Below are 288358 nucleotides of genomic sequence, written 5' to 3' on the forward strand. Positions count from 1 at the left end.
TGTTTTTCCCTTAAAAATTGCACAACCTACTTTCCTGCACCCAAATGAGTGAAACTACTCAACAATTGTAAACCAATTCAATCATCACTTAATTGGTCAAATAATCTTGTGGTAATTTAGCAATTATTACCTTAAAGACACTATAGTGTTTTTCTTCAAACATTGACTAATGCCCATAACTGTGTTCAAATATATTCAACTAGAGAGAGTGTGAATTCTAGCCTCTAAACCCTACACAACAGCAATTATTGGTATATGTTTTAACAAACACACTTTTTTTGAAGTCAAAGTATTTTAATTTGGAAACAGTAAAATTTTTATAAAAAAAAAAAGTGTTTGTTTTTGATTGGGAAGTGGTCAAACATTACATATTATTGTTTCTTTGCTTTTATTTACATACCTTACTTTAAGGAATTATGTGTAAATATTTATTTCAATAAGTTTACAAATGGATCAGAATTTGCAAAACTTGAATAAAAAGATGGTGTTGCTGTTCTTCAACATATGTTTATGTGTGTAGTGCACAAATAAAATAAAAAAATGTAAAAAAATGTATGTGGGTATGTTTTGTTTAACAAAAAATTGTTGGTTGTTTAAAAAAAATGTTAGGAAGCTAAATGTCATTCAGCAGATACTACTAAGCAAAATGCTAGTAAAGGTTATTTTACATTTGCTTCTATCAAATAGTGTGGTTGTCAAACTTCGATTGTTAGTAAGTGTAAACACAAATCGGTTAGTAACATATATATTCACAATCAACATGTGTTACAGAGTTAAACAATACCTTACATGTTTCTAAGTTCCAATACAGCTGAATGAAGTGATTTGTGGTCTGAGGCGTGAGCTTCTTCAGCTGGGTGTAATAAAGCAATGATTGCAGTATACATGCAGTCTACAACTGAGGTCAGCTTGTGCAATTTTTAAGGTAGACCTGTAGTCACTCAGAAACTGCACATCAGAAATGTGCAATCTGTTGTAAAAATTGCGAATGCACCGCCCACGACCATCAGCATACGCCCACAACATGCCCTGCAACACGCCCCTGATCGTAGTTTTTGCGAGTCCAGCCCTTTAGTACGCCCCCTACATGCCTACTTTTCGTAGTGCTGTCTCAGAAATTGTTGTTTGTTTTCTCAGTTTTTGCTATTTAAGTTGCAGAATTTGCGTTTTTACGCTTTTTTTTGCTAATTTTGCTGATTTGCGATCCTTGCTGAATTAGGCCCAGTTATCAAGTATTCATTCCTCAGTGTTCTTGAACCACAGTTATCAAGTATCCTGTCTACTAACTAATCTCCTGAACATTATTTCTTGCATTTGTGTCTTCAGACCGTGGAATCCCAATACATAACCTTTAAGCTGCTGTATTTGGACATTATAACTTAAATCCATAGTTGGGACTGGACTCTGATACCTGCTGTTATTTGCCTTCTGAAAACTGCATTACCCTGTATGAAATAAATCAGCTGTTGCACCTTGAACACAGTTTGTTTCCTGTGAGTATGTCCATACAGGGAAAATCCCACGTGAATCCTTATACACATACACAGTGGACATTTTGGAGGTAATTTTTGCTGCTTCTGTAGCACCCGACACATGACTTTGGAATGATATGTATTAAGACATGGGTGCTGTATGTGCGGTGTGGGCCCATGTGCACCGCACACATGGCACCCATTATAGAAACTCCAATGCCCCTTGTACTCTGTATTGCCCTTTTCATGAAAATAGACCCCTTACTTTTGCATTGGTAACTTTAGGCTTCAGAATGTACATATATACCCTATTTAGGCATATTTCCTGGTTTTAATACATCCAACTGTAAATCATCCCAAAAAATAGTGATGTGTATGATGGGTGCAGAATAAACCATGTTATGTACAGTACTAAAGAGCAGGGGGGAAAAGCTATATGCACTGAAAATGTACCCAAAATATGTGCAAAATCTGATGCAGTAGACAGCACCAACACAAATAAGTATGAGCCATGGTTCTGACCCTTTTTGTTGGTGAGACCCCTCCAAGCTGCCAGTACACAACCTGGGAGTGATATGACTGCAGGGACGGATTGGGAAACAAAAGTGGCCCTGAAAAAGTTTCTAGAAGTGGCCTCATGTGGGCGGCACCAAACCAACTGCAGGCGGAGCCAATACCAAAGTAGGCGGGATTACTTCAACATTGAATGTAGGCGGAGTTACACCAACAAAAGGCGGAGCATGTCAAATTAGCTGGACCTAACACATTAAAAGTTTAGAAAGTATTGTGTTGTAGCAGGACTAGTTAAATTAAAACTGGGGTGACATTTAATCCTCTGCACACTCCTATCTCAGTCCATCTTCTTCATTTGTCTCTGCTTCTAAGGGGTAAATTCAGTTCAACACGGATTGAATAGCACTGGGAGGGAGCTCCTGGTGCTATTCAATTCAGAGCGATGCTATCCCTGACTAGAGGATTTCTTCTTGCACCCTTCTAAGGGTGCGAGCCAAAATTCAACAAAACTAGGTCCGCAGTGCTGCTGTGTGACCTAACGCTGTGCAAACAGCACCACGGCGAGGCAGTTTAGTCGGAGAATGCCCATTCTCGCGACTAAACACCTTATTTAGTCCAGGAATACGTGTATTCTCAGACTTAGCATCACGCTGCATTGAATAGCTCCAGAAGCTCCCTCCAGGTGCTATCCAATCCGCGTTGAATTGAATGAACCCCTTAGTCTATCTCCCCCACTAAGTCCATCTTCTGAATATGTTTGCTCTCTTAGTCCATCTTCTACGTGCGTCTCCTCCTCCCTCTCAGTCCATCTCCTGCATGTTTCTCCCAGCCTCTCTTTTCTCATTTTCACACCTATATCATTCTCCCTTATGCATGTTTCCTTCTGTCTATTCACTGACCACCTTCTGCCTTTCTCCTTCTGCACAGTTTCTGCCTCTCTCCCCTTTTATCTGCCAAGCTTCGGCCAGTCACTTGAGGCTTCTGCGCCAATGGGACAGCCACAATTGGAAGCATGCAGCCACCCTGTTTAAATAGGGGGCACAGCTTACTGCTGTACCACCTGACCCTACCTTTACTGCATTTCCACTGGGTGAACAATTCTGAGCAATTCGCTTCCGCGTGCTTTGCCAATTGTTCCACTTTCTGCTGTCTGTTCCCTATCTGTGTGTATGCCTTCATCTATCAATCACCTGTCTGTCTTTCACCTTCTGTTAGCCTTCTTGTCTCCAGTTTCGTATGAGCAGTTTATTCCCTATTCCCCTGATCTTTGTGTGTTATCTGTCCCTACCAGGGCTTAAAGTGGTTCTGGAGAGGTGGTGGAACTCATTTCCCCCGCCACCGACTCCCCTCCCATTGAGCAGAGGCAGGGGCGATGGTAGGGTGTTAAGCACCCCCCTGTAAACTACAAATTTGTGCAATAACCCCCATACTGTCTAAAGGAACAGTGCACGCAGAAGGCACATGTCACAAAAAAGGTGTGCGGCATCACATGGAAAGGGCGTGGCCACACAATAGTACCCCCAATACAAATTATGCAACACAGTAGCACACTCTTAGGGGGATATTCAATTGTTTAAAAAGTCAGTTGGGTGTCTGTTTTTTCCTATCTAATAGACAGACACCCAAACGACTTTTCAAACATTTGAATTTCCCCCTTATTGTCATTACACTGTACATAGGCCCTGATTCCGAGTCGATCGCTCGCTAGCTAGTTTTAGCAGCCGTGCAAACGCATAGTCGCCGCCCACGGGGGAGTGTATTTTAGCATAGCAGGAGTGCGATCGCCTGTGCAGCAGAGCGCCTGCAAACACATTTTGTGCAAAACAAGACCAGCCCTGTAGTTACTTATTCTGTGCGATGATTGCTGCGACGAGTGACGTGGCATTGACGTCAGATACCCGCCCTGCAAACGCCTAACCACGCCTGCATTTTTCCAAACACTCCCAGAAAATGGTCAGTTGACACCCAGAAACTCCCACTTCCTGTCAATCTTCCTGCAACCGCCAGTGCGACTCAAAGCGTCGCTAGATCCTGTGCAAAAGCACGTTGGCTGTTGTACCCGTGTGACGAGCGTGCATATTGTGGTGCATGCGCAGATCGGCCCCCGTTTTGACATGATCGCTGCACTGCGAAAATCCGTAGCGATCAACTCGGAATGACCCCCACAGTGCCTGTATTTCATGTTACACCACAGAGTAGTGCCCCATATTCACCCTATGCTACACCATTGCGCCCCTTATACACATGCCCACAGTATCAGTGCCGCTTATATACATAATAATACCCAAGGTAACAGTGCCACTTATACACATAATAATGGGCACGGTATCAGTGCTGCTTACATACATAATAATACCCACGGTATCAGTGTCGTTTGTACACATAATAATGCCAACGGTAGCAGTGCCGCTTATACACATAATGGCCATGGTATCAGTGCTGCTTATACACATAATGGGCACAGTATCAGTGCCGCTTATATACATAATAATGACCACAGTATCAGTGCTGCTTATACACATAATAATGGACACGGTATCAGTGCCGCTTATAAACACTTAATGTCCACGGTAGCAGTGCAGCTTAAACACATAATAATGCCCACAGTAACAGTGCCACTTATACACATAATGGGCACAGTATCAGTGGCGCTTATACACATAATTAGCACGGTATCCGTACCGCTTGTATACATAATGCCCACGGTAGCAGTGCTGCTTATACACATAATGCCCACGGTAGCAGTGCCGCTTATACACATAATAATGGCCATTGTAGCAGTGCTGCTTATACACATGTCCACGGGAGCAATGCCCCTTTTACACATAATAAATGTCACCCCCACCCCACTTTCCTCATCTCTCAGTGGTGTCTGCTCTCAGTGCGTCACCAGCTCCTTATTCCCTCTGCAGTCCAGCACCATTGGAGGGGGACTTGGGGAGGTGGGCTAAGGGTATAAGTCTAGCGCCACCTGCCCACCATCCCTTTTATTTGTGTGGGCGCTGCGGCTACACTACAGCGCTGCACTAAAGAATTCTCATGGCTGGGCAAAGTGGGCTGGAGGAAATTGAACTGAGAGTATTCCTCTTCTGCATACTGTTACACACACACCCCCATCCAGATCTCCATGTTACACTGCCACTGCAGCTGTCAATCTGTAAAAAATGTCCTGCAAACTGCAGTACCTGATAGTGGTACATGGAGATCTGTCTGACTGCTGCAATCAGGGCAGGCTCCATGTTACCATTTCTTCCAGCTTCTTTCCCCCTCCCTGCAGACAGGCTGGCATTACAGTCTGGTGGTGGCTGGGAGGGCAGTGCAGGCAGAGGTCAGAGTAGACTTATACCAGTGGCGGATCTAGACTTTACTTATAGGGGCAGGGACAGTGCTAGGGTGTTCGGCTCCCCCCTGCAAACTATAAATTTGCGCCCTCCCTCCCATACTTCACAAAGGGACAGCGTGCCGGAGTTGACAGCACATGCCAGGCATTGCTTCTGCATGGTGCCTGTGAGGCAGGTTGACCCGCGTGGTGTGGAGGGGTGAGGCTCCTGTACCAGTGCCGTAACTAGACATTTTAGCGCTGTGTGCAAAAAAACAGTATCGGCGCCCCCCCCCCCCCAAGTATAAAACCGGGCCAATGCACGCGCCAAAATATAGGAGCGTGGCTTTATGGGGAAGGGGCGTGTCCACATATCTCCCTTTTACACAGTACGGCAGGTAGAGTTCACTTTTACACATTAGGCAGGTATTTTTCACAGTACGGCACGTAGAGTCCCATTTTACACATTACAGCAGCAGAGTCCCGTTTTACACATTATAGCAGCAGAGTCACCCTTTGTTACATATTACAGCAACAGAGAGTGAGAGAGTGTGTGTGTGTGTGTGTGTGTGTGTGTGTGTGTGTGTGTGTGTGTCAAGTCACCTGTTAGGGTGATGCGGCATCCAGGACTACCAGGCGCAGACACTCATTTACTGGCGCTCACAGTCCCCTCTCCAGTGCTCAGGCTGCGGCGGGTGTCACAGTAGAGGCAGCAGCGGCTCCTATACGGCACCAGGCGGCTGAAGGAGCGCTCTCTCTCTCCACTTCAGAGGTGGCGGCGGCGGGTCTCCCTGGTGGCATCAATAGAGGCAGCGGCGACTCCTATACGGGACCAGGTGGCTGAAGTAGCGCTCCCTCTCCACTTCAGGGGTGGCGGCGGAGCTCACAGCCAGAATTACCACACAAAGGGTAACACCAAATGGCGCGCTCCCCGTCACTTACAGAGGCAGGCACCGGCAGACAGCGGAAATTTCACTACTCCCTCACTGACCAAAACAGCCGTAGGTAGGGGTGTGCTGCCAGATGGTGCGCCTTCACTGCACTTGCGCTGTGGGCAAGACACCATCGGCACACACCTAGTTATGGCCCTGACCTGTACAGGCACAGAACACAGACGGGGGGGGGGGGGGGGTGACACAGTGACTGAACACAGAGGGGGGTGACAAAGTGACAGAACACTGGGGGGTGACAAAGTGACAGAACACTGGGGGAGGAGGCACAGTGACAGGGCCCTGGGGGGGAGGCACAGTGACAGAACACTGGGGGGGTGACACAATGACGGAACACTTTGGGGGTGACACTAACATAACAGGGGGGTGACACTTCACAGAACACTGGGGGGGGTGAAACACTTCTTCACAGAACACGGGGGGTGACGCTTTACAGAACACTGGGGGGGTGACGCTTCACAGAACACTGGGGGGTTGACGCCTCACATAACACGGGGGGACGGACGCTTCACAGAACAGTGGGGGGGTGACAAAGTGACAGAACACTGGGGGGGAGGCACAGTGACAGAACACTGGGAGGGAGGCACAGTAACAGAACACTGGGGGGAGGCACAGTGACAGAACACTGGGGGGGTGACACAATGACAGAACACTGGGGAGGGGGGTGACACTTCACAGAACACTGGGGAGGGGGTGACATTTTACAGAACGCGGAACACTAGGGGGGTGACACTTCACGGAACACTGGGGGGGGTGACACTTCAGAGAACACTGGATGGGTGACACTTCAGAGAACACTGGAGGGGTGACACTTCAGAGAACACCGGGGGGGGGGGGTTAGACACTTCACAGGACACTGGGGGGGGGCACATTTACACTTCATAGACACACACACAGCCTATTACATCCCAGTCACACACACACACACACAGCCTGTTACCCACCAAGTTACCACACACACAGGGGGGTGACGCTTCACATAACACTGGGGGGTTGACGCTTCACAGAACACGGGGGGGTGACGCTTCACAGAACACTGGGGGGGGCGACGCTTCACAGAACACTGGGGGGTGACGCATCACAGAACATTGGGGGGTGACGCTTCACAGAACACTGGGGGGGGGTGTTGATACTTCACAGAACACCGGGGGGGGGGGGTGGTAACACTTCACAGAACACTGGGGGGTGACGCTTCACAGAACACTGGGGGGGGTGGTGACACTTCACAGAACACTGGGGGGGTGGTGACGCTTCACAGAACACTGGGGGGGTGGTGACACTTCACAGAACACTGGGGGGGTGGTGACACTTCACAGAACACTGGGGGGGTGACATTTTACAGAACATGGAACACTAGGGGGGTGACACTTCAGAGAACACTGGGGGTGGCACTTCACAGTACACCGGGGGGGGGAGGTTAGACACTTCACAGGACATTGGGGGGGAGGGGCGGGGGGCACATTTACACTTCACAGACACACACACAGCCTATTACATCCCAGTCACACACACACACAGCCTGTTACCCACCAAGTTACCACACACACAGCCTGTTACCCACCAAGTTACCACACACACATCCTGTCACATCCCATTCACCACACACACACACCCACCCACCCACCCCATTCCCTGGAGTCACCACTCTCCACACAAGCCCATATATATATGTATGCATGCATGCATGCATACACACATATAAGTCAAATGTTACCTCCAGGTCCCCACAGCAAAGAGGGAGGCAGGCAGGCTACGGGCCACACAGACGATCACTTGACACCAGGCAAAGTTAGGGGCGTTGCCTAATCACGGACCCCCGTGGCCACGCCCCTTTTTTTATAAATTCCCCCATAGCAAGCTGCAGGCTGTAGTCCGGGGGAGGAGGTGGTGGGGGGGCCGGCTCTGCTGCAGGACCCGCGGCTGCACAGTCTCTCCTCCCTAGAGAGCCTGCCCTGTGCTCTCTATAGCTGCCGCGACGCAGGGTGACACGTAGGAGGGGGGGCGCAGCCACATATGAGAGGTGGCCCCTCACGCCACTCGGCCCACCAGGGACTTCCACGGTAACAGCAATGGCCAATCCGGCCCTGTATGACTGCTTGGGTTAATAAGATTATTATGGTTGGAAAAATGTAACAGGGCCCTCTTACCTCTTGGCTGTTTGTTAATGTCCAGTCTCGTTTCATTAAAGTGTTCCCAATTGTAACGTGCAAAGGAATATGCTGACACTGTATAAATACAGAAAAAAATATTCCTAAAAATAATAAAGCATTGGAGACCACAAATAGGTTGAATTCGATGGCAAATTGTCTTTTTTCCACCTCAGAAACTACAGATGTGTCCACATATATCTTTGTATGGCACGGTTTTGAATGCCATAGACTCAGATTTAGCCATTCCTTGTGATTTTTCTTACTTTGCTTCTTTTAATATGTTACTTTATACATGTTCTATAATGGCAAACAAAAATTTTAAAATCCATCCACTCGCTACTCGTGAAAAACAGCTTAGCCGTGTTTTGCATGTTGTGCCAAATTGAGCAAAATAGCAAAATGGACACATTTGTATGTAACTAATAAATATATAAAGGTCCACGCAGTCACTAGGTGTAATGTTGCTCAGCTGGGATCATGGATGGGGCCAAAGCTTGCACAATAATCTGCCATAGTCAGGCTCACTTGTAACTGACTACAACTACAGCTCGGCAATCTTTACAATGTATCACTGAACAAAATCTGCATATTTCTCTTCAAATATCTTATTTCACCTTGAACATTACAACATCTACTATCACTTTATATAGACAGGATACTGTCTACACCAGGTATGTCCAAACTGCGGCCCTCCAGCTGTTGAGAAACTACACATCCCAGCATGCCTTGATACAGCTTTAGCATTCTCTGACAGCAAAACTGTGTCAGGGTATGCTGGGATATGTAGTTTCACAACAGCTGGAGGGCCGCAGATTGGACATGCCTGGTCTACACATTAGATTATTTTTTTAACAATGTAGCTGATTCCAATGGATCGGGACTATAAAATTGTTCACATCATCCAGTGTGTACACACTATTGCACGCTCCCATAAGTAGTTCATAGCATCTTCAGGTTGGTCGTGCATGTAACTCAATCTATTGATATCGGTAACAACAGCATATCACTGGATGTGGCCACTGACAATATATTTTGCAAGCTTGCATAGTGTGTGCGCTCTATGGGTCAGATGTAATGCTGCCCATGTTCGGCGTCCGTGCAGGATGCCAGCCGAACTCGGATGTTTTTTAAGGGGGCAATCACTTACAAGGCAAAACCATGCCTTTTAAGCGATTGCCGCTTTAAAGAAAGGGCAGCATTTCATCTGGCCCTATATCATTTTTCTGGGAGTTCAAGGGAAATCACTGACGTTATTGCATCATTTGCCGGTCATCTAATGTGTTCTCAGCTTTAGAGTAGTACAACTACTGTACAAGTTAAATCTCTCTCAAATAACTATAAAGAAAATAATAAACTGTCTAGTTATAGGCAAGCTTTAATATAAAACTAGTTATTAGTCACAGAGTACAGTATGCAATAATAGCATTTAGAGTTGCAAGTACATATGAGTCATATATAGGGAGCCAGTGCAATCAGCATAGTCGAGCAAAGTAATTGCAGGCATTCTAATGAATGAAGAACCCTGTGCGGCACAGTGAGTGGCTACGTTTCTTGTAATCTGTGCATATTGCAAATAAGTGATTACGCTGTTAATATAGGTATAAGCTCATTTTTACTATTAAATGGGAAAACATTGCTTGTGTTTAGTTTTATTAAAATAGAATTTCTAACATATGGAGTGTCTATGGAATTTTCAGAAATCATGCAATCTTTATATATGTCAGCAGTGGCTCATAACAGTAGCTGGAACCCAGACAATTCACTGCAATATCCATTCCCCAATACACATACACACGGGTGTAGCGAGGGTGGCTCCAATGGAGCACAAGCTCCTGGGGAAGGAAAAGTTTGAGGGCGTGCTGCCTGCCCACCCCCTCCTTCTGCCCACAAGACTACCAAACCTGCATGCCACTGTACAGGCAGCAGCAGAGCAGGAGGAGGAGAAGCAGAGGGGCACACACTGACTTGGACTCAGAGACTAGGTAGGAAACAGGGAGGCCAGAAATGACAGCAGGAGACACTAAGACTTAGCACATGTGAGAGCTCTGCCGCCCTCGTTCTCTCACTGTCTGCTTGTAGCTATGCAGCAGGGTTACTTCTGTCCTGCTACACCACCTCTCTCTGCCCCGGCTGTTGCAGCACCCCTCTCTGTCTTGGCTCCTGAGGCACCTCCATCTGCCCCAGCAGCTGCTGCATCACATCTGTTTGCAGTAAAAGCTGCAAAGTATATAGTGGAAAACTGCTCTAATCAAGCTGGTAACAATCCCCAGGTGCTGCGGGAGGGGGTTACTCTAGACAAGAAATACAAAAGGGATTTTTCCCACGCACTCTGCTGGCTGTTAGTAAGAAGAGCTATATACTATGTAATAATAGGAAATTTAGAGCTCTTCGTTACATATGTTTTGCAAAAGATATGATAAAGCTGCAAAGTAACAAGTATAAGCAGCCAGGGATGCCAAGAGAAATCCTGGGCCCCAGTACAACAACTACCTGGGCCCACCAGAGTGGGTGTGTGACAGTGTGTATATGTATATATTTATATATATATATATAGGTAAATATATATACATATCTATATATATATATATATACATAAAACTAACACTTATTGTAATGTATGGATGCATGTATTATAGAATATTTATATAGTATTTATAAGACACAGTGCTGTGTCTGTCACTCACAGTTTTCAGCTCACAGTGTCACAGCCTAACAGACTAGCTCCTGATGAGGTGACCAGCCCTGCTGCTGATTCTTTCAACTGAGCTGAGCTGCACCACTTCTTAAACCCATGGGCCACGCCCAGCCAGCTGCATGTCTACCCACATCCCAGTCCATGCCCCCCTCCGGAGCTTGCTGATTCTGAAAAGGCCATCCAGAGCCATCTGCAGAGATTGACTTGCGAGATGATGATATAAGCTTGTGATAAAGATGCATGCCATATTTGTTCATAGACTCCATTTTTAATTGACATCTGATAATCTGTTTCAAATTGTTTTCAGCTTAGAGCTGATACAGGAAAAAGTGCAAGGCGTTGTACTTTGTTTAGACCCATATTGTGAAGTTATGACCTTTATCTAATATATATTGCATGGCAATTTCCTAGCAGAAATATAATGTCAGCAGCTAGACATGTAAGCTTCAAAAGGTATTGTTAGTTTGTGGTATAGCAGGTGTGAAAACATAACCAGACTAATGTATGTCTCAAGCTTAGCAAAAAACCCCAGTTACCCCACTTAAAAGCACATATAGGAATTTTAGACGTTACTAAGCATATTACGTATAAGATAGGAGTTTATTAACCAATAGGATTAAAGAGTACATTAACCAATAGAATTAAAGAGGTTATTAACCAATAGGATTAAGCTTTGTGTAAGGAAACTATGACATTGTATGCAAATGTGTATTTCTTTATAACGTACTGCTTTCAGGAAATAAAGCTGCTTCTGCTTCTGCTATTTCCTATTTCACTCACTTAATTTAACTGGTAACTGGCTGCAGCCATGAATGAACCTTATGCTGACCGAGTGAGTGTCTGCTTGAGCTTGGATCAGTGAGGGGTGCTCTGTCCTGGGGTTGCCTTTATCAATTTGGAGGTCCCACCGAGATCCTCATCACCTGTTGAACAACGGACGGCTGGGTGGATGGTTCCAGGACTGAGACTCACAAAAACCATGCGCATGGTAAGTAGAGATATTTTATCTCCAGACTCTCATTCCTTTAACTATCCATCTGTTACGTTGCCAGACAGGGATCGGGTATTGTGCACAACGATCACTCACTAATCAGGTTGATTTTTTTTCATTTTCTTTCTATTCTCTTGCTTATATGTGCTTATATATGTTACAAGTGGTATGTGTTTCTAGTCAGGTGGTCCGGTGTGTCAGTAATCCTGTACACTTACTCAAGTGACCCATGTGACACTTGGGGTCTGGACCACTGTCTTGTTTTGTCTTATATTGAGAATTAGAAGGTAGGTTAAGTTTGTGTTACTGCAGTCTATATGTGTAGGATATTGTAAAAAGACTTTAGAAATAAGTCAGAGTTATGAAACAGACATGTCCCCTTTGTAAGTGTGTAGTACTTTTAGTAAAGGCACACCCCGATCAGAAATTTCATTTACATTATATTTGTAGTCCAGGAGAATCACCCTTATTCTCTGAACTGTGGGAAGAGGGATTTAACATTTTTGTACCAATAGGTTGTCATTTTATTCCTAAAGTAAGAAATATTGGAAAGGATTGGTCAGATATACAGTCTGAATTGGAAGATTCAGAACAGTATATTGTACATAACATAAGAGTCTAGGTCTTAAATACAACAAAAGATTATTGCCAGAAAACATCTAACTTGTATATGCTGCGAGTACTTAAATAATGTACCTCCTGTCGCTTTAAAAATTATAGCATACAGAGTTGAGAAAAAGAAAAGAAAAAAAAGAGGAACGGAAATCATTTAAAACTTGAACAGGTGCGTGCAGCAAATGCAAGTTAAAATGTCCTGTCAGGATTGTGTCTGCATAGCTATCATACATAAGTTAGTAGAGGGACATCCATTTATTTTAAAAGCAATAGTGTACTCCGGAAAAGAAGGGGTTTGGGAAAATAGAAAAAAACGAGATGATGTGTTCATATTGATGGGATGTCATTTCATTCCAAAGGATAGTGACATAGGTAAAAATTGGTTGCAAGTCACCTCTGTTCCAGGCAATTTTCCTCACAGTTATATCTCAGGGGATCCGTTAGATCCAGGTTACTGATATTTCCCAGATTCTAAATACTTACTGGACAAAAGTATTGGAAATATAAATAGTTACCTTTCGAATGAAGCACCTCGGAGTACCATGGACATTATGAAAAGTGTACATGGTGAGCAATTGAAGGGTATGAAGCGGTTGTTTCAACGGGTAGGGATGTCCATTGATGGCACACTCGACCCCAAAAAGTTGAAACAGATCAGAGTAACATATGGGAGATATGTGATGGATAATTATCTGGAGCAGAGTCTTGATTTGTGGATTAAAACAGGTAAATTACTTCAGTATGAAAAAGAGTTAAAACAAACTCAAGAACAAATGGCTCTAATTAATATGGATGATTTTAAAGATGCAGACACATCTGGACAGGGAACAATTAGACATAGAGGTCCCAAGAAAACCAAAGGGCATCCTTACTGGGCAAGTCCACATTGTAGACATTGTAACCCACCAGATGATACAATGGGGTTTATTTACTAATATTCGTGTTTTTGCCGTTTTGAAGGGTGCTTGATCTCGAATGGTATCGGGTGCATTTTACTGCAACTTTTTGAATCCTGATACAGTCATTCACTAAGCTGTCGAGTTTTGCACATTCGTTTTTTCCGATGTCGATGTGATTCGTAATATCAGGCAGTGTTTTAAGGGAGTGATGAGTAAAACACTGCCTGACAAAACACAAGGAATCCCGGCCGGATCTGTGAGATCCGTGCAGGGCTTCATTGTGTACCTTAAAAAGTTCATTAAAGTCTTGAAAAAGTTAGAAAAAACTGCGTGGGGTCCCCCCTCCTAAGCATAACCAGCCTCGGGCTCTTTGAGCCGGTCCTGGTTGAAAAAATATGGGGGAAAAAATGACAGGGGTTCCCCCATACTTAATCAACCAGCACCTGTACTGCTACAAAAAACAATATTCACATTTTGTAAACAAGGCTATCAGCCCCCCATCTGCCGCCCTTGGATGGGGGTACAGCCTCGGGCTTCACCACTGGCCCTTGGGTGGCTGGAGGGGGGGACCCCTTGATTGAAGGGGTCCCCACTCCTCCAGGGTACCCCGGCCAGGGGTGACTAGTTGGGGTTTTAATGGCACGGCCGCAGGGACCGATATCAAAGTGTCCCCCGGATGTGGCATTATCTCCCCAGCTAGTGGAGCCCGGTGCTGGTTTCAGAAATATGGGGGACCCCTACGCTTTTTGTCCCCCGTATTTTTGGAACCAGGACCAGGCGCAGAGCCCGGTGATGGTTGATTAAATATGGGGGAACCCCTGTCATTTTTTTACCCATATTTTTTCAACCAGGACCGGCTCAAAGAGCCCGAGGCTGGTTGTGCTTAGGAGGGGGGACCCCACACAATTTTTTTCAGATTTTTTTAGACTTTAATGAACTTTTTAACAATGAAGTCCTGCATGGATCTCACAGATCCGGCCGGGATTCCTTGTGTTTTGTCAGGCAGTGTTTTACTCATCACTTCCGTAAAACACTGCCTGATATTACGAATCACATCGACATCGGAAAAAACGAATGTGCAAAACTCGGCAGCTTAGTGAATGATCGTATCAGGATTCAAAAAGTTGCAGTAAAATGCACCCGATACCATTCGAGTTCAAACACCCTTCAAAACGGACAAAACACGAATCTTTGTAAATATACCCCATGGAGTACCTTAAGTTATTGAAAGCAACAGAGGTACCCATTTCACAGAAGAAGTATTAGGCAAAATTCTGTCAGATCTGGGTGTTACTCAGGCCTTTTACACTCCCTATAGGCAGAGTAGTAAACATGTAGAAAAACTTAACTATTACCCTAAAACTAAAGCTATAAAAATTAGTTACAGAAACAGGCAGAACATGGTTAGAATGTTTACCCACTGCTTTGCTCTCACAAATACTTCAAGTGGAAAGCATGGGTTAATACCACATGAAAACTTGTTCGGTATTGTTGCTAGGACAGGCTGTTATTTTCCACAGCAACTGCAACATGAGCATGGTGACTTAACTTATGATGTAATGCATATATAACAGCAACTAACCAAATTGCATGGCAAAGTTTTTAATTCTATTCCAGATACCAACTGTTTCCAAGACTCACATGAACTAAAGCAAGGTGATTGGGTGGTCACTAAAAAAAGAAAATCTCTTGAACCCAGATTCAAAGGACCGTTCTAAGTTCTGTTGACTACCGCCACTTCAGTCACATTGAGTGAAAGAGATTTGTGAATAGATGCATCTCATTGGAAAAAAGTAACAAAGGAAGTATTATCCAATCACGATACATAATCAAAATATATAAATACAATTTAATAGGCTCCAGGCCATATAAGGGTCTGGGGGATGTATAATGTGTTACTCAGTTATTCTTGTTGGCATGGTTATTCTTATATAAACAGTAATGATTGACCCTTACTTATATGAGGAGTCAAGTAATAGTGCAATGATCAGTAACTATACTAAAAATAACAGAACAAAAAGGAATGATATATTCACAACTAACTACCCTTACTCCACCTGAAATGTCTACACATAGGGTGTCAACAATTACCCAGGTAAAGATAAATAGGCATAGAAGATGCTGGTCATTAAACGTAAAACAGGACCAATATAAACAGTCACCAATTGTTTAATGTATCTGCAGGCTATTGTGTCACATTGCAAACTGTGTATGGAGTTAAATGTTGCACTTATTTGACTAATGATACTAACCCAGAAGATATTTTTGATGAAAACATGAATTAAATAATTGATTTAAAAAAATAAAATAAAATCATCATTTTGCTACTAATCATAATTATACCAGTGTAATTCCAGATTCTTTCTTTTCTTGGTTTTATAAAAACTATACAACCAATTGGTTTTCATGAATAATATCTATTATTGCTAAAGGACTTGTTTTGCTATTAATTGCATATTTTATTGTAAGGCTTATTATGTGAATACTGACATTAAAATGTTTTTCTACCTAAGGCATTGCTGAAACTGCTAAACCACAACCAATCTATATGGAACTTATTGGAGGAGCTACAATATATAACTCCACATCACACTACTGTGAGACCTGCCATACCAGATACTCAGAAGCCTCCGACTGTCCCTATTGTTATGATGACATGATCTAAAGAAGCATTGCTGTCATAATATTGAATTACAAGAACTTTTAAAGACTGTGAACATTATGATAATTCCATCTTCAGAAGACTCCTCTGCTTTATGAACTCTTAGTTATAATTATTTAGAAAATAGTCATTAACATAAAGACTCAATTAAAAAAAAAAATTTGTTGACCGGAGTAATATACTGTTGTTCTTTGTCATGGTTTTATAAAGTGGATGGTGACCACTCCTCTTCTTTTTCTCAGATCTAATAGTTTTCAAAGTCAGTGACACTCTAGATCTACGAAAAAGATGATTAGCTTTGATAGAGGCCAAATAAAAACTGGAATGATCCTCAAAAGTAGCAGAATGATTTCCTTTTCCATCTCTGGGAGAAAGTCAATTAACTACAACTCTTTGCCACCTATCCTTCAACCAAAATATCAACCACTCAAACATGTTCAATTTATTTATCAATCCTCAAAGTGGAACAGTGTCATATGACTCACCAAAATGTCAAAAAAAATGTATTTACAGTATTCCGCCACCTTCATTTATTACTGTAGACAGGATTGGATAATCCAAGTAAAGCTACCTCCGGAGGTTAATCCTGTCCCCTGATATAGAATTGTTCCCTTTTATCTAGCTGCCACAGTATTAGGGGGGGGCAGTTAGCAGCATTAATTTAAAAGGGGCTAATTGATCACCCCCGGTGCCATACAGTCAGCCCAGAAGCTCGGCTGCTGGCAGTTATTATCAGGCTTTTTTTTTAGGACCTCGACATGTTTTAAAAAAAATACCTGATTAAATAGCCAGTTTTCACGTAGCCGTCCGGGAAATCACATAGGTCCGTAAACGGCTCACGGATTCTATGTGTTTTCACCCCAAAATTTATAATTTTTTAGGGAGGAAATTATAAAGGCTAATTGAATTCCCATCTTAGTCTCTATGGGATATTCCAGGTATACAGATGCTCTTGATAGCCCCCATTTCTATCTTCGAACTGCCTTCTGACTGCATTTACGTACACTTGCTCCTATTGTCGCTATTGCCTGTTCACTAACAACATGAACCTAACTGGTTCATAACTCCCTGCCTCATTGCATGTTTAGGCATATAATGTTGCCAATACCACCCATTTCCTGCAAATAGACCTCCGAGACTAAGGGGGTTATATAATAGTTTCCTATATTGTGGATTTGGTGTGATTTTAGAGTGTTCTCCACTGGGGCTGGTTTTGCATTAGAATTGATTGCTACTCTATATTTATTTCAACTTAACAAAATCACTCCTATTACATAACCCCCTAAAGGTGTATACACACAGTGAGATCCTTGCTATGCCCGATTATGACTATGTGATTTACCTTGAACTCGCCCAGATAGCAGAGATTTTCACTATCTGTACTTTGAATTTTATCTATGTACGATTTGACTAAGTGACAAATTTGACTATACTTTGTACTGTTATGCACACCAGTGCCTGCAGGAAAGTACTGGTGTCAGAACTGTTATGCACTCCAGTGTCTGCAGGAATGTACTGGTGTTTGAACTGTTATGCAAAACAGATGGACTCACAGACAAACTGGGGGATATGACATTATGTACACAGAAGGTGATAGGGTAACAAAATACACACAAAGTGAACAGAGAAGCCCAGAGGCTAAGGAACTGGGTATCTCCCTTGTATTAGAACTGCTCAGATGGAAAAGCAAGATGTTGTGTTTTAATACGTAGAGAACCCGAAATGCTGTTGCTAAGGGCAACAGCAAAACCCTAAAGGGTTACCAACGGGTGTGGCAGTAAACTCCTTGGTCAGAGATGGAATAATAGACACAAGGAGAATCTCCACAATCCTAATTCTCACTTGCAGTGCACAGGTTTTAGCTTACTGCCACTAAACTGACCCCTGACACCTAGCACAGTGAGACAGGATTAGACAGGCAAGTCTTAGAATACAGCCGCAAACTTGCTAAGTTCACAGAGTAGTAACAGAACCCCAGCAAGCTAAACGACTGACTCCAGTCTTACTGCTAGGTCTGGATTGGCAGAGTGTAATACCAAATCCCCAGGCCTATTTGCAGTAAGCAACAAACAAATACAAAGCTACACAGTACTGGCTAACTTTCATGAACTGACTAACCAACAAAGATTCAGCAGCATCTGCTTACCCTGAAAAGAGGCCTTATAAAGCAGGTGCTGTCCACGCCCCACTCAGACCTCACAGACTGTGAGCACAAAAACCAGCACTGGATCCCCTGCCGTGCACAGAGCCTATAACCACTGCACAGCAAAAGACCCGAACCGGAGTATCAGCTGCGCTCAGGTTACTCCACTAGCACTTGTCTCCCGGTTGCCATGACGACGTGGCAGCACAGGGCAGGAGACCCTAACAGTACCCCCCCTCTGACGAGGGGTCAAAGAACCCCTACCACCGGGTTTATCGGGGAACTGCGAGAAGAAAGAGCGTATCAGTCTGGGGGCATGAAGATCACAACTGCGCACCCACGACCGCTCCTCCGGGCCATACCCCTTCCAGTGCACCAAAAATGACAGCCGACCCCGAACCACCTTGGAGTCAAGAATCCTTTCAACAACAAACTCCCTCTGGCCACGTATCAGAAGAGGGGAAGGTCTACCACTGGAAGAAGGATTACTAATCGCCCATTTTAAAAGGGAACAATGAAATGTTTTATTGATACCCAAAGAACGGGGCAGATCTAACTGAAATGCCATCGGATTGATAACCCTGGTGATCTTATAAGGGCCGATGAACCGGGGCCCTAACTTATGAGATGGCTGTCTCAACTTCAAATTCTTGGTAGACAACCAGACGAAGTCTCCTAATTTGAAGCTGCAGGGTCTTTTCCGCTTATCAAAAACCCTTTTGGTCACTAATGACACAGACACAAGAGCTTTCTTCACTTTCCGCCAAATACCTCTAAGTACCGAAACCACAGAGGAACCACCAGGCGTGGAGTCCAGGGGGTCAAAAGAATTGGCCTTAGGATGATGCCCATACACACAAAGGAAGGGAGAGATCCCTGTAGCAGAGTGAGCTGCGTTGTTATAGGCAAACTCCGCCATGGACAGATGAGCAACCCAGTCAGTCTGACACTTGGAGACATAACACCTGAGGAACTGCTCCAAGGACTGGTTCACCCTTTCAGTCTGCCCATTAGACTGCGGATGGTAGCCTGATGACAAGCTGACAGAAATCTGGAGATCGGAACAAAATGCCCTCCAGAATTTGGCCACAAACTAGGATCCGCGGTCAGAGACCACATCAAGTGGCAACCCGTGGAGACGCACAACATGCAGCATAAATAATTCAGACAGGCGTCTGGCTGATGGCAGCCCAACCAGTGGAACAAAGTGCGCCATCTTCGAAAACCTGTCAACGACAACCCAGATGGCTGTCATCCCCGAGGATTTGGGCAAGTCCACCACAAAATCCATTGAAATGTGGGTCCATGGCTTAGATGGGATAGAGAGTGGATGTAATGGGCCAACAGGAACCCCTCTAGGAGTCTTATTTCGGGCACAGATGTCACATGCCCGAACCCACTGATCCACATCCTTAGCCACCGAGGGCCACCACACCGCCCTAGATAGCAACTCCCGAGTTCTGGCAATACCCGGGTGACCTGCCGACTTCTTGGCATGGAATTCCAGGAACACTCGCTGTCTTAACCTAGGAGGCACAAACAAAAGACCTACCGGAAGGTCTGGAGGAGCCTGCTCCTGTGCTCTAAGGACTAATGATAAGAGGTCCTGGGTAATGCCCACTTTAATACATGATGGGGAAACAATGGGCAACGGCTCCTCGGTGATCTCCTGGATTGGAGCAAAACTCCGCGAGAGCGCATCAGCCTTGATGTTTTTTGACCCAGGGCGATATGTTATCAAAAAATTAAAGCGAGCAAAAAACAAAGCCCATCGTGCCTGCCTGGCATTGAGACGCTTCGCTGACTCTAAATATGCCAGATTCTTATGGTCAGTAAGAATTGAGACCACAAACTTAGCCCCCTCAAGCCAGTGTCTCCACTCCTCGAGTGCATCCTTAATAGCCAACAATTCCCGGTTACCCACGTCATAATTCATCTCGGCAGGCGAAAATTTACGGGAAAAGTAAGCACAGGGATGAAGGCGATTATCAGACACTCCCATCTGAGAAAGCACTGCCCCAATACCCATCTCAGAGGCATCCACCTCCACCACAAAAGGACGCTCTGGATCTGGGTGTCGCAGCACCTTGGCCGAAACAAATGCCCTTTTGAGACGGGCAAAAGCCGCTTTAGCCTCACAAGACCAGTGAGCAACATCCGCCCCTTTCTTAGTGAGTGCCACCAAGGGCGCCACTATAGACGAAAATCCAGCGATAAATCGTCTATAAAAATTCGCAAAGCCCAGGAAACGCTGAAGCGCCTTCAAACTAGTGGGCTGCACCCAATCCAGGACTGCCTGTACCTTGGAACCCTCCATTTGGAAACCTTCTGGGGAGATAATATATCCTAGAAATGCGATTTGCTGAACTTCAAATTCGCACTTCTCCAGCTTCGCCCCAAGCCGGTGGTCTCTGAGTTTCTGGAGGACTAAGCGTACATGCTTCCGATGTTCCTCCAGGGAATGGGAGAAGATTAGGATGTCATCTAAGTATACAACTAAGAATCTATCCAAATATTCCCTGAGCACATCATTCATGAAATCCTGGAAGACTGCCGGGGCATTACAGAGCCCAAAAGGCATCACCAAATATTCATAATGCCCTGAGTGGGTATTAAAGGCAGTCTTCCATTCATCCCCCTCTCTTATTCGGATTAGATTGTACGCACCGCGTAGGTCAATCTTAGAAAAAATGGTGGCAGTACGAAGCTGGTCAAACAAGACCGAAATGAGAGGCAGTGGGTATGAGTTTTTAATCGTGATACGGTTCAATTCCCTGAAGTCGATGCAGGGTCGCAACGAACCGTCCTTTTTACCCACGAAGAAGAACCCCGACCCAACTGGAGACTGTGAAGGTCTGATAAATCCCTTAGCCAAGTTCTCCTGAATGTACTCTGCCATAGCCTGAGTCTCAGGACGTGACAGGGAGTACAACCTGCTCTTGGGAAGCTTAGCATTTGGCAACAAATCAATGGCACAGTCATAGGGGCGATGGGGAGGTAGTACCTCTGCAACTTTTTTGGAGAACACGTCCGCAAAATCTGCATAACACCCTGGCAATCCTGGCAAACTTAGCTGCGAGAGCCTGACTGGAAGGCTCAAGCAACTCCTGAAACAATCAGTACCCCAACTAAGAATCTCCCCAGAGACCCAGTCAAATTGAGGATTGTGGGCCCTTAACCAGGGTAACCCCAACACCAATGGGGCAAAAGTACAGACAGTCACATAAAAGGACAATTTTTCAGAGTGTGTGGCTCCAATAAACAAAGAAATCTGGCTAGTGCAAGAGGTAATTTTACCTTGGGATAATGGTTCCCCGTTTAACCCACAAATCTCAATTTCCGATGCCAAGGGTACTAAGGGAACAGAGTGTTTCAGGGCGAATTGGCGGTCCATAAAAACCCCGTCGGCCCCACTGTCCACAAAGGCCTCAGTCTTGACAGTTTGACCGAGGATCTTCAAGGTCACCGGAATGATAAAAGTCTTCTTGGGAAATTCTGACTTCTGGCCTGACAGGATATTTCCCATCACCCTCAGGCCCTGAAGTTTTCCGGCTTTTCTGGGCATGATACTACCACATGACCTTTATTCCCACAGTACAAACACAACCCCTGCTGTCTCCTCCGCGTCTTCTCACGCGAGGAGAGGCGGGTAGCCCCAATCTGCATAGGCTCCTCAGAAAATTCCTCATAGTCTGAGGTTCCCTTGGGAAGGAAGGAAATCTCAGTCTCCCTTTCAAGCCTACGCTCTCTCAGCCGTCTATCCACCCGGATGGATAACTGCATGAGCTGATCCAAGCTATCAGGCAAGGGATATTGTACCAGTTGGTCCTTTATCTGGTTAGAAAGACCTCTTCGGTACTGGTGTCTCAGGGCTGGGTCATTCCACTGGGTATCATGGGCCAGCCTCCGAAACTCCGTACAGTAAACCTCAACTGGCCTTCGCCCTTGCTTAAGGATCGAAATCTGAGCCTCGGCTGAGGCCGTCTTGTCAGGGTCATCATACAACATGCCCAGTGCCGTAAAAAAAGCATCAACACTTTTAAGCGACGGACAGTCAGGCTGCAACCCATATGCCCAGACCTGTGGGTCTCCTTGTAGCAAGGAAATCACTATGCCCACCCGCTGAATCTCCGACCCAGAAGACTGAGGCCTAAGCCGGAAGTATAGCTTGCAGCTCTCCTTGAAACAAAAGAACTGCGAGCGATCTCCAGAAAAACGATCCGGGAGATTTACTTTCGGCTCCTTAACCCCTGCAGGTGCTGCTGCTGCGGGAGCAACGCCAGCAGCCTGGGAGGTGTGCATTTTAATGGACAAATCATTAAATTGTCGAGTCAGGACCTGCACCTGATCGACCACCTGTTGCAACGTATTTTGAGGGGTATGCTCCATATTCCCACAAAATTTCAACAGGAGTATTAGGCTGCTGAATATGTTATGCACACCAGTGCCTGCAGGAAAGTACTGGTGTCAGAACTGTTATGCACTCCAGTGTCTGCAGGAATGTACTGGTGTTTGAACTGTTATGCAAAACAGATGGACTCACAGACAAACTGGGGGATATGACATTATGTACACAGAAGGTGATAGGGTAACAAAATACACACAAAGTGAACAGAGAAGCCCAGAGGCTAAGGAACTGGGTATCTCCCATGTATTAGAACTGCTCAGATGGAAAAGCAAGATGTTGTGTTTTAATACGTAGAGAACCCGAAATGCTGTTGCTAAGGGCAACAGCAAAACCCTAAAGGGTTACCAACGGGTGTGGCAGTAAACTCCTTGGTCAGAGATGGAATAATAGACACAAGGAGAATCTCCACAATCCTAATTCTCACTTGCAGTGCACAGGTTTTAGCTTACTGCCACTAAACTGACCCCTGACACCTAGCACAGTGAGACAGGATTAGACAGGCAAGTCTTAGAATACAGCCGCAAACTTGCTAAGTTCACAGAGTAGTAACAGAACCCCAGCAAGCTAAACGACTGACTCCAATCTTACTGCTAGGTCTGGATTGGCAGAGTGTAATACCAAATCCCCAGGCCTATTTGCAGTAAGCAACAAACAAATACAAAGCTACACAGTACTGGCTAACTTTCATGAACTGACTAACCAACAAAGATTCAGCAGCATCTGCTTACCCTGAAAAGAGGCCTTATAAAGCAGGTGCTGTCCACGCCCCACTCAGACCTCACAGACTGTGAGCACAAAAACCAGCACTGGATCCCCTGCCGTGCACAGAGCCTATAACCACTGCACAGCAAAAGACCCGAACCGGAGTATCAGCTGCGCTCAGGTTACTCCACTAGCACTTGTCTCCCGGTTGCCATGACGACGTGGCAGCACAGGGCAGGAGACCCTAACATGTACTAGATTGTACACTAGATAGTCAAGATTGACTTGCCTGCACAGTCTATCTAGCCTTGCGATACCGACACCACGGGAGCGTGCATCTGGATTGAATCATTATCGCAAGCTGCCTAACACCTTGAGATGTGCACTAACTTTCTTTAAGATTTTGACTATATAGTTCAAATCTTACAGATTTATCTCACTGTGTGTACACACCTTGGGCGGGATGTACTAAAGAAAAAAATGCGGTAAAACCCCCGTTTTCTGGGGTTTTACCACATTTTCAAATGTACTAACACCTGACCGCCGTGTTTTCACTGATGAGGGTATCGCCATCTCTGGATGGCGATACCCCATAGAATCCTATGGGCTTGTTTCCACCAGCCGCCGCAACCCGCCGCAGACGCCGACCTCCCACCCCCCCCCCGCATACCTTCCTCCAGGAAGCCTGGAGCTGGAAGGTAATCTCCTCCTCCCCCTAGCAACGCAGCCGGAGGTCCTTCTGGCTGCAGGGGGGAGGAGGAGGCGCTGGGGACATCCTGCAGCCTGCTTCCCGGCAGGGGAGCAGGTGAAGATCACAGGTATCGCAGGGGGCATTCCGATATTGATCGCATATGTTAGTACATATGCAATCAACATCGCTGCGATGCGCGGCGAGGGGCGGCGATGTATCTTAATACATCCCGCCCCTTAAGAGCTATCCTTTTCATGTGTCATAAATATTTAAATTCTGATGTGCTCCATCTTTTGCCACATATATAATTACACTGGCACTGTACATGACTTTTCCCCAGTAAACTCATGCATCTTAGGATCTTGTAAATTGCTACATTTGGAACATTCTTCAACTCTTTCTTTCATCAGTGTACTTAATAATTTCCCAACTACTAATGTGTGTATTTGTAGCTAATTACAGGAGAGTAACATCACTCATTTTACTGCACACCCCTATGGGGAAGGGATGGAAAACTAGCATAAATGTGCCTGAGATGTGCCATCGTTACAAGTGGTTCAGCTGCCAGCATTATGGATAATTGAATTGCCCTGGTTTATTTCTTGCTACTTGATTGAGGGCCATTTCTTTTTCATACTGTAAACACTGCACAGAAATATTTATTCAGATTATCTCCTATATATCCTTGTTTCCCTTCACAAGACTTTCTACTTTTTCGTTTTACTGTTATATGGGAATAATAGTTCTGTTCACTTGATTTACTGAACTTGCAATTTTCTCCTTAGTCTGATCCTTTGCACAACTGATTTCTTTCTCAGTCTCCTTTTGCTTAGCCAGGTTTTCCACTTGATCTACCATCTTCTGAGTCAGCATACTCTATAGTTGCCCCATGCATCCTTTTTGTGTTAATCGCTGAAGGAAAAACTGCAAATATTATTTACAAATTAATTTTGTGATCAATGTATACAATATAAAATATACATCACAATATGAGATGGCACTATTACCATCATAAAGCTAGTTCCGCTGAGCAATAACAGACATCCACACAAACGAATCTGCGGTCAAATGCTAGTGTATAAAAAAAAGAAAAGTTTCTTTCTCCCTTTGTTCAATTTCCCCACATTGCCTTTGGTATTTATATCCTCATATTGTTCAGGTTTGCTCCTCATACTGGATAAACTACTGCTGGGCATGCACACTACCGATATCTCTCAGTGTATGTCCCGAATATCGGCAGTGGTAGATAAACTGCTTGTCGGTCTGACAGGCGTTTTATCTGCATATGTATGCCAGGCATAAGTGACGGCTTTTGCTAGCTGCGCTTCTCAGCTGGTTCAACCTTGAATTTTAAAATGCCATTGATATTACAGTAAGTGCAAAGCATGCTACAGTACACTTATTATTGTGTCTTTAGATTCCTACAGTAGGTCAAACATGTAGAGAAGCACGGCTTGCAAAAGCACCATTTACAAATGTGCAACTACCAGGCACCATGATTTTAGCAACACACATGGATTTTGTATGTGAAAATGGTAGCACCACATCTTTATTACTGTAGAACAAGAATTTTTACATGAAATTCAGGGCGTTGAAAAATACATTGACGGGTTTATCTGCTGCTCAGGGAGAGTCTATAGACAATTATTTTAGGGCCATCCTTTTCTTACTTGTCCCTGAATAAGCTTTAAAATTAGAAGCTAAAAATAGAGTGTAGGAACCTGTGCTTCACTGGAATGCTGCTAAAATAGTGATAAGGGTAGTCCATTCAAACACCCTCAATTAATATATATAAAAAAAGAACATATCACTCAGCGCACACACAAAATTTGGTTAATACTGTTAAAAGGATATGTATAAGCTCATTCAGTGATCAAACATGGATTTAGTAGTCTCTTTTTGACCTTCTACAATTATTCTCTCTCTCATACCTGTGAGAACTCTTTCCAAATGGAGAAAATAATTTCACCTCCTAGACCTCGACTGTAATCTTAGGGGTCTCTTCCTCTCTCATAGCCATGATATCCATATATAAGGAAGAGAAAACATAAGGATTCCGAAATAGAGAAATACCGTAGGGTTTTATGTAGGTAAATACACAATAAAAATATAAAATATACAATTTAAAATATACAATATAAAGGAATAACAGATCCACCACTAGTGGACAGTTGGGGGCGTACCAGAGGAGATGGGTGTAAGGAAGTTTACACCTATAAGCGCATGTTAGAATAGCCACATATTCCGGATCCTGGGCACATGTGGGGCTGATTAAGGTACAGTTAAATAATCCTCAAAACATCATCCCTTCTGTCCTTATCACCAGGTGACAAGGATAGACGCCTGCCAGACATGCTGGGATGATGGTTTTTTTTTTAAATTAGAAGCTGCCTGTAATTTAAGTGGAAAGTACAAAAGCATTGCACAGTGGCGATGCTTATGTACTCCTGCGCGCAGGCAGGGAGCTACTCATCGATGCTTGAGTCGCAGCGGCTACGTGTGATGTCACGCAGCCGCTGCAGCCCACCCCGTGGTCCGGGCATGCCTGCGTTGCCCAGACCGCACCCCCTAAATGGACCGCCCCCTGCCACCCAGCGTCGGCTGTCTGGCATGTGCCGGCACACTGCGGCACCGCGGCACATGCATAGTTCAGACCTGATCGATGCTGTGCGAAAATGCACAGCACCGATCAGGTCTGAATCAGCCTACATAGTAGAAAAAAGTGTGTTTCTCAAGTAAGAGGATGAAACCTTCAAACAAACAAAAAGTGCTACATCTAATATAGACAGCCCACTCATTTGTACTGTATGACTAATTTAAGACACAAATGAGATTAAACTAAGCAGTATTTATTGAGAAATGAATGAAGACAGTGGTTCTAATGTGTTAGCAATCCGGAATGTGAAGTGACCTTTTACTCTTTCGATTGTGCTCATTTACAGGCAAACATCAGCACCATAAATAGTTCCATAAAATTTATTGGACTCTGGAATATGCACTTGCTACTTATTAAGTACATTTGAACATTTGTGCAAAAAAATTGGGTTTGGTAATCACAGGTTACCTATCATGATCATTACAATAGATGACTTTAAGAATTTATTGTCATTTGTTTGGGTAGGTGCAGGAATTAAAATTTATTTAAAAAAATACAACTCCCTTAGAAAGTTTTACAATAAAATGATTTAGTTTTAATTCAAATTATCTTAAAAATGCATTATTTAGATTAAGGGTGCGTACACACACTATACGATATCATGTATGATGTGCCTGAGTCGGACACATTGTTCACAATATCTTCCAGTGTGTATGCACTATGGGGGTCGTTCCGAGTTGTTCGCTCGCTAGCAGTTTTTAGCAGCAGTGCAAATGCATTGTCGCCAGTGGCGGATCTTGCCACGGGCAAGCAGTACTTTTGCCCGGGGCGCCGCCTTCCGGAGGGCGCTGGCGCCATCCGGAGGGCGCCGCACCGTGGCAAGATCCGCCACTGCTGCCCGCTGTGTCCCTGTCCGCCTCCGCTGCCATCCCCGTCCCGATCCCCGTCCCCGTCCCCGTCCACCTCCTGAAGGGAACTAGACGCTATGCGTCTAGTTTCCCTTCCTGGAGAGTAACTTTGCTGAGCGGTGCGCGATGACGTCATCGCGCACCGCACAGCAAAGGTCCTCTCTACAAAGGGAATTAGACTCATAGCGTCTAGTTTCCCTTCGTGGAGAGGACCTTTTGCTGTGCGGTGCGCGATGACGTCATCGCGCACCGCTCAGCATTCAAGTGGCGCTTTTAATGTACAGGGGGCGTAATTGACCACGCCCCCTGTATTAGGCCACACCCCATTTCCTGCCCGGGGCGCAGAGCGCCCTTGAACCGGCCCTGATTGTCGCCTCCCACTGGGGAGTGTATTTTCGCTTTGCAGAAGTGCGAACCCCTGTGCAGCAGAGCGCTTGCAAAAACATTTTGTGCAAAACAAGACCAGCCCTGAATTTACTCTTCGTGTGCGTTGATTCTAACATTGGAGGGTTAGCTTTTGACATCACACACCCAACCAGCGTTCGCCCAGCCACACCTGTGTTTTCCCTGGCATACCTGCGTTTTCCTAAGCACTCCCTGAAAACGGTCAGTTGACACCCAGAAATGCCCCTTTCCTGTCAATCTTATTGCGGCCGCCAGTGTGAATGAAAACGTCACTAGAACCTGTGCAAAACCACAAAGGACTTTGTACCTGTATGTTGCGCGTGTGCATTGCGGTGCATACGCATGCGCAGAAATGCCATTTTTTTTAGCCTGATCGCTGCGCTGCGAACAACGGCAGCTAGCGATCAACTCGGAATGGCCCCCTATGTCACTGACGATACACGCCCATGCATGCAGGTCCGGCAGGCGACATTACCAGCAAGGACCATGCTGCCAAATTCAGCATGGTCCCAACCAGCCTCCCCACCATCGTTTGTCGCTGCTGGCATCACCAAGTGCGTATGCACTGGCCGATTCCGGCACCCCTGCCGGTTCCCGTCGCTGATGACATTGCAAAGTTTGTGACTCATCTAGTGTGTACGCACCATTAGCCTGGTAGGAATCATTCAACAATGTGCATTCGTCTCTTTTTTTAATTTGATATTTTTTGTGATGAAATTTCTGCCAGAGAACCTAAACATTGGATTGATATATGTAGCAGAAATCTAAGTGTTATTATTTTCCATACCCTGCCCTGTGTATAAACTGTGCCAAAGTCATGTTAGAGCAATGGTCTATGTATGACAAATATCGCTACACATTTATGGGCAGCACAGATGGTGTAATGGTTAACACTACTGCCTCACAGCACTGAGGTAGGTTAATTGGCGCCAAACCAAAAACTTAACCCTAGCATGAATGTGTGTGCATGTACATGTGGTAGGGAATATTGGTGGATTTTCAGAGTTGTTAGATTTGGGTGGGGTGTGTACAAACTGAAATCTAAATTGCAGTGTAAAAATAAAGCAGCCAGTATTTACCTTGCACAGAAACAGTATAACCCACCCAAATCTAACTCTAAATGCATGTTACATCTGCCCCACCTGCAGTGCAACATAGATTTGCCCAATTGCTAACTTTTTTTGGTTTGCTAACAACTCTGAATAGCCCCCATAGATTGTGGCAGGGACTGAAGTAAATGGCCAAATATTCTCTGTAAAACATATTAATAATTTGGTAAAATAGTGAAATAATAAAAAAAGTGTTATTTGCAGTGCAGCAGATATCCAGACAGATTTCTAGCAGTTCAGAGGGAAATGTATGAACCAATTCGGGTAGTTTATTACAAGTACCCACTCATTTGACTCCGCATTTTAGTGGTCCTGGAGTGTTTCGAATTTAAAATGATTGCCCTTTTATAGTGTCCTTTTAAAAGGGCAATAATTGCACTCATTGCCAGTGAAGGGATCACATGTGACATATTGCCTTGTGTATCTGAATTATTATAATCCTCCACAAATGCTAGTGGATCTTTATTCACCTTCTTTCTACTTGATTTTTACTCTGTGATTACTCCATATTGATTCTCCAATTATTGATTTTTGATTATCATGCAAAATGACATTGTGAACTCTCTATAAAATGCTTATGTGTACATTCCCCCTTCGGTTGACTTAACCCCTGGTGAAGTTTGCTGTGACGAAAGTCAACATCCACATCACAAACTGAAATCATCTATTTGCGGAATTACGCTACTCTAATAATAGATTGGAATCAGTGTTACGTTTTCAATATCCTTCATTATATGTATTGCTTGATGTGGATGTAATAAGGTTTTATGCAATCCATTTGATTTTATGGTGAATTAAAAATATGTGAATTTTAAATACCAATTTTGTAATTGTTCTGAGTGGAAGAGTATTGCTATTTTAACAAGCAATTTAGCCATTTTTTTTAACATACAATTTTTATTTAGTAAAGAGCAGAAGGACAATATCAAAATGTCAGAATTGACTGTTGTATACAAGAAAAAAGATATATATATATATATATATATATATATATATATATAAAATAAACTGTAAGCAGATACAATCTATAGATGAGTATAACAGATACATATGTAGACAATATAGTGCTGGGTCGGATGTAGAGCTGAGTAGTTCTAAATGTATTGAGCACTCTGAGGATAAACCAGAACTAATCATTTATACAGAGGTAACAATTTAGCCATTTTTATTAAATGTACAGTGCCCTTTGATTGTGTGTGTGTTTTTGAACTCTGACTAACAGGGGGTTTATTGAGAGGTGCAGCTTTCTTGGTCCTAGTGCAAATTAGGGGCATTTTTTGTTTGAGATTTATCTATCTATCTATTTATAAAATATACAGTGGTGTGTACATACAGTGTATATATATTAGTGATGAGCGGGTTCGGATCATCGGGATCGGAACCCCCCCCCCCCCGAACTTCACCCTTTTTACACGGGTCCGAGGCAGACTCGGATCCTCCCGCCTTGCTCGGTTAACCCGAGCGCGCCCGAACGTCATCATCCCGCGGTCGGAGTCTCGCGAGATTCGTATTCTATATAAGGATCCGCGCGTCGCCGCCATTTTTCACTTGTGCATTGGAGATGATCGTGAGAGGACGTGGCTGGCGTCCTCTCAGTTTCTATGTTCAGTGTGCTGCAAATTGTGCTGCAAATATCTGTGCTCAGTGTGCTGCAAATATCTGTGCACAGTGTGCTGCAAGTGCAAATATCTACGTTCTCTGCCTGAAAAACGCTCCATATCTGACTGTGCTCAGTGTACTGCAAATATCTATGCTCAGTGTGCTATTTGCTTTATTGTGGGGACTGGGGACCAGCAGTATTATATAGTAGGAGGACAGTGCAGAGTTTTGCTGACCAGTGACCACCAGTATTATACGTTCTCTGCCTGAAAAAAGCTCCATATCTGTGCTTCATTGTAGTATATAGTAGGAGGACAGTGCAGAATTTTGCTGACCACCAGTATAACTATATATATATAGCAGTACGGTACAGTAGTCCACTGCTCTACCTACCTCTGTGTCGTCAAGTATACTATCCATCCATACCTGTGGTGCATTTCAGTTTTGCACAGTTTGCTGACCACCAGTATATACTATATAGCAGTATGGTACAGAAGGCCACTGCTCTACCTACCTCTGTGTCGTCAAGTATACTATCCATCCATACCTGTGGTGCATTTCAGTTTTGTACAGTTTGCTGACCACCAGTATATACTATATAGCAGTATGGTACAGAAGGCCACTGCTCTACCTACCTCTGTGTCATCAAGCAAGTATACTATCCATCCATACCTGTGGTGCATTTCAGTTTTGCACAGTTTGCTGACCACCAGTATATACTATATAGCAGTACGGTACAGTAGGCCACTGCTCTACCTACCTCTGTGTCGTCAAGTATACTATCCATCCATACCTGTGGTGCATTTCAGTTTTGCACAGTTTGCTGACCACCAGTATATACTATATAGCAGTAAGGTACAGTAGGCCACTGCTTTACATACCTCTGTGTTATCAAGTATACTATCCATCCATACCTGTGGTGCATTTCAGTTTTGCACAGTTTGCTGACCACCAGTATATACTATATAGCAGTATGGTACAGTAGGCCACTGCTCTTCAAACATCTGTGTCGTCAAGTATACTATCCATCCATACCTGTGGTGCATTTCAGTTTTGCACAGCTTGCTGACCACCAGTATATACTATATAGCAGTACGGTACAGTAGGCCACTGCTCTACCTTCCTCTGTGTCGTCAAGTATACTATCCATCCATACCTGTGGTGCATTTCAGTTTTGTACAGTTTGCTGACCACCAGCATATACTATATAGCAGTACGGTACAGAAGGCCACTGCTCTACCTACCTCTGTGTCGTCAAGTATACTATCCATCCATACCTGTGGTGCATTTCAGTTTTGCACAGTTTGCTGACCACCAGTATATACTATATAGCAGTACGGTACAGAAGGCCACTGCTCTACCTACCTCTGTTTCATCAAGTATACTATCCATCCATACCTGTGGTGCATTTCAGTTTTGCACAGTTTGCTGACCACCAGTATATACTATATAGCAGTACGGTACAGTAGGCCACTGCTCTACTTACCTCTGTGTCGTCAAGTATACTATCCATCCATACCTGTGGTGCATTTCAGTTTTGCACAGTTTGCTGACCACCAGTATATACTATATAGCAGTACGGTACAGTAGGCCACTGCTCTACCTACCTCTGTGTCGTCAAGTTTACTATCCATCCATACCTGTGGTGCATTTCAGTTTTGCACAGTTTGCTGACCACCAGTATATACTATATAGCAGTACGGTACAGTAGGCCACTGCTCTACCTACCTTTGTGTCGTCAAGTATACTATCCATCCATACCTGTGGTGCATTTCAGTTTTGCACAGTTTGCTGACCACCAGTATATACTATATAGCAGTACGGTACAGTAGGACACTGCTCTACCTACCTCTGTGTCGTCAAGTATACTATCCATCCATACCTGTGGTGCATTTCAGTTTTGCACAGTTTGCTGGCCACCAGTATATACTATATAGCAGTACGGTACAGTAGGCCACTGCTCTACCTACCTCTGTGTCGTCAAGTATACTATCCATCCATACCTGTGGTGCATTTCAGTTTTGCACAGTTTGCTGACCACCAGTATATACTATATAGCAGTACGGTACAGTAGGCCACTGCTCTACCTACCTCTGTGTCATCAAGTATACTATCCATCCATACCTGTGGTGCATTTCAGTTTTGCACAGTTTGCAGTCCACCAGTATATAATATATAGCAGTACGGTACAGTAGGCCACTGCTCTACCTACCTCTGTGTCGTCAAGTATACTATCCATCCATACCTGTGTAGAATTTCAGTTTTGCACAGTTTGCTGACCACCAGTATATACTATATAGTAGTACGGTACAGTAGGCCACTGCTCTACCTACCTCTGTGTCGTCAAGTTTACTATCCATCCATACCTGTGATGCATTTCAGTTTTGCACAGTTTGCTGACCACCAGTATATACTATATAGCAGTACGGTACAGTAGGCCACTGCTCTACCTACCTCTGTGTCGTCAAGTATACTATCCATCCATACCTGTGGTGCATTTCAGTTGTGCGCAGTATATATAGTAGTAGGCCATTGCTATTGATATATTACTGGCATATAATTCCACACATTAAAAAATGGAGAACAAAAATGTGGAGGGTAAAATAGGGAAAGATAAAGATCCACTTCCACCTCGTGCTGAAGCTGCTGCCACTAGTCTTGGCCGAGACGATGAAATGCCATCAACGTTGTCTGCCAAGGCCGATGCCCAATGTCATAGTAGAGAGCATGTAAAATCCAAAAAAATAAAGCTCCGTAAAATGACCCAAAAATCTTTATCAAAATCGTCTGAGGAGAAGCGTAAACTTGCCAATGTGCCATTTACGACATGGAGTGGCAAGGAACGGCTGAGGCCCTGGCCTATGTTCAAGGCTAGTGGTTCAGCTTCACCTGAGTATGGAAGCACTCATCTTCCTGCTAGAAAACTTAAAAGAGTTAAGATGGCAAAAGCACAGCAAAGAACTGTGCGTTCTTCTAAATCACAAATCCCCAAGGAGAGTCCAATTGTGTCGGTTGCGATGCCTGACCTTCCCAACACTGGACGGGAAGATGTTGCGCCTTCCACCATTTGCACGCCCCCTGCCAGTGCTGGAAGGAGCACCCGCAGTCCAGTTCCTGATAGTCAAATTGAAGATGTCACTGTTGAAGTACACCAGGATGAGGATATGGGTGTTGCTGGTGCTGGGGAGGAAATTGACAAGGAGTATTCTGATGGTGAGGTGGTTTGTTTAAGTCACGCACCCGGGGAGACACCTGTTGTCCGTGGGACGAATATGGCCATTGACATGCCTGGTAAAAATACAAAAAAAATCACCTCTTCGGTGTGGAATTATTTCAACAGAAAGGCGGACAACTGGTGTCAAGCTGTGTGTTGCCTTTGTCAAGCTGTAATAAGTAGGGGTAAGGACGTTAACCTCCTAGGAACATCCTCCCTTATACGTCACCTGGATCGCATTCATCAGAAGTCAGTGACAAGTTCAAAAACTTTTGATGACAGCGGAAGCAGTCCACTGACCACTAAATCCCTTCCTCTTGTAACCAAGCTCCTGCAAACCATACCACCAACTCCCTCAGTGTCAATTTACTCCATAGACAGGAAAGCCAATAGTCCTGCAGGCCATGTCACTGTCAAGTCTGACGAGTCCTCTCCTGCCTGGGATTCCTCCGATGCATCCTTGAGTGTAATGCCTACTGCTGCTGGCGCTGCTGTTGTTGCTGCTGGGAGTCGATCATCATCCCAGAGGGGAAGTCGGAAGACCACTTGTACTACTTCCAGTAAGCAATTGACTGTCCAACAGTCCTTTGCGAGGAAGATGAAATATCACAGCAGTCATCCTGCTGCAAAGCGGATAACTCAGGCCTTGGCAGTCTGGGTGGTGAGCAACGTATTTCCGGTATCCACCGTTAATTCACAGGGAACTAGAGAATTGAGTGAGGTACTGTGTCCCCGGTACCAAATACCATCTAGTTTCCATTTTTCTAGGCAGGCGATACCGAAAATGTACACCGATGTCAGAAAAAGAGTCACCAGTGTCCTAAAAAATGCAGTTGTACCCAATTTCCACTTAACCACGGACATGTGGACAAGTGGAGCAGGGCAGACTCAGGACTATATGACTGTGACAGCCCACTGGGTAGATGTATTGCCTCCCGCAGCAAGAACAGCAGCGGCGGCACCAGTAGCAGCATCTCGCAAACGCCAACTCGTACCTAGGCAGGCTACGCTTTGTATCACCGCTTTCCATAAGAGGCACACAGCTGACAACCTCTTACGGAAACTGAGGAACATCTTTGCAGAATGGCTTACCCCAATTGGACTCTCCTGGGGATTTGTGACATCGGACAACGCCACCAATATTGTGCGTGCATTACATCTGGGCAAATTCCAGCACGTCCCATGTTTTGCACATACATTGAATTTGGTGGTGCAGAATTATTTAAAAAACGACAGGGGCGTGCAAGAGATGCTGTCGGTGGCCCGAAGAATTGCGGGCCACTTTTGGCATTCAGCCACCGCGTGCCGAAGACTGGAGCACCAGCAAACAGTCCTGAACCTGCCCTGCCATCATCTGAAGCAAGAGGTGGTAACGAGGTGGAATTAAACCATCTATATGCTTCAGAGGATGGAGGAGCAGCAAAAGGCCATTCAAGCCTATACATCTGCCTACAATATAGGCAAAGGAGGGGGAATGTACCTGACTCAAGCGCAGTGGAGAATGATTTCAACGTTGTGCAAGGTTCTGCAACCCTTTGAACTTGCCACACGTGAAGTCAGTTCAGACACTGCCAGCCTGAGTCAGGTCATTCCCCTCACCAGGCTTTTGCCGAAGAAGCTGGAGAGATTGAAGGAGGAGCTAAAACAAAGCGATTCTGCTAGGCATGTGGGACTTGTGGATGGAACCCTTAATTCGCTTAACCAGGATTCACGGGTGGTCAATCTGTTGAAATCAGAGCACTACATTTTGGCCACCGTGCTCGATCCTAGATTTAAAACCTACGTCGTATCTCTCTTTCCGGCAGACACAAGTCTGCAGAGGTTCAAAGACCTGCTGGTGAGAAAATTGTCAAGTCAAGCGGAACATGACCCGTCAACAGCTCCTCCTTCACATTCTCCCGCAACTGGGGCTGTGAGGAAAAGGCTAAGAATTCTGAGCCCACCTGCTGGCGGTGATGCAGGGCAGTCTGGAGCGAGTGCTGACATCTGGTCCGGACTGAAGGACCTGCCAACGATTACTGACATGTCGTGTACTGTCACTGCATATGATTCTGTCATCATTGAAAGAATGGTGGAGGACTATATGAGTGACCGCATCCAAGTAGGCACGGAATACTGGCAGGAAAAAGAGGCAATTTGGAGGCCCTTGCACAAACTGGCTTTATTTTACCTAAGTTGCCCCCCCTCCAGTGTGTACTCCAAAAGAGTGTTTAGTGCAGTCGCTCACCTTGTCAGCAATCGGCGTACGAGGTTACTTTCAGAAAATGTGTAGAAGATGATGTTCATCAAAATGAATTATAATTCCTCCGTGGAGACATTCACCAGCAATTGCCTCCAGAAAGTACACAGGGACCTGAGATGGTGGATTCCAGTGGGGATGAATTAATAATCTGTGAGGAGGGGGATGTACACAGTGAAAGGGGTGAGGAATCGGACGATGAGGAGGAGGTGGACATCTTGCCTCTGTAGAGCCAGTTTGTGCAAGGAGAGATTGATTGCTTCTTTTTTGGTGGGGGCCCAAACCAACCAGTCATTTCAGTCACAGTCGTGTGGCAGACCCTGTCGCTGAAATGATGGGTTTGTTAAAGTGTGCATGTCCTGTTTATACAACATAAGGGTGGGTGGGAAGGCCCAAGGACAATTCCATCTTGCACCTCTTTTTTCTTTCATTTTTCTTTGCATCATGTGCTGTTTGGGGACTATTTTTTTGAAGTGCCATCCTGCCTGACACTGCAGTGCCACTCCTAGATGGGCCAGGTGTTTGTGTCGGCCACTTGTGTCTCTTAGGTTAGCCATCCAGTGACCTTGGTGCACCTCTTTTTTTCTTTGTATCATGTGCTGTTTGGGGACTATTTTTTAAATCTGCCATCCTGTCTGACACTGCAGTGCCACTCCTAGATGGGCCAGGTGTTTGTGTCGGCCACTTGGGTCGCTTAGCTTAGTCACACAGCTACCTCATTGCGCCTCTTTTTTTCTTTGCATCATGTGCTGTTTGGGGACCATTTTTTTTGATGTGCCATCGTGTCTGACACTGCAGTGCCACTCCTAGATGGGCCAGGTGTTTGTGTCGGCCACTTGTGTCTCTTAGGTTAGCCATCCAGCGACCTTGGTGCACCTCTTTTTTTCTTTGCATCATGTGCTATTTGGGGACTATTTTTTAAATCTGCCATCCTGTCTGACACTGCAGTGCCACTCCTAGATGGGTCAGGTGTTTGTGTCGGCCACTTGGGTGGCTTAGCTTAGTCACACAGCTACCTCATTGCGCCTCTTTTTTTCTTTGCATCCTGTGCTGTTTGGGGACTATTTTTTTGAAGTGCCATCCTGCCTGACACTGCAGTGCCACTCCTAGATGGGCCAGGTGTTTGTGTCGGCCACTTGTGTCGCTTAGCTATCCAGCAACCTCGGTGCAAATTTTAGGACTAAAAATAATATTGTGAGGTGTGAGGTGTTCAGAATAGACTGAAAATGAGTGGAAATTATGGTTATTGAGGTTAATAATACTATGGGATCAAAATTACCCCCAAATTCTATGATTTAAGCTGTTTTTGAGGTTTTTTTTGTAAAAAAACACCCGAATCCAAAACACACCCGAATCCGACAAAAAATTTTCAAGGAGGTTTTGCCAAAACGCGTCCGAATCCAAAACACGGCCTCGGAACCGAATCCAAAACCAAAACCCGAAAAATTTCCGGTGCACATCACATATATATATATATATATATATATATACATACATTCTACAGCGGCACCCAGGGCATGAAAAAACGACATTAGAACAGATCAATGTTTCAAAGTTTTACTTCGTCCATGGGATATTAAAAATTACAAACAGCATACCTCACATAACCCAGACACCACACCACTTGTACTGCCACCGGAATGCAAGATCCGGAGTAAGGACGCCCTCTGATGACGTCCGCACCCATTCCCCACCGCAGCAGCTGTATTTAATATACAAAAAAATTGAGTGATGTCAAAACAAACATAAGACACGTTTGATCACACTGTTTCTAATGTGATAGTACCTTCTATGTATAATCGTAAACAATACAACAATTTGAGCATGGGTGAATTTGATGCATTACGTGATCTTTCATCCTATACTGATATTGTCATTTGTCCCACTGATAAGGGCGGGGCAATTGTAGAACAGGATCTTGAAGCATATAAATGTGAATTATTGAGTCAACTTGGTAACACTACTGTGTACAGAGAATTACTTGGAGAGCCTACTACTATGTACAGTACGAAACTCGGAGGTTGTTTGCTATGCTGTAAATGATGGGTTAATCTCTAGCGAATTGATGAAAGCTTTGATCCCTGAGCATCCGGTTGTGCCGGTTTTATACTCTCTTCCTAAAATTCATAAGTCTATGACTAGTCTCCAGGGACGCCCCATCATTGCAGCAAGAGGTGGTTTATTTCACCCATTATCCACTTATTTGGATGCCCTGTTACAGCCTTGTATTTTGAATCATCCCATATATCTCTTGGATACTACTATGTTTCTTAGAAGATTGAGTGAGATTGATGTGGTTTCTTTCGGAAGTAGATTATTCAGTATTGACATCACCAGTCTGTACACCGTCATTCCTAATGAAGAGGGACTGGCTGCAGTACGGAGACTGATAACTGGGAATTCCTTTTTTCATGGTCCAGAGATTGATTTGGTTATTAACCTTTTGGAAATGGTGCTTCAATGCAACTATTTTTTAGTCAATGATAAATTCTATTTACAGGTGTCTGGGTGTGTGATGGTGTCCAATGTGGCCCCATCATACGCTAATGCATATATATGATATCGGTTAAGCAGGACACCTTGTTTAATTATATACAGTAAGTTTCACTGATTACACCATGTTCCATACAAGGTATATAGATGATCTTTTCATACTATGGACTGGACCTGAGCATCTATTTGTGGATTTTATGGAGAGACACAATAGAAGTTATCATCCAGTAAAATTTACATAAATATAGATCTGTTTACTATAAATTCCATGGATGTCCAGGCAGCAATTGATGGGTGTAAATTGGTGACTTCACTATACAATTAGCCCACAAACAGGAACACATTCCTGCATGCTAACAGCTTTCACCCTGCCCCTTTAAAACATGGTCTTCCATATTATCAATTTTTAAGAACAGTGCATATTTGTAGTGATTATACAACTGCTGTAGGTCAAATTGATGTGATGATTCAAAAATTGTTACATCATGGTTATAAATTACAAACCTTATTGATGGCCAAAAACAAAGCTATATCTATCACTAGAGAGAGGTTGTTTTGTACAGAAAAACAATCCATTAACCACAAAGGTCTTCTTTGGGTAAAGCATTATAATACTATCAATGGAGAGATTACAAAAACTGCAAAACATCTATGGTCCATTGTAAATTCTGATAGAGATTTAAATCTAACTGGTACTAGAATCATGCTGCGTTATACACATGGTAAAAGCATCCATGATTGGGTCATGAGGACCGATACAGCAGAGTGAACAAAGTCACTACCTCACAGCTAAGAAAGAGTGTTTTCGCTGATTCAACTGTACTGCGTGTAGATCACTTACTACAGGTTCTCTTTTCTATCATCCTTTTACCGGAAATTTTATTAGATTAGACATAGAGTTACCTGTACTACTAAATTCATTATTTACCTCATAACTTGTCCCTGTGGACTTAATTATGTAGGTAAGGCAGACACCACATTACGTATTAGAATGGCAGCACATAGATCAGCCATCACAGCTGCCATCTATATGCTAGTGAGCAGCCTGTGGCTTGTCATTTTGCTAATGTGGGGCATGCAGTGCAGCAATTACATTATATGATTATTGATCATGTATCTGCAAATGTACAAGGTGGTGATCGATCATTAAAGCTTCTATGTTGTGAGACCCAGTGGACATTTCGGTTGAATGCCCCTGGTGGTCTAAATGAGAGTATTGCATTACATTGTTTTTTTATAAAGATTGTGTGGCTTTAAATATGTCCTTTTATAGTTTCCCTATGGTGGTCCTAAGATAGCCATAGTGTAATTTAATATAAGTGTTATAGGATCTATCTATGTGGATTACTGCTATGATATTAGTGTCTGTTGATAAATATTATTTGGTAATATTTCATATGTATCTGCTATATTGTTTTAATGGCGCTTTAGCATGAACTTACTGTATACAATGTATTAATTTGCCTGTCTCATGTTTTTTTGACATCACTCATTTTTTTTGTACAGCTGCTGAGGTGGAGGATGGGTGCGCACGTCATCTGTGGGTGTCCTTACTCCAGATCTTGCATTCTGGTGGCAGTACATGTGGTGTGGTGTCTGGGTTACTTAAGGTATGTTGTTTATAATTTTTGTTATCCTGAGGATGAAGTAAAACTTTGAAATGTTGATCTGTTCTTCCTGCCTCTTGTAAAGTTATTTTATGCCCTGGGCCTGGGTGCCGCTGTCGAATGTATGTATATTAGATTCCTTGCCATAGGATCTTAGGCAGGCACTGGGCTAAATCGATATATGCTTATGGGAGAGCTGCTTTGTAGACTAAATAAATATATATATATATATATATATATATTTATTCAAATTTGCAGTCCTGCAACTCTCATTTAAGAGTCATCTACAAATAGTTTTGCTGTATACAAACAGTCAGTCATTGCCCTCATTTTGCCTCTTTGTATTAATTGCATTAACAGTAAAGTTTAATCCTAAAATGCAGTAAAATTTAATAAAGTAAAATGATGTCCATTGGGATCCCTTTGTATTAAGAAATGCTGTATTTTTAGATTGCAAACCAGTGATAATCAATCATACTGTAGGATTTTATTCTCCAGTCTGTTGATTTAAAATATTTGAATTTTGCAATTAATTTCATACGGCTGCTTACTGTACTTGGTGTTGATGAGGGCAGATTATAATAAACTGCTTTTACATAAAATTAAAGCTATTTTAATGCTGTCATTAACTCTATGTGTAATTGATTTAGTGATTCCTAATTCAATCTTCTTGACAATTCTGGTATCTTTTTGCTATGATTCTGAAAATTGTTTTTAAGAAATGCTTGGGCTTTTCTTACCACCTCTGGGCTATACAGTGGCGTTGCAAGGTGGGTGTGGGGGGTGCGGCCCGCACCCGGGTGTAATGCCTGGAAGGAGTAACACCAAACTGTAGGCTTTTCCCCAGTGACAGGAGCCAGGTGCTGCAGTGTGAAAGTATGCTACAGCACCTGGCTCCTGTCATAGAAGAGGAGCCAACAGCACTGGAAGACAGTCTCCGGGGGCAGCCCAATACAGCCCTGAGTGACAATCCCGTGAGGCCACACACCTTTATTTGTGGCCATGCCCCCTTTTGCTGCAATCACACTCCCGGCGCACTGGGAAATTTAAGGTGCACACCGGGTTTCACCACAACCGGTGACACCACTGGGGCTGTATACTGTAAATTTGGACTCCAGGAAAAAAAGTTTTCTGACTTCTAAGTGTTGAGTAAAGTATGTGTAACACCTCAGGGGTTGGCAGGTGTTTCTGTGGTTGGAAGAGGTGTTCGATGGCTATGTGATGGACCCTTTCCCTAAGATGTTTTCCCCGTACCTTGTTCATTGTATGTGGTTCGTAGAGGTAGGACAGATTGATACGCAAGCAGAGAGTTCAAGGACAGTAATCTTCTTAGGTCATTTTCTTTATTCTGCTGCAATTCTGAATAGAAGGTGGTTATTGGATGTATGGCAAAAAATAGACAATCACAATATAACAATTGCAGTAGACAATCACATTGAAGAGTAAAATCACCTTAGATGATGTTATGAAAACAATGTTTACTTACAGCTCACGATATACACTGGACAACTCAATAATTAAAAATTCAATCAATCTAAACACAGATACAGACATATTCTGAAAGATAATGCTGCAAAAAAGATAATAATGAAGAAGATGATTAAGAAAATCATTTGCACAAATAACAATCACTATTTCTCTAAATGTCCCTAAATGAAAAGTCCCAATCGCCATAGGCAATATATGTTGGAGCTCAAGATCTTACAGCGCCACAGTATTGGAATGGGGTATGTAGTTTCACTGTACTTGTTGCACAAGGGTTTAACACTTGCTCAAAGAACTGTAGATCCTGGGTCTAAACACCTGACCTGACTCAGAGAACAAATGTTTCTGTGTCTGTATCCAGGCAATAAATGTTTTTTATCCAAGGTATTACCCCTTTTATACCGTCTGATGCGGGTCGCACCCAGGAGCCTGACACATGTGCTTTCTGGATGTGACCCACCTCAGGCCCCTCTCCACCGCTGTTTCATATTGCCTGGGTTGGTGACGTCATTGGTGACACAATAGGGTCGACGCTTAGAGATCATATGGTCTCTAAGCGCTGCCCATCCACACAAAGTGAACGGGAAATGGGTCACATCGACCTGGCTTTCCATTTACATAGCACAGTGAGCCGGTTGAACACGTGTTTAAACACTGCTTGCTACCCAAGCTGGAATACTGGGTCGCTCAACCCGGATCATTCCAACTGGGCCCTTTTACACTGCACAGCAACATGGGTTATGCTCGCTCATGTGCAATAACCCGTGTTCAAAGCTGGTGGTGTAAAAGTAGTATAATATATGTCTTTATATTACTCATCAAACTGTAGATGTCTATATATACTAATCCTCAAAAGAATAATTGTCTTTATGCTGCTCAGCACGGTATTCAAATAAGAGTCACGCTGTGTAATTGTTGGTATTAAGCCTGGCAGCCTTCCCTCTACATACAATTGTGGGGTGTTGTGTATGTGACAAATAAAATGAGGTTCAGCACTCACCCTCATGCAGTCCATTATAAACAGTCTATGTAACTCACTCAGGTTCTCCCGGTTGCTCCTTGACTGATACTTGTCACCACTTAACGAGTTCAAGCCTTTTTAAGATGGGCACAGCATCCGCACCTCTGTTCAGGACTGGAGGTATCTGGCCCCGGGCTGTGGCATCCCATGCCTGTTCTCCCAGCTCTCACAAATTCATGGAAGCACCTTGCTGTCTTTACTCTGCAGTGCAGCTCTCCACTGCCATGCGTGACCACCCAACTCTCTCCAGTTACAACCATTCTGCTCCACTCCACTTGAACATGTCTGCCTCCCACAATAACTTCCTTCCAACACTTGTGTCACCGCCCTCCGCTTGTGCATCACCACTCTGGTCCAATGGGATCCTACCACCTCATAATTCAGGAAATGTGACCTTTCTCTAGTCCATTCCTTAAACCCCGCTGTGCCAACCAAATGGATTCACAGGTAGTCACACTGTCAGTGACTATTTAAAGGGGCATACGGGTTTCACTCTGGGGTGCCACATATTACATCAAGCATAAGCTAAGCTCTGGGCTACATTATGGGTTGTTATTGCTGTCTGTGGTGCAACTCCCTGAAGCAACAGAGGTATTCACTTCTGGGTATCAGGTATCAGGAGGTGAAGGGACCTCTAGAATGCAAAGGCCCGCAATTTAGGGCACACAGCATTTCTAGTCTGGGTTATAGGCTGCATTGAAGCTATGTGCAGCTATTTATTCTGTGCTTCCTCACCCCCTGCAACACTTCAACTCTGGGGGGAGGTGGCAGGCAGGTGTCTCAGATGAAACCTTAACTTTATTGCAGTGTAAAAATAAAGCAGCCAGTATTTACCCTGCATAGCAACAAAATAACCCACCCAAATCTAACTCTATGTGCAAATGTTATATCTGGCCCACCTGCAGTGCACATGGCTTTGCCCAACTGCTAACAAATATGCTGCTGCAATCAAATCTGAATTACCCCCATGGTTTTGCCCATCTGCTAAATAATTTGATGCTACGATCAGGTCTGAATTAGGCCCATCAAACAGTGTTGAAGATAAATACTTCAATCTATCACAAAAAATGCAGTTTGTGTATATATATTTATATATATATATATATATATAGAAGCAATGTACGGCGGCACTCAGAAGAATAAACAGGTAAAGCAGAGTAGTATACAACGTTTCGGAGCTTTAATGTCCCTCCGTCATCAGGTATACCTGATGACGGAGGGACATTAAAGCTCCGAAACGTTGTATACTACTCTGCTTTACCTGTTTATTCTTCTGAGTGCCGCCGTACATTGCTTCTATTATTTGGACCTGCTGAGGTACCTAGGAAGGCACCGGGACATTTGTTTGTTTATTGGGAGTGCTGCCCGAACGACGTCTATATATATATATATATATATATATATATATAGACAAAGTATCCTTCCCAACCTGTGGCTCAGGTATTATGCGGCGAAGGAAACAGGCGGCACTCCAAGGACTTGTGTAGAAACTTGTTTTTGTATTCAAAGCATAGTGAAAGAAACAAAACAAAAATACAGGTATCTTACAACGTTTCAAGGCATGATAGCCTTTTCATCAGGTAAGTGACCCTGGTGCTGTGAAGAAAAGCAAAAAACGAACCAAACTAAACCCAGAAACACTCACCTGTTAAATAGCGTGCAGAGGAGAAGCGAGGTGTTCCCGGCGTCTGTAACCAGGACTTCCGGGTGAGTCACGTGAGCGGCTCCCTGATGACGTATGTGTTGCCAAGCAACGTGTCCGTGATTAGGCAGGCGCCGGGGAAGCCTGTCAGTGAAAAGCAAAACAGAGTGAAAGGGCATGTGAAACACATGCAATAACGTTACTGTAAAAAGCTGGTGGAAGTGAAAGCACTGCTGTGTATTAAAATGAATTAAAAAGATATTTAAAAGACACTGTTCAAAAGCTGTTAAGCAAGAAGCATGCAATTGTGCAAATACAAGTGAAGACACATGGTACATAAGCATATAAACATATTGTAACTGCAAATCTCATGTATAGGAGAAGTACTTATTTGTTTAAATTAATTATTTAAATTAACATGGGCACTGTGCCCTGGCTGTCGTCTGTCTCCAAGTGGTGCAAAACAACAGGAACAAAAGGAGGGGAAGGGGGGGGGGGGAAGGGGGGAAAGAAAGGGGGAAGGGGAAAGGAAAGAAGGGAAAAAGGGGGGAAAGGGGGAAAGGAAGAGGTAAGAAAGGAAAATGCTAGGAGAAGAGGAAAAAAAGGAGGGGATAGGGGAAAAGGGGAGAGGGGGGAGGAAGAGAAAGGGACAAGGAAATATATATAATCAACGACTATGAGCATTAAAAAAGGGGGGACAGAGCTACTGTTATATGAGGAAGTTTTTTGGGAGGACCCGGTGGTGTGTCCCTCATGATAGGAATATATTCCAAGTGAATTTCTCATTGAGGCCCTTAGGTGATAGTGCATCTAGAAGAAAAATCCATTTCGATTCACATTTGGATAAGGCCCGCTGTCTATCACCTCCTCTTGCTGGAACCGGGATATGGTCAATAATTTTATATCGGAGGCTGGACAGAGGATGGCCACATACTTTGAAATGGCGAGCCACTGGTTGGTCGATCTGTTTACCCTCCAGGGATGCTTTTATGGCTGATCGATGAAGTGCCTGGGTTTAGTTTGGTTCGTTTTTTGCTTTTCTTCACAGCACCAGGGTCACTTACCTGATGAAAAGGCTATCATGCCTTGAAACGTTGTAAGATACCTGTATTTTATTTTTATTTTTTTTCACTATGCTTTGAATACAAAAACAAGTTTCTACACAAGTCCTTGAAATGCCGCCTGTTTCCTTCGCCGCATAATACCTGAGCCACAGGTTGGGAAGGATACTTTGTCCATATTATCATTTGGAGGGCACCCAGGCAATTTTTTCCGTTATCAGAGTGCCGGATGTTTTTTCTTGTATATATATATATATATATTTACATACAGTGTTGGACTGGGACATGAAGGGCCCACAGGGGGATTGTGGTGATAGGGCCCATGCTTAGGAGTGTGGCCAGACACAATGTTGGACTGGGGCATGAAGGGCCCACTGGGGAAATTTGGTGGTAGGGGCCCATGCTTAGAGGCTTGGCTAACCATTAGTGCATTGCCTGGACCCTTCATAAATATATAGTAAATACTGCTAGTGCATGCATGATATTGTACCAGTCTAATAACAGCAATGCATTGTAGAAACTTCAACATAGCCCTGTGCATTATAATGTAACATAAGCATAATTTATAATTTAATTGCACAATCTGGAACCTGATCCTTAGAGCAAAGATTGGGACCTCAGACAGTGGGGCCCATCAGGGGTTTCCCCTACACCCCTGTGGGCCAGTCCAGCCCTGTATATAGATACTGTATATACATTGTGTGTATTTACTCTGCTTCTCTGCACATCTCAAAAACAATGTCAAAATAATCACTAGTCTGTATGTCTTTGTGTGATAGGGAATTTAAACTTAAAACTCCAAGTGGCAAGAATAGGTCTCTATCATTCTCTATGGTGGCACTCTACAAATAATTGAATAATAATATTCATAATAGTAATAGTAATTAAAGCAAACCAAAGGCAGGTGTACAGAAAGATCGCTGACTGCACTTAAATGTCACCAAAGCGACATAAACCTCCTGGCTGTGGCTGAAATACAGCATTTTAATAGCCTGGCAAGTGAGGGGTTAACTTTTTAGTTTGGGAGGAATTGCATTATGGCTGTAGATGGTTGTCGATTAGAGGAGTTAGAGTATCAGGAGCCATAGGGATCATGAGAGGGGATGTTGTATTAACTTCAGCCTCCTTGCCAAGAAGCTTTTGTGAGGTAAGGTGCCCACATTTTGTGTGCACTACTTACTAATCAAATTTTGTGTATTCATTTCTTTCTTCTCTAATCCTTATACTTTCTATTTCGTTTTACCTACTTCTACTGCATTTTGTTACTTTCCTTTCACTTTAACATCTTTTGTCTGCTCTGCCATGTCGCGGCCCAGGCGTGCAGCGGGGATCCTAGTTCGGTATGCGGAGGCCTCCGGCATGTAGGCTTCACAGAAGGAGAGCATCAGCTCACGCTCTCAGGGGCGCCTGGCGCAGCAGCTGCCTGTGGCGGGCAGGGCAGGCTTAACAGCTTCTGTGGCATCTCTAGTTGGCCGGCAGAGGTCACGCTCCGGTACGCGCCATTGAGCGGTTCCCATCCAGGGTCCAGGTGTTGTAGACGCAGTGGATCTGGAGGCCGCCGGCAGCGCGCGGCCCCTCGCGGTACTGCCGTGGTCCTCAACACTCACTGAGTACCCGGCGGTGGGGAGGCTGGAGCTGTCGGCCCCCACGTGGCAAGGTGGCATGCTAAGCTGACTATGGATGCAGTTTCAGATATAGCCGCACCTGTAGTTACTCGGTGGGCGGGGGATTATGGTGGTGCTCCTACTGGGGTAGAGTTGCTCCTGGTGAGGCTGTGGCATTGTCCCCGGTTACCACTAGGTGCAGGGCGAGTGGCGGCAGGAACATCGCAGCAGGTGGGGATCTACCTGCTGATGGGGAGCTTGGGGGCTATAGTCCTTAATGCAAGGGGCTGGAGAGCCGCCAGGCGGCGCAGCCATTTTGCAGCAGTAGAGACATTTACGGTGGTGCTTGACTATTCTTATGGGATGGCTGTTGATAGTGGTGGGAGTGCGACATCGTCGTCGCCACATAGCTCTTTTCAAGGTGGGCATACACGGAGGTCTGGAGGCCGCCCGTTACAACAGCCGTTCAATGGGGGTAATTTCAAGTTGATCGCAGCAGGATTTTTGTTAGCAGTTGGGCATAACCATGTGCACTGCAGAGGAGGCAGATATAACATGTGCAGAGAGAGTTAGATTTGGGTGGGTTATTTTGTTTCTGTGCAGGGTAAATGCTGGCTGCTTTATTTTTACACTGCAAATTAGAATGCAGATTGAACACACCCCACCCAAATCTATCTCTCTCTGCACATGTTAAATCTGCATCCCCTGCAGTGCACATGGTTTTGCCCAACTGCTAACAAAATTCTTGCTGCGATCAACTTGGAGTTACCCCCAATGTGTACAGAGTGCGCGGAGTGCCTATGTCATCGCAATTTGACATTAGTTCATTAACATCTGTGTGCGCAGTGTGTGGTGTCCGCTGTAGTTCCCTTATTTACCACCGGGATGGGCAGCTTACATTATGGTGGACGCGTGTGCGTCAGCTGCGTCCATTTCACAGGCGCTTGTTCCGGCCTTGTCGGCTTACTTAGGGGCTAGAGGTTCAGGAGACAATGTAACTGCTGCTGTTGTGGGAGACATGTCTTCTTTATTCTTGTTACCATAGAATCCAGTCACTATGGACTGTCATTGTCGTCACAGGGGATCCAGAAGTGGTGCGTCAGGGGGCGGAGAGCCTTCCAGCAATGCCGGTGAATCTTCATCAGATCTGGATTGGTGTGATACACAAATTAACTATATATCTGTTTCAGGGGAGAGCTCAGCTAGGTCAACAGATACTACTTGGACTTCCAAAAGGAGGTCTGGAGGCCACAGAAAGGGTAAACACAGGCGTAGGTCAGCGCATAGTTCTTTGGGGTCCATGTAATCTTCCTTGTCGTCTTTCTCGTAGGACAAGGAGCGAAGATCTCGTAGGAAGCTCAGGCATGGCCGTAAATCTTCCGGTTCAGACTCGTCTATTGTGCAGGTGGAATCTGACACAGTTCGTTGTGGGAATATGGCTGTGCTGCATGGCTACTTCTCAGGGTGTGAGATAGGATACAGAGGGGGGCGATACATTAACATCTTTGCACTAACCAGTACTGCAAAAAAGGGTGGCCTCTGTTGCAAGAAAGAAGGTGGTTGCCACTGAGGTTAATTGTAGGTCATATCGTGCGTGGATACGAGGCATGCTATCTTGAATCATGCCTGATGAACATATGAATGTGGTATGGTACCAGTACCTCATTCATAATTTGTTCACTTCATACAAAGGTTTTGCATGGCGTACTTACAATGAAGAGTTTCGTCATAAGCAACATGGCAGAGACGTTATGGATTTCGGTTGAGCTTTACACCAAGGTTACCCAAGCAAGTGGTATGGTTGTTGAAACCGACTCATCTAAGCCTGTTGATAGGGGAGGTACCGTGCCTCCTCAAAAAGGATCTGGTCGCTCCTAATCCACCAAGCCGGGGCATGGTAAATGCTTTGGTTTTAACAACGGGCAGTGTACCTTGGGTCCCAGATGTAGATTTTAACATTCCTGCATTAGGGGGGTAATTCAGACCTGATCGCTGGCTAGAGTTTTTTGCAGCACTGCGATCAGGTCAAAACTGCGCATGCGTATGTACCGCAATGCGCATGCACATCACTCAGGTACAAAGCGTACTGACGGTCAGCGATGAGTTTGTGCGAAGAATCCATTCACACGGGCGACAGGAAGAAGCCGTTTCTGGGTGTCAACTGACTGTTTCCTGGGAGTGGTTGGAAAAATGCATGCGTGTCCAAGCGTTTGCAGGAATGGGTTTCTAACATCAATTCTGGTCCCGGACAAGCTGAAGTGATCGCAGTGGCTGAGAAAGTCCTGGGCTACTCAGAGACTGCACAAGATCTCTTTGTACAGCTTTGCTACACATGCGGCAGTGCAAAAAAACCCTAGTGAGCAATCAGGTCTGAATTAGGCCCAAGATGTGGTGGTTTGCAAAGACAGCGGGGGGAGTGGGTGGCACAACGCTGCGGTCCCATGGCACCCATGGTTAGTTAAGGACCCTTCCCCATTCAAACTTGGTGCATTGTTACCTTGGCTGGATAATTATCTGCTTAGGACTGATAACGCAATTTTGAGGAGGGGTTTTGCAGTTGATTTTTCTTTAGTGCAGCATGACCAGGTGCGTAATCTATGTTCCGCCAATGAATTCCCAATAGCAGTTAAGGAGAAAATAATGGTGGAGGTTAACTTGGGAAGGATGATTGGTCCTTTTTTGGAGCCTCCTCTTCCCAATTTGGTGCTGTCACCTGTAGATTTGGTACCCAAGAAGTGGTAGGCAACCCTACAGCTGTTTACAGTTTGGTATCCCCATTGTGCATGATAAGACAGAGGGCCCTGTAACTGCTTTGGTTTATCTAGGTATCGAGATAGACACAGTAGCAGGGATATGTAGTCTGCCAAATGACAAGGTCGCTAAGTTGTGGGATGGTATCTAGCTGGCGCTAGCAGCCGGTAAGATGATGCTAAAGCCGGCGCAGTCTCTGTTAGGGTTGTTTAATTTTGCCTTTTGTGTTATATCGATGGATACGGTTTTCTGCAGGAAACTAGAGAGAGCGACCATGGCCTGTGGCGCTCTCATCATTATTTATGTTTGTACGCAGAAAGTTCATGGATCCTGCTGGGGCATTGGGATTTGGTGCCTATTTCGCAGGAAAATGGGGTGCTGCCTTATGGCCTTTAGCCTGGTTTGAAGAAGAGTTGACTGGGAATTTTTCCCATTATGGTCACTTTGGAATTATGGTGTGGATTGCTGAGGAACCGCAATGTCATTTTCTGGTGTGACAATTTTTTTTCGCCTTAAATCATCAACAGTCCACCTCCCTTCCCGTTCTTAGATTGCTAGCACAGATTGTATTGCGTTGTCTAGAATGCAATATTTCTCTAAGTGCGGAACACATACCAGGGGTTTATAATGAGATAGCTGATGCACTGTCTCATTTTGACTGCCCGCGTTTCTGTTGGGTAGCGCCTTGCACTGATGCAGCTGGTTGTAAGTGTCCCTCTTATGACTGGCAGGTTATCCAGCCGACTTGGTGGGTTCAGCTCATCGAGCTTTGACGCCAGCTACACTCACTGCTTACATGGCCACGTGGGATCGCTGGAGTTGGTTTTTGCTAGAGCAGCAGAACAGAGGTAAGAGTAGGTCTCATTTACTCCTTGCCTTTTTGTGGCATTGCTATGTGTTAGTTAAGTCGTGGTCCTATGTCATCAAGATGCTTGCTGCTTTGTCATACTTTTTCGTATGCTGGGGGAAAGGGACGTTACTAAGTCCTTTTTCTTGTCGCATATACTGAAAGGTTGGGCTAGAGTTTCCCCTACCATTCCTGACACAAGATACCCTGTTGATGGTTTTTTGTTACGGACATTGACAGGTTTGCAACAAGTATGCTCGTCTAGATACAAGTGCATCTTGTTTACCATGGCCTTTCTCATGGCTTATCATGGGGCGTTCAGGGTTGGCGAGCTAATGGCCGCTTCTAGGACCACTATTTCGCCGATGCTGGCCTCCTATGTTGTCGTTCGTACTGACGGTGTGTGGTGCAGAGTGCAGCGATCCAAGACTGACATGGTGGACAGGGGGCGGTGGGTCCTGGGTCATTGCTTTGATCACTGCATCTGTCCAGTGGTCTCGGCGATGAGCTATTGGAAGCTGCATCCTTGTTTGTCCGGTGGCTGGTTGATTCACATGGCTGGGTCGCCAGTCACTCGTTACCAGTTTAGTTGGCTTTTGAGACGATGCATTCTGTACTTGGGTCTTTCTCCAGATGACTATGGCACTCATTCGTTCTGTATCGGTGCTGCTGCAGCGGGGTGGTTCATGGGTGGGGTGGTTCAGTGCCATGGGTGACATCCTGGCACTGGTTAGGTGGAGGTCTGGTGCGTATAAATGTTACATCAGACTTTCAGCTCTTGGTGTACCCCCTTGAGGATTTAGCCACTCGTCGCTCATCGGGAGCTTTGAGGAACTTTTTGTGTGCTAATTATGGTTTTTACCAGCTGACAGAAGTTTTGTGTTTTTTGCCTCAAGTCAAGCTGGGTGATCCAAATTCCCCCCCCCCTCACCCCCCACCACCACCACCACCACATCAGGTTTCGGTTACATCATTTTTTCAGGTTTATTTGCTACAATACAAAACTTTAATAATTATTTTTCTACCAATTTCTATTACAGGTTGCAGTTAGATCCGCAATGTATATGGGTCGTTGGGCACTCATACATTCTTTGGTCCTCCAGGTCCCTGTTAGTTGAAGATTACGTTATGTACCCTGAGTTGAAGTTGGTTAGATGGGTTGGTCATAGGGGGTCTCCGTTCGGAGAATTTCAGAGAGGTGTTGGTTAGGGCTGAAGCTTCTTTTGGTTACCCTTTTTTCATTATTGTGCATTTAGGCAGAAATGACCTGACCGCTATATCCTCTATGGATTTAAGGTGTGCGAACTACCGGCATTTGCTACAGTTGATGCAAGACTGCCCGTTTGATGCCATGAGACCAGGTGCGATTGTCCTAGTCCTACAGAGGGTTAGTGCAGTGGTGGGCAGGGCTGTCCTGAATCAGGGAGGCTTTGTCATTGACCACGCAGTGATCTCCTATTGGGAAGGCCGGTGGTGCATTTGTCAGAGGCCCGACAGGGCCATCTACCTGGAGGTTTTGATGCAAGGTCTGTGTTTCCAGTGAGTTTTTGCTGATAGTTTATTTTTCCTGCAGTTTGTTATAGTTTCAGGTTCAGGTTTGAGCTATGGCGGTGCTGGTTCTTAGGGAACCTGGCAGTTGGCCGGGTTCAGAACGGCCAGTTAATATCTGTTTGGTTTAGTGAATTTTTCCCTGAGGGAAAGCTCCTTTTGAAGAAAGTGGTTAGAGTCTGTGTTAGTTTTTTCCTCTAGGGACATCACCGGACCAGGTGGGTCCCTATGTACACTTTAGTGAGCTGTCCCTTAAGTTGAATAAGTAGGACAGTTGGTCCAAGTTTTTGTTTGGTGATCCCCATTATTGCAGGGAGAATAGCTCGGCAACTATGAGTTGCAGATAGAGTTATGGAGTTGGGGATGTAGGCAGTAGGCCCATCCTGCTGCTTAAGGGCAGGAGGCCTTGAAGAAATTCTTAATTTTAATTTTTTTAATTTTTATATATTCTGCTTTATAGTTCAATGTTTTATGCAACCGTTCTTCTCCCCGTCACCATAGTTAGAGGAGGGATTTTTTTATATTACTTTTCATTTTAGATTTAACTAGGCCTTCCTCACAAAATAAATAAGCTGACCCCTTTCACCGCATTTTCAGTTGTCTGTGTCATCATTTTAGTATTAAGAGGATATGAATGATGTATGGATGCTATCTGGTGTGGAGAGTGTATACCGGAGAACTAGAGCAAAACTTTAGTCATTGCTCCTGATATTGCCCCACTATTTATATTTGTGCAGTGCTTACATATGCTGGATAGGTGCGCAGATACTTATATTATTCATTCTGAAATTATTTTACTGATTTCTTCCTGTTTCTGGTACTAGTTATAAGAATTTAAAATTAGACAGAAAAAAAGGTGCCAGTACTGCATACCCCTGACCACCACCACAAAAAGATCTACATGTATAGGACACAAATAGTTTTCTTATACTACTTGCTTTCATTGTTTTCTGAGATTACCCCCCTCCTCCTTGTCTCCTCTCTGTCCATCCATATTTCCTGACTACACTTAATGCTTTTTCTCCTTATTAGTTATTTTCCCTATTGGTCTCCTGTTTACCCCCTATGATTATCCACCTTACCTTCTGTGTTCAGGGTTGCCAACTAAGCACATTAATTACTGATACATCTAAATTACACAGGTTCTCCCGCTGATATGATTCCAACTGTGCTTTACTTGAATTTAATTACTTGCACAATCTGTGTAACTTATATACCAGTAATTAGAGTAGAGATGGCAGTGCTCCTTGTGTATCTTTCTCCAGTTCTACCCCCACCCTCCCTATTCCCAATTTCCCATGTCAGATTCTTGTTCACTTATTCCTCTGTAGTGACCACAGATGCTCCGGTGTTATGCAAGTGTTCATTATTTCTTTCTATTCATGCATTCTCATGGTAATTCTGTGCCACGATATCAATGCACAGCGCTCCCAAGACAATACCCCATAAAACTGTTAAACATGCCTGCAAGCCCTTTTAAGCCTTCTGTGGTCATGAAGAGGACAACACAGTCCTCAATCTGCACTGCAGGGTCTCATAGCAGATAGCATGAGACCATGGCTGCTATGACTTGTTGTTACACAACTGTTTAAGTATACCCCTAGACTACCTCTTAACATGATTTCATCAAAATTAAATAGTTTCTCAATTATTTTAAATACAACTAAGAAAAACTTTTTGTGGGAGCAGAGGTGTGGAAGATTGTCTCGAAAAAGACTTTTGCTTGATTACACCTGCCTTTTATTCAACCAATTAAATTTAGGGGCCAAACTGCTTCATAAAATATTTAAGTTGTTATGCTGTCAGAAAAAGCTTTTATGCGTTTATTCCACGTTCCTCTTTCAGTCGATAATTCAAAAGACTGCAAATCAATTAGGCTATTTCTGGCGTCACTTTACCTGCAATGTTTTATTTTTTTATACGTCATTTGGATTAAATATATATATATAAAAAGAGATGGCATATGTTTAAAAACAGCTTAAAACAAAACTGCTTTTAGCTAACATTATCTGCACTATCCTAGTACATTTAAGCTAGTAATTTTGGTACTAGCTGCCAACTGTATTCTCAATATTTGAGGCATAAATGTGGTAGACAACACACACTCAGCATAAACTTTTCATGACCATTCATTTAAGCTAAACCTTTGTCAAACTCAACACTCAACTCTTGCCTCTATGCACAGATGGAGTATTTAGTATTTTAGTTTATAAGTAAAAACCTTGAAAGTGTTATAAAGCAGTTATTTTATATAGTGCTAAGGGCAATCTGGTGATAATAAAATGTGCTTTGAGAGCAAATTCGGGGAACTGATTGATTTAGAAGAGATCAAGGAAATTAAACATCAAGGCTGGGGGGCTGGCCTGGATGTATCATGGGGGTAATTCCAAGTTGATCGCAGCAGGAAATTTTTTAGCAGTTGGGCAAAACCATGTGCACTGCAGGGGAGGCAGATATAACATGTGCAGAGAGAGTTAGATTTGGGTGGGTTATTTTGTTTCTGTGCAGGGTAAATACTGGCTGCTTTATTTTTACACTGCAATTTAGATTGCAGATTGAACACACCACACCCAAATCTAACTCTCTCTGCACATGTTATATCTGTCCCCCCTGCAGTGCACATGGTTTTGCCCAACTGCTAAAAAATTTCCTGCTGCGATCAACTTGGAATTACCCCCTATATGTCAGAATCTGACCTATTATTTAAAAGGGAGTGTCCCCATTCTTGGTATTTAAGGACAGGGCAGGCCAAAACCTCTTTTGTTCCTGTCTTCAAGAATAGAAAAGTGACTGCTAGTGTTTGCACTGTATTGGAATTAGAGATGAGCGGGTTCGGTTCTCAGAGTTCCGAACCCTACCGGACTTTGCCTTCCGAGTCCGGATCCGAGCCAGGCTCGGATTTTCCCTCTTGACTCGGAAACCTGAACGCGGCAAAACGTCATCATCCCACTGTCGCATTCTCGCTGGATTTGGATTCCATATAAGGAGCCGCGCATCCCCACCATTTTCACTCCAGTCTCGGAGAGTGTATAGAGAGGACGTGTCCTCAGTGTTCAGAGTCTGTGTGTTGGGGCGGGAAAGTGGGGTGGCAAGTGTTGTGCTGCTCAGTCCAGTCCAGTGTAGTCAGTGTATTGTGCTGTATCAGTCCAGCCATTCACAGTGTTGGTGTTCTCTGCTGCCATATATCCAGTGTAGCTGTATAAAGTGGTGCTGTGTTGTGCAAACCAGTGGTAGTGTCCTGTGTCATCAGTAATTCCAGTGACGATATACGCTGCTGCTATATATCAACTGCTGCAGTATAACAATTATAACAACCTGTTGGGCTGCATCAGTCCAGTGGTAGTGTCCTGTGTCATCAGTAATTCCAGTGACGATATACGCTGCTGCTATATATCCACTGCTGCAGTATAACAATTAAAACAACCTGTTTGTCTGTATCAGACCAGTGGTAGTGTCCTGTCTCATCAGTAATTCCAGTGACGATATACGCTACTGATATATATCCACTGCTGCAGTATAACAATTATAACAACCTGTTGGGCTGCCACAGACCAGTGGTAGTGTCCTGTGTCATCAGTAATTCCAATCATTCCTGTGACGCATATTGTCTCATATAACTCCCAAAAAATAATGGAGAATAAAAATGTTGAGGAGAAAATAGGGAAAGATCAAGAAGAACCACTTCCTCCTAGTGCTGAAGCTGCTGCCACTAGCCATGCCATAGACGATGAAATGCTATCAACGTCGTCTGCCAAGGCCAATGCCCAATGGGATAGTAGAGGGCGTGTAAAATTCAAAAAGCCAAAGTTCAGTAAAGAGAACCAAAAAAAAATTTAAATCATCTGAGGAGAAACATAAACTTGCCAATATGTCATTTACGACACGGAGTGGCAAGGAATGGCTGAGGCCCCGGCCTATGTTCATGACTAGTGGTTCAGCTTCACATGACGATGGAAGCCCTCATCCTCCCGCTAGAAAAAATAAAAGCGTTAAGCTGGAAAGAGCACAGAAAAGAACTGTGCGATCTGAGATGGTATGACAAATCCCCAAGGATAGTCCAAGTGTGTCAGCGGTTGCGATGCCTGACCTTCCCAACACTGGATGGAAGAGGTGGCTCCTTCCACCATTTGCATGCCCCCTGCAAGTGCTGGAAGGAGCACCCACAGTCTAGTTCCTGATATTCAAATTAAAGATGTCACTGTTGAAGTACACCAGGATGAGGATATGGGTGTTGCTGGCGCTGAGGAGGAAGTTGACGATGAGGATTCTGATGGTGATGTGGTTTGTTTAAGTCAGGCACCGGGGGAGACACCTGTTGTCCTTGGGACGAAGAAGCCCATTGTGATGCCTGGGCAAACTACCAAAAAAGCCACCTCTTTGGTGTGGAATTATTTCTCCACAAATCCGGACAACAGGTGTCAAGCCATCTGTTGCCTCTCTCAATCTGTAATAAGTAGGGGTAAGGATGTTAACCACCTAGGAACATCCTCCCTTATACGTCACCTGCTGCACATTCATCAGAAGTCGCTGTCAAGTTGTGAAACTTTGGGTAAGAGCGTAAGCAGTCCACTGACACCTAAATCCCTTCTCCCTCCTGTACCCAAGCTCCTGCAAGCAACACCACCAACTCTCTCAACGTCAACTTCCTCCTCAGTCATGAACATCCGTAGTCCTGCAGGCCATGTCACCTTCAAGACTGAGGAGTCCTCTCCTAACTGGGATTCCTCCGTAGGATCCTTGAGTGTTATGCCTGCTGCTGTTGCTGCCGCTGCTGTTGTTGCTGCTGGGAGTGGATCGTCATCCCTGAGGGGAAGTCGGAAGACCACTTGTACTACTTCCAGTAAGCAATTGACTGTCCAACCGTCCTTTGTGAGGAAGATTAAATATGAAAGCAGTCATCCTTTTGCAAAGCGGATAACTGAGGCCTTGACAGTTGACAGCTATGTTGGTGTTAGAGGTGCGTCCGATATCCACCATTAGTTCAGAGTCACTTAAAGATTTGTTTGAGGTACTGTGTCCCCGGTATCAAATCCCATCTAGGTTCCACTTCTCTAGGCAGGCGATACTGAGAATGTACATAGACGTCAGAAAAACAGTCACCAGTGTCCTAAAAAATGCGGTTGTATCCAGTGTCCACTTAACCACGGACATGTGGACAAGAGGAACAGGGCAGACTAAGGACTATATGACTGTAACAGCCCACCGGGTAGATGTATGGCCCCCCGCAGCGGCACCAGTAGCAGCATCTTGCAAACGCCAACTCGTTCCTAGGCAGGCTACGCTATGTATCACCGCTTTCCATAAGAGGCACACAGCTGACAACCTCTTACAGAAACTGAGGAACATCATCGCAGAATGGCTTACCCCAATTGTACTCTCCTGGGGATTTGTGATATCGGACAACGCCACCAATATTGTGCATGCATTACATCTGGGCAAATTCCAGCATGTCCCATGTTTTGCACATACAATTAATTTTGTGGTGCAGAATTTTTTGAAAAAAGAGAGGGGTGTGCAGGAGATGCTGTTGGTGGCCCGAAAAATTGCGGGCCACTTCCGGCATTCTGCCACTGCGTGCCGAAGACTGGAGCACCAGCAAACACTCCAGAACCTGCCCCGCCATCATCTGAAGCAAGACGTGGTAACGAGGTGGAATTCAACCCTCTATATGCTTCAGAGGATGGAGGAGCAGCAAAAGGCCATTCAAGCCTATACATCCACCTACGATATAGGCAAAGGAGGGGTAATGCACCTGACTCAAGCACAGTGGAGAATGATTTCCGATGTAATGCATGCAAGGTTCTCCAACCCTTCGAACTTGCCACACGTGAAGTCAGTTCAGACACTGCCAGCCTGAGTCAGGTCATTCCCCTCATCAGGCTTTTGCAGAAGCAGCTGGATAAATTGAAGGAGGAGCTAAGACAGTGTGATTCAGCAAAGTATGTGGGACTTGTGGATGGAGCCCTTCATTCGCTTTGCCAGGATTCAAGGGTGGTCAATCTGTTGAAATCAGAGCACTACATTTTGGCCACCGTGCTCGATCCTAGTTTAAAGCCTACACTGTATCTCTCTTTCCAGCAGACACAAGTCTGCAGAGGTGCAAAGAACTGCTGGTTAGTAAATTGTCAACTCAAGCGGAACGTGACCCGTCAACAGCTCCTCCTTCAATTTCTGCCGCCACTGGGGCTGCAAGGAAAAGGATAATATTTCCTATCCCACCCGCTGGCGGTGATGCAGGGCAGTCAAGAGTGAAAGCTGACATCTGGTCTGGACTGATGGACCTACCAACAATTACTGACATGTCTACTGTCACTGCATATAATTCTGTCACCATTGAAAGAATGGTGGAGGATTATATGAGTGACATCATCCAAGTAGGCATGTCTGACAGTCCGTACGTATACTGGCAGGAAAAAGAGGCAATTTGGAGGCCCTTGCACAAACTGGCTTTATTTTACCTAAGTTGCCCCCCTCCAGTGTGTACTCCGAAAGAGTGTTTAGTGCAGCCGGTAACCTTGTCAGCGATCGGCGTAGGAGGTTACTTCCACAAAATGTGGAGAAGATGATGTTCATCAAAATGAATTATAAGGTCTTCCGGGAAGACCTTTACCAGCAATTGCCTCCAGAAAGTACACAGGGACCTGTGATGGTGGATTCCAGTGGTAACAAATTAATACTCAGTGAGGAGGATGTACACGGTGAAAGGGGTGAGGAATCGGAAGATGATGATGAGGTGGACATCTTGCCTCTGTAGAGCCAGTTTGTGCAAGGAGAGATTGATTGCTTCTTTTTTGTTGGGGGCCCAAACCAACCAGTCATTTCAGCCACAGTCGTGTGGCAGACCCTGTTGCTGAAATGATTGGTTTGTTAAAGTGTGCATGTCCTGTTTATACAACATAAGGGTGGGTGGGAGGGCCCAAGGCCAATTCCATCTTGCACCTCTTTTTCTCCTTTGCATCATGTGCTGTTTGGGGACTAGTTTTTTAAGTTTCATCCTGTCTGCAACTGCAGTGCCACTCCTAGATGGGCCAGATGTTTGTGCCGCACACTTGTGTCGCTTAGCTTTGCAATCCAACTACCTCATTGCACATCTTTTTCTTCTTTGCATCATGTGATGTTTGGGGACTAGTTTTTGAATAGTGCTATCTTGTCTGCAACTGCAGTGCCACTCCTAGATGGGCCAGGTGTTTGTGCCGCACACTTGTGTCACTTAGCTTAGTCATACAGCCACCTCGGTGCAACTTTTAGACCTAAAAACAATATTGTGAGGTTTTCAGAATAGACTGGAAATGAGTGGAAATGATTGTTATTGAGGTTAATAATACTGTAGGAGCAAAATTACCCCCAAATTCTGTGATTTTAGATGTTTTTATGTTTTTTTTCCAAAAATCATCCAGATCCAAAACCAAAACACGAAAGGGTGGTTTTGGCAAAACCAAGCCAAAACCAAAACATGAAAATGGAATTAGAACCAAAACACAAAACACGAATAGTGCCAGCCGCACATCTCTTGGAATCTGTTACTCCTTCTGCTTTATTTCCTTTTCTCTTATTCTTTTTTTATTTTCTTTGTTGTGCTCCTGCTCTGCATTGTCTTGTCTGTGAGCCTTGGCACAGGCATCTAGTAATCATTACTTGAATTTGACAACTTGCTGCAAGCCATGCATTCGTTTACAACTACGGTGGGACTGGTGCTGTGTCTTCTTCATTTTCCTTCTCTGTCTTCTACTGCTCTGTTGAAATGGGAAATACAGTACTTGGTCTTCTTGAATTAGCCCAGGAGTTCCCCAAAGAACTTTTAGTGTTCACAAGGAAGTGAGTTTAGAGCGAATGGTGAGACCCTTCATGGATCCACCATTGGGAATTTGGTACATTCTCTGGTTGGTGTTGCTCTTAAAATGACTCATGGCAAATTTATGCTTATTCAGCATTTGTCTTACTCATCAAGGTCATCTGTCAATGATTGCATACCTCCCAAATTCTGTTTGGTGGCATATCTAGCTTTTCACAAGGCTCTTAAAATTGTTAGGGCATATAGGCTAAGAGCCCTATTGCTTGCCTATGGGATGGTCTGTTTTCTGTGCATTTTTGAAAAGTTTAGCAAGTTTCTTCATTGGTGAATGTAGGTTTTTTTGTGGTGATAAAGAGGTAGCTCACTATCTCAATTATTTTCTTTGTGTGGGTTCCACCAATATTTAAAATGTTGCCTATTCCTGTTGTTTTCCATGTAGTCTTTGTTTTTTCTTTTTGTTTTTTTACTGTGGCAGATGAAAGATCAACTCTCCTGTTTGTCATTCCTAAATATCAAAATCAATTCATTTGCTAGGTCTTGCCACATTCCTCCGGACAAGGTAGCTAAACTGTGGAATGCCACTATACAGTGATTGGATGTTCAAGGATTACACTGCACCAGGTTGGTCAATTTTGGGGGTGTTACATTTTGTCTGTAGGGTCATACCATGTGCATGTTTTTTTGGTGGGTAACTAGAGAGAGCCACAGCTTGGATACCTTAGGGCTTGATTTAGAGATGAACAGTATTGCACAGAGTAACTATTTGCCATACATATGGGCCAAAGCCGTACTACGCATGTGCAGTGAATGATTAGCGTTTGCGGATGTGCAGAGTTTTTGTTGTGACAGGTAGTCAGCATTTGGGGAGGTAACAGGGTGTGGTAGTATGAGTCTTGAGGGATTTTTAAAATTTTTGCCAGACCTGACATACCTCATTTGCCTAATTGGTTTATATACAGTACTTGAATTATCATTACTGTCCATAAGCAGGTTTTTATTTTGTACATTTGTTTTTTCTTATGTGTCTTCTTTATGTTGCTTCAAATTGGCAATGAAGCTTGCCTTTTTTTATTACAAACATTTTTTTTTTCCTTTTGGCAGATCCTCAACCTATTATATTTGTAATATTTATCTAATATTCTGTTTTCCATTTTCCCTGCTGTTAGATCTTTCTATTGCTCCATTGATAGCTTTTAATAGAGAGGCTGTTTTTCCTTGGTCAGTTTGTGTTAGGTGGTTTAGTCTGAGGAGTACTGTATGCTGTGGCAAGATCTTCAACCTCAGCTTTTAGATCGGGCTAGGTGTTTTGGTATTCTTTAGGTGTAGGGTATTCATTTGGGTAGCAATGATCTCGGGAAGAAGTCTGCCTTGGATTTGCAGAGCACCTTTACTGATGAAATTGTTCATATTTTATTGGCCTGGGCTTCTTGTAAGCATATATTTTTTTTTTTTAGTTCTAAGGTTGGTTTGGAATAGTGTGAGGAACTGCAGAACTATTGATGAGGCCAAGAAGAAGGTGAATTCAGTGGTGGTGAAATTTGTTCTGACTAATGGTTGTAGTGTAGTTAGTCATTCCCAGATTAGGGTTTTTGTTTTTCAAATTGTATAAAAATAGGCCTGATGGGATTCATTTGACCGAGGAGGGGTTATTGATTTTCCTTGAGGACCTGTTTAGGGTGGTTGCTTCGGTGTGTTAGTAGTGGTATGGTGGCAGTGTGGTGGTTCAGTAACCAGAACATCATTTTGACAGGAAGAATGGCTGGTCACCAGTCTGGGTGCAATTTCGTTTATATAAATGTTTCATTGTTGTAGTTTTGGTTGCACTTACCTTTGCTGAAGGTTTAGTAGTCTGGATCACCCTGAAAGGGGCAATATTCTCGCCCGAATGGGTTGGTATTCATGTTAAAGAGTATTTGTTTTAGAGTTGCTGATATTGTTGCTGTGAACCTTCTGCATATACAGGTAGGGGTTTATTTAACATTGGTTGGGTAGTGCAGTGGTTCCCAAAAGTTTTGGAATCACGGCACCCTAGAGCATCAGAATTCTTTTCATGGCACCCCTAGGCCAATAGTTTCCTATTGAGAAATTTAGAAAGAAATATTAAATTAAGTAAATTGTGTTTATATGACATTATTAGGTTCAGTTGTGTGGTGAGGGACAAGATTTGCTTCTGTTTGTCCATGTATTTTATGATTGGCAGCCACCAGCACTGGTATTTCCTATTCCATTGACCATAAATAATTTCATTTGGTCCAAGACACCCCTGCAAGTTCCCTAAGGCATCCCAGGGTGCCACGGCACACAGTGGGGTAGTGGGTTCAGTCTTTGTTGCTGCGTCTATGTACCTAATACGAAGCCATATTCAACATTTGGATTAGGTTGCCAATAATTAATTACTTAAGTAATTGAGGTCTCAAACAATTACTAAATGTATTTAAAACTCAAATATTGAATTCATTATTGTTACAATTTAATAAAAAGTAATAAAGATCTAATACAACTCTCTGAAAACAATGGCCCTCATTCCGAGTTGATCGCACGTAGCAACTTTTTGCTGCTCGTGCGATCAACAAGACGCCGCCTATGGTGGAGTGTATTTTAGCATAGCAGGGCTGCGATCGCTTGTGCTGCCCTGATATGCTAAAAAAAGTTTTGTGCAGAAGTAAACTAGCCCTGCAGTTACTTACCCTGTGCGATCGATCCAGCGATGAAGGTCCCGGATTTGACGTCAGACATCCACCCTCCAAACGCCTGGACACGCCTGCGTTCGGATCTCCACACCCGGAAAATGGTGAGTAGATGCCTTGGAACGCCTCCTCATTGTCAATCTTCTTGCAATCGCGCTAGTGATCACTTTCTTCTGTATTCTGGTCGCTACCCGGGCAATGACGCGTGTGCACAATGCGACCGCAGTGCATGCGCATTTCTGACCCATTCGCACCGCAGCAAAGAACCGCTGAGTGCAATCGGGTCGGAATGACCCCAATAGAAGGTGCAAAATAAACATAAGACAGTTATTGCAATCAGTGGCGTAACTAGAAATTTTTCTCCCCCAAGCCAAAAAATTCTTCGGCGCCCCCCCCCCCCCATCTCTCATAATTGGCACTATTAAAGGGATAAAAGTGAGTGCGTCGTAGGCGTGCGCGTCGCAAAAAGGGTGTGTGGCTTCGTTGAAATGGGCGTGGCTTCGCAAAAGGGGCGTGGCATTGCAGGAAAAGACTTCCTTATACCCCAGTTTTGCAACCTGCACGCCCAGACGTTAGCCACCACAGGAAAGAAAAATAATCCTGATTCATGCCCCTTACATTATTTGTCATTTTTCCTCCTTATAGTAATGCCCAGTATACATTATGCCACATACTGCAATGGCCCTTAGACATTATTCCACACACAATAATGCACATGACACAATATGCACACACCATAATGCCCCCGACACATTATGCCACACACCGTAATGCCTGTGACACATTATGCCACACACCGTAATGCCTGTGACACATTATGACAGGAATCGCAATGCCCGTTATACATTATGCTACACACTGCAATGCCCCTGATACATTATAGCACATTCAATGTCTGTGACACATTATGACACACACCGCAATGACCCTGAGACATTATACCACATTATACCCTATGCCACACACCGCAATGCCCGTTATACATTATGCCACACTGGAATGACCCTGATACATTATACCACATACCACAATGCCCGTGATATAGTATACAACACACCGTAATGCCTGACACATTATGACACACACCGCAATGTCCGTGATACATTATGCCACACACTGCAATGACCCTGAGACATTATACCATATATCACAATGCCCGTGATATAGTATACCACACACCGTTATGCCTGTGACACATACCGCAATGCCCGTTATACCCTATGCCACACTGCAATGCCCCTGAGACATTATACCACATACCACAATGCCCGTGATATAGTATACCACACACCATAATGCCTGTGACACATTATGACACACACCGCAATGTCCGTGATACATTATGCCACACACCGTAATGCCCATTACACATTAAGTCCTACAGTAAGGCTTCTAATTACTTTTAAATTACCTGCTCGTTGCCAGGGGTTTCATGCTCTTGGTTCCATGCACGGTGCCAGGGGTTTTCATGCTCAGGGTGTCATGCTCATTGCCAGGTGTTTCATGCACTGGGTGTCATGCTCGTTGCCAGGGGTTTCATGCACTGGGTGTCATACTCGTTGCTAGGGGGTAGTGCTTGTTTGCTTGTTGCTAAGGCTGTGCTCCCAGTGCCACATATGTCCCCAGTGCCAGATATTCCCCCACGGTGCCAGGTACTCACATGCCCCCAGTGCCAAATATAGCCCCCCCATGTGTCAGATACACATATACCCACCCCAGTGCCACATATGCCTCCAGTGCCAGATATTCCCCCACAGTGCCAAATATAGCCCCCCCCCCCCCCCCCCCTGCTGTGTTGGAGGGACACGGAGGGCACAGCGGGCGCCTCTCCCGTGTCCCTCCTGTGTCTCCGGCGGGTCTAATAAAGGAAGTGCCGGTTCGTGAGCCAATCAGAGCCCACGAACGGCACTTCCTTTATTAGACCCGTCGGATACGCAGGAGGGACACGGGAGAGGCGCGCGCTGTGCCCTCCGTGTCCCTCCAACACAGCAGGGAGGGTTAGTGACAACAGATTGACATGCGGACGCTCGTCCGCATGTCAATCTGCTCTAAATCAGTGGCGGCGCCCCCACAGCCCCTCGCCCCAAAGCCACCGTGAGGACTGCGGGGGCAGTAGTTACGCCACTGTAATTGCTTCTTCACAGACAATATAATAGCTGATTCATTTAAAGGACACAATTTTGTTTTTTAATTATACATGTACAATTATATTTTTATGTTAATTGGTGCTGTATTAATTAATTATAGAGGCAGCAATTATTTTGCACACTTTCACACACTGTAAGTGGCAAAATTCATGTGCCTTCATTATTAATTATGTATGGCCCCAGTAGTGTAGTGATACGTCCATTTTTCTGGTACTGAAGCTGCACCTGATACCAATTTTCGAATACAAACAACTGAAAACTCTCCGTCATTGTGTTTGTAATCCCACATGAAAATTCCCATCTAGCTGTGGCCACCATCCATCACTGCTGTATTAGAGGGAAATAGTAAAACATGACACTTCCTAGAGCAATCCTCTTACAAAGAAAGATTATAGCTTTAAAAATAATGGCATTGGAGTTTGTAGCAATTACATCATTTAGGGATTGCGCAGAGCTGAGATGGCAAGTATCCAGTCACTACAAATTTTATATATATATTTTTACAACTCTAACCACAAAACATTTAACACCATAGGTGTGTGCATGGCAGACGAGAGCCGGGCTGGGTCCAGGTACTTTTCAAGGGGCGTGGCCTAATCACAGGAGGTGTGGTCATACTGAAAAAAGTAGTATTTTAAGCACCTCCATGGCCACACTGAAGCCCAGTACACAGCAGAGTGTGCTGGGCTGAGGAGAAGAGCTGCAACTGCTGATGCCAGGTAAGGGGGAGGGGACCTAGGTCCCTACTGGACACTCACTAGGCACCTCCATCAGACCTGGGCCCGGGTAATTTGTACACTCTCTCAGCACCACTGGGTGTGTGGGACATACTAACCCAAACCCACTATTCCCGGACACAGACTAGATCTCTGTGTTGCCTCCATTTTTTGCACTGCATAGTGTGTTCACACCACAGCCATTTACCCATGGAATTGCAGTGTACTGGGGACTTTGCACTTTTGCAGCAATCATGACACTGGGGGTCATTCTGAGTTGATTGCACGTAGCAACTTTTGCTGCTCGTGCGATCAACTTGGCACCGCCTATGGGGGAGTGTATTTTATCATAGCAGGGCTGCGATCGCTTGTGCAGCCCTGCTATGCTAAAAAAGTTTCCTGCAAAACAAGACCAGCCCTGCAGCTATTTACCCAGTGTGACGGGTCCAGCGATGAAGGTCCCAGCTGTGACGTCAGACATCCGCCCTCCAAATGCCTGGACACGCCTGCGTTCACCTTACCACGCCCGGGAAATGATGAGTAGATTCCCCAATCCCAGGCCTGCGATCGCTTTCTTTGGTCCTGACATCTTTGCCCGGCGACTGCCGTTGCTGGGCAACGACACGCGTGTGCATTGTGACCGCCACCCAGCCACAGTCCCGACCAATTTGCACCACAGCGAAGAACCGCTGCGTGCGAACGGGTCGAAATGACCCCAGTGTACATTTGCACAATAGGCCATGGCAGGATGCATGGAGTAGCTTGGTCATATTGGTCCACTGTCTCTTGCCTTGTTCCACAGATATGTGACTTCTTTGCTATTATAAGAACAAGCAAGCCCATCAGATATGTACTGGGTGTGCATACCTTCACATTAGCAGGGTGAAAAACATGCATAATTGCAAAATTTTGTGCCAAAAAAAAATGACAAAACTTGTTCACATTGTACAAGCATGCCAAATAGGGCTATTGCAGCCACATCTGATCAAATCCAATGCTGATTAGATGTCTCAGGCTATTCAGGGGGGGATCCAGCCTGGTGGCACATCCTCTCCACCACCTGGGCCAGTGCTCCCCTGACTGGCGCCCAGGACAAAAGTATCGGACAGCCAGGAGCAGAGGACAGAGGAGCAGCCAGTACACAGGGAGCGCTGCAAACCCTGTGTTAAATGCGTAGCCTCATGCTACCTCTATGGCAAAAGGTAGTAGCAGATTTGTGACTTACAGTAATATCTCCCGAGCCCCTGAGTAATAGACCACTGGCACTGCACACCCTGTGCACTTGCCTATGTTTATCACTTTCCCTAGATTGACCCTAAATAGAATGACTGTGCAGTGATGCCAGCTGGTCCCTCAGAGATTTTAGATGACTTATCAGAAGAGGGTGTTGCAAACTGTAACTTGAATCCTATAAATAGCGATATGAACTACTGTATATATCAGCCAGATCATGGCAAACTTAATATCCGGACTTGATATGACCATGGTCTTATATTGCATAATTATTATTATTATTATTATTATTATTTTTTTCTCTCTCCATTTTTGCTAACCTCTTTCATGTCAATTCCCCTGTGTACTGTATACCGGTATTAGCCTGACTATTTTAATGATCATTGTATGTACATAAACGCTATATCTTTTTATTTTTTATTTTAAATACATTTAATTACATATATTCTACGTGTTTACAAGGCCCTCTTTAAAGAGTTTTGTGTAAAATATATCCATCTGTGTTACTGCTATTCATGCACTAGGGCAACTTTTTTCCTTTGCTCAGTGAAGTACCAATGTTAATAGTTGAATGTGTATAATCTAATCTGCAAAGGGCATGATTTACATATGTACATATGGAGCCACATTAGTCACTAGAATCAGAGAGCGTCTCCGTCCAGGGCGCGCGCCTGTCCATGATGGAGATGCTAACAGATGCACCCCATTCACTAGAATGGGAGAACGTCTCTGTGCACTCCCAGCGGGGCTAGGCGGGCGGATCACCTAGTTATGCCGGGAGTGTACGCCTTCAATGGAGCCACATTAAATCTAGCAATAATGTGGTATTTTGCACCTTGGCAAAACCAAGTTGCACTGCAGGCATGGTTAAATTATACAAAATGATTTGTATGCACAGACAACTCTGTCATTCTTACCTCCACAACAAAGACAAAAAACTCAAAGCAAATGGGAGGGAGGAATTCCAAAAGCAAAAGGCCTAAAATTGCTGAAACTAATACTATAATATAAACGTAAAACCACACCATCATTAAGGGGCAGATTTAACAACCAGTGATATTCTTGTTATAATGACACTTAGGAGCTGATTGGCTGTAGCACCATTTATCATTTGTAACGAGTGATAACAAGACTTTCACTTGTTAAAATCTGTCCCTACAATGTGATAGGCTACAAATACATAACCTCATCATCCAATAACCATATAATAAGTCAAAATCAGACACATCTTTTAGTGTGCTCCACACTGAAGACCTCATAGTTTAATTGTACTGTGTTCAATTCAGCCTTACAGTATGTATCAATTCTTTGAAATAATGATATGTAATTTCTCATCTCAGTACATACTGTATAATTGCAGCAGAAGACCCAGTACTCTGATATTTCTTAGCCTTGGCTCTACTTCTCTTTCTCTTAGCGTGCTCCTTTTTCTTTAATGGCATAATCATTCAGGGCCTCTGGTATTACAAAGGCTCATGGCAAATGTAATTAAGTGTAACAGTCTCTTTCTATGACACATTCTATAGAGATGACTCAGCAGCATGTGCTACAGTAATTTTAGTTGAGCACCTTTGTGGCTTATAAAGAAAATAGAAACTTTACAATGTAGCCAGTTACAATATCAGTGAGGAAAACAGAAGGAAATGAGAGAAACTGCTGCAATTTGATCACTTGATCCTTTAATGTATTTATCTACAATAATGGTTTCCTTGCACCATCAGAGCAAAGCTGTAATCTTATTTTTTAATATACATTTTTTTCTTTCAGATAGACAATGACACTAAGTTTCTATGTGATTACTAAAGTAAATTGGAAAATGAAAATAATTTTGATTTATTTTGTATACCCTACTGTACTGACTTGGGTAGCTGTTGCATAGCTGCACATATTGGGGGTCATTCCGAGTTGATTGTAGCTGTGCTAAATTTAGCACAGCTACGATCATTTACACTGACATGCGGGGGGACGCCCAGCACAGGGCTAGCCCGCCCCGCATGTCAGTGTCGGCCCCCCTGCAGAAGTGCAAAGGCATCGCACAGCGGCGATGCCATTGCACTTCAAGAGTAGCTCCCGGCCAGCGCAGCTTTAGCGTGCTTGCCGGGAGCTACTCCTCGCTCCCCGGCCCGAAGCAGCTGCGTGTGACGTCATGCAGCCGATGCGGCCCACCCCCCGTATGATCCGGCCTCGCCTGCGTTGGCCGGACAGCGCCTATGAAACGGCTGCCAAATGCCGCCGTTTCGCCCCCTCTTGCCCAGCGACTGCCTCTGCCTGTCAAGGCGATCGCAGTCCTGCTATGGCCTTCAGCCGTCTGGCATGCACCAATGCACTACAGCGCCGGCGCATGCACAGTAGAGACCCGTTCGCTCGGCTGCGATAAATAGCAACAAACGAGCAGGTCAGAATGACCCCCATGATGAGAGATTACTTCAGCACAATGGAGAGAGCTATTTATATCCTTTTATTCTGTTAGCATACTATCCATGGTTTGCCTCTGATCACTGGCGTGCGCAGCACATTTTATTAGGGGGTGCACCGTTGGAGGGGTGTCTAGCACCGCCTTTAGGGCGTGTCTAGCACCATCTATTGATGGTCAACGCATATAAAATATCCACCTTTGTACCAATCCTAATAAAGCAGATACATTGTCAGATGTTGTGGTGTGCACCAAACAAACACCCCTGATGGCACTCACTGCAATTACACTGCTCCTCCTCAGCCTGGTCTGGCTCTCCCTCACTTTCCCCTGCAAGCTGCAGCAGCTTACTTACAAGTCAGTCAGTCACTGACACTGACAGTCACAGACTAGTTACTGCTGCTGCTGGAAAAACAAGTGACCTGTCAATGCTGCTGCCGGCCCTCTGCCAGTATTGAATTTGTCTTCCTAAGAGGAACGCTGGCTGCATGCTGCTCCTCGTCAGTGGCTGGCGTTGGCATAGCATAGAAGGAGAGAGGTGGGCGTGTGACGGATGGGCGTGCGAGCAGCATGACGTAATCACATCACATCACACTGTTTTTGTACATGGAGGTGGAGCTGGGAATTTGAAAGCCGGTGGCAGTGGCACCCTTGATTAACCCAGGCGTCCGGTCAGTAATGCAGTCCTGCAGGGTGCAGCGCAGAGGGGACAGTAATCAGCCTGCTCGGCAATCGCTGCATCAGGCATGTGAGATCGGGGTGCCAGACATTACGGGGTGCCTGTGCGCACCAGGCACCCCCCCCTGTGCACACCTATGCCTCTGATGGTGGCGATCCAATGGTTGTCTACCATTGGTGGCTGAGAGTAGCAAAGTTCTTTTTTTTTTTTTTTAAATAGTGGAGATGCAGATTAACTGTACCCCCTGGTATGCCATTAAGCCCCACCTCAGGTTGGCTTGCTGTCTGCTGTTATCCACATAACGATGTCCATTGATGGGTGCAAACCATTTAATTCCATCAATGTTAAGCATCACTGGTACCATCAATGGTTAACCCAAGCTGTGATCCTTCTTTAACTCAGTTGACTCCAACATATTGTACCACCTCTGCTGAACATTGACCCCTAGTTGTCTGATGGCAGGAATATCAGGGTATTAGCACATTGATATTATAAAGGCAAGAAGGAGTGGTCTCCATTAACTCACATATAGTGGACATTTTTACCCAACATAGCCAACATCTCTTACAACAAGCTATTAAACATATTTTATTGTTTAACCCCATTAATTAAACACATGGGACAAGATGTTTTGGGCACAGCATTGTGCAGGTTATTCATACTGCTGACAATCACAATTGTTTCACCTTTCAGTTGGCTGTTCTGTATTCCTATATATCATTATTTTTATTACATAAAACATTTGGGCTGACTTTATTTTATGACTGTGCCCTGGTGAGCCATTTTCCCAGCATATCTACATTAATCTCATAGTGCCTGCTGAATCCAAGGAACGGAGGGTGGGTGTAATGAGCAAAATGACAGAAAAAAATTGCTTGTTGTACCTTTAAGATAGTAAGGTTCAGTTATGTGCCTGCTCTGTAGTACACAGCCTAGGAGTAATGGATCCATATAATATTTTCCTAGGTTGCTGTCAATATATAAATCCAAAGGACAATTAATCGTTTCAGTTCTCTTATGTTGGTACCAACATACAGTATTATACAGAACTTGACAGAGTGCCTTCACCAGTCAACCATATGGGCCTATATTTACTAATATTCGTGTTTGAGTTGGTTTATGTAGTGTTTAAACTCGTTTTGTATTGGGTGCATTTCCATGCAACTTTTTGAAACTATATACGTCAAGTTACTAAGCAGTCGAGTTTATGGTTTTCGTGTTTTCCGATGTCGATGCCAGTCGTTTTTTTTGGGCACATTTACGGCCGTCATTGTCGTTTGTGTACGTGTTTTTGTTGTTTTTACAGGTTTATTTTCTATGTTAAACGCGGCAGGGTTTTTTTTTTCAACCTCGGCCGCATTTTCACTTTTAGTTTCGTTTTTCATCCCCGTTCGTGATTGGTTGTGTTTCAGATGTAGGAGTGTCTGTGCGCAACCATATAAATAGGCCCCAAACCGTCTGCACCTTGTGGGTTTAGTTTGTGGTGAGGAGGGAGGTTGTGCTGTGGAGGTTGGTGAGTAGTTGGTTTGGTGAGGAGTTTTTTGGGCGATTTCTGAGTGTAGTATTGTGTTTGAAAGTAGTCTTGTCATTCTTGTAGTCTTGTTTTTTTTTTTTTTTTTGTCTCATTTTTTGTCCAAGTTTTTTTGGATTTAGAGTCCCTTGTCTTTTGTGTGTGTGTGTGTGTGTGTGTGTGTGTGTGTGTGTGTGTGTGTGTGTGTGTGTGTGTGTGTGTGTGTGTGTGTGTGTGTGTGAGTTGTGCAGTGGTGGTGGAGGAGTGTGTTGTTTATTTTTATTTTTTCTGTGTTAATTGTTTAACCAGACAATTATGTCTGACTCAGAGGTGAGTGAGGTGGTGGGTGTGAGTGAGGGGGAGGAGGTTGGTCAGGTGGAGGAGGTGAGTGAGAGTGAGGTTAGTGAGGTGGAGGAGGTGGGTGAGGTTGCTGCAGCAGCCTCAAGTGACAGTGATAGTGACAGTCAGACAGCTCCACAGCCATGCACCACTACTAAGACTGGGCGGAATGTAAAGTTTAGTTATGCAGAAAATGTGGCATTGGTGCGGGAGCTGATGAAGTATCAGCGGCAGCTATTTGGGCCTGAGTCCGCCAAGGTGCCAACACAGAAGAAGACGGTGTTGTGGGCGAAAGTTGTTGCTGCTGTAAATAGTGAGGGGGTGGTCAAGCGGACGGAGGACACGTGCCACAAACGGTACTATGACATAAAGCGACATGTCAAGTCCAAAATGGCCAAGGAGGCAAAGTCGGCTCGCAAAACCGGTGGTGGACAGCCCTATATTGCCAGATATCTGGACTATGAGGAACCCATGCGGAGTTTAATACCTCCTGAAGTAGTGTCTGCAACCCATGTCTGTGATTCCGATCTGCCCAGGAAGGATGGTGAGCATGTGTATTTGTCTTATCATTCCATTTCATTACTTCTGTCTTTATGTTTTTTGTTAATGTGTGTCATGTGATGTTGCATATTACTCCCATCTTCATGTGAGCGTCAGCCAATACATTGTTTTTGGTTTGTTTTTTTACCAAAGCCAATATAACATAGTACTTTATAGTATGTCATGTGGTTTTACTGTAGATTTTCCATGTGTAGTTTGGACTTGGTGTGTCATTGAATTGTACAGCAATAATGTTTTCCTTTGGCACATTTGCCAGTTTGCAAGTTGGTCTATGTTTTTGTTTTCAGTTATCCATGTGCAATGTTTGAAAATCAGTCGTTGACATGTTAGAGGCTGGAGTAGTGTAAAGTGGCTTTGAAGCCAGTTACATGTGTCATTTCATTAGTACTGTATGTAATCTTGTTTAAGACAAAATCACTATTTTTTGGTACATTTAGAGTCTGTATTTGTACCCAGACACAACACTGCAGACTTAGTTACCGTACTATTATGATGGTTTTTTAAAATGTGTTTTGGTTTTTGGCTCATATTGTGCTAATGTGCAGTGCCGTAACTAGACATTTTAGCGCTGTGTGCAAGAAACGGCATCGGCGCCCCCCCTATGTCGGTGAGTGTCAAAAATATAGGGGCGTGGTCACAAAATACCAATTCATATTACGGTGCACAGTAGTCTCCATTATTCAAATTACATCGCGCAGTAGCGCCACTGCACTAGGCAGAGTCCCTTTTACACATTACCGCAGACAGCATCCCCTTTTTACACATTACGGCAGACAGCGTCCCCTTTCTACACACTACGGCATAGAGCGTGCCCTTTCTACACATTACGGCATAGAGCGTGCCCTTTCTACACATTACGGCAGAGAGTCCCCCTTTTTACACATTACAGCAGAGATTCCCCCTTTTTACACATTACGGCAGAGATTCCCCCTTTTTACACATTACGGCAGACAGCATCCCCTTTCTACACATTTCGGCATAGAGTGTGCCCTTTCTACACATTACAGAAGACAGCGTCCCCTTTTTACACATTACGGCAGACAGCGTCCCCTTTTTACACATTAAAGCAGACAGCGTCCCCTTTTTACACATTACGGCATACAGCATCCGCCTTTTTTACACATTATGGCAGACAGCGTCCCCTTTTTACACATTACGGCAGACAGCGTCCCCTTTTTACACATTACAGCTTACAGCGTCCACTTTTTACACATTATGGCAGACAGCGTCCCGTTTTTACACATTACGGCAGACAGCGTCCCCTTTTTACACATTACGGCAGACAGTGTCCCCCGTTTTTTACACATTACAGCAGCAGAGTCCCCGTCTTACACAGTACGGCAAGCAGAGTCCCCCTTTTTACAAATTACAGCAGGCGAAGGGCGTAAGTACATACCAGATGTATATACACACACAACCATATATATATACATACATGCACAGTGTACACAGCCACATATATACACACACACCAAGCCACATATATACACACACACACAGCCTCATGTACTCATATACACACCCAGCCACATAACTATATATATATCTCCACTCACCTCCTCATGCAGCCACTGCCAGACCTGCCTCGGCGTGCGGTGCCCCAGCGTGCGGTGCCTCAGCATGCGGGAGCTGGCCAGCGGGGGTTAGGAGGGGGGAGCCGGCAGCCTGCCTCAGCATGTGGGAGCCGGCCAGCGGGGGTTAGGAGGGGGGAGCCGGCAGCCTGCTTCAGCATGCGGGAGCCGGGCAGCGGGGGTTAGGAGGTGAGTAGCCTTGCCTCTGTTTGGAAGGTGGGAGCTGGGCAGCGGGGGTCAGGAGGGGGGAGCCCGCTGCCTGCCTCAGCATGCAGGAGCCGGGCAGCGGGGGTTAGGAGGCATGTAGCCTGCCTCTGTGTGTGGGAGGCGGGAGCCGGGCAGCAGGGGTCAGGAGGGGGGAGCCCGCAGCCTGCCTCAGCATGCGTGAGCCGGGCAGCAGGGGTTAGGAGGCATGTAGCCTGCCTCTGTGTGAGGGAGGCGGGAGCTGGGCAGCGGGGGTTAGGAGGCGGGTAGCCTGCCTCTGCATGTGTAAGGCGGGAGCCGGCCAGCGGGGGTCAGGAGGGGGGGAGCCGGCAGCCTGCCTCTGCATGTGGAAGCCGGGCAGCGGGGGTTAGGTGGCGGTAGCTTGCCTCTGCATGTGGGAGGCGGGGGTTAGGAGAGGGGGGCCGGACAGCCTGGCTCTACATGCAGGAGTCGGGCAGTGGGGCTAAGGAGGGGGAGCCGGTGGCCGGGCAGCGGGAATCAGGATCCCTTTCAATGGTCGCTCTGGCGGCAGCACACTCTGGCGGCTTGTAATGACTCATTCTGACTCATTACAATGCCGCAGACTTTGGACCCACTTAATGGGGATGCGGGCAAGTGCGCCCTCAGGGCGACTGCGCTGTGTGCCAGGCACACCTGGCATACACGTAGTTACGGCTCTGCTAATGTGTGTTTGTAGTGCCACATCACAGAGCATTTTCTATATTGCATCTTTCATTAATGACATAACATTTTTCAATGAAGATGTCTGTGTTTTGGGTAGTTAGTGTATGTATTAGTAATTGTGGGACAGATTTATTTAGCCTGGTGAAGTGATAAAGATGAAGTTGATAAATTACCAAACAATCAGCTCATAACTTCCATGTTACAGGCTGGGTTTGCAAAATGTCACTTAGGAGCTGATTGGCTGGTGCTTTATTAACAACCACTTTATCATTTCACCAGGATTATTAAATATGCCCCTGTGTCCTATGTCTGTGTCATGTACATTATTTCCTGTGTTGCACTTTCCATAGTGCATATGGCTATTGGCCAATGTGTGTATTTATTTAAAACATTTATGGTTTTGTACAGAAATTATGCACACATAAATAAGCATCCATTTGAGAAAGATTTAATGTTTGTAAACATAATGGGTGGATGTATCAACAATAGCATGAAGAAATGAGTTCTTTTATTTGTTTCATTATTTACAGTGTTGAAAAAAAGCAGTACTGTTCGGCCTACAGTCACTCTCATTACATCTGATGATGATGACGCTGCGGAAGCAGGTAAAGTGTCCATTGTAGTATAGGTTATGTTTGTAAAGGAATGGCCATAACAAAAGTACACTTTAAATCCCAGGTCCATCCCAAGAAGTTTTGACCAGCAGAAGGAGGACTCCTGTAGCACACCAAACAAAAGTACATGAGGCAACAAAGAAAGCAAGGTCTGATGTCCAATCACAGCCACAGCAGTCTACTCTGCCACGAAGATTGTCTACAGTTTCTTCGGTACCACCACTCCAAATTTTGGTCACACCTCCAAGACGCCAACCACACTCCCCTCATCTTGATTGTGAGTAAGAAACTGTAATGATGAAATAAATTAATCATCTCACAATAATCCATTTAATGAGACTAATTAACTCTAAATTCCACAAAATCTGCTATACTTACCGGAAAAAAATAATCAAATGGATTCTGACCAAAATGGCCTTGTCCACATCCAGCAAAGATATGTATGTCCACCTCAGCTATACAGCAGCAGATTGTGTTGAAGATGCTGCAAAATAAACACGTGTAAGCTTGCAAAATAGTAATATTTTTTCCCACAATTTAACTTATGTGTTTGTCGTAACATTGGCACCAACATGCCAAAACATTACTAAGTTTAAGATTGAAACACTAAAAGGCCAAAAATTAAGATTTTAAGTGTGTTTTTATGGTGGAGTATGTCTGATCTACCATACAACTCATGTGCTTGTTTTAATAATGAAGTAACCAGACACATTTGCCACAAACAGGAATATGTCTGTTTTGTAGTTCTGAGTGATGATGTTGCTATGCTGGATATCTGAATGCACCATTTAAATACATGTGTTCCATGTTTATTGGTTTGCTTAAATTAATCAAACATATGTCAAACTTATGCAAAAATGGTTCTAACTCCAGATTCTAGTACTGGTACCAGCATCCAGACTCAACAGCAGCAATACAGTGACATGGATGAGACAATCATGTTACAAATGCAGCCATTAATCCAAGGAATCAGCCACCCAGCACCTGTGAGTACACCACCACAGCAAAGCACTCCACCATCACAACACAGCCCAACAACACCAGTAGCACAAGGCCCTGATCAAGTGTTTTGGGACAGTTGGGCTACACAGCAGGCCACTAATCAAGATTGCCTGCGTAGGCAGACCCAAATTTTTGCAAACCTACCAGCTCACCTCAGAAGAATCAGCAGAAATATCAGTCGCCAAAATGAACCAACCACCAGAATTGCCAATACCATGGAAATAATGCGTGCAGACATTACACATGTCATGGGCAACTTACAACGCATAATGGAAGAACAGCACAGACAACAGCAAAGCTACATCAACATCTTAGAAAACTATCAAATGATCAATGAATCTATCACCAGAATTTTTAGAGAATCAAAATGCTGCAACACGTGAACTTAATGCCACCCTCACTAACCTCAATGAAACACTCAGATCCCAGCACCATCAGCAACCAAGCAGCAGTTCTGGTACGACTACTCCGATTCTCTTGCCAGTGTCCTCACCACCAAGGCGCTCCACCAGAGCACACCAACACGACAGTGGTAAAGGCAAAGGCCAGTCCAAGCAGCCAACCACAAAGAAATAAAAAATAGATACACCGATTTCTGTATAGAGAAGTAAATAAACACATTTAGTAAGTGTAGGTTTGTCACAATATCTATTACACTTACCACCTTGTCAATTTTTTAAACATCATTAATTAATTAGGTGTTACAAACAACAACAGGATTTTGGCCAACACATTTATTCTTTCACATCTTTGAATTTTTTAGGAGGAGGACAAAGTTATTTGATCTGCACATTGATGTTAGCATGCAGTAACAAGACCACTTGATTTTTTTTCTAATCATTACTCTTTCTAGATTCCAATCATTCTTATATCCTGCAGGCAGACTAATTGGCAGCCATGCAGAATGTCTTTAGCATGCAGTATCAAGACCACTTGATTTTTTTCTAATCATTACTCTTTCTAGATTCCAATCATTCTTATATCCTGCAGGCAGACTAATTGGCAGCCATGCAGAATGTCTTTAGCATGCAGTAACAAGACCACTTGATTTTTCTCTAATCATTACTCTTTCTAGATTCCAATCAGACTTATATCCTGCAGGCAGACCAATACAAATTACAATGTGATTGTTAACTTTTTTACCTTTCTTCTCCATACAACATTACAAGAATAACACAATTGAGTTGGCTAAAAAGGTCCTAATATGTTGTGATATAATTTAGATAATTCAGTGCCAAAATGAATGTCATTATTGTTGGGCCATGTTTGTGTGTGTTAAAAATTAGTAATCAGTTTCTTACACATGATGCAGAAACAAAGAATTTTTTTTTTGAATAAGCACAAATAATGTGTATAATAATGGATATATGTGGCAAACTGTTGATAATGTCGATATTATCTTAAACCATAAAGCGATACCTTTAAACACACTTTTACCATGGAGCCGCTGCGGCCGCTAGACTTAATATGAACTCTACGTACTTTGTAAGCTATTTGCGTACAGAGTCCCATACCGTGTACGGACTTAGCGTACAAACGCCGCGCTGGGGGTTCAAAGTACACACAGCGCTGACGGTACAAAGTACCCGCAGAGCGTACACACCTTATCAATACAATTTTTAAACTTTATACAGTTAGGTAATGTAATACGCTTTAAACCCTAGCAGGGAAAAGAGGACACAACACCGATTTGTAGTTAAACACTGGGCTCCGACACCTCAGCGTATATATCTGGAAGGGGATAACAATACAATTTATACATTACAATACAACAGAGTAAATGGCTACAGTCAATGTACATACGTGAGAATATTCGCATGCGCTTCCTGGTCCAGTCCTCCGCTAATCAGGTAGATAGCGTTAAGAAAGAGACTTCCGGTCTGTCCTGCAGCAGCAGACATAACAGTATCATAGGAGGCTACATAGTATCCGGCGGTGGCCAGTGTGTGTGTGATAGTGGTAATTGTGAAGCGGACACTGCACCTTCAATCAAAAGTGTAAGTGCAGAGAACAACGTGACTAAGATGGGGAATCAGCCGTCTGTCATCCGCTAATCACAGCAACCAGCCGCCAGCCGCTAGACGGGGAATTAGCCGTCTGTCATCCGCTTATCACAGCAACCAGCCGCCAGCCGCTAATTCCAGCCAGCAGCCGCTATTACAACTGAGGAGTGGAGAGCGGATACCACAGAAGGATTCCATCACACCTGGACGTGGAAGCTCTCCATATATCCTAACGGCTTGAAAGGTATTTAGATAGGGTTAGATAGGAATCAAAGCATTCTTTTCTGCTCGTTTTTGAACCCGGTCCTTACAAAGTCCTAAAAGGGCTGTAAACATTACACCACCTACTAATCAAATCTTTTTCCACAGGTTTTGCGCATACACATAATTCTTGCAAGCGCTCTTTTATTTCTAGTTTTACAGTATATAATTTTAATAGAGCTGCTATTATATCCCCATTCTAGCGCAATTAAGTTTTTATTTATAGATAGCGTTAAGAGTCTTCTGACCGGCCAGGCAGCAACAGGCTCTTATACACTACTTCCAAAAGCAATACAATGGATACTGTAATCCCTTTGTCCATTGGACACAGAGATGCATCTTTACATTACAGGAGAGGTCATAGGTTGATTTGAAAAGGTGGGCGATGTCTTTCTCAACTGCTCTTGTGGGTGGTCTCCTCTGGATTCCCGCCACATACATAATATACAGTAAATACAGTTTATATCTATATTCTACTTCTGCACATAACTATATGCAGGAACATGCGATCTTCCTCTAACCAACACCGGAATGTTACCCTTAAAATACCCTACAGCTAGATACCATACATCACCTTATAACCTTAGTCTGTCCCTTCCTATCATGCAAAGGTGAATCCCTTAGTCCTGGAATCATTTAAACTGTTGATACTTGCTGATGTGGTGCAGGGGGGCTATGTGTACAATGGGGGTCATTCCGAGTTGTTCGCTCGCAAGCTGCTTTTAGCAGCTTTGCACATGCTATGCCGCCGCCTACTGGGAGTGAATCTTAGCTTATCAAAATTGTGAACGAAAGATTAGCAAAATAGCGAATAGACACTTCTTAGCAGTTTCTAAGTAGCTCCACACTTACTCGGCATCTGCGATCAGTTCAGTGTTTGTCGTTCCTGGTTTGACAACACAAACACGCCCAGTGTTCGCCCAGACACTCCTCCGTTTCTCCAGCCACTCCCGCGTTTTTCCCAGAAACGGTAGCGTTTTTTCGCACACACCCATAAAACGGCCTGTTTCCGCCCAGAAACACCCACTTCCTGTCAATCACATTATGATCACAAGAACGAAGAAAAAACCTTGTAATGCCGTGAGTAAAATACCTAACTGCATAGCAAATTTACTTGGCGCAGTCGCACTGCGGACATTGCGCATGCGCATTAGCGACTAATCGCTCTGCTGCGAGAAAAAAATAACGAGCGAACAACTCGGAATGACCCCCAATGTGCACTATTTGGATTAAATATGTAATGTTTTGATAACCCTCTATGCGCTCCCAAACTCCGCCATAAATACCCATACCACACGCAGGACCGCGGAAGCGATCATACGCAAATTGTGGATATGTGCACGCACGGCGGAATAAGTGCACGCGCAGCGGGCATGTGTGTGTTGTTAGTACGTGGTGTGTGTACTACAATATTTTTCGACTTTGACAGTCCACCCTTTCGCAGTCAACAATAACTGCCACTATCTAAACATTAAACAGAAAAATATACAATACGATATCTACAGATGATTGGATGGTAGGAGGAGAGGTGTAGGTGGGAAATGTATGACCTAGTGGGATAGTAAAAGCATGTATGTATGAATCCATGTCTGAGGGGCATGTATCATCGTGCCGTATATGTTCTAGATAAGCTTCGAGGTATTGCGAAGTATACATTAAATCCTTCTTATCCCGTATTAAGGGTCTGTAAGTGGGCCAACAAACACTGCCGAGCTCTTTTCGGCTTCTTGTTCCAACAAATGGGGTGCACATTTAGTTGATGATACATGGAGGGGGAACATATGTGAGTGCTAATATATGTGGATATCACCTGTCGACTATGTGTGTCACTAACTGAAGGTTGTAGAGATGAAGATAGGACACATATCTAAAAAACATTCACATAACATTTTCGGAATCATTCTTGGGTATAGTCGATGTCTTTTCCGGATCGGTGTACCTTTGCTCGAGTGATGTGTTGCTCTTGGAATTCTACAAATCTGTCCTAGCTATCAGAACCCATTCCAGATCCTTTCTCGACCTCTCTGGTACTCTCACCAAAAAAGACTGTTCTCGTGAACAACAGGGTTAACAAGAAAACCCGGAACGCAGTCTCTTGGGGTAAGTCCATCTTGTTAAGGGAAGAGAAAGGAAACAAGAAGGGGGAGGAAAAGGGAAGGAGAGAAGGAGAGTAGTGGGGGATGGAGAAAATAATAAAAAAAAAGAAAAAACTGGTGCAACCGCCTCTGGTCTTGTTGTTCTCCACGCTCAGGTGCCGCGACAACAGTCCTGCCTCTCAACCTTTCCAGAACAGACACTCCAGTGATACGATGTTCTCTACACGCTCTTTGTCACGGGTTCTCTCTGGGTCAGCAACCTTCTTACAGTGGGACGAGTGGACCCAAGTCTCTCTTTCGGCAACCTTTAATGCTGTCGTGCTGGTTAGTAAGACTTGGTACGGTCCTTCCCACCTGTCAATGAGGCAACCTGAGCGTAGAAAATTTCTAATCATTACATAATCCCGAGGTTCAATGTCATGACAATTACTGTTCGGTAGGTCAGGAATCACCAGCTTTAGATTTTTGTTTTGATTCCTCAGCTGCTGGCTCATCTTAACCAAATATTTTACAGTCACTTTGTTATTGCATTTCAAATCATCCTGGGGTCTATCATTACATGGGGCTGTCGACCAAAAAGATTCTCAAAGGGTGATAGGTTAAGGGGACCTGGGAGTGGTTCTGATGCTGTACAATACTAGTGGCAAAGCTTCTGGCCACAACAATCCAGTTGCAGCCATCACTTTGCTCAGCTTGTTCTTAATAGTGCTGTTTACTCTCTTCACCTTCGCACTCGCCTGTGGGTGGTACGGAGTGTGCAGCTTGCTATTAATTCCCATCAGTTTGCACATAACCTGAAAGACTTCACCTGTAAAATGGGTACCCCTATCGCTTTCAATTATTCTAGGGATACCATATCTACACACAAATTCTTGCACAGTTTTCTTTGCAGTGAACGTAGCAGTATTTGTGGCAGTAGGGAACGCTTCTACCCAATTTGAAAACACATCAATACAGACTAACACATATTTTAAATTCCTACAGGGTGGTAACTGTATGAAATCAATCTGTATTACCTGAAAAGGGCCGTCAGTCGGCGGGATATGGGATGGTTCTGTTGGTATTGACTTTCCAATATTCTTCCTCAAGCAAATAAGACATGTCATTGCTCTCTTACCCACATGAGAAGAGAATCCTGGTGCACACCAGTAGGCTCTCACCAGCTTACACATACCCTCTTTACCCAGATGAGTCAGACTGAGTGCCGCCTCAGCTAAGCTTGGAAGATATGCTCTAGGGGCCACTGGCTTACCCTGTCCACCTGTCCAGAGTCCTGAGGACTCCTGGCCATATCCCTTTGACCTCCCGACCGCCTTTTCCTGTGGGGAACACAAATTTTGCATTTCACTTAATTTTTGTGTGTTGATGGTGTTGAATATCATCAGTGATGTGATATCTGTTTGTATGGGGGTGCTGGCTGCTAATTTAGCAGCTTCGTCTGCCCGGCTGTTACCAAGTGAGATTGGATCTTGGTTGTAAGTATGTGCTTTGCACTTGATAACAGCCACTCTGTCTGGTTCTTGTATCGCTGTTAGAAGCCTTTTTATGTGGGATGCTATGGGCTACAGGTGTGCCAGCTGCCGTCATGAAATTTCGGAGGCGTCATAGGGCCCCGAAATCATGCACTACTCCAAAGGCATACCTAGAACCCAGGGGTTCAGCTTCTACGATACCTCTGTCATCTACGACTGCGTATCCAGTACACAAGTCTTCCGAGTCCGTCTGTCTGTGGCAACTACCGTCAGTGTAAAAAGTAAAATCTATGCCTTCCAGTGGGTTGTCACTAATGTCAGGTCTCGCGGTGAAAGTCTGGTTCAGATACTCCATACAGTCATGCGTGTCAGTATCTGCACTAAATCCTCCTTCACCATCATTCTCATCCTCCACCCTTTGTGCCTGTCCAGGCACACCCGGCAGATAAGTTGCAGGATTTAGTGCGCTGCATCTCTTTATGGTGATGTTTACAGGGGCCATTAGTGCTAATTCCCACCTTGTAAACCGCGCTGATGAAACATGTCTGGTTTGAGCGGAGTTCAGTAAGGCTGACACTGCATGAGGCGTATGGACTGTCAGGTTGTGTCCTAACACTACGTCTTCGCTTTTACTCACTAGCAAAGCTATCGCTGCAACACTTCGCAAGCATGTGGGGAGAGACCGCGCTACGGTGTCCAACTGTGCACTGTAGTAAGCTACCAGCCTGCTTGCATCACCATTACTCTGGGTTAAGACACCTGCCGCACACCCAGCACTTTCCGTACCGTACAATTCAAGGGGTTTCCCATAATCTGGCATGCCTAATGCAGGTGCCTGTGATAGGCACTGTTTGAGTCTCTCAAATGCCAATTCGGACTCATCTGTGTGCGAGATCCGATCTGGTTTGTTTGAAGAGACCATTTCTTGCAAAGGTAAAGCCAGTATGGAGAAACCTGGGATCCAGTTTCGGCAGTACCCACACATTCCAAGAAAAGTGCGGATCTGTTGCTGGGTTTGTGGCAGTCATGTCGAGAATCGCCTATATTCTATCAGCGGTAAGGTGTCTAAGGCCTTGCGTCAAGCAATGTCCCAAATATTTTACCCTGGTCTGGCACAACTGCAACTTATCCTTTGAAACCTTGTGTCCCGTATTAGAAAGGTGAAACAGAAGCTGTTTCGTGTCTTTCAAGGACGATTCGAATGATTCAGAACACAGCAGTAAGTCATCTACATACTGTATTAATACTGATCCGCTCTCAGGTTGAAAGGATTGTAAACAGTCATGCAGAGCCTTGGAGAAAATACTTGGGCTGCCAATGAAACCTTGGGGTAGGCGAGTCCAGGTGTACTGTACTCCCCTGTATGTGAATGCAAACAGGTATTGGCTGTCAGGGTGCAGAGGGACAGAAAAGAAAGCAGAACAGTGGTCAATGACAGTGAAAAATTTTGCAGTAGGGGGAATTTGCATGAGGATGACAGCTGGATTTGGCACTACTGGGAATTGGCTCTCAACTATTTTGTTTATCCCTCTTAGATCCTGTACTAGCCTGTAACCCCTCCCCCACTCTTTTTCACAGGGAAGATGGGACTATTGGCAGTGCTGGATGTCCTAACTAGGATGCCCTGTTGTAGCAAGTGCTCTATGACTGGGTACACTCCTAATTCCACCTCTGGCTTCAGAGGATACTGTGGGATTTTTGGAGCTATCCTACCATCTTTTATTTGCTCTACTACGGGAGCTACATTCGCCATCAATCCAGTGTCTTGTCCATCTTTGGTCCAGAGGGATCCCGGTATTTGTGAGATCATTTCCTCCACCTTGGATGGGCACCTGTCTATACCAGCAGAGTGTGACATTAGCCTTTGTGGGGTGTCTAACATATCCTGCACTTCCTGAACGTGATTCTCGGGTATATCCAAGAAGACACCCTCAGGAGTACAATATATGACTCACCCCATTTTACACAATAGATCTCTCCCCAGTAGATTAGTCGGAGCCGATGCAGCTAACAAAAAGGAATGCTTGGTCTGCAAAGGCTCTATCGTAATCTCCGCAGGTCTACTCAAAGGGTAGTGTTGTACTACTCCTGTTACTCCCATTGCCGAAATTGTTTTACCCATGGTTTTTATACCTACCGTTGAATTTAACACTGACCTGGCCGCCCCTGTATCTACAAGAAAAGGTAGTGATCTGCCAGCTACATCAACTGTGACCTCAGGTTCACTACCAAGGCTAGCAATCAACTTCACTGGCTGCAGACTACAGGTGTGGCCCAACCCCTATTGTATATTGTGACCCTCCCGCAGCGCGCAGGCAGCTACAATTTGTGAGGGGGGTAGCTGAGAATTTTCAGAGGTCTGCCAGTCCCTCCTAGGTGGGTACCTCCTCGTTTCTCCTGCATGCGGCTCATAACTTCTCCTATGCGATCCCTGATCCCTATCATGTGTATTATAATGTGGTTCATATCCTGTTCTAGGGGGTCGATATACCTTATGTGTGCCTTTATAACTGCAATTCCATGCAAAATGTCCTTCCTTCCGGCAGTTATAGCATACTACTACATGCGACTTACCATCAGGGGTCTGGGGTTTTGGCTGATGCGGTTTGGATGTAAGGGCATTTATACTTACTGTCATCAGCTTGTCCCCCTGTGACTCCCTGTGCTTAATGATGTTCCGATCGTGCTCGATTGCGGACTCTCTTAATACAGCCACCGAGATACCTCTCCAGTTAGGTAGAGAGGTTTGTACCCTTGTTCTTAATGTCTCTTTTAACCCGTCCATTAATACTGACACAGCTACCTCCCTGTGATGTACATTTTCCTTTATGTCCTCGACCCCAGTGTATCTAGCCATTTCCTGCAGTGCTCGATGGAAATATTCAGATGCCGTTTCACCTTCTTTTTGTCTTATGGAAAAGATTTTATTCCATTTGACAACAGTAGGGAAATATACTCCTAATTGCAGATTGATCTGTCGTACATTCTCCTGAGTGTACTCATCAGTGAAAGGTACTTCTGCATCTAATTTACAATCAGTAATGAATTTCGCGGAGTCAATATTGGAAGGTAAACATACTCGTAGCACTGTTCGCCAATCTTTGTTTGTGGGTTCGGTGGCGTTACCTAATTCTTTCATAAACCTCTGTCATGCGACTAGAGCCTTTCTGGGATCGGGAAATTCAGACATAATTGTCCTCAATTCTGTCCGGGACCAAGGACAATGCATAGCAATGTTCCTGATGGAAGTGACTCCCTGAGCGTCAGTCTTCCCATTGGGGACTGCTATCACCCTGACAGGATTTAATTCAATTACATCATTCTGAGTTGAGTCCACAATCTGAGGTGCTATTGTCTCTGCATAATGTATGGTACCGTACTTACCTGTGGACACGACCTCACTTATCCCTCTGCTAGGGGGCCTTACAACTGATCTTGCTGGTTGGGCCGTGCCCACCTGAGTGTTCTGTATGGTGGCTGCTAGAGAGAGTGCCGATATCGTGCTGGGCTCATCTTCTTGCTCACAGTCCTTAGGAAAGTTTAAAATGGGATACAACTTGCACGGGTTAGCATTAGTACATTTATCAACTATACTCTTATCAGGTACCAATATGCCATTGTCTGTAGCCACTTTCTCCCCTACAATATACGGTGGTGGTGGTGTGGTTGCCATCATTTTCCTGCTAGGTTTGGAACCTGCTGCGTAAGCTAGTTCCCTTTGCATATCGCCCTCTTGCTGCCATAAGTTTAAACAATCTGTATGTCTAATCCTTTGTTTTCTGGATTTTATTAGACATATCCTACTCCTTAAATTCTGCAATACTTCTGGTTCAAAACTACCTATCCCAGGAAATGATGCTTTATCCCCCACAGTCATTTGTGTCCATTCATCACAAAAGGTCTCAGTGTGGGGACCATACTTCCCCCACATTACCAACCGAGCTGACCCCCTTGGTCTCAATTCAGCTGTCTGAACCCTGACTGAGGAACGTCCCTGTGTTGTGCACTTGGCTCCCATTGTGGACCCTTTTAACACGGGAAAATTTCCTAAAATGCTCCAAACACAGTAGTCTAACGGTGGAAGTCCTCAAAGTTCTTCCACTAACTTCTTCTGCTCCGAGTACCATGGATCCGCCCTATTTAGCAGACACGTGTAGCCATTGCAGGCCCTACTTCGGCCTATATCCCCTGGGCCTTTAGGAGTAACTTACCGTACCGAGTGAATATCTGCCTAAAAGACAATTTTTTTACACAAATCACGCTTGCATGTGCTCTACACAATGCGTATGATGACGAGATTTACGCACAAATATGCAAAACTTTGTATCACGTTGCACCACGTATTGCTTACACAACCGTGCGGTCCAATCATACCGCTTATAGACACTTGCTATCTATAATTTGTAGGATCACTGGAGTCTTCACACTGTGCTCCAAAACAGCCGGAGTGTAATACCAAGAAAACAACAACTTCACAAAGCTTTATCACACTCCGTTGCACGTGTTCACCTAGACCGTGCTCACCAAGTTCACCGAGTTTCAACGAGTTCACCGAGTTCACCAAGTTCACCAAGCGGGGTTCAATACATTCACACCTTTTTCAGCCCACACTAACACTCTATAGTTTTCTGATCAGAAAAAAATATCCTTTCCTGTTAACTGATAGCTTTCCCCAGAGGTAATACAGTAGAAAAGGTTTTAGTTAAACTAAATTTTGGAAACCGAGCAATTTGTGCTATTGTAGCGTGGCTACTGTTCCGCCCCTAAACTAAACAATGCTATTGTGTAATTTGTACTTAGCGGTCGTACCCTTACGTACGTTGCGTAAACACGCGACCATGCGTATGTCTTTACGTTGCGTACACAGTCCCGTACTGTGTCCGAGACACGTGTACAAAAACCGTACGTCCGCAATAGTACAAATCCCACACTTCTATAAATGTAAGCGATATTACCTATAATTGTTTACTTAACACAACAAAGTTTCTTTCTTGTTTCAAAGTTTCTTTAAACCTGTTTAACTAGGCCAGACTGTATTTGTGTTTTACGTTTACTTCCTTAATATTTATTCTATATTTTAACTAAATAGCAACAAATTTCTCCGTACAGGTCTAAATGAATCTAGTAATCAGTATTTATGGCAACAATATGAGCAGGTATACAAATACAAAGTACAGGTGTATGCTTGTGTTGTGTGCGCATTTGGCGCCAAAATAGAAATTCACAGACCTTTAAAAAAATGAATAGCTTTGCGTATTTACTTTACGGGTCCCACCAGCATCCCTACAAACCATGCAGAGCAGACGCCATCTAAACAGCAATAACTTAGGGTTTCCAGTGTATTCTACGGCCAGGAAAAGGTTCACGTAGGATACCCTTCCGCCCTTTGCTGATAGATAAAGTCTGCTTTAACCTGCTAGGCTGCGGGTATGAGGAAAAACCGGACGATGCCCCAATTGATAATGTCGATATTATCTTAAACCATAAAGCTATACCTTTAAACACACTTTTACCATGGAGCCGCTGCGGCCGCTAGACTTAATATGAACTCTACGTACTTTGTATGCTATTTGCGTACAGAGTCCCGTACCGTGTACGGACTTAGCGTACAAGCGCCGCGCTGGGGTACAAAGTACACACAGCGCGCACACACTCTTGATATACTTTAAACCTTATTAGTAATGCAACGCAATGATATTATTACACTCTAAACCTTATGCAGCAAAGCACTGCAATGATGTTACACCTAAAACCTTATGCAGCGCTGATGGTACAATGTACCCACAGAGCGTACACACCTTATCAATAAAACTTTTAAACTTTGTACAGTTAGGTAATGTAATACGCTTTAAACCCTAGCAGGGAAAAGAGGACACAACACCGATTTGTAGTTAAACACTGGGCTCCGACACTCAACGTATATATCTGGAAGGGGATAACAATACAATTTATACACTACAATACAACAGAGTAAATGGCTACAGTCAATGTACATATGTGAGAATATTCGCATGCGCTTCCTGGTCCAGTCCTCCGCTAATCAGGTAGATAGCGTTAAGAGTCTTCTGACCGGCCAGGCAGCAGCAGGCTTTTTATACACTACTTCCAAAAGCAATACAATGGATACTGTAATCCCTTTGTCCATTGGACACAGAGATGCATCTTTACATTACAGGAGAGGTCATAGGTTGATTTGAAACGGTGGGCGATGTCTTTCTCAACTGCTCTTGTGGGTGGTCTCCTCTGGATTCCCACCGCATACATAATATACAGTAAATACAGTTTATATCTATATTCTACTTCTGCACATAACTATACGCAGGAACATGCGATCTTCCTCTAACCAACACCGGAATGTTACCCTTAAAATACCCTACAGCTAGATACCAGACATCACCTTATAACCTTAGTCTGTCCCTTCCTGTCATGCAAAGGTGAATCCCTTAGGACTGGAATCATTTAAACTGTTGATACTTGCTGATGTGGTGCAGGGGGGCTATGTGTACAATGTGCACTATTTGGATTAAATATGTAATGTTTTGATAACCCTCTATGCGCTCACAAACTCCGCCGTAAATACCCATACCACGCGCAGGACCGCGGGAGCGATCATACGCAAATTGCGGATATGTGCACGCACGGCGGAACAAGTGCACGCACAGCGGGCATGTGTGTGTTGTTAGTACGTGGTGTGTGTACTACAATATTTTTCGACTTTGACACTGTGTATTGACTTACAAATCAGCAAGTTTACTGCAGCAAACATTACGAAATAAATTATTTTGGATGATACTAAGTTTGTGTCCCTTAAATACGATGGCGCATCACACATAGGGACACATGCATTCCTCAAGGCTAACATATTATATGTGGAGGAGTGTTTAATTAGGACACAGGTTCTCAAACTTGGTCCTCAGGACCCCACATAGTGCCTGTTTTGCAGGTCTCCTCACAGAATCACAAGTGACATAATTAGCTCCACCTGTGAACCTTTTAAAATGTGTCTGTGAGTAATTCATACACCTGTGCTTCTACTGGGTTACCTGCAAAGCATGCACTGTGTGGGGTCCTGAGGGCCGAGTTTGAGAACCTGTGCATTAGGACGTTACACACAATCATAAAGAAAAATACTAAATAAATTACTATGTGGATTATGTTTGCTTGTAATAAATTATCTGTGCAAGTTTATTAACACTTATCCAGACTTCATGTGATTCATAATCTGTTGTTTTGAGTTTAAAAATAAACACAAGACATATGCTACATTTGTTTTGCATAAAGCAAGGGTATGTTTGTATGTCTCAAGGAGACAGACACATTCTGAGTAATGGTTTTTAAATGAAAAATGGGGCAACATATATTTAGGCTTACACAACAAATGAAAGAAGTAAACAAAACTTACCTTAAAAATAACGATTTATGAGGTCTTGCCTAACCTGCCTCCCTACATCTGTACTCTAAGTATCACCAGATGTCTCTAATTCCTCAGCTTGCTGGCTGCTTTCTTCATCCTCCTCCTCCTCAACATGTGGCAGATGTTGTTGCAAACACATGTTATGAAGAAAGCAGCAGCAGAACACAATTTGAGTCACCTTCAAGGGACTATACAACAAAAGGCCACCAGACTTATCCAGACACCGAAACCTAGATTTCAGCACACCAAAACATCGTTCTTTCACATTCCACGTGGACTTATGTGCATGATTGTAATTGTGTTCAGCAGGGGTATCAGGTCGGGACAATGGAGTTAGAAGCCAAGAGAAACAACCATATCCTCCATCACCTAAAAGACAGATATAGTAACGTGATTCATGTTAAGATAGATCAACACATAAGTAACACACTGTCGGGCAGATGTATTAACCTGGAGAAGGCATAAGGAAGTGATAAACCAGTGATATGTGCAAGGTAATAAAGGCAGCGGACAATCTGTTCCTAAATGATAATTTACATATTGGAGCTGATTGGCTGGTGCCTTTATCACCTTGCACATATCACTGGTTTATCACTTCCTTATGCCTTCTCCAGGTTAATACATCTGCCCCTATATTTGGATAAAGTAGACACAGGCCTACACATATAAAATTACATACCCAGAAGCCATCCATCTGGCATTTGTCCGTCCTCAAACTTATCAAAGAGGGATGACTGACTGAGGATGAAGGAGTCATGGCAGCCCCCAGATTAACCAGCAACAATACTCATTATTTTGAGATTTGCATCACAAACCACCTGCACATTTGTGGAGTGTTATAGATGACGATTAGTATAGATGTGCTGCCTGCCCCTAGGTGGTCTCAGCTGAATGTGTGTGCAATCTATGGCTCCAAGCACATTGGGCATGCCAGCCAGCTCATAGAAATCTACCCTGACGGCATGCCACTGAGACTCCTGGGTAGAGAAGCAGATTGAGGCATCGATGTGGGGCTGCAAAACAGCCAACACCTGTGTGTATATTTGAAAGAAAATTAAACTTGAGATTTTAGGACAGAACTGGCCACCGAATAAATAAACCAACCAAAAAACAGAGGAGGTAGTTAGGTATACATCTCCTGTGTTAATATTCTAGAAAATGAGGGCTGTGAGATTCCTATAACATCCCCAGACACAGCCTGAAAACTGCCAGTAGTCATAAAGTGCAACACAGCCAGGAGTTTGTGCAGGCCTGAGACAGAGCGAGAGCGTGCTGTCTCAGGGTCTAGGCCCAGTTTGACAAGGTCATACAGACGGAAAATGTTACGATTTAGACGGAACATCTGTATGACCGTATCATCGGACAATGCGTTCAAGTTTAAACGCCCCCTAAAAAAACGAGGCCTGCGCAGCCTCCGCGGAACCTGTACAACCTGCTGACCATGTTCAGTTTCTTGGCCCTGGTTACTTACAGGCTGATGTCTGAGTCTGAGGAATCCCACAGCACACAAAATATCACTGGCCCACAGTCCTGCTGCCATTTCTGAGTGTAGGTGGATTGAAATGGGCCTAAGATCCATTTATAGGCATCCTAATTCAGGTGTGAGTGATTTGTTAGTTGCAACACATGTAAACACGCCTGTAAAAAGCAGGTCTATTGATTTGCCGCTTTTTTTAACGAATCGCAAAAAAATACGACCGCAATTGAGCGGTCGTATTCAGAGACTAACACCCAAATACGAATGAATAGCGAATACCCGTGTTGTATGAAATAACAGCCGCGTTTGACCGATGGTCTATTCATTCGTATTTTTGAACTTTGCCGTTAAAACCATTACGAATAGCCCAAACATTGCCGAGATTTGTGCTTAGTGAATTCCCATGTTGGGACTTAGAAAAAAAAACACAAATCGGTCAAACTCGGATTATTAGTAAATATAGGCCCTGGTATGAATTCACAGACTAGGTTTAGCTTCATCCAAATCCACTTAGGGGTATATTCAATTAGGGTTGAAAGCTGCCGTCTGTCGAAAAGATGTCAGTTTTAGACTTTTTAAGGTTGAATCGTGATTCAACCTATTCAGGCCCCGCTATTTTTATTCGACAAGTCAGGGAATTCGACTTGTCGAATAGTACGTGACACGGCGGTATAGCTGCCGATTCACGTACTTTTGAAGAAAATGGGGCCAAATTCGACAGGATTTGGCCCGTTTCTGACCATCTCAGTCCGACATAAAAAAATGTCGGACTGAGATGAGGGACTTTAGAGGAGGAGAGGGGGGAGAGCCGCGGGGAGACTGGGGAGAGCCACAGGCAGACAGGGGACAGCAGCACTACAGCACAGCGCTACAGGAGGATGTGTCCCAGCCGCTGCTCACAGCACCATCCACCAGGCTCCAGCAAGTGAGGTCACGCTTGCTGGAGCCGGGTGGACACTGCCGTGAGGTCTTGCGTCTGTGAGACATCCTTCTGCAGCACTGCTCTCCTCCGTCTGCCCGTGGCTCTCGCTGCTGGTCTTCCCCCTCTCCTCCACTCACAGGTCTCATCTCAATTTGACTTTTTTTAAAGTTGAATTGAGATGGGATTGAATAGGGGTTGTCGGATCCATTCCGACAAATGCATGTCAGAATGGATCCGACCCTAATTGAATATACCCCTTAGTCTATGAGTATGTTTTTGGTATGCAGAGGAAATCATGCAAAAACTTTTAAACAAACAAACTTTAGGCAGAAACTATCAATGGGGGTGATTCAGACCTGATCGCTGCTTTGAGTTTTCGTACAGCGGGCGATCAGTTCATAACTGCACATGCACTGCAATGCACACGCGCGTCGGACAACAACGGGCATCACTGGTCAGCGACAGGATGGTGCAAAAATTCGGATCGCACGGGCATCCGCGAGATGATTGTTTGTGGGTGGTAACTGACCGTTTACTTGGAGTGTCCAGAAAAACACAGGCATGCCCAAGCATTTTCAGGGAGGGTGTCTGACATCAGCTCCGGACCCGAACAGCCTCTTCTGATTGCACTGTAGGAGTAAGTCATGGGCTGCGCACACGCTGCACATGGTGGATTTTTGTGGCTCAGCGTACACATGGGATTGCACACATGCACAGCAAATTTACACGCCCCCTAGGGACAGCAAAGTTAGCAGCCCAGCAATCAGGTCTGAATCACCCCCAATGTTGAAAACAACCCCATTTACCTAGCTCTGTATTGTAGCAATGCTAACCACTCTGCCTAAACAATGAAATGCACTGACAGTAGCAATCACCATGGTCTTAACAGAAACCATCTCCTTATCATGATTTCAGTAACATAAGAGATAATGTATCCTACATCCTTCCCCAATCCCACCTCAGGTCCACTTCAATACAGATCTTAGTCTCTCATGTCAATTTATATTACCTTAACAAGATCACCATCAACCTTCTCACTACCAAATCTAAGAGTGACTACTCTATACTAATCCTCCTTGACCTCTTTGCAATATTTGACACTTTTGACCACCACAAATAGTGGTGCAAATAGTCCATTCCATTGGCCTCCCTAGCATAGCACTGTTGCGGTTCACCTGACTACTACTTGTTCAACCTCTCTTTCACTGTTTTTTCTGTTGTCTCCATCTCCACTCCCTAAACCATTCACCAATGCTATATTCTCACTCCTTTTCTTTTCTCTGTCTATGCCTTTTCCTCCAGTGAGCTTATCAGCCATCTCAGCCTTCAATACCACCACTACTCACTTAACACCCTAACTGATCTCTTTTCCCCTTCCTTTCCCACACAACAACCTCTCTATTTGATGACCTCCTCTTGGGCACCTTAGTCCACTGCCTGCCTGTCATCCTTGACTCTGACCTCTCTTTCATCTCCCACAGTCAGTTCCTCTGTTACTTAAGCCACTTCCAGCTCTATAATATTTCAATATTCCAACCCTTTCTCAACTGACAGCCACTAAAACACTCATTCATGTCCAGATTATTATGATATTAGATAATACCTTTTAGTTTTATGTGCTATAATTAAAAATGCAGCTGCATACTCTACAATTTTACATGGTACATTGTACTCATACACAACTTTTATTGAAGCAACAGATTGAGTGTTGCAGTAGTTCAATGGTCTTCTTGTGGTGTAGAGGGGTTGAGGATATTGATTCAGGTTGTTTATCTTTTGTTATCCATTTTATTTTTCCTTATAATGCACATTAATATTACAGATACCTCCTGCTGAACATTGCATGTCTCCTGGCTGCATCAGCCCTATGAAGGTTTCTGTTACACCTTCAGAATAAATTCAGCTTGTCAGTCTAGATAAAGTGTTGAAAAGTAATTACTGCATCATATCAGCCTAGTTTTCTATGCATATGAATAGTTTAAGATTTTAAATGAAACTGTTTACTGAAATGTAACTTCCCCTTAATCTTAATGCCTTTACCAGAAATCAATTATATTTTTTAGATGAATGTGAGATTGTGTCCAAAATCCAGTGGTAAAGCACATTACTTATTAATTTATAGGAGGATAATTTGATAACTGTAATAGTTACTACTGCATGCTAATTTGCTGAAGGTATGCTTTTTTATTATACCTATCATCATTTTTACTTAATGTATTTTTCACAACACAGATAGCTCTTTGTGCAGATCTGAGAACAGACTAGAAGATTAACTGTGCTTTGGGCAAAGGCTGTAAGTATTGAGAACAAAACTTTTTTTTACCAAAATACAATATAAAAAGTATAAAATAAAAATATTGAATAGATGTAGTACAGTAATTTAGTTTTCTTAAATTTCACATGCAGAAATTGAACAGTGTTAGTAATGTATATTTTGTCTGAAGGCTAGAGGTTCATTTATAGATGCTAATATTTAAATTATAAATGATGCACATTAAAAATGTGTGCAAACCCTGGTGTTTTGGTTCTGAATCATTGTAGTATTTTGGTTTACAAAACCACAGTCAGATGTTTTGGGTTTGGGTTTGGATCTGAAATCATGAGGGAGGGACTTACATGCAATCCAAAAACCTGAAATTCAGTTTTGAAATCATAATTCTGAACTCGAAGGAAGACCGGACTTGTGACTTGGTGCACTTGGATCCCCAAAAGTGATCTGAGCTCGGACTTAGTCATAGGAATTCCCTATGCTGAAGCTAATGAATAATAATAATAAAAATAATAATAATAATTAACTTTATTTCCATAGTGCTTCTTCTCCTATAGGACCCAAAATGCTTAATAGACAGAATTAAAATAAAGCAGTACAGAAACAATGAAATACAGAAAAGCTTTTCATAAAATACAGAGAGCATAAAGATATTGTGCTAAAGGGACATTAAGAACAGTCAGAGATGCATGGCTAAGAGCTTGACCCAAGGATGCAGACACTGGATTTTGCATACCCAGAAAATGGGGCAGACAGGCCCCGTTGTAATGCTGGCCATAGCCGCCCCTTCCCCAAATTTTGCTATGACTTAGGAGGAACTGTGATCGCCATCGTAGACACAGATCTGCACATGTGCAGTACAGATCCTACTGATGCACAGATCAACTAACATCAGAGATGTACATAAACCTTTGTGTTTGCTTACATCTCTGAATTAGGCCTTAGGGCCACTGATGCACTTTTTTATAATGCAGACATGAATGATGTGCATGCCTCAGGGAACACCCAGAGGGATCCGATTGGATACCCCTCAGTGTACATTGTGAAAAGAAGCCAATACGCTTCTTTAAGGCAACACCACCTACAGATGGCATTGCCTACTGGGTCCAATCTCAGGACTGTATCGCATTTCAGAGCTCTTTGTATATATGAAATGTGGCCAAACCTCAGAAAATGGCATTTTCAGAGGTTTGACTGCATTTTTACATTTGATGCATCCATCCCTGTGTGATAACAAACTGACAAAGAGGAAATAGGGCTCTGCTCTCAAGCTTACAATCTATTTAATGTATGAATGTTGATCAGGAGTGGGCTGGACATCTGCCCAGGGGCACTACTCTTTTAGCCAGACGATTGCCAGCCGGCCCCTGAAGTGGATGCTAAATATAAGGCATGGCGTTTGTGTTGTACACTAGCCACCAGAGAAATATGTTCCTTAGGTTCAGGTACTAAGTGCATTGGAAAAAAATAAATCCCCACTTCTATTTATTGTTTAACATCACTCCTTTAATGTACATTGTAGTCTTATAGTGACTAACTGGAAGAGGAAAGAGAATATTTTATGACAACCCAAAAGTTATGTTTATATAGATATGTCTTCATACATCTTTGTTGCAGTCATGGCAATCAGCCGCTATTGGCACTCCAGGTTACTCAATAGACTCTGCCCACATTGGGCATCCTTTTTGCCAAAAGTGCATGTTAGTCGCACCGCAATGAGACTAGGAGGCACAAGGAGACTGTGCTGAGTAATTTGACATATGACTTTTGTATATCTGTGAGCGAATGAGACACTGAAACTGTATACGAAGTGCTACAATGTAGCAGACGCAGATTTTTTCCAATACAAGTTCTGTTCTCTTCCGTCACCAGGGCCTTATTCAGGTCACCTCACAAACTTGATGCAATTGCAATTTAAGCAATGGGGCATGCGTATGCATGCGCAGATACCTTTCCTGAGCATGCGCCCACAGTTAATGCGGTCACCCCTCATTAACTGTAAATGTCACTGCCTGATTGATAGCGGGTGACCATTTGCTTTTGTGGAAACAGGGGCATGTTGATGGTGTTTTCAGGGTGGCTGCGTGTCATCACATGCAGCAGCTCCGATCTAAAAATGGCTGCGGGACTCCTGCTGTTGCAGTCAGGCTGTGCCGTCAGGAGGCTTCATTAGTTTCTGTCACCATGCTCTAATTGCATTGTGATTGCAAATAGAGTGTGATCACAATGGGTGGACAGTGGTCACATGCTGGGCAGCCTTGCCCTGCGATGGGCAGCCCCCAGTAAGTAATTACAAGGATTGCAGATTCTGTGTAAAAACACAATATAAAAAAGGCGCTGCATGGTGTATTGAGGCTAGATGTGTGTGTGTATATATATATATATAGATAGATAGATAGATAGATAGATAGAGCGAACGAAGATATAAATCCTGACGACAGTAGGTGTGTCTACTGAAACTTCCTGAGTACAAGCTTGCATCATGTGGATTTTTCAAGCCTGGAGTGCCGCATCTTCGTTCTATCTATCTACTCATTTATGAAGGCACCGGGAGTGCCAAACTCTGCATACTATATATATATATATATATATATAAATATATATATATATACAGATACCCTTTGTCCGGCACTCACTGTCCAACATCAAACAACCTGTTTCTGGTGCACAACCTCTTGCAAAGCATGTAGAGATGGAAACTAATGGAGGCACTCAGAAGAAATAGACGACACACCGCAGGATAGGTCGACGTTTCAGGGACGGATCCCTTTTATCAAGACACGACCAGCCATTACAAAAGAACAGATATATATACACAAGTATATCACTTACCAAACACCCATCGTGGATCTCAGGCAGCTGCGTCCTGCCGAGTAGCGATGACGTCACCTATGCGACTCAGTGCCGGGAATCACCGTCAGTCGGGTAACACTTGTTGTGCCTCTCATAAAAAGGAGAATCAAACTATGATTCTCGTTCACCAACTAATGAATGAAAATATTTAAAGGATTGTGTTCATTAAGGCCACGTGGGGCAATGGTGTCAAGCCTGTAGATCCAACGAGCTTCACATTTCTTTAAAGAAAGTACCCGGTCGCCGCCCCTCAGGGGTTCAGGAATATGATCAATCACCATACACCGTAGTGAAGCAACTTGGTGATTAGCATGTAGAAAATGTATTGCCACAGGTTTGTCAGAAGCACCAGTTTCTATGGCTTGTCGAATAGAATATCTGTGGTTGGCCATCCGCTCCCTAAATGATCTCTTGGTCATTCCCGTATAGTAGAGACCACACGGACAGATGATTATATACACCACAAAAGCACTAGTGCATGTCAAATTGTGCTTAATGGGTATTCTTGTACCATTATGTGGGTGGCGAAAATCTTTACCACTGAGCATCGAGTTACAGGTAGTACACCCCTTGCATTTGAAGCAACCAGTCCTTCCTGAGCGTAACCAACATGCAGACCCTACAATAGGTTGCATGGTGGGACGCATCAGTAGTTGGCGCAGGTTGGGACCTCTCCTATATGCACACATCGGGGGTTTAATTCCACGTAATTTCAAGCCAGGGTCTGTAGCTAGCAGTGGCCAATGCCGTTCCTGAATCCTCTTCGTAGTCTGAGAGGTGTGATCGTAAGTGCTCACGTGTATCATTCTCTTCTCAGAAGCCTTTTTAGGCATAGTATGTCTCGGATACCTATGTCGATGATATGCTTTATTAATACATCTGTCCAGTGTATCGGGTGAGTACCCTCGTTGTAAAAACCTGGTTTTCATTTCATTAATCTGATCACGGGCAAGTTCACTCGAAGAATTTATCCTCAGTACTCTCAAAAATTGAGAAATTGGAAGACTTTCTTTCAATGTGGAAGGATGTTGGCTAGTGGCCTGCAGCAAAGTGTTCCGGTCCGTCTGTTTACGAAACAGTGTTGTACTTAGTCGATAACCATCTCTCCAAACAGTTACATCAAGAAAGTTGACTGTCTGTAAATCCATATTGCACGTAAACCTTATGGGTTCATCTAATGTATTAAGGGAATCTATCATACTAGTCACTTCGTCCCTAGTGCCAGACCATAACAGAAAAATGTCGTCAATAAATCTAACATATAATAAACATTTATGACCAAACTGTTGATAAATAAAATTACGTTCATAAATGGCCATATATAAATTGGCATATGCTGGTGCCAGGTTAGAGCCCATAGCAGTACCGTTGATCTGGGCAAAATACCTAGAGCTATACATGAAGTAATTCAGTTTTAGTACCAACTCAACCAAGGTAGTCAAAAATTCAACTGGAGGCTGTGTATGACCAGCCTCAATCAGATGTTGCCGAATAGCATCGATGCCTTCCTTGTGAGGGATTACCGTATACAAAGATTGTATGTCAAGTGTCACAAGCCAAACTTCACCATCAGGGAAGCTAAAGTTCTTAATTTTATCTAAAAAATCTGTGGTATCTCTAATATAACTGGTGGTCTTCATTACTAGAGGTTGCAAAAACTGATCGATATACATTGCAAGTGGTTGTAATAGAGACCCCCGGGCAGAAATGATGGGCCTGCCCGGCGGGTCTTCAAGTCGCTTATGCACTTTGGGCAATGTATAGAGAATAGGAGTAATAGGATATTCAACTTTAAGATAGGCTACTATATCCGTATCAATCCATCCAGCCTGAAAACAAAGATCGACCGTAGTATCAATGAGTCTCTTAATGTTATCAGTAGGATTACCTTTCAATTTAACATAGGTAGTATTATCTGCTAACTGTCGTCGGATCTCACGATCATACTGTGTCCAATCCTGTATTACCACCGCCCCGCCTTTATCAGCGGGGCGAATGGTAATATTCTTATTACTCTTCAATGCTTTAAGAGCTTCCCTCTGCTGACTGGATAAGTTATGGTATCTAGGTCTTATAGTAACCTCCTCTTTTTTGTCAATCTCAGTCATCCGTACGAAGGTCTTGATACTAGCATTCTGAGACCCAGGGTCGTAATAACTCGGTTTTTTAAATTTCAGAGCATCCATCTTGCTAGGTGAGACATTGTCACCAAACTGTTCCCTAAGCCGTAACTTACGGCCAAATCTATAATTATCAACAGTCCAACCAAAAGGGTCATGTGTAACGGTAGGAATGAAAGATAAACATAGTGACAAAACAGCAGTCTCAGCCTCCGTTAATGTGTGAGATGACAAATTAAATATCAGGCTTGGGTCTTGGGCTGCCGACCTCTTCTTGTTGTGTTGCCCACCCCGCCTTTGGTGGTTCCGGATCCGCCTCTTTTTTGGAAAGGGGGATACACATGAGAATCTTTCTCTAAAAAATGTTGTCGTTGTCGTGATCTACCATCATTAGAGTCAGTGGTCTCACCATCTGATGATTATTGGGCTGAAGTAAAGCCACCATATGTGAAATCTCTATATCTACGTGGACGAAAGGGTCGCCTGCCCCTATTCTCGCTCTGATTCCCTGATAGCCACCTGTACACTGTATGTAGTTTGTAATCAGTGTTAACTGTTTCAAGTTTCTTTCTCTTAAACTGTAACAATTCCTGTTGATATGTATCAACCTGATTTTTCAATCGATCAAGCCAGGGTTCTGTTTTATCACTAGTCAGTTTCTTAAGATGTAGACCCTTAAACATTTCTATTTCACTACGCAATTTCTTTAGCTCAGTGCTCACCTCTTCAATAACCAGTAAAATAAGGTCAGATGAGCACTTGTTTAGGACTGAGCACCACTTAGCACAGAACGTAGGATTACTCCTACCCAAAGTCGGTACATTTTGCACCCTAAAGCTCCTTGGGATCCTCTTGGCCCTGTGGTATTCACTCAGGAACTGACCATGCAATATCAAGTCAGTCTCACGTTTCCTCATTCGCAATAGCTTAGTAAATAAATCAGATGAGGTTTCAGCTGGTAATTCAGTGAATTCCACATGGTCAAAGTAGATCCTCTCAGCATCATCATCTGTGAGTGATAAGAAATTATTCTCAGCAATCCTCAATAGGTCCTCATCGACCACATTAGTCCCTGCCTGGGACATATTGTATATACAGGAAGGTACCAAAAAATCAGAGCAAAGAGTAAACAAAAAAAGCAAACAAAACAATATAAATATGAACTTTATAACATATAATCAATATCCACTAATTCTGTCATGGTCTGGCACCAGTATGGACAAATTATGAGAGGCACAACGTATATTAAAAATAGACACGCTGAATAGTCAGTAGTGTCAGTATACCAAAGCACTAGGCATGCTAGGATGTATCATTGGTTGCAACACTCAAATCACTCTGCAATAAGAAAAAACATTAAAACATTGGTGATCAAATATAGCGGGTGCTCGACAAAGGTAATCCTAGCTTCAAATTGCTGGATCCACATATAATTTCTTTGAAAGTCCGCACTCACATCAGAAAAATCCATATATAGGGGTGCTCGTCAAAAAACCCCAAGGAGAGTTTCACATATACCAGGTATCCGAGACCAAAGAGATCTCAAAAGATGGCACTCACCAGTCCAATAAATTAAAAGGCTTTTATTAGTTCATCGCAGTCATCAATAAATAGTCGACGTTTCGACCTATAAGGTCTCTTTCAAGACAGTCACCGCAGACATCCAGTCAGCATGCCAGCTAACAGCATACTGACTATGCCTACCGGGTCCCCTTATATAGCAACACAGCAAACATTAATTAGACAATCATCAGTAATCAATGACCACACCTGACAATGCTGGCGCCCCAACACTGCATAAAGTATATCACAAGATAACACTAACACAAAGGTCTGTTACACCATACATATCAGCAGGTTCAATTATACACACCTGTTCCTAACCACCATCGGCCGGGGAGGCACAGTGCACACCCGGAAATACCGGAAGTGCATCATATGCGTTCCACCGGCTCACTACAAATAACAACAACGTAGGACACAAGCTAAACGTTCACAGATGCATATAATCCATACCCACCAACTCACCAGATGCACTATACAGTGCATCTACAAATAATGCTGCAGTATATTTCACCCAATGTTGAAGACGCAAAAGCACAGTATATACACCCGGAAGCACCCGGAAGTGCTTCTATTACACTTCACCAGCTAATGAGACACATCCTGTCATCCTCGTGGAACGCAAACCCGGAAGTGCCGGACGCGCATCACATGCGCTCCACACGTACAGCGGGCTGCGTTCCACTATATAGTTATAATAAACCATCAATGCCATAAATCTCAGCCTAGCCAATGTCATTGCTGCATGTTGACAAAACACCTATATATCATAGTTATCTAGTATTTTAAACAAATAAAATCTATTTAAAGCTCAAATCTAGGGACGAAGTGACTAGTATGATAGATTCCCTTAATACATTAGATGAACCCATAAGGTTTACGTGCAATATGGATTTACAGACAGTCAACTTTCTTGATGTAACTGTTTGGAGAGATGGTTATCGACTAAGTACAACACTGTTTCGTAAACAGACGGACCGGAACACTTTGCTGCAGGCCACTAGCCAACATCCTTCCACATTGAAAGAAAGTCTTCCAATTTCTCAATTTTTGAGAGTACTGAGGATAAATTCTTCGAGTGAACTTGCCCGTGATCAGATTAATGAAATGAAAACCAGGTTTTTACAACGAGGGTACTCACCCGATACACTGGACAGATGTATTAATAAAGCATATCATCGACATAGGTATCCGAGACATACTATGCCTAATAAGGCTTCTGAGAAGAAAATGATACACGTGAGCACTTACGATCACACCTCTCAGACTACGAAGAGGATTCAGGAACGACATTGGCCACTGCTAGCTACAGACCATGGCTTGAAATCACGTGGAATTAAACCCCCGATGTGTGCATATAGGAGAGGTCCCAACCTGCGCCAACTACTGATGCGTCCCACCATGCAACCTATTGTAGGGTCTGCATGTTGGTCACGCTCAGGAAGGACTGGTTGCTTCAAATGCAAGGGGTGTACTACCCGTAACTCGATGCTCAGTGGTAAAGATTTTCGCCACCCACATAATGGTACAAGAATACCCATTAAGCACAATTTGATATGCACTAGTGCTTTTGTGGTGTATATAATCATCTGTCCGTGTGATCTCTACTATACGGGAATGACCAAGAGATCATTTAGGGAGCGGATGGCCAACCACAGATATTCTATTCGACAAGCCATAGAAACTGGTGCTTCTGACAAACCTGTGGCAATACATTTTCTACATGCTAATCACCAAGTTGCTTCACTACGGTGTATGGTGATTGATCATATTCCTGAACCCCTGAGGGGCGGCGACCGGGTACTTTCTTTAAAGAAATGTGAAGCTCGTTGGATCTACAGGCTTGACACCATTGCCCCACGTGGCCTTAATGAACACAATCCTTTAAATATTTTCATTCATTAGTTGGTGAACGAGAATCATAGTTTGATTCTCCTTTTTATGAGAGGCACAACAAGTGTTATGTGTTATGTGTATATCTTATATGTTTAGTGCTAAGTGTTGATAGTGTAGGCTATCTTTATATTGTTCTAGATTTTTTTCATTGGATAGTCCAGTTTCCTGCCGGGTCCTCTTCTATAGCAGTCTTAGAATATTTTTATAAATATATTTAATATACGTCTAAGTAACATGTAGAGGGATCCACCTGCTGTATATACACTTGTCTGGTACCTTTTGTGTTGAGCGCTCCATATAGTCGCTGTATTGGAGTGGAGTGCCTTACTTTCTCTCATCTACCGCCACCTATATGGTTAATATTGAGCTTTAAATAGATTTTATTTGTTTAAAATACTAGATAACTATGATATATAGGTGTTTTGTCTACATGCAGCAATGACATTGGCTAGGCTGAGATTTATGGCATTGATGGTTTATTATAACTATATAGTGGAACGCAGCCCGCTGTACGTGTGGAGCGCATGTGATGCGCGTCCGGCACTTCCGGGTTTGCGTTCCACGAGGATGACAGGATGTGTCTCATTAGCTGGTGAAGTGTAATAGAAGCACTTCCGGGTGCTTCCGGGTGTATATACTGTGCTTTTGCGTCTTCAACATTGGGTGAAATATACTGCAGCATTATTTGTAGATGCACTGTATAGTGCATCTGGTGAGTTGGTGAGTATGGATTATATGCATCTGTGAACGTTTAGCTTGTGTCCTACGTTGTTGTTATTTGTAGTGAGCCGGTGGAACGCATATGATGCACTTCCGGTATTTCCGGGTGTGCACTGTGCCTCCCCGGCTGATGGTGGTTAGGAACAGGTGTGTATAATTGAACCTGCTGATATGTATGGTGTAACAGACCTTTGTGTTAGTGTTATCTTGTGATATACTTTATGCAGTGTTGGGGTGCCAGCATTGTCAGGTGTGGTCATTGATTACTGATGATTGTCTAATTAATGTTTGCTGTGTTGCTATATAAGGGGACCCGGTAGGCATAGTCAGCATGCTGTTAGCTGGCATGCTGACTGGATGTCTGCGGTGACTGTCTTGACAAAGACCTTATAGGTCGAAACGTCGACTATTTATTGATGACTGCGATGAACTAATAAAGCCTTTTAATTTATTGGACTGGTGAGTGCCCTCTTTTGAGATCTCTTTGGTCTCGGATACCTGGTATATATATATATATATATATATATATATAGTTTTCAACGTGCGGCACTCAGCTATCAAAAGAAAATACACTGGAAACCAGTAGCGTATAACAACGTTTCAGTGCCCGAAGCACTATCGTCAGGTTTATAAAGAAAACACACATATTACATACCTTTATACACAATCACCCGTGCAAACAGCCACGCCGGGAGTCCAACGACCCCTCCTCCTTTCCGGCTGCGGCTGATGACATCATCATCAAGTGCTCCCATCACCATAGAAACAAATAAACAACAGGCAGCAGTTCTAAAAATACAATAATATGCAAGAGTCATATTACCAATCTTGTTACCAATACCATCTGTAATTGAACCATTAAGGTTACAAAAATCTTCAGAAACAGTTATAGCTCAAATATTCGTTTAGTCCCCGTGGGGATAATACATCCAGTCTATGGATCCATTGTACCTCTCTCTGTATTAATAAACGATTGCGATCTCCCCCTCTCACCGGCTTATCAACCCAATCAATCATCCTATACCTAATACTCGCTACGCTATGTTTGAAATCCGCAAAATGACGAGCGACTGGTTGCTCGGATTTTTTATCACTGTTCAATGCAGCTCTAATTGCTGACCTATGCATTGACATGCGATCCTTGAATCTTCCCTGGGTTTTGCCAATATAGCTCAATCCACAGGGACAGATTATTTGATACACAACATAACAGGAATTGCATGTTAAATGATGTCGGATTAAAAACTTTTTTCCTGTATGTGGATGATAAAAAGAATCACCTGCAATTAAGAAACTGCAGGTGGTACACCCACATTTAAAGCATCCCGACTTTTTCTTGGACAAAAAGTGCGGGGTCCCAATTGGCTCACGGTTACTAATATCTGTACGGACCAAAAGATCCCTAAGATTTTTCCCACGGGTAAAACATGGCATAGGGTTTGAATTTTGAAATGGCAGTTGTTGATCTGTTTTAATTACATGCCAATGTTTTTTAATGACTGTATTTACTTCTCCTGATTGAGTATTATATTGGGTGATAATCGGTACACGTTCGTTATGTGTCTTAACCGATACCTTATTAAGCAATTTATTACGATCAATTTGTAACACTCGCTCCTTAGTATGAGTAAGTAAATCCATCCCATATCCCCTCGCATGTAATTTCTCTATTAGTAAATCAATTTGTTTTATGGCTGTCTCTTTGTTTGAATTGATTCTCCAAATTCTCAACATCTGTGAATATGGAAGTGAATTTTTTAATTTTGTTGGATGACAACTGTTATATTGCAGTAATGTATTCCTGTCAGTTTCTTTCAAATGCACTGAGGTCTCAAATTGGTTATTAATTAGTTTGATATCAACATCTAAATAATCAATGAAATGTTGACTAATACGAAAGGTAAATTTAATGGGACTCTCACCCCCATTAATATCTTCCATTAAATTACAGAAGGTGTCCTTCGTACCTGACCATACAATAAACAGATCGTCTATAAAGCGGGTATATAGAACAATGTTTAAGAATACATTCTCATCAGAAAAAAATAATTGTTGCTCGACACTGAACATATAAATATTTGCTATTGCTGGGGCCACAGCAGAGCCCATTGAGCAGCCGCTCAGTTGAATGTAATATTTCCTGTCGAACAAAAAATAATTTTTCTTAAGAGTAAACTCCAAAAGAGATACACAAAATTCAACAAATGCAAGATCATAAACCCCACTTTCCATCAAAAATTTTTTTACCGCCTGTATACAGTGATTATGTGGTATAACTGTATATAAGCTGACTACATCTGCACAAATCATCCAAGCACCTTCCGGGACGTTGCGCAGAGCAGCCAGCTTATTAATAAACATAGTAGTGTCCAGGAGAAAATTCTTATGTCTTTGTACTAACGGCTGTAGAATTGAATCTAGATATGTAGAAATCGGTTGTGTCAATGATCCTCTTGCCGCAACAATAGGGCGCCCAGGTGGGGGTGTCACCCCCTTGTGTATCTTCGGGAGTGTGTATAATACTGGGGTTATCGGATGTTTTGGTAATAAAGCATCAGCCAATTTCTCTTCAATGATGCCATCGTGTACTGCTACTTTCAAAATTTGTCCCAGTTCTTCTTGAAACTTATTCACTGGATCACCCGAAAGTTCTTTATACGTTGTCCCGTCATTTAATTGGCGTAAGATTTCACTGCGATAATCCTTAAGATCTTGTAGGACGATTGCTCCGCCCTTATCGGCCGGTCGTATAATTAATTCTGAGTTCTTAGAAAGCGTATGTATTGCTCTCCTTTCTTCCGGTGTTAAATTAGGATGTATTTCTTTAGGACGTGCTGTGACATTTTTAACATCTTTGTCAACTAGACGCATAAACGTCTTAAGACTAGAATTATTTGTATTTGGATCAAATGTGGACTTTGGGATGATCCTCCTCAGTTGTTCCGGGATAGGATTTGCTGTAATGCTTGCTTCTGGCTTAGTAGGTTTATTAAAAAACTCTTTAATTTTTAATTTCCTAAATAATTGATGTTTTTCTTGTTGCCACTTAAAGTCGTCAAAGAAGGTAGTGGGAATGTAAGAGAGACCCTTACTTAATAAAGATCTTTCTGTTTGGGAGAGATCATAGGAGGATAAATTCAATATTATTTCTTCCTTGATGTCGGCGGTTTCTTTGCTTGGTCTGATCCTTTTGTTTTGGCCCCCCCTCCTTGTTGTTTTTCGTTTTTTGCCAAGAATTTAGCCCTAGTTTGTGCTCCAGACGGGGCTATTCCGGGAGTCGACAATTCTGAATCACTGTTAGTACTGCTATTATCATGTGAAGAAAAACCAGATCTTCCAGTCCTCTGTGGTCGACGAAAAAACGGACGTCTATTGACATTGCCCGTGTCACCAGATGTCCATTGGTACACAGTGTGTAATTCATAGTCCTGTTGAACTTTGGACAATTTTTCTTTTTTGAACTTTAATAAATCTCTTCTATATGTAGCCACTTGAGTTTCCAATTTAGCCATCCAATCACCATTTGGATCTGTACTCAGCTTAGTTGCATGTTGTTTTTCAAACAGCTGAATCTTTTCCTGTAATGAACTTTGTTCTTTCTTAGCGAATTCAATGATTAATAGCATAAGATCGAACGAGCATCGATTCATTATCCCAACCCATTTCTTGCAAAACTGTGGGTCATGTCTGCCCACCGTGGGACCATTCCTCATGCGTAATCCTCTCGGTATGATTTTGGCTCTGTAGTGATCACTTAAGGATATAGCATGGACATGGTAATCAATTTCTTTCCTTTTCATTTTCCATAGTTCCTTGTAAAGGATATCTCCCATAGCAGATTCAGGTTGCGTATTTAGACATTGTGTCTCTAAAATTATCTTTGCCTCTGCATCTGAGAATCCAAAAGTCTCACTTCCAGAGAGAAGCGCTGGGTTAAACGGGAATTCCGCTTCAATATCTCCCCCCTCCGCCATGCTGAGTTAAATGGGGGCTGGTGTGCTAATGAGTGGTAAACTGTTCCGGTAATCAATTCTTATTGGTAAACCGACTCAATTGTAGATCAGAAACAGTTCAGTTCTAATAGAGTTCCAATCGAACTTGCGAACTCCTTAATACTCACAGAACATACTGCCACCAATCATTCCATGATTGGTAAAACTGAACGGATGATTCAGTACGTAGATATCACCAAAAACGAAACCAGGTGCCTTGCCAAATTAGGAATATAGCACAATTCCAACGTATAGAAGCATAGGGCCGGCACTCCTCGGTTATGCAGTTACTGCGCTGGTGCCCTCACATGTACAGCTGTACATACATATAGTTTTCAACGTGCGGCACTCAGCTATCAAAAGAAAATACACTGGAAACCAGTAGCGTATAACAACGTTTCAGTGCCCGAAGCACTATCGTCAGGTTTATAAAGAAAACACACATATTACATACCTTTATACACAATCACCCGTGCAAACAGCCACGCCGGGAGTCCAACGACCCCTCCTCCTTTCCGGCTGCGGCTGATGACATCATCATCAAGTGCTCCCATCACCATAGAAACAAATAAACAACAGGCAGCAGTTCTAAAAATACAATAATATGCAAGAGTCATATTACCAATCTTGTTACCAATACCATCTGTAATTGAACCATTAAGGTTACAAAAATCTTCAGAAACAGTTATAGCTCAAATATTCGTTTAGTCCCCGTGGGGATAATACATCCAGTCTATGGATCCATTGTACCTCTCTCTGTATTAATAAACGATTGCGATCTCCCCCTCTCACCGGCTTATCAACCCAATCAATCATCCTATACCTAATACTCGCTACGCTATGTTTGAAATCCGCAAAATGACGAGCGACTGGTTGCTCGGATTTTTTATCACTGTTCAATGCAGCTCTAATTGCTGACCTATGCATTGACATGCGATCCTTGAATCTTCCCTGGGTTTTGCCAATATAGCTCAATCCACAGGGACAGATTATTTGATACACAACATAACAGGAATTGCATGTTAAATGATGTCGGATTAAAAACTTTTTTCCTGTATGTGGATGATAAAAAGAATCACCTGCAATTAAGAAACTGCAGGTGGTACACCCACATTTAAAGCATCCCGACTTTTTCTTGGACAAAAAGTGCGGGGTCCCAATTGGCTCACGGTTACTAATATCTGTACGGACCAAAAGATCCCTAAGATTTTTCCCACGGGTAAAACATGGCATAGGGTTTGAATTTTGAAATGGCAGTTGTTGATCTGTTTTAATTACATGCCAATGTTTTTTAATGACTGTATTTACTTCTCCTGATTGAGTATTATATTGGGTGATAATCGGTACACGTTCGTTATGTGTCTTAACCGATACCTTATTAAGCAATTTATTACGATCAATTTGTAACACTCGCTCCTTAGTATGAGTAAGTAAATCCATCCCATATCCCCTCGCATGTAATTTCTCTATTAGTAAATCAATTTGTTTTATGGCTGTCTCTTTGTTTGAATTGATTCTCCAAATTCTCAACATCTGTGAATATGGAAGTGAATTTTTTAATTTTGTTGGATGACAACTGTTATATTGCAGTAATGTATTCCTGTCAGTTTCTTTCAAATGCACTGAGGTCTCAAATTGGTTATTAATTAGTTTGATATCAACATCTAAATAATCAATGAAATGTTGACTAATACGAAAGGTAAATTTAATGGGACTCTCACCCCCATTAATATCTTCCATTAAATTACAGAAGGTGTCCTTCGTACCTGACCATACAATAAACAGATCGTCTATAAAGCGGGTATATAGAACAATGTTTAAGAATACATTCTCATCAGAAAAAAATAATTGTTGCTCGACACTGAACATATAAATATTTGCTATTGCTGGGGCCACAGCAGAGCCCATTGAGCAGCCGCTCAGTTGAATGTAATATTTCCTGTCGAACAAAAAATAATTTTTCTTAAGAGTAAACTCCAAAAGAGATACACAAAATTCAACAAATGCAAGATCATAAACCCCACTTTCCATCAAAAAATTTTTTACCGCCTGTATACAGTGATTATGTGGTATAACTGTATATAAGCTGACTACATCTGCACAAATCATCCAAGCACCTTCCGGGACGTTGCGCAGAGCAGCCAGCTTATTAATAAACATAGTAGTGTCCAGGAGAAAATTCTTATGTCTTTGTACTAACGGCTGTAGAATTGAATCTAGATATGTAGAAATCGGTTGTGTCAATGATCCTCTTGCCGCAACAATAGGGCGCCCAGGTGGGGGTGTCACCCCCTTGTGTATCTTCGGGAGTGTGTATAATACTGGGGTTATCGGATGTTTTGGTAATAAAGCATCAGCCAATTTCTCTTCAATGATGCCATCGTGTACTGCTACTTTCAAAATTTGTCCCAGTTCTTCTTGAAACTTATTCACTGGATCACCCGAAAGTTCTTTATACGTTGTCCCGTCATTTAATTGGCGTAAGATTTCACTGCGATAATCCTTAAGATCTTGTAGGACGATTGCTCCGCCCTTATCGGCCGGTCGTATAATTAATTCTGAGTTCTTAGAAAGCGTATGTATTGCTCTCCTTTCTTCCGGTGTTAAATTAGGATGTATTTCTTTAGGACGTGCTGTGACATTTTTAACATCTTTGTCAACTAGACGCATAAACGTCTTAAGACTAGAATTATTTGTATTTGGATCAAATGTGGACTTTGGGATGATCCTCCTCAGTTGTTCCGGGATAGGATTTGCTGTAATGCTTGCTTCTGGCTTAGTAGGTTTATTAAAAAACTCTTTAATTTTTAATTTCCTAAATAATTGATGTTTTTCTTGTTGCCACTTAAAGTCGTCAAAGAAGGTAGTGGGAATGTAAGAGAGACCCTTACTTAATAAAGATCTTTCTGTTTGGGAGAGATCATAGGAGGATAAATTCAATATTATTTCTTCCTTGATGTCGGCGGTTTCTTTGCTTGGTCTGATCCTTTTGTTTTGGCCCCCCCTCCTTGTTGTTTTTCGTTTTTTGCCAAGAATTTAGCCCTAGTTTGTGCTCCAGACGGGGCTATTCCGGGAGTCGACAATTCTGAATCACTGTTAGTACTGCTATTATCATGTGAAGAAAAACCAGATCTTCCAGTCCTCTGTGGTCGACGAAAAAACGGACGTCTATTGACATTGCCCGTGTCACCAGATGTCCATTGGTACACAGTGTGTAATTCATAGTCCTGTTGAACTTTGGACAATTTTTCTTTTTTGAACTTTAATAAATCTCTTCTATATGTAGCCACTTGAGTTTCCAATTTAGCCATCCAATCACCATTTGGATCTGTACTCAGCTTAGTTGCATGTTGTTTTTCAAACAGCTGAATCTTTTCCTGTAATGAACTTTGTTCTTTCTTAGCGAATTCAATGATTAATAGCATAAGATCGAACGAGCATCGATTCATTATCCCAACCCATTTCTTGCAAAACTGTGGGTCATGTCTGCCCACCGTGGGACCATTCCTCATGCGTAATCCTCTCGGTATGATTTTGGCTCTGTAGTGATCACTTAAGGATATAGCATGGAAATGGTAATCAATTTCTTTCCTTTTCATTTTCCATAGTTCCTTGTAAAGGATATCTCCCATAGCAGATTCAGGTTGCGTATTTAGACATTGTGTCTCTAAAATTATCTTTGCCTCTGCATCTGAGAATCCAAAAGTCTCACTTCCAGAGAGAAGCGCTGGGTTAAACGGGAATTCCGCTTCAATATCTCCCCCCTCCGCCATGCTGAGTTAAATGGGGGCTGGTGTGCTAATGAGTGGTAAACTGTTCCGGTAATCAATTCTTATTGGTAAACCGACTCAATTGTAGATCAGAAACAGTTCAGTTCTAATAGAGTTCCAATCGAACTTGCGAACTCCTTAATACTCACAGAACATACTGCCACCAATCATTCCATGATTGGTAAAACTGAACGGATGATTCAGTACGTAGATATCACCAAAAACGAAACCAGGTGCCTTGCCAAATTAGGAATATAGCACAATTCCAACGTATAGAAGCATAGGGCCGGCACTCCTCGGTTATGCAGTTACTGCGCTGGTGCCCTCACATGTACAGCTGTACATACATATAGTTTTCAACGTGCGGCACTCAGCTATCAAAAGAAAATACACTGGAAACCAGTAGCGTATAACAACGTTTCAGTGCCCGAAGCACTATCGTCAGGTTTATAAAGAAAACACACATATTACATACCTTTATACACAATCACCCGTGCAAACAGCCACGCCGGGAGTCCAACGACCCCTCCTCCTTTCCAGCTGCGGCTGATGACATCATCATCAAGTGCTCCCATCACCATAGAAACAAATAAACAACAGGCAGCAGTTCTAAAAATACAATAATATGCAAGAGTCATATTACCAATCTTGTTACCAATACCATCTGTAATTGAACCATTAAGGTTACAAAAATCTTCAGAAACAGTTATAGCTCAAATATTCGTTTAGTCCCCGTGGGGATAATACATCCAGTCTATGGATCCATTGTACCTCTCTCTGTATTAATAAACGATTGCGATCTCCCCCTCTCACCGGCTTATCAACCCAATCAATCATCCTATACCTAATACTCGCTACGCTATGTTTGAAATCCGCAAAATGACGAGCGACTGGTTGCTCGGATTTTTTATCACTGTTCAATGCAGCTCTAATTGCTGACCTATGCATTGACATGCGATCCTTGAATCTTCCCTGGGTTTTGCCAATATAGCTCAATCCACAGGGACAGATTATTTGATACACAACATAACAGGAATTGCATGTTAAATGATGTCGGATTAAAAACTTTTTTCCTGTATGTGGATGATAAAAAGAATCACCTGCAATTAAGAAACTGCAGGTGGTACACCCACATTTAAAGCATCCCGACTTTTTCTTGGACAAAAAGTGCGGGGTCCCAATTGGCTCACGGTTACTAATATCTGTACGGACCAAAAGATCCTAAGATTTTTTCCACGGGTAAAACATGGCATAGGGTTTGAATTTTGAAATGGCAGTTGTTGATCTGTTTTAATTACATGCCAATGTTTTTTAATGACTGTATTTACTTCTCCTGATTGAGTATTATATTGGGTGATAATCGGTACACGTTCGTTATGTGTCTTAACCGATACCTTATTAAGCAATTTATTACGATCAATTTGTAACACTCGCTCCTTAGTATGAGTAAGTAAATCCATCCCATATCCCCTCGCATGTAATTTCTCTATTAGTAAATCAATTTGTTTTATGGCTGTCTCTTTGTTTGAATTGATTCTCCAAATTCTCAACATCTGTGAATATGGAAGTGAATTTTGTAATTTTGTTGGATGACAACTGTTATATTGCAGTAATGTATTCCTGTCAGTTTCTTTCAAATGCACTGAGGTCTCAAATTGGTTATTAATTAGTTTGATATCAACATCTAAATAATCAATGAAATGTTGACTAATACGAAAGGTAAATTTAATGGGACTCTCACCCCCATTAATATCTTCCATTAAATTACAGAAGGTGTCCTTCGTACCTGACCATACAATAAACAGATCGTCTATAAAGCTGGTATATAGAACAATGTTTAAGAATACATTCTCATCAGAAAAAAATAATTGTTGCTCGACACTGAACATATAAATATTTGCTATTGCTGGGGCCACAGCAGAGCCCATTGAGCAGCCGCTCAGTTGAATGTAATATTTCCTGTCGAACAAAAAATAATTTTTCTTAAGAGTAAACTCCAAAAGAGATACACAAAATTCAACAAATGCAAGATCATAAACCCCACTTTCCATCAAAAATTTTTTTACCGCCTGTATACAGTGATTATGTGGTATAACTGTATATAAGCTGACTACATCTGCACAAATCATCCAAGCACCTTCCGGGACGTTGCGCAGAGCAGCCAGCTTATTAATAAACATAGTAGTGTCCAGGAGAAAATTCTTATGTCTTTGTACTAACGGCTGTAGAATTGAATCTAGATATGTAGAAATCGGTTGTGTCAATGATCCTCTTGCCGCAACAATAGGGCGCCCAGGTGGGGGTGTCACCCCCTTGTGTATCTTCGGGAGTGTGTATAATACTGGGGTTATCGGATGTTTTGGTAATAAAGCATCAGCCAATTTCTCTTCCAGGACGTGCTGTGACATTTTTAACATCTTGTCAACTAGACGCATAAACGTCTTAAGACTAGAATTATTTGTATTTGGATCAAATGTGGACTTTGGGATGATCCTCCTCAGTTGTTCCGGGATAGGATTTGCTGTAATGCTTGCTTCTGGCTTAGTAGGTTTATTAAAAAACTCTTTAATTTTTAATTTCCTAAATAATTGATGTTTTTCTTGTTGCCACTTAAAGTCGTCAAAGAAGGTAGTGGGAATGTAAGAGAGACCCTTACTTAATAAAGATCTTTCTGTTTGGGAGAGATCATAGGAGGATAAATTCAATATTATTTCTTCCTTGATGTCGGCGGTTTCTTTGCTTGGTCTGATCCTTTTGTTTTGGCCCCCCTCCTTGTTGTTTTTCGTTTTTTGCCAAGAATTTAGCCCTAGTTTGTGCTCCAGACGGGGCTATTCCGGGAGTCGACAATTCTGAATCACTGTTAGTACTGCTATTATCATGTGAAGAAAAACCAGATCTTCCAGTCCTCTGTGGTCGACGAAAAAACGGACGTCTATTGACATTGCCCGTGTCACCAGATGTCCATTGGTACACAGTGTGTAATTCATAGTCCTGTTGAACTTTGGACAATTTTTCTTTTTTGAACTTTAATAAATCTCTTCTATATGTAGCCACTTGAGTTTCCAATTTAGCCATCCAATCACCATTTGGATCTGTACTCAGCTTAGTTGCATGTTGTTTTTCAAACAGCTGAATCTTTTCCTGTAATGAACTTTGTTCTTTCTTAGCGAATTCAATGATTAATAGCATAAGATCGAACGAGCATCGATTCATTATCCAACCCATTTCTTGCAAAACTGTGGGTCATGTCTGCCCACCGTGGGACCATTCCTCATGCGTAATCCTCTCGGTATGATTTTGGCTCTGTAGTGATCACTTAAGGATATAGCATGGAAATGGTAATCAATTTCTTTCCTTTTCATTTTCCATAGTTCCTTGTAAAGGATATCTCCCATAGCAGATTCAGGTTGCGTATTTAGACATTGTGTCTCTAAAATTATCTTTGCCTCTGCATCTGAGAATCCAAAAGTCTCACTTCCAGAGAGAAGCGCTGGGTTAAACGGGAATTCCGCTTCAATATCTCCCCCCTCCGCCATGCTGAGTTAAATGGGGGCTGGTGTGCTAATGAGTGGTAAACTGTTCCGGTAATCAATTCTTATTGGTAAACCGACTCAATTGTAGATCAGAAACAGTTCAGTTCTAATAGAGTTCCAATCGAACTTGCGAACTCCTTAATACTCACAGAACATACTGCCACCAATCATTCCATGATTGGTAAAACTGAACGGATGATTCAGTACGTAGATATCACCAAAAACGAAACCAGGTGCCTTGCCAAATTAGGAATATAGCACAATTCCAACGTATAGAAGCATAGGGCCGGCACTCCTCGGTTATGCAGTTACTGCGCTGGTGCCCTCACATGTACAGCTGTACATACATATAGTTTTCAACGTGCGGCACTCAGCTATCAAAAGAAAATACACTGGAAACCAGTAGCGTATAACAACGTTTCAGTGCCCGAAGCACTATCGTCAGGTTTATAAAGAAAACACACATATTACATACCTTTATACACAATCACCCGTGCAAACAGCCACGCCGGGAGTCCAACGACCCCTCCTCCTTTCCGGCTGCGGCTGATGACATCATCATCAAGTGCTCCCATCACCATAGAAACAAATAAACAACAGGCAGCAGTTCTAAAAATACAATAATATGCAAGAGTCATATTACCAATCTTGTTACCAATACCATCTGTAATTGAACCATTAAGGTTACAAAAATCTTCAGAAACAGTTATAGCTCAAATATTCGTTTAGTCCCCGTGGGGATAATACATCCAGTCTATGGATCCATTGTACCTCTCTCTGTATTAATAAACGATTGCGATCTCCCCTCTCACCGGCTTATCAACCCAATCAATCATCCTATACCTAATACTCGCTACGCTATGTTTGAAATCCGCAAAATGACGAGCGACTGGTTGCTCGGATTTTTTATCACTGTTCAATGCAGCTCTAATTGCTGACCTATGCATTGACATGCGATCCTTGAATCTTCCCTGGGTTTTGCCAATATAGCTCAATCCACAGGGACAGATTATTTGATACACAACATAACAGGAATTGCATGTTAAATGATGTCGGATTAAAAACTTTTTTCCTGTATGTGGATGATAAAAAGAATCACCTGCAATTAAGAAACTGCAGGTGGTACACCCACATTTAAAGCATCCCGACTTTTTCTTGGACAAAAAGTGCGGGGTCCCAATTGGCTCACGGTTACTAATATCTGTACGGACCAAAAGATCCCTAAGATTTTTCCCACGGGTAAAACATGGCATAGGGTTTGAATTTTGAAATGGCAGTTGTTGATCTGTTTTAATTACATGCCAATGTTTTTTAATGACTGTATTTACTTCTCCTGATTGAGTATTATATTGGGTGATAATCGGTACACGTTCGTTATGTGTCTTAACCGATACCTTATTAAGCAATTTATTACGATCAATTTGTAACACTCGCTCCTTAGTATGAGTAAGTAAATCCATCCCATATCCCCTCGCATGTAATTTCTCTATTAGTAAATCAATTTGTTTTATGGCTGTCTCTTTGTTTGAATTGATTCTCCAAATTCTCAACATCTGTGAATATGGAAGTGAATTTTTTAATTTTGTTGGATGACAACTGTTATATTGCAGTAATGTATTCCTGTCAGTTTCTTTCAAATGCACTGAGGTCTCAAATTGGTTATTAATTAGTTTGATATCAACATCTAAATAATCAATGAAATGTTGACTAATACGAAAGGTAAATTTAATGGGACTCTCACCCCCATTAATATCTTCCATTAAATTATGGTTCAATTACAGATGGTATTGGTAACAAGATTGGTAATATGACTCTTGCATATTATTGTATTTTTAGAACTGCTGCCTGTTGTTTATTTGTTTCTATGGTGATGGGAGCACTTGATGATGATGTCATCAGCCGCAGCCGGAAAGGAGGAGGGGTCGTTGGACTCCCGGCGTGGCTGTTTGCACGGGTGATTGTGTATAAAGGTATGTAATATGTGTGTTTTCTTTATAAACCTGACGATAGTGCTTCGGGCACTGAAACGTTGTTATACGCTACTGGTTTCCAGTGTATTTTCTTTTGATAGCTGAGTGCCGCACGTTGAAAACTATATGTATGTACAGCTGTACATGTGAGGGCACCAGCGCAGTAACTGCATAACCGAGGAGTGCCGGCCCTATGCTTCTATACGTTGGAATTGTGCTATATTCCTAATTTGGCAAGGCACCTGGTTTCGTTTTTGGTGATATCTACGTACTGAATCATCCGTTCAGTTTTACCAATCATGGAATGATTGGTGGCAGTATGTTCTGTGAGTATTAAGGAGTTCGCAAGTTCGATTGGAACTCTATTAGAACTGAACTGTTTCTGATCTACAATTGAGTCGGTTTACCAATAAGAATTGATTACCAGAACAGTTTACCACTCATTAGCACACCAGCCCCCATTTAACTCAGCATGGCGGAGGGGGGAGATATTGAAGCGGAATTCCCGTTTAACCCAGCGCTTCTCTCTGGAAGTGAGACTTTTGGATTCTCAGATGCAGAGGCAAAGATAATTTTAGAGACACAATGTCTAAATACGCAACCTGAATCTGCTATGGGAGATATCCTTTACAAGGAACTATGGAAAATGAAAAGGAAAGAAATTGATTACCATTTCCATGCTATATCCTTAAGTGATCACTACAGAGCCAAAATCATACCGAGAGGATTACGCATGAGGAATGGTCCCACGGTGGGCAGACATGACCCACAGTTTTGCAAGAAATGGGTTGGGATAATGAATCGATGCTCGTTCGATCTTATGCTATTAATCATTGAATTCGCTAAGAAAGAACAAAGTTCATTACAGGAAAAGATTCAGCTGTTTGAAAAACAACATGCAACTAAGCTGAGTACAGATCCAAATGGTGATTGGATGGCTAAATTGGAAACTCAAGTGGCTACATATAGAAGAGATTTATTAAAGTTCAAAAAAGAAAAATTGTCCAAAGTTCAACAGGACTATGAATTACACACTGTGTACCAATGGACATCTGGTGACACGGGCAATGTCAATAGACGTCCGTTTTTTCGTCGACCACAGAGGACTGGAAGATCTGGTTTTTCTTCACATGATAATAGCAGTACTAACAGTGATTCAGAATTGTCGACTCCCGGAATAGCCCCGTCTGGAGCACAAACTAGGGCTAAATTCTTGGCAAAAAATGAAAAACAACAAGGAGGGGGGGCCAAAACAAAAGGATCAGACCAAGCAAAGAAACCGCCGACATCAAGGAAGAAATAATATTGAATTTATCCTCCTATGATCTCTCCCAAACAGAAAGATCTTTATTAAGTAAGGGTCTCTCTTACATTCCCACTACCTTCTTTGACGACTTTAAGTGGCAACAAGAAAAACATCAATTATTTAGGAAATTAAAAATTAAAGAGTTTTTTAATAAACCTACTAAGCCAGAAGCAAGCATTACAGCAAATCCTATCCCGGAACAACTGAGGAGGATCATCCCAAAGTCCACATTTGATCCAAATACAAATAATTCTAGTCTTAAGACGTTTATGCGTCTAGTTGACAAAGATGTTAAAAATGTCACAGCACGTCCTAAAGAAATACATCCTAATTTAACACCGGAAGAAAGGAGAGCAATACATACGCTTTCTAAGAACTCAGAATTAATTATACGACCGGCCGATAAGGGCGGAGCAATCGTCCTACAAGATCTTAAGGATTATCGCAGTGAAATCTTACGCCAATTAAATGACGGGACAACGTATAAAGAACTTTCGGGTGATCCAGTGAATACGTTTCAAGAAGAACTGGGACAAATTTTGAAAGTAGCAGTACACGATGGCATCATTGAAGAGAAATTGGCTGATGCTTTATTACCAAAACATCCGATAACCCCAGTATTATACACACTCCCGAAGATACACAAGGGGGTGACACCCCCACCTGGGCGCCCTATTGTTGCAGCAAGAGGATCATTGACACAACCGATTTCTACATATCTAGATTCAATTCTACAGCCGTTAGTACAAAGACATAAGAATTTTCCCCTGGACACTACTATGTTTATTAATAAGCTGGCTGCTCTGCGCAACGTCCCGGAAGGTGCTTGGATGATTTGTGCAGATGTAGTCAGCTTATATACAGTTATACCACATAATCACTGTATACAGGCGGTAAAAAAAATTTTGATGGAAAGTGGGGTTTATGATCTTGCATTTGTTGAATTTTGTGTATCTCTTTTGGAGTTTACTCTTAAGAAAAATTATTTTTTGTTCGACAGGAAATATTACATTCAACTGAGCGGCTGCTCAATGGGCTCTGCTGTGGCCCCAGCAATAGCAAATATTTATATGTTCAGTGTCGAGCAACAATTATTTTTTTCTGATGAGAATGTATTCTTAAACATTGTTCTATATACCCGCTTTATAGACGATCTGTTTATTGTATGGTCAGGTACGAAGGACACCTTCTGTAATTTAATGGAAGATATTAATGGGGGTGAGAGTCCCATTAAATTTACCTTTCGTATTAGTCAACATTTCATTGATTATTTAGATGTTGATATCAAACTAATTAATAACCAATTTGAGACCTCAGTGCATTTGAAAGAAACTGACAGGAATACATTACTGCAATATAACAGTTGTCATCCAACAAAATTAAAAAATTCACTTCCATATTCACAGATGTTGAGAATTTGGAGAATCAATTCAAACAAGGAGACAGCCATAAAACAAATTGATTTACTAATAGAGAAATTACATGCGAGGGGATATGGGATGGATTTACTTACTCATACTAAGGAGCGAGTGTTACAAATTGATCGTAATAAATTGCTTAATAAGGTATCGGTTAAGACACATAACGAACGTGTACCGATTATCACCCAATATAATACTCAATCAGGAGAAGTAAATACAGTCATTAAAAAACATTGGCATGTAATTAAAACAGATCAACAACTGCCATTTCAAAATTCAAACCCTATGCCATGTTTTACCCGTGGGAAAAATCTTAGGGATCTTTTGGTCCGTACAGATATTAGTAACCGTGAGCCAATTGGGACCCCGCACTTTTTGTCCAAGAAAAAGTCGGGATGCTTTAAATGTGGGTGTACCACCTGCAGTTTCTTAATTGCAGGTGATTCTTTTTATCATCCACATACAGGAAAAAAGTTTTTAATCCGACATCATTTAACATGCAATTCCTGTTATGTTGTGTATCAAATAATCTGTCCCTGTGGATTGAGCTATATTGGCAAAACCCAGGGAAGATTCAAGGATCGCATGTCAATGCATAGGTCAGCAATTAGAGCTGCATTGAACAGTGATAAAAAATCCGAGCAACCAGTCGCTCGTCATTTTGCGGATTTCAAACATAGCGTAGCGAGTATTAGGTATAGGATGATTGATTGGGTTGATAAGCCGGTGAGAGGGGGAGATCGCAATCGTTTATTAATACAGAGAGAGGTACAATGGATCCATAGACTGGATGTATTATCCCCACGGGGACTAAACGAATATTTGAGCTATAACTGTTTCTGAAGATTTTTGTAACCTTAATGGTTCAATTACAGATGGTATTGGTAACAAGATTGGTAATATGACTCTTGCATATTATTGTATTTTTAGAACTGCTGCCTGTTGTTTATTTGTTTCTATGGTGATGGGAGCACTTGATGATGATGTCATCAGCCGCAGCCGGAAAGGAGGAGGGGTCGTTGGACTCCCGGCGTGGCTGTTTGCACGGGTGATTGTGTATAAAGGTATGTAATATGTGTGTTTTCTTTATAAACCTGACGATAGTGCTTCGGGCACTGAAACGTTGTTATACGCTACTGGTTTCCAGTGTATTTTCTTTTGATAGCTGAGTGCCGCACGTTGAAAACTATATGTATGTACAGCTGTACATGTGAGGGCACCAGCGCAGTAACTGCATAACCGAGGAGTGCCGGCCCTATGCTTCTATATATATATATATATATATAAAATATAGAACAGCGTAGGACCGGCACTCCACCCGCGATTAATAGTTTACTCAGTCGGTGCCCTCACATATGCAACAAGCATGGAATAGGAAACAAAGGTGCGGCACTCGGCATAAAAAATACACAAACCAGTACTTGCTATACCAAGTACTGGTTTGTGTATTTTTTATGCCAAGTGCTGCACCTTTGTTTTATATATATATATATATAGTGGTCAAAGTGGAAATTTTGAGATGGGGTATGAAAAAGTGAAGGCTTTGGGAAAGAGGGTGTGCCACTCAAAGGGGGGCATGTCCTTAAGTGTAGTACCACACCATATACCCGTTATACATATTATGAACCACAATAGTAGGACCCCTTATATTATTTAGTACTGGTGCCTTTTACACATTATGCCCCATGGAGTGAGCCAAAATTCCCCCAGAATGAGCCAAAGTTTACGTTATGCCACACAGAATGAGCCAAAATTCACATCATGCCATACAGTATGAGCCAAAATTCACATTATTCCATACAGAATAAGCAAAAATTCACATTATGCCACACAGTATTTGCCAGAATTCAGGGACAGGGAGTGTGACAGCAGGGACATAGGGATAGGGAGTGACAGCAGGGACATAGGGATAGGGAGTGACAGCAGGGACATAGGGACCGAGAGAGTGACAGAGGGACATAGGGACAGGGAGTGACAGCAGAGACATAGGGACAGAGAGAGTGACAGAGGGACAGGGAGTGTGACAGATGGACATAGGGACAGGGAGTGAAAGCAAGGATAGGGAGAGTGACAGAGGGACATAGGGACAGGGAGTGACAGCAGGACATAGGGACGGGGGAGAGGGACAGCAAGGACATACAGTAGGGAGAGAGAAAGGCAGCAGGGTAAGATTACATAATGAGCAGTGGTGGTGCAGAGGATGCTGTGGTCGACAGTGGCAGTGTGGAGGATGAGGATGCTGTTGTTGGCAGCGGTGCGGAGGAGGGTGTAGGCAGCAGCGGTAGTGTGGAGGAGGCTGTGGGCGGCAGCGGTGCGGAGAAGGAGGGTTTTCAGTTAGTTTCCAAAGTGCCGATATGCTATACCTGTGTATACCGCCCCACTTCAACCACTGTGCCTATTTTAAAAGCTAAGTTATAACTTCTTATTTTTTACTGAGACATTTATAACCCCAGGATTTTACTAATAGTTTTATGGTTTAAACCTACTTTTATGTGATTAATAAAACTTGTTTGTATCATTTTATAGTTTTTTGGCATTTAAATCAATCTTTTAACAATTGCATTTTAAATCACACCAGTCGCCGGTACCTTTATTCCCCCATTTTTTATATATATATATATATATATATATATATATATATGTGTACAATATCTAAGTAATACAACAAGATTGCGGTATCCCATAACAATGAAGCAGACATTTACTTTGATTCACCATGTGCTAGACTAATGGCTACTAAGGGTTACAGCATACATTTACTGCTTGCTCTATAAATACTTTACATTGCAATTGCAAATTCACAAACTATAAGCCATTCACTAGGACATTTTATCATTGGTATTATTTATCTTCTCCATCAAATTGTCTTTAATCTGTTCTCAGCCTGTTCGAAATTTCTTTTGCCAAACTACTTTACTGAGCATATGTTAGCGAGGGCAGTTGAATCTAACCACATCTCTCTAATTACTATCTTTCATTATTCCTGTAACAAACACTATAATTGTTTTGGGCTTAGGTTTCCTACAGTGCAGATTAGAAGCAGACTTGTTGCAGTTTGAGTTTAGCTTAACCTTCTCTCTCCCTGTGTTGTTATGCAAAAAAGATGCTGAGGAGCACAAAAAAACCCTGTAATTTCTTAGTTTCCTTAGTGACCTAATGTACTTGCATGAATGCTATACATATAAAAGAATAATATTATGGGCATTGGTTTCTACAGTTTCCAAATGTTGTTAGACACTAATACTTCATTAGAATCTGCACCCAGGAAAATCTAGACAGGGATACTCTACGCCATGGTGTGTGTCTTGCGCCAGTCAAGGGCATGTCTAGTTTTGTTTTCATGTCATATGCCCTCTCATATTCATATCGCCTTCCATATTGTGTGCTACCCAATCTCCCCTCATATCGTCATGATATCACCTATCCATTATGACCACTGCATCACATAACTTTCCTAGAACAATATTTTTCCACACACTTGTACCCCCAACTTATAAAATAGTAGTGAATGGTGTATGTAATATATTAAATGTACAACTCACTGCACTTCTCATCAGTTATTGAGGCTCAATCAGATGTGGTTGTTCTTGCTGCTGTCATTGCTATCATTTGCCATACGCAATTGTGATTATATGCTAATATGGGCAGAAGCTAACCTGATCATAAGGATGCCCACTGCTATCTCAACATTTCCATCCAACACCGTATAATTCCTGATACATCGGTACCATTGTCGGAAATTGGGTCATTTATGCGCAGGCTGAGCTGCTCTCCCTGGACGCAGAGAGCTCGCCAGTAGCAAGCAAAATTACAACTGCCAGTTTATGCATACCTACAAAATGCCGTTAGAACGCCCGTAACATGACTGTGTTAAGCAACCCAATCCCCGTTACCACCCCTCTTCCTGTCACTCGCTTTGCCACAAATTCCTTGTTGTGACCACTATATCAATTCAGTTGCTGCAGGTGCGCACTATGGCTCAGATGATAAAAAAAATAATATATAGTAAAAAATCAATAAAGCATTAACAATGGAAAAATTGTGGTGTCAGTGTACTGTAATAAACATATTTTATCCTGTAAAGCAAACAAAAAAGTATACACAGTGGGGGTAATTCCAAGTTGATCGAAGCAGGAAATTTTTTAGAAGTTGGGCAAAACCGTGTGCACTGCAGGGGAGGCAGATATAACATTTGCAGAGAGAGTTAGATTTGGGTGTGGTGTGTTCAAACTGAAATCTAAATTGCAGTGCAAAAATAAAGCAGCCACTATTTACCCTGCACAGAAACAAAATAACCCACCCAAATCTAACTCTCTCTGCAAATGTTATATCTGCCTACCCTGCAGTGCACATGGTTTTGCTGCGATCAACTCAGAATTACCCCCAGTGTTCACAGAAACATAAGTTATCACATGAATTTATGAATTTAATAGTTGCATCATACAGTTAAAATATGTACAGATGTAGCCACCTTTATCTTGAGTGGATGAGGCGTTTGTCCCGATCGAGCATACGCAGCGTACTGGGGCGTAGGGAGGCGCGCCTAGTCACAGAGAGGCGTATCTAATCGCACGGAGGCAGACAGAGCGTTTGGCGTTACCTTACATGTAATACCTGCGATCATCCACCAGATGTCGCTTTTTACAATCACCACTGCGCATGCGTGTGGTCCCCCATAAAATACAATACTGAAATATACTGTATACTGTAGTAAGGACTACTTTACTAGTGCATCTCGTTAAGTACAGCGTCTCATTATGCTGCATTATTTAATACATTATATACAGTACAGACGCAAATAGTACAGCATGCAGTATACTGTATGGTCCATTTACAGTACTTTAGGAATATGTAAACGTCCAAATCCCGCAGACAAAGCAACATAAAACCAGTAGTGTACACTGACGCAAATGGACGTGTTAGAAGTTCATTATTGCCTAATGATACTAGGAATATTGTACAGTATGTTAGCGTCCTAATCCCGTAGCCATTATGGCATAATCAAAACTAATGGATTTATTCATCTGTCTGCGGCGAAGTGGTGAAGTGCTCCGCTTCCTATACTCAGAGTCCCGGGTTCGATTCCTAAAGTACGAATGCATGTTAGTTTTTTCCAGACACTTTTTTTTTTTTTTTATTTACATAAACCAGGGCAAAGCTGCAGGAGCGGTTCCACTGTTAAGGTTCTATGCACCGTACAGTACACATACAAATTTGTAACAGACTCAATAGAAATGGCTACCACCTATGACTCCTTGCCCCACAGAGGCCCTAGGCTACGGAGCAAGTAACAGTGCAAGTTTTGCAGTCTACGGGGCAATGCTGAAGGAGCATCACAATCCCCTAGCTAAAATACACAGGGGCGATAGGGATAAGCGAGGTCTATGCACATTACGGTACACCGGACTCGATCGCACAGCACACTGACAAAATGGCCGCCGACCGTGAACCCCCACCATGTGGCAGGCAGCGCTCGGATATGGAGTGAGAAATGGCATAAGTTTTGCAGGCTACGGGGCAATGCTGAAGGAACGTCACAATCCCCTAGCTAAAATACACAGGGGTGATAGGGATAAGCGAGTGCTATGCACACTACGGTACACCGGACTCGATCGCATAGCAAACTGACAAAATGGCCGCCGACCGTGAACCCCCACCATGTGGCAGGCAGCGCTCGGAGATGGAGTGAGAGATAGCAGACGTTTTGAAGGCTACGGGGCAATGCTGAAGGAGCGTCACAATCCCCTCGCTAAAATAACAGTACACAGAGGCAATGAGGTCCCGTAGAATGATCAAATAATAAATGCTGTATAATGTACAGTATACAGAGCCAAAACAAGGAGTTTAAGCAACAGTGTGGTACATTAAAGTCAGGGATGTGGCATAGTACAGTAAGTCAGCGGCCAAGTCCCCTAGCCATTAAGGATTAATATCACTGCTTACAGTATATTTAGACATGAGCTTGTGTACAGTATCTGTCATGAGGTGTTTTTTTCACTGACACTATTATTTTTTTCTATTGTAATATACAGAGCCGGCAAACTAGCCAAACGGGAATAATCAGCTTTTGCTGAATAAAATGAGATGCTACAGTACATGCCTATATTCTGTGTGTGACTGCGGCTCTATGAAATTAAATCTGAAAATTTAAATATGAAAAGCATTACTAATTTGCGGCATTATGTGTATAAGGTGTACTACAATATTTTCTGGCGTAACATAAAGAAAGGACACTACTGCATGGTCTAATGCAGTGGTTCTCAAACTCGGTCCTCAGGACCCCACACAGTGCATGTTTTGAAGGTAAACCAGCAAGTGCACAGGTGTATTAATTACTCAATGACACATTTTAAAAGGTCCATACAGTAGGTGGAGCTAATTATTTCACTTGTGATTCTGTGAGACCTGCAAAATATGCACTGTGTGGGGTCCTGAGGACTGAGTTTGAGAACCTGTGGTCTAATGTAAATAAAGATCAATGTGGTGGGGTGTAATGTGAATAAGAGCAATACTGTTAGGAGTAATGTGGTACTATCATATGATTAAAATGAGAATAAGAGACACTATTGCATGATATAATGTGAATAAAGTTGCAGTTCTGTGTTGTGTCATTTCATCTGGGGGTATTATTGTGTTACCATGCCCCTTCCCAGCAAGAACATGCACTGTTTTGGGCTGGCACTAAATGTTCACATTCTTCCTATTTAAAATATAGAGGGTAGGAGCGCCAAAATGGGTGATGGTGCTGGGAAAGGGGTGCAGGGTTAGATGCAGAACTAGCATTTGTGCAAGAGGGCATCAGCCTTCATCGCTGGCCCACGATGCCTCATGAGAGAGTCACAATTTCATGTGTAAAAGTACAGCAGACAGCGCCCGACCCCCTCCCCATTGGTGTTGGTTTATGCCTTAGGGGACTCAGACGCTCACATTTCTAAAGCATGGTATTTTCGTCCCGCTAGCCCAGGGATGGGGAACCTTCGGCTCACCAGCTGTTGTTGAACTACACATCCCAGCATGCCCTGCAACAGCTTTAGCATGGCCAAATAGCAAAACTGTAGCAAGGCATGCTGGGATGTGTAGTTTAACAGCAGCTGGGAGCCTGCACAGGTCATGCAGTAGACAGGGAGGGAATTCAGGTCATGTGAAATACACAAACGCTGAAGATCTACAGTACTGTTTTGCTCAGTCAGAATACACTCATTTCTACTCATTGCCGCTGTGTAGTTGCATTTAGCGTAAAGAATCACTCCTGCAGATCTACTCTGATTTATGTGAAACCTGTGTGCATCCTTCCATTGGATGTATTAGAGAGAGGAAAAAAATAATATTAAAGTGAATGTCACGGGAACACATTAAAAAAAAAGGTTGGCACTTCCTTCCCATTGGTGTTGGTTAATGCCGTAGGGGACTCGGACGCTCATGTAATTTCATTTCAAAGGCACGGTATTTTCCATCATCTCCCCCTAACCCCATCGCCCTTCCCCCCTGGGAGCCTGCACAGGTCATGCAGTAGACAGGGAGGGAATTCAGGTCCTGTGCAATACACTAACGCCGAAGATCTACAGTACTGTTTTGCTCAGTTAGTTGCGTCAGAATACACTAATTTCTACTCATTGCCGCTGTATAGTTGCATTTAGCGTAAAGAATCGCTCCTGCAGATCTACTCTGATTTATGTGAAACCTGTGTGCATCCTTCCATTGGATGTATTAGAGAGGAAAAAAAATAATATTTAAAGTGAATGTCACGGGAACACATTAAAAAAAAAGGTTGGCACTTCCTTCCCATTGGTGTTGGTTAATGCCGTAGGGGACTCGGACGCTCATGTAATTTCATTTCAAAGGCACAGTATTTTCCATCATCTCCCCCTAACCCCATCGCCCTTCCCCCCTGGGAGCCTGCACAGGTCATGCAGTAGACAGGGAGGGAATTCAGGTCCTGTGCAATATACTAACGCCGAAGATCTACAGTACTGTTTTGCTCAGTTAGTTGCGTCAGAATACACTAATTTCTACTCATTGCCGCTGTATAGTTGCATTTAGCATAAAGAATCGCTCCTGCAGATCTACTCTGATTTATGTGAAACCTGTGTGCATCCTTCCATTGGATGTATTAGAGAGGAAAAAAAATAATATTAAAGTGAATGTCACGGGAACACATTAAAAAAAAAGGTTGGCACTTCCTTCCCATTGGTGTTGGTTAATGCCGTAGGGGACTCGGACGCTCATGTAATTTCATTTCAAAGGCACGGTATTTTCCATCATCTCCCCCTAACCCCATCGCCCTTCCCCCCTGGGAGCCTGCACAGGTCATGCAGTAGACAGGGAGGGAATTCAGGTCCTGTGCAATACACTAACGCCGAAGATCTACAGTACTGTTTTGCTCAGTTAGTTGCGTCAGAATACACTAATTTCTACTCATTGCCGCTGTATAGTTGCATTTAGCGTAAAGAATCGCTCCTGCAGATCTACTCTGATTTATGTGAAACCTGTGTGCATCCTTCCATTGGATGTATTAGAGAGGAAAAAAAATAATATTAAAGTGAATGTCACGGGAACACATTAAAAAAAAAGGTTGGCACTTCCTTCCCATTGGTGTTGGTTTATGCTGTAGGGGACTCAGACGCTCATGTAATTGCATTTCAAAGGCACGGTATTTTCCATTGTCTCCCCCTACCCCCATCGCCCTTCCCCCCTTGGAGCCTGCACAGGTCATGTAGTAGACAGGAAGGGAATTCAGGTCCAATGGAGGGACTGATAGAGTGGATCTGCAGACAATGAACCTCTAGTGAGGAAAATAAGCCTTGCAGATGCAGTCAAAATGGATTGTAGTGGTGAGAGCCTATTTTTGGGAAGACCAGTCAGGAGACTATTACAATAATCAATGCGGGAGATAATGGGAGTAATTCTAAGTTGATCGCAGCAGGAACTTTGTTAGCAGTTGGGCAAAACCATGTGCACTGCAGGGGTGGCAGATATAACATGTGCAGAGAAAGATAGATTTGGGTGTGGTGAGTTCAATCTGCAATCTAATTTGCAGTGTAAAAATAAAGCAGCCAGTATTTACCCTGCACAGAAACAAAATAACCCACCCAAATCTAACTCTCTCTGCAAATGTTATATCTGCCCCTCATGCAGTGAACATGGTTTTGCCCAACTGCTAAAAAATTTCCTGATGCGATCAACTTGGAATTACCCCCAATGAGAGCAGAGTTTATCCTGTATCTTATGTAAGATATGGTCATATTTTGAATTTCTTTCTAAGATGTATTTAACATGATTTTGAGACATATTGAATGTGGGGAACAAAGGGCAGTTCAGAGTCAAGAATCATACCTAGGCAGCGAGCTTGTGGGGTAGGGTTGATATTAACAGTGATAGAGATATTAGTTTGGTAACTACTATTGGCTGGTGGAAATATAATTAATTCTGTTCTGAAAATATTTAAAAGTTTGAGGTGTCGAGATGTCATCCAAGATGAAATGGCAGAGATGCATTCAGTGACACGTCATATTACAGATGGTGACACATCTGGGGAGGTTAGGTAGATTTGAGTATCATCTGTATACAGATGGTACAGAAATCCAAAAGAGCTGATTAGTTTGCCAAGAGATGAGGTATAGATTGAGAAAAGCAGAGAACCTAACATCACATCCTTAAAAGATACCTTTATGGACCTGTTACCACCTGTCTTTGAGTAAGTCAGGTGTGTTCATATGAGGATACTGTCTTTGTATGTTGGGTTTTTTATTTATAAAAAAAACTATCCATCTTCCGAATATTCATATCACCTAGTTAAAACCCCCATTCTTTATTGACGAAATAAACAGCTCTACATCTTTCCCATTTGAAGCGATTTCGCTACATATTGTTTTTTATTTTTTCTTTAAATATGGCTTAGATATCCATCATAAACTGGACCTAGATTGTACCTGGTCTCTCATCTGGAAACAATCCAGCTAAGTATTTGTTCTAACACTCTCACATTCACCATCACTGCTTGAGCGATAACGCCATCTAGTCCGCACCACCACTATTCACACAACCTAAGACTGAGCCTTGTGGTACTTCAACTTAGAGCGGTAGCGAAGAGGAGGTGGATTCAAAGAAACAAACACTGAAGAAGCGATTAGATAGGTAGAATGAGAACTAAGAAAGGGTTGTGTCATGAAGACCTAGGGATTGTATTATTTGTCTGAGAAGAGAGTTGTCAACAGTGTCAAAAGCAGCATAGAGATCAAGGAGAATAAGTAGTGAGTAATGGCCTTTAGATTTAGCAGTGACCAGATCATTCACTACTTTAGTCAGTGCTGTCTCTGTGAAGTGTGTGAGGTGAGTGTGGGCAAGTCTCTCAAGTAGCTTGGAGGGGCATGGGAGCTGAGAAATGGGACGGTAATTTGAGAGAGAGCTAGGGGCAGAATTTATTTTTTTCAGAATGGGAGTAAACACGGCATGCTCGTACAGAGAAGGAAAGATACCAGTAGACAGAGAGAGATAACATATGTTTGTTAAGGTTGGGATGAGCACAGGAGACAGAGCTTTACTAATTTGTGAGGGTATAGAATCAAAAGGAGAGGTAGTAGAGTATGCAGACAAGAAGAGTGTATATACTTTACCTTCATTTGTGGGATCAAATGAAGAGAAGGTGTTAGAGGGTTCAGTAAGGGAATTGAGCAGGTTACTGGCTGTGGAAGAGCATACCATTTCATTTCGGATCTTATCAATATTGTCCTTGAAATAGGAAGCAAGATCTTGCCCACTGATAGTGGCTGGTGGGATTGGTGAGGGAAGGATAAGAAGTGATTTAAATGTTTTAAAAAGTTGCTTGGGGTTAGAGGCTTGAGCAGAGATGAGGGACTGGAAATATGTTTGTTTGGCAGTGTCCAGAGCATTATGATAAGAGTGGTAAATCATCTCACATTATATGTGAGAAAGTCACTTGAACTATGAGATTTATGCCACTGATGTTCTACTTTACATGAGAGGTTTTGTAGGTATCTTGTGAATTTAGAGTGGCACAGTTGACATCCAAGTCTACGTGGAGTGTGATGGTAGCTGGAGCCACTTAATCGAGTGCTGCTTCTAGAGTTTGGTTAAGGTGTGATACAGCAGTGTCAGGAGAGGTGAATATAGAAACTGGTGAAAGCAGTTGTTGCAGAGAGGTGGATAGTTGATGAAAATCCTAATAGAATGTATTTCAAATGATGTCAATGTGAGTGATGGAATAGGTGGTAAAATTGTGTGTAAGATTTGGACAGTAATAATCCAACCCCACCTTGTTTACTGTTACCAGGCCTGGAGATGTGTGTGAAGTGGAGGCCACCATGTGACAGTGATGCAGGGGAGGCAGTGTCTTATTGTGTGATCTATGTTTCTGTTATAGCCAGCATTTTGAGGGTTTTTTTAAATGAAAAGGTCATGGATAGATGTTTATTTGTTGCAAACAGAGCGTGCATTCCATAAAGCATTTTTTTGTGACTTGGAGGAAGATGGGAGAAATGTGATGTTTATAAGGTTTGGTGGATTTATATTCCATTGTGTATCAGCTGAATGCTATTGTGGTATGTGGGTGGGACCTGGATTTGAGGATATGTCACCAGCTAGTAAAAGCAGAAGAGAGAGACAAGTATAGTTGGAATTGGCGTGTGATAGTTATTTAAGGAGTCCAGGTAGCTGAGGAAAATCCTATCCTATACCTAGAAAATAATCCTCCATTTATTTAAAATAACAATAAAAAAAGAACTAAAGTGTATCACTTGTATGCTCACCTCTCTCAACATGGTCAATGTGCTGCCTATTCAATTCCATCATACAAACGTAATATTAGAAAATGATGATGATATTGATCTATGTAATAAAGTTCTCTGGAATCCTATCTCTATTATATGTAAGCGAAGAGCACTTAGGAAGTTTGAGAATTTGTCATATTTTTTAAATTTGTTCGGATTCCATGATCACATCCCAGTTCACAAACATTACCATAGCCACATACAACTATATTTATTTACTAACAGTTATTTATGCAGCACACATATTCCATAGCGCTTTACAGATACTATTTACATCAGTCCCTGCCCAGTGGAGTTTACAATCTAGGGGGGTGATTCATATTCAAATTTAGCACATCTACGATCACTTTCCCTGACATGTGGGGGGAAGCCCAGCACAGAGCTAGTTAGCCCCGCATGTCTGGACCTGCCCTGCCCCACGGGTGTAAAAGCATCGCACGGCGGTGATGCTTTTGCGCCCGCCAAGTAGCACCCTGCCTGAGCAGCCTAGCTTCACTGGCAGGCGGCTACCCGCCACCTTATGGTTTGCATCGGTGACCTCACACTGTGGCCGCGGCCCGCCCCCACAATGGTCCGGACACGCCTGCTTTGTCCGGTCTGCGACCCACCAACGGCGTTCTAACGCTATTGGCACGCCCCCTCCCACCCTGCGAGCCTGTCAATCAGGCAGAGGTGATCGCACCAGTGACATGCTTATAGCATCTCTCTAGGACTCTGTTGGGTGCACACGCGCAGTGTGCCCGCTGCGCGACCGCACTCCACAAAAGCCTTCAGAGTGCGATCGCTGCTGTTGCAGCAATCACCTCTGAATCACTCCCTATATTCCCTATCACATGTACATACACAGGGCCAGATAAAGGGCCACATAGGCCTGGGGATGAAAATGTTCAAAGGCCTATACTGGAGGGAAAGAGATGTGACCAGTGCATTGTGGATGTGGCCAATGACATGTGGGTGTATACACTCCCTAGACAAATAGCCTCAAAGTATTCCTAAAAATAGAAAACTTGCATCATTTTGTGATAAAAATAAAATTACAATTAATACTTATGATTTCTGGCCAACCATGGACCCAGCTAGGCAGCTGGTCATCATTATGCTACCATGGTGATAGGCCTATATGTATGTGGAGGCCTGGAGCTGTAGCTCCATCCACGCCACTGGTTCAGTCCGTCTGTGGGGACTCATAAGCAGGGTATTCCCTGCTAATTGAATAGGTCTGGTAGCAGCAATTGAATCCCCCCATTAAATGCAGTTCTTGTGCTATTGGGAACATACAGATGGAGTCACGCTAATCATTGCTCCGTCCGTGCCTGGGCACACCTGCCTAGGCCCATCGCTGCATGACATGCATATGCCCCATTCAATTTAATGAGAGCGTCTCTGTGCACTCTCGTAGCAGGGCTAGTCGCTAGATCGCCTAGTCCCACCGGGAGTATACAGGTGTGTCCACATGTATCTTTGCTATATCCCACCATGTATGGCAGAGTTTTGCATGCAATAGACTCAGAGATTTAGCCATGCCTTTTGATTTTTTCTTAATTTGCTTCTTTAATATTTTCTTTATACATATTCTATTATCACAAACTAAATTTTAAAATCCATCCACTCGTTACTCGTGAAAAAAATTGTGGACACATCTGTATGTCTGCGATGGAGCTGCACTAGATGAATGCGGCTCCATCTGTAAATCCATCTGGAGGAGACAGGTGATATGTAATACCCTGCTATGTGAGGCATTACAGCTGAATTATATGTCATTACAAAGTGAGACCACAATTCCCAGCACCCTCTGCAGCTGCTTAAGGCGACAGGTGCACGTCACATGAGCAGAGTCAGGTAGGGAAGCCAGGGACAGTTGGAAGCGAGCAGCAGTTGGTCGGGGCAGTTGTTGTGCCGCTCTGTGAGTGAATGCCTTAGTATGTGGGAGCTCTTCTCACCGCCATACTGAAGGAGCAGATTGGTTCTGGCAGGAGGGGAAGCTACTAGTAACTTCCCCCATTTTTTGCATAAACCAGGAGGGTGAAACACTTAAGTGCTGGGTTAGGACTACCCAGATCACTTAAATACTGTCCAGTTCTGAAGTGGCTCATTTGGAAAATACAGCAGGAGTAAAGGAAGAAAAGAGACTGAGAATCAGCACACTCCTACACGGTATCTTCAGAGTTTCTTGAGGAATTTCTTTAGACATATTGGTGTCTATGTACTAAGCCTTGGAGGGAGATAAAGTTGATAGAGATAAAGTACCAACCAACCAGCTCCTGTCATTTTTCAAGCACAGGCTGTAACATGCATTGAGGAGCTGATTATTAGCCGGTACTTTATCTGTGTCCAATTATCTCTCTCCTGTGTACACACTTAGATAATATCGGCATGATTTTCCATATCAGAATGACAATTCGTGCTGATCGTCTAATATGTACCTGTGATTGCGTGCTCCTGCGGGTCACATATGACTTCTTCCGATTGGCAGTCCTAGCTTTCTATGTTCTTAGAAAACAATATGAAGTAACATACAGTAACTTAAATGCTCGAGATTGTATTTTTATATTTTTAGCATTGCTTAGTCTCTTGTCACTATACTCATTTTTCTATCTGGATTAAAAGTGTAAGAGATGCATTAATTAAGTTCTGTGCTTTGGTCATGGGAGTCTCTAACCTAAGAAAAAAGTGAGAGGCAACATCTGAGAAACGAGGTCTTATTGCTGAATATGCACAAATTACAGGGACTCCAGAGTAAGCAGATTTTGTAATATATTTATTTCTTTTGTCTTGGATAAAAGACACCAACGGGAATTAGCCCTAGGTGTTCAGCTGAGCTTTCAAAAGTCTTTCAGAAATGTGTATTTTAGCAACTTGGAAATACACAGCTACCGTTACATTTTGGTGAATTAATATATTGCCTATAGGTTACACTGTACTGTTTGTAGTTTATTATTAATATGTATTTAAGTATATAGTACCAGCATACTCAACAGTGCTTTACAATTGTGAACAAGCACAGTACTGTAATAAAACAATGAGCAATGAATAATCAGTGAAAAAACAGTGAACAAAGTTGGTAATATCTAAAACTGCCTTGCTAGCAAGCTTACAGTCGGGATCCGGTCAGAATCCCAGTGGTGGGGATCCCGGCAGTCAGAATACCGATGCCGGATTCCCGATACTACTTGGAATGCCGACACCAGCATCCTGAATAGGATCACCAGGCCGGTGCCAGATCCCAACCACCGGTATTGTGAATGAGGATCTGATGGCCTGCCTCACAGGTAAGACATGTGGAGGGTGGGGGGTTGAAAGGGTTAGGTTTAGGCTGTGGGGGGAAGGTTAGGGTTAGGCTGTGGCCCCGGGTGGGTTAGGTTTAGGCTGTGGGGATGGGGGGGGTCAGGGTTAGGCACCACTGGGGAGGGTTAGGTTTAGGCTGCTAAAAGGGTGCTGCACCCAGCTCCTGGCACTGAGGAGGAATCAGCATTTTGGTGACATCCCCGGTGCGGCTCACACACCCCACCCCCTAGTGACACCGCTGTGTGTCTGTCTGTTTGTCTGTAATGGAAGGACAGTAAAACAGGTTGCCACCTAATGAAAACAGTGATACAGGAACTATAACATTTGATACTTAGTCCCGGAATGGTATGCTACTGATCGGTGTGTAAAAGCAGTGGCATGGCTTGTACAGATACATTGGACCTGATTCTGAGGCAGTCACAGACATGGCGGTGGCTGCATCTTTTGCTGCAGATGATGCTACGTCTGCTAATGCCATCAATGATTTGTAAATATATTGCAGTGTCTTAAGAGTGCATTTCCATCTGGTGCATGTTTAGGTGGAGACATCCTATGGCAGGTGCAGGTTTTATGTCTGACCATGGCCTTCTGTGCTTGTGACTGTATATCCTTAAGGTTGTCACTTTCAGCAACATTCCCTGATGCACCCACATTGGCTTTGCCACCCTACTGTTACCTCCCAGTAATGCCTACTAAAATGATCAGGCTGTGCATCTGATTCTGTACCGTGTCTGATCAGGTACGCAGACAACCAGGACACATGTGCTGTGTGACTCAGATACTAGCGCAGACTTAAAACATTTGCCGTTTGCGTGCGCTATTAACACTGAATCAGCCTACTGTGTCTAGAGCCCCTATATTGCCATCCTTCAAAGCTCCTAAAAGGAATAACATTGCATAACTCAAGTCTCACAAGTGGCCTTGACAATATGAAAAAACCCTGCATAATTTTTTGGTTTTTTGAAAATTCATACTGCGCAATGAACTCCTAATCTCTTCTTCTTCTTCTCACTAATAATACTGTCGACCGCCTGATAAGTCTTCTGTTTTACAGGCTCCATTTCATGTAAGGTTTTGAACACTTGAGACAGCGCTGTAGACACACGGCTCAGGGTGTCAGCTGTTGTTTGTTGTTTTGGAAATTAACCCACAAGCACATTTTTTTCCCCGAAACCCTGTCACCTCAATTAACAAAACTAACACAATGCATGTGTGGCTTGCATATTTCTGAACTATTTAAGCTTTCAAATGAACATGTATATAATTTGCATATTTATATAACTCTTTCAATAACAAGATTTTATTTTTGTAGACCATATAAAAGAAAGATCTACTATCTGAAGTACAATTCCTCTGTGTTTTCACAGTTGATGCTTTAAAATTACAAAGAGGTACTGTACAATATATGTTATTGTATGCCAATGTTTGATATATAATACCCTTCGACAAAGCATTTGTTAACTCTTGAAAAAATGTCAAACTTAACCACTAGGTGCAGTGAACTTGTGGCTATGGGCATCAGGAACTGAAAGGAAGATGACTGAGTTGACAGTTATGTAGTCACCAAGAAAGTGGGGTGGATGGCAAATGCTATTGTGAATAGATTTAATCAATGTATTAATGAATTTGTTAGATAAATACTCTATGCAATATGAAAACTTTTTTTTTTCATGGGTGTGAAACACTAGCAATGCCCTAACGCCGCACATCGGCCGGTGCAAGCCTTGCCCTACAAACCCATACATGTACATCTTTGTGGAAATCTCCAGCATAAAGTGTGCCATTACTATAAAAAAGGTTTGTAGTGTGTAGCAGCAGTTTTGCCATACAGAAAAAAACTTTAGCAACAATGCGCCAAAAAAATTTGGTGTACAGCTACAAATTGTACAAATGAGTGCATATCCCAATAACACTTATACCCCTTTCACACCGCAGCTTTAACCTGGTAAATTGCAGATTTTTCAGCCTTCCTAAATGGTTCTAGCTGCGATGTGAAAGAGCCACCTTGAATTTACAGTTTTCAAAATACTGGTATTTTGAAACGGTTAAAAAGCAGGGTCCTTCCCGGTTCAGAACCGTTTCACTGTGCAGTGTGAAAGGCTCTGAAACAGTATTTCCAGGCCACAGGAGGTGATAGGCTGTCTCCATGTGTGATGTCACCAGGCAGAAGCAGGAAGCTGGAGGAAAAACACATCAGACACATGAGAGTGGGTTTAGAAGCGTTTTCTTACTGCAAATATATTATACAATGGCAACTTGGAGTGATGAAGAGGGGAGGGAGCTGTTAAGAATCAGAGGGGATGAGGAAATCTGCAGACAAATAACTGGGACAGTGAAGGATGCACTCATATATAAAAACATGGTTAAAATGCTTCAAGCTGCTGGGTTCCATCGTACGACTATCCAAATTATTAATAATTAATTAATTAATAATTATTAATAATGTGTGGGCCAGAAAAGTCCATTTATAATGACAACCACTGTTTTCTATGGGTGAAACGGGTTCAGTGTGAAAGGTACCGAAACGGTAATGAAATGGTAATATACTGGTTACAACATGCGATGTGAAGGGGGTTTAACTGCCCAGACTCGTTTTAAGAACCGTTTAAAGAACCGTTTCAAAAGCAGGTTTTGTGATGTGAAAGCAGCATTAGACAGAATAGCTAGATAATGACTTTTTGTACATTAATAATAGCGCTCTCCGAATACCATATTTAAATGTGCAACACCATTAAGTGACTTATGTGAGCAAATAAGAGAATAAAATCACCATAAAAAATAGGGAGGAATGTTCTCATGAATCTCTTGCATAGATATGGCCAATAATTTAATAAAATCCTCCTTTTCAGCAACATCTTTAAGAACAACTCTGAAAAGGAAGATTTTATTCAATTATCGCCCATATCTATGCAAGAGATTCATGAGGACGTTCCTCCCTCTTTTTTATGGTGATTCTATTCTGTTATTTGCTTACATATGTCACTTAATGATGTTGCATATTTAAATATGGTATTTAGAAAGCGCTCTTATTAATGTACAAAAATTCATTATCTAGCAGTTTTGCCATTGTAAATTTGCTCCTATGTTTTTATATCAACATTTCTCAAGACATACCTTCCTACTGTTTCAATTTTGGCAGGACTTGCTTTTTGGGCACTATCCCACCATCCCATTTGTGGGATGCAGTGTCCGACAGTAGGGTGGAAGGTTGGGAGGTTGTGAATAGATGACGAATAGTGAACAGATGACATGAATATGCATGTGGTATATATTTACACGTGTACACGTCGGTTTACTTACAGGACTAAAAGCACTACTTTAAAAAGACATTTAATATACTTTAAATGGAGCCACTGCAGCCGCTGAACTCAATCCTTAGCCTACGTACTTTTTACACAATTAGCGTACAGAGCTCCGTACCGTGTACGTACTTTGCGTACAAACGCCGCACTGGCCGTACAAAGTACACTCAGTGCGTACACACCCAAAGATACTCCGTGAACACTTAGCAGCTACACATGTGTCTGTAATACACTTATAACCTTAGCAGGGAAAGGAGACACGACACCAGATTGTATTTAAGATGCCGGGTTCCGACACACCAACATATAATTACTGAAAGGGGGTTACAATAACAATACAATACAATAGAATAATGACTACAATCAATGGTACATACGTGTTTGGTTTCGCCTGCGCTTCCCAGTCTGGTCCTCAGTCATCAAGGTAGATGACGTTCAGAGTCTGTGTCTGACCGGGCATGCAGCTGGCTCTTTTATACAATAGTCCAAAACCTAACACAATGGATACTGTAATCTCTTTGTCCATTGGACACAGGGATGGTCATTTATAGTACAGGAGATGTCATAGGTTGGTTTGAATAGGTGTGCGATGTCTGTTCCAGGTGCACTTGCAGGTGGTCTCCTCTGGGTTCCCGCCGTATACCAAATGTACAGTAAATACAGTTAATATTTATATTCTGCTCCTGCGCCTAACTATTCGCAGGAGCGTGCGATCTTCTGCAAACCAACACCGGAATATTGCCCTTAAAATACCCTACAGCTGGATACCAAACACCACCTTATAACCTTATTCTGTCCTCTCCTATCCTGTAAAGGTGAATCCCTTTGTTCTGATACCATTTAAACTGTTGTAACTTGCTGGTGTGATGCAGGGAGACTATGTGTACATTGTGCACTATTTGGTTAAATATGTAATGTTTTTTTATAGCTTTTCCATGCGATCACAAACCCTACCATAATTACCCATACCACGCACTAATATGCAGAACCGCGGGAGCGACCATACGCAAATTGCGAATATGTACACGCACGGCAGAATAAGTATGCACACGGAGGTCATCTGTGTGTAGTTTGTATGTGATGTGTGCACTGCAATATTTTTCGACTTCGACATTTCACCCTTTGGCAGTCACCAATAACTGCCACTAACTAATTAATAAAATAGAAAAATATATATACAATATATACAGAAGCTTGGGTAATCAGAGGAGAGTTGTAGGTGGGAAATGTATGACCTAGTGGGATAGTAAAAAGCATGTATGTATGAATCCATGTCTGAGGGGCATGTATCAGTGTGCCGTATATGTTCTAAATAAGCTTCGAGGTATTGCGAAGTATACATTAAATCCTTCTCATCCCGTATTAAGGGTCTGTAAATGGGCCAACAAACACTACCAAGCTCTTTTTGGCTTCTTGTTCCAACAAATGGGGTGCACATTTAGTTGATGGTACATGGAGGGGGAACATATGTGAGTGCTAGTATATGTGGATATCACCTGTCAACTATGTGTGCCATTAACTGGAGGTTGCAGAGATGAAGATAAGACACATATATAAAAATACATACACATAAACAATTTGGGTAGGGTTGACGTCTTTTCCGGTTGGATGTATCTGGGCAGAGGGGGAGACAAAGAAAAACGGGTGAAAGAAACAGGCCATGAAATTCATTTGCAATCCTTATCATAACGCTGTCTCTATGGATGGATCATAAATTAAATCTGCTGCTGTAACAGCACCCTCACTCCTTAGACTCGTCAAATTTGTGCCGTGCTTGCGCCACGTTAGAATTTTAACATATCTAAATATCAAACCAATAATTATGATGACTCCCAGGATACAAAGGAGAAACTTCCCCACACTCATAATGACATTTTGAGCCCACTCTCCTAAACCTGAGAACCATTTGCGTGGGTTCAACTATGAGACCCAGCCGGTCAGTTCTTTACCCACAGTCGCTAAAGTAAGGTTGTGCTTCCTCCTGAACTCCCACTTCAACTGCAAGATCTCGTCCATCTTCTGATCGATGATCTCCGAGGGGTCGTCAGTGCTGTTCGTAATATACGTACAGCACTTCACACCATATTGAGTTGCCAGAGTAACACAGTACCCACCTGTCATGGCTGTAACATAATTAAGGACCATCCTGTGCTGGATCAGTTCCTTCTTGTAGGCTTGTAACTCCCTTCCCGTATACCTGAAGGTGTCATCATACATCTCAGTGATATTATCTATCAAGTTCGCTAGCGCATGGATATACCTATAATTTATAGTTCCTCTGGCAGTACGGGTGATGTCTAATGCGAGAAGGAACTGAATCCCGGTGGATTCGTGGATTAAATCAGAGGCTGCATGCTCTGCCCTATCTATGAGGTGTCTCTTGATGATGTGTTTATAGTGAGTATGAGTATAAGGAACCTGAGCACTGCGGTGAACGTCTTTCATTTTATCATGGGCTATGGTCATGACCTCCGGTAGTACTCTCCCAATATAACACAATCCCTCTGAGCTGGGGGCAAGCCACTTGTACGCTTTCCTCCCACATATGAAATAGGCATCATCTGGGAGAACATAAGGGACAAAATGTAACGTCAACATATTGCAAACTTTCCAAGTAAAGAAACCAATCCCTAGTTCTCCCATCTGCTCAGTACAAGTATCGGGCTGGATGATATGGGCACAATACCCTGATGATACTTTTCCAACCCACATGGTCTTGCTTCCACGGGTATACCTATACCGAAAATACCTCCCACTGTTGGCTATTTGGTGTACAAGTTCAGAGTCTATGGGTATCCTATCAGCTCTGTGTGAAAAGGTCATTGTCTGGTTATTCCACGTCACTTCCCAATTTCCTGGTTTTTGGTAATTGGAAATATTAAAACCCAATAAGGACCTGTCTACATGATACTGGTGGAGCTTCATACTAGGGGGCCTGAAGATATTGAATTTCTTGTACACCGGTCTCCCACCCTGTAATTCGAGTACCTCATTTATTGCTAAAGGGTATGGTACTAATCCTGACTTACTCTGACCTTGAGGTACCTGTGAGCACACCCAGCAATCTGTCTGGTTTAAGACCGTACCCACTTGTGAGTGGTAATCACTCAACGGATGGCGGTCCATGTCGATATTTATGTTGGACTGACATCTCTGGATGCACCCATCCTCAACTATATTCTCACAATTCCTACAAATACAATATTCATCAGACAATAACCCTTCACAATGCCTCCGAGCTCCATGACTACCAGAGCGCTTACTGATACCAGCCTTTAATCGAGTGATGTGCTGCTCCTGAGATCCTACAAATTCATACTCACCATTAGAACCCATTCCAGATCCCCGCTCGACCTCTCTGGGACCCTCACCAAAGCAAATTGTCCTGATCAAAAACAGAATTACTAGTAGAACCCGAAACGCAGTCTCTTGTGATAGATCCATTTCGTTAGGGGAAAGAAGGAAAATAAGAAGGAGAAAAGAAAGGAAAATTCAGGGGGAGGTGAAAAAAGAAAATGGTGCGTCAACCGTCCTAGATCTTGTTGCTCTCCATGCTCAGATGCCTTTCAACAGTCCTGCCTCTCAACTTTCCCGGAACAAACACTCCAGTGATACGAGGTTCTCCACACCCTGCTCTTTGTCACGAGTTCTCTCTGTCACGTCTAGCAGAGTTTGAGGATCCGGCAGCTGAGATTTGCCCAAGGAGGTAGCAGGCTGTGAATGAACCAGATGAGGGGGCTGGATATAGTTCCTTCGCATGGGACACAGAGCAATGAAGAACGTAGGCGGGGTTTGAGAGTCAATGGAAAGTATTTATTATGTACAGGGCTGAGGTAGAGAACCGAGGCTGGGGCACGATGGTTAAAGACGTGGCTGGAGGCAAAGAACTGTGGACTGTGATTTGAAAGACGAGACTGTAGATGATGAACTGTGGAACTGTGGATGGTGGTTGAAGACGTGGCTGGAGACAAGGACTGTGGACTGTGGTTTGGAAAACGAGGCTGAAGATAATTATCTGCAGGCTGTGGTCGGTGGAACAAAGGCGTGGCTGGTGAAGGAGATCTGTGGAGTGTGGCTTGAAAGACGAGGCAGAAGACCCGGGGCCGACTGTGCCCAAAGAGTCTAACTGGACCGGGTTTTCCAGGAGCGCTTCCACAGGCAGTAGCAGGCTAGAAACGGCAGGGCTGCAGCAGCAACAGACAACCGACCAAGCAGGATCAGGAGGAACCAGAATACAGCAGGAATCCTGGGAGCAAAGGCTAAAGCACCTACAACAGGGTTATGACTTGAAGCACTGGCATCCCTGTCCTAAACCAGCCCCCTTTTATAGGGAGAGCTTCCCCTGGATTGGCTGGAAGAAACAGTAAACAGGAACTATGCTTAAAACTTGGTCTCCAACATGGCGGCGCCCAGTAATGCAGACCTTTTTGCAAAGCCACATTGCTCACTGCCCCTGGTCTCCAAGCAACGGCTCATCAAGAGCGACCCGCTGTAGCGGCATCCCGCCGCCACGAGCGGATCCCCTCACCGCCGCTACTGCTGCCCACGAATCCGGTGCAGCAGCCCACCTTTACCGCTGCCCGCACATCGCCAAGGAAGCCAACCCAACGGCCCCAGCATACCGGTAAGAATCTGGACACTGACAGTACCCCCCCTTTGCGGGTGGACTCCAGACACCTATGTGGTTTAGTTGTAAACTTGGCATGAAATGTCCGAAGAAGTCTTGGAGCATGGACATCCTCTGCATCTACCCAAGATCTCTCCTCTGGCCCATACCCCTTCCAATCAACAAAGTACTGGATGTGACCATAACGTCTGCGAGAATCGAGGATCTTGTGAATCTCAAATTCGTCTCCATGTGCTGATTGGATCTTGGGTGATTTAGGCAGAGCAGCTCTGAACCGATTAAGTACCAATAGTTTTAAGATAGAAATATGAAATGCATTAGGAATTCTTAACTGCAGAAGTAATTTCACTTTGTAAGCCACAGGATTCAACATTTTTTCGATTGGGTAAGGCCCAGTAAATCTGGGAGCAAACTTTTTTGTAGGAACCTTTAATCTTAGGTTACGTGTGGAAAACCAAACCCGATCTCCTACCTTAAGGCTTGCTACAGCTTTTCGTTTCAGATCTACATAGGTCTTATATCTCTTGGATGTCTTGAGCAAAGTATTGTGAACTTGTTTCCAGGCTTCAGTAAATTGTCGAAGTGTTGACTCTGCGGCAGGAACCTCGAGCGTAGGCAGAAGTTGGAAGTCAGGAACTCTTGGATGGTAACCATAATTAATGAAGAATGGAGAAGATTTTGTGGCACAGTGATAAAGATTGTTATGGGCAAATTCTACGAATGGGAGGAAGTCCAGCCAGTCGTCCTGTGAGGAGGACATGAAAAGTCTCCAGATCCTGGTTCACTCTCTCTGTTTGACCATCCGTTTGGGGATGATATCCTGAGGAGAAGTTTAATTTCACGCCATGAGCAGAACATAGGGATCTCCAAAACTTGGCCACAAACTGAGGACCTCTATCAGACACGATTTCCTGTGGTAGACCATGGAGTCGAAAGATCTATGCTATAAACAATTTTGCCAACTGGGATGCAGATGGAAGATTAGCCAGAGGAACAAAGTGTGTCATTTTAGAGAATCGGTCAACTATGACCCATACGGTGTTCCACCCACCAGACATAGGTAAATCTGTAATAAAGTCCATAGAAATTTGCGTCCATGGTCTTAGTGGCACCGGCAAAGGATGGAGTAACCTGGCTGGTGGACCTTTGGGACTTTTATGCTGGGCACATTTTGGACAGGCAGCTACAAATACCTGAATGTCAGTCCTGAGATGAGGCCACCAGTAGGAGCGCTGAATTAATTTAAGTGTCTTATAACCGCCCGCATGGCCCATGAAGGAGGAGAAGTGAGCCCGTGTAAGAAGTTTTTTGCGAAGATTTGGTGCAACGAAGATCTTCCCTGGAGGAGGAAGTGGAGAGGTATTAGTTGCAGAAAAAGAGGTGGATTCCAGGATAAATTGCTCTTTTGAACGGTCAGAGGGTTCTTCTGAACTTAGGGAGTGATAAAGATGGAAGCCATATTTGTTCATAAGACTCCATTTTGTTTGACATCTGATAATCTCTTTCAAATTGTTTTCAGCTTAGAGCTGACACAGGAAAAAGTACGAGGCACTGTACTTTGTTTGAACTCATATTGTGAAGTTATGACCTTTATCTAAGATATACTTTCCTTGCAGCTAGACGTGGAGGCTTCAAAAGGTATTTGTCAGTTTGCGGTATAGCAGGTGTGAAAACATAACCAGACATATGTAGGTTATGAGCTTAGCAAAAGTCCCCAGTTGCCCCACATAAAACCACATATAGAAATTATAGCCTTTACTAAGAAGATAGGAGTTTATTAACCAATAGGATAAGAAAAGTATGTTAACCAATAGAATTAAAGAGATCATTAACCAATAGGATTACGCTTTGTGTAAGGAAACTATGACACTGTTTGCAAATATGTATCTCTTTATAATGTAATGCTTTCAGGATATAAAGCAGCTCTGCTCTGTTATTCCTCACTAAACACACGTGGCTAGTTATTACAAAGGTTACTTTGTTGACTGGTCACTGGCTGCAGCCGTGTATGAACCTGATGATGACTGACTGAATGCGTGCTTGAACTTGGATAAGCGAGGGGTGTCCTTTCCTGGGGTTACCTTTATCAATCTGGAGGTTCTGAATCCGAGATCCACATCACCTGTTGAACCGCGGACGACTGCGCGGACGGTTCCTGGACTGAGACTCAAAGCCCATGCATGGTACGTAGAGATATTTCTCTGTAGACTCTCATTCCCTTAACTGTCCAATCTGTTCTGCTGCCAGACAGGGATCGGGATCGTGCGCACAGAGTTCACTCAGTAAGCAGGTTGATTTTCTCATTTTCCTTCTATTCTTTTGCTTATATGTGCTTATATATGTTACAAAGGCTTATGAATCAATGAATGTAAGCGTGAATTTTTCCTGAGTATTTAGAGTGTGTATACATAATCAACTGACGGGTTGTTAAACTGGACATTGCTGCAGCTGCCTTCACTGGTGGTAGTGGCTCCTGAGACACGTGTACTTGGTCTGTATACCTCAAATAAACAGGTGATTGAAGTGGCGTAGTCAAAATGTCCAATGAGTCTGGTCAGGTGATCCGGTGCGGTAGCGATCCTATACGCATACTTAAGTGACCCATGTGGCACTTGAGGGCTGGAACACTGTCTTGTCTGTTTTATAAAGAAAATTAGAACATAGGTTAAGTCAGTGTTACTGCAGTGTAAATGTGTAAGATAGTGTAGGAAGACTTTAGAAAGAACTCAGAGTTATGAAACAGATATGTCCCCTTGGTAAGTGTGTAGTACTCTTAGTAAAGGCGCACCACAATCAGACATTTTATTTACATTATATTTGTAGTCCAGGAGAATCTCCCCTATTTTCTGAACCTTGGGAAGAAGGATTTTACATTTTTGTACCAAGTTGTTGCCACTTCATTCCTACAGTAAGAGACATTGGAAGGAAGTGGTCAGATATACTTTCTGAATTGAAAGATTCAGAGCAGAATATTGTACACAATATAAGAGTCTAAGTTGTAATCACAGTAGAGTATCATTGCATCTGACCTGTATACCTTGTTAGTACCATAAAGCACTTCCTGTCGCTTTCAAAATTATAGCGTACTGAGTTAAGGGGAAAAAAGAGGAACGGAAGTCATTTAAAACCTTTTTCTCTCTCTTCTGTGATCTGTAAACACAGACTGGTGCGAACAATGGATGCAAGTTAAATGTCCTGTCAGGATTGTGTCTGCATAGCTATCATACATAAGTTAGGGGAGGGACATCCATTTGTTTTAAAAGCAGTAGTGTACTCTGCAGAAGAAGGGGTTTGGGAAAATAGAGAAAACCCAGATGATGTGTTCATTTGATGGGATGTCATTTCATTCCAAAGGATAGTGACATAGGTAAAAATTGGTTACAGATCACCTCTGCTCCAGGCAATTTTCCTCACAGTTATATCTCAGAGGATCCATTAGATCCAGGCTACTGATATTTCCCGGATTCTCAATACTTAGTGGCCAATAAGTATGGGAAATACAAATACTTATCCTTCGGATGAAGCACCTCGGAGTGCCATGGACATTATGAAGAGTGTACATGGTGAGCAATGCTTGAAGGGTATGAGGCGGTTGTTTCAATGGGCAGGGGTGTCTATTGATGGCACTCTGGACCCAGACAGGTTGAAACAGATCAGAGTAACCTATGGGAGATATGTGAAGGATAATAAACTGGAGCATAGGCTTGAGTTGTGGATTAACACGGGTGAATTACTTTAGTATGAAAAAGAGTTAGAAGAGGTAGACCAAATTAAGGAACAAATGTCCCTAATAAATTTGGATGACTGGGATGACGCAGACACATCAAGACAGGGAACAATGAGACGTAGAGGTCCCAAGAAAACCAAAGGGTATCCTTACTGGGCATCTCCAAATTGTGGACATTGTAACCCACCAGATGACACAATATGTCCAGTTTGTCAGACACCCTGGTCTTGCAAATGTAAACCATGTGAAGGACCAAATGTAAGGAAATCCGTTAGGTTTAGGAAATCTATCAGTGAATGGTTGCCATTACTTAAAAATAACAAACCTACAAAATATACTTGGAGATGCGGATGCCCTAATTTTATACATTGGCAAACTAAAGAGTGCACAGCATGTAATGTCAAAAGACCAGGAGTGCATCCTAAACAAAATGGATGTGTGGTCTCTAGTCTGGCATCTACACCTCCAGCATATACTGTACCCGAGGAACCAGTCCCCTATGTATTGTATCCGGTATGTACACAAGATTCAATCACACCTGCTGTAGCAGCCGTGGATGGTAACGCAGCGCAGGCAGAGCAGCGCAGAACCACAGCATGGTACAAGCCATGGACAAATTCAGAACTGTTAACAATAGTTAAGGACATACCAGATATTAAACTTCAACCCATGGGGTTCCTTAGGCAGGTTAAAAGATTAAGAACGATTTATAATGCTACATGGCTAGATCTAGATGAAGCAACAAAAGCCTCTGCAGGAGATCTGATTGCAGGTCAAATAGAGCAGATGCAGCCTGACCCTCCAGGTGAAGCACTTGCCATACCTGCTGAAAACGAGCGCAAAACTTGTGCTTCTGTTCAGACGTGGATAGAAAAATGTGAACTTTTCTGCAATCGCCTGGTAAAGAATGCACCAGCAGCACAAGAACACAGACAAAGTAAAACAGAATCAGTACAGCAGTACTATGATATCATGCATAGACGCCATACTGATCAAGACTTTAATATGACAGCGCCTAGAGACATTAGAGTATTCAAGACTGCCTTCCTTAATGGCCTATCCCCCGCCCTAAAGGAAGAATTGTACCGTAGCAGGCCAGAAGCAGGGACATTGGCTCCAGATGTGATGCTCACTATCTTGCGTGCCATTGAACATAATAATCAGGAAAAAGCTGACAAAAAGAAGTCAGCTTCACAGACTATTTATCTGGTGCAACAAGCACCAGGTAAATACCAACAAGATACCCAAAAAGAGGGCTCTGGTAACAGATTCAGAACCACTGCTGAAACAACAAGGAGACTGGGTCTGTGTTTTGCTTGCAATAAAAAGGGTCATCTTAAAAGGGACTGTCAGAAATGGAACAATCAGCAAGCCAATTTGCAGAAACCCTTTCAGAGCAGTCAAAATTCCTTAGACAAGCACAAATCAGATTAGGAACACGGCCCCCGAGTGCCCACCTTTCCCTGCAGAGTATCTAAGGCAGGACCCCAATGTAATTTACCTCTAACTCTTGATGGAGGTCCAACCATCAGGTGTTTGGTGGACACCGGGGCAGCCAGATCTGTAATAAGGAAAGACTTAGTGCCCAAAAATCTAATTTCAGTTGATCAAGTACCTGCTACAGGTTTACATGGTCAAACACAGTTCCTACAACAATCTAAACCAGTAAAAGTTTCTGGACCAAAGGGTAAATCAGTTGTCACACAGTTTCTCATATCTGAGAACTGCCCAGTAAATTTGATAGGAGCAGATCTTTTATCTGCTCTAGAAGCCTGTATAATATTTAAAGATGGAACTGTGTCGATTTCAACTCATGCTTGTGACAACCAAAGAATTGCTTTTGATACTTACATGTTTGTCTCATCTCAGGAGTGTGACTCCCCAAGTACTTCGCTTCCTGAATTGCTTCAAACATTACCACAGGACCTGTGGTCCAGCAGTAAAGTAGATGTGGTTTTACTCCCAGTAACACCAGTGGCTATCAAATTGAAGCCCAATGTACAACCAGTTAAAATGAAACAGTATCCCCTAAATAGTGAACAGGTGGAAGCGATAGGGAAACAAATTGGGGATTATGTTAAGGCAGGGGTCCTTAAGACCTGCAGGTCCCCTTGGAATACGCCTCTGTTTCCCATTAAAAAACATTCCCAAGTAAATGATAAGCCCCCTTATAGGCTTATACATGACCTACGGGAGGTCAACAAGTGGATGATCATAGATAGTCCTATTGTTCCCAACCCACACACACTTCTCAACCAAATTCCAACTAGTGCCACAGTATTCAGTGTCATCGACTTATCCAACGCTTTTTTTTCCGTGCCCATCACTGAGGATAGTCAGTTACTGCTAGCCTTTACCTTTAAGGGACAGCAGTACTGCTGGACAAGATTGCCTCAGGGAGGAGCAGTAAGTCCCAGTGGATTTAGCGAGGCTATGGCATTGGTCCTTCAGGAATGGGCACCAGTGAATGCGTCCACAGTACTGATACAATATGTAGATGACCTACTTTTGTGTGCAGATGACAGACAGAAATGTTAACAAGATACATATTCCTTGTTATTATTTTTACACAAAAAGAATTGCAAAGTATCCAAGGACAAGTTACAGTACGCACAAGACAAAATACAATTTTTGGTTCATTGTATTTCTGCTAATGCTAAACACATTACTACAGAGAGGAGAAATGTAATTTCATCAGTTAGACCTCCTCCTTTTTAGGACTAATCACTTATTGCAGAGAGTGGATTGTAGGCGCATCACAGAACTACAAGCGTTATATGATGTCCTAAAGGGACAAAATGCACAAGGTGCATTACTCATGACACAAGAACAGCTAGATGCTTTTTGTCAGTTAAAAACAGACATTATATCAGCACCAGCACTAGGACTTCCTGATTATGCAAGGCCTTTCAATTTGTTTTGTTGTGAAATTTCAGGCCATGCACAAGGAATATTAATGCAGGTACATGGTGACAAACAGCAACCCCTAGCGTATTACTCAGTACAGTTAGACCCAGTCATACGGGCAGCACCAACATGTGTCAAGTCAGTAGCAGCAGTAGCGTTACTGTTAGACAAGGCTGCTGATATTGTTCTGGGTCATCCCTTAACTGTACAGGTGCCTCACTCAGTGACTGAAATTCTTAACCAAGCGCAGACTAAACATTTATCTGCTGCTAGACTAACCAAATATGAAGTAGCATTGCTTACACCATCCAATGTCACTATCAAACGTTGTACTTCTTTGAACCCAGCTACATTATTGCCGCTGGTTTCAAAAGAGGGGAATGGTGCGAGTGATGATCAAATGACAGGCACAGAAAACCAAACAAATTTTTCAGTTTCTACACACGATCAAGAACATGATTGTATAGAGTTAATGAATCTTGAAACCGCAAGTACACCAGACATACAGGAACATCATCTACTAAATGCAGATTTACATTTATTTGTGGATGGCTCCAGGTACTATGTGGATGGGGAACCGCATACAGGTTTTGCAGTTACCACAGAAACAGACATAATAATACAGGAACCCTTGCCACCAGGTAGTTCAGCTCAGGAGGCAGAACTTAGGGCACTGATAGCAGCCTGTATTTATGCTGAAGGTCAAACAGTTAACGTTTATACAGATTCAAGGTACTGCTTTGGTATTGCCCATAACTATGCAGTTATCTGGAAGAGCAGAGATTTTATAGGTTCTTCAGGAAAACCAATAAAACATGCAGACTGTATTAGGGCATTATTTGCTGCCTTTCAATTGCCAAAGAAATTAGCAGTCATAAAGGTCAAAGCGCACACTAAAGAGGATACTGCAGAGGTCAGAGGAAACGCTCTAGCTGATCAGGCAGCAAAAGCTGCAGCAGTCCAGCCTCTGCCAGACACTCAGGTGAAGTTAACTGTCACACCAGAGTCATTAGACTTACAGTTATTGTGCAAATTACAAGCACAGGCCTTAGGCAAGGAGAAAAAGGATTGGGAAAAATTAGGTGGGCGAATACACGGTGACAGATGGATGGTGGAAAACCGTCTCTGTTTACCATGCTCACTTTACCCAGTCTTAGCACAAATATTGCATGGAAAAACGCACCAATCCAGAGATGCAATGGTGAGGATTTTAAACCAGCATTGGGTAGCACCAGGTTTCACACAAGCAGCACAGGCTTATGTTGCAGGGTGTGTAACTTGTGCTTTACATAACCCAGGAAAGGTTGTGAAGGTACAAGCAAAAAGTACCCCACAAACTTGCTACCCCTTTCAGAGATTACAAATAGACTTTATCCAGTTACCTAAATGTTCTGGGTATGAAAATGTACTTGTGTGCAAAGACCTATTCTCAAATTGGGTCGAAGCTTGGCCTTGCAGGGCAGCAAATGCTAAGACAGTTGCAAAGAAGTTAATGCAAGAAGTAATACGCAGGTTTGGAATACCTGAAGTTATTGAAAGTGACAGAGGTACTCATTTTACAGGAGAGATATTGGGCAAAATTTTATCTGATTTAGGGGTTACCCAGGCCTTCCACACGGCTTATCATCCACAAAGCAGTGGTCACGTGGAAAGGACGAACTATACCCTAAAATTGAAGCTACAGAAATTAGTGGCAGAAACAAGTAAAACATGGTTAGAATGCTTGCCCATAGCTCTTTTCTCAGTTAGAAATACTCCCAGTGGAAAGCATGGATTAACATCGTATGAAATCCTTTTTGGTACTGCAGCTAGGACAGGTTGTTATTTTCCTCAACAACTGCAACATAAGCATGGTGACTTAGCTCAGTATGTAATACATATACAACAGCAACTAACCAAAATGCACGACAACGTTTTTGGTTCTATTCCAGATCCTAACAGGTCACAGGAAACGCATAAACTGAAGCGAGGTGATTGGGTGGACACTAAGAAACACGTAAGAAAGTCTCTAAAACCCAGATTTGATGGTCCATTCCAAGTCCTGTTGACGACAGCCATGTCGGTCAAATTGTGTGGAAGGGATTCGTGGGTACATGCATCACATTGCAAGAAAGTGACAAAGGAAGTATTATCCAATCACGATACACAATCAGAATGTACAGATATCATCTCATAAGCCCCAGACCAGACATGTGTCTGTGGGCATGTATAATGTGATATTCAGCTATTATGGTTGGCATGGTTGTCCTTATATGGTCACTAATATTCAACCCATACTATTATGAAGAGTCACGTGACAGGGCCATAAGTGGTAACCATACCAAGGGTAATGACACAAAGGGAAATATAAATGAATCATTAATCTTCCCTATTTTATCAGAAATGTCTACTGTTATGACTTCACCAAATACTCCAGTAAATGCATATAAACCTAGAAGACGCAGATCAGTGGGTACAATAAGGAACAACTGTAAGCAAAAGACAGCAGTAGAAGAGTGTATTTGTAGGTATTGTGGGCCTAATCCAGAGGCAACATGCGAGGAGTGGTGCAAGGGTGACCCCTCACACACGGTACATAAACACCCTCTCGATACCTACCATACATTACTGGGTAAAGGTGCAAACCTTTCAGACTGTTGGATTTGCAGTCACGTCCCAAGAGGACAAGGAAATGTAGGATTTGTCCCAGTGCCCATCACATATGACATGGTCAAAAATTGTGGTTGTGGAGAACACACTGCACCCCCTTATGATATGACCAAAGCTCCAGCTTTAATAGTAAAAAGTTATCATTTTACTAAAGAACAACAGGTAGTGTGTATAAATAAATCTGTAGGAGAAGAAACAGCCAAACGATGGGCAGGATGGGAACCTGATGAAGGGACTGATCTTACTGGAATAAAATTTTGGGGGGTCACCACAGGCTGTACACATATATTAGATATAGATAATACAAAACATTTTTGGGCCATAATAGCAGAAATGGTAGGGTTAAATGTCTCTGAAACATTGGACCGATTGCATGACAGGAAACCAGGAGAGGAATATTCTTGTGAACTCTTTGACGAAGCAAATAATATATACATTATGGGATGAGCCATACACTTTACCTAGTGGGATCTATTACATTTGTGGTAGACGGGCTTATAAATGGTTATCATACAATGCTTTTGGAATATGTTTTATAGGTACACTCATTCCTGATGTAGTTACATTAGATCATGAGGATATGAAAGAACAATTTACATCCAAGGTGACACCCCCAGGCCAGAGACTGACCAAACGTGAAGTCAAGACAATAAGCAAGAAATATAAGCATCTCTTTACCTTAAGTACAGGCTACAAACTGGGATTGGGTTTTGGAAACATAATTACATTTGGTACTTGGGGATCCACTGCAAATCAGAAAATGATCCTGGCCTTGGGGGATATAATTGACAATATCACTGAAATATATGATAGTACCTTTAGATATATTGGACATGAGCTCCAAGCTGTCCGAACAGAGCTTATTCAGCACCGCATGATTTTGGATTACTTTATAGCAGTTTCTGCAGGCTATTGTGTCACGTTACAAACTGTATATGGAGTTAAGTGTTGTACTTATATAACTAATGATACTAACCCAGAAGATATTATTGATGAAAAGATGAATGAAGTTATACAGTTGAAAAATCAGTTCGCTATTACCCATAACTACACCAGTGTAATTCCAGACTCATACTTTTCTTGGCTTTCCTGGTTAAATCCAAACAACTGGTTCCACGGCATAGGAGGATGGATAGCAGGAATATTGTCCATTATTGCCAAGATGCTTGCTTTGCTATTAGTAATATACATTGTTGTAAATATTATTATGTGGATAATACAAAAGATACTTACACAAAGATCTTTTTCTGTCCGAGGTGTTTCTGAAACTGGAAAATCTCAACCAATTTATCTGGAACTTCTGGGAGACACCACCATATACAACTCCACTTTATTCTACTGTGATACCTGCCACACCAGATACACAGAAGCTTCCAGCTGTCCCTATTGCTATGATGACGTGATCTAAAGGAACATTGCTATCACAATAAGAAGTTATAAACATTTTCAAGGACTATGAACATTATAATGATTTCATCTTGAGAAAACGCTTCTCCTTTGTGCACTTTCTCTTGTGGTTAGGAATAAGACGATAGGGAACATTGGTTCTGCCTGAGCATAGGGGTGTTCAATGGACTAGCCCACGCCTGGAGTGCCCTTATGGTACACCAGTCGTGAAAGTAGGTGCCCCTATAGAATCAATGACCAGGTAAAGGAAGGGTAGCATAAAAGTAAAAATTAGAAACAAAGAGGGGAAGTTGATAAAGATGGAAGCCATATTTGTTCATAAGACTCCATTTTGTTTGACATCTGATAATCTCTTTCAAATTGTTTTCAGCTTAGAGCTGACACAGGAAAAAGTACGAGGCACTGTACTTTGTTTGAACTCATATTGTGAAGTTATGACCTTTATCTAAGATATGCTTTCCTTGCAGAAATATAATGTCAGCAGCTAGACGTGGAGGCTTCAAAAGCTATTTGTCAGTTTGCGGTATAGCAGGTGTGAAAACATAACCAGACATATGTAGGTTATGAGCTTAGCAAAAGTCCCCAGTTGCCCCACATAAAACCACATATAGAAATTATAGCCTTTACTAAGAAGATAGGAGTTTATTAACCAATAGGATAAGAAAAGTATGTAAACCAATAGAATTAAAGAGATCGTTAACTAATAGGATTACGCTTTGTGTAAGGAAACTACGACACTGTATGCAAATATGTATCTCTTTATAATGTAATGCTTTCAGGAAATAAAGCAGCTCTGCTCTGTTATTCCTCACTAAACACACGTGGCTAGTTATTTCAAAGGTTATTTGTTGACTGGTCACTGGCTGCAGCCGTGTATGAACCTGATGCTGACTGACTGAATGCGTGCTTGAACTTGGATAAGTGAGGGGTGCCCTTTCCTGGGGTTACCTTTATCAGGAGCGAGATAATGCATCTGCCTTTTTGTTGGGGGAACCTGGTCAGTAACTGAATTTAAAATGAAAATGGGTAAAGAAGAGTTCCCATCTTGCTTGGCGTGGGTTCAGACATCAGGCTGACTGTAGATACAGGAGGTTCTTGTGATCCGTGGTCGCTGAAATTGGATGCTGAGCTCCCTCCAACAAATACCTCCACTCCTCAAAGGCCAACTTAATTGCCAGTAATTCCTGTTCCCCAATAGCGCAATTCTGTTCAGTGGGGGAGAATCTACATGAGAAGAACGCACAAGGATTGACCTTCTTGTCCTCAAAAAGCTGGGATAATACTGCTCCTACTCCTACAGTAGAGGCATCAACCTCCACCAAGAACGGACGGCTGAGATCGGGTTGTCGAAGAACTGGAGCAGTCGTGAAGGCCTTCTTTAAAGTTGAAAAAGCTTCCAAAGCCTCCTGAGACCACTTGGCAGGATCGGCTCCCTTCCTAGTTAATGCGGTTATAGGAGCTATGACAGAAGAATAATTTTGAATGAATCTTCGGTGGAAGTTAGCAAACCCCAGGAAATGTTGAATTCCTTTAAGGGTAGCTGGAAGTGCCCAATCCTGAATCGCCTGGACTTTAGCGGGGTCAATCTGTAACCTCTGCCATGAAAAAATTTAACCGAGGAATGGAATCATGGGTACTTCAAAGGTGCACTTCTCTAACTTACAGAATAACTGATTCCTTCGTAAACGAGTTAACACTTCTTTGACTTGTTCCCGATGAGTCTTCAGATCCCTAGAAAAAATGAGGATGTCATCCAGATACACTACCAAGCAGTCATAGAGAAGATCTCTGAAGATTTCGTTAACGAACTCTTGAAAGACGGCTGGGGTGTTACATAGGCCAAAAGGCATTACCAGGTGTTTGTAATGGCCGTCGCGGGTATTAAATGCCGTCTTCCATTCGTCCCCTGGGCGAATACGTATAAGATTGTAGGCCCCCCGTAAGTCCAACTTTGTAAATACAGTAGCTCCTTTAACACGGTCGAACAGTTCTGGAATCAGAGGTAACGGATATCTGTTCTTAACTGTTATGTCATTGAGACCTCTATAGTCAATACAGGGCCGCAACCCCCATCCTTCTTTTTGATGAAGAAAAACCCCACTCCGGCCGGAGATGTAGAAGACCTGATGAACCCTTTCTCCAAGTTCTCCCGGATATACTCTGACATGGCCTGTGTCTCGGGAAGTGAGAGAGGGTAAATTCGACCTCGGGGAGGAGTCTTACCGGGTACTAGCTCAATGGGACAATCCCAAGTACGATGCGGAGGCAAGGTGTCTGCCCCATGCTTACTGAAAACATCTTGAAAAGCTTGGTACTCCACAGGAAGGCTGGAAGGACTGGAAGAAAAGAGAGGTCTAACTGAAGGTAAACAGTTCTGAAAGCAGTCTTGTCCCCAAGAGAGAACATCCATAGTTTGCCAATCTATGTGGGGATTGTGTCTGATTAACCATGTAAACCCTACGATTAGTTCATGAGAGGCTTTAGGAATTACAAGGAAAGAGATTTCTTCTGAATGGAGAACTCCGACCTTCATCTTGAGAGGAATAGTACGAAAGTATATAATACCCTCAGGGATATAACTTCCATCCACTGCGGTAACAGAAATGGTACGATCCAAAGGAACCGTTTGTATTCCAGATCGTTTGACCAGAGCTGACGTAATGAAGCTTTCAGCGGCTCCGGAGTCGAGTAGTGCAGGGATGAGAAGAGAAGAAGAAGGGAGCTCCAATTAGGTTAACAGGACAGACTCTTTCTTGGTATGTAATTCTGAGAATTCGCCTAGCTTGACCTCTCCAGCACAAAGTAGGAGCTGGCATTTCCCGGTCGTAGATTTCAAGTATTAACAAAGTGATCAGATGCACCACAATACAGGCAGAGGTTCCCTTGTCGCCATCTCTGACGTTCTTCATTGGAGAGGTGGGAGCGATTAATCTGCATGGGTTCTTCCGCAGTTGGTGATGATGGTGTTGGTGGAAGAACAACTGTAGGCTTAGGGCGATCTGACCGCAACCTCTCCATACAGCGTTCTCTGTACCTCAGGTCTAACTTATTGCATAAAGAAATTAGTTTATCCAACTTATCAGGTACGTCCTGAGTTGTGAGGTCATCTTTGATCTTTTCGGAGAGACCGCTCCAGAAAGCTGCAATGAGAGGCTCCTCGTTCCAGTTAAGTTCTGAGGAAAGAGTGCGAAACTGGATCACGTACTGACTGACCGTACGCATGCCCTGAAGCAGGCGCAGGATCTCCAATGAGGCGGTAGAAGTCCTGCCTTGTTTGTCAAAGATTCTTCGAAAGGTGGCCACGAATAGATAAGATGGGATCCATCCTCTCCCACAAAGGTGAAGCCCATTCCAACGCTTGCCCGGTAAGTAAAGAAATTATATAGGCTACTTTGGTTCGTGCTGATGGGAAGTTGGCCGACTAGTTCAAACTGGATTTTGCACTGGTTAAGAAACCCGCGGCATTGTTTTGGATTCCCATCGAATTTACTGGGAGGTGGCAAATGCAACCGTGGAAGTGGTACTGGTACAGGAGGAAGCGGGACCAGAGGTGCTAATGTGGGAGCAGCTGTAGATACTTGAGGGGCCATCATGGCAACACAGAGAGAATTGAGACGTTCAGACATACTCTGCATGAACTGCACGATTTGAGATTGTGTGGCCTCCTGCTTACTTAAGCAAGACCAGATATCTGCAGTTGAATCCCCTCCTGAGGCCTGATCACTCGTCAAATCCATTGGGCCAGTGCTTACTGTCATGTCTAGCAGAGTTTGAGGGGGCGGCAGCTGAGATTTGCCCGAGGAGGTAGCAGGCTGTGAATGAACCAGATGAGGGGGCTGGATATAGTTCCTTCGCATGGGACATGGAGCAATGAAGAACGTAGGCGGGGTTTGAGAGTCAATGGAAAGTATTTATTATGTACAGGGCTGAGGTAGAATACCGAGGCTGGGGCACGATGGTTAAAGACGTGGCTGGAGGTGAAGAACTGTGGACTGTGATTTGAAAGATGAGACTGTAGATGATGAACTGTGGAACTGTGGATGGTGGTTAAAGAGGTGGCTGGAGACAAGGACTGTGGACTGTGGTTTGTTAAACGAGGCTGAAGATAATACTCTGCAGGCTGTGGTCAGTGGAACAAAGGCGTGGCTGGTGAAGGAGATCTGTGGAGTGTGGCTTGAAAGACAAGGCAGAAGACCCGGGGCCGACTGTGCCCAAAGAGTCTTACTGGACCGGGTTTTCCAGGAGCGCTTCCACAGGCAGTAGCAGGCTAGAAACGGCAGGGCTGCAGCAGCAACAGACAACCGACCAAGCAGGATCAGGAGGAACCAGAATTCAGCAGGAATCTTGGGAGCACATGCTAAAGCACCTACAACAGGGTTGTAACTTGAAGCACTGGCATCCCTGTCCTAAACCAGCCCCCTTTTATAGGGAGAGCTTCCCCTTGATTTGCTGGAAGAAACAGTAAACAGGAACTATGCTTAAAGCTTGGTCTCCAACATGGCGGCGCCCAGTAATGCAGACCTTTTTGCAAAGCCACATTGCTCACTGCCCCTGGTCTTCAAGCAACGGCTCAGCAAGAGCGACCCGCTGTAGCGGCGTCCCGCCGCCACGAGTGGACCCCCTCACCGCCGCTACTGCTGCCCACGAATCCGGTGCAGCAGCCCAACTCCGCCGCTGCCCGCACATCGCCAAAGAAGCCAGCCCCGCGGCCCCAGCATACCGGTTAGACTCCGGATGCTGACACTCTCCGGGTCAGCGACCTTCTTGCAGTGGGACGAGTGAATCCAAGTCTCTCTTTCGGCGACCTTTAGTGCTGTCGTGCTGGTTAACAAGACTTGGTATGGTCCTTCCCACCTGTCTATGAGGCAACCTGAGCGTAAGAAATTTCGAATCATCATATAATCCCCAGGCTCAATGTCATGACAATTACTGTTCGGTAGGTCAGGAATCACCAGCTTTAGATTTCTTTGTTGATTTCTCAGCTGCTGGCTCATCCCTACCAAATATTTCACAGTCACTTCATTATTGCATTTCAAATCATCCTGGGGGTCTATCATTACATGAGGTTGTCTACCAAAAAGAATTTCAAAGGGTGATAAGTTAAGAGGAGACCTGGGAGTGGTTCTGATGCTGTACAACACTAGTGGCAAAGCTTCTGGCCACAACAATCCAGTTTCAGCCATTACTTTGCTCAGCTTGTTCTTAATAGTGCTGTTGCTCTCTCTACCTTTGCACTCGCCTGTGGCCGGTATGGAGTATGCAGCTTGCTATTAATTCCCATCAGTTTGCACATGACCTGAAAGACTTCCCCTGTATAATGGGTACCCCTATCACTTTTAATTATTCTAGGGATACCATATCTACACATGAATTCCTGCACAATTTTCTTTGCAGTGAACATAGCAGTATTTGTGGCAGCAGGGAACGCTTCTACCCAGTTGGAAAATACATCAATACAAACTAACACATATTTCAAATTCCTACAGGGTGGTAACTATATGAAATCGATTTGTATTACCTGAAAAGGTCTATCTGTCGGAGGGGTATGGGATGGCTCTGTTGGTATTGTCTTACCAATATTCTTCCTCAAGCAAGTAAAACACGTCATTGCTCTCTTACCTTCTTGAGAAGAGAATCCTGGCACACACCAGTAGGCTCTCACCAGCTTGCACATACCCTTTTTGCCCAGATGATTCAGTCCATGTACCGCCTCAGCTAGACTTGGAAGATATGCTCTGGGGGCCACCGGCTTTCCGTGTCCACCTGTCCAAAGTCCTGAAGACTCCTGGCCATATCCCTTTGACCTCCAGACTGCCTTTTCCTGTAGGGAACACAAATTTTGCATTTCAATTAAATGTTGTGTGTTGATCGTGTTAAATGTCATCAGTGATGTGATTTTTGTTTGTATGGGGGTGCTTGCTGCTGATTTAGCAGCTTCGTCTGCCCAGCTGTTACCAAGTGAAATTGGGTCTTGGTTGTAAGTGTGTGCTTTGCTCTTGATAACAGCCACTCTGTCTGGTTCCTGTATTGCTGTCAAAAGCCTATTGATGTGGGATGCATGCGCTACAGGTGTGCCAGCTGCCGTCATGAAATTTCTGAGGCACCATAGGGCCCCAAAATCATGCACCTAGAATCTGTGTATATATTAGCTGACTTACCCTTGGCCAATTCACACGCTCTGGTTAGGGCGACCAACTCAGCAACTTGTGCTGAGTGCAGTGGGCCAAGGGGTTCAGCTTCTATGATACCTTCGTCATCTACAACTGCATATCCAGTGCACAAGTCTCCCAATTCTGTCTGTCTGTGGCAACTACCATCAATGTATAAGGTAAAGTCTACTCCTTGCAGGATTTAGTGAGCTGCATCTATTAATGGTGATGTTTACCGGGGCCATCAGTGATAATTCCCACTTTGTAAACCGAGCAGATGAGAAATGTCTTGTTTGGGTGGAGTTCAGTAAAGCTGATACTGCATGAGGTGTATGAATGGTCAGGTCATGTCCTAACACTACGTCCTCGCTTTTACTTACCAGCAAAGCTATCGCTGCAACACTTCGCAAGCAAGTGGGGAGAGACCGCGCTACAGTGTCCAACTGTGCACTGTAGTAAGCTACCGGTCTGCTGGCATCACCATGTCTCTGAGTTAAAACACCTGCCGCACACCCAGCACTTTCAGTAACGTACAATTCAAAGGGCTTCTCATAATCTGGCATACCTAATTCAGGTGCCTGTGGTAAACACTGTTTGAGTCTCTCAAACGCCAGTTCGTACTCATCTGTGTGAGAGATCCGTTCCGGTTTGTTCGAAGACACCATTTCTTGCAAAGGTAAAGTCAGTATAGAGAACCCTGGAATCCAGTCTCGACAGTACCCACACATTCCAAGGAAATTGCGGATCTGTTGCTGAGTTTGTGGCAGAGTCATGTTGCGAATCGCCTGTATTCTGTCAGTGGTGAGGTGTCTAAGTCCTTGAGTCAAGCAGTGTCCCAAATATTTGACCCTGGTCCGGCATAACTGCAACTTATCCTTTGAAACCTTGTGTCCTGTATGGGAAAGATGAAACAGAAGCTGTTTCGTGTCTTTCAAGGACGATTCGAGTGAGTCAGAACACAGCAATAAGTCATCGACATAATGTATTAGCACTGATCCACTCTCAGGTTGAAAGGATTGTAAACAGTCATGCAAGGCCTGGGAGAAAATACTCGGGCTGTCAATGAAACCTTGGGGAAGCGAAGTCCAGGTGTACTGTACTCCCCTGTATGTAAAGGCAAAAAGGTATTGGCTGTCAGGGTGAAGAGGGACAGAAAAGAAAGCAGAACAGAAGTCAATGACAGTGAAGAATTTTGCAGTAGAGGGTATTTGCATGAGGATGACAGCTGGATTGGGCACTACGGGGAATTGGCTCTCAACTATCTTGTTTATCCCCCTTAGATCCTGCACTAGCCTGTAACCCCTCCCCCCACTCTTTTTCACAGGGAAGATGGGACTATTGGCGGTGCTGGACATCCTGACTAGGATGCCCTGTTGTAACAGCCGCTCTATGACAGGGTACACTCCTAACTCTACCTCCAGAGGATACTGAGGGATTTTTTTGGGCTATCCTACCATCTTTTACTTGTACTGCTACTGGAGGTACATTCGCCATCAATCCAGTGTCCTGTCCATCTTTGGTCCAAAGGGAACCCGGTATTTGCGAGATCATTTCCTCTACCTTTGATGGACACTTGTCTATAACAGTAGAATGCGACATTAGCCTTTGAGGGGTGTCTAATATATCTTGTACTTCTTGAGCATGGTTCTCAGGTATATCTAAAAAGACACCCTCAGGAGTACTGTATATGACACACCGCATTTTACACAACAGATCTCTGCCGAGTATATTAGTCAGAGCCGATGCAGCCAGCAGAAAAGAGTGTTTGGTTTGCAAGGGCCCTATCGTAATCTCTGCAGGTCTACTCAAAGGGTATTGTTGCACCGTTCCTGTTACTCCCATTGCCGAAATCATTTTTCCTGTGGTCTTTACACCTGATGTGGAATTCAACACTGACCTGGCCACCCCTGTATCTACAAGAAAAGGTAATGGTACACCAACTACATCAACCGTGACCTCAGGTTCACTACCAAGGCTAGCAATCAACTTCACTGGCTGAAGACTACAGGTGTGGCCCAACCCCTTTTGTGTAGTGGGACTATCCCGCAGTGCATTGGCAGCTACAATATGTGAGGGGGGTAGCTGAGAATTTTCGGAGATCTGCCAGTCTCTCCTTGGTGGGTACCTCCTTGATTCCCCTGTATGTGGCTCGTAATTTCTCCTATGTGGTCCCTGATCCCAATTATGTGAATTGTAGTGTGGTTCGTATTCAGGTCTAGGGGGTCTGTATACGTTATGTGTCCTACTGCTCCTACAATCCTGGGCAAAATGTCCTTCCTTTTTACAAATGTAACATATTCTCGGTCTTTCCCAAACAGCAGGGGTCAGGGATTTTGGCTGATGGGGTTTGCTGTAAGAACCTGTATACTTACCGTCATCAGCTTATCCCCCTGTGACTCCCTGTGCTTACTGATGTTCCTATCGTGATCGACAGCGGACTCTCTCAATGCAGCCACCGAGATACCTCTCCAGTTAGGTAGAGAGGTCTGTACTCTTGTTCTCAGTACCTCCTTTAACCCGTCCATTAATACGGAAACAGCTACCTCCCTATGATGTGCATTATCTTTAATGTCCTCGATCCCAGTGTATCTAGTTATTTCCTGCAGTGCCCGATGGAAATATTCGGATGCCATTTCACCTTCCTTTTGCCTTATGGAGAAGATTTTATTCCATTTGACAACAGTAGGGAAATACACTCCTAATTGCAGATTGATTTGCCGTACATTCTCCTGATTGTATTCATCAGTGAGAGGTACCTCTGCATCTAACTTACAATCTGTTATGAATTTCATGGTGTCAATATTTGAGGGTAAACACACCCGTAGCACTATTCGCCAATCTTTATTTGTGGGCTCATGGGCGTTACCTAACTCTTTAACAAACTTCTGGCATCCGACTAGATCTTTTCTGGGATTGGGAAATTCTGACATAATTGACCTTAACTCTGCCCGGGACCAAGGACAATGCATGGCAATGTTCCTGATGGGAGTTACTCCCTGAGCGTTAGTCTTCCCATTGAGGACGGCAATCACCCTGACAGGATTTAATTCAATTACATCATTCTGGTTTGACTCTATAATGTGAGGAGCTATTGTTTCTGCATAGTGTATGGTGCCGAACTTACCTGTGGACATGACCTCACTTATCCCTCCACTAGGGGGCCTTGCTACAACCCTGAGTGGTTGGGCCGTGCCCACCTGGGTGTCCTGTATGGTGGCTGCGAGAGAGAGTGCCGATATCGTGCTGGGCTCATCTTCCTGCTCACAGTCCTGGGGAATATTTAAAACAGGATACAGCTGGCAAGGGTTAGCATTAGTACATTTATCAATCACATTTCTATCCTGTACCAATGCACCATTGCTTGTTGCCACTTTCTCCCCATCAATATATGGTGGTGGTGGTGCGGTCGCCATTATTTTCCCGCTAGGTTTGGAATCTGCTGTGTGAGCTAATTCCCTTTGCACATCCCCCTCTTGCTGCCATAGATTTAAGCAATCTGTATGTCTAATCCTTTGTTTTCTGGATTTTATCAGACATATCCTTATCCTTAAGTTCTGCAATACCTCTGGTTCAAAGCTGCCCACCCTAGGGAATGATACCGTTGTCAGTCATACGTACCCATTCGTCACAATAAACTTCAGCGTGTGGACTATATTTCTCACACATTATAAACCTCACGGACCCCTTGGGCCGCGACTCTTCTGCCTGAACCCTGGTTACCATACGTCCCTTAGTTGAGCAACTGGCACCCATAATTGTGGGCCTTCTCCCACAAACACCAAAATACTCAATATAAGCCGACGGTGAAAGTTCTTAGAGCGCTTTCACCCACTCCCGCCCACGTTGGCCGGTACTACCATACACTGTCGATAACAAAGGCGATGTACCCAACTTAGGGCCAATACTTTGACCTATATTAACTGGAAGATTTTAGAAGTGACTTACCTTTTCCAGTAAATGTCTGTCGTTGGAGATTTTCCTGAGAGGGACCAGCGAAAACTCCCTTTATGCACTTGTACACAAATCACGCTTGCGTATGCTCTATACAGCGATAATGATACCTTGATTTTACGCAAAGCTTGTAAAGGGGTATCAAGTTGCGCTATGTATCGCACCCACAAACGCGCGGTCCAATCGCACAGCGTATAGGTACTTGTTACCTATACACCCTACGACCACTGGAATCGAATCACAAGCTGCGAAACCTCAGCCGGAGCGTATCAACAAAACTATATGGGTCACCAAGTTCACAATTCCCTCCCAAGCTCCTGTGTAAGTCTCCTCCCGACTTACGTATTCCAATCTATACTAACGTGAGTCAGCCGCCTCACGCCGCCAAGCCTCCACTTACTTGGTGTACCAACGACGGGATCCCAAATTCCCGGGGTTCAAACATTCACTCCTACTTTCACTCACTCAAATATGCTTTGTTTTTCTGTACAGAAATTTTTTCACTTGTTCTGATCGGCAGCTTTTCCCCCAAAGGCAATACAGTTTAAACAAAAGTCTTATACTAATCTGCTTTTGAAACCGGATAGTTATGTGCTATTGTAGCATGGCTACTATCCCACCTTTTAACTGAACAAAACTATCGTGTAATTTGTATTTAGCATCTGCACTCTTACGCAATTTGCGTAAACACGCGACCGTGCGTGTCTTTTACGCCGCGTGACCGATCCTGTACTTTGTCCGAGACACGTGTACAAAACTGTGCTTACACAATAAAACAAATCCCACAACCTCTATAAATGTGAGCAATGCTTACTATAATCGCTCACAAACACAATCCCCGCTTGTTCTGTGTAACCCTTTACGACAGGGCCAGACCTGCATGTTGTGCTTTATATTTACTTCCTTAAACATTTTTATTTCAAATTTACCTATATAGCAATAAATGCGTCGATTTCATACAGATCTAAACAAATCTAGCAATCTAAATCTTGCGGCAACAATGTGAGAGGGTATGCAAAGTATCGATGCCCTTTGTGTACACTTTTGGCGCCAAAAAAATATTCACCGATTTTTAAATAGCTTTTTTCCTGTTTACCTACGGGTTCTATCAGCACCTCTGCAGACCAGACTGAGCAGACACAATCTAACAGCACACAAATAGGGTTTTCAGAACATCCACCGACCAGGAAAAGGTTACGTAGGATAACTTTCCACCCTTTGCTGCCAGATTAAGTCTGCTATGACCTGTTAGGCTGTGAGCATGTGAAAACCGGATCGAGCCCCCAGTTGTAAACGTCGGTTTACTTACAGGACTAAAAGCACTACTTTAAAAAGATATTTAATACACTTTAAATGGAGCCGCTGCGACCGCTGAACTCAATCCTTAGCCTACGTACTTTTTACATCATTAGCGTACATAGCCCCGTACCGTGTACGTACTTTGCGTACAAATGCCGCACTGGCCGTACAAAGTACACTCAGTGCGTACACACCCAAAGATACTCCGTGAACACTTAGCAGCTACACATGTGACTGTAATACACTTATAACCTTAGCAGGGAAAGGAGACACGACACCAGATTGTATTTAAGATGCCGGGTTCCGACACACCAACATATAATTACTGAAAGGGGGTTACAATAACAATACAATACAATAGAATAATGGCTACAATCAATGGTACATACATGTTTAGTTTCGCCTGCGCTTCCCAGTCTGGTCCTCAGTCATCAAGGTAGATGACCTTCAGAGTCTGTGTCTGACCGGGCATGCAGCTGGCTCTTTTATACAATAGTCCAAAACCTAACACAATGGATACTGTAATCTCTTTGTCCATTGGACACAGGGATGGTCATTTACAGTACAGGAGAGGTCATAGGTTGGTTTGAATAGGTGGGCGATGTCTGTTCCAGGTGCAATTGCAGGTGGTCTCCTCTGGGTTACCGCCGCATACCAAATGTACAGTAAATACAGTTAATATTTATATTCTGCTCCTGCGCATAACTATTCGCAGGAGCGTGCGATCTTCTGCAAACCAACACCGGAATATTGCCCTTAAAATACCCTACAGCTGGATACCAAACACCACCTTATAACCTAATTCTGTCCTCTCCTATCCTGTAAAGGTGAATCCCTTTGTTCTGATACCATTTAAACTGTTGTAACTTGCTGGTGTGATGCAGGGAGACTATGTGTACATTGTGCACTATTTGGATTAAATATGTAATGTGTTTTTATAGCTTTTCCATGCGATCACAAACCCTACCATAATTACCCATACCACGCACTAATACGCAGGACCGCGGGAGCGACCATACGCAAATTGTGAATATGTGCATGCACGGTAGTATAAGTATGCACATGGAGAGCATCTGTGTGTAGTTTGTACGTGATGTGTGTACTGCAATATTTTTCGACTTTGACAGGGGGAATGGGAACATGCCCCCAGCTTGCTGCTACTAACGGGTCATCGCTCATGGGCATGACATTTCTTGCAAGGCCACACCCCCTTTTCTGATCTAATCTTTCAAAACGTTGTGTGGGGTGCTCAAGAGGGTTTTGGTTAAATGTTACATTTGCAGTTTAATATCATATGGCAGTGGTTCTCATACTTTAATGAGTCACAACATAATAGAGTCAGAAGTTTCTTATTGAGAAATTCAGCAAAGATTTTAAAATTAAGTAACTTTTTCATACATGTCATCTTTAGGTTCAGTTATGTGGTGGCAGATTGCACTTTTGATTGTCCACAGATTTTATCATTGGCAGCCATCAGCAATTGTTTTACCTGTCTTTGTCACGAGTCTAGTCAGATACTGCAATATATGACATCTGGGTCATAGCAGTGCACACTTTGGTCACTCACTGATAAACAATATCTCTGCCACCATACAGGAATGTAAGGGGTATATTCAATTGAAGTCTGATCCATTCCGACATTCATTTGTCGGAATGGATCCGACTTGGGCTATTCAATGTCATCTCAATTCGACTTTTAAAAAAGTCGAATTGAGATGCAGGAGCTAGACGGGGGAGAGCCATGGGCAGACTGGGCAGAGCAGCGCTACAGCAGCGGCTATATAGCCACTGCTGTAGCGCTGCTCTCCCCATTTTGCCCGTGGCTCTCCCCCATCTCCCCCCTGTTTCTCTGCCTCACAGTCATCCCTGCATCGCAGCAGCTGCTCACGGCAGCGTCCACCCAGCTCGAGCAAGCGAGGTCTCGCTTGCTGGAGCCGGGTGGATGCTGCTGTGAGTGGTGGCTGTGACATCCTCCAGCGCTGCTCACCATGTCTGCTCGCGGCTCCCCATCTCCTGTGCTGCCCATCTCCAGCACTGCCTGCCGGGGGTCTGGCTGCCCGCAGCTCCCCATCTCTGGCACTGCTTATCGCCAGCACTTCCCGCCGGGGGGAGGTCTGGCTGCCCGTGGCTCCCCTGTCTCCCTGCAACTCTCCCCCCTCTCTCCTCCACAAAGGTCGCTAATCTCAGTCCAACATTTTTTTTTTCGGACTGAGATGGTCAGAAACGGGGCCAAATCCTGTCGAATTTGGCCCCATTTCCCTCAAAAGTACGTGGATCGGCAGCTATACCGCCGATTCATGTACTAGTCGACAAGTCTAATTCCCGGACTTGTCGAATAAAAATAGCTGGGATTGAATAGGTCGAATCATGATTCGACCTTAAAAAGTCGAAAACTGACGTCTTTTCGACAGACGGCAGGTTTCAACACCAATTGAATATACCCCTAAGAGTCCTAATGTTCTATGCACAAATATTAATATTTCACACTTAATTATATATAGATCTGTAGCATTGGCTTTACAGTCTCACAAGTTCAATAAGAATCATGGAGAATATGCTAGATTAAATTAATTTAATCCCAAAAATATTTTCAAATCTTAATTAGCAAAACACTGAATAAGAATGACATACAGGTTTAGTATTACAAAATAATTTTAGAAAATGAATAAAAGAGGAATTACCATACAACTCCAACTGCTCCTGAATTAGGCCAGAGATGCACATTTTGAGCAAGGAAGATGGAATCACATTTACATGTTAAGAGCTGAGTTTTTATTCTCTTTGTTCTTGTGCATTTGGAGTTTTCCTGCACACGTGTCCATGGTGTTATTGTTTGTATGTTTGTATGTTTTTTTTGGGTGGCTCTTTACCGATATGCTTTGGCGAATGTAATCTCCAGTACAGTAGTTTTTTTTTTCAATTTATTTCAGAAAATAAGTTGTGACATTTATTTTCTGTCCTGCACAAGTATGATTATATTAGGTTAAGGTGGTATATTTTATTTAGTTTAGACATATCTCCAGCAGGACAGTCACTTTTTATTTTCACTGTCCCACCCACCACTCAGGCTGCAGTGTCCTGCAGTTGAAGTAAATTGGGGGGAGCACTTTTACCACTGCTCTGTATAGTAAAACAGCTTGTAAATAGATGCCGTGCAACTCACAGTTCAGGGAGAGTAGGGACCAGCCCATCATCTCTGAGAGTGCTTAACATGTCCCAACATGTAATGCAGACGTGGGTGCCATAAGGCTACGCCCTTCTATTAGAGGCTCTGTCTACTCCCCATGAGGCTTCATTTACTCTCCGTGAGGCTTTAACCCTTTTTTTGGGCATGCAAGTGAGAGTCCCGATTATGCAATCCGGAATGTTGGAAGGTATGGTTAAGGCATTATGGCAAAAGGTGAAGCCCCAGCCAATAGTAAGCTTGTATAGTTTTCCTATAGTATAACTGACTATTATATAGGTCAAAGCTGTCTTCTTTTCAGTTTGTTAATCTGAAACAATTGTAGTTGACACAGTGACTTTTTTATAACTGTGATTTTATGTTTGGCAATCAAAATTGTGACAGCGTTTTCTAATGTTCAATAGCAGTACTGCACCATTTCCTTTCTCTGTGATTATTATACTAAACAAAGCAACACCGTTCCTGCAGTGTGATTTCTGGCTATAATGCCTGTTCATTCCACAATAAAAAATTTTTTAACATTGCAGTGAATATCCAGGCCCAGAGCTGCTCAATAAATGCACTTCTGTCTGAAAGGAGTTATTAACATTGCCTCTCTTTTTGGATTCTATTGTATTTCACAGTGGATACAGAACAGCCCTGAAACAACTACATTTAATAAACGTATGAGAAGTCACTCAGGACAATATTTTCATTTGCAGCTCAATATGAACTTGCTGCTGCCTTTCATGTAACTAAGATGTAGGAATGTGCATTTATCATCTAGCAGCTTGTGGCTAACACTATGAATTAGAAAGAATATTGATGGTGTTTGAAAAACAGATACTGGCACTGGCAGGTTTCTTGCAAGTGACAATCCTGTTATTACATTTACATTATACCACTTTAATCTAATAGGGAAATATGGTAATTGGAAAAAAAACAGAATTTAATAAACAAACATTGATTAAATATAACACGGCATATTGTAATATTTGAAACTTACATATTCCATAGACAGAACCCAGTGGGAGCATATTTCAATGCTTTTGGTAAATATCGATTTGGCAGTGGGTAACTGATTGACAGTTGTTTACATGTGGTTGCTCTAGCAAATAGAGGTTTCCTGTGGAGTTATGTGAAAGTGTGTGGAGTCTGTAGTGGTTGTGAAGATGGCATTCAAGATGCATAACAAACAAGCTGCTACATACTGTAACGCACTGCTGATTATGGGTCTTATTCAGCTTCAGTTGCAAAATCGCAAATCGGGCGATTATCAGCAGACTGTGCACACGCTGCTAATGCATTGCATGTGCATGAAGACTAAATTGTGGTCACAGTTTAGTGAAATGTGATCGCAATTTGATTGACAGGAAGTGACTCTTTGTGTGAGTTAACATGGCGATAGTGGGGAGTGCTTTGAAAAACATGTGTGTATTATGTCGTTTTCAGGGCATGCATCTGGCGTCAGTTGCAATGGACTCCGACTAATTACATGGCATCAGTGCAACTGCTTTCTCATTATTCTGAGTAGCTCTGGTGCAACCACAATTGTCAATGGTACTCGATTTGTGCATATGAGTTGCAATTTTGTGATTGCAACGGTGGGCGATTTTTACCTTTCTGTGTGGCCCTTTACATGCGATTTTTAGCAGAAGCAGGATTGAGAAAATCCCTACTTCTGACTCAACAGTGATCCAAGTTCAATGAGGTCCTATCTTCCTGCTACAGGTCTATGGGGGAATTCAATCATTCCTGATGATTTTTCATGCAGTAAATTTATTGAATGCTAATTTTTTGGAGAGTATTAAATAACCCCCTATTTTTACTGCTCAAGAAAAACCTGTTTCCATTTGCAATTTGTTAATCTGAAACAATTATAGTTTTTTTAACTGTGATTTTGTGTTTGGCAATTACAATTAAAAGTGTGAAAGCACACAATATCTGGCATAAGTTCCCAGAACACTGTGTTTTAACATTCACGGTTGAGAAAAAGGTGCCATTATCGTGGATTTTGTGACATGTGAAGCAAAATCCCTGATAATGCCGGCTATCGAGAACAAATGAATAAACTCCCTGGTAATTTATTGTGGCTAATTGAATTCACCCCACCCCCCTTTGTAGTAAAACCACAGTGCAATGATTGTCAAGTAAGAAACCTGCTAAATACCTGACTTCCTAAATGTAATCTCCTGGCCTCTCCTTCATTTATTTATTTAATTATTTGTTTATTTATAAAATGTCTCAATATATCTAAAAATTCCAATCCTGGACTTAATCTTGGATGACCCAGGTAACCCTTTTTCACTACACCCTTTTTTCTGAGGGAGCTGTTTCCACTACCAAAAAACCCGGGTTGACGCGCACCCCGTGCAAAAAAATTGTTTTTTTTAAGCTAGTGGAAAAGTGGTATCAGCTTCCATAGATAGTAATTTCATTTGCTAAAGAGCAAATTTCACAACTGCCTGGTAATAATTTGCATTAAAGTTAATATGATACCATTCTTATCTTTCCAATTCTAGCAATCTGTATAGGCCACACAAAAAAAAACACTTCAGCCTCAAATTCTGTTACTCATTATGCTCGGATATACTGTTTGCAATTATCACTATTTACAGTCACAGGGTACTTTACCAAGGTAGCCTTGGAGGCTGTCCTGCAATCAGTTAACAAATATCTGGACAGAATATTCCTACAGTATTTGCCTAATGCTAGCCACAAACTTTCTCATTCTTTCTAACTGGAGACCCACAAACCCTCTCTTTTATTGCCTGGATAAATTGGGTTTACTGCACTCTATACAGTAGAGGATTTTTCATATAAGTCTGTTGCACAATTTCTCAAAAAACTTCTCCAACTGATTCCCACTTAAAAAATGTAGTAGGCTCACAATGGGCCTAATTCACTAAGGATTGCAAGCTGTTTGCAGCAGCTTTGCAATTGCAATCCATAATGATGCAAATGCAGGAGGAGGTGCATACTACTATTGTATTCCTAGCGACTTTGTCACATACAGTATAAGACTGTCTACTGCTCTTATCTTAATGCCCTGGACTCTGCTAAACAAACATATTTCCAAACTCTCATCTCTGCTCAAGCCTCTAACCCCAAATGACTTTTTAATACATTTAAATCACTTCTGAATCCTCCCTCACCCAACCCACCAGCCACTATCAATGTGCAAGATCATGTTTCCTAATTCAAGGACAAAATTTATGAAATCCAAGATGAAATGGTATGCTCTTCCCCAGCCAGTGACCTGCTCAATTCTCTACCTTAACCCTCTGGCACTCTCTCCTCATCTGATCCCAAGTGTAGATGAAGTGTCAACACTCTTCTCAGCGTGCTACTCAACTACCTCTCCTCATGACCCTATACCCTCACAAGTAAGTAAAGCTCTGTCTCCTGTGCTCATCCCAACCTTAACTAACATCTGTAATCTCTCTCTCTCTCTCTCTCTCTCTCTACTGGTATCTTTCCTTCACTGTTCAAGCATGCACTTATTACTCTCATTGTGAACAAACAAAATTCTGACCCTAACACTCTCTCAAACTACCATCCCATCTATCAGCTGCCATGCCTCTCCAAGCTACTTGAGAGGCTTGCCTACACTCGTCTCACACACTTTCTTAAATCATACAATTCATTTGACCCACTTCAGTCAGGCGTTCGTTCCCAGCACTCCCCAGAGACAGCACTGACTAAAGTTGTGAATGGTCTAGTCACTGCAAAGTCCAAAGGCCATTACTCACTTATTTTTCTTCTAGATCTCTCTCCTGCTTTTGACACTGTTGACCATTTTCTTCTCATGCAAACACTACAATCCCTAGGTCTTAAAGACACAGTCCTCTCTTGGTTCCTATCCTACCTATCTAATTGCTCATTCAATGTTCGCTTCTCTGAATCTACCTGCTCTTCGCTAGAGGAATACCACAAGGCTTGGTCTTAGGTCCTCTGCTTTTCTCAATCTATACCTCATCTCTTGGTAAACTAATAAGCTCTTTTGGATTCCAATATCATCTGTACGCAGATGATACTCAAATCTACCTATCCTCCCCAGATTTGTCACCATCTGTATTGGTAAGGGTCACTGAATGCCTTTCTGCCATTTCATCTTGGATGTCATCTCGCCACCTCAAACTTAATATTTCCAAAACAGAGCAACTTATATTTCCACCAGCTAATAGTAGTTACCAACCTGATATCTCTATCACTGTTGAGAACTCAACAATCAATCCTACCCCACAAGCTCGCTGCCTAGGTGTCATACTTGACTCAGAACTGTTCTTTGCTCTCCACATTCAATCTGTCTCAAAATCATGTTACATGCATCTTAAAAACATATCCAAAATATGACAATACCTTACACAAGACACTGCAAAAACTCTAATCCATGCTCTCATTATCTCTCGCATTGATTATTGCAATAGTCTTCTTACTGGTCTTACCAAAAAGAGAGTATCACCACTACAATCCATTCTGAATGCAGCTACGACACTAATCTTCCTTGCTAGACGTTCTTCACCTGCAGATCCACTGTGTCAGTCCCTCCATTGGTGACCTGTATGCTACCGTATTCAATATAAAATACTTTTACTCAAACATAAGGCCTTTAACCATACTACACCAATGTACATCTGTTCGCTCATCTCAAAATATCTCCCAACCCGATCTCTTTACTCTTCACAAGATCTACGTCTCTCATCCACACTCATTACTTGCTCTCATGCACGATTGCAGGACTTTCTTTGGGCTGCACCCACTCTGTGGAATGCCCTACCACACACAATAAGACTCTCCCCTAGTCTCCAAACATTCCCTGAAAACTCACCTCTTCAGGCTAGCTTATCACATTTCAGAACCGCTCACTCAACCTTCGTAAGCTTTCCTATCCAATTATATCCCCACTGTACAATCTGCACATATCCTCCACATATTTTCTCTTTCTTCACTTTCCCTTCTTTCTGACCATGGTTCATCATTGCTGTGATGTGATATCATGCAACCCACCTAGAACCTTTGCAATCCGGTGGACAAATATGCAATAGGTAGTGCCTTTCCTTGTGTATCAATGCCTATTTTCCCATAGATTGTAAGCTTGTGAGCAGGGCCTTCCTACCTCTATGACTGTTGTTTATTACCCAGTTTTGTTTTATCATTGTGTCCAATTGTAAAGCGCAACGGAATTTTCTGCGCTATATAAGATACTGTTAATAAATAAATAAATAAATAAATAATACTACCTCCTCCCTGAATTTGCGATGCAATTGCATCTGAGATGAATGATATTCATCTGCGATGGCAGGCTGATACCGCATTCAGATCGCAAATGCCGGATCCCACCCGGTAAAAGAAACGTGTCCTTACCGGGTGGGATTCGGCATTTGCTCACCTCTGCTGGCTTCCGACCCGGCAATATACCGTGTCGGTTGCCATAGCAGCGGGGGGCGCAGCAGCAGCAGGGGCAAGGGTGGAGGCGGCTCTGGGAGATGAGCTCATCTCCTGCGCCGCCTCTCCCTATGCTGTGAATGGGAACCGTGTCGCATCGACGCGGCTCCCATTCACACTGCACCTGACCCGGTATTCAACCCGGGTATAATCCTTCTTTTATACCGGGTTGAATTACCGGGTCAGGCGACCCGCTATTTCGCCGAAAGTGCTTTCACATCGCACACTGACCCGTGTCGACACGGCAATATGCCGTGTCGATACCGGGTTATTTGTGCGATGTGAAAGGGGTATGAGTAAGCTTAAGGTTTCTCAGCCTTGCAGTCACAGTGCGGCTTTCAAAAGCAAGGAAACTGTGTCTTGCAATGTAGTTCTTGGCCTTGCCACTACCAGAAAACTTGGGAGCAGGCCCACATTTTCCCAAATGCTGGCCACCACCACCCATCTCTTCAAATGATCTGCCTGTCAATCAGGCAGAGGTGTTCACATACCTGAATCGCAAAATAAAGGACCCATTCTGCAAATGCGCAGAACGGGTCCTGTGTGTGCAGGACCTCACCATCAGGGAATTGCAGTACTGACTAATACCCAGTTCCAACATCAAGTCTGTATGTACAGTACTTGTACCAACCATGAAAAATAATTAGGCTTTAATACTGACAGGCATACTGTACATCTTGATCCAGATCAATTAGAATGCAATATTTGTAGTAAAGTTATACTTAGGGCGTATCCAATTAGCAGAGAATAAACATTGTTTGTCTTTCACAATTTTTTTGATGTTTCACTTGTATTTTTTTTACAGGCTATCCAATTTGTTCACCTGTAAAAAAAAAACATTCCCCAAAACAGACAGCTTCAGTGAAACCTGTGTATTTTTTATAGAAACAGTCCCATTTTTGGATGAAAATGGGACTGTTTCCTGGGATTTCAGTTCGCCTGCCTGAGGCAGGAGAAACAAAATCCCTGATAAGCCATGGCTCACGACAGCTTATTGGAACTAATAAAATAGCCCCACGTGAGATACTGTAATTAGCCGCGGTAATTAACCACAGCTAATTGAATACCCCCTGTCATTCTAGTAAATATTCTTGGTTTGAAGGTATATACTAGAGGGTGGCGGCCTTTAAGCTCTTTTGCATGGTCGCCGCCCATCCAGGAATTTTTTGGATCTTCTTTCTTTAGGATTGCTTCCTGCTCCTCCTCCGCTAATGGATCAACAAGCTCTGCCTCTTCTGTGTCTTCTTTAAAAATATCAGTTAAACAAATGGAAGAGACAATAGAGCTGAAAAGTAAGGCTATTAAAGATTTAGACCTCCAATTAACACTTATATCTGAACTACAATAAAAAGCATTAAAGTGTATTACTGTACCAAATATGAAAATGATAGGCAGCTTGCAGACAATTAATTATTAGATAAAGACAATGTTTATTTGTGCCAAAGGTATTTGGGTCTTCAGCAGGAAGTGGAAAAATTAAAATAAGATTCAAAGCGACATCAGAGAGATGCAGCGCACACACAAGTAAAAATGGTGGCTCAAGCGGCTGTGGTAAAAGATAAAGACTTTTTGTGTTCACGAAACCAAAACTTGCAGAGTGTGAGTTTGAGGCAAGTTGTCTAACTGAGGACCAGGATATAAAATCCAAGAAAGTAGTTTGTCTTCAAGCAAATTTGGAGAAGCAAATACAGATGCCTCATTCCAATTTGACTACTGCCAAAGCAACTTCAGAGTGTCTGGCTGGAAATAATGTGTTGTTGGAGGAAAGACTATATGACACAGTAAAACACAGTGAAGCTTTGGAGAGAGAACTTTACCAGGCTGATGGTGTAATTGAAGACTTGCAAGACAGAGTAAGAATATTGAAAACATGTTTAAGTCCATAGAACCAGTTGCAAATTCTCCCAGTGGAAATTAATGCCAGAGAACTGGAGCTTTAGTGTAAATTAAAAATTGTGTCAAAGTCTGAAATAACTAGACAAAAGTTGAGACTTGCTAAATTTGCAGATATGAAGAGAAATCTTGGGCAGTCTGAGACCAAGTTGGAAAGTGCTATGAGAAAAAATACCCAGCTGGTAGAGCAACTTTCTGCAAATCAACAAAAGTCCACTTGAAGTGGGAAAAACAGAGGATGAAAATAAATTGCATATCACTGTGAAATTAGATTCTGGACCCAAAGAGGCATCTCATATCTTTACTGAATCTAGCTTGACAAAAATACAAAAAACACAAGAAACTGTTACTACAGGTTGATCCTGAAAAGGCTGGCATGAAGAGTGAAATGCTAGAGATGCAAAGTGACTTGTATAAAAAAAAACAGCAAATAAATAGGGAACTGCTTGAACAAAGAAGATATTCCAGAAGGATTATATCTGCCAGCCGCAATTTGATAATGAAGATGTCTTTATTAAATGTAACAGGTGCAAGAAGGAACTGAAGTACTCAACCTGGTAAACTACCTAAAAGACTGTCTTGAAAGGTGGGTGAAGCCTTGAAGTAGCATTTACCTTCCCATTCTATATGAAGGATTGAAGTTTTCCCAATGGGTTACAGTTCCAGATAACAAAGCTGTGTCTAATCTTGTCAACAAAGAACTGACAATTACACACGGTGACCATATGACATGTTTGGCAAAGGTATGGGATGTACAGAAGTCTACAGAGATATTGATGGCTTTTAAGGATGAGACTCTGTTGTCGCCATGTGATCAGAGTGATATTAATGTGACCAGGTCACACAATTTTGCAGTGGAAAGCAGAACCTTACAAAAACGTAAATATTGACAGCCTTGTGAAGAGCAATACTTCTTTAAGTGAAACAGTGTCTTTTTCTTACAAGGATGGAACTTGAAATGCAGCTGAATTTGTCTGTGTGGAAGTGAAGTTGTCTCGTAGTACAAAACTTGTAGCACGTAAACCAGCTAAACCAAATCTGAAAAGAAAGACATCTGTGGAGAGTGAATTTCAACTTGTTCTGACGGACCATGTTGAAATTGTTCATTTTATATTCAAGGCCCAAAAATGCTCAGTGCTCAAGAAGATCCAAGATGTGAGCATTACTGAAGTGGCATATAACTATCACAATCAAGAGATGAAGTTTGTGGATCAGTGGAATAAACATTTGGGCATATTGGCTGGGAAGTAATGAAGTCCAACTTCAACAGCCATGTGGGATGCCGCCTGAACTCGGACATTTTTTTAAAGGAGCAATCATGTACAAGGATAAACCATGCCATGTATATAATTACCCCTTTAAAAACATGCCGGAGTTCAGCTGGCATCCCGCACAGCTGTCGAACTCGTACTGCCCACCATGTGCACAAGAGAGTCTGGAAATTGAGAATGACAGTACTAGTCTGTTCTCTGACATAAAGCCAAGGTCTGAAAATACGAAGGTCTGAAGATGCCAGTGACACTTAGAATGATAGTGTCTCTTTCAAATAAGATGAGTTGTCAATAAAGTATGCCAATAGCCAATACAGTGCTTCAAGGCTGAAGTTTAAAAATGTTTCAAGCAGAAGTCGGCAAAAAGGTGTGCCTTTAAGAGATTTAAGCAAGATAAACATTTATTTGGGTAAAAAGCAACAAAGGAAAAGCTATTGTCTGAACTGGAAGATTCTGAGGAAAACAACTTACTTGATTTTGATGAAGTTGACAAGAGTGAAGATGAAATATGTTACTACAGAAAAAGTTACTTCTAATTCTTAATGCCTGATGTAGTATCCAAGAATAAATCTCAAGTGCTTCATATAGAAAGCAAGGAATTAAAGTGGTACCATAGAGTTAAGAAAACTGTTAGTAGAAAATGAAACTCCAGAACATGGAAAATGAGACAACCAGAAATTAGAATAGACTGAATGATGATCTTGGATTCAATAGGGGGTCCACATAAGAAGAATAAATAGGGACTTCAGTATGAACATGCTGCATCACATGTTGCTCAACCCAGGGGTTTTGAGCTGGGGAGAGGGATGTGTGGCAGTGTCACAAAAGAGGGTACTAATGAACTAGCTATTCAGCATGTGGCTGGAGGGATAAGCCCACATAAGGAACAAACAGGAGATGTGTCAACACCTAGAGGCTGCACTTTGCACAGAGCTCAGGTGGGACTGGATCAAACAGTCCAAGTGGAACTACGGTTAGAGACCAGTTTGTGACTGGAAACCACTAGGGGGACAGGTGGCAAGTGTTTACACCTGTAGAAGACAGGGAAGACCAATAAACTCTGACACTGCATCTGTAGAGCTGTGGCAGCAAGCCAAGTGAGACCAAAGCCTGTGAGTTACCTGCAAGGAAGCAGGCCATACTGTGAGACATTACTGTCCATTAGTGAGGGGCCAAGTAGTAAGCTCTACAGGGGCTAGGCTGCTTATTATTTTTCTATTTGATTTTACAGGCAGCTCAGCATTATTTCAGTTGTTCTCCAAAAAAAAGCTTTGTGTGGACCCTGATAAACCACTTAATTTACAATTTTTTCCCCAAATCACTCCACAATTGTCATTTTTTATGAGTGAATTAGGTGAAGAACATGTATTTAACCTCATCCAAAATTATTTTAGTGAAAAAATGTTTTTAAACATCGGAACATTGGTCATCACCATCAGAACAACACGACCATCAGAACATCGTGACCATAGCTGCTTTCATTTTAAAAGCATCTTACAGCCACCAGGTACACGGGGTGGGGCTTGGGGGGGTTAATTTACACTCCCTACTGGCTGCTATGACTGAGCATAGCAGTACAGATGGAGCCTCCCTTATTGTTGCTGTTTCTAAACAGAGGATTAGTCACACCTAAGCAATAGCTCAGGTTGTTCAGTTGTTGCACGGACAAGGGAGTTGAGGTATGACTACATATGCAGCATGCAATACACATCTTCACCACTGGGTGGCTAATGCTCTACTAATCAAGTACTGTAAAGCAAATAGTGGCGGATTGATCTACAATATCTGGCAAATGGTCAATGACGACTGTAGTATTACTGTCACTGTACACACAGACCAATGGGCAGATGGAGAGAGTCAATAAATAAAAAGAAACCAATAAATCAATCAATAAAATTAGTGTATACAGACGCAAGCGAATGTGTTAAAGTAATGGTCCATTGACATGAGGGTTATGTGAGCTTCTAAGTCCCATAGACTAATCAATACATAAAATTAGTGTATACAGACGCAAATGAACGTGTTAAATCAATGGTCCATTGACAGGCATACAGTACTGTATGTGAGCATCCAAGTATCGTAGCCAATACAGCAAAACCCATGGGAAGAGATCACTGCTTACATTTACACATGCGCTTGTGTCTCTATCACCAGGCATTGTGGCCAAGCAGTGAAGTATCCTGCATCCCATGCTCAGAGTCCCGGGTTTGAATCCCCGAAGTGCGAATGCCTTTGTTTTTTGTTTTTTTCTTCTAAACACTTTATTAATAATTTTTTTTTATAACATTCATATATTTAAGAACCTTACTTTCAATAGAATTTTGCACACAAGAAATGACCTGTTTCCATAACTAACTGTCGGGGTATCTGACATGTAAATCCGTAGCACAGAACTGTACTGTTTAATGTACATTCTGGCCCTCTCTAGTCCTTTCCCCCAACCAAAGTCACTGTAGTATCAGCCCTGCATTTACATACTGTGTTGGCAATTTATAGACTACAAGCTGGCCTCTTTGTCTGAAAAGATAACTCTCTCAGGGGAAGGAGAAGGGGCAGGGGGAGGTTGGGGCAGGTGGAGGTTGTGAGTTCAGAGATGCTGTCAGAAATATTCATTCCCTGATGGGACTCAAAAGAAACCAATAAATCAATAACTAAAAATAGTGTATACATACGCAGATGAATGTATTAAAGCAATGGCCTATTGACCTCAAGTTTATGTGAGCTATTAACGTAAATTAAAATGGGCTTAAAGCTTAATATCTTCAGTTATGGGGTCCAATCAGCTCAGAACCAGGTTGGCATGGAAGGGGTGATGATTAGCTACCAGAGGATACCGACCCCAAGTTTTTGTGACCCCCACAAGGCTAACAGCAAGTATTGGAACCCATGTTGGGTCTAAATTAATGGGCCCATTATAGTCAAATAGAAAATAGGTCCACTTTACCCCTCAATATCCCTGTTTCGGGGCAGACTGGCTACTAGTTTATGTGACACCACAAAGGGAAACTGCAAGCAACAATATGTCGGGTCCCCTCCAATTGTCCGCCCAGCTTGCATGGGTTGTGGGGTTTCTGGATAGATAGTATAAATACTGTACAGAGATGCTAAGCACAGTGTTTTGGCATCCAGGAACTTAGGGAGGAGCTTTTATCTCTCCCCATTATACTTATAAAGAAAACACTTGCCGCTCTAGCCTTTAGAGCATAGTACGTTACAAGCTGTCCATGGTACTTAGTACTCAAATAGAAAATACTGTAAAGAGATACTCAGACCAACCATGGGTTCTGACATTCGCTGTTAGCCTTGTGGGGGTCACAGAAACTAGGGGTCAGTATCCTCTGGTAGCTAATCATCTCCACTTCTATACCAATCCAGTTCTGAGCCAATTGGACCACCAGAACCAGAGATATTAAGCTTTAAGCCCATTTTAATTTAATTTAATATCTCAAATGAACCTAACGTCAATGGACCATTGCTTTAACACCTTCATTTGCGTCTGTATACACTATTTTTAGTTATTGTTTTGTCTACGGGACCTCATTGCCGCAGTGTATTTTAAATAGCGTAATGATACGCGCATACAGCATTGCCCATACAGTGTACAGTAAAGTAGTTCTTGCGCTATAGTGTACTGTATTTCAATTGAGGCCACATGCATGTGCAAAGGTGATTTTAAAAAGCGACATCTGGGGAATTACCACAGGTATTACACGCACCGGTAATGCCAAATGCCATTATAAGCTTTGTGAGCCTCCCTACGACTAACACGCCAAGTTGTGCACAGGGACGCTGTGACTCTGTGATCAGGACTAACTCAGTAGACAAGAAGGATGAGCGAGGCTCCATCTGTAGATCATTTATAGGTTGAACTCAATGGACAAATTGTCTTTTTTTGAACCTCAACAACTATGTTACTATGTTGCTAATGTCTGCAGCTGCTTGGGGGGGTCAAACACTGGGGGAGGGTGCCAGGAGGAAGCGGGACCTTCCGGTCCCTCTGAGAGTGGCAGCAGGGGGAAGTTTCCCTTCCCTGCTGTTGCACACACTGTCTATCTGGTCGCATCCTGTGTGCCCAGGTCAGATAAAGCACTTGCTGGTGTGGTTGCATCTAATGCGATCATGCCAGGCAAGTGGTTAAGCATCTAGACACTGCACAAATACACCCCTCTACTGAGCTAATTACCGGGTATTGTCACAATATATATAGATTCTATGAGTGAATTTCACATTTATTGTATCTTTATAATTGATACATTATATCATCTTAATAGTGGATGAATAAATGTATCCATGTCACAACACTAAACAGTAAGATACCCTGTCATGGAAATTTTCTAAATTTCAGAACGTGATATTGCTATGAGGTTAGTTTCATCTTAGATACACCAAATTCTGAATCTTATTCTGAATCTTATTAAAATCCAATCCTGATTTGCACTACGCAAGATTTTTAATAATTATAACTGACAAATTGTAATCAATATCAATTTCTATAATCAAGGTATGTTACCATCCAAAGGGATTACATTTATATCATATGTATTGCAGTTGTAATATAAAACTTCCTTGGGCCAAAAATTGAATGTCTCAAGACATTATGACATATGACATATAAAGATATTATGACACTCAAACAAACTAATGTTGGAAAGATAGTGTACCACAGGGGAACACGCAAAACAGTATAATATGTTAATTCGGTAATTCTGAGGTATAATATTCTAGATCAACACTTAGTGTTGTAGTGACAGTGACTAAAAATGGTTTATATATCAGGACAACACAGAATACGTCTAGATAAAATATGCCCATCTGCTCTGGGGCATATGAGGATCTCTGTATATACCATATTTCTAGTAAACTCCTGTCCCTTAATCACACATTGCGCACTACAGATCATGATCTCCATGGGATGCAGTTATATTTCCGACTATCAGGATACTAGCGGTCGAAATCCTGATGCCGAGATCCTGACAGCCAATGGAATACCGACGGTCGGATTCCCTACTGCCGGCCAGAAACCCCACTTGGGTGCTGGTCCATGCCACCACCTGAGGTGGAACAGAACCTTGTGGTGACTGACAGCCCAAAGGCCCACAGCGTGGCGAGTGCAGCAAGCCCACGAGGGGACACACCGCGCTTGAGGTTGGGATTCCAGCATGGGTATTTCAACCACCAGTATCCCGTCAGTCGGTAAATCATACTGATCCCATCTCCATATGTAGTGTGTGTTTATCATAAGGGAGTACAGCTTATTCCACATGCATTATAGTAATATCACATACTGTATTCAAACACACAGAAGGCGCACAGTACAGCCAATGGCCCTCATTCCGAGTCGTTCGCTCGGTAATTTTCATCGCATCGCAGTGAAATTCCGCTTAGTACGCATGCGCACTAATCGCACTGCGACTGCGCCAAGTAATTTTAACATGAAGATAGTATTTTTACTAACGGCTTTTTCTTCGCTCCGGCGATCGTAGTGTGATTGACAGGAAATGGGTGTTACTGGGCGGAAACACGGCGTTTTAGGGGCGTGTGGATAAAAACGCTACCGTTTCCGGAAAAAACGCAGGAGTGGCCGGAGAAACGGGGGAGTGTCTGGGCGAACGCTGGGTGTGTTTATGACGTCAAACCAGGAACGACAAGCACTGAACTGATCGCAGATACCGAGTAAGTCTGAAGCTACTCTGAAACTGCTGAGTAGTTTGTAATCGCAATATTGCGAATACATCGGTCACAATTTTAAGAAGCTAAGATACACTCCCAGTAGGCGTAGCCTTAGCGTGAGCAACTCTGCTAAATTCGCCTTGCGAGCGATCAACTCGGAATGAGGGCCAATGTGCATTTCGCTTCCCTACAGCTTTTTCAAGGCTTATACTGCCTCTAGTGGGCTCACGCAACATACCACTTCATTTTGAGCTCAATACACAACTGATTACTAATCTGTAAGCGGATTTTATTTAGAGATTTTAACTAAAACTTATCTGAGACTATTTCATTTTTGTTTAATTCCCTCACAGTGATGATAGCTTTTAGAAGCATTACATGCACTCCACTCTGTCTGCAAACTCAAGCCTAAATGTCCCGTACAATAAAGTACGTCTTTCCAGACTACTTTTTTATCTTCATTTTATTTATGTAATGTATTGTTATGTTTCTATCATTATCTCTTTGTAGTCATCTAGTCTATTACCAACATTTTTAATTAATTTCATAATTATTCATGTTTCTACCACTACAACGAATATCCTTTGGAGACATCTATATATCTAAGTTTAGTTACTGCCTTATTATACTAGAAAATTATCTTTGTTGCAATTGATCACTCCTCTATAACCATCTGCAGAGGTAATTATATGTAATTCTGAGAGCCATTATACGTTACACACATCCTTAAGTTTCATTTATTTATCTCCTTTATTTATCTTTTGCGCCTAATGCATTTTGTCTTTATTGAAGGAATTAATTAAACTTTACTTTGTAACAATGCAGCAGTGTAATGTCAGGAGAAGGCAAAACAATGTATTTCATTTTAGGCTCAATACAGTATATTAAACTTAACATATTGAGGTTTAATTACCAAAAGAAAAATACAGTGGTAGATATATTTGCTATTCAAGGTGCTACATATCAAAGTCTAAAAGTTTGTTGAATCAGAACCATTATGGCCTAAACTTTTCTCTGTCTTTAAAAGCTAGCTATTAATTCCTTGTGAAGGGATGCATCAAAATCCTGGGCAGTCAGGATCCTAATAGTCAGACGACCAACAGTGAGATACCGATAGTCAGAATCCAGATGTATCCTTGAGGTATCCTTGGGCCCCTATTGATAAAAGTATTTTTCAAGCTATGAGTGAGTGACAGATTTCCATACAATATAAAGGGGCAAATGTAGGATTTCTAAAAGGATGGGGGTTCCAGTATATATATATATATATATACCCAACCCATTGCAAATATACGAAAGAGGGGCATAGAGAGTGGGGTGCATGGGGAGAGGGAGATGGAGGGTGGCATGGGGAGAGAGAAAAAGAGAAAAGGAGGGAAGGGTCATAGGGACAGAGAGTGGCATGGAGATAGAGGGGCATGGGGAAAGGGCAGCAGCAGAATGATGTGGGTGCCTGAGAGAACAGTTACCTGGGGGTCGGGAGAATGCAGCATCATCTCTCCAGCCAGGTGCCCAGGATGTGCAGTTTCTCTGGCGGGCTCCCACAGCCCGGCAAGACATAGGCCGGGCAGCCAAGAGGAAAGGCAGATATGCAGGGGATTGAGGGGGATAGTCACTGGCGCTGGACGCAGGAGGAGGAGGATAGGTCGAAACTACCTACCTACCTGCTGGAGGCACACACACTGATGTTGTACAGTGCAGTATACAATCTTTATTACATATACTGTAATTATGTATTATTATACAGTATACCTCTCACCAAGTGCAGGGATTCTGACTGCTGACATGTGGATGTTTCCGTTGTTCCGTTGTCCGCAGTGCGAGCATACCCAGTGCTAGGTTACAGGTGTCCCCTGTTTCTGGGTCTCCGTAGCTGGGTATCTCTGGTGCCGGAATGCCGATGTTCCTGAGGGCTGGGTTAGGTAGTGTGAAAATACTTACCGGAATCCGTTGGCTTCTGTCCATTGGGATTCTGCTGTTGGTCTTCTGACTATTGGGATTCCGACTGATGGAATTTCATACCCAACCCCTTTTGAATGCCAAATTCAGTAATAGTCATATTCACCTCTTATTAAAAATGTGTATTTATCTAAAATCAACTGGAGTCTGAATTCTCATAAAGGAGTCATATTCAATTAACAATTTAAGAGACAAAAATAAATATGTCAAGGGAATCCCTTTTATTAATCAATTTTCACTAATAATGTTCTCATATATAATTCGATCCAGCCACTTAAACTACAATGGATAGGTGGTTCAGTGCTTGCATTGAAGAGCCAGAACATGAGACACAACTAGTACTGTCAGATAATAACTAAATACATTAGATAAAAGTACAGCTGTCTTATTGAGATTCCGCTGTCCGACCCGACACAGATGTTAATCAGGAATCCTAGCCTATTTGACTCCACATTTGCTACAAATTTTCACTACTTACCGTAGGTCTATAGTGGCCTAGTTGTCCAACAAAATGAGAGTAAGTATGTATGTATATATGTATGTATATAAATGTATGGATATAGGCACACCTGTAGATATACTATCATGAAATAAGATACTTGAAAATATGCATCACCTCCCTAATGTCCAACAGTCCCATCAGTGAATTCTGATTAACTTGGCTTTTAAAACAGAGAAAGGGAGTAGAAGTCTTCTTTGCCCATACAAAGGCAGTCATAGTATTTACATTATTTAAGAAGTTCCATACATTACATTACAGACTTCTTATATTTAAACAAAATATTCCAGCATCCAGTGCAGTATATTCCTTGCTGGCCAGAATGTGATCAAACTTGAATTATGTCAACCTGCTGACTGTCACATCACATGGGGAAACTGCTGTCTGACTTGTTTCTTTCATTTCACAAATCTTAAATAGTTGTTTTTATCTGATGTCAGATAGGACCCTCTTTCTTTGAGGAACTCTTTGCTGTGAACATAGTATAAACCAAGAATGATATTGCCTGAAAAGCCCAGATCACATAGATAAATTTCATAGATTTTGTTGTTTGGAAAGTAATTACCTAAATATTATAGTTGATAATTATAAACCATAAAATAAACATTAAAACAATGTAAAAAAACAAAAAAAAAAAACAAAGCTTTACGGTCCTTAACATGCAGATATAAATAACCATATGTTACAGAATTTTTGTGTGTGATACCACTGTGTAATATCTCCATATAGTTCCATGTCTGCAAGCAGTTTGCGATCTACAGTACAGGTATAAAATATTCATGAGTATAAATAAGTGTATATATCTAGCATGTACTGTCAGGACCAAGCCCACTCTGCTCCAAGAACAGTTCTGTGACATCATCACACTGCAGGAAATATCAGCGCATAGAGTTCCAGGTTCCTGATTGGCTCTAAATTATCATGTTTATCACATTTACAAGTGTTTTTTTTTTTTTTTTTGGTGTCCAGTATATATATATTTATATAAAGAAAGAAGGTAATTTAGAATCAGTAACTGTGAAAGCTACAGGGACTTTATATAATGGAGAAGAGCTACGTATGGATCCTGTCGTTTATACATAAAAATAATAAACTGTAGCCATTAAATATAACAAAAACAAGCAAATTTTTTTTAAAATAGACTTTAATTTACAAATTAGGCACTATTATGGGAGATTTTGTAGGTAACTATAATTTGATCTAATAATTTTTTAAGTGTTATTCCGAGGGTTACTCAAGATTAGGATTGATAAAGCTAAATATTTACCTTTTAACATAAGCTATTTACTAATACCGTGTAGCCGTAATGGACGCTAAACCACGTGCACATGCTACGCACTTTGTACGCTATTTGCGTACAAAGACCTCGCACGTGGTACGCAAGTTACGTACACACGCTACGCTGGGTGTACGGAATACACACAGCGAGCGCACACACAGACAATAACCTTTTTAAACCTTTAAATTGAATATGCTTACACTGTAAACCTTAGCATTGAGGTACTGTAATGATATAACACTGATTAACCTTTGTATTTAAGCCAGCTGTTTGAGCGATTGAGATGCTCAGAAACCCTTAGTAATAACTAGTAAAACACACACTACTTGCTAAGGTTCCAACACCTTTATAGACGATATTAGTAAGTAAAAGGGAAAAGAGAAACAGTTTACAGCTTATACACTACAGACCTGACATCAATACCTAAACACAATAACTAAACAGAAATATAAACACTAGCGAACGATCACAAATAGAATAAACACAAAGAGAATAAATGGCAAATACTTATAGGATAACAAAATGAGAACAATCGCATACACACAGAGTAACGAAATGGCCACAGAGAAACTTACACACGTGGGAATGACTCGCAGGCGCTATCTGGAAACCAGCTCTCAGTAATCACTGGTAAAACCTTTGTGGAGAGAAGTGAGCTGGTCTGGCTATGGGGGTCTTTATATACACAGTATACTGTACAATACAATGGTCCTATAATCTCATTGTTCATTGGACACAGGAATGTCCCTCTGCATTATAACAAAAGGTCATAGGTGGATTCGAACAGGTGGGCTGTGACTATTTCAAACTGCTCAGGTGGGAGGTATCCACAGGATTCCCGCCGCATGGATAATGAACTGCAAATACAGTAAATGTCCATAAACTTCTTATAGACATAACTATACGCAGGAGCGATTAATCTCTTCCTAACCAACACCGGAATGTTTCTAATAAAATACTCTTCCGTTAGATACTAGACACCACCGTTCAGCCTTTGCCTGACCCTTCATATCATGCAAAGAGGAATTCCCAAGTCCCCGAACCATTTACACTAAACATACTTGCAGATATCATTAAGGGTAATACTGTCTACAAAACACGCTATATGGGTTAACTATGCTATAAACGAGTCGCCAGCTACAGGCTCACAAACTCCGCCGTAAATACCCACATTATGTGCAATATCGCTGGAGCGATATTACGCAACTTGCGGATGTGTGCACGTACGGCAGACTGAGTGCACGCGCAGTGGGCATGTGCATGGGGTTGGTATATGGCAATGTGAAGCATGATATTTTTCGACTTTGACAGTCCACCCTTTGGCAGTCACCAATAACTGCCACTTTCTAAACAATTCAAACAGAAAAATATATGTCATCATGGAATACCTTTTTATGATTGGGTAGAGGGAGGAGAGGAGAAGGTGGGAAAGATATGACCTAATGAGATAGTGAAAGTATGTGTGTATGAAATCCATGTCTGAGGGGTCATGTATCATCGTGCCGTACGTGTTCTAAATCAAGCTTCGAGGTATTGCGAAGTATACATTTGAATCCTTCTTATCCCGTATTAAGGGTCCGTGGATGGGCTGTCAAACTCTACCGAGCTCTTTTCGGCTTTTGGTTACAACAAATGGGGTGCACATTAGTTGATGATACATGAAGGGGGAGAGTATGTGGATGCTAATTTGTGAAAATCACCTGTCGACTATGTGGGATACTACCTGGAGGTTGTAGAGATGAAGATAAGAAACAAGCGTTATAAATGCATTTGTATAATTCTATGTGAGATTTAGTATGCAGTCGCCGATTGGGGTCTTGTTGATGTCTTGTCTGATGTCTTCTCCGGATTGTCGTATCTTTACTGTAGCTCTGCGGTTTGTCAGCAAACAAAGCTTCTTCAAGTGTCCATAAAAAGAATTACAGTCTCTAAAAGCTCGTTAGGTGTCTGTGACACAGTTCATCAGTGGTCTTGTATAAAAGGTCATCAAATTCTTCTTCCAGGTGGATTTCTTGGTACCTCGGAGAAAATCAAAGGAGAAACGGGTGAAAGAAACGGTCCTTGGAATCATATTTTATCACAACATTGTCTCAATCGTTGGGTAATAAATTCACTTCAGGCAACACTTTTCCAACGTAACACAATCCCTCTGAGTTTGGGGCAAGGAACCTATACGCCTATCTCCCACATATGAAATATGCGTCATCGGGGAGAACATATGGGATAGAAAATGACATAACCATTTACAAACCTTCCAGGGGAAGAATCCTATCCCTAGCTCTCTCATTTGTCTAGTACACGTATCAGTTTGTATGATATGTGCACAGTATCCTGGTGATACTTCTCCAACTCGCATGATCCTACTTCCTAGAGTGTACCTATACCGGAAATATTTTCCACTGTCGGCTATTTGGCGTATAAGTTCTGAGTCTAGGGGCATTTTTTCGGCTCTGTGTGAGAATGTCATGGTTTGGTTGTTCCATGTCACTTCCCAATTTCCCGGCTTTCGGGGATTGGAAATGTTAAAACATATTAAGGACCTATCAACATGATATTGGTGGAGCTTTAAACTAGGAGGACTAGAAATATTAAATCTCTTGTCCACCGGTCTCCCACCCTTTAACTCAAGTACCTCATCTACCGTTAAAGGATATGGCACTAGTCCTGACTTTCTATGACCTTGAGGTACTTGTGAGCACACCCAACAGTCTGTCTGATTTAACACTTTACCTACCAATGAGTGATAGTCACTCAATGGATGCCGGTCCATGTTGATATTAAAACGGGACTGACATTGCTTGATGCAACCGTCCTCAACTATGTTGTCACAATTCCTACAGATACAATTCTCTTCAGCTAACAATCCTTCACAATGTCTATTAATAACATGGCTACCAGATCGTTTTCTGATACTCGCCTTTGCTCGGTGATTGTGTTGCTCTTGGAATTCTTCGAATCCATCCTGATCATCAGAACCCATTCCAGATCCTTTCTCGACCTCACTGGTACTCTCACCGAAACAGACTGCTCTGGTCAACAACAGGGTCAACAGGAAAACACGGACTGCAGTCTCTTGGGGCGAGTCCATCTTACAGGAGGAGAAAGAGAAAGTTGTAATGGGTTTACAGATAATAATTGAAGGGGAAAAAAAAAACTTGTTACGATGATTTGTCCTCTAGTCTTGTTGTTCTTCTTGCTCAGATGTCATCTCAAAGGTGCTGTCTCTAAGTCTTCCCAAAACGAACACTCCGGTGATACAATATTCTTTCCAAATCAGCGATCCTTCTGTAAGGAGCATAAAATCTTGCATTACCATTTGTCTAACTGATGTGTGACATACCATCCGTAAACATGAAAGAACAAAAAGAGAGAGAGAACAATTTGAAAAGAGAAAAAAACATTATCAGATTTTTCATCAGCAGGCTGTCGTATCAACATGTCCACCAGTATCTCTGCATAGTCTCCCCCCCCCAATACTTCCCCTCTCCACCCTTTGCGTCTGGCCAAACACAATGATGCTGGTAAGACATACTGGGGTTAGGTAGACCTCTGAAAAGACCAAGTAGTCATGTGACGTTTGAGGTCTGCTGGTGAAAGTTACAGATGAGAAGAAAACATTTAAAGATAAATTACAAACGTTTACCGGTTGTCCCTGTGTCTACGAGCAACTGACCTCCCAATTACATTGACTGTAACCTCAGGCTTACTATCAAGGCTAATGATCAACTTTACTGGCTGCAAATTACAGGTGCGGCCCAAAATTCTTCATATATGATCCCTGATTACACTTTCGAGTGTCATAACTTTGCTCGTGTTCTTGTCTAGGGGGTTTATCTACCTTGTGGGTGTCTTCAAAACCTACAATTTCGTGCAAAATGACCTTCCCTCTGGCAACTATAACATCTTAACACATTCGACTTACCCACAAGGGTCTGGGGCTTCTTACCCCCCTGTGACTCCCTGTGCTTGCTGATATTTCGATCGTGCCCAACAGCGGACTTTCTTAATGCAGCCACCGAGATATTTCTCCAGTTAGGTTGAGCGGTCTGTACCCCTGTTCTGAATACTTTTGTTAAACCTTCCATTAATACATAAACCACTACTTCTCTATGATGTACATTTTCCTCAATGTCCGCGATCCCAGTGTATCTAGCCATTACTTGCAGTGCTCGATTGAAAAAATTAGGAGCAGTTTCACCTTCTTTTTGTCTTATGGAGAAGATTTTGTTCCACTTAACACCAGCTGGGAAATATACTCCTAATTGAATGTTGATCTGTTTAATATTTTCCTGATTGTATGCTTCAGTGAGAGGTCTCACTTTGTCTAACCTACAATCAGAAATGAATTTCAAAGGGTCAATAGTGGAGGGCAAACATGCCCGCAGAACGGTCTGCCAATCCTTGTTAGTGGGTTCTGAGGAGTTACCCAGTTCTTTAATAAACCTCTGACATGCGGCTAGATCTCTCCTGGGATCAGGGAATTCAGACATAATTGTCCTCAATTCCATCCGGGACCAGGGACAATGCATAGCACTGTCTCTGACTGGAGTGATTCCCTGAGCGTCAGTCCTCCTCTTGGGGACTGTGATCACCCTGACAGGATTTAGTTCAATTACACCATCTTGTGTTGACTCTACAATGTGAGGTGCAGTTGTCTGTGCATGATATACAATACCATACTTACCTGTGGACACGACCTCACCTGACACTCCGTTAGGGGGCTTGACTACTGCCTTTACCGATTGGGCCGTGCCAACCTGGGTGTCTCGTATGATGGCTGCTGGAAAAGGTGCCGACATCGTGCTGGGCTCACTTTCTTGCTTGTAATCCTGAGGGAAGTTTAACATGGGGTGCGACTTGCACGGGTTAGAATTTGTATATTTATCAGTTTTCCTTCTATCATTATTACCTTTATTACAATTATTACATTTATCACATTTACTCTTATCATTACTAATACGGTTACTAAGTGCACAATTATCATCATATCCCAGTATGTCATTCTCTGCAGCCATTTGTTATCCAGTTGCCATATGTTTCCTATTAGAGTGAGAACAACCTGTGTAAGTTAATTCCCTTTGTATCTCACTTTCCTGTTGCCATAAATGTAAACAATCGTAATGTCTAATCCTCTGTTTTGCAGATTTTATTAAACATATCCTTTTTCTTAGATTTTGCAATACCTCAGGATTCAAACTGCCCACCCTGGGGAACTGTTCTCCATCATTCACAGTCATACGTTCCCATTCTTTGCATAATACCTGTGTGTGTGATCCATATTTCTCACACATTATATACCGTGCTGACCCTTTGGGCCAACAAACACCAACGTGAACCCTTGTTGGTCGTCCCTTACTTGAGCAACTGGCCCCCATCGTTTGCAGATATTGCTGTCTCAGCGAATTCTTACAAAACAAACCAAGTTCCCAGAGGTAAGGCGACGGTGAAAGTTCAACGAGTGCCTTCACTCACTCACGCCCACGTTGACCAATACACGCAGAAACTGCTTTAGCGCTGCTGTACTCAACCCAGGGCCCCTGTGAACCGCTATTTACTGGGGCTTGTGGGAGTATGCTACCCTCCCCAGTAAGTATTGGTTATTGGAGATTTCCTGAGTGAACAGCGAAACTCCCTTAAAATAACAAAAACCTACACAAATCACGTTAAAATGTACAAATAGCGTCTATGATCCCACAGCAAATTTCAGTGGGTATCAAGGTGAACTAACTAATGTACACAGTAGCGTGCGGTCCAGTCGCACTTCGTATAAATAACTATTATTTATTTGCCGTGCGACCAATGGAATCGGTTGTTTAGGCTGCAAAACCTTCAGCCGGAGCTTTATTACTGAACGGAATATGGGTAATACGCCAACCCCCCGGGCTGCACTTTCTAACCTTACTACTTGCTCCTTTACCTTATATAATGTTAACGTGGGCAAGCCAGTCCCACGCCACCAAGTGTCCACTCACCTGATGTGGTTTCCGACGGGATCCCGATTTCTGGGTTCACAAAAGAATACCTTTATTTGCACACTCACTCCTATTCACTCATATGCACACTGATTTTTCTGTACAGAAATTACATTCATTCAGGCAGTAGTTCAATCCCCGGGTTTTGCAATAGAAAAAGGTTCTCTTTAAACTAAAACTTTTGGAAACTGAACAAACTTGTGCTATTATCGCGTAGCTACTATACCGCCTACACTAAAACAATGCTATCTTGTGATCTGTATCTAGTGGGCGTATCTGTACGCACGTTGCGTAAACACGCTACTTGCGTAGGCCTTTGCGTCGCGTACGCTTGACTCGCACTCGGTGAGAGACACGTGTACACAGCCTGGATACGTCCGCAGTAACACAAATAACACGCTTCTATAAATGTAAACGATATTCAACTATAATCGCTTACCGAACACCACACAGTATCTGCTATGCTGCGTGCGTGCTTTTACAATTACTCCCTTAAGTATTACTGTTTACTTTTAACTAAAATAGCAGCAAATTTTCTCAGTACGTTATCAATGCAAATGGCAAACAGGAAGGTAGATAGGTGAAAATACACAGATACAACACAATTCTAATTATAATCTAATAATCAATGCTTCCAATAGTATGATAGCCATCTTGCAGAGCATACATTGCTGTAAACACACACATAATTATAATATTACATCTATGTACTAATCACTGGTCTCCCGAGACCCATTCACTCCTCTAATTTGCATATGAATGTGCCCCTGACTGTGTGTGAAGGTGATTCTCTTCACTGCTGGGGAAAAAAAACAGTTACACAGGTTCCCATCTCACAACAAGCAGTTCAACAGAATCTTAGAGGTAAGGAGGAGAGAAAAAGAAAAAACAAAAAACAACAACTTTGTTTTATCTCTGTGTGTCGTTCTTATATCAAATATTCATTTTACTATTAATTTTCATTAAGCCCTATCTGAACTATTTATAATTGCTTATGCATGGGTTAAATAAATGCATTGGAAACTCATAAATGGTGATTTCTTTTTGACAAAGGATGGCTGATTATTCCTGAGTCAACTGAAAATCAGCCATTCAGGAGAAAAAAAAATTGACCTTCCCAAAATGGCCGCTGCTCCTCCCCCTTCCACATCCATGAGGGTTACACAAAATGGAGGACAGACCATGCGGCTTCTTTTGTCACAAAGAAAATCATCATACAAGCCCCTGAAGTTATTTTTAGGCATGGGTTAAAAATAAAACTATCAAGCTATGCAGAGCGATTAAAATACTTTCAAACCTACTTAAACAGATAACAATCCAATCTGAATCAAACACATGACTTGCTTGAACCTTACCCTGCAACAATATAATCGGATATGCAGAGTACAGGTGTATGCTTGTATTGTGTGCGCATTTGGAGCCAAACAGAAATAAATAAATAAAACGATTAAAAAGACAATAGCGTAACGTTCTTACCTTCCGGTCCCGGATTCCACCAGCATTCCTACAAACCAAGAGAATCAGACGCAGACGCTCATCTGATCAGCACTACAAGATACCACCTTTCCGCCCTTTGCTGATCGATAAAGTCTGCGCGTTTTCGCCTGACTGCGGATATGAGGTGGACCGGACGTGATCCCTAATTGATAAAGCTAAATATTTACCTTTTAACATAAGCTATTTACTAATACCGTGTAGCCGTAATGGCCGCTAAACCACGTGCATGTGCTACGCACTTTTTACAAAGACCTCGCACGTGGTACGCAAGTTACGTACACACGCTACGCTGGGTGTACGGAATACACACAGCGACCGCACACACAGACAATAACCTTTTTAAACCTTTAAATTGAATATGCTTACACTGTAAACCTTAGCATTGAGGTACTGTAATGATATAACACTGATTAACCTTTGTATTTAAGCCAGCTGTTTGAGCGATTGAGATGCTCAGAAACCCTTAGTAATAACTAGTAAAACACACACTACTTGCTAAGGTTCCAACACCTTTATAGACGATATTAGTAAGTAAAAGGGAAAAGAGAAACAGTTTACAGCTTATACACTACAGACCTGACATTAATACCTAAACACAATAACTAAACAGAAATATAAACACTAGCGAACGATCACAAATAGAATAAACACAAAGAGAATAAATGGCAAATACTTATAGGATAACAAAATGAGAACAATCGCATACACACAGAGTAACGAAATGGCCACAGAGAAACTTACACACGTGGGAATGACTCGCAGGCGCTATCTGGAAACCAGCTCTCAGTCATCACTGGGAAAACCTTTGTGGAGAGAAGTGAGCTGGTCTGGCTATGGGGGTCTTTATATACACAGTATACTGTACAATACAATGGTTCTATAATCTCATTGTTCATTGGACACAGGAATGTCCCTCTGCATTATAACAAAAGGTCATAGGTGGATTCGAACAGGTGGGCTGTGACTATTTCAAACTGCTCAGGTGGGAGGTATCCACAGGATTCCCGCCGCATGGATAATGAACTGCAAATACAGTAAATGTCCATAAACTTCTTATAAACATAACTATACGCAGGAGCGATTAATCTCTTCCTAACCAACACCGGAATGTTTCTAATAAAATACTCTTCCGTTAGATACTAGACACCACCGTTCAGCCTTTGCCTGACCCTTCATATCATGCAAAGAGGAATTCCCAAGTCCCCGAGCCATTTAAACTAAATATACTTGCAGATATCATTAAGGGGAATACTGTCTACAAAACACGCTATATGGGTTAACTATGCTATAAACGAGTCGCCAGCTACAGGCTCACAAACTCCGCCGTAAATACCCACATTATGCGCAATATCGCTGGAGCGATATTACGCAACTTGCGGATGTGTGCACGTATGGCGTACTGAGTGCACGCGCAGCGGGCATGTGCATGGGGTTGGTATATGGCAATCTGAAGCATGATATTTTTCGACTTTGACAGGATATAATGCAACAAATGCAAGATTCGGATTTTCTTTGATAAGTGTACAGTCTGCAGTATTTTTGGGTATGTCTTCTTTGTTATACCTCCACGTAAATTATCAGGAATTCTATATAAGAATATAGCCAGAAGGGCAATTTTAGTTTGCCATTTCTAAAACCAAGTTTTATTTGTGGTTTTGACTTCATTAAATATGACAAATCCAATACTGCGCATAAAATCACACCAGTTTAGCAATATCATACTTTAGTACACTGACCTTCCTCCCCACCAGGCTTTACAGAAAAAAAAATAGCCTCATAGGGAGGGCTGATCAGAGCCTGATTAAGGGGAAGGGGCTCGAGGGGCACGTCACCCTGGGCCCCCTCTATGAATGGGGCCCCTTAGCTTTGGTTACAGCTGCAGTGCAAAAGTGCACTGCGAGCTGTAGAAAATGAAAGTAAACAGGAGAGGAGACTGAGGAGGAAGAGGGGTGGAGTTTGTGCATGTGGGCGGGGCTTCACGGCACTGTGCATTCAGTGCTTGGCAAGCAGCATGGGGGAGAGGAGGAGAGCTTGGAGGCAGGACGGGATCAGATGCACAGTGTGCCTGCAGTGCCCACCCAGTGATTTTAGAGGGAGGAGTGGGGGAAACTGTGTGAGAGGGAGGAGGGGGACACTGTATAGGAATATGTGTGAGAGGGAGGAGGGGGACACTGTATAGTTATATGTGAGAGAGGGGGGAGGGGGACACTGTATAGGAATATGTGTGAGAGGGGGGAGGGGGACACTGTATAGGAATATGTGTGAGAGGGGGGAGGGGGACACTATAGGAATATGATGTGTGAGAGGGGGAGGGAACACTGTATAGGAATATGTGTGAGAGGGGGATGGGGACACTGTATAGGAATATGTGTGAAAGGGGGGAGGGGGACACTGTATAGGAATATGTGTGAGAGGGAGGAGGGGGACACTGTAAAGGAATATGTGTGAGAGGGGGAGGGGGACACTGTATAAGAATATGTGTGAGAGGGGGAGGGGACACTGTATAGGAATATGTGTGAGAGGGGGGAGGGGGACACTGTATAGGAATATGTGTGAGAGGGGGGAGGGGGACACTATAGGAATATGATGTGTGAGAGGGGGAGGGAACACTGTATAGGAATATGTGTGAGAGGGGGATGGGGACACTGTATAGGAATATGTGTGAAAGGGGGGAGGGGGACACTGTATAGGAATATGTGTGAGAGGGAGGAGGGGGACACTGTAAAGGAATATGTGTGAGAGGGGGAGGGGGACACTGTATAAGAATATGTGTGAGAGGGGGAGGGGACACTGTATAGGAATATGTGTGAGAGGGGGGAGGGGGTCACTGTATAGGAATATGTGTGAGAGGGGGGAGGGGGACACTGTATAGGAATATGTGTGAGAGGGGGAGGGGGACACTGTATAGGAATATGTGTGAGAGGGGGGAGGGGGACACTGTATAGGAATATGTGTGAGAGGGGGGAGGGGGACACTGTATAGGAATATGTGTGAGAGGGGGGAGGGGACACTGTACAGGAATATGTGTGAGAGGGGGGAGGGAGACACTGTACATGAATATGTGTGAGAGGGGGGAGGGGTACACTGTATATGAATATGTGTGAGAGGGGGGAGGGAGACACTGTACATGAATATGTGTGAGAGGGGGGAGGGAGACACTGTATATGAATATGTGTGAGAGGGGGGAGGGAGACACTGTATATGAATATGTGTGAGAGGGGGGAGGGAGACAGTGTATATAAATATGTGTGAGAGGGTGTAGGGGAACACTATGTATATGTGTAAGAGGGATATGTTTATGTGTGTGACTGTATGTTTATGACTGTGTGTGACAGTATGTATATATGTGTGATTGTATGCATGTGTGTCTAACTGTACATATGTATGTGTATATGTGTGTGACTACTTATGTGACAGTATGCATGTGACTGTGTGTGCAACTGTACATATGTATATTTATGTGTGTGACAGTATGTATGTGTATAAGTACTGTATGTGACTGTATTTATGTGTATGATAGTATATATGTATGTGTACTGTATATGTGCATATGCATATCACCCCAACAATCACGATGTGATGGGACAGTGCTGTTTTGGGGTTCTGTCCCATCAGTGGGCAGGAGTAGAGGGAGGGACATAATGCTCCCAACTACTGTGCGCATGAGGCTGGGGCTGCTGGGGAAGCATGAAGTGAAATGGGCATGTGACTTGTGGCCACACCCCAGTTTATGTGCACACCGAAGGCTTGCGCAATAAGGAGGTCATTCAGATCTGATCGCTGGGCTGCGTTTTTTGCTGTCCTGCGATCAGATAGTCGCCACCTACATGGGAGTGTATTTTCGCTGTGCAAGTGTGAGATCACATGTGCAGCTGAGCTGCTAAAAAGCAGTGTGTGCAGTCTTTACGCAACCCGGGACTTACTCTTCCAGTGCGATTGATTCCTGCTGATCGGGGCTGGAGCTGACGTCAGACACCCTCCCTGAAAACGCTTAAGCCCGTCTGCGTTTTTCTGGGCGCTCCCTGAAAACGGCCTCTTCCTGTCAATCACCTTGCGAATGGTTCCTTCACACAATCCCGTCGCTGACCACCTATGCCCGTTGTAGCTGTCAGACGCGACAGTGCATTGTGGTACATACGCATGCACAGTTCGGATCTGATCACCCGCTGTGCGAAAACACACAGCAGCGATCGGATCTAAATGACCTCCTAAGACCCGATCCAAAAATGTTAATCTTTAGGGCCCCCAGTATTAAGTGCCCCCGGCCCCCCAAAGCCATAATCCAGCTCTGGGGCTGATTAACTTCTATTGACCAAAGCAAATGTGGGTGGCAGTTACATTATTGTGGCCACCCCCTGCTACACAAACCCACAATTCCTGGCTTAATAAAACAGGGGCAAGGCCTCAATGATGCAATTCAGTGCATCAATCGGATGGCAGTTGCTGATTCTGGGAGACTTGTCTGCTCTCTCATGCAAGCTTAAATGTTTTGAGCAAAATATGAACAAAATCCCCCATACTTATTTGTTAGACGCACACAGATTAGCAGTATATTATTGTCATTGCTGATAGCAAAAGTCTTTCTGCTCTTCCTAGAGTCCAGGAAAATCACCAAAGATTCAGGAGCACCCTGAATGTTCTGTTACAGTAGGCAAGTATATTATCTCAAACTGACTCTTTTCAGGGAGAGTACACCCTCCTATACTTACAGTATATGGACCTCAGCCCTAGACATTCAGCAGACTATACAGATGTAGCCGGACCCATCTTACCCATGATGCATATGCATGCATTGTGGGAGGGACAAACTGTGCTGGCTGTGACTAATCGTACCCGCGATCACACCATGTAAAGCTTATTGGCCGCGGGTGCGAATGTACGCACAAGCCTGTCTGCCTGCTTACAGCAAAAATCTACTTGAACCAACAAGTAGTTGCAGCCATGGCTATATCTTGACCTCAGTCTCTCACTGGGCTGTCAAGCCATCTCCAGAGACTTACTGTAACTGATACTATTCTCAGGCTTGCTGCCTGACACAAAATGGCTATATTGGGCCGCAGATAAATGTGGGCACACCACTTTTTAATACAGTGGGAGAGGAATTCTGATTCCAGGGCTAGTAGAGGTAGCACCACCTATCCTGTAACCCCCACAGCATACACATATAAACACCCCCCCACACACACAAATATATATATATATATATATATATATATATAGAAAGTTTCTAATGCCCGGCACTCCTGGTCCTTGTCGTCAATTGCCTGGGTGCCCTCCGCTCTGGGTCAGGTAACACTTAAACAAATGGCAGCGTCACTCCAGGGCTTTGAAAAATCTTAATAAATTTATTGAATCACAGGTCCAACGTTTCGGGGTCCGTAACCCCTTTGTCAAGGTGTATATATATACATTTTAAAACCTTTATTGAAAAATATTCTGAAATACCTCTCTGATTGGGAACATTCATTCAGTTCCTATCACTTTCAGACATCTATTTTTTATGTGACTCTAAAATAATATGCCCCTCCCACTTTAAAGTAAAATTCGGACAGTAATAGATTTTTGTTATAGAGAGAGAAATACTGAGTTGGCTAAAATTAAGCTATTTTAATACAGTATATTGAAATTTGTTTAGAATAAATATTACTAATCATCCCATGCACCTTTCTCTTTTTGCTTATGTCCTAGTCAGAAATATGCAGTACGAAATATAGAATATACAGTATCTGGGATTTGTGCCAGATTTCCACCATGCATTGCTTCGCAATATATTGCCTTATTCAAAGAGTCAAGCTGATTCTTTCTTGAAGTCATTCTACACAAAAGAACTGATTTTTTTAATGAGTCATAAAAATGAGATTTTTTTTATATTCATACATGTACATTATAATTTAAATAGAAATCTTTCAACAATGGTACTTTATCGTCATCACAAGAGCAAAAAGCATTAAAGATCACTATATATTCGTAGAAGCAGTGAAATAAATGCTCCTAATAAATTGGTCAGATTAAAATTATTTGTGCAGTTATAATTATATCTTTATTTGGGAACATAGTTCAGCACAAATCACTTATGTAAAATCAAAGTTCTTTGTTGAATTGCTTTATCACTATAGGTCAGTTATAATGGTGTGCATGACCTATTCCATAACCCCTGAGTCCTGATGCTTTCAAAAATTCCCTTAACTGAAAAGTATAGTCACATACAGATATGTTCAGCCTTACTGAACCCACCACTATTTGCGGGTGTGACTGGTTTGCCATGACTAGCGTGCCCATCAGCGTGCACCTTGCAAATAGTCTCACCCGCAATCCTTAGTATTTGCATTGTGCAATCAGGTGCCATTTCACACAAGAGGACAGTGGGAGAGGGTGTATTAGGAGCACTGATGTATTCATTGAATCGTTTCACAATCACACACACAAACACACACCACACACACACGAGATCAGGTCTGCTATGAGGCACTGACTTTGTTTTTTCAAATAAAAAAATAAAAACATCATTAGGATTGGAGCACTGGGGCAGTTATTGAATCATTTAATTTCACATTCACATACAAGGGAGATCAGGGGTGCTGTTGTGCACTGCACTGTGTTAAAAAAATATGCCATTAGGACTGGAGCACTTGGGCATTCATTAAATTATTTCAAATTCACATACAGATTATTGTAGGGAGAAAGTGTTACAATGAGGCACTGTGTTAAAAATAAATATAGCATAATTTTAGGGGGCCATTATTACGAGGAGCACTGTGTATTCAGGGCAGGCACTGTGCTTTAAAAGATATAACATAATTTTAGAAGTATTGTGTTGTGTTTGTAAATTCAGAGCCAGACACTGTGCTTAAAAAAATATAACATCATTTTAGGGTGCCATTATTACTAGGAGCACTGTGTTTGTGTAAACAATTCTGCTGTTGCCAGCATCTGCTAAAGTCGTTGGTCAAGGGAGAAGATGGTTTAAGAAACCTGAAATCGAAACTATATTTCACAATGTTAAAGAAAACATCACCTCTGATAATAAAAGAAATGTTTACTGCCAAAAAACATAAATTTACCAACATACCACACACCACATGCAGTGTCAAGGAAAGGCTCAGGTCATGGCCTTTCTTTTTGAGTGGTGGTCTTGCTGGTTCTATTGCTGTTTCATGCACTAGAATGCCTATTGCAGAAGCCAGTGCCAAACACTGTCAAGCATCATCTTCTGTGATCTCACATGATGATTCAACATCTTATCTCTTTAGAAGAGTCTAACAGAAGTGTCACCTCTAAAACAGGCAAATCAGTGCCGAAAAAACCACTGAGGCTGAAAAATAAACTGTGGACACAAATCCCTGTGGACACGGTACTCATTGAGAAGCCTTATTCAACCATTTTTGAACCCTCTGCAAATGTGGGGATGATCAACACTAGTAAAAATGGTGACATAGAAATTGAGGATGCTACTGTGGTAGTTCAACAGGATGAGGGGAATATTTCTGTATCTGATGCTAATGTGAATATTGATGATGAGGACATTGTTTGTGTCAAAGTAAGTCAGCAACCAGTGGAAACTGTTCTTGACCATGATCAAAATAAGGATACAGTCCTGACTGGCCATAGGATAAAAAAACGTCCTCTTTTGCGTGGAATTATTTTTACTCAAATCCTAGCAACATTTATCAAGCCTTCTGTACAATTTTGAAACCTACATCAGTACAGGTATGGATGTTAACCATATAGGAACCTCCTCCCTGTTACATAATTTGCAGCAAATTCATGCAAAGTATTTTGGACAATCTGTCCAATCCAGTAAAATAATACCAATCAGTCCAGCATTAGCTAGCTCAAAGCTCTCAGCTAGATCCCAGCACAGGCAATCTCCACCACCATTACATTAATCATCAATCTCCTCATTAATAATTGTAGGTAGTCTTAATACATCTTATTTGCATTGGCTAACTGACTCCTCCCATATCTAGGATTCTCAAGAAGCATCCTTGCACTAGGACTGCTGTTGAGAAGGGTGAATTTTAGACTAGAAGTTTCAAACAACAATTGACTGTGAAACAATCCTTTGCAATAGGAAGCAAGTATGAAAACTGCCATCCAGCCTCCTAATATTTTTTAGTGTAAGATAGGCTGATTTAGAGTTTGTAGCTCTGTAGCCAAATTATTAATTTTCTTGGCTTTTCTTTCAAACTTTGTCAGGAATCCTTGGATTTTATCATTGTATTCTTTAATGGCCTTTTCTCTTCTAAGTTGCTACATAAGGTCACATCTGAAATTTATTTTTCTTAATCAAGCAAGGAAGCAATCAATCAATAAATCAATCAATCCTTTACCTACATTCCACTATATACTCCACCTCCCTTTCCCTGTACTGCCCTGGGGCCTCTTCTTGATTAATGAAAGCATTATTTCTGTAGGGTCATATACTGTAGTTTATTAGACTGTCATACTGTCTGGTACTGCTGTGCAGCAATGTTTCATAGATGTGTTTATATTCTTTTAAACAACTGTATGTTTGTGACCCTTCTCTGTTGCTTAGATCAAAATTGCAATCTGTGAGGTGGTAAAAATTGACTGGAAATTAATGTTATTGCAGTTAACAATAATGTAGGAACACAAACGGGCCCATTATATGATTTTTTTTTAGCTGTTTAAAAAAAAAAGTAAATCCAGATCCAAAACCAAAACACTTGAGGGTGGTTTTGCCAAAAACGAAAAACAAAAACAAAACAGTGATGGTGGTTTTGGCAAAACTAAAAAACAGGGGTCTGTGCACATCTCTATTTTAAATACACCCAATCTTCATTTATTTTGCAGGGTAAATGAACCCAGACGGGAAACATGCAGTTATTATGAGACATATTTCTATTAGAGATGAGCGGGTTCGGTTCCTCGGAATCCGAACCCGCCCGAACTTCAGCTTTTTTTACACGGATCCGAGCGACTCGGATCTTCCCGCCTTGCTCGGTTAACCCGAGCGCGCCCGAACGTCATCACGACGCTGTCGGATTCTCGCGAGGCTCGGATTCTATCGCGAGACTCGGATTCTATTTCTCTATCGTCCTAGTGGATGCTGGGGTTCCTGAAAGGACCATGGGGAATAGCGGCTCCGCAGGAGACAGGGCACAAAAAGTAAAGCTTTTTCCGATCAGGTGGTGTGCACTGGCTCCTCCCCCTATGACCCTCCTCCAGACTCCAGTTAGATTTTTGTGCCCGGCCGAGAAGGGTGCAATCTAGGTGGCTCTCCTAAAGAGCTGCTTAGAAAAAGTTTAGCTAGGTTTTTTATTTTACAGTGATTCCTGCTGGCAACAGGATCACTGCAGCGAGGGACTGAGGGGAGAAGGAGTCAACTCACCTGCGTGCAGGATGGATTGGCTTCTTGGCTACTGGACATCAAGCTCCAGAGGGACGATCACGGGTACAGCCTGGATGGTCACCGGAGCCACGCCGCCGGCCCCCTTGCAGATGCTGAAGACAGAAGAGGTCCAGAATCGGCGGCTGAAGACTCCTGCAGTCTTCAAAAGGTAGCGCACAGCACTGCAGCTGTGCGCCATTTTCCTCTCAGCACACTTCACACGGCAGTCACTGAGGGTGCAGGGCGCTGGGAGGGGGGCGCCCTGGGAGGCAAAATGATTACCTATAAAGGCTAAAAATACCTCACATATAGCCCTAGAGGCTATATGGAGATATTTAACCCCTGCCTAATTTCTCTAAATAGCGGGAGACGAGCCCACCAGAAAAGGGGCGGGGCCTATCTCCTCAGCACACGGCGCCATTTCCTCTCACAGTTCCGCTGGTCAGGACGGCTCCCAAGTCTCTCCCCTGCACTGCACTACAGAAACAGGGTAAAACAGAGAGGGGGGGGCACATTTATGGCGATAATTTGATATAACAAAGCAGCTATAAGGGAGCACTTATTATAAGGCTATCCCTGATATATATATAGCGCTTTTGGTGTGTGCTGGCAAACTCTCCCTCTGTCTCCCCAAAGGGCTAGTGGGTCCTGTCTTCGTTAGGAGCATTCCCTGTGTGTCTGCTGTGTGTCGGTACGTGTGTGTCGACATGTATGAGGACGATATTGGTGTGGAGGCGGAGCAATTGCCAAATATGAGGATGTCACCCCCTAGGGAGTCGACACCGGAATGGATGCCTTTATTTATGGAACTACGGGATAGTGTCAACACGCTAAAGCAGTCGTTTGACGACATGAGGCGGCCGGACAATCAATTAGTGCCTGTCCAGGCGACTCAAACACCGTCAGGGGCTGTGAAACGCCCTTTGCCTCAGTCGGTCGACACAGACCCAGACACAGGCGATGACTCCAGTGGTGACGGTGACGAATCAACCGTATTTTCCAGTAGGGCCACACGTTATATGATTTTGGCAATGAAGGAGGCGTTACATTTAGCTGATACTACAGGTACCACTAAACAGGGTATTATGTGGGGTATGAAAAAACTACCTATAGTTTTTCCTGAATCAGAAGAATTAAATGACGTGTGTAATGAAGCGTGGGTTGCCCCTGATAAAAAACTGATAATTTCAAAGAAATTATTGGCATTATACCCTTTCCCGCCAGAGGTTAGGGAGCGCTGGGAAACACCTCCTAGGGTGGACAAGGCGCTAACACGCTTATCTAAACAAGTGGCGTTACCCTCTCCTGAGACGGCCGCACTTAAAGATCCATCAGATAGGAGGATGGAAAATATCCAAAAAAGTATATACACACATGCAGGTGTTATACTACGACCAGCTATAGCGACTGCCTGGATGGGCAGTGCTGGGGTAGTTTGGTCAGAGTCCCTGATTGAAAATATTGATACCCTGGACAGGGACAATATTTTACTGTCGTTAGAACAAATAAAGGATGCATTTCTTTATATGCGTGATGCACAGAGGGATATCTGCACACTGGCATCACGGGTAAGTGCTATGTCCATTTCGGCCAGAAGAGCTTTATGGACGCGACAGTGGTCAGGTGATGCGGATTCAAAACGGCATATGGAAGTTTTGCCGTATAAAGGGGAGGAGTTATTTGGAGTCGGTCTATCAGATTTGGTGGCCACGGCTACAGCCGGGAAATCCACCTTTCTACCTCAAGTCACTCCCCCACAGAAAAAGGCACCGACTTTTCAACCGCAGCCCTTTCGTTCCTTTAAAAATAAGAGAGCAAAGGGCTATTCATATCTGCCACGAGGCAAAGGTCGAGGGAAGAGACAGCAACACGCAGCTCCTTCCCAGGAACAGAAGCCCTCCCCGGCTTCTACAAAAGCCTCAGCATGACGCTGGGGCTCCTCAAGCGGACTCGGGGATGGTGGGCGGTCGTCTCAAAAATTACAGCGCGCAGTGGGCTCACTCGCAGGTAGATCCCTGGATCCTGCAGATAATATCTCAAGGGTACAGGTTGGAATTAGAGACGGATCCACCTCGCCGTTTCCTGAAGTCTGCTTTACCAACGTCCCCCTCCGAAAGGGAGACGGTTTTGGAAGCCATTCACAAGCTGTACTCTCAGCAGGTGATAGTCAAGGTACCTCTTCTACAACAAGGGAAGGGGTATTATTCCACTCTTTTTGTGGTACCGAAGCCGGATGGCTCGGTAAGGCCTATTCTAAATCTGAAGTCCTTGAACCTGTACATAAAGAAGTTCAAGTTCAAAATGGAGTCACTCAGAGCAGTGATAGCGAACCTGGAAGAGGGGGACTTTATGGTATCCTTGGACATCAAGGATGCGTATCTCCACGTTCCAATTTACCCCTCACACCAGGGGTACCTCAGGTTCGTTGTACAAAACTGTCACTATCAGTTTCAGACGCTGCCGTTCGGATTGTCCACGGCACCTCGGATCTTTACAAAGGTAATGGCCGAGATGATGATTCTTCTTCGAAGAAAAGGCGTATTAATTATCCCATACTTGGACGATCTCCTAATAAGGGCGAGGTCCAGAGAACAGCTAGAGATGGGATTAGCACTGTCTCAAGAAGTGCTAAAACAGCACGGGTGGATTCTGAATATTCCAAAATCCCAGTTAATGCCGACAACTCGTCTGCTGTTCCTAGGGATGATTCTGGACACGGTTCAGAAAAAGGTTTTTCTCCCGGAGGAAAAAGCCAAGGAGTTATCCGAGCTTGTCAGGAACCTCCTAAAACCAGGAAAGGTGTCTGTACATCAATGCACAAGAGTCCTGGGAAAAATGGTAGCTTCTTACGAAGCAATTCCATTCGGCAGATTCCACGCAAGAATTTTCCAAAGGGATCTGTTGGACAAATGGTCAGGGTCGCATCTTCAGATGCACCTACGGATAACCCTGTCTCCAAGGACAAGGGTGTCTCTTCTGTGGTGGTTGCAGAGTCCTCATCTATTGGAGGGCCGCAGATTCGGCATACAGGATTGGATCCTGGTGACCACGGACGCCAGCCTGAGAGGCTGGGGAGCAGTCACACAAGGAAGAAACTTCCAGGGAGTATGGACGAGCCTGGAAACGTCTCTTCACATAAACATTCTGGAACTAAGAGCAATATACAATGCTCTAAGCCAGGCAGAACCTCTGCTTCAGGGAAAACCGGTGTTGATCCAGTCGGACAACATCACGGCAGTCGCCCATGTGAACAGACAGGGCGGCACAAGAAGCAGGAGTGCAATGGCAGAAGCTGCAAGGATTCTTCGCTGGGCAGAGAATCATGTGATAGCGCTATCAGCAGTGTTCATCCCGGGAGTGGACAACTGGGAAGCAGACTTCCTCAGCAGACACGATCTTCACCCGGGAGAGTGGGGACTTCATCCAGAAGTCTTCCACATGCTGGTAACCCGTTGGGAAAGACCAATGGTGGACATGATGGCGTCTCGCCTCAACAAAAAACTGGACAGGTATTGCGCCAGGTCAAGAGATCCGCAGGCAATAGCTGTGGACGCGCTGGTAACGCCTTGGGTGTACCAGTCGGTGTATGTGTTTCCTCCTCTGCCTCTCATACCAAAAGTATTGAGAATTATACGGCAAAGAGGCGTAAGAACGATACTAGTGGTTCCGGATTGGCCAAGAAGGACTTGGTACCCGGAACTTCAAGAGATGATCACGGAAGATCCGTGGCCTCTACCTCTAAGGAGGGACTTGCTTCAGCAGGGTCCCTGTCTGTTTCAAGACTTACCGCGGCTGCGTTTGACGGCATGGCGGTTGAACGCCGGATCCTAATGGAAAAAGGCATGCCGGAAGAAGTCATTCCTACTTTGATTAAAGCAAGGAAAGAAGTAACCGTGCAACATTATCACCGAATTTGGCGAAAATATGTTGCGTGGTGCGAAGATCGGAGTGCTCCGACGGAGGAATTTCAACTGGGTCGATTCCTACATTTCCTGCAATCAGGATTGTCTATGGGTCTCAAATTGGGATCTATTAAGGTTCAAATTTCGGCCCTGTCGATTTTCTTTCAAAAAGAATTGGCTTCAGTCCCTGAAGTCCAGACCTTTGTGAAGGGAGTGCTGCATATACAGCCTCCTGTGGTGCCTCCAGTGGCACCGTGGGATCTCAATGTAGTTTTGGATTTTCTAAAATCTCATTGGTTTGAACCACTAAATAAGGTGGATTTGAAATATCTCACTTGGAAAGTGACCATGCTTCTAGCCCTGGCTTCTGCCAGGAGAGTGTCAGAATTGGCAGCTTTATCTTACAAAAGCCCATATCTGATTTTCCATTCGGACAGGGCAGAACTGCGGACTCGTCCGCATTTTCTCCCTAAGGTGGTGTCAGCATTTCATCTGAACCAGCCTATTGTAGTGCCTGCGGCTACAAGTGACTTGGAGGACTCCAAGTTACTGGACGTTGTCAGAGCATTAAAAATATATATTGCAAGAACAGCTGGAGTCAGAAAATCTGACTCGTTGTTTATATTGTATGCACCCAACAAGATGGGTGCTCCTGCGTCTAAGCAGACGATTGCTCGTTGGATCTGTAGCACAATCCAACTGGCACATTCTGTGGCAGGCCTGCCACAGCCTAAATCTGTAAAGGCCCACTCCACAAGGAAGGTGGGCTCATCTTGGGCGGCTGCCCGAGGGGTCTCGGCATTACAACTTTGCCGAGCAGCTACGTGGTCAGGGGAGAACACGTTTGTAAAATTTTACAAATTTGATACTCTGGCTAAGGAGGACCTGGAGTTCTCTCATTCGGTGCTGCAGAGTCATCCGCACTCTCCCGCCCGTTTGGGAGCTTTGGTATAATCCCCATGGTCCTTTCAGGAACCCCAGCATCCACTAGGACGATAGAGAAAATAAGATTTTACTTACCGATAAATCTATTTCTCGGAGTCCGTAGTGGATGCTGGGCGCCCATCCCAAGTGCGGATTATCTGCATAAATTGTACATAGTTATTGTTAACTTATTCGGGTTATTGTTGTAGGAAGCCATCTTTCAGAGGCTCCGCTGTTATCATACTGTTAACTGGGTTTAGATCACAAGTTGTACGGTGTGATTGGTGTGGCTGGTATGAGTCTTACCCGGGATTCAAAATCCTCCCTTATTGTGTACGCTCGTCCGGGCACAGTACCTAACTGGAGTCTGGAGGAGGGTCATAGGGGGAGGAGCCAGTGCACACCACCTGATCGGAAAAAGCTTTACTTTTTGTGCCCTGTCTCCTGCGGAGCCGCTATTCCCCATGGTCCTTTCAGGAACCCCAGCATCCACTACGGACTCCGAGAAATAGATTTATCGGTAAGTAAAATCTTATTATAAGGAGCCGCGCGTCGCCGCCATTTTACACGTGCATTGAGATTGATAGTGAGAGGACGTGGCTGGCGTCCTCTCCGTTTAGAGAAGAAATAGATAGGAGAGTGAGAGTGAGACAGTGACACTTCATTTACTGGAGCTTAGGAGGAGTACTCAGACAGAGAGTGCAGAATTTTGCTGATAGTATTAGTTAGTTATACTAGTGACAGAGTGAGACAGTGACACTTCATTTACTGGAGCTTAGGAGGAGTACTCAGACAGAGAGTGCAGAATTTTGCTGATAGTATTAGTTAGTTATACTAGTGACTGACCAGTGACCACCAGTGCAGTTTTATATTATTTAATATAATCCGTTCTCTGCCTGAAAAAACGATACACAGTGACTCAGTCACATACCATATCTGTGCTCAGCCCAGTGTGCTGCTGCATCATCTATGTATAATATCTGACTGTGCTCACACAGCTTAATTGTGGGGGAGACTGGGGAGCAGTTAGGTTATAGCAGGAGCCAGGAGTACATATTAAAATTAAACAGTGCACACTTTTTTTCTGCAGGAGTGCCACTGCCAGTGTGACTGACCAGTGACCTGACCACCAGTATATAGTATACTATATTGTATTGTGAATGTCTGCCTGTAAAAGTTAAACACACGTCGTGTGACTTGTGTGGTGTTTTTTTATTCTATAAAATAAAAAACTCATTCTGCTGACAGACAGTGTCCAGCAGGTCCGTCATTATATAATATATACCTGTCCGGCTGCAGTAGTGATATATATATATTTTTTATATCATTATTTATCATCCAGTCGCAGCAGACACAGTACGGTAGTTCACGGCTGTAGCTACCTCTGTGTCGGCACTCGGCAGTCCATCCATAATTGTATACCACCTACCCGTGGTTTTTTTTTTCTTTCTTCTTTATACATACTACATCTCATTATCATCCAGTCTATATTAGCAGCAGACACAGTACAGTACGGTAGTCCACGGCTGTAGCTACCTCTGTGTCGGCACTCGGCAGTCCGTCCATAATTGTATACCACCTACCCGTGGTTTTTTTTTTCTTTCTTCTTTATACATACTACATCTCATTATCAACCAGTCTATATTAGCAGCAGACACAGTACGGTAGTCCACGGCTGTAGCTACCTCTGTGTCTGCACTCGGCAGTCCATCCATAATTGTATACCACCTACCCGTGGTTTTTTTTTCTTTCTTCTTTATACATACTACATCTCATTATCATCCAGTCTATATTAGCAGCAGACACAGTACAGTACGGTAGTCCACGGCTGTAGCTACCTCTGTGTCGGCACTCGGCAGTCCATCCATAATTGTATACCACCTACCCGTGGTTTTTTTTCTTTCTTCTTTATACATACATACTACATCTCTTTATCAACCAGTCTATATTAGCAGCAGACACAGTACGGTAGTCCACGGCTGTAGCTACCTCTGTGTCGGCACTCGGCAGTCCATCCATAATTGTATACCACCTACCCGTGGTTTTTTTTTCTTTCTTCTTTATACATACATACTACATCTCTTTATCAACCAGTCTATATTAGCAGCAGACACAGTACGGTAGTCCACGGCTGTAGCTACCTCTGTGTCGGCACTCGGCAGTCCGTCCATAATTATATACCACCTACCCGTGTTTTTTTTTTCTTTCTTCTTTATACATACATACTACATCTCTTTATCAACCAGTCTATATTAGCAGCAGACACAGTACGGTAGTCCACGGCTGTAGCTACCTCTGTGTCAGCACTCGGCAGTCCATCCATAATTGTATACCACCTACCCGTGGTTTTTTTTTTCTTTCTTCTTTATACATACATACTACATCTCTTTATCAACCAGTCTATATTAGCAGCAGACACAGTACGGTAGTCCACGGCTGTAGCTACCTCTGTGTCAGCACTCGGCAGTCCGTCCATAATTGTATACCACCTACCCGTGGTTTTTTTTTCTTTCTTCTTTATACATACATACTACATCTCTTTATCAACCAGTCTATATTAGCAGCAGACACAGTACGGTAGTCCACGGCTGTAGCTACCTCTGTGTCGGCACTCGGCAGTCCATCCATAATTGTATACCACCTACCCGTGGTTTTTTTTTACTTTCTTCTTTATACATACATCTCATTATCATCCAGTCTATATTAGCAGCAGACACAGTACAGTACGGTAGTCCACGGCTGTAGCTACCTCTGTGTCGGCACTCGGCAGTCCATCCATAATTGTATACCACCTACCCGTGGTTTTTTTTTCTTTCTTCTTTATACATACATACTACATCTCTTTATCAACCAGTCTATATTAGCAGCAGACACAGTACGGTAGTCCACGGCTGTAGCTACCTCTGTGTCGGCACTCGGCAGTCCGTCCATAATTGTATACCACCTACCCGTGGTTTTTTTTTCTTTCTTCTTTATACATACATACTACATCTCTTTATCAACCAGTCTATATTAGCAGCAGACACAGTACGGTAGTCCACGGCTGTAGCTACCTCTGTGTCGGCACTCGGCAGTCCATCCATAATTGTATACCACCTACCCGTGGTTTTTTTTTCTTTCTTCTTTATACATACATACTACATCTCTTTATCAACCAGTCTATATTAGCAGCAGACACAGTACGGTAGTCCACGGCTGTAGCTACCTCTGTGTCGGCACTCGGCAGTCCATCCATAATTGTATACCACCTACCCGTGGTTTTTTTTTCTTTCTTCTTTATACATACATACTACATCTCTTTATCAACCAGTCTATATTAGCAGCAGACACAGTACGGTAGTCCACGGCTGTAGCTACCTCTGTGTCGGCACTCGGCAGTCCGTCCATAATTGTATACCACCTACCCGTGGTTTTTTTTTTCTTTCTTCTTTATACATACTACATCTCATTATCATCCAGTCTATATTAGCAGCAGACACAGTACAGTACGGTAGTCCACGGCTGTAGCTACCTCTGTGTCGGCACTCGGCAGTCCATCCATAATTGTATACCACCTACCCGTGGTTTTTTTTTCTTTCTTCTTTATACATACATACTACATCTCTTTATCAACCAGTCTATATTAGCAGCAGACACAGTACGGTAGTCCACGGCTGTAGCTACCTCTGTCGGCACTCGGCAGTCCGTCCATAATTGTATACCACCTACCCGTGGTTTTTTTTACTTTCTTCTTTATACATACATACTACATCTCTTTATCAACCAGTCTATATTAGCAGCAGACACAGTACAGTACGGTAGTCCACGGCTGTAGCTACCTCTGTGTCGGCACTCGACAGTCCATCCATAATTGTATACTAGTATCCATCCATCTCCATTGTTTACCTGAGGTGCCTTTTAGTTGTGCCTATTAAAATATGGAGAACAAAAATGTTGAGGTTCCAAAATTAGGGAAAGATCAAGATCCACTTCCACCTCGTGCTGAAGCTGCTGCCACTAGTCATGGCCGAGACGATGAAATGCCAGCAACGTCGTCTGCCAAGGCCGATGCCCAATGGCATAGTACAGAGCATGTCAAATCCAAAACACCAAATATCAGTAAAAAAAGGACTCCAAAACCTAAAATAAAATTGTCGGAGGAGAAGCGTAAACTTGCCAATATGCCATTTACCACACGGAGTGGCAAGGAACGGCTGAGGCCCTGGCCTATGTTCATTGCTAGTGGTTCAGCTTCACATGAGGATGGAGGCACTCAGCCTCTCGCTAGAAAAATGAAAAGACTCAAGCTGGCAAAAGCAGTAGCACCGCAAAGAACTGTGCGTTCTTCGAAATCCCAAATCCACAAGGAGAGTCCAATTGTGTCGGTTGCGATGCATGACCTTCCCAACACTGGACGTGAAGAGCATGCGCCTTCCACCATTTGCACGCCCCCTGCAAGTGCTGGAAGGAGCACCCGCAGTCCAGTTCCTGATAGTCAGATTGAAGATGTCAGTGTTGAAGTACACCAGGATGAGGAGGATATGGGTGTTGCTGGCGCTGGGGAGGAAATTGACCAGGAGGATTCTGATGGTGAGGTGGTTTGTTTAAGTCAGGCACCCGGGGAGACACCTGTTGTCCGTGGGAGGAATATGGCCGTTGACATGCCTGGTGAAAATACCAAAAAAATCAGCTCTTCGGTGTGGAAGTATTTCACCAGAAATGCGGACAACATTTGTCAAGCCGTGTGTTCCCTTTGTCAAGCTGTAATAAGTAGGGGTAAGGACGTTAACCACCTCGGAACATCCTCCCTTATACGTCACCTGCAGCGCATTCATAATAAGTCAGTGACAAGTTCAAAAACTTTGGCCGACAGCGGAAGTCCACTGACCAGTAAATCCCTTCCTCTTGTAACCAAGCTCACGCAAACCACCCCACCAACTCCCTCAGTGTCAATTTCCTCCTTCCCCAGGAATGCCAATAGTCCTGCAGGCCATGTCACTGGCAATTCTGACGAGTCCTCTCCTGCCTGGGATTCCTCTGATGCATCCTTGCGTGTAACGCCTACTGCTGCTGGCGCTGCTGTTGTTGCTGCTGGGAGTCGATGGTCATCCCAGAGGGGAAGTCGTAAGCCCACTTGTACTACTTCCAGTAAGCAATTGACTGTCCAACAGTCCTTTGCGAGGAAGATGAAATATCACAGCAGTCATCCTGCTGCAAAGCGGATAACTGTGGCCTTGACAACTATGTTGGTGTTAGACGTGCGTCCGGTATCCGCCGTTAGTTCACAGGGAACTAGACAATTTATTGAGGCAGTGTGCCCCCGTTACCAAATACCATCTAGGTTCCACTTCTCTAGGCAGGCGATACCGAGAATGTACACGGACGTCAGAAAAAGACTCACCAGTGTCCTAAAAAATGCAGTTGTACCCAATGTCCACTTAACCACGGACATGTGGACAAGTGGAGCAGGGCAGGGTCAGGACTATATGACTGTGACAGCCCACTGGGTAGATGTATGGACTCCCGCCGCAAGAACAGCAGCGGCGGCACCAGTAGCAGCATCTCGCAAACGCCAACTCTTTCCTAGGCAGGCTACGCTTTGTATCACCGCTTTCCAGAATACGCACACAGCTGAAAACCTCTTACGGCAACTGAGGAAGATCATCGCGGAATGGCTTACCCCAATTGGACTCTCCTGTGGATTTGTGGCATCGGACAACGCCAGCAATATTGTGTGTGCATTAAATATGGGCAAATTCCAGCACGTCCCATGTTTTGCACATACCTTGAATTTGGTGGTGCAGAATTTTTTAAAAAACGACAGGGGCGTGCAAGAGATGCTGTCGGTGGCCAGAAGAATTGCGGGACACTTTCGGCGTACAGGCACCACGTACAGAAGACTGGAGCACCACCAAAAACTACTGAACCTGCCCTGCCATCATCTGAAGCAAGAAGTGGTAACGAGGTGGAATTCAACCCTCTATATGCTTCAGAGGTTGGAGGAGCAGCAAAAGGCCATTCAAGCCTATACAATTGAGCACGATATAGGAGGTGGAATGCACCTGTCTCAAGTGCAGTGGAGAATGATTTCAACGTTGTGCAAGGTTCTGATGCCCTTTGAACTTGCCACACGTGAAGTCAGTTCAGACACTGCCAGCCTGAGTCAGGTCATTCCCCTCATCAGGCTTTTGCAGAAGAAGCTGGAGACATTGAAGGAGGAGCTAACACGGAGCGATTCCGCTAGGCATGTGGGACTTGTGGATGGAGCCCTTAATTCGCTTAACAAGGATTCACGGGTGGTCAATCTGTTGAAATCAGAGCACTACATTTTGGCCACCGTGCTCGATCCTAGATTTAAAACCTACCTTGGATCTCTCTTTCCGGCAGACACAAGTCTGCTGGGGTTGAAAGACCTGCTGGTGACAAAATTGTCAAGTCAAGCGGAACGCGACCTGTCAACATCTCCTCCTTCACATTCTCCCGCAACTGGGGGTGCGAGGAAAAGGCTCAGAATTCCGAGCCCACCCGCTGGCGGTGATGCAGGGCAGTCTGGAGCGACTGCTGATGCTGACATCTGGTCCGCACTGAAGGACCTGACAACGATTACGGACATGTCGTCTACTGTCACTGCATATGATTCTCTCAACATTGAAAGAATGGTGGAGGATTATATGAGTGACCGCATCCAAGTAGGCACGTCACACAGTCCGTACTTATACTGGCAGGAAAAAGAGGCAATTTGGAGGCCCTTGCACAAACTGGCTTTATACTACCTAAGTTGCCCTCCCACAAGTGTGTACTCCGAAAGAGTGTTTAGTGCCGCCGCTCACCTTGTCAGCAATCGGCGTACGAGGTTACATCCAGAAAATGTGGAGAAGATGATGTTCATTAAAATGAATTAGAATCAATTCCTCCGCGGAGACATTGACCAGCAGCAATTGCCTCCACAAAGTACACAGGGAGCTGAGATGGTGGATTCCAGTGGGGACGAATTGATAATCTGTGAGGAGGGGGATGTACACGGTGATATATCGGAGGATGATGATGAGGTGGACATCTTGCCTCTGTAGAGCCAGTTTGTGCAAGGAGAGATTAATTGCTTCTTTTTTGGGGGGGGTCCAAACCAACCCGTCATATCAGTCACAGTCGTGTGGCAGACCCTGTCACTGAAATGATGGGTTGGTTAAAGTGTGCATGTCCTGTTTAAACAACATAAGGGTGGGTGGAAGGGCCCAAGGACAATTCCATCTTGCACCTCTTTTTTCTTTTATTTTTCTTTGCGTCATGTGCTGTTTGGGGAGGGTTTTTTGGAAGGGCCATCCTGCGTGACACTGCAGTGCCACTCCTAGATGGGCCCGGTGTTTGTGTCGGCCACTAGGGTCGCTTATCTTACTCACACAGTCAGCTACCTCATTGCGCCTCTTTTTTTCTTTGCATCATGTGCTGTTTGGGGAGGGTTTTTTGGAAGGGACATCCTGCGTGACACTGCAGTGCCACTCCTAGATGGGCCCGGTGTTTGTGTCGGCCACTAGGGTCGCTTATCTTACTCACACAGTCAGCTACCTCATTGCGCCTCTTTTTTTCTTTGCGTCATGTGCTGTTTGGGGAGGGTTTTTTGGAAGGGCCATCCTGCGTGACACTGCAGTGCCACTCCTAGATGGGCCCGGTGTTTGTGTCGGCCACTAGGGTCGCTTATCTTACTCACACAGTCAGCTACCTCATTGCGCCTCTTTTTTTCTTTGCGTCATGTGCTGTTTGGGGAGGGTTTTTTGGAAGGGACATCCTGCGTGACACTGCAGTGCCACTCCTAGATGGGCCCGGTGTTTGTGTCGGCCACTAGGGTCGCTTATCTTACTCACACAGTCAGCTACCTCATTGCGCCTCTTTTTTTCTTTGCGTCATGTGCTGTTTGGGGAGGTTTTTTTGGAAGGGCCATCCTGCGTGACACTGCAGTGCCACTCCTAGATGGGCCCGGTGTTTGTGTCGGCCACTAGGGTCGCTTATCTTACTCACACAGTCAGCTACCTCATTGCGCCTCTTTTTTTCTTTGCGTCATGTGCTGTTTGGGGAGGGTTTTTTGGAAGGGCCATCCTGCGTGACACTGCAGTGCCACTCCTAGATGGGCCCGGTGTTTGTGTCGGCCACTAGGGTCGCTTATCTTACTCACACAGTCAGCTACCTCATTGCGCCTCTTTTTTTCTTTGCGTCATTTGCTGTTTGGGGAGGGTTTTTTGGAAGGGACATCCTGCGTGACACTGCAGTGCCACTCCTAGATGGGCCCGGTGTTTGTGTCGGCCACTAGGGTCGCTTATCTTACTCACACAGCGACCTCGGTGCAAATTTTAGGACTAAAAATAATATTGTGAGGTGTGAGGTATTCAGAATAGACTGAAAATGAGTGTAAATTATGGTTTTTGAGGTTAATAATACTTTGGGATCAAAATGACCCCCAAATTCTATGATTTAAGCTGTTTTTTAGGGTTTTTTGAAAAAAACACCCGAATCCAAAACACACCCGAATCCGACAAAAAAAATTCGGTGAGGTTTTGCCAAAACGCGGTCGAACCCAAAACACGGCCGCGGAACCGAACCCAAAACCAAAACACAAAACCCGAAAAATTTCCGGCGCTCATCTCTAATTTCTATACAATTATGTCTCCCCACATCTAATTTTCCTCTCATGCCACATCCTTCATCCTGCTTCACTGGTTCCCTAACACACTAGATGTTCAGTTCAAATTACTCATTCTCACCTACATTGCCTTAAACCATTCCTCCTCTCCTTACATCTCTGAACTCAGCTTTCTTAACACTGTGTCATGCCCACTGGAGTATTTATAAAAAAGGGCAGTGTGTGCAGTGCACATGGATCCCCGGGGTCATGGGGGCCCACACCGCACACCCTGTACCTTTTTTTCTCAATACTTACCCTCTGAAGTCCCGCATCAGCAGCAGCACTGTAGAAATATCCAGGAAAATGGTGCTTTTTCTCCAGTGCATGCACAGTAAGAAAATCACTGGGAAAATAGCCACAGCCCCATTTTCCTGGAGACCTGCACATGCGCACTAGACTCTGGGGTAGTGCTAGGGTCCCCTAGTGAGTCTACAGCACTGCTGGCTAGAGAGGAGGGGGCCCAGACAGAGTCTGCACATGGGCCTCCTCCTCTCTTGAAGCACCTCTGCTCCTGCCCTCTCCTTTCCTCCTATGAACAGTGTATCTCCTCCACCCTAGTGACTTCCTCTTCCATTTGCCTCCAAGATTTTGTTTGAGGTGTCCCCATCTTTTGGAACTCCCTTACTCAGATGATCAACCAGTTTCTTCAGCTTTATCTGCTTCCTTAAACTTACCTTTTTTATTAAAGCATATCACCCTCCTCATACTGTTCTCCTCCACCTTATATCCTACCTAGTACACCCTCTAAATGTTCACCTCTTCTCCATAGTATATAAGCTTTTGCGTGCAGGGCACTATATTTGTCACTAAAGCTCTGCCCTGCTCCCTTGTCTGTTTCTCCCATTCAGTGACTCAGACAGTCTTTGCCCGGGTTGGGTATGTGTTACCACCCCTGGGGATCCCGGCAGTCAGAATACCGACCGTGAGAGCCTGATGGCGGAATGCCGGCAGGGGGCGAGCACAACAAGCCCCTTGTGGGCACGATGCAGGCTCGGTAGCATGCTGCACTCGCCACAGGTTCTATACCCACTCTATGGGTGTTGTGGACACCCACGAGTGGGAAAAGTCCTTGCTAGTGGCCATGCCAACTCTTGGGATTTAGAGGGGGGTGGGATTTACCTGTCGGTAATGTGACCGGCAGTCTTCATACTGCCGGTCACATAACTACATCCTCTTTGGCCGGGCATGTTGACTTTCCTATGTATGTGCCTGCTAACTTTAATCAATTGTCCTAACTCTTCTCCTGTTACCTGTGGTGTGTTGTTTGGATTTTTACTACAGTATGAACTGATGCATTGATCTGCTGTTATTGCATACTGCATATAGTACTTGTACTCAGATTCCCTGTTCATGTTTTCTATGTATACTTTGTATGTTGTTGTGTTCACTTTGGCACTTTAAAACTAAACTAATAATATCCTAGTTTAGGCAGACGTATTTGCAATACAGTTGCAAACTGTGGCAGACAGAGACTAGGTCACTAACTAGAAACATTTCCTAATGCAATTAAGACTTTTTTTTCTGTTGCATCTGCTCATGAGATGTGATTTTAAGGTCCACTGGTTCGATGACGATATCTGTAGTGTCAATTCATTAAGATTTCTTTTTATCTGACCCTTTCACGGATCCAGTGAAGATCAAAACAGCTAACATTATTGCAGTCTGACAGCTGGTAAAGGTCACCAAGCTACATTAATTCAGGATTTTTTTTTGTTCTTTAGCACATTGTTTATAAACGAGAGCTGTGATCCAGCTTGGAGAACAGAGACATTTCATACACCTTGTGCTCCTATGGCATTTAAGCAAATATATATTTTTTTGTTATATGTTTTCCTCAATCCCTCCTGAGCACACCTAGGGTTAAAATCCATGTATATATACAATTATAACAAGTTTGTGTTGCTGTTACTTTGCAGAAGTCAGTAAGATTGAAAATAATTGACCACGTAACACTTTATACATAGTGACAAACCTTCAGGGTTTTCATTTTCTGCTCAGATTAACTTCCATCTAACCCATTAAAAAGCCAAATGCCGTCGGCTGTTTACATGTGCAGTACTTCCTCTGTTTTTTTTACCGCATGTAGGGACTGATTCAGTGTTGAGGGCAAGAAAAAAAGAGCAAGCAACTTAGCACCATGATAAAACCATGTTAAAGGGGTGGAGATGTGCGAGGCATGTCCAAATTTTAATCTAAATTGCACTATTAAAGATAAAGTTGCCCGGCATTTGTGGGCTGCATGCAAAGCAGACAGTTTTACTTTGCACCCCTTGCATTGCAACATGGGACTTAATATAGAGATGAACTGTTGCACAGCCGCTGTGACTTTGTATGCAATGACTGTGCAGTAATATGCTAATGCCTAAGGAGGCTTCTTGTTTAAATAGACACCTCTAGCCTGCTTCTCTGATCTGCTGCTGCATCCAAAGATGCAGCATCAGATCATCTGCATGAACATCACACATCTAAGGAACCCTGACCAGGTGTTTTCACACTGCCAGGGAGGGCCGGATTAAGCCTTTTGGGGGGGAAGGGGGGCAGGGGCACTTAAGACAGGGGCCCTCCATATGTTGTCTGCACTGCCTCGCCTTGTCATCCTGCCCATCCCCCACTATAGGGCTGCATAGTGTAAGTGCAGCAGTGTGCTCAGGGTGGCGAAGGTACAGTATATTATATACTATACTGTATATATTAAATTTGAAACAATGGTGTAGTATAATGGGACAGCCCTCAGGAGTACTCTCTGTGTACCTCTTTCTCCAATACCAATTGATCTCATCAGATTACAGGTTACAAAGGACCCAAACACATTAATCTAGCCCTTTCCCCCCTCAAATCTTTTCTCTGGTCGGGAAGCTCCTTCAGTAGCTCATGAAACCTGATAAACGTATGTGACTGCTTGCACTGCACACATTCTGGCTGCCTGGTTCTTTCTTCCACTGCAGCACAATAGGGAGAGCCAGTGATGTCAGTGTGTTCCAGCTGGGGGGCACCCCTGATGGTGGGAGGGGCGGGGTACAGTGTTCCCTGCGCCCATCTTTTAATACAGCTCTGCTGCTGGGGCAAGTGGCCTCAGCAGGCCCAAAAAGTAGGCCATCCTGCCCCTGTTTTCTGAAACACTAGCCGACCCTACCCCTTCCCTGCCCCCAAATGGCTACAGCATGTCAATCATGCTGTGTCTGAAGGGGCAGTGGGACCGTCATCACAGAAATAGATCTGCAAAAGTGCAATACAGAACCTGCGCGTGAACAGTGGCCTCTCCTTACATCATGACACTGTCCCTGTCACACGTTCTGCTGCTGTAAGCATGCCCATGATTGGATTAGCTATTAAAGAGGGCAGGCAGCTCAGATGAGATGAAGATTGTAAACCATAAAGTGCTTTATCCTTGTTCAAACACGCCTTGAAAAGAATAGTAAAGTTTTTTATATTTTTTTTCACAGAAAGTTCATATTAAAGTTAATTTTATGGTCTAGAAAAATTATTTAAATAAATTACATTGCTCAATTATGTTTAATTTACTGTGAGTTGGATGAATAATACAATTATCTTATTATAAAAGATCTTTGCACATTTTATATAAATGAAATTATATCATGTCAAGGACAGCAGACTTCTGACAAAAGAATTGTCAATCATTAGTCTAAATAAAACGAAATGGTAAATCAATTAATTATTTTTGTTTTTGTCTTTCATAATAAAAAATAGTTAGAAATAATTCAATACAGCAAAACAATATTTTCTGAGTTTGACATTATTTATAATGAAAATAGATATATAGAAATAAATCAGACTTTATCATAATCTTGCATAGTGAACACATACAGCCAGGGGTTGTGATTGATAAGCTGAAATGTGCAGTTCGGTTCTTTAGATATCAGAACCCAAACAAATTTCTTGGATCTGATTCAAGTCCCAATTCTGATCTCCTGAAGAGTTCCCAGTTCGGGTCTTCCCGTGGTTTGGAATTTGGATTATAAATCCAAGTTTGGGGTTTTGGATTGCAAGATTTAGATTTTAGTTGTTTTTATCCATTTTCAAGAAATCCAAAACCCAATATTCAAATTTAAAGTCCGAATTTCAAACCAATACACTTTAAGGGTGGTTTTGCAAAACCAAACCAGTATTAATTAGAACCCAAATCAAAATAAGAGACTCTGTGCACAGCTCTACTAATGGGTCAACCTGTGGCAAGTAATACAGACAGCGAGTATTTGGGGAGAACCAAAATGTAATTAAGTTAAAGTTTTGACATTTCTTTATATAAAAGTTTATTTTTTTCAATATCAGATCTATTTATGCCGTCAGCATTTTTCTTTTTAAAAAATTCACACAGCTAATACACCAAAGGTTTATGGTACTTTTATAAGGAATGACATATTTGTCTGCCTTAAGATGCAGCAGAATAGTACCTCTGAGTATTCCATGCCTGACATGAGTTCTAACTGAACAGTAAAGGATGTCCTGATTTAACTCCAGCAACTGTCTAGTTAAAATTCTGAACACTAGTATATTGTGAGTACAAAATTCCCTACCAAATTTGGAATCATACTTTATATCCATTTGTCATATTAAATAATGACAATATACTTTTACAGTACTTTAGCTATTCTTTCTTTTTTTAAGGTTTTCCTTTTACATGAAAATTGATGTTATTAGTCAACAAATAAAACTTGCTATAAAATGGTTATAAAACAGCAGCACATAACAATGCTTATAAACAGGTGTAAAGTAAGCTTAAGTTCACACATCACGTTATAGAAAGGTTGATGTTTTAACTAAGCGAGTCGCAAACACCAGCTGTTCTCACATCAAGGAACAAAGCAGATGTTGGGTCTAAATATTATAACAAAACTTTGCCTGTGCTGAAACGTCTGTTCCTATCTCTGCAGATGCTTCTGCTCTCCCCAGAAAGAAATGAACTGATATTCCAGAAATCATTAGGGAATCATTTAACATGGGAACATAATTCACTGTTGCACAAGAAAAATTATGTGAAGACAAATAATTTCTATAGCTGTAATTAGTTTTCTAAATAAAAAAAAAAGTTCAGTCATATACAGTATGGTTATCAATTTATCAAATGCAGCTTCTTGTTTTCATATATTAATGTCAGTTGCATATCAAAATGCTTTCTCTTGAGAGGTAAAATTAAATAACCCCCATAGACTCCTATAGGAATTAATGTCATTTTGAAAACTGTTTCGAAAAATATTTATCTAATTCAGTATTTGAACTTGCCCACTTTGACTTTAGAAGCAGAACCCCCACCCAGGGGCGTCAGAACGTTTTTAGGTCAGGGATGGCAAGATATAATCTCATTTTGGCGCCCCTAAATTGCTGAATCGCTAAAGGCCAGATCCACCTGAAATACACTGAGAAGGCCAGATCCACACTAAGGGGATCATTCAGATCTGATCGCTGCTGTATGTTTTCGCACAGTGGGCAATCAGGTATTAACTGCGCACGCGCATTGGACAGCAACAAAGGGCATCTCTGGTCAGCGAGGGGATGATTCGAAAAATCCGTTTGCACGGGTGTTCGCAAGGTGATTGACAGGAAGAAGCCGTTTGTGGGTGGTAACTGACCGTTTACTGGGAGTGTCCGGAAAATCGCAGGTATCCCCAAGCGTTTTTAGGGAGGGTGTCTCATGTCAGTTCCGGCCCCAATCAGCCTGATGTGATCGCACTGTAGGAGTAAGTCCTGAGCTGAGCAGAGACTGCACAAAGTTGATTTTAGTGGATTTTAGCAGCTCGGCATACACATGCAATCGCACACTTGCACGGCAAATATACACTACCCCTGGAGGTGGCGACTATTTGAACACAGAACAGGAAAATTAGCAGCTCAGCTCTCCCATGCCACTCTAGTTTCCCACCACGTGCCCCATGTAGCAGGGAGAGTAGGTCAAGCCCTAGTAGTGACCAGTGCAGTGCTGGTGAGGGTGAGGGCAGGGATGCTGAAAGGGAGTTACAGGGAGGGCAGGGATGTTGAGGGGGGAGTTACAGGGAGGGCAGGGATGTTCAGGGGGGAGTTACAGGGAGGGCAGGGATGTTGAGGGGGGAGTTACAGGGAGGGCAGGGATGTTCAGGGGGGAGTTACAGGGAGGGCAGGGATGTTGAGGGGGGAGTTACAGGGAGGGTGAGGGCAGGGATGCTGAGGGAGGAGTTACAGGGAGAGTGAGGGCAGGGATGCTGAGGGAGGAGATACAGGGAGGTTGAGGGCAGGGATGCTGAGGGAGGAGATACAGGGAGGTTGAGGGCAGGGATGCTGAGGGAGGAGTTACAGGGAGGCTGAGGGCTGGGACGCTGAGGGGGGAGTTACAGGGGGGGTGAGAGTAGGAATGCTGAGAGGAAGTTACAGGAGGGCAGGGATGTTGAGGGGGGAGTTACAGGGAGGGTGACGGCAGGGATGCTGAGGGAGGAGTTACAGGGAGGCTGAGGACTGGGACGCTGAGGGGGGAGCTACAGGGGGGGTGAGAGTAGGGATGCTGAGAGGAAGTTACACGGAGGGCAGGGATGCTGAGGGGGAGTTACAGGGAGACTGAGGGTATGGATGCTGACAGGGAGTTAGAAGGAGTGTGAGGAGCACTGAGGGGGGAGTTACAGGGTGGGTGAGGGCAGGGGCACTGAGGGTGCAGTTAGAGGGAGGATGAGGGCTGGGACGCTGAGGGGGGAGTTGCAGGGAGGGTGAGAGTAGGGATGCTGAGGGGGGAGTTAGAGGGAGAGTGAGTACACACTGAGGGGGGAGCTACATGAAGGGTGAGGGCAGGGACACTGACGGGGAGTTTCATGGCGGGTGATGGCAGGGACACTGAAGGGGAGTTACATGGAGGGTGAGGGCATGAGCACTGACAGGGAGTTACAAGGAGTGTGAGGAGCACTGAGCGGGGAGTTACAGGGAGGGTGAGGGCTGGGACGCTGAGGGGGGAGTTACAGGGAGGGTGAGAGTAGGGATGCTGAGGGGGGAGTTAGAAGGAGGGCGAGTGCACACTGAGGGGGGAGCTACATGGAGGGTGAGCGCAGGGACACTGACGGGGTGTTACATAGCGGGTGACTGCAGGAACACTGACGGGGAGTTACATGGCAGGTGAGGGCAGGGACACTGACGGGGAGTTACATGGCGGGTGAGGGCAGGGACACTGACGGGGAGTTACAGGGAGGGTGAGGGCAGGGGCACTGACGGGGACTTACAGGGAGGGTGAGGGCAGGGGCACTGACGGGGAGCTACATGGAGGGTGAGCGCAGGGACACTGACGGGGTGTTACATGGCGGGTGACTGCAGGGACACTGACGGGGAGTTACATGGCAGGTGAGGGCAGGGACATTGACGGGGAGTTACATGGCGGGTGCGGGCAGGGACACTGACGGGGAGTTACAGGGAGGGTGAGGGCAGGGGCACTGACGGGGAGTTACAGGGAGGGTGAGGGCAGGGGCACTGACGGGGAGTTACAGGGAGGGTGAGGGCAGGGGAACTGAAGTGGAGTTACATGGAGGGTGAGGGCATGGGCACTGACAGGGAGTTACAAGGAGTGTGAGAAGCACTGAGGGGGGGGGGGGGTTACAGGTAGGGTGAGGGCTGGGACGCTAAAGGGAGAGTTACAGGGAGGGTGAGAGTAGGGATGCTGAGGGGGGAGTTAGAAGGAGGGCGAGTGCACACTGAGGGTGGAGCTACATGGAGGGTGAGTGCAGGGACACTGACGGGGTGTTACATAGCGGGTGACTGCAGGGACACTGACGGGGAGTTACATGGCAGGTGAGGGCAGGGACACTGATGGGGAGTTACATGGCGGGTGAGGGCAGGGACACTGACGGGGAGTTACAGGGAGGGTGAGGGCAGGGGCACTGACGGGGAGTTACAGGGAGGGTGAGGGCAGGGGCACTGACGGGGAGCTACATGGAGGGTGAGCGCAGGGACACTGACGGGGTGTTACATGGCGGGTGACTGCAGGGACACTGACGGGGAGTTACATGGCAGGTGAGGGCAGGGACACTGACGGGGAGTTACATGGCGGGTGAGGGCAGGGACACTGACGGGGAGTTACAGGGAGGGTGAGGGCAGGGGCACTGACGGGGAGTTACAGGGAGGGTGAGGGCAGGGGCACTGACGGGGAGTTACAGGGAGGGTGAGGGCAGGGGAACTGAAGTGGAGTCACATGGAGGGTGAGGGCATGGGCACTGACAGGGAGTTACAAGGAGTGTGAGAAGCACTGAGGGGGGGGGTTACAGGTAGGGTGAGGGCTGGGACGCTGAGGGGAGAGTTACAGGGAGGGTGAGAGTAGGGATGCTGAGGGGGCAGTTAGAAGGAGGGTGAGTGCACACAGAGGGAGCTACATGAAGGGTGAGGTCAGGGATGCTGATGGGGAATTACAGGGCGGGTGAGGGCAGGGACACTGACGGGGAGTTACAGGGAGGGTGAGGGCATGGGCGCTAATGGGGTGTTAAAGTGAGGGTGAAGGCAGGGGCACTGAGAGTGGACTTACAAGGAAAGTGAGGGAAGGGGCCTATAAAAATAGCTTTATTAAAATAAATAAAATACTCTAAATCCAAGTGTGGATTAAACATTCATATACAGAATCAGATTAGAACATATGGAGAGCCACCCCCCCACCCCCCGACTGTTGATTACCATATATTAGGAGTGTAAGTAATGCCTCCTCTCTTCTTTAGGAAGAGGCAGCAGCCTGTCACATGTGGGATTCTGTCTGTGTGCTGCAGCGATCCCTTTGATTTACAGCAGCCCACTGGGGAGGCGGAGCTCGGGACTCGGAGAGTACTCAGAGCTGCCTGAGATAGTGTGGTCTTCCTGGGCGGGTGGGCGGCACATCTCTTCATGCCGCCGGTTCCACTGCTGCGTTGCCTGTGGTAAGTGAGACAGGCTCTGGCAGCAGCGGCAGCAAAAGGCACGACAGTGCAGCTCCCTCAGTAAGGAGGATGAGAGGGGGAGGTCGCTTTTCATGCTGCAGGCGCAGCTGCTGCCTGTCTCAGTGACAAGCGCTGTCAGCCGGCAGCAACAGCAGCACTTCTCAGCAAGGAGGTGTGACAGGGAGATAGAAAGTGTCAGGGAAATAGTGGGTGACAGAAAGACACTAGGTGACAGAAAAATAGTGGGTGACATGGTGAGGGAGACAGGGAGATACTAGGTGATGGAGATAGTGGGTGACAGGGAGAGAGAGTTACAGGGAGAGAGAATGACGGAGATAATGGGTGACAGGTGGATAGTTGGTGACATGGTGAGGGTGACAGGGAGATACTAGGTGATGGAGATAGTGGGTGAAAGGGAGAGAGAGTTACAGGGAGAGAGAGTGACAGGGGGATAGTGGGTGACATGGTGAGGGTGACAGGGGGATAACGGGTGACATGGTGAGGGTGACAGGTGGATAGTGGGTGACATGGTGAGAGAGACAGGGAGATAGTGGGTGACATGGTGAGGGTGACAGGGGGGATAGCAGGTGACATGGTGAGGGTGACAGGGGGATAGCGGGTGACATGGTGTGGGTGACACGGGGATAGCGGGTGACATGGTGAGGGTGACAGGTAGATAGCGGGTGACATGGTGAGGGTGACAGGGGGATAGCGGGTGACATGGTGAGGGTGACAGGGGGACATGGTGAGGGTGACAGGGGATAGTGGGTGACATGGTGAGGGTGATGGGTGGATAGCGGGTGACATGGTGAGGGTGACGGGGGGATAGCGGGTGACATGGTGATGGTGACAGGTGGGATAGCGGGTGACAGGTGGATAGCGGGTGAATGGTGAGGGTGACGGGTGGATAGCGGGTGACATGGTGAGAGTGACGGGTGGATAGCGGTTGACATGGTGAGGGTGACAGGTGGATAGCGGGTGACATGGTGAGGGTGACAGGTGGGATAGCGGGTGACAGGTGGATAGCGGGTGACATGGTGAGGGTGACGGGGGGATAGTGGGTGACATGGTGAGGGTGACATGGTGAGGGTGATAGGGGGGATAGCGAAGGGACATGGTGAGGGTGACAGAGGGGATAGCAGGTGACATGGTGAGGGTGACAGGGGGATAGCGGGTGACATGGTGAGGGTGACAGGGGGATAGCGGGTGACATGGTGAGGGTGACAGGGGAATAGCGGATGACATGGTGAGGGTGACAGCGGGATAGGGGGTGACATGGTGAGGGTGACAGGGGGAGACATGGGGAGGGTGACAGGGGGATAGAGGGTGACATGGTGTGGGTGACAGGGGGATAGCGGGTGACATGGTGAGGGTGACAGGGAGATAGCGGGTGACGTGGTGAGGGTGACAGGGGGATAGCGGGTGACATGGTGAGGGTGACAGGGGGGGTAGCGGGTTACATGGTGAGGGTGGCAGGGGGATAGTGGGTGACATGGTGAGGGTGACGAGTGGATAGCGGGTGACATGGTGAGGGTGACAGGGGGGATAGCGGGTGACATGGTGATGGTAACAGGTGGGATAGCGGGTGACAGGTGGATAGCGGGTGACATGGTGAGGGTGACGGGTGGATAGCGGGTGACATGTTGAGGGTGACGGGTGGATAGCGGGTGACATGGTGAGGGTGACGGGTGGATAGCGGTTGACATGGTGAGGGTGACAGGTGGATAGCGGGTGACATGGTGAGGGTGACAGGTGGGATAGCGGGTGACAGGTGGATAGCGGGTGACATGGTGAGGGTGACTGGGGAGGCGAAGCTCCTCAGAATGCAGGCATGCTGCTGCTACTGCTGTATGACTATCAGCGCAGCGGCAGCAATCACAATTAAAAAAAAAAAGCCTGCAAATGACGGGGGAGGGGCCGCACCGGGCCTGGGATGTTTACTCACGGAGCGGAGGATGTAATGTGCGGTCTTTCACCTGACCGCACATCGCTCCTCCGCTCCTCCTGTACCCTGATCGGCGCCTCTCTATGTTTGGGGGGGGGGGGGGCGAGCTGCCCCCTTGCCCCCCCAGTTCCGACGCCTCTGCCCCCACCTAACAACATTACGGAGTGAAATGAATTAGCACCATTGGTTCAGCTCTATTTACAGACTATGCTGTAAATTCAGCAAACTATGGAAATATACAGTGCAGGATTCTTACTATAGTTTGCAGAATTGCACAGCAAAAGCAGAATTCAAAGACTGAATCACAGAACTTTACAGTTCAACAATGCTGACTTTTTTTTGTGTAGACTCTAATGAGACAGTTCTTACATATAGGGGGTCATTCCGAGTTGTTCGCTCGCAAGCGGATTTTAGCAGATTTGCTCATGCTAAGCCGCCGCCTACTGGGAGTGAATCTTAGCATCTTAAAATTGCGAACGATGTATTCGCAATATTGCGATTACACACCTCGTAGCAGTTTCTGAGTAGCTCCACACTTACTCGGCATCTGCGATCATTTCACTGCTTGTCGTTCCTGGTTTGACGTCACAAACACACCCAGCGTTCGCCCAGACACTCCTCCGTTTCTCCGGCCACTCCTGCGTTTTTTCCGGAAACGGTAGCGTTTTTTCCCACACGCCCATAAAACGGCCTGTTTCCGCCCAGTAACACCCATTTCCTGTCAATCACATTACGATCGCCAGAACGATGAAAAAGCCGTGAGTAAAAATCCTAACTGCATAGCAAATTTACTTGGCGCAGTCGCAGTGCGGACATTGCGCATGCGCATTAAGCGGAAAATCGCTGCAATGCAAAGATTTTTACCGAGCGAACAACTCGGAATGACCCCCATAGATTTTTGATTTGCCGAAATAAGATACAGGTTGAGTATCCCATATCCAAATATTCCGAAATACGGAATATTCCAAAATACGGACTTTTTTTAAGTGAGAGTGAGATAGTGAAAACTTTGTTTTTTGATGGCTCAATGTACACAAACTATGTTTAATACACAAAGTTATTAAAAAGATTGTATTAAATGACCTTCAGGCTGTGTGTGTAAGGTGTATATGGAACATAAATGAATTGTGTGAATGTAGACACACTTTGTTTAATGCACAAACGTATACAAAATAATGGCTAAAATTACCTTCAGGCTGTGTGTATAAGGTGTATATGTAACATAAATGCATTCTGTGCTTAGACTAGGGTCCTATCGCCACGATATCTCATTATGGTATGCAATTATTCCAAACTACGGAAATATCCCATATCCAAAATACCTCTGGTCCCAAGCATTTTGGATAAGGGATACTCAACCTGTATAAGGAAACAAAGTGTTAGTTTTATAACTCATTTTAAACAGATCGGACTATGGATCTTGATCAGTGTACTTTTCAGTTCTTTTTTCCCTTAGATCCCAGGTGGCAGGAAAAATGGTTTGTAATATGGCAAATAAAGATTAATCCCACTGAGACTTGCTCTCCTTAGGATATCCAGTTATATTTATCACAATGTCTGTAGTATATCTAATGCATGCTTTATCTCATGCTTTCAAACAAACATACTGAAACCTCTCGTTTTGCCTATGTTCAACTGGCTTCTTTTCTATTGACTAATATAAATTATCTACTCCTACTCCGTTCTCTCCCGTCTGCCTCTACCCACATTACTTCAGTACAATAGCCTGCATCAAATTGACCGATGACATTAAAAAAACAATAGTTCACTTCTCTATTCTTATACTCTGAGCTCTCAGTTGCTTTTGACACTGTGAAGCAGTTGTCCTTTTTGACAATCCTTGTTGGCTTGGCATTCTGGTAACTGCCATCTCCTACAGTAGTTCACCCCCTAAGCCTCTGGTTGCTTCCTCTCACCTCTCTTTATAACTATAGCTCCCCTCTCCCTCTCAATCAGAGTACTTCAAGGCTCTGTGTTTTCCCTATTCTCCTTGCTCTACAACTACAAACTAGGCAAACTCAAATTCTGCTTCGGACCTCATTATCACCTCTACAGTGATGATGCTGCTGCAATCTACATCTCCTTCATGGACCTCTTTCCATTTTCCTTAGTCAATTGTCTATCTGCCATCTCCACATGGATGAACCAACACCATCTCAAGCTCAATATGTCCAAATTTGAGCTCATTACTTTTCCTGCCATTAATTCCACAATCTATCCACATATCTTCATCATGCTAGACAATGTGGGCCAGATCAGCAGGAGTATGAAATACTGCTACTTTAGTAGCAAATGTTAGGGATTGCTTGAACAGCTTATTTTTGGGGCAGCTTTCCCCCCAATGGAGCAATACTAAATTATTCTGGTACTTACATATCCATTCCCCACTGTCTCTTCAATTTTTTTTGTCTTTCTTTGTTGTTTTATTGACAGCAATCAGTGGTCAAAGAGGGCCTACATAATAATGTGGTATGCCATTCCGCAACTTTTCCTACTGTTTTAATTGCAATATTGTCAAATTGTCACAGGCTGTGTTTGAAAAATGAGTTAGAGCTCATTGGTAAGTATTTTATCTCTCTCCACTTTATCACTCTCCATAGCTTAGTACATCAGCTCTCTATGGGGGTAATTCTGAGTTGATCGCAGCAGGAATTTTGTTAGCAGTTGGGCAAAACCATGTGCACTGCAGGGGAGGCAGATATAACATGTGCAGAGAGAGTTAGATTTGGGTGGGTTATTTTGTTCTGTGCAGGGTAAATACTGGCTGCTTTATTTTTACACTGCAAATTAGATGGCAGATTGAACACACCCCACCCAAATCTAACTCTCTCTGCACATGTTAAGTTTGCCTCCCCTGCAGTGCACATGGTTTTGCCCAACTGCTAACAAAATTCCTGCTGCGATCAATTTGGAATTACCCCCTATGTTAGAAAGTATATGTAGGAACAGTGTGCACTTAAAATATGCTGATTCTCAGGTTGCCTTGTTTAATATTTGGCTTAAAGCAGGACTCTTCCATTCTATTGGCCTAATTCAGAGGCAATCGCTGCTACAACAACAATCGCACTCTGAAGCCCTTTACGCACATGTGCTCCTAGTGATATGTGGAAGCATCTCACAGGTGTGATCGCCTCTGCCTGATTGACAGTCAGAGGCGGTTGTGAGGCGGAAGGGGGCATGCCAACGGCATTTGAATGTTATTGGGGGGCGCAGTCCGGACAACACAGGTGTGTCCGGACCATTGCCACAGCTGCTGTGACCCAGAACATGGTGGGTAGCAGGCAGGGAGCTATTTGACAGGGAAGGGGGGGTGGGGCCTAACATGTGGGGCAGATTAACCCTGTACTGGGCGTCCGCCTGCATGTCAGAGAAACTGATCATAGATGTGCTAAATTTATCACATCTATGATCAGGTTTGAATCACCCACAGGGGTGGATTGGAATGGAAAACCAGCCCGGGATATTTATGGAATCAGCCCTAATGGAGGTGTGTTCTGATGAGGGGGTGGGGTCTGTTTTGGGGGGGCAGGATCCCTCCTTATAGGCGCTGATTGTATGCAAATGCGGCTTTCCTTGCATCTTTGCTGCCGCTGTGTCTGAGTCCAGGGGCGGATTGGGAACTAAAAGTGGCCCTGTACTATTTTGTAGAAGTGGCCCGACATGGGCAGCACAAATGGTACAGTATAACATATAACATACTGTACAATGTAGCCATGGCAGAATCACTGGATGGTAGAGTTGCTGTACTGCAGAGATGGAATAACAGAATGAATGGGGACAATGCAGTGTATGAAGTGCGGTGGGCTGCCTGTCATGTGTGGGCTGGGGCCACATAACAACACACAAAACAGGCCCCACAGACACGTCAGTCTTCCAGGATTCTTCATGGTGAGCCCTATGGCCAATCCGCCCCTGGTCACCTATGTTATTCACTCAATCTCACAGAATTTGTAAACAATTGTAGCATGAATAGCACCAGCATTGGGTCTTTCATAATGTGACATCAGGACAATGAGGTTTCATAGAGTGTACATTCAGGGAAAGCTTTCCTCTTCGCCAATGGAAAATTGTATCAGAACTTGCCTTTGTAAATAATAAAGCCATTTTCATGCTGTGAGCACAAAGCTGCTAGGCTCTTATTTTTTTCTTGTAATCTATGTTTATTGAGTACCAACAGAGCCAGCTTTAGGCATAGGCAAATGCCTAGGGCATTTGGTATGCCCTGGGACACAAGCAGTTTCTGATGATTAAAATGATATGCAGCATGCCTATATTCTGTGTGTGACTGCGGCTGTATCTGCATACGGAATGCTACGTTACAGTGTATTCCTGGAAATCACTGTAACGTAGCATTTGATATGCAGATACAGACACAGTCACACACAGAATATAGGCATGCCGCATATCATTTTAATCAGCAGAAGCTGCTTGTGCAACCTAGGCACATAGTAATGAAAATAAGATGAGTTTTCATTAAAAAAAGGCGCCCGGCGTGAACAGAGCTGCCAGCTGACTCATGCCAGGCATCTCCTGCTGCATGGTGTATTGAGACAAGATGTGTGAGGACACATTTGTATCCAAGCAGAGGAGGAGGTCACAGTGTTAGCAGCCATGTGAGTGCTGTGTGTGTGTGGGTTGGTTGGTTGGTTGGTTGTGCAGTAGCGTTCGGCATATGTGTAAGGGGCATTATGTGTGTCATGTATAAATGTATTAATAATGTGCAGCAAATGTGTAAGGGGCACTATGTGTGTCATTATGTGTAAAAGTGCACTAATAATGTGCGGCATATGTGAAAGGGACATTATGTGTATCATGTGTATAAGGGTAGTAATAATGTGCGGCATATGTGTAAGGGACATCATGTGTATAAGGGCCTTAATAAAGGTTGGCATAATGTGTAAGGCACTTTATGTTTATAAGGACATTAATAATGTGTGTTGTATGTGTAAGGGGCATAACTATGGTATTATGTGTATAAATGCATTACTAATGTGTGGCATTATGTGTATAAGGTGCTCTACTATGTGTCATAACGTATAGAAAGGGCACTACTTTGTGGTCTAATGTGAATAAAGAGCAATATGGTGTGGTGTAATGTGAATAAGGAGCAATTCAGTGTGATGTAATGTGAATAACAGGTAATACTATGAGGAGTAACATATATAAGGTAAAGTGGTACTACTGTGTGATGTAACGTGAATTAGGGACACTATCTTATGATGTAATGTGAATAAAGTTGCACTATTATCTGACCTAATTTGAATTGGGGGTACTATTGTGTGGCCATGCCCCTTCCCAGCAAGAACACACCCCTTTTTGGGCTGTGCACCGAATGTGCGCACTGTTCCAATTTAAATGTAGGGGATAGGAACACCAAAATGAGGACTGCTATAGGTGAGGGGTGATGGTGCTGGGAAGGGGGTGCAGGGTCAGAGGCGGAACTAGCGGTGGTGCTAGGAGTCACCAGCCAAAATCTTAACAATATGGAAGGGAGCAGCGCTAAAATTGAAATGATTGGATTGATATAGTAATATTATAACAATTTATTACATTAAAAACAATGAAAAACACTTAAAAAACAATTGTCTCCTCATGTGAGGTACTTGATAGATACACCTTTGTAGCTCACATATAAATCTATTTGTAGTTTAGACCGATTGGTGTCTGTTCCTGAATGTATACCCAGGTATGTCCACTAGTCCCAAATGAGGATATAATTGCACTCAGCACAATTCGGCAGTAGAATAGTTACCGATCACTGTGTATTAGAGGTGGAAGGGCTTCCATAAGTAAGAGTCCACAATGGGGGTCTTTGTCCTCATTAGATGCGGTGGGTGCTGTAGTTTTCCTCTTTGTGTTGCAAAAGCAGACTGCTGGTGGATCCGTGGTTGGTTCAGACACTCATATAAACGGTCACAGGAGCTGTGAAGGTGATGAAGGGGGGTCCTGACGTGTTTCACTGCACCCTAAGAATTACAGCTTTATTAAAGGATGCCTTATGGTGTGTGGATGGGATTTATATACCCATGCTAATGAGGATAATTACTGACACCTGCAATGAGGAGTCAATCCAATCACTTCAAATATGATATAAAATATGTATAAAACATCTAGGAGGCAGACCTTCTAATTAAACTTAATATATACATCTAAAAATATCTTATTTTTCAAAACCGTTCACTAAGTAAATCTTTTGTTTTTTATATATGGAAAGTAAGATCGATTTTCCACCAATCCGACTTGGTGCCGATCACGCAACCCGGGAGTGTATATGCAATTGCAGAGAATATGAAAATGCTAAATATCATGCTTAGAACAAACGGCACTACACCATATATAGTTACAACAAAGCTGAACAAAACCACTCGAATTTGTATGTGAATAAGCCATAATTCAATGAAAAAATTCTATATAAAGATAATAATATAACACTTGACTCGGATTTGTCCCGTCACGTGATATTAGGAGAGGTTACCATTGGTTGACATTGACACATGGCTATCAATAGCCAATCCTAATATTGCTTAATACTGTTTCCATGGATACAAAAGATATTTAGACACAAATCATTTAAAGATATATACCATATTTATATTATTTAATTCCAAACTAGAAAGACACTATGGGAGTAAGAATAACAACTGCAATAAACATTGAAAAAAAAAAAAAAATATATATATATATATATATATATATATATAACTGACGTTGGTTATTTCTATAGCTGCTTTCTGATACATTATAAGCATCGGCGCGTGATTGGCGTCGAGTCCCGTGACCCGGCCGCGTGACCGGCGCCGTGTCACGTGACCCGGAAGTAGGACCAAACCGACTAGTCATCAAATGATATTTGCGGTCATGTGACCGCGACTAGACACCTATCAGCTATCTTCTGGCTACAACTCCTTTCCGGATATTCAAGTAACCTATGGGGCTGTGTAAAACACAGTTGCCATAGTGATAAAATATAAACATCAGATCGGATTGGTTTAAAATCGATCTACCTTTACTTTCCATATACAAAAAAAAAAGATTTACTTAGTGAACGGTTCTGAAAAATAAGATATTTTTAGATGTATATATAAAGTTTAATTAGGTCTGCCGCCTAGATTTTTTATACATATTTTATATCATATTTGAAGTGATTGGATTGACTCCTCATTGCAGGTGTCAGTAATTCTCCTCATTAGTATGGGTATACTATCCACACACCATAAGGCATCCTTTGATAAAGCTGCAATTCTTGGGGTGCAGTGAAACACGTCAGGACCCCCCTTCATCACCTTCACAGCTCCTGTGACCGTTTATATGAGTGTCTGAACCAACCCCGGATCCACCAGCAGTCTGCTTTTGCAACACAAAGAGGAAAACTACAGCACCCACCTCATCTAATGAGGACAAAGACCCCCATTGTGGACTCTTACTTATGGAATCCCTTCCACCTCTAATACACAGTGATCGGTAACTATTCTACTGCCGAATTGTGCTGAGTGCAATTATATCCTCATTTGGGACTAGTGGACATACCTGGGTATACATTCAGGAACAGACACCAGTCGGTCTAAACTGCAAATAGATTTATATGTGAGCTACAAAGGTGTATCTATCAAGTACTTGTTTTTTTCTGACACATGAGGAGACAATTGTTTTTTAAGTGTTTTTCATTGTTTTTAATGTAATAAATTGCTATAATATTACTATATCAATCAAATCATTTAAATTTTAGCCCTGTTCCCTTCCATATTGTTTGCATTTTGCAGGAGTGATGCCCTCATTCTGAGTTGTTCGCTCGCTATCTGCTTTTAGCAGCAGTGCAAACGCTAAGCCGCCGCCCTCTGGGAGTGTATCTTAGCTTAGCAGAAGTGCGAACGAAAGATTAGCAGAACTGCGCATGAAAAATGTCATGCCATTTCTGAGTAGTTCCAGACCTACTCCTATCTTGCGATGAATGCAGTCTGTTTAGTTCCTGTTTTGAGGTCACAAACACGCCCTGCGCTCGGCCAGCCACTCCTGCGTTTTTGCCTGGCACGCCTGCGTTTTTTAGCACACTCCCTGAAAACGCTGAGTTGCAGTCCAGAAACACCCACTTCCTGTCAATCATACTACGATCATTCGAGCGACTGAAAAACGTCGCTCGAGCTTGGGTAAAACTACAACGTTTTGTGTGAAAGTACTTAGCGCATGCGCGCTGCGTACCATGCGCATGAGCAGAATTGACGCTTTTTCACTTGATCGCTGCTTTGCGAAAAACATCAGCGAGCGAACAACTCAGAATGAGGGCCTGACTCTCCTGTACATTTAGCGGCTGCTTGGTATAGCCATCACATATTGAACACCTGTTTCTTCTTTGCAAGAGGTTTTTTTGCACCAGCCAAAATCTTGCCTAGGGCATCATACTGGTTAGGACTGGCTCTGAGTACCAATACACTAGTCACACAACAACAAGAGAAATAAAAGAATGAGTAGAGGGTGTTATGAAGACCTGACGTAGCGCCAATAAATTATCGGACAATTTATACTCCAAACGTATCTTAGTTTATTTGGGGAAATACCAAGTCAGACATCCCTTATAATAATCGTAGTACATTTGCATATTCCCATCACACCCATTGCATACTGGTTTAAAATCAAATCAAACATATACAGTCATTAAATCTCCATACACAAACATTGGCAGTATTGAAGAGCACAGCGATATTTAATACGGCACCATCATAGCATGTTTCCTTTCCAACAAGTAAGCTAATCAGATTTCTGCCCTGCTGCTACTGTGATGTATACATTTCTAAAAGCAAAAGCATCTCAGCCACAAAATGGTAGGATACATTCAAACACAGTGGAGAAAATTTACTAAAGCTTCTAAAACAGAGATTTGGTGATGTTGCCCATAGCAACCAATCAGATGCCATAGCATTGGTTGCTATGGGCAACATCAACAATTCTCTGTTTTAGAAGCTTTAGTACACTTACCCCAATGTGTGTTGAATCACCAGGCAACATCAGCACAAGAACTGTTTGTTGGGGACTGAAGTGGGCTTCCATGGCTTAGCAGCTACTCAAAAGCCACCATGCACAGTGTCAAGAATTGGTTGGTGGTTTAAAACTCACCACCATTGGACACTGGTTTTTGGAATCACGCTTCACTATCGGACAGGTGGGTAGATGGATCTGGGTTTTTTGGGATGCAAGGCAAATGATTACTGCCTGAATGTACATAGTGTTAGCTGTAAAATATAATGGATAAGGAATAATTGTCTGGGACAATATTTCATAGTGGGGTTGAGGCCACTTAATTTTAGTGAAGGAAAATCCTAACTTTACAGTATACTGTACAACAGCATGCTGAATGATTCTGTGCTTTAAGCTTTGGAGTAAGCCCTTTCCTATTTCAGCAATGCAAAACGTAATGTAAAATGCACTAGCTCTCCTAAATATATGCTGTCTGCATAATTCAAAATTTTACCCACAAACCACAGTCAGAGAAGGCCACGTGATCATTCTAGTAGCAAGGAGAGGAGGATCTGGTGCCCACCTTCTTAGGGCCTAATTCAGACATGATTGCAGCAGCAAAATTGTTCTCTAATGGGCAAAACCATGTGCACTGCAGGTGGGGCAGATATAACACGTGCACACAGAGTTAGATTTGTGTGAGTTATTTTGTTTCTGTGCAGAGTAAATATGGCTGCTTTATTTTTACACTGCAATTTAGATTTCAGTTTGAGCACACCTCACCCAAATCTAACTCTCTCTGCCCCACCTGCACTGCACATGGTTTTGCCCATTATAGAACAATTTTGCTGCTGTGATCAGGTCTGAATTAGCCCCTTGATTTATATACATGCTCCAATATAGAAGTGGCTGAGGTATGGCTGCATTTTTACTGAACTATCGAACTATGGAATTTCCATCAGTGAATTTATTCAATTGTTTTGTATTTTAAAATACCTATATTATATTGGTTTATTACTTAATATCCATTATTGAAATTATTACATTGTTTTATTATATTTATAACACCTTTATATGGTCTATATTTCATACTATAATTTAATTATTTACTGTAATAAAACTGCTTGTTATCTTGGATTCACTGCACTACTGTATATATATATATATATATATATATATATATATATTCTTTTTTGGGGTATACAATGTAGAAGATTTGTCCATCTAACAACTAGAAAGGACTATTGTTGTTGAAAATATGGAACTCTCTCTTCTACTTGTGATAAAGAGAACTTTTATGTGGGATTGGACTTTTAATGGAACATATTCAAGGAAAGTTCTAATCAATTATTTTTAATTTCTGTAAGTGGTGATTAGTAGAGCCTTGAGTGCTTCCATACCATTTTTGGCCTTTCCTATTTCAGCATGACAATAATACAGTGTTAATCAAAAAACACGCAGAAGATAAAGCTAAACCTCAGTGAAACTTACATCGGTGACAGATGCTGCTGCCTGAATGTCTATACGAAATTAAGCTAATTTACCAATGTGTGTGTGAACAGTAGTTAGCACAATTAAAAAGTTGGGATCCCTGCGAGTCATAGAACAGACAGAATCAAAGTGCACATTGATCAGGGCTCATCCAAGGACATCCCGTTTACTATTAAGTCCTGGTTACTATGTAATATCAATATAGAGATACATATATTGATATAGTGAATACTAAAAGGGAAATTTACTAAGCTCTTCTTTTTATTTTAAATTGCATTTTTATCTGAAAAAGCAACTCAGTAATGTACTAAACAGCAATCACGGCAGAGTTTAATTAATTTGTATTAACTTTCACGTTCGACAACACAAATACAGTACAAATCAATAGACCATCGAATGAACATGGGGGGTCATTCCGAGTTGTTTGCTCGGTAAAAATCTTTGCATCGCAGCGATTTTCCGCTTAATGCGCATGCGCAATGTCCGCACTGCGACTGCGCCAAGTAAATTTGCTATGCACTTAGGAATTTTACTCACGGCATTTTCATCGTTCTGACGATCGTAATGTGATTGACAGGAAATGGGTGTTACTGGGCGGAAACAGGCCGTTTTATGGGCGTGTGGGAAAAAACGCTACCGTTTCCGGAAAAAACGCAGGAGTGGCCGGAGAAACGGGGGAGTGTCTGGGCGAACGCTGGGTGTGTTTGTGACGTCAAACCAGGAACGACAAGCAGTGAAATGATCACAGATGCCGAGTAAGTCTGGAGCTACTCAGAAACTGCTACGAGGTGTGTAATCGCAATATTGCGAATACATCGTTCGCAATTTTAAGATGCTAAGAATCACTCCCAGTAGGCGGCGGCTTAGCATGAGCAAATCTGCTAAAATCCACTTGCGAGCGAACAACTCGGAATGACCCCCATGGTTGGAATTTCACAAGCACCTCATACATCCTGGGAATTTACCAAGAATCCGTATTCTCAATCCCTGCCGATAATAACCAAACACTGCCGCAAAAAGATGGAATTCATACAGAAATTGAACTTTCAAGTAGAACTGCTTTTGGCTGGAGTGTTTGGAGAATCATGTACGGATCAGTGAGATCCATGCATACTTTTCTGTGTAAAAATGTGTTAAATAGTAATAAAAAAAACTGTACGGGGACCCCCATCCTAAATATATCCTGCCCAGGGCTGAACCTGGTTGTTAAAATACCGGGGGAAAAATGCATAGGGGTTCCTATTTCAAAAACCAGACCGGGCTCTTAGACCGGTCCTGCTTCCAAAAATACAGGGGAAAAAGGACATAGGTGTCCCTCACATTTTTGAAACCATCACCGGGCTCTACTAGTAAAGAAGGTAATGCCACAGCTGGGGGACACATTTATACAGGTGCCTGCGTCAGCCCTGGCCTGGGGTTTCCTGGAGGAGTGGGAATCCCCCCAATAAAGGGGCACCCCCCTCCAGGCACCCAATGGCCATGATTGAAGACTGCAGCTATGCCCGCCATGGCTGGGCTGTGGGTGGCGAGTTCATAGCTTGTAAGTGTAAAAAATAGAATTAAGGTTTCACAGAACGGTGTGTAAAAACCAGGACTCAGCATTAGAAGATATCATTACTCTCATCAGCACCTGATTGTACTTCATGGAAGCTTTGGTTTTGCAGGTAAGATTCAGGGTCTTGTAGCAGACATCTGCTTTAATCGCAGGCTGAGAGAAGTACTGCCTACTGCTAGAACGCCACATACTGTTCATTGTTACCTGCTTGGAGAGCACCTTCATATATGCCACACTGCCCTGGCAATACGCTTCCAGCATCAAGCCAAACTGCACTGACATAGTAGGAATGTGTACTTCCATCCTACAGCCAGAAATGGCATGAACAGGAGTAGACTTAGCAGAGAATGTAGAATACCTAAACTGTACATGCTAACATATCTAATACATTATTATCTATAAGCAAACACAGTAGGGATTTATTGATTGATGTGTTTTTTTTCTCTAATAAACACATTTTTGTACCTGGGGGGGATTTATTTTAATTAATATTGTCTTTTACATGTGGAACTACAGGTCCCAGCAATCCTCCCTCGCATGCTAGAGAGACCCGTCAGCCAATCAGGAGCTGCTGCCATAGCAACATCTTCCTGATTGGCTTTTTTCTCCCAGGGCTCAGCCTATCGCAGTTTCCTCATAGGAATGAATAGAGACACTTGGTTCTGACATTCCTATGGTGGAAACCACTAAATTGGTAAAACCACAAGGGTAAGCCCCTATTGACCTTGTGGTTAGAGGGAGAAAAACGGGGATCCCTACATCCTTTTCCCCCATGTTTTTGGAACCAGGATCGGTCCAAAAGCCCGGTGATGGTTTTTAAAATACTGGGAACCCCTACGCATTTTTCCCCTGGTAGTTTAACAACCAGGACTGGCTCAAAGAGGTTATATTCAGGAGTGGGGGACCCCCACACAATTTTGTTTTTAATTTTAACTATTTAAATACTTTACACAATGAAGCCCTGCACAGATCACACTGATTCGGCCTGGCTTCATTGTGTAATGTTTGGCAGTGTTTTACTAAACTTCACCGTAAAACACTGCCCTGTAATATGAATGACATTGACATCGGTAAACTCGAGTTGAAGAAACACGGTAGCTTAGTAAATTACTGTTTTTTTATTTTTAAGAAAAGTTGCAATCTGAAACACCTGATGTCAACCGAGATTGATCTTGTTCAAATCTGCTGAAACTGGAATGTTAGTAAATTTACCCCTAAGAATTACAATTACTATAATCAGCCTGTCACCACTAGCGCAGACCAAATAACATACTGCACTTAAATTTTGTAAACCTTAAGAACACTCATTTGTTATAACTAATAAAATTACTCAATTATATAGAAAATTTTAAAAAAATGAACTAGAGTAAACATTTAGACATTATATATCAGCTTTCATAATTCCAATCTGACTCAATTGACTTATAATACCATAGGGTTTATTCAAGCCTGACAGTAATTACCTATTTAGCTCTGAATAAGGTATATAATTACTGCAAATAGCAGCACACTATATGCTCTATATTTGTAATATTCATTATGTAGCACTATTCTGAGCATTTATGATGATCTGGTATATATGAATAATTATTTTGAATACAAATACTGATACCATGTGAAGTTAACTTCATCCAATAATAAATCAGCTCAATATTGCTCATTGAAAACCCTTCAAAAGTACACCTACTGTACACCCTTAGAATAAAGTTAATTGAGTACAATTAAAGGGAATAGCCACTCATGGGATGTACCAGTTAAAATTTCATTAAATGGCCAAAAGAATTGTACATTACTGAATAAGAAACTAAGTCAATATTTTTTTTATAAGTGATTTATACTAAATTAGATGAGAATCTAGCTCAATATTTTGTTCTATACAAAAAGAAGGATATCCTGTATACTAATATTCTTCTTCATTAATTATTTCTGTCCAATTATTTCTAGACTAAATGTACAGATGGAGCCGCACTCACTGGAGGTGGCTCCGTCGTAGGAGTGCGCTCCCAGCATGACTAGGTGATCCATCTGTTCACATTCACTGGGCGCACCCAGGCACAGATGGAGCCATGATTAGTGTGGCTCCATCTGTAGGTGAAATTTATTAGGACTACATATCTACAATATATTGTGGTTATTAGATTTGAACTAAATTTTGTCATCCAATCTATACTTGTAAATGAGGATCTGTATACTAAATAAAATAATTTTAGGCTGTATATGAACTAGATATATACTTCAGTTATTTGTATGGTATATACAGATGGGTCCTCCGTTATCTTGGCTCTTTCTGCGCCTAGATGGAGGTTTAGTCATGCCTAGGCAATAGCTTATGTTGCTGAGTTTAATCACGGACATATGCATTTAGGCATGACTAGATACTCAGCATGCAATACACATCACCACCACTGGGTGGCTAATGCTCTACTAATCCAGTACTTTAGATCGAATAGCGGCGGATTGATCTACAAGCTCTGGCAAATGGTCAGTGATGACTGTAATGTTAATAGATGGTGACAAATGGTCAGACGGAGAGAGTTAAAAAAAAAAAATTATACAGACACAAACGAACATGTTAAAACACTTGTGTATGCAGACGCAACTAAAGGTTGAGTATGCAGATGCAACTAATGTGTGACAGGAATAATGTAGCTCATTGACTTTAAAGTATTACAGTACAGTGCACTAAGTACCATGCTTTTGAAATATGAGCGTCCGAGTCCCCTAAGGCATAAACCAACACCAATTAGAAGGAATTGCTGCTTGCAGTTCATTTCCATATGAACTTGTGCATCTTCCATGAAGCAACGTGGGCTAGTGATTAAGGCTCCCGCCTCCCACACTGAGAGTCACGGGTTCGAGTCCCAAAGTGCCAACCTTTTTTTGTGTGTTCCCGTGACATTCACTTTTTTTATTATTTTTTTTTGTAATACATTCAATTGAAGGGTGCACACAGGTTTAACATAAATCAGAGTAAATCTGCAGGAGCGACTCATTCCGCTATGTACAATACACAGCGGTAATGAGCACCCGTAGACATACAGTACCAGTAAATATAAATTAGTGTATTCTGATGCAACTAACTGTTTGAGCAATACAGTACTGTAGATCGCCAGTGTTTGAGTATTGTACCTGACCTGAACTCCCTCCCTGTCTATTGCATGAACCATGCAGGCTCCCAGGGGGGAAGGGTGAGGGGGGTAGGTGGAGGCGGTGGAAAATACTGTGCATTTGAAATACATGTACAGTATGAGCATCTGAATCCCCTAAGGCATAAACCAACTAAAGATTGTGTATGCAGACGCAACTAATGTGTGACAGGAATAATGTAGCTCATTGGTTTTAAAGTATGTACAGTGCACTAAATACTGTGCTTTTGAAATATGAGTGTCCGAGTCCCCTAAGGCATAAACCAACACCAATGAGAAGGAATCGCTGCTTGCAGTACTTTTACACATGAACTTGTGATTCTTCAATGAAGCATCATGGGCTAGCAATGAAGGCTCCCAGCTCCCATGCTGAGAGTCCTGGGTTCGAGTCCCAAAGTGCCAACCTTTTTTTGTGTGTTCCCGTGACATTCACTTTATTATTATTTTTCTTTGTAATACATTCAATGGAAGGGTGCACACAGGTTTCACATAAATCAGAGTAAATCTGCAGGAGTGGCTCATTCTGCTATATACAATACACAGCGGTAATGAGCACCCGTAGACATACAGTACCAGTAAATATAAATTAGTGTATTCTGACACAACTAACTGAGCAACACAGTACTGCAGATCATTGGCGTTAGAGAATCTGTGTTGTGAGAATCTGTGTTGTACTTAATGAGAAGGGATCACTGCTACTGTACCATTTACACATCTACACAGTATCAACGCGACTGCAGTTCTCTATGTGATTTTCCTACATTCAGTAGTATACTGTTGCACATGTCTTGTAACCTGATCTGAACTCCTTCTCTGTCTACTGCATGAACTGTGCAGGCTCCCATGAGGGAAGGGGAAAGTGGGATGGGGGTAGGGTGAGGCAGTGGAAAATACTGTGTTCACAGAAAAGGCATAATCAAAACCAAGGGGAACTGATGTAATAAACTGGGATGCCTAGAATGCATGACGTCTGAGACGCACGCGCGTGACGTGAGCTTGCTTATCCATATTGCCCCTGTCTACTTTTGCTAGGGGATTGTGACACTCCTTCAGCATTGCCCCGTAGCTTGCAAAATTTATGCCATCGCTCGCTTCATTGCCAAGTGCTGCCACGAGGTGGGGGTTCACGGGCGGTGGCCATTTTGTCAGTTTGCTATGTGATCGAGTCCAGTGTATCATTATGTGCATAGAGCTCGCTTATCCCTATCACCCCTATGTATTTTAGCTAGGGGATTGTGACGCTTATTCAGCATTGGCCCATAGTCTGCATAACCTGTGCTGTTACTTGCTCCGTAGCCGAGTGCCTCCATTGGGCAAGGAGTCACAGACGGTAGCCATTTCAATTGAGTCTGCCCTGCTACAGAATTGTATATGTACTGTGCGGTGCATAGAACCTTAACAGTAGAAACGCTCCTGCAGCTTTGCCCTGCTTTATGTAAAACTTGTGTGCACACTTGTATTGAATGTGAAAGTATACTACAGTACGATAGATATAAAAATAAATAAATAAAGTGTCTGGAATAAACTAACATGAATTCATACTTTAGGAATCGAACCTGGGACTCTAAGTATGAGAAGCGGAACAGTTCACCACTCGGACACTTCGCCACCGACAGATGAATAAATCCATTGGTTTTGATTATGCCGTAATGGCTACGGGATTAGGATGTATAATCAACATAAATATAACACCACTACGTTTATTTAAAGGCGATCTGTGCACAGTGTTATCATACTGTATTGTCCAAAATATCTTATGGCAATATTTAGGCTTAATAGAAACAGCATTTGATGAACATCTTATTCTGTAACATAATGATATTTGATTTTCCAAGCTAATATGTGTGCCGCACACACACATTCATAGAAAACAGAATCCACCATATTACTGGTAGATATCTATGAACTAAGAATAAACACACAGCAGGACTTTCTTTCACACTCTTTTGGATACATCTATCTCTATTTTGCTTTTACTATTTTGCTGGTTTTACATTAATAAACTATATTTTATATCCCATTTTATATCCCACCTCCCCTCATGGATTAGGACTTTATCAGAACAGAAAAATGAAGTAATGTTTTATGTTTTGTAGTGCTCAACATTTTTATTATTTTGTTTCAGTGCATCTTTCTTAATAAATGTGTTCCCTTGTTTTTATGAAAATGTGACATATATGGACATACATGGTCTGTTTATATATACAGCATAATGGGAAATTGTGCATGATATACATGGATATTAGCCAAAAGATCTTTCTATGAGAACTATTCTGTATGTGCCGCTACACTTTTCTAGCACCAGAACACTTATTTTTGCATACCCAGTGTGAATTTGCAATCTGTGGGATACTAAATATTTATGAATATTGGGACACACTGAGGATCACAAATACCAGATGAAAGAAACTTTAACTGAAGGCTGTAATATCCTTATTTGAAGCATTGGTACGCACATTCATTTTCTACCTTAATATATCACATATTGTGAAAATACTACAGTGTTAGGTGCCTACTTTTTCTCAATTTTTTTTTAGATTTTCATGGTCAACTTGCCTGGTTGGCACACTGATAAAAAATAGTAGCCACCCACGGAAAAATTTGGGCATGAGTCTATTGGGGTATGGGTCATTAGGTCGACCACACGTAGGTCGACAGTCATTAGGTCGACCACTATTGGTCGACATGTACATGGAAAAAGGTCGACATGAATTTTTTGACTGTTTTTGGTACTGTTTTCTTCGTAAAGTGACGGGGAACCCCAATTAGTGCACTGTGTCCCCTCGCATGGTGGATCACTTCACTCGCCATGCTTCGGGCAAGGTGCCTCGCTCCGCTACCGCTGCGCTCGGCACAGGTTACCATTCCCAATTGTAGTGCATGTGGATCGTAAAGTGAAAATGTTAAAAAAAATGAAAAAAGTGAAAAACTCATGTCGACCTTTTTTCCATGTCGATCTAGTACATGTCGACCAATTGACCATGTCGACCTAATGCATGTCGATCAATAGTGGACAACCTAATGACTGTCGACCCAATTGCTGTCGACCTAATGACTGTAACCCATCTATTGTACTTACAGTATTTGAATTATCACTTGAATTACTGTCTACGTAAAACTGTATCACAATATATCTCTTAGCATTTGTGGTCACAATTTCCTTTTGGGGATTCTCTTCCTTTATATAGTGGTGTATATCAGGAATAGCACCATTGTCCTACAAGATTTCTACATATATTTATATATCAGTGACATGCGGTGAGGTGAGGAAGAACCTTTCCTGTTATACTCCAGTATACGCCATAATTGTGACTACATAAAGTATATGAAAAATACAAAGAATATATTATTAATATCTTCTTTGTATTATTCTAATCATTTTAATAGCCAAAAATCTGGAGTAAAAAGTCTATGACAAGTGAGGCAGTGCTTCCCAGCCTATCTTTTCCGCTCATCTCTGATCAAAACTCACCAAATTTCCAGCAGTACAGTATATACTGCTACACCTGTGTATAATGCCCACATGCACCCTTTAGCTTATATAGTGTGTGTTTATCTGGCTCTGGTACTAGTCAGTGCCTCATGGGCCATTTCCCTCACCATACATTCCTGATATATAGTGTGTGTATATATATATAGTCAATAACTTAAATTAACATCCTATATTTACACTCATGCAAAAGTAATCTTTTTTTCTTTGCAATAGTACAGTGTACAAGGTAATGTCCACATAGAACCATTTATTTGTGTTGTCAAATTATTCTCACCTGCATAGAAAGCTGATTCTACCCTGTTGAACACTGTTAGGATGGTGTGGAACACAGACTGCAAAACCTTATTGCAGTGATTTTCAACCTTTTTCGACTCGCGGCACACTTAACGTGACTTTAAAATTGCCAAGGCATGTTATCCTTCCCCCACGGGGAAACACACACCCCCACATACATTGGCCCCCACAGTTATCAAACACATTGGCCCCCACAGTATCAAGCAAATTGGCCCCCACAGTTTCAAACACATTGGCCCCAGAGTTATAAATCAAACACACTGGCCCCCACTATAATGCCACACTGCCCCCCCCCCCACCCCCACAGTAATTCCACACTGCCTTCCCCCCTAGTAATTCCACATTGTTTCCTCCCCTATAACAGAACACACTGCCCCCACAATAATGGCAACCTGCAGTCCTGTTTTTTTTGGCAGGATGAGCAGACAGCATAGCAGAACAGTCCGCAGGCAGCAGCAGCACACACTAGCAAGCGGACGGGAGTGTGATGTGGCATGCATGACCTATGTGTCAGAGCATGTCACCTTATGTCACGGGCCAGGCGGTGAAAGAGCTGAATACACTGCCCGAGTCCGACAGCAGATAGACCCAAGTATCTTTAACAGGCAGCAGCAGAGCACTATCGGCGGGTGCCGGAGCACTATGTAGGACATTTCTGGTGGGCGTCGGACAGCGGGCTGCGGCATACCTGACAACCACTGGCAGCACATTAGTGTGCCGCGGCATAGCAGTTGAAAAACACTGCCTTATTGCCTAACATCAGTTCTAGAGCTTGTGGCTGAATTGAGTGAAATCCCTTCATCAGTTTTGCACCATCTAGTGGAAAGGCATCCCAGAAGAGCGGAGGCTGCTATAGCTGCAATTGAAAGACGAACCTCATGTTATTGTTAGATATGTGCGGAAGACACTTTTAGGGTTTAGTGTTTTGGTTTTGGATCTGGATTGGTTTTGCCAAAACCACCCTTTCGGGTTTTGGATCTGTATGGTTTTTGAAAAAAAAACATAAAAACAGCTATAAATCACAGAATTTGGGGGTCATTTTGATCCTACAGTATTATTAACTGCAAAAACATTCATTTCCACTCATTTCCTGTCTATTCTAAACACCTCACAATATTGTTTTTAGGCCAAAAGGTTGCACCGAGGTCGCTGGATGACTAAGCTAAGTGACACAAGTGTGCGGCACAAACACTTGGCCCATCTAGGAGTGGCACAGCAGTCGCAGACAGGATGGCAGATTTAAAAAGTAGGCCCCAAAGAGCACATAATGCAAATAAAAAAAGAGATTCAAGATGAAATTGTCCTTGGGCCCTCCCACCCACCATTATGTTGTTTAAACAGTACATGCAGTTTAATAAACCCATCATTTCAGCGACAGGTGGATCCCCTGGAAAAAGCTCGCCAAGTTCTCCGAATCATAGCTAGCTACAAACATACCACTTCCTTCTTTGATGACTTTTCACATTATGAGAAGAGGCAAGAGGAAGAGGACAGTGTCAAGAAGGTGATTAAAAATTAGAGAGGCACACACAATCAGGAACAACACACAGGCTTTCACCTCCACTCCTATACTGGTGTGGAATGGAAATGACTTCAACCAAGCAAATATATAATTAATTACCACATTACTGGACAAACTGAAAAACTAGTGGCCACAGTCTCAAAATTTCTACCCCCTTCTCCATTTTCAGGAATTAAGATAACTTCGGATTTAATGCTGGGGTGCAAATAAACTGGTGTATACCACAGGATCAAGATTGGATAATTTCCCCTCCACGGAGTCTGGAGACTTATTTTGTGAAAATCTCCTGGATTTCTTTTTTCCATTTTTTTTATTGCATTTTTATCTACATATTTTGTGGCAGATGCCTTATTTTTGTTTTTCACAGCTCCCAGTTACACGCATGTGAGCATAACTGTGTGTACCAGTTACACGCATGTGAGCATACCTGTGTGTCTTGTTTATTTTTTAATTTTTAATTTTTAAATAAAGCAGCCCCTTAGATGTTTTAGCAGCCCCGGGGCAAGTTGAGTTCAGGTTGGTTTGGTACAGTGCTAAGCAGGATTGTGCAGTGTATTTTTTGTTATTGAGCCCCTGCCCTAGTGGAGTTTACCACTCTACAGTCAAAAATCATTTCATACTGTAAGTAGGACGGTGGGAGGAAGCAATGCTAACCTCTGTGCCCACAGCATGCCTCAGCCTCGCAAGCCAGACATCTTTCTGGCTGTAAGCCACCATGAGACTCCATACTGGGCCTTATTCAGTAACTGTTTGTGCCTCACAGGAACTCCTGGCCCATCTAGTGCTGCAGTGCAATGGAAAGCTGATGCAATGCAAGCTCACTGAAACTCTGTTCTTCTAACACCACGAGGTCTTGCGATAACCCTACGCAGCCCTCAGGAAAAGAACCCTGTACAACCAATTCACATCTTCTAAATAAATAATCCCAAAATGTGGAACATCAATAATAAATCAAAGTTAAGGTTGACTAATTGGAGCCGTTCATTTGAGTGAGTCCCTAACATGAAATAATTGAGAAGAACCCCTCTCTAATGCTCCAGCAGAAAATATCACTTTTACCTCTCCGGCAGTTGCACTGAATTATGATTCAGACTCTTCTGAGTCACACTGACTTTGGCCACAAATGTGGTCTCTCCCCACTTTATTAAAAAAAACACAGTCAAAATAGCAATTTCCATTTACACCTTTGCAGCTATGTTTTCACAAATCTGTTTGTGATGTTGAAGCTTGATTCATATCTGCTCGTGGCTTTCATTTAAACCTAGGATCAAGTACAGCAGCACCCCTGGAATTATACGGCAGCACCCCTGGATTTATACAACATAGGCAGCACCCCTGGAGAATTACACAGCACACCAGACAGACAACAGCACCCCTGGACTTAAAAGGCAGTGGGGCAGCACCCCTAGACTGATAGGGAAGAAGGGCAGCACCCCTGGAATGATGTGGCAAAGAAAAGATGAGCAAGATGGAATTGTCCTTGGGCCCTCCCCCCACACTTATGTTGTATAAACAGGACATGCACACTTTAACAAACTAATAATTTCAGTGACAGGGTCTGCCACTTGACTGTGGTTGAAATGATTGGTTTGTTTGGGCCCCCAATAAAAAAGAAGCAAATAATCTCTCCACTGGCTCTAAAGAGGCAAGCTGTCATCCTCGTCTTCAGATTCCCACCCCCACTTCTGCATATACATCCTTATCCTCACAGAGAAATAATATTCAAACATTCCACATCATTTCGGTGTCAGTGGCCTGCTTATGCTATTACCCAAAGTTTCTGAACGTGACAATGTCTTATGATGAATGTGCTGCAGGTGACGTATAAGGGAGGATGTTCCTAGGTGGTTAACAATCTTACCCATACTTATTATGGATTGACAAAGGCAACAGATGGCTTGACAACTGTTGCCCGGATTTGTGGAGAAATAATTCCACACCAAAGAGGTGTTTTTTTTTATATTTTGCCCAACCATGACAATGGGTTTTTTCATCCCATGGAGAACAATTGTCTCCACTGGTGCCTTATTCAAACAAACCACATCACCATCAGAATCCTCATCGTCAACATCCTCCTCAGTGCCAGCTACACCAATATCCTCATCCTGGTGTACTTCTACAGCGACATCTCCAATCTCAACATCAGCAACTGGACTGGCAGTGCTCCTCCCAGCACTTGCAGAGGGTGTGCAAATGGTGGTAAGAGCCTCCTCTTCCCATACAGTGTTGTAAAGGTCAGGCCTAGACATCACAACCGCAGACAGTGCCAGCACCCCTGTATTTTCACAACACCCATGTAATTTTACAGCATACAAGACCAGGCCAGTGTACATTTATTTTCACTGCACCCCTGTATTTTACAGCATACAGGACCAGTGTACATTTATTTTAACAACAGCACCCCTGTATTCTTACAGCATACAAGACAGGGCCAGTGTACATTTATTTTGACAACAGCACTCCTGTATTTTACAGCATACAGGACTAGTGTACTTTTATTTTAACAGCAGCACCCCCGTAGTTTTACATCATACAGGACCAGTGTAAATTTATTTTAACAACAGCACCCCTGTATTGTTACAGCATACAAGACCAGTGTACTTTTATTTTAACAGCAGCACCCCTGTATTTTTACAGCATACAGGACCAGTGTACATTTATTTTAACAACAGCACCCCTGTATTTTTACAGAATAAAAGACAGGGCCATTGTGCATTTATTTTAACAGCAGCAGCCCTAGATTTTTACAGCATAAAAGATATGGCCAGTGTACATTTATTTTTACTGCACTTCAGACTTTTTACAGCATACACGACAGGGCCAGTGTACATTTATTTTAACAGCAGCACCCCAGCATTTTACAGCATGCCAGACAGGGCCAGTGTAAATTAATTTTAACAGCAGCAGCCTAGATTCTTTGCAACATACAAGACAGGGCCAGTGTACATTTATTTTAACAGCAGCACCCCAGATTTTTTACAGCATACTAGACAGGGCCTGTGTACATTTATTTTAACAGCACCCCTGAATTATTACAGCATACAATACAGGGCCAGTAAACATTTATTTTAACAGCAGCACACTAGAATTTTTACAGCATACAAGACAGGGCCAGTGCACATTTATTTTCACTGCACCCCAGATTATTTACAGCATATAAGACAGGGTCAGTGTACATTTATCTTAACAGCAGCACCCCAGAATTGTTACAGCATGTAAGACAGGGCCAGAGTACATTTATTTTAACAGCAGCACCCCAGATTTTTTTTACACCATACAAGACAGGGCCAGTGTACATTTATTTTAACAGCAGCACACCAGAATTTTTACAGCATATAAGACAGGACCAGTGTACATTATTTTCACTGCACCCCAGATTTTTTACAGCATACAAGACAGGGCCAGTGTACATTTATTTTAACAGCAGCACACCAGAATTTTTACAGCATATAAGACAGGACCAGTGTACATTATTTTCACTGCACCCCAGATTTTTTACAGCATACAAGACAGGGCCAGTGTACATTTATTTTAACAGCAGCACCCCAGATTTTTTACAGCATACAAGACAGGGCCAGTGTATATTTATTTTCACTGCACCCCAGATTTTTTTTACAGCCAGCACCCCTGTATTTTCACAGCATACAGGAGGACAGTGCCCCTGCCCCCTGTACAACACAGTGACAGCAACACCCATGTACAGCTGCAGCACACCTATCAGCACATGAAACACCAGTGACAGACAGGACAGCACCACTAACAGCACAGGTACACCACAGTGACAGAAACAGCACCCCTACAGAGCACTCACTGACCCCACAAAACGCCACCACCCACAGAGGTCTGTCTCCCTCACTCTCCAAGTCCAGAGTGAAAATGGCAGTGACACACGGCTGTTTATATGGAATCCAAAACCCACGAGAATCCAATAGCGTGATGATGTTTTGCCTCATTCTGGTTTCCGAGTCTGGCGAGAAGTCCCAAGCCGGACTCAGATTCTGGCTCGGAATGGGATGTTCGGGGGGGGTTCGGTTCTCTTAGAACTGAACCCACTCATGTCAAGTTATTGTCCATCATTTTAAAATTATATATTTGTGGAACAAATAGACATGTCCTTTAGTAAATGTATATACTGAAAAATAATTAGCACAAATGTACAGTATTTCTTACCAAAGTTAGACATTACTGGAAACTTGCCCATGAAGTTGCTTAATAGTAGTCTGTTGTAGTTTAACTTTGTGTTCTTCAGTGACAATACGACAATTGGCCATTGTAACTGTTCAGGTTAACGATACATCAAAACAAAAAACACTGTTATCGAGGATGGAAATACAGTATAGAAAAAGAAATGTATAAACAGAGATTTATAAAAGTATTCTCTGAATGAATTCGGTCCATGCCGCTTTAGGCCACCATATCTATTCCCAAATGCAACCTCTCTTGTCCCCTTCTAATATTTTTACAGCAGAGCAAAACACAGAAGATACACCTCTAATTCATCATAGCAGACAGATCCTGGCAGCTTTTAGTTTGTGTCTTTGATCAAAATGAATGATGATTCGTGACTTGTATTATGATTCAGATAGTAAGAAAAAAACTTATAAAGTGTCAGTGACTTCAATAGTGAAGCAGGTGATTACATAAAATATATATGTCTACATTTTGCTCATAATTGCTAGTAGTGTAATCTCTTTGCGGACAGGTTTGTTTGACTCTTACTGTTAGAACTGATGTCTTCCCATTTTTCAAATAACATTGTTAAGCCATTGTAAATACAGCCATTTGCACTGTGTAAGAATCTAATATCATATCCTAATCATGTGTGATAGATTGCAGACAATAAATGTGCGCTTATGGTGAATTGAGATTTATTTCTTTATTGGGGGTTTAAAATTAGTAAATCAGATTACCACCTGGAAAATTACCTAGCACTAAGGGAGAGAAGTATGAAGCCTTGGCAAATAAAGTGGAGAGAGACAAAGTGCCAGTCAGCTCCCAACTGTCATGCTACAGGCTGTGGCTCTTATTCAGCTTCAGTTGCAGTTTTGCTAAATCAGCGATCGTATACTGTGGGCCAACCAGTACAGGGCAAGGCTGCACAGTATGCTAATGGCAGCTGGTGGTGAGATTGCAATTAAATTTGCGTTCACACCACTGCCTCCGCAGCCTGGCCGCTGACATTTTTCCCCCATCACAGAGGCTGCGTGTGATGTCACATGGCTGCCCCAGACCCATTCAGTTTCTGATGCCAATACCACATTGCCACCCCCGCAACACCACAAAGCCGCCGCTCACCGCCTCACCATCAATCAGGCAGATGCATTCTCATCAGTGCGATGCAAACACATTGCCGGGCCCGCGCATGTGCAGATCGGGTACTGCACGTGTGCACTCATCATAAAATTGTCAGTATGTGATCGCGTCTCAGATGCGATCCATACTGAGTAAGGCCTATGTTTCAAAATTGAGAGATAGGAACTGATTGGTTGGAAGTTTTTCTCTTTCCACTGTTAGGATTACTGTTGTCATTCTCGGCATTGTTTTTGTTATTCATTATGTGCTTTGCTTGTAATATGTGTTCCATTTGTATTTTTGCACCTTTCATATGTGTTAAATGCATACTACATTATCATAAGGTAAAGAACAAATCATTGTAATTTTAGGATTTACTACTGAAATAAGCTCACCACTTTGAACATTACACTCTACTTCCCCCACATGATTCTTACTCCCTAGAACATATCAGCCATTACTCACACCCAAGTAGATGAAAATAAAGGTTTCTGTGCACATGCTTTGTCTTGTCTTGATATTGTTAACAATCCTTAATTTTATTATACGCTTATTTGTGTCTTCATTTCTCTATATTGTTAAGTTTTAAATTCACATACAATTACATTATTTCTATACATTTCCATCATTCATTCACAGTACAAAATGTCCCCACTAATTACACATGCCTGCACAATTTGGTTCATGGAAAATTGTCTGCAATACTCTGGCTTAATCTGAAAGAATCTGGTACAATACTGTATATGGATATATAAAAATAAAGTCTATTCATGTGTTTATGGTGAAATTTTAATTTTATCACCAAAAGTTAAAAAGTATTCCGATGTACAAAGAATGTTATGAATCATTTAAGAATGTAGGGACCAATGACCCTAGAAAATGTAATGTGATAATCCCCACAATGTATGAGCCCTAGTCTAACTGTAGGCACTCACAGTATTATGTGTAATCAGATTTAAACAGATCAGAGATCAAATAATTTACTCACTCAATAATGACTAGTCAAATTTTAAAAAGGATCAGATTGTAAAATACCAATTATACTCAATTTACAATTATATAAACAATATATATCTATATCTATCTATATCTATCTATCTATCTATCTATCTATCTATCTATCTATCTATCTATCTATATATATATATATATATATTAGAAAATCCACAGTTTAAAACAGCATAGACAGTGAAAGACTGCAGCACTCCATGACTCCATTATTTAATTTTCAACAGTGTATATTATTTCACAAAGTGTCATATGTCAGTGATGTATGTGAATGTTTAAATGTTGTGCCTGTGAGCTGAATTGGTCACTGGCAGATTAATGCCTGTAATATATGTGTGCATGACAATATCCTTGTTTCAATGGAATTGGGCATTTTTTTTTAAAGTACTTTAAATCACTGTTCGTTGATACAATAGGCCAGAGTGTTCTGGTGGCTCTTTTTGCCACTTGGCTTGATGTACTGAATTCCATTTTCCAAGAGAAAATTTAAACTTTTTATGTAAAGGCTGTAGCAGCTGGTCCCTTTATATATTTAGTACTAACAATTTTTGTTCTTTTAAAACACATAGATCATATCCATGGGTCAGGAATTTATCAATGATACAATAGATATCTGGGCCACTCTCAACATTTGAGATATAGGAAGTCCCTTTTTCAAAGGTTTAGGATGGTGACTAGAAGCAAGTAGAAGGTTGTTTCCATCAGATTTCTTAGTATATATCCCTGTGTGAAATTTAGTATTTTTAAGTAAAATAGAAATCTGTACATCAAGGTAATGTATAGTTTCTGTATTGTATTGGTATGTTAATTTAATTTAGTGGGTGACTCTCTGGAATTAATACCTTCAATCATCAGTTTCAATGAGATTTTATCCTTTGTTCACAATACAAATAGATTGTCTATGAATCTTGTATAAAGGAGTATATGTTGAACATACGCTGGTGTATCTAAAAACATAATTTGTTCCTCCCTGAATATAAATAGATTGGCATAACTTTGTGCCACATTGCTCCCCATTGCGCAGCCCAATGTCTGTTGGTAGAATGATCAATCAAAAAAGGAATAATTGTGGGTAAGGGTATGTTTTAAGATTTGCATGAAGAAGTCCATATCAGTTTCATCAATATTTGAGTAGTAAATAATTACCTCATGTACTGCAGACCTTTGCAATGTGGGATGCATGTATATAGGTTCTTTACATCCATAGCGCATAGATGGTCCCAAGTTAGTTTTTAACCATAGAAGGAAGCTTGTAGTATCCTATATATAACTTGGATGGTTCATCACATACAGTTGAAGGATATAATCAAGGAACATCAAAATTGTTTCACATAATGAATTTTCTGTTGATTTTATTGGCAACACCAGAGGGTGCTGTCTGTTTTTGTGGATCTTTGGGACCATATAAAAGTGTTTTAAGATTTCATTAATTTCTCACTAATAATACGATCTTGGTGTTCTTCATGTAGAATACTGTCCATCCTCTTTGAAGGAAATTTTAGGGTCTGTTGTAAGTTTCTGGTATGTAGTGTGGTCCTTTAATTGGTTCTCTATTTCCAGGTTATAGTCTGAGAGTTTCTGAAAAACTATTGTGCCCCCCTTATCGTCAGGTACAATACTATATCTCTTTAGTTACCTATAGCTATAAGAGCCTGTCAGTCATCTTTATTTTAGAGACTAAATCATCTATCAATCTAGTACAAATCTTGATGGAACTGTTGCTAGATGCAGGGTCTGATGATGATTTACTGATTTTTGCAAGATATTATGTTAAAAGAGGTATCCAAATGATGGTCTTCCAGCATTTGACAATATTCCTGAAGCTGGAATTTTCTTGAAAAATGGGGAATGTCTGTCTTCCTCTTCAACTCATTATGGGTGTGGGTTGGCACAAAGGACAACCCTTTGTTAAGGACCTGTATCTTTATTGATAGATTATAAATCAGTTCTTCATTTGGGATGTTAGCTTTGCTTTGCTGCGTGTTTTGATTCACCCTGCAGTTGGTCGGCCTTTTGCGGGCAGGTCCTCTGATGCCCGCTTACATGCCCCTAAAGGGACTGTTGTGACCTCAGTTATATCATGAAAGTCACTTACAGCAAATTCGCTGTCACTATTAGAAGTAATCGTATCTCTTGTCTGGGTTTAACGGTGCCTGCACCAGCTTTGTTTATATCTCAGTTGCTGTGTCCAAGGGTATCTGGATTCCCTACCAATGAACCAACATTATACCCGATTAGTTTCATAATTGTTGGATACTGTTGTATATTTGTTGATCTAAAATTCAGTAAGGTCCATCTCGAAGGCGTCAATTTTCTATTGTATCTTAAGGTACCAGTCCTGGCTATTATCCTGTAACAGCAGTGGTTTGTGTGTCACCTTATATTTGGCAATGTTACCACAGATTATTTTCAAGTCTCTGCTGGATTCCTGAACAACAAGCAGCATTCAATTCATGTTGCACTTGTTAACCACTCCAATCCATTTCTGGCAAAAGTCTGGGTTGTAACATCCACTTGTTGGAGTGTTGCGTACGCAAAACCCACATGCGATCATTTGTTCGCTAGAATATTTAGACAATGACATGCCATGTAGGAAATAGTTTGTTTCCCATTTTTTCAATTTGATCAAATGATGAAAGGATTCCTCCAAATTGTGTTGTGTATCAATTGTAGGCAAATTATCTTTGAAAAAAAATATCCTGGGCTTCTTCATCGGTAAAGCTATGTGATAGCCCTTTTGTATATGTAATCCCTCCGCAGCTAGCAGGGTCCTCTTTTGAAGTAGATGTAGTTGTTTTCATAATTATTTTAACCACACTATGTGGATCCGAGGGATATATCCAAACAGATTTTTGGGAGTGCCAAATGGATATTTACAGGTGTTGAACCGGCACTCACTCCTAAATGTGCAGCTTGTTCTGTGCCCTCAGTAAGAATGGTAGTTGACAGTGAAAGACTGCAGCACTCCAAGACTATGTGGAAAACCATAGCAATGGTCAATCTTAATCTTAAATAACTATAGTGGTCCAGTTATCTGAACACAGACCATTTAAAAAAAAAAATTTTTTGAATACTGGTCCAATACAATTTGGCATCTGACAGTCCTGAAAACTTTTTAGAAAAACACTTAAAACATTCTCCTATTGGCAAATCTTTTAGAAACTACTTTATAAGTCCTAGCTTTATTCAAGATGGGGTAGGAAGGATTTTGTAAATTAACCAAACTGCTCATTGGGCCATCACCACGGTATTTTTTTTAACATGGTACAGCCATCAATGGTAAAGCATTAGTGCCTGCCATAAATGGCAAAACTTCTTGTCCCTGCCATAAACCATTGATGGTTGAATGGGGGTTTCTGGGCAACTGGAAACCCACCCTTCATTTGCCTATGACAAATGACTATTGTCCCATCACTGTTTTTTTCCAGTGGGTCTTTATAATGTTTGCAGCTTTCCATTAAGGGTCAGCATAATTGCGCTTGCACTAACCTCACTGCCAGAAACATTACTGCACAATAGGTTTAGATAGATATAACCAACATTTTCAAAAAAGTTAAATGTTAAATTGACTTATTCCGCATTTGGCTACTGAGTTCAACTTATTTTATTCCTGGTGAAATTTACCTTTATGTGTTCTCCACATTATTACTGATTGTTGCTGTACTAATTCTGTAAATAGCAGAATTTAGAAAAACTGTTTGGAAATGTCAAGCAAAAATGGAACTTGGATTTTGTATTGCTGGAACTTCAAATTTCTGATAAATTCTCAATTCCATCTAAAAATTTGATTCAGGTGAAATGCTGCCTGTCAAGTGGATTTGAGCATGATGTCCTAGCAAAATATCTAAATGCATATGTACATTAGAGTTTCAGCAAAGTGCCTGGCAAATCAGCATGTTCAATAAGGTTTGTGCCATACTTGACAACTTTTGAAAAGTAGTTTTAGTGAGATTATAGTTGGAGGTGTGCGCCGACAAGGGGGTGTTTATTACTCCGCCCACATTGAATGACTAACTCCACTTATAGGCATATCTATTGTATGTCCTGCAGTGGCATATACCCTACACTACATTACTGACCCCTCTATACCCAATGCTACTTCACAGACCCCTCTATACCCTACACTACATCAGGGACCCCTGTATACTCTAGACTACATCATGGACCCTTCTATACCCTATTCTATATTACGGACCCCTCTATACCGTACACAACATCTTTACCTTACGTTACAATATGGACCATTCTATACCATACGCTACATCACGGACCCCTCTAAACTATAAGAAACATCACAGACCCCTCTATACCATATGCTATATTACAGATCCCTCTATACTCTACACTACATCATGGACCCGTCTATATCCCACACTACATTACGGACCCCTCTATACCCTATGCTACATCACTGACCTCTCTATATCTTATTGTACGTTATGGATCCCTCTATACCCTATGCTACATCACTGACCTCTCTATATCTTATTGTACATTACGGATCCCTCTATACCCTACACTAAATCACTGACCCCTCTATACCCAATTCTATAGTATTGATCCCTCAATACCCTACACTACATCACATCACTGACCCCTCTATACCCTATTCTATATTATGGAGTCCTCTATACCCTACACTACATCACTGAACCCTCTATACCCTATAGAATGGTACCAAAACACAAAAGTGCCACAATACTTATACTGTAGGTCTAAACGTAAAGTCCTTCACTGGATGTCACAGGGATTTCTATTGTTGTTTCTTGGTGCTCCTCAGTACCTCGAAAATGAAACATACAAAGACTTAGTGTGATACTGTTAATTTCTTTGAACCAAGCACATGTGTCCATAGTAACTTGTACCAGAAAGGGTGGTCTGCCTATTAGTAGACAAGTAAAGCCTCATGGAGCAGATTTCACCATACTGAACAACTGATTCACTGTTAATCGGAGTCCTTGGTGATCGTAAGTCCAAAACCGAGTGAATTGAAGATAAAATGCTCCATAGTGTAAAAACATACAATAACATTTATTTTAATACAATGGACATATAAAATACTCCTACCAAATAGAATGGTCTACTAACTTAGGTAGACACAAAAGAATAAAATACACAGATAAAAATACAGAAGCTGGGACTCCAACCAGATGGCGATGTGAACTAGCAAATGGTAGACATAAGCGCATTAATCATGGAGAGTATCAGGCATCCCTGGGTCTCAACCTTCAGATCCTTGGTAAGGGTCCCACCGTCTGTTCGCTTTCCTTTCTAACGCGTCTCGATACACTGATATCTTCCTTAAGGCATAAGGAAAGTGTACACACAATGGGAAATTTATACCCACACAATCAAACATATTTTTAAAACTAAAACTAGACATGGACCATCTGACTGGGATCACTATATATAAAGACTGATGAAAATCTTCATTCCGTAATCCATTATACTCCCTTGCAGGGCCGGATTAACAATGGGGCTGATGGAGCTGCAGCTCCAGGCCCACCCTCCAAAATAGGCCCACTGCATTACAAATCTCTGTGCTGCAGTAGGCAGGGAAAAAATATCCTTCTGCCGCAGCAGCCTGTGGTGTTCTAGGAGGGCTACGCCCTCTCTGCCCTCAATGCCCGAGATCCCCCCCTCCGGCCGCTGCACCGGTGGATTAAACAGTGCTGCTGAGATGGAGGAACTCCATTCCCTGTGCCGCAAATATAGTGTGACTCAGCGGCACCTCCTCCACACCGGGTGACGTCACAGCACGTGCCACTACTGCAGCCGGAGTCCCTGAGTCCCGGACTCCACAACACAAAGCACCAGCCGAGGGCCCAGCAGCAGCTCGTGAATGCGGCCTGACGGCAACAGCAGGGTGTCTGATATCCTCCAGACTGAGGTGAGGTATCAGACCTGTTACCTGCTGGGGGCTGCTGATTTACTGTATATATGGATAAAATATATATATATATATATATATGTAGTGTGTGTGACTGTGTGTTTATATATATATATATATATATATATATGTATGTATGTGTGTGTATGTATATATATATATATATGTTTCCCAGATAATCGGCACTCTGGTACCAAATACAACTGCCCCGGTGCCCTCTCTTGCTTGTTTGCAGAGATATGTTGAAAGAACGAGCGGCACTCACAGAGGACTAAAATGACGAGAATAACGACAGACTGCGCTCCAGATAACGGTAACGTTTCAGTTATATTATAACTTTTGTCTGACGAAAGTTATAATATTACTGAAACGTTACCGTTATCCGGAGAGCAGTCTCTGTCATTATTCTCGTCATTTTAGTCCTCTGTGAGTGCCGCTCGTTCTTTCAACATATATATATATATATATATATATAATTATTATTTTGATTTTTTAAAGGACAACTCTAGGATATATTATATATACAGTAAATGTGTGTGTGTTTGTGTAGCTGCACTCATTGTGGCTGTGCCTATTCTCGTCGGTGTGTGCGTGCGAATATTCACATCTGTGATGCATACGCATTGCATTGCCTAGTTGCGGGTGTGAGTAGGCGCAGCTAGTCATTGCTGCAATGTGTATGCACATTCGTACCCATCGCAGCAATGATGAGCCTGGCTACATCTGTATATATTTGTTAGTGATACGAGTCACCATGGAAACGTGAAGTTTATCCGTGATTGGTTTTCTGCAGTGGCGCAGTCCGATGACATCATCGTCTCAGGGCGGCTGGTCTTTGTTGTCCCATGATGCGGTCGGAAGGAATGTTCCATGCAGGTGAGTACATTCTGGAGTGTGTTCAGGAGTATTTGGTGGCCAATGGTTTTTGTATGTACTGTGTTTCTCCCTGACGACAGGCTGTGCCCCGAAACGAGCATTAGACATTTTTATATATATATATATATATATATATATAGTTCAGTGGATCTACAGTAGGATGTTCTACATTTAATAGGTCGACAGTGAAAAGGTCGACACATGAAAGGCACAACACATTTTTTTTATTTTTCTTTGGTGTATTTTTCGCCATCAGAGCACAGGGAACCCTATTTAGTGTACCGCGCCCCCCCCCCCCCCCCCTCCCTTGCTTCAGGCAGGTTAGTATTCACTATTGTAGTTCACGTGGATGGTAAAGTATGAATATGTTGGGAAAAAACAACAACATATTAACCATGTGTGTGTCAACCACTTGAACCTGTCAACCTTATGTACCTGTCGACCATTTACACGTCGACCTAGGGGATAATTCAGACCTAATCGGTGTTGTGCAAATTCGTAAGGCGGACGATTATCGATCACCTGCGCATGTGTATGGACCGTAGTGCGCACGCACGAGGCCAAACTGCAAAACAATCCAGCAACTTTTTTGATTGCTAGGCGCACACAAGTTGTTTGACAGGAGGAAGCAGGCGTTTGGGGGGTGGTAACTGGCCGTTTTCTGGAAGTGTCAAGGAAAATACAGGCGTTCCCAAGCGTTTTCAGGGAGGGTGTGTGACGTCAGCTCCGGCCCCGATCAGCCTGTTTGTATCACACTGTAGGAGTAAGTCCTGGGCTACGCACAGACTGGAAAAATCATTGGATGGTGAGTGTGATGCGAACAGATTTGCAGCTGACCGACGTTTGCAGAGATTTTCGCGCGGCATACACACACTTGCACGGGGCGGGTTTTCACTCTGTGCGGCGACTATCTGATCGCAGACCTCTGGAAATTTGCAGAGGAGCGATCAGGACTGAATTTGGCCCCTAATGACCTTGTCGACCTTTTGACAATGTCGAACTAATGCATGTCAACTACTTATTGTCAACCTATTCAGTGGTCAATAATATAACACGTGGTGTACGCTTCTTATAGGCAGAGTGGAGGGGGATTGATGTGATTGAAGGTAGGTGGGTAGCTATGTCCTCCATGGTACTAGCCACACCCCATAGCAAAGACCACACCCCCATATCACTCGACACCCCCCCACCATGCTGGTCACACACCCTGCAGCAGCGCACAATAGGCCTTTTATAAATTTCAGCTCCAGGCCCATCATGACCTTAATCTGGCACTGCTCCCTTGTACAGGACACAGCAATGATGCCGGAAGGGTGTGGGTGCATCATCTCTGCACTGTATATCACTGTGTGTGTAATACCACACACAGTCTGATGAAACTAGCCAGCCTAAGACCACACATTACGTGACTTACAAGGGGGAATGTGCATCCTTGCCACCCAGCCCAGCCTCAGCACACCACCAGCAGCAGGGGAGGCAGAGCAGACTGGGGGTGGGATGGAGTAGATAGGCTGCAGAAACTGAGGGGACTCGGAACGCTGCAGACACTTAGGGGACTGTCTGAGTTACCCCTATATTTGTGATCCTGCCAGGATCCCGTCGGTCGGGATCCCGGCAGTCAGAATGCTGACGCCGGAATACTGACACTAATTAGAATCCCAGATAGGGTCTCCAGCCTAGCGCCGGAATCCTGACAGCCAGGATCCCGAATGACCATGTACTACCACGCCAGAGAGGTAAGCCGCGGCAAAGGTGAAATTAGGTTTAGGCTGTGGGGGAAGGGTTAGGGTTATGCTGTGGGAAGGGGGAAGTGTTAGGTTTATGCTACAGAATGGGAGGGTTAGGGTTAGAGGGGTAGGAGGGGAAAGTAAGTATACTTACATTCCCCTGTCGGGATTCTAATCATCTGGATGCCGTGGTTGGTATTCTGACCACTGGCATCCTGAAAGCTGGCAAATCATACCCAACCCCTATATTTTGCATATTGAACAGTAAGCTCAGCCCTACCTTTTCCGGACACCTGCATGCAAAATCTGGGTCACAGGCAGCGCTGGTGGAATCTGGAAGATTTCATTAACTTTGCGGGGCAGCAACGGATTGGTACAGAAAATGGAATCCTCCCGCCAAGTATAGTCTGTGCCTGTTGACTTTTCATTGCGTTACACAGCACATATACAGGTTACCATGAGTGACTCTGTACTTTCATGTGGCAGGCCTAAAAGGAAAAAAAAAAAGGGACAAGCCAGGTTATATAAAAATAAAAGATTTGTGGACTGTTACAAATCCAGAAAATGTTAAAACAATGACAGCTCTTATATGTATAATAACGCTGTTAATAATTTTTTATGCATTATTCTGAAATAATCTCTGTATATCCTTTCCCTTAATAAATCTACTCTTTAACCTTACAGTTTAACAATATATATTACAGGAGGGCTTGCAATGTTGTTTTATGGCAAGATATTTTGCTTCTCTTGCAAATTTGGCTTAATGTATAAGTATTTAATTAGGAAAAAGCTTAGCTAAGACCAATAAAAGTCAGGAGACTTCTCAGAGTCTGCACTTAAAAGCACAGCTGTCCTGCAGGCTACTTTCTGGATCAGATTATTGAAGTAATATCAGAGAGAGGATTTGATGAAGCTCTTTATTGCGCCAATAAAAATACCACTGTATTTTGCAAACAAGTAAAAAAAACAACAACCTTCAATTGTTTTCATATTTTACTTATGTGAATCTTGCCTGGAGCTTCTAAGGCAATCAGACATGTTTCAGGAGACCATTAAAACACCAACCCCAATTAGACAAAATATTTTTCATTGTCACTTGAAAATATTTAATCTTTTGTAGTTTAGGTTAAGGCACATACAGTAAGGGTAGTGAATAGAAACACAGGTGTTTCTTTCTACGTTCCCCATATTTCTCTTGTCTAGTTGACTGACAATTCAAAGTACTTATAGGCCCTACACACTGGCCAATATTCCTCAAAGATATGAACGATCTCGTTCATTATTGAACGAGATAACATTCATATCTTTGAGTGTGGAGTCACCAGCGATGAACGATGCGCGGCCCCGCGCTCGTTCATCGCTGGTGCCCCATCGGCTGTGCATGTAGGCCAATATGGATGATCTCGTCCATATTTGCCTGCACTTCAATGGAGCTGGGTGACTGGGGGAGTGAAGAAACTTCACTCCCCCTGTCACTGCCCCCCCCCCCCCGCCACGAGTCGCCTGTCGGCCGTATCCGCCGTCGGCAGCTTGGCGGCATATCTATTAATGTGTAGGGCCCTTAACACTTAGGGGTACATTTACTAAGCAGTGATAAGAACGGAGAAGTGAGCCAGTGGAGAAATTTCCCCATCAACCAATCAGCAGCTCTGTATCATTTAATAGTATGCAAATTATAGATGTTACTTCAGTGCTGATTGGTTGCCATGGGCAACTTCTCCACTGGCTCACTTCTCTGCTCTTATCACTGCTTAGTAAATGTACCCCTTAGTCACTGTTCATCCTCTCTGTTCTGCTCAAACAATTTGGCAGCACTTATCGGGTGCATGAAAAGGAGGGGTCACAACTAACCCCTCCCTTTCATGCACCTAATAAGTGCTGCCACACTGATAGAGCAGCTTCCACTGTGTGTGCATTTGATGAAGGTATTGTATGGGATCAGCATTAGGAAGGCATGGGATGTAAAGTTCTGATGCTAAAATTGGAATTTTCTATTACTTATGTCATTCGACACTTTGGAGCCATTGGAGAGTTGAAAGTTTGCTCAAAAGAAAAGTGCATGAAATAATAGTGTATTCACGCATATCCAGAGCTGCACACATCTCAGAATGCACACATCTGTACTTGGGCAACAGATGCTCCTGGTTCACTACTAGTCATTATCCTCAGTGTGTACTTGCACCTGCCCTATACTAGGTGCAAATGATATATCTCCTTAACCGGTTTATGGGGGTCATTCATATCTGATCGCTGGGCTGATAATTTTGTTGTCCTGCATTCAGATAGTTGCCGCCACCAGGCGGAGTGTATATTCGCTGTGCAAGTGTGCGATCCCATGTGTACACCGAGCTGCTAAAATCCACTTTGTGCAGTCTCTGCACAGCCCACGACTTACTCCTCCAGTGTGATCACATCAGGCTAATCGGGGCCGGAGCTGACCTTAGACACACTCCCTGAAAACTCTTGGGCACGCCTGCGTTCTTCCGGACACTCCCAGTAAACACAATGCACAAATATTAGAAAGCTGCTCAATCAGATGTAATATCAGTCAGGTGCTAAATGGGAGGGGTAATTCTGTGTAAGAAAAAACAATTTGTGTTCCCTAATGCACACTGAGTGAGTAATAATACTACATAATAATCATATTGGCCCTCATTCCGAGTTGTTCGCTCGCAAGGCGAATGTAGCAGAGTTACACACGCTAAGCCGCCGCCTACTGGGAGTGAATCTTAGCTTCTTAAAATTGCGACCGATGTATTCGCAATATTGCGATTACTAACTACTTAGCAGTTTCAGAGTAGCTTCAGACTTACTCTGCCTGTGCGATCATTTCAGTGCTTGTCGTTCCTGGTTGACGTCACAAACACACCCAGCGTTCGCCCAGGCACTCCCACCGTTTCCCCGGCCACTCCTGCGTTTTTTCCGGAAACGGTAGCGTTTTCAGCCACACGCCCCTGAAACGCCGTGTTTCCGCCCAGTAACACCCATTTCCTGTCAATCACATTACGATCGCCGGAGCGATGAAAAAGCCGTGAGTAAAATTACTTTCTTCATAGTAAAGTTACTTGGCGCAGTCGCAGTGCGAACATTGCGCATGCGTACTAAGCGGATTTTCACTGCGATGCAATGAAAAATACCGAGCGAACAACTCGGAATGAGGGCCATAATACGGAGATCTTAGTTGTGTATATCTGCAGATATAGGGTTAAGCCCCTATATCTGTAGATATACGCAACTAAGATCTCCGTATTAGCTGATTATTATGTAGTATTATTACTCACTCAGTGTGCATTAGGGAACACAAATTGTTTTCACTCCCAGTAAACAGTCAGTTACCACCCACAAAGGGCCTCTTCCTGTCAATCACATTGCGAACGCACTGTGCGATTGGATTTTTCGAACCATCCCATCGCTGGAAAGCGATGCCCTTTGTTGCTGTCTGATGCACGTGCGCATTGCGGTGCATACGCAAGCTCAGTTAGTACCTGATCACCCGCTGTGTGAAAATGCACAGCAGCGATCAGATATGAATGACCCCCTATATCCTCTTACATGCTGTACTTTTGTGAACATGCCCTTCCTACCTTTTTCCTATGTGAGAATTAGATGTTTTTTATGAAGTTTCTTTGTGCTTTACACCCACTTAGTCATTTTCCACAGAAAGTAAACAAAAGATTGTGTTCTTTTCTGTACATGCATGCTGTGTCTTTCAGCTTTTTGCGTATTTTTATTACCACATTTAAATATCTGAATGCTATACAGGCCAGAAGACAGTTTCTTCCTTCCCCAACATTTTATGCTTAGTTACGGCAGTAAGGTACGCAGTAGGGTTCAACTAGATTTTTCTTCATGAATGTATCCACCTATAAATTTAATTATGAGCCAAATATTGATGAGTCTGGTAGCAATTTTCTGTACCTTGATTCCCAGTAAAGATATTTAAACAGGGAAAAAATGGTGGTTTACTAACTAAAAGCAAATGGCACTGGTTACCTTTCATACTAATAAGGCCAATATATTTACCCTAAAGGAGGTACTTTCTACACTCAGGGCCTAATTCAGTGAAAATTCACAAAACTACAACTCCATCCACTAGCATGTGGGGGGGGCCACCCCGCACAGGGCAAGGCCGCCCCAAATGCCGGGCCCTTCCCACCCCCGCAAAAATGTGACCGTGCATATTTAGGGTAGCCCCCTGCTTCCGCAGCCCATTTGTTTTTGCTGCAGTGGCCTTCGTTGTCCGACTGTGCCCCCCCTTCCCTCATTCATTCCTGCCTCAAAACGTAGTTTAAGTCCTTACATGTGCAGAAGTGCAGAAATTGTCAGATAGCAATTTTCGCACTTCAGCGACTTAAGCTTAATTGGCACCTCAGGCCCCTCTGACTTTCAGGTATCATACATATATCTTATTTTGTTTCTATACAACTAGTGGACCATGCAAACCAAATGGTGTTTTCATCCTTGTTTATGCTGATACTGACTTTGTATTGAACTCAGTAGAGGTAAAAATACTGTGAGATACTTGATATTGGCAGATACATTAGACCATAAGAATGTGACTATTGTATCCCTGTGTGGCCCTATTTCTCAACAGATACCATTCTTCAAAGAGGCCAATGCTAAACATCATAAAGTCTGGTCATGGGTGACTTTAATATGGACCTGGGGCCTAAGGTAGAGAAAACCCAAGCCAAATGGATGGGGTCGCCCACCAGAGATGACAGTCCCTCTATTTCCTCTGAGAATCACCTTACTGAGTATGACATTTATAATGTGTGGGGCACATAAGCCCATGATAGACATATTTCTTTCCCATATGCATAATTTTTATTCCCACATACTGTAGCTCTTGTACTAGCACATAAATGGACATTGCAATACTCTAAATTGGTGAAAATATTCACTATTACAGTACATACTCAGACCATGCCTCTCTGTTGTGGTCCACTGACACATAGGCCATTTTTGTTCCTCTAAGACCCTGGAGGTTTTTGATATATTTTGACATTGAAAGCCCAGCAGGCTTTAGTGGAAGCACTGTTCACCTTCATGCAAACTAATAAATATGAGGACACTTCAATAATTACACATTGGTGTTCACCTAAAGCAGTCCTTTGGAGTGCCGCTCTTCAAATGGGTCCCAGGCCAAAGATGAGATATCTATAAGCACAATCTGGTTTGGAAGCTAAATTGTCCCTCTTGGAGCATCATAACTAGAATGGCCTATCAATATCACAGAAGAAGGAATTACATGAGATTAGGCAACAGTTGCATAAATCGTTCCTTACTAGGATGAAATCATCTCTAAATAATATGTATCTGGTAATAGACCTTTCAGACTGCTTGCTTCAAATCTGTGCAGCAGATAGACCAAGAATAGGATTAAAAGTATAATTGCAGCACAATGCACAGAGTTCTATTATCCATTAGACATAGCTAATGCCTTCTGTACTTACTATGCTCAATTGTATATTTGTATAATTGTATATGTTTAGAGAATGTTCTCCCGACAATGGATAAGGAGATCATCGCTGCGCAGAATACTCCGTGGATCCTTGAGGAGGTCCAGTTAGCCAATGTTCAGCTCCCTAAGGATAAAGCTCTTTGGTTGGAAGGCAATGCTTTTTTGATTGTTTCAGGAATTTTAACTACTTTCCTTAATGCTGTCACTACTTGTACCTTCCACTGAGAAATATTGGAAGCCAATATTATTACTAAAGCCAAACCTGGTAAACATGCAACAGTTTTTATCTGGCTTTGGCTTTGGGAGTGCCATTCTAAATTCCAATTTAGTACGCTATAGTGTATTCAGGCTTCCTCTGCAACTCATTTGACATTGCTAAAGATATTCAGCAGGGCTGCCCTCTTTCCCTTCTTATCTTTGTATTAATGATTGATCCCCTGGACAAATTGATAAAAAGATCACTCTATCAAGTCAAATATTTGAATATAATATATAACTTCCACAAAATAATGTAAACTAAACTGGTTTTTATTTAAGTCAAATTTAGAAGTTGTTCATGCATTTTTTATGGGGGATCGAAATAACCATTTTCCGCCATTCTAGGAGTACCACGTGAAATGTCCATGAACATATAAACATTTTGTAGATTGCAAGACATTATCATAAAAAGGAAAAAAAAAAGGAAGAACCAAGAAACCAAAGTCATGATACAGTATTTGGAGGAAAAAAAGTAAAAACTGGCTAAATTATTGAAGAAACAGTGAAGGTACTGTAGCCTTCCACCATTCTGCTGTTAAATCATGCACTTGTTGCTATTGTAAATTTTTGATGCATATTTTGTGCTGTAGACAGCACAGGTTCACATTTACTTTGTTGTCTTGTCTTGCGGTTATGACATACTGTATACGCTTCCCCTTTTCCCTAGATTTCCTTTTCTGTACCAGTCCTCTTATTTAATGATCCTGAGCAATGTTATTCAAATATAGAGATGATGTTTGTTTCAAAGAAATAGGGGTGTCAATGAACTGTCATTGAGGTGTCAAACTTCCCTGTCAGGCTCACCCAGCTCATTCTACATGAGGTCAAACCAGACTTCTGGATATAGCTTAACCAAGACTTTTATGACAAATAGGGCAAGGTAAACTCCTTACTGGTGAATAAACTGAGAAAAACAAAAGCCTTTCTCAGAATACACTGGTTCACAATAACAACCAAATTCTATATGACCCTAAATCAATGGCTGACTAGTTCATGTTATTCCACATTTTTCTAGTTCCCCAGGGGACTAAAAAAAAAGCTGTTATTCAAAATACATTCTAACCTAGTGACCTGAAGTTCCCCTAAAATAACACAACATTGGTGGTTCAAAAACCTGACCGGGACCCAATTTAATTCCTAAATAGAAATCTTTAATTTCTGTATTTGCCAAAATATTAATAGCTGGAATGAATGTGGTAGTTTCCTTATACTTACTTTACATCCTGACCAAGGTGTACCTGTTCCCATGGCGACAAGGCCATGACAGTAATAGAAGATGAATGCAATTGTCCACACAATCAAAATTCCCTCGCTTCTAATATCTGTAGTGACATTGCAATGCCACTAGTCAAAGTTGCACTCACTCAAGTGCATGGAGAGCATTACTGGACTTTTACGGATACCGAATACCTATCAGATTGATAGGGAACATCAAACCCCAGAAATGTCAAATAAGATTGGTTAAACTCTACCTTAAACTGAACATTATCCTGCAACTCTGTTTCTAAATGTATACAGCTGTCATCTCACTTTAAACATTGCATCTGAATTGTGCAGAAAGAAACAGAGTTAAATGTCTTTGATCAGAGAATGTAAACACTTTTGTAAAAAAATATCAGTTTGTTCTCTATCTTCCGGTTCAAAAGAAAATAATTAAAAACAAGCTATTTTCATTCCCATTGTTGTGTTTATGTGATTTGAACCATGAAAATATCTTCTCTTTGATGTAATAATTTCAATGCTACACCTTGATTGCTATTTATTCATCAACAAAAATCTGCTTCAATCTTCAAAACTCACAAGATTTAAAAGGTGTCTTGAATTCCAGAACATTGATCCATACATTTATCCATATACTCTGGTTAATCTAGGTAACATATTGTTCTGAAGAAAAAACAAACACAAAAGTACATTTCTTATGAGGTTTGCATAAATGCATTTTTGTACAGCACATTATGGTTCTGACTGATATAGAGCATAGCCGTCACTGGTTTTTTAATACTCTTACAATGCTCCTCAATATTTCAATAATAGCTCAGATGCAAGTAAAGCAATAAAAATAGTGATATATTTGCTAAAGTTTGATTTTCATTGATTTGAGTGGTGGAAAAGTGGCTGCAAAAGAGAGCTAGGTGTGTGTGCTGTTTTGCTTCTCAAAGCTACTGGTCTTGGAGCCTTGGGGGGGATATTCAATTTGCCCAGTAGAGACATCGTGAGTAAAAAACCCCAATGTTTCTTCGGGTGCTGTGGTTGGGCTACTTGATTAGCTCGGCCTGTAACAAGTGCATTTCATTTAGTAAACCAGGGCCGTAACTATGTGTGTGCCAATGGTGCCTTGCCCACAGCGCAAACGCACTGAAGGTGCACCATCGGCAGTACACTCCCCCTCCCGTGTTCGGCCATTACCTCTAGTCATAGCATACTCCCGCCGATGCCAATCTCCCGCCGCAGTCTGTCTTCCGCCCCACGCCGACTCTGCAAGGGACTCGGGAGCACTGCATTCCCCTCTGTCCGGCCGCTATCTTAGGCAGTCACTCCGAGTCCCGCTGGCACCACCTGTCTCCCGCCGCCTCTGCAAGTGACTCGGGAGTGCTGCCACAGCTGCCAGCTCCTGGGTCTCTGCCTCTTCTGCCTTCCATTGAAAGCCCTGGATGCCGGATCAGACGTCTCACAGTCTCTGCCCTGCTCCCCGAGGTACTGCTAGCTGGGGGAGGGCTCGAGTGGAAGGAGAAGAGTAGATGCTTGCCAGCTGCTCATAGGTAAATATAAAACTCTCTCTCTCTTGTAAAAAGGGGGACTTTGCCTGCCTAATTTGTAAAAAGGGGACTCTGCCTACTTAATGTGTAAAAAGGAGGGCTCTGCTTTTGTAATGTGTAAAAAGGGGGACTCTGCCTGCCTAATGTGTAAAAAGGGGGACTCTGCCTGCTTAATGTGTAAAAAGGGGGACTCTGCTGTTGTAATGTGCAAAAAAGGGGACTCTGCCTGCTTAATGTGTAAATAAGTGACTCTGCCTGCTTAATGTGTGAAAAGGGGGACTCTGCTGTTGTAATGTGTAAAAAAGGGGGACTCTGCCTGCTTAATGTGTAAAAAGGTGACTCTGCCTGCTTAATGTGTGAAAAGGGAGACTCTGCTGTTGTAATGTGTAAAAAAAGGGGACTCTGCCTGTCTAATGTGTAAAAAAGGGGGACTCTGCCTGCTTAATGTGTAAAAAGGTGACTCTGCCTGCTTAATGTGTAAAAAAGGGGTGTTCTGCTGCCTTAATGTGTAAAAGAGAGCTCTGGGGCTGCCCCCCTTCCCCATAAAGCCACGTCGCTATATTTTTGCCACGCGCCTATGTCCCTGTTTTGTATATGAGGGTAGGGGGGCGACGATGCTGTTTCTTGCACACAGCGCTAAAATGTCTCGTTACGGCATTGTCGTAAACACACAGGTTCAGTGAAACCTGTGGGTTTTCGGGGGAAATGGCCCAATTTTCAAATGAAAACAGTGCTGTTATCGGGGATTTTGCTTCGCCTGCCAAAGGCACGCACCAGTTTATGGGGGCTAATTAGATAGCCCCCGGCAGTGAGACTTATCACTCGATTTGCTGTCGGGGTAATTGAATATCCCAGCTAGTATCTGCCAGTGTGCTGAGGACTGTGCTTGGGAGTATTGTGACTACTGGATTACATGCTTATACTGGGATTGCAGACTTGTTTGCTCTGCCTGGTTTATTCTACAATTGTAGACTTGCAAACTCGTTGGCTCTGCTGTACAGCAACTTATTCAAATTTACACACTCCTACACAATTATGGGGTCTGTGTAGGAAACAAAAGTAAATTATTGCAAATGCTCCATTTTGGGGTGTTTGCATACATCTGACACATGCACACAGCACTTACTACCAGTAAAAAGAGCCCAGACTGCCTCTCACTCTCAGCATGCAACTCCCTCCAAGCACAGGCTAGCTACTCTAAGAGGGAGGGAGAGAGGGAAGGGGAGAAGACAGCAGGGCATGAAAGGAGTACAGTACATTGACTCACGCAGCACATGCCAGGTCAGTGTGGCTACTGCTGCTGCTGTGAGAGCCAGGGATAGCAGGAGAAATGTGGTTGCTGTTGATGGAACCCACTGCTGCTGCTGTATCATGTAGATGGAGTATGTCTCTTTCAGAGACATGCTTCATTCTAATGTTAGGCTCACTAAGCGTCATCTTCCAGGTAGCGGCCTAATGGTAGCGCTGGCCCTGGTTATGAGGTTAATCTATCTACCGCATATGTTTTGGCCAATTAGAGTTTTTAGGATTGTGTTTATGAGATGGCTTTTGTACTATGCTAGGCAGGTCTCTTCCTGTTTTATTTCAGTCTTCCTCCTTCTCTCCCTCTCCTCTCTTCCATTTGTTGTCTGTTACCCTTTTTTGCGGGAAAGAATGGCAGTACAGTGGCTATCTCACTGCAAATCAAATAGGTACGTTCCCCCTTAGTACTTATCTTAGACTGATCTCACTCTACTGGGGTTAGTGGCAATGGCTTTCTAGGCTAACCATTTTGTTGTACTGTAGGAGGGATTTTTAACCTATCACTAGCAATTGAGGAGGGCTATTGCATGTTTGTTGACAGCTGTTTGGAGTAAGATAGGTTGTCACTGTCTAGTTGTCGTTCTTTCTTTGCCAACATAGATTTTTTATTTTGGAATTTGAAAAAAAAAGGTTGACCAATTTTTAATTCCATCTGGTTGTCAGTGTCATTATTTTATAAAATATACTATTAGTAATGTTAAGTAAACTGCACATTGTGGTTATGTGGCTATGGTCCATGGTGTCCAGTTGCATATTATAAAGTCATAACGTCAATGGCAGGCCCACCATTTTCCCAATGATTACTGATGTTCTACAGTGCCATCCGATGCGGGGCATCGGAGATGGCTGAGAGGTAAGTAGATATATATGAGTGCAAGGTGTGTGGTGTGGGCCATTCTGGTCTCAGGGACACCGCACAAGCTATACCCATTATATTGTAGCTATTCCAATGGTCAGTTTGCTGGAGGCTACCTCTGTGTCTGCTAACCACTGGTTCTGAGAGGGGGAGGAGTGGGTACTATTATTTAATTGCCAGCCCCCCACTCCCCTCCACCGAATATTGTGTGGCGGTGTAGCACTCCTCAATTAGCTTGAGCAGCCGCTAATACATCACTAATTGGCACCCTTATTATTTTATAAGTGTGTTGCTTTTTTACCCCCATAAAATATACTTACCTTCATCTGGGAAGCGGGTCCCACCATCACAACCGGCACTATCGTCCCAGTGACATCTTCGGGAAGATGGCATTGCTCACTGAGAGCTAAGACTCTGGAAAGTCTTTGCTCTCTAGAGCACATGCACCATCTTTTCAAATATCACTGGGAAGATGACTTCAGCTGAGGAGGGGGGGGGGACACTTCCCAGAGCAAGTAAGTTAGGAAGCAGATGCCCCCTCCCATGCTTCCCTTGCACACTGTCTTTGAATGGTGGACCCTGTGGAGCGTACCATTTATATTTAGAAGTGTGTGTGGACACACTCCTTTTAGACCACATCCCCATGCCAGTAGCCGGGCCTGACATGCACTCTACATCCCTGCTACTGACTGCTGGGCCTGACCAAACCCATTTGGTTTTTTTTCTGTTTAATTGGACTAAGTTCTTGGCTTGATTTAAAAAATATTTCTTTACTATATAACAGAGAAAAATAAAAGTACAGTATATGATGATTGATTTAGCATAGTGCTATGAGTGGTTAAAGGATGGGAAATAGGTGGGAATGTGGGTGTCTATGTGAAAGTGTTGGTGTTCAGTGGCAGATGTTCAGTGTTTAAGTTTGATGGTCGATCTCAGCCAGTGCAGTATTACTACAGAGGGAGCCCCCTAAAATGGGTATGAGGTTATTCTTTAAGAACACCTTTATTATCCATAAACTCCTAATCCCGTAGTTTATGTTCCCTCTGAGTGATTGTGTTGGCTTGGACAGTAGTGTCAGTCCAGTACTTGTGCAGTGTGTATAGCAGTCTCTCGATGGTACTCTCCAATTACAGGTAAGTGTCACATATGTCCCCATGCTGTATTGATTTTTCAGCTTTTAGGGTCCTCTGATGCAGAAGCTGTGGGCACATAGAGATGGAGCCACGCTAATCGTGGCTCTGTCTGTGCCTTGAAGCGTCTGGTGAGGTGGACCACTGAGAGCGAACGGGGCATGCTTGCGTTGTAGACACGCACGCACCCCATTCACTTTGAATGAGAGCGCCTGTGTACACTTGGAGGAGGGCCGAGGCGCAGGCACACCACTTGCCCCCGCCTGCGATGTATCCACGCTCAATGAGCGTGGCACCATCTGTATGGCAGTGTCTGGCTGATGTACTTGCAGTCCCTGGTGGTGAGGTGAAGCCCTTCTGGCTTTCTGAGTCTCCGCTGCCTTACATGAGTCCCTGGACTGTAGCTGCTGCTGTTTTCGGCCAGCATGGGACATTCCACTTCCTGGTTGGCCATCACGTGGGTCCTCCCATGATGCTTCCTGCCGGAGACTCACATCTGGTCACCCTTAGTTGATGGGATGAGTTGTCTTTGTATTATACAGTATGTGTGAGGAGTGTGTATAGCATACACTCCTGCTCAGGGCTTAACTAGAACATCGTTGGCCACATAGCAAAATCCTGAAAGGGACCCCCCATGAAAAAAACAAATTTGTCCCCCACATGGAAAAAAACACACACTCAGCACTGCAGACTCAGTAATCTACTGCAGCGTAGTACCTCAGTCATTACCTGCTGACTGACTGCTGCTCATCCTTTCCTCAAAGCCCAACTCCTGTCCCAGTCTTCACCACAGTCTGCCCTACAGCTGTGGTGTCAGTTATTATATCACTTTGGGGCCTGTGCGGACAGGGACCTTTGATGTCACAATGCCGCACTGCTGTCAGTAGGGTCACACCCGTGTAGTGTCTAGTCCACTTGGAAGTGCCCAGTGAAGCCCGGGCAACAACTGAGCATGAAAACTAAAAATATAGCCTTGGCACTCTTTATGTCGCTCCCTGTGTATACAGTATAAATACCTGGTTGCCCTCCGGGACGTTCTCAAGTTCAGTACATGGGACCCCTCAGCTATCAGTTTCACTATCCACATGGGCACCTAATGGGAATATTAACCTGTGGTGATCGGATAGAAACTAAGTAACCCACTGTGCCTGAAGCATGACGAGCCTGAAGCGAGCCTGCGAGGGGACATTTTTTAATATTCTGAACAAGTTTAGTGATTTTCTGAAGCAGGTTAGCTATGCTAATCAGGGGTCCCATGTTCTGAACTTGAGTACACACATATACATAGGTGGGGGAGGCACAGCAGGTGGCCCCCAGCAGCAGTACCAGAGTCATCGGCAGCATCATGCCGCATCCCAGGGCTCACAGGGGCTTGCTGACTGAGGTGCACGTCTGCCGTGTGGCGTGTGTGGTCTAAAGCTGTGCCCAGACCCCCTCCCTATAGTCCCTATGTGTACAGCCAGCTCAGCCAGTGTACAGTATATTGAGCCTGTGTGGGGCACATCTGAGGCAGCCCAGCATGTCCCTTTCCCAGTGGCCAAATCAGTGAGTGACTCGGTGTAGGGGAGCAGCGGACCCTGGAGACAGCCATGGCCTCATAGCAGCTGCATCCCCTGCAACTATGGTATTTTCGCCATTGCTCCTGCGGCATCTGTCACCAACATGTTTTAGCACGTTGTGTGTGTTCAAGGTTTTCTTTTATGTCATTGTTGCTTATCTATTGTTGTATTATTTATATCTTTTGTATTATGTGCATTGTTTTTGATGTCTGTAAAGCGCTTTGAGTCCTTTTGACGAATGAGAGCTGTGTAATTAAAATAATTTTTATTATTAAATATAAATCAAACTATACTTATCCTGCAGTAAGGGAAAAACGTTTTTTTTTGTACAATAGCTCCGTGTGGAGACAGTTGATCTGAAAGTCAGCAGTCCCTGCAAGTTTTATATCCATGATATCTCCAGTGTTACCTTTATAATGAATGGCACTGACACAGTAATTATACAAAAGTAGGTCAAAATGTTAATTGTCACCTGCATTTGTATAAATCAAGTGATGATAAATAGACCCTTTAAAGAGAAAAACAACAAAACTGTTATGCTCAATGGGGGTAATTCTGAGTTGATCGCAGCAGGAATTTTGTTAGCAGTTGGGCAAAACCATGTGCACTGCAGGGGGGGCAGATATAACATGTGCAGAGAGAGTTGTCTGTTATATATCTGCTATCATATGTCCAGTGTAGCTGTATAAGTCCAGTGCAGTGGTGCTGTGTTGTCCTGCATCAGTACAGTGGTAGTGTCTTGTGCTGCATCAGTACAAGCACAGTGGTGGTGTCCTCTGCTGCCATATGTCCAGTGCTGCTGTATAAGTCCAGTCCAGTGGTGCTGTGTTGTGCTGCATCAGTCAAGTGGTGGTGTCCCTGTGCTGCTGTATAATTACAGCGGTACTGCTGTATAAGTCCAGTGGTACTGCCGTATATGTCCAGTGATACTGCCATATATGTCCAGTGGTACTGCCGTATAAATCCAGTGGTACTGGCGTATAAATTCAGTTCAGTGGTACTGCTGTATAAATCCAGTGATACTGCCATATATGTCCAGTGGTACTGCTGTATAAATCCAGTCCAGTGATACTGCTGTATATGTCCGGTGGTACTGCCATATATGTCCAGTGATATTGCTGTATAATTCCAGTGATACTGTCATATAATTCCAGTGGTACTGCCATATAAGCCCAGTGGTACTGCCATATAAGTCCAGTGGTACTGCTGTATAATTCCAGTGATACTGCCGTATAATTTCAGTGATACTGCCGTATATGTCCAGCGATACTGCCGTATATGTCCAGTGGTACTGCTATATAATTCCAGTGTTACTGACGTATATGTCCAATTATATTGCCGTATAAATCCAGTGGTACTGGTATATAAATCCAGTCCAGTGGTACTGCCATATAAATCCAGTGATACTGCTGTATATGTCCAGTGGTACTGCCATATAAATCCAGTCCAGTGATAGTGCCGTATAAATCCAGTGGTACCGCCGTATAATTCCAGTGATACTGCCGTATAATTCCAGTGGTACTGGCATATAATTCCAGTGATACTGCCATATAAATCCACTCCAGTGGTACTGCCGTATAAGTCCAGTGGTACTGCCATAAAATTCCAGTGATACTGCTGTATAATTCCAGTGATACTGCCATATATGTCCAGTTGTACTGCCATATAATTCCAGTGAAACTGCCATATATGTCCAATGGTACTGCCATATAAATCCAGTGGTACTGGTGTATAAAGACAGTCCAGTGATACTGCTGTATAATTCCAGTGATACTGCCGTATAATTCCAGTGGTACTGGCATATAAATCCAGTGCTACTGCCATAAAAATCCAGTCCAGTGGTACTACCGTATAAGTCCAGTAGTACTGCTGTATAATTCCAGTGGTACTGGCATATAAATCCAGTGGTACTGCCGTAAATGTCCAGTGGTACTGCCATATAAATCCAGTGATACTGCATATAATTCCAGTGGTTTTGCCGTATAAGTCCAGTGATACTGCCGTATAAGTCCAGTGATACTGCCGTATAATTCCAGTGATACTGCTGTATATGTCCAGTGGTACTGCGATATAAATCCAGTGGTACTGCCATATAAATCCAGTCCAGTGGTACTGCCGTATAAATCCAGTGATACTGCCATATATGTCTAGTGGAACTGCTGTATAAATCCCTGCCGTATAAGTCCAGTAGTACTGCCGTATAATTCCAGTGATACTGCCGTATAAATCCAGTGATACTGCCGTATATGTCCAGTTATATTGCCATAGAAATCCAGTGGTACTGGCATATAAATCCAGTCTAGTGGTACTGCCGTATAAATCCAGTGATACTGCCATATATGTCCAGTGGTACTGCCATATAAATCAAGTCCAATGATACTGCCGTATAAATCCAGTGGTACTGCTGTATAATTCCAGTGATACTGCTGCATAATTCCAGTGATACTGCTGCATAATTCCAGTGATACTGGCGTATAAGTCCAGTGATACTACCATATAAATCTAGTCCAGTGGTACTGCCGTATAAGTCCAGTAGTACTGCCGTATATTTCCAGTGATACTGCCATATAATTCCAGTGGTACTGCCATATAATTCCAGTGATACTTCCATATATGTCCAGTGGTACTGCCATATAAATCCAGTTGTACTGCCATATAAATCCAGTGGTACTGGCTTATAAATAAAGTCCAGTGGTACTGCCGTATAAATCCAGAGATACTGCTGTATATGTCCAGTGGTACGGGCGTATAAATCCAGTCCAGCTATACTGCTGTATAAATCCAGTGATACTGCTGTATAAATCCAGTGGTACTGCTGTATAATTCCAGTGGTACTGGCATATAATTCCAGTGGTACTGATGTGTAATTCCAGTGGTAATTCCATATAAATCCAGTGATACTGCCATATAATTCCATTGGTACTGCATTATAAATCCAGTGATACTGCCGTATAATTCCAGTGATACTGCTGTAAATGTCCAGTGGTACTGCCATATAATTCCAGCGATACAGCGTATATGTCCAGTGATACTGCCATATAAATCCAGTCTAGTGATATTGCCATATAAATCCAGTGGTACTGCCTTATATTTCTAGTGATACTGCCGTATAATTCCAGTGGTACTGCTGTATAATTCCAGTGATACTGCCATATATGTCCAGTGGTACTGCCATATAAATCCAGTTGTACTTGTGTATAAATAAAGTCCAGTGGTACTGCCATATAAATCCACTGATACTGCCGTATATGTCCAGTGGTACTTCCGTATAAATCCAGTCCAGTGATACTGCCGTATAAGTCCAGTGATACTGCCGTATAAGTCCAGTGATACTGCCGTAAAATTCCAGTGATACTGCTGTATAATTCCAGTGGTACTGGCATATAACTCCAGTGGTACTGCCACATAAATCCATTCCAGTGGTACTACCATATAAATCCAGTGGTACTGCTGTATAATTCCATTGGTACTGGCGTATAATTCCAGTGGTACTGTTGTATAATTCCAGTGGTACTACCGTATAAATCCAGTGTTACTGTCGTTTAATTCCAGTGGTACTGCCTTATAAGTCCAGTGATACAGTGTATATGTCCAGTGATCCAAACACAAAACACAAAAGGGTGGGTTTGGCAAAACCAATCAAGATCCAAAACAAGATCCAAAACATGAGGATGGAACCAGAACCAAAACCAAAACACAAAACATGAAAAGAGCCCTCCGCACATCTCTAATAAATTTACAGCATATAAGAGAACCATTTCTTTTCATATGGTAAAGCATAATGATAGGTTCAATTCAATGAACTGCACTTTGGAAATTATAAGAAAACTTTTTAGAAAAAAGAAATTTATGTGTGCATGAAAAAAAGCTCTGAAGAAATAGTTGTTAATGTACTGGCATAGTACGCGATGCAGTAATGTATCTATTATGATAGTTCAAATAATATGGCCATAAAAGTTACTTCCTGTCCTTGTTCGCTACTGTGTGCCAGTTGTAGGTACAGGTTGAGTATCCCTTATCCAAAATGCTTGGGACCAGAGGTATTTTGGATATGGGATTTTTCCATATTTTGGAATAATTGCATACCATACTGAGATATCATGGTGATGGGACCTAAATCTAAGCACAAAATGCATTTATATTTCATATACACCTTATACACACAGCCTGAAGGTAATTTTAGCCAATATTTTTTATAACTATGTGCATTAAACAAAGTGTGTCTACATTCACACAATTCATTTATGTTTTATATACACCTTATACACACAGCCTGAAGGTCATTTAATACAATATGTATAATAACTTTGTGTATAAAACAAAGTTTGTGTACATTAAGCCATCAAAAAACAAAGGTTTCACTATCTCACTCTCACTCAAAAAAGTCCGTATTTCGGAATATTCCGTATTTCGGAATATTTGGATATGGGATACTCAACCTGTATCATGGTGAAAATGATTCACTACTAATCTTCACAGACCTGACATGATTGCGGTTTTGACTCTTGAAATTCTGAACATACGGTATACAAGGCAGCTGACAGATAAAATAAAAGCATTATCTACCAATAATACAAAAAACAACTTTGAAGGAGTCAACTGTGGAGGACGGGGGAGGGGGGCAATATTTTTGTAGACCTAAAATACGATTTTTGTAATGTAGTGTGTTGAACACCAATGGTATACGAAGTGCCAGTGATGTGTTATTAGTTGATGTTTGAAACATTTGTATTCAAGACATTTTCTTATACTTTATATACTGCTCGTGTGATTAGTCTACAGGACTTTTGTTATTTTGCTGATCTACAGTACAAAGATATTGTTGTTGTTTCCAGCAATTGACAGGAAAATATCTATGATTAATGCTGTGAAATATTACTTTCTTTCTCAAAGAACTTGTCCTAAAACTCTGAAAATGTTTAGTGCACCCATGACTTCCATTTTATGGCTTACGTTCCTACAATGCCATGTCAAAGTGTTTCAGTATTGATTAAACAAATAGAGAATGACAGCTGTAGAACTATTAGCCATTTACTAGAATCTTGTTAGAAAGTTTGGGACAGAAAAGAACATTTTCTGCCTACAGATACCCGCTCACTGCCTGATACAAGCATAGCATAATGATGGGAATTACCAGAACTAATAAACGCTCATTCATGTGCGGTTGTTCTTGCTGCTGCCATTGCTATCTTTTGCTCTATGCAATTGCAATTATATGCTAATATGGGCAGAAGGTATCCTGAGCATAGGGATGCCCAGAGTGATGTATCATTTCTAGAGATGAGTGGATTCGGTTCCCTGTGAACTGAACATGCCCGAACTTCACCAACCTAGCCCGGATCCGAGTCAGGCTTGAGTTTTCCCACCTGACTCGGAAACCAGAACAAGGCAAAACGTCATCATCCCGCTGTCGGATTCTCATAGGGTTTGGATTCCATATAAGGAGCTGCGCGTCGCCGCCATTTTCACTCTGGCATTGGAGAGTGTAGATAGAGGACATTTCTCCATCCTCAGTGTCCTGCATCAGTACAGTGTTAGTGTCTTGTGCTGCATCAGTCCAGTCACAGTGGTTGTGTCCTCTGCTACCATATGTCCAGTCCATTGCAGTGGTTCTGTGTTATCCTGCATCAGTCCAGTGGTGGTGTCCCTGTGCTGCTGTATATGTCCAGTGGTACTGCCGTACATGTCCAGTGATACTGCCGTATATGTCCATTGATATTGCCGTATATGTCCAGTGGTACTTGCATATAAGTCCAGTGGTACTGCCGTATAATTTCAGTGATCCTGCTGTATAATTCCAGTGGTACTGGTGTATAAGTCCAGTGATCCTGCTGTATAATTCCAGTGGTACTGGCGTATAAGTCCAGTGATACTGCCGTATATGTCCAGTGGTACTGCCGTATAAGTCCAGTGGTACTGCATATAATTCCAGTGGTACTGACGTATAAGTCCAGTGATCCTGCCGTATAATTCCAGTGGTACTGGTGTATAAGTCCAGTCCAGTGATACTGCCGTATATGTCCAGTGGTACTGCCTTATAAGTCCAGTCCAGTGGTGCTGTCTTGTGCTGCATCAGTCCAGTGGTGGTGTCTTGTGCTGCCATAAGTCCAGTGGTGGTGTCCTGTGCTGTATATTATTTACTCCAAATAAAAGGGTTATATACATTACTTATATTGTTATCCAAATAATTTTTACAGAGTTTGCCCTGTGTGGTGTAGGGGTACGCTCGCCTGTGTTGCATATTATTATAATAGCTCCAAATAAAAGGGTTATTATTATCCAAATTAAATTTACAGGCTTTGCCGTGTGTGTGTGTGTGTGTGTGTGTGTGTGTGCGCGCGTGTGCATGTGTGTGTGTGTGTGTGCGTGTGTGTGTGGTTTAGGGGTATGCTCCCCTGTGCCACCAATATTGTGCGTGTATTACATCTGGGCAAATTCCAGCACATACCATGTTGTTTGTGCCGCACACTTGTATCGCTTAGCTTAGTCATACAGCTACCTCATTGCACCTCTTTTTCTTCTTTGCATGATGTGGTTTGGGGCCTAGTTTTTTTAAATGCCATCCTGTCTGCAACTGCAGTGCCACTCCTAGATGGGCCAGGTGTTTGTGCCGCACACTTGTGTCGCTTAGCTTAGTCATACAGCTACCTCATTGCACCTCTTTTACTTCTTTGCATGATGTGCTGTTTGGGGTCTAGTTTTTTTTAAGTGCCATCCTGTCTGCAACTGCAGAGCCAACCCTAGATGGGCCAGCTGTTTTTGCTGCACACTTGTGTCGCTTAACTTAGTCATACAGCTACCTCATTGCACCTCTTTTACTTCTTTGGATGATGTGCTGATTGGGGACTATTTTTTTATGTGCCATCCTGTCTGCAACTACAGTGCCACTCCTAGATGGGCCAGGTGTTTGTGCTCCACACTTGTGACGCTTAGCTTAGTCATACAGCTACCTCATTGCACCTCTTTTACTTCTTTGGATGATGTGCTGATTGGGGACTATTTTTTTATGTGCCATCCTGTCTTCCACTGCAGTGCTACTCCTAGATAGGCCAGGTGTTTGTGCCGCATACTTGTGTCACTTAGCTTAGTCATACAGCCACCTCGGTGCAACTTTTAGGCCTAAAAACAACATTGTGAGGTGTGAGGTGTTCAGAATAGACTGGAATTGAGTGGAAATGAATGTTATTGAGGTTAATAATACTGTAGGATCAAAATTACCCCCAAATTCTGTGATTTTAGCTTTTTATATGTTTTTTTCAAAAATCATCCAGATCCAAAACCAAAACCAAAACATGAAAGGGTGATTTTGGCAAAGCCAATCCAATCCAGATCCAAAACAAGAGGATGCATCCAGAACCAAAACCAAAACACAAAAAGTGCCCGCCGCACATCTCTAATCATTTTCATCCAAAGGCATATACATTAATTGCTGATACAGCGGTACCATCATCGCAATTCGGGTCATGGTGCTGAGTCTGAGTGCCTCTGAAGACACGCAGGATGAGTTGCTCTCCTGGGATGCAGAGGGCTCTCCAGGAGCAAGTAGGGCAGCAACTGTTAATTGGAAAGCGCCGTTTGAATGGCCATGACACACCTGTATTTGGCCGACCATTCACCATTACCATCCCCAAACACTGACTTACTGTCACTCACTCGGAAACGAATTCCTTGTTGTAACCGCTATAGCAAATAAATTAGTGGGCGCGCACATTGTGACTCATATGCATGTGCAGTAAGAAACCATTGACCGATGTGCATACAGTAGCCACTTTGCGAACACCCCTGAATTAACATCATAATGTTTTCATAGCCAAGTAATTAGTTAATTTTTCATGACTTGGTCTAACCTCGAAGGAAAAAATAAGTTGGTCTGTTGCTTGATCTTCTTTAGCAGTTATTAAGCAAATTTCTTTCATTACTATTGATGAAGAACAATATTTTGAACATTACGAAAAGGTACCGTATATCAAATGAAATTGGAAATGGACTTCTAATTCAGAAGCCATAATATTCTTAGAGGTTATATATTTATTACCAATTATTTATACCCATATTCTGCAGTGCTTTACTGAAAATATGTGGCCATTCATATCAGTCCCTGCCCCAGTGGAGCTTACAATCTATATTCCCTACCACATGTACACACACATGCTAGGGTTAATTTTTGTTGGGAGCCAATTAACCTACCAGTATATTTTTAGATTTTGGGAGGAAACCAGAGTACCCAGAGGAAACCCACGCAAGTACGGGGAGAATATGCAAACTTCACACTGTTAGGGCCATGGTAGGAATCGAACCCATGGATCCAAACCTAAACCAAACCAAAACCCAGACCAGATCCCCCAAGGAGATCAGATCCGATCAGAGTCCCGTTTCAAATCTTCCCGTGGTCTGGGATTCAGATTTTAAATCTGGATTCTGAAATTGCAAAAAATACATAATTTTAGATGTTCTATTAATTGTTAGCATTTTTTATCAATGACTATCAATCTTTTTTTGATTTTTATACCATATCAAAATCTATGGGTTTTATGTAGTAGCTTAAGGTGTGGTGTGGGTTGACTGAGTCACAGGTTCCTGGTGAATTTGTCCCGAACTTTTATTTTTGAATTATAGCCAGCCTAGCCTGCAATAAAAATCTTTAAAACACACAAGCACACACACACACACGCACACACACGCACACGCACACACGCACACACTGTCATGTGTGTGGTCACTAAGGCTCTACTCCAAAGATGAAGGTTCTATTAATCTCCAACCCCAGAGCCAAAGACGGCAAGGTTCTTCAGATCCCCTTTCTACACAATGCTAGGGGGTGGCATTTACCTTGAAATTTAACAAAGCCTCATATAGATTCTGTGTTATGACCTGTAACCATAACAAGTTTTAAGCCTTGCTAGAAGCTTCTAACTGCCATAAATCAATGTGAACCTCTGCATGTCCAATGGTTTTCACTTCTCTGTGGGCACATTACTCAGTGGGCACATTTTGCTCTGGATTTCTTACTGTTTGTTTCTTATCCAGAGGAAGAAGTGTTACTGGCTCACCTCCAATGTAGTGAAATTATTATTCCAATTGGAAATGCCAAGGCTGTATATTGGGCTTAATTTAGTGATCGCAGCAGCAAATTTGTTAGCAGTTGGGCAAAACCATGGCCCTCATTCCGAGTTGTTCGCTCGCTAGTTGCTTTTAGCAGCCGTGCAAACACCAAGCCACCACCCTCTGGGAGTGTATTTTAGCTTATCAGAAGTGCGAATGAAAGGATCACAGGGCTGCTACAGAAAAAGTTTGTGCAGTTTCAGAGTAGCTCGAGACCTACTCCTAGCTTGCGATCACTGCTGACTATTTAGTTCCTGTTTTGACATCACAAACACGCCCTGCGTTCGCCCAGCCACGCCTACATTTTTCCAGTCTCTCCTGCATTTTTATCTGGCACGCCTGCGTTTTTTCACACACTCCCCGAAAACGGTCAGTTACCACCCAGAAACACCCACTTCCTGTCAATCACTCTGCGGCCAGCAGTGCAACTGAAAAGCGTTGCTAGAGCTTGTGTAAAACTGCATCGGCTTTTGTGAAAGTACGACGCGCGTGCGCAGTGCACCCCATATGCATGCGCTGAATTGCCGCTTTTTGGCCTGATCGCTGCGCTGCGAATGAAAGCAGCTAGCGATCAACTTGGAATGAGGGCCCATGTGCACTGCAGGGGGGGCAGATATAACATGTGCAGATAGAGTTAGATTTGGGTGGGGTGTGTTCAAAATGAAGTCTAACTTGCAGTGTAATAATAAAGCAGCCAGTATTTACACTGCACGGAAACAAAATAACCCACCCAAATCTAACTCTCTCTGCTAGTGTTATGTCTGCCACACCTGCAGTGCACATGGGGCCTAATTCAGACCTGATCGCTCGCTAGGGGTTTTAACAGAGAGTTGCCGCCCATAGGGGAGTGTATTTTTGCTTTGAAAGTGTGCGAATACATGTGTAGCAGAGCTGTACAAACAGATCTTGTGCAGTCTCTGCACAGCCCAGGACTTACTCAGCCGGTGAGATCACTTCAGCCTGTCCAGGGCTGGAATTGACGTCAGGAACCCTCCCTGCAAACGCTTTGATACGCCTGCATTTTTTCCAACTACTTCCAGAAAATGATCAGTTACCACCCACAAACGCCTTCTTCCTGTCAATCTCCTTGCAATCGGCCATACAAATGGATCCTTTGCACAAACCCATCGATGAGCGGCGATCCGCTTTGTACCTGTGCAATGCGCCTGCGGTGCATATGCATTCGCAGTTCTGACCTGATCGCAGCGCTGCAAAAAACGCTAGCATGCGATCAGGTATGAATTACCCCCATGGTTTTGCCCAACTGCTAACAAATTTGCTGCTGCGATCAACTCTGAATTACCCCCATTGTTCAGCCAATTTATAGGTTCAGTTGAATACTTAACTGTAGTAAATTATCTGCTTAGTTCAATAGTTCTAAATGTATCAATACTATGTCCACTGTCAACAAAAAATATTAGCAGCCTCTTGTAATTCTGATAAGATTATCAGAAGAATGTTTTTCTCTCTAGAACAAGCTTAAAAATGGCACTAATATAAGTATGACTAAATGGCCCTTTTAATAAGTCTGCTGTTGCTAAGAACTAAGGGGTCTATTTACTAAGCCTTGGATGGAGATAAAGTTGCTGGAGATAAAGTACCAGCCAATCAGCTCCTAACTGTCATTTTTCAAACACAGTCTGTGGCATGGCAGTTAAAAGCCGATTGGCTGGTACTTTATCTCCATCCTTAGTAAATAGACCCCTAATAGCCTAATACAAGATATTTAGCAAAATCTACTGCAGAAGGTTACTTATCATTATAGACTGCAGTCTCTTTATTATCAATGAAGACTATGGTCTGGTCCCTACAGTATTTACCAATATCTAAAAAGCTAAGTTTTTTGGAACTTGTCCTGATAGGTTTACACCATACACCGATGTAAGTCTATGGTGGATCACTCGCCGTAGAGGGATCTTATGATTCCTCTCCTGCAGCCTTTGGGTGGCTCTTGCATCATACACTTTGCGCATGCTCAGTGACAAATTCCCCAAAGGAGGCTTTCATTTTTGTGCCTGGGAAGTAACTCTCAGGGACAGCAGTTATTACTACATAGTACGGATATTTCCATTCAAAATAAAGATATCCATTGCGATAAAGTCTTAATAATTAGAGCCCCTAAAACTTACAATTAACCAGTTCCTTGAGCTCTTATGCCCAGGCTGTAACTAGTGCTCAGGAAGGCAAACATATTGTTTTTAAATGTTTCATTTTTTGCAATTCCTTCAGCTAGATCATTGTCCATTAGGAGTACCAGATGTTTTGCTTTTAATTTTATTAATGTGTATGTTTCAGCAGATTGGATTCATATAGAGTTACAGCACAAACACATTAGATAAATATACTTGTCAAGTTATTTTAATGATAACTTGCTACAACAGTACATTTATACATTTTAAGAATTTTGCTATTTAGTTACTTTCAAAATATAATGTAGCACAAAAGTTTTCACAAAGAATGTAACATAGCATTACACTAGCAGAAGAAAAAAAAAACTCTTGAGTTGTCTAATGTAAAAAGATGGCCAATGCCACAAACATCGGTCGCAGTATTAGATCTTTGAGTAACATTCTGGTAAGTCTCAGGATGTGTGGCAATACATATGCTGCCTGGGCCAGTGAAAGTGCTTCCAAGGACAGCTTCAACAGCCAAGAAAATGGAGCAGACACTTCCCCATTTAAAAAAAAACTCCCTGTCGCTGGCCGAAAATAAATGCAGCCTGTCATTCAGACTGCAACTAACAGGGTACTGATACTAGAGCCGTAGCATCCTTGTGATATATTGTATGTAGACTGTGGCTTCAGCACTTGCATAGTCCCGAAAACATTGGTCAGTTGCCACTGAATTGGGGCTACATGCAGGGCTGGATCAGCCACTAAAACCTGGGGTGTAGAGAGCACTGGCAGTCCCAGGTACTTTTATCCAGGGCATTACTAAATTGTGGGAGATGTGGCCATGCCCCTTATGCAAATTAATATAAAGCGCAGATTTGTGGGGTGCCATTGTGTCCCTTAGCCAAGGTCAAATCCAGGAGGGGGGGCATAAATCTTTGTGATCACTACCCCCCTTGCACAGGAAGAAGAGCCTTACTGCACCGCCAGAACCCAGAGAGCACACAGCAGCATGTGCTGGCTGGAGAGGAAGCTGTTGCTTCTGACAGGTAAGGGGGGCAGGAAGACGGCATCAGACACAGGACCCTCCACCAGTCCTGGGCCTGGGTAGCTAGTACCTGGCCCCTCCCCTACCCCTCTCGCTGGCAGTCACTAAGACATGAAAAAAGCAAAGGGGTAAAAATAATATGGAAGAAAATATACTTTGTTTTTATATGTAAGAATAATATAAGTATATATATATATATATATATATATATATTCATGAAAAAAAGGTATTCACTGAGTAAACAAGAATTTCAAGGTTCTCTTAAATGTTTCATGCACATATTAGGTATATACTGTAGAACATTATTGAATTGCAAAAAAGTTACTTTGCATACAGTAGATTAATGGTACAAACTGAATCATGATTTTTAAAGCTTGATTTTCTTCCTAAGTGCAGATAAAATAAATCAGTGCAATACTATTTATAGGTCTCTTCTTAGGAACCACTACCCTAATGAACAGACCTACTGTATGTGAAGGCTGCTTTTATTATACTGTATATATAATTGAAGCAAATTACATGATACAATAAATGACATTCATTGTCATATACAAATAAATACATAGGCATTAGTAACATAATAAATATTAACGAAGCAAG

At 43.1% G+C, this 288358-nt stretch overlaps 1 protein-coding gene across 9 annotated transcripts; it reads left to right on the plus strand.

Moving 5' to 3' along the window:
• The first annotated feature begins 40282 nt into the window (after window positions 1–40282).
• Window positions 40283–154055, plus strand: LOC135055219 (syncytin-1-like). Of its 9 annotated transcripts, none has more exons than XM_063959016.1 (5): window positions 40283–40383; window positions 60666–60752; window positions 94369–94429; window positions 135933–136011; window positions 151115–154055. In XM_063959016.1, the coding sequence occupies exon 5, from the start codon at window positions 152179–152181 to the stop codon at window positions 153238–153240; it is 1062 nt and encodes a 353-aa protein (XP_063815086.1). In that variant the 5' UTR covers window positions 40283–40383; window positions 60666–60752; window positions 94369–94429; window positions 135933–136011; window positions 151115–152178; the 3' UTR covers window positions 153241–154055. The 9 variants fall into 9 exon arrangements, with proteins under 9 accessions (XP_063815086.1, XP_063815081.1, XP_063815087.1 ...); XM_063959011.1 differs by lacking the exon at window positions 60666–60752 and adding an exon at window positions 75554–75766; XM_063959017.1 differs by lacking the exon at window positions 135933–136011.
• The last annotated feature ends 134303 nt before the right edge of the window (window positions 154056–288358 follow it).

The sequence above is a fragment of the Pseudophryne corroboree genome, chromosome 3 (genome assembly GCF_028390025.1).
Source record: "Pseudophryne corroboree isolate aPseCor3 chromosome 3, aPseCor3.hap2, whole genome shotgun sequence".
NCBI lineage: Eukaryota > Metazoa > Chordata > Amphibia > Anura > Myobatrachidae > Pseudophryne > Pseudophryne corroboree.

What these genes read in the sequence shown, in the direction of transcription:
- LOC135055219 (XM_063959016.1), top strand. Translation starts at nt 152,179, where the DNA reads ATGTCTCTGAAACATTGGACCGATTGCATGACAGGAAACCAGGAGAGG.